General features: G+C 39.8%; 1 protein-coding gene across 2 annotated transcripts; it reads right to left on the reverse strand.

Annotated features, from left to right (window-relative positions):
- Positions 1 to 12,496: 12,496 nt before the first annotated feature.
- On the reverse strand, positions 12,497 to 217,361 carry mgll (monoglyceride lipase). Of its 2 annotated transcripts, none has more exons than XM_028824024.2 (8): positions 217,170 to 217,361; positions 214,460 to 214,595; positions 155,378 to 155,484; positions 117,341 to 117,477; positions 100,800 to 100,910; positions 88,189 to 88,278; positions 51,669 to 51,884; positions 12,497 to 12,875 (listed from the first exon to the last, which is right to left on the reverse strand). In XM_028824024.2, exons 1-8 carry the CDS (start codon positions 217,318 to 217,320, stop codon positions 12,753 to 12,755), a joined length of 1,071 nt encoding a protein of 356 aa, XP_028679857.1. In that variant the 5' UTR covers positions 217,321 to 217,361; the 3' UTR covers positions 12,497 to 12,752. The 2 variants fall into 2 exon arrangements, with proteins under 2 accessions (XP_028679857.1, XP_051777130.1); XM_051921170.1 differs by lacking the exon at positions 217,170 to 217,361 and adding an exon at positions 216,426 to 216,556.
- Between the last annotated feature and the right edge of the window lie 5,487 nt (positions 217,362 to 222,848).

Genomic DNA, 222,848 nt, shown 5'->3' on the forward strand with positions numbered 1-222,848 from the left:
CCGTAATTTAATAAACCACCAAGAAAAGTAACATTGCAACAATGCAGGCTACGAACCGATCACTGTAAACAGAACTGAAAACAAAAACAAGCCCAGTGCATTCTGTAACTGCCTTCTGTACCTTATGAGTCCAGCCCTCCCTCCCTCCCTCTCTCGCGCTGCCTGTGTGTGTCTCTCTCTCTCTCTCTCTCGCGTACCTGTGTGTGTGTGTGTGTCTCTCTCTCTTGTGTGTGTGTCGCGCTCTCTTGCTCTCTCTCTTGCTCGCTGCACAGGACATGCACAGGGAGAGACTGAACACATACAAACCGAAAGGGAAACTGGCTTGTTCGTATACCGAGTGTGTGGTCATGAACAGATGCAAAAGTTTGGCAAACTTTTTGGTCGTAAACTGATTTGTACGTGTACTGAGACGTTCGTGAACCGAGGTTCCACTGTAATTGTCTGTCTGTGTAGCACTGCAAGTCTCTCTCTCTCTCCCTCTCTCGATATATATATATATATATATATATATATATATATATATACAGTATATATACAGTACTGTGCAAAAGTTTTATGCAGGTGTGAAAAAATGCTGTAAACAAAGAATGCTTTCAGAAATGGAAGTGTTAATCATTTATTTTCATCAATCAACAAAATGCAGTGAATGAACAAAAGAGAAATCTAATCAATATTTGGTGTGACCACCCTTTGCCTTCAAAACAACATCAATTCTTCTAGGTACACTTGCACACAGTTTTTGAAGGAACTCGGCTGGTAGGTTGTTCCAAACATCTTGGAGAACTAACCACAGATCTTCTGTGGATGTAGGCTTCCTCACATCCTTCTGTCTCTTCATGTAATCCCAGACACACTTGATGATGGTGAGATCAGGGCTCTGTGGGGGCCATACCATCACTTCCAGGACTTCTTGTTCTTCTTTACGCTGAAGATAGTTCTTAATGACTTTGGCTGTATGTTTGGGGTTGTTGTCCTGCTGCAGAATAAATTTGGGGCCAATCATATGCCTCCCTGATGGTATTGCATGATGGATAAGTATCTGCCTGTATTTCTCAGCATTGAGAACACCATTAATCCTGACCAAATCTCCAACTCCATTTGCAGAAATGCAGCCCCAATCGTTCAAGGAACCTCCACCATGCTTCACTGTTGCCTGCAGACACTCATTATTGTACCGCTCTCCAGCCCTTCGACAAACAAACTGCCTTCTGCTACAGCCAAATATTTCAAATTTTGACTCATCAGTCTAGAGCACCTGCTGCCATTTTTCTGCACCCCAGTTCCTATGTTTTCGTGCATACTTGAGTCTCTTGGCCTCGTTTCCATGTCAGAGGTATGGCTTTTTGGCTGCAACTCTTCCATGACGACCACTTCTGGCCAGACTTCTCCGGACAGTAGATGGGTGTACCTGGGTCCCACTGGTTTCTGCCAGTTCTGAGCTGATGGCACTGCTGGACATCTTCCGATTTAATAAGCTTGATGTGTCTTTCATCTGCTGCACTAAGTTTCCTTGGCCGACCACTGCGTCTACGATCCACAACGTTGCCCGTTTCTTTGTGCTTCTTCAAAAGAGCTTGAATAGCACATCTTGAAACCCCAGTCTGCTTTGAAATCTTTGTCTGGAAGAGACCTTGCTGATCCAGTAGAACTACCTTGTGTCTTGTTGCTGTGCTCAATCTTGCCATGACATGAAACTGTCTTCCACAACCTCACCTTGGTAGCAGAGTTTGGCTGTTCCTCACCCCGTTTTAAGCTGTTTCTGTTTCAGTTAATGACTGTGTTTCAACCTACGTGTGACATTGATGATCATTAGCACCTGTTTGGTAGAATTGGTTGATCAGACACCTGACTAGAATCCTACAAAATCCCTGACTTTGTGCGAGTGGACCTATAAGAATTGATGCTGGTTTGAAGGCAAAAGGTAGGAACACCAAATATTGATTTGATTTTTCTTTTGTTCGCTCACTTTGCATTTTGTAAATTGATAACAATAAACAATCATTATTTATATTTCTGAATTCTTTGTTTACAGCATTTTTTCACACCTGCCTAAAACTTTTGCACAGTACTGTATATATATATACACATATATATACATACTAGGGGGCTCCGCTTGCCCACCCCCGAGTTTGGTTTCCCAGATATACAATTTAAAGAGATTGTTATTTTCATGGGAATTGTTAACATATGCATCATTTTCACTTCACTTATTTCACCGAGTAATAATTTCCATTTGTTTGCGCTAATGCAATCTTTACTATCCTTTTTTTGAGACTTTGGAGTTTTTGTACTTCCATTATCTCTAACCTGCAGTGAATGTGTACTGCGCCAACATTTTTGAATTCTTTACGATGTTATACTTTATCATCTACTCTTTGTCCTTTATTTCCGGCCCCGGGCCTGGTTAAATCTCTTTCTCGCGGGTCGTATTACACTGCTCGTGTTGTGAAGGCGGGGGCAGCTGAACACATGCTAAGGAGATGCGGTCGGATCATCTGCTGTCTTTCTGATGCTGCTGGCGAGCTGCATTTTCTTCTTTTCGCACTGCGTGTTGATCATTTAAAAGCCAGTACAGCAGCTGTCCTTTTGTCTCGCGGGACGTTAAAGTGTCTTCCGAGAAGATCACGTCTCGTCTCCCTCATCTCCCTCCCAAGATTTTTTTATAATAGATATATATATATATATATATATATACAAGGGGGAGTCAAGCTAAAGTTATAAAATGGGATTATTAGAAAATGGAATGAACCTTAACTAAAACTGATAATGTTGTGGTAACCCATCTGTTTCAGAATGCCAGTCACTCTGTGCAAGTCATCAACTCTTCCTCCTGAAGAAGAACCCCAGACCATCACACAATCTCCTCCATGTGTGACAGTGGGTGTCACACACTGAGGAACCATCCTTTCACCAACTCAACAGTATACAAACACCCTGCGTGAAGAACTGAACACTTCAAATTTTGATTCAACATTCCATAAGACTTTCTTCCAGTCTACAATAGTCCACAGCCAGCATTTCAAGGTCCTATGTTGTCCTTTAAGCAATGTCTTTCTTACTGCCACTCGCCCTGTCAGACCTGCAGTACAAAGTCTCCTTTTCTTGGTAGAAACTGAGATTTGCTATTTTCGACCTTCACTGTTAAGCTGTGTTTGAAGCTGTTGTGCTGTGAGGCACCTGTCACACAAGCTGGTGACCCTCAGAAACTCGTCTTCTGATTGAGTTGTGACTTTGGGTCTGCCAGATCTCTTTCTATCAGAGTTTCTTCCAGTTTCCAATCGCCTATGGATTGTGTAGGACACCATTGGACTCACTGACACTTGGATTTTTTTTTGCAATTTTTCTAAATGAAAGGCCTATACTTCTAACGGTAATAATGCTCTTTCTCATTTCATTTGTTAAATGCCATTTTCTTGCTGTTATCCCCGGGATTTACAACTTTCTACAGAGTAATATTATCCAAGTAGTACTTCACAGGGTGTAGTAACACAGTAATCTGCCCCAACGCTGTTTTAAGACAGGCAGAGTGTTTTTAAAATTAGACGTTTGGACACCTGAGCAGATTGTTTGCTTCAACTTGCAAGGCTTAATTTACTTTAATTGCTGCAGAACATCTGTTCCCTGATGAAGGCCCATTTATAATATTCTGATATTTACTTTTTTCAGTTTTGGTGAACTAAGCTATTATTATTATTAAATTTAAAACCGCTGGCAGTTCACTTAACGTTCCTTTCTTGTCAAAATTGTGGTAATGTTCTAACATACGGCAGGTGTGCAAACAAATGACAAAGTCTGTCAGAGGCTGAATTCTTGATCATCACTACAGCCAGTAAAATATTATGCCACTTGCGCCATCACCCTTGATACCCTCTTCTGCCAATTAAGGGAAGTTTCAAGATACGTCAAACAAATTCCATTACCTGTTACTACGACCTTTTGCTTCAGGCATATCCAGTTCCTTTGTCTAATAGGGGCGTATTGTTGTCATCTCCCAAGACTTCAGCACCAACCTCTGGGAAGTTGTGTCCCTGTCTCCAACAACAGCATGTGTTGGACGTTCTTGTATGTCACTGCATTGCTTCATAGTAGTTGGTTGGATGTGGGACAGGAGACCATCTAACAGGAGTAGGTCTATGAATTGTCAATGTTAGGGTCAGCTCAGGTTGTGGGAAGCAGCAAGACTTAGTGTATCCTGGGACATACTATGCTGCATGCTGTGGACAGACTCCTGTGGGCTTGCATGGACAGCATTCAGCTTGAAGGTGCTCTGACCTAGCACCCCTCACCAGGGTACAGGCAAACCTGTGGCCAAAAGTGTTTCAGTGGGAACTGTAAGTGACCCCAGAAGTACTTTAATGTTGGAGCTTAAAAGGGGCACTTAGCCAGGAGGGTACTGAAATTGAAGTTGGGAAGACTGGCTGGGCAATGGCTGAACTGGTTCCACTAAGAAGGGTTGGATATATTTCTGAGAAATTGTTAGAGGTGAGAAAATGGGAGTGCGTTAAAATTGGGTTGAGCTGGGAATGTCCTGTAGGTGCCTTGTCAGCTAGCCAAGGCCCGGGAGGCCAGCAGGTTTGTTGTTTTCTGCCTTGTGTCCACCAGAGGGCACCTCAGAGTCCCAAAATCCAGACACAACTGCCACAGACACAATCCCAGGTTAATATACATTTATTGCATTTTAGAACAGTACTTTAATAGGCTTTTACTCAGTCCAGCACAGTACAAAATGATAAATCAAGGCGTTTCGATCTCCTTTGACTCCTCCTTAGCAAGCGTTGTCCACTCCCTCCCAATTCTGACTCCTAGAGTGAGATGAGATGCATTCTTTTATGTTAGACCTGAAAGTAATTTCGGTGCTACAGTATTGCATATAGAAGAGGCACAAAACAGGGAGGTCCACTCCAGGAAACGCAAAGGTACCCAAGGACCCCTGACAGAACAGTCCCAGCCAACCCTACAGGTGTCTGGGTTCAAGCCAGAGGAGCACTGCCACCTCTTGTACTGGAGGAGGAATTGTTCTTGGTACAGTGTCTCCCTCAGTCCGTCCTTTATCCTTTCACCCTAACTGGGATAAGAATTGAAAACCATCATATGGACTCGCCCTCCATCCTATTCAGGATTTCAGACCATCCTATTTGGCATTCTCAGCCCTTATTTGGATACTTTGCTCTCCCTTGTATTACCACTCCTGATGTGTATTTTTTGGGGTCTAGTCTTGTAGGGCCAGGCTTGTATTCTTCTTCAATTCATTACAATGTTTGAAGTGAACAGCGACAAAATCTTCTAGCGATAAAGCACCACCGACAGGGTTGATTCCTAAAACACCCACTCCAAGTTCCTCCAGCCTGTACACTTTAAACGCTTGAGGTTGCAGTGTCCCATTTCTACTCATGTATCAGAAAAACACATAAAGTTACTGTGGAAGGACAGGGAGAAAGAAAAAGAAACTAAATAAAACACATGACGTGGACAGAAAATAGAAAGCTAAAATTCAGAAGCTCAGCGGAGCCCAACGTAATGGATGCTTAATGATTACTGTATATACTCGCGGATAAGTTCTCCCGCGGATAAGTCGGGACTTAATTTTACTGTATGATTTCTGGTATTTTATAATGTCAGTCGTTTACGTCGAATATGGAAAACTCACGCTACTGGTCCAAGAGATTATGCTATACTAACGCCCACCTGAGAGAGTAACCACGGAGCACACTGCCTTTTTTTTTTCTATGTATTGTGCCTACGTGACCACACAGTAATACCCAAACTATTCCAAAGCAACAATTGCACTGATTTGTGTTTTTTGGATCTCACACCCTTATACACCTTTATCGTAAGAGCATCCTTTATCGACAATGGAGAGTTTGATCAGAAGAAAATATGAAGCTGGTTTTAAATTAAACGTCGTTGAAGTAGCGAAAGAAATTGGTAACTGCACTGCTGCAACAAAATTCGATGCGTCTGAGAAACTGATGTGAGATTGGAGGAGACAAGAGTTGGGTGGTGGCCGAAGGCGGGGACCTTGGCGGTCCGATCCTCGGCTACAGAAGCTGGCTCTTGGGACAAGAAGATGTAAAAAAAAAAAAAAAATTAAGCGTCACATTTTTGAACGGGCGTATAAGTTGGGGTCTGACTTTATTATTGATTTTTCAGGTTTCAAGACCGAACTTATGCGCAAGTATAAACGGTAATTTATATGTTATAATGAGCGCAGTGGTAGAAGAAACAGACACACACAGACAGTGGCATGGAAAAGTTTGGGCACCCTTACTTAAAATGTCTGCTACTGTGAATAGTTACAGAAAGTGAGCAGAAGATGTTCACCAACAATGACACATTTCTTTACAAGATTAGTGTCTTGTTTTTGTTTTGTACAATTATTATACAGTGAAAAAAGGAAAGGAGCACTGTACAAAAGTTTGGGCACGCCAAGATATCTGAGGTCTCAGATAACTTTTCCAAGGTGGTTGAAGACCTTCATTAGCCCGTTAAGACTATGATGGCTTGTTCATAGTCATTTGTTAGGAAACCTCAGGTAATGCATATTGCAAAGCTGTATAAATTCTCTTGACTCCTCAAACTTTGTGCCAACAGTCAGCAGCCATGGGCTCTTCTAAGCAGCTGTCTAGCACTCTGCAAAATAAAAGAATTGATGCTCACAAAGCAGGATGCAGCTACAAGGTAATAGCAAATTGTTTTCAGGTAGCTGTTTCCTCAGTTTGTAATGCTATTAAGAAATGACAGTTACCAGGAACAGCAGAGGTCAAGTTGAGGCCTGGAAGACCAACAAATATTTCTGAAAGAACCGCTCATTGGATTGCTAGAAAAGCAAATATAAACCCCGTCTGACTGCAAAAGATGTTCAGGAAGATTTAGCAGACTCTGGAGTGGTGGCGCACTGTTCTAGTCTGCAGCAACACCTGAACAAGTATGACCTTCATGGTAGAGTCAGCAGAAGAAAACCATTCCTGCATCCGAGCCACAAAATTCAGCACCTGAAGTTTGCAAATGAACATCTAAACAAGCCTGATACACTTTGGAAATAAGTCCCGTGGACTGATGAATTCAAAATAGAACTTTTTGGCCACAATGTGCAAAGGTGTGTTTGGAGAAAGAAGGGGTCCGAATTCCAGAAGAAGAACACGTCTCCAACTGTTAAGCATGGCAGTGGATCAATCAGGCTTTGGGCTTGTGTTGCAGCCAGTGGCACAGGGAGCATGTTATTGGTAAAAGGAAGGAAGGATTCAAATAAATACCAGCAAATTCTGGAAGCAAACATCACACCATCTGTACAAAAGTTGAAGTTAAAAAGAGGATGGGCATTACCACAAGATAATGATCTGAAACCCACCTCAAAATCTACAATGGAATACCTCAAAAGGTGCGTGCTGACGGTTTTGCCATCGCCCTCACAGTCCCCCAACCTAAACATCATTTAAAATCCATGGAGAGATATCAAAAGAGCAGAGCATGCAAGATGGCCAAAGAATCTTGCAGAATTAGAAGCCTTTTGCAAGGACGAATGGGCAAAAATACCCCATGTAAGAACTGAAAGACTCAGCTGGCTACATAAAGCGTTTACAGGCTAAAGCGATACTTGCCAAAGGGGGGATCTTACTAAGTACTGACCATTTTGGGTGCCCAAACTTTTTCCATCAGGCCCTTTTTGGCCTCAGCGTTTGAGTGCCGCTTCTGTCTGCCACAATATCTTTCTGTTATTTTGACTATTACATCACTATGTGGCATAGCAACAGCACACAGTATTCAGATAAGTACTGTGGTCTCCATATACAGTGTGTTAAAATGCTGTAAGTGTATTATGGCATGGCATGCTTGCATTTCCAATTAGACAGTAATGTGAACTTACTTGAGTTACTTGTTTAAATGTGCTGTCAGAAGGTGGATGCTGTGCAGCCCCCTCCGTGTTTCTGTTGGAGGTCTGTCAGTGTTGTTAGGCACGTTTACGTATTGAGGAATGTTGCGTCCTGAAATCTGCATCTCCTTCGGCTCTTTGTTATCACCTCTCTTAATGGCAGTCCTTTTGATGGGGGTATAACACACTGTTTACTACAAATGGATAAATACAATTCATGTTTTCATGAACGTAGCTGACGGATCATAAATCCTGTTATGGCCAGAAGAAATCCTACTCCTCTGGGCCCTTGAGCAAAGCCCTTAACCTGAAAAGTGCTCCAGGGGCACTGTACAATAGCTGAACCCCAAAGGTCATGTGAAAAGACAATTTCCCCTTTGGGGACTTATAAAGTGTATCAATTCTTTCAACCTTATATGCAAAGGTTGACAACGGATCGTCCACTTTTACCACTAGTACATTGCTGTCTTCGAATTCCCATGTTATAATCTGATTGTACCAAAGGATTTTTTCCCTTCCTGCGGTGGGTTGGCACCCTGCCTGGGATTGGTTCCTGTCTCGTGCCCTGTGTTGCCTGGGATTGGCTCCAGCAGACCCCCGTGACCCTGTGTTCGGATTCAGCGGGTTGGAAAATGGATGGATGGATGGATTTTTTCCCTTGTGACAGTTTATGTTTATTTTTTAACACATGCAACGTGCCCTACACACATGTGATACATATTTATACAATATTTTTAATAGGGGTCTTTTTCTGAGATTTTTTAACAGTTTATTGTAATCAGAAGGCTGCTGTCTGTCAGACGAGGTTAATAAGAACACCATTGCTCTTTGCTGTTTAATTCACCGGCTCTACTCCGAGTGCCACCTCCATGAGGCGTTGGATTGGTTCAGAGATGTGACAGTCAGTGAGCCGTCTGATTGTTCCCATCCACTTTTAAACCAAATTCACTCACGGGTGTCTCCAGATGCCTAGAAGTATATGACATTTGTGGCTCTGCGAGACCATCTGTGGTCGAATCCATCTTATTTTAGTAATTTGGCCACTATTGTGCCTTTCCTAGATTCAAGAACATGCCCACAGACACATGACTTTTCACACTGCCAGTCATGAGAGCTTTTCCTGGTATGGCCACATTATTGCTACTCCAGACACATGAGGCCTTCCTGTGGTTTATACTAATCATTACTTTATAACTCCTCTATTCTATACTGCTGCGTTCAGGCACAGCGTGCTTATAACACTTCCTCATTTAAAAGGCACAACACTAAACGCATGACCTTTCAGTGGCGTAAGAACCAGCAGTCCAGGGGTGAACTGGAGACTGAATGTGACAAGTCTGTGATTTAATTGTCACCAGTGAATCCCACGGATTGTTTTGCAATTTTTGAAACAACTGAAAGTAAAAAACAGTAACAAGTTAGCATATTATATATAGTGTATAATGCCATAAATAAAAAGACAAAAAAGTCAGTGAATTGATTTATTAGCAATGTGTCCTTCCAAAATTAAACAATTTCACATTCTTATAAATGACCTTTAAAATATGTTATAATCTTTATACTAACATGTTAAATAAAGTACATATATTTATACTTTGCATTATAAATATGAACATTTCACCATGTTTTAAGAAATATAGTAAGAAATACAGAATATAAACATGTGCCACCTATCCACAAACCTCTGCAGTTTCTCTCAGAATCTTTAGCTTAGCCATCTATCCAAGCTTTTTGTGTTTCCTTCAACTAACAATTTCCACTTCATGCAGAACTCGACGATGAATGAGAGGTGCAGGCTTTGTCCTGGTCAGACATACAGTGGAGCTAAATGTTTTGACATTATTAATTCACAATCACATGCTGAAGTCCTCACAGCTAACACGTTTGACTTCTACACACTTGGCAACAAACAGTTGAATGGGACAAGCCTGCGTGTTGTATGTCTCACGACAGAAATGGCAACTCTTTAGCAACGTGTAGAAATCTTATTAAACTGGGTTGCATGTGGCCGGCAAAAACTGTTCTACTATAAAACTGGAAAAACATGAACAATGTTTAGAGACTGCCTTTTTGACAAACACCCCTACATAAAGGTTACGACAAATTACTTTTTTAAAACAAAAAGCAAACGTGCTTAACAATAAGCACACATAAAGCATCCTTCCTATTTGTAATTAGTCGATGTAAAACCTGGACATTCTCACTGGTTGATGGTGGTTAACGCGAGCAATAAAAAAGCACTTCACAATTATAGTAAGTTGGTGTTTAACTGAAGCATCACATACTTCACCAAATTCAAAGGTTTTATGACATATTTTAACAATTACACTTCCCTAAACACTTCTGGAATGCGTACCCCGACCATCTAAAGGCTTCAGCCTGTGAATGCACTTGACTGGCGGCTGATGAGCGAGGAAAGGGTCCAGGCACAAGCTAACGTTCAAGGAGGAAGGCCGCTGAATGGGTTGGAGGAAAAGCTGTCCCACCTCTACGCTGAGACAAATATTTTATCAGAGTGGTAAAGTTATACTTTTCTGTTTAGGATTTCACTAATTCTTCCTTTAAATTTCTACACCGATAAATGATCACCAAAGAAGAAAAGAAGGAGCCTGACTTCTTCTTTTTCAAACAGTCTCATATGGATTGGCTTTGCATGAAGTGTTTGGATCCATTAGGGAATTACCCATACGTTACCAGAATATTAAATACAGAGTTCAAATTATTATTGCTTTTAATTGATTATTTAAAACTCTGTAATCTGATAGTAAGGCATTACTAAAAAAAAGCTGTAGGGGTGTTTTTTCTTACCCAAAACAATATCAGTCAGCGCTAGCCTGAAAAGAGAACGGACAATGAGGACGTCATACAGTACATGATAACTGATGTATTGAGCGGCAAACTTCAGATAAGTAATATCAAAAGTGGAGACAGTTGGAAGTATGCAGTTGTATCACAAGGACAGTTCATACAGTTTAAAGGAGAGCAATTCAGTTCAAATATTTCTGGGTGTAGCTTCCTCTGTGACTTCCAAAACAAGAGCTCATGATGCACATTTTGAAAAGTGTATCAATAAATATTCTGATTACACAAAAATGAATAAAATACAGATACTAGCAAGTTACATTATATTTGAAACGTTCACCAAGATAAAAACAGGAAGTAATGCATTATGTCTAAAACCATTTTTACATACAGTACAATGTCTGAGCCTAGGTTTGTCTGTCTTCCTGTAGTGTATTGCCCACCTTGCCTCGAGGGGCTATGCTAGCACTATTGCTATTTATATTTCTTTGTTTAATTCTGAAAATGAAAGTGTGCTCCTCTGGTGCTGGGCTTATCTTGCTGTGATGATATGACAGGTAACAGTACAATAACTGGGAGCAAACACGATGAGCCGGTGCTGCACTCGCCCTACTCTACGTGCAGATGAGAAGATGGCCAATGTCAGCATTGAGGCCGATTTAGCGGGTTCCTTCGTTTTAGAGTGGGGCAGCCAGGTCTAGGGGATATCATGGGAATACATCCAAAAAACTGACAATAGTTTAATGAATGTTTAGTCTGTGTGGATAAGTGGAGACTCCTTTCATCACGGACATGCGACATGACTGTAGTCAGTGTTACTAAGTGAAGCAAAAGAAGAAGCGTGGTATATCCCCTGATATTAACTGATCTTGTCGTTTTCCTGCCCTTTATTTAGATCATGTAAATGATGTGTGGTAGGTTGGGTAGCATTTGACACGACTGTAAAGCATGATAGATTAAAGCAATCCTATCTATCTAAGCTATTTGCTAAAATATTTTTAAAAATCTGTCATGCTCTTAGTGAATTACGACATATTATTGCTGTGTGAAGCGTGAATCTTTACTTTCTACAGAAGCACATTCTTGTTTTAGAAGGGCAATAGGTTGCTTAAAACACAGCTGTAGTGAAGGTTCTTCAAACCTTTACAGATGTCAAAGTTGTCTTCTGAACCCACACACCATTAGTAACCCTAAACGTTTATTAAATTTTATTTTATCCCTCTTACAAATAATAAAATATCCTTCATCCACCTACATGTACTAAACAATGAAAAGTTACACACAGATTTATGCTTTTTTGGCCAAATTGCTACAGGCCACTTTATCTTACAATCAGCCTTAAACACCACCTACACAACCCATTTACAATGCATATTGGGAAGTATTCACCCTCCCTGAACACACGTTTTGATGTGTTAGAACTGCTTTCAGAACTCACACCATGGGACAAACGGCGTTCATCTGTGCAGTGGCTGAGTTTAGAACAAGGAGCCATGTCAGGGGAGAAGGCCAACTGGACCTGAATGCAGGCAAATTCTTAAGTTAAAAATTGCATACTGCCAAAACAAGACATTAATGGTATAGGAACAAAACATGAAAGTGTATGAAACGTCTACAAAAAAGACCATTAAGAATCAACGGAATGATTGCTGATCACCAATGTTCTTTAAAGAACTTTAAGGAAAGAAACAGCCTGCTTAGACGAAGGCATGAATATGTTTTGATCCAGATAGGAAGGCCTGTGAGAAATGTGTCTTAAAGAATGCCCAGCTGTAACGGTGCATCCAACTTACCTAACCAAGATCAGCGTTGTTAACGTATGGAGTAGGCTATTCAAATTAATGTCCACAATCCAATCCTAACTGTTAAAAATATGAACAACTGGAACACATTCAAGATGGTGAATACTTGACATAGGCATTGTATTTCATTCTTATTAAGACTAGGATCATGTTAGTTTGATTTCCAAAAGGGTTGCAAATAGCTGCCTGATTATTAATGCCAGAAAATAGTAAACCTTCATCTAGAAAGAGCATCCTCAGCCTTTAACAAAGTGCGACTGCATGTGGTTTCCTTCATTTTAAGACTGAACTTCTTCGCCTTGTGGCAACCGTTGGATAATCCAGCTGCTGATCTCCTTGAAGACAGCATTGGCAACTTCTTGAACTTCCTTGTGCAGAGCGTGATAAGCTCCTTCATAAACCTGCAGAACACAAGACAGCACAGATGAAGTCACACCCAGCAAATAGCTGCACTATAGGAAGGGGGTTCGAATGACATCAACAGCAATTTTATTTGATTGTGCATGTTAAGACTCAATGAATCTACAAGCAGCCTTCTCTATATCGAATAGTGCAATTTTTGCCCAAAAATCCAATTTCCTCTTGGCTGTAATAGTTGCTTATGGCATCTTGGCAACACAAAATAAGCAAGAGCCAGTAGAACTAGCACTTGCTTATTTACAGCTATTACAGTAGCAAATTTGAGTCCTTGTTAAAAAAGATTAACTTGGTTTCAAGATACAGTGCATGCATTAAGATGCTTTCTTATTTTTAAAACAAATTACAATGTAACAATGGCACACTTTCCATCTTTTTTATAAACCTCCAAATGTTGTCCTTTAAAAACAACAAAATGGAAATGTCACACAATAAGCAAAAAAAAAGAAACATTTAGGTTTTCTTCTGCCTTTTTTAACTAAAAATACAATAATTCCTTGCTCTCTGGAGACACCACTCTCTCAGATTTGCTTATCCACTGTTATAACCCAATTCACAACACCCTCAGTCTAATTGTGCCTATTCATGGACACCGTCCTTGCTGCAGGCTGCAGGATGGGATGGGGACAGACATCATGGAGTTGTATTTGTGGCCATGAGCAGCAGAAAAAACAAAATCACGGAGGCCTATCACACCTGAGCAACATGTGAGATTGAGCAATACTACATCTGGGATGCCCTTAGACATCCGGGGCTGCACACGCACTACACTGAATGGATCATCATGTGTCTACCCAGCAGTGAGAGGCCAGAGTAAGTCCATTCATGATGGAGCACCAGGTCTTGCAATTGTTTCCCATAAACATGGAATTCCCAGTAAGTGAAGGTCATAAGCTCACACATATTAAGTCCCTGCTCTTTGTACACACCGCCCATTTCTACTATTAAATGGTTTAGTGATGTCCTTGGTTTGAACTTGACTGTATAGGAAGTAAAGTGCCTTGAGCATGGGAAAGGTGCTATATAAATAAAATGTATTATTATTATTATTATTATTATTATTAAAGTTGCAACAAAGTATGAGCCTTTGGAAGGGTTCTTGACTCTGTTTCCCCCCACTGGTCCTAACCCCTGAGCCGGTGTTCTTCTGGAACCTTACCCCATTTGCCCATAGGATCAATGCTTCAGATCTTTCAGGAACGTAACCTCCGTGGATAGTGAGAATTGACTGTACTCTCTTTCTGGACTGCAACAGTAGTTCTTTACCTAGCCATTTTTCAGATTTACATATTTTAAAAGGTAATGTGCAGCAATACTGTTGAGGACCAGTGTGCAAAATACCCTGTGATAATCCGGGAGTCTTGTTAGTCCTCCAGCATTTGCCAAACACTAACATTTTACTCAAGTAATATGCAGAAAATTAGCAATGAAGAATCACTTCAGATATGCTACCTTATACTTCTGTCCAGCATCATGCAGAACCACCATTTGTCATGAGATGTACACACTTACAACAATCTGTATGATGCCTGAATGGCTATTAAGTCATGCAAATTAAGGTAATTGTGTGCCTTCAAGAAATTTACCACCAGGCCACAGATCAGCACTACAGCTCTAACTAGTAAGAGCCTGCCATTTTGAGGGTAAAGTAGTCTTCGCCATAGTGTGAAAAATCTGTCAATATCAGCAATCTCCATCACTTTCTACTATTAAATGTCACACTTCAGTATCACTCAGATCAAGGCAAGCATTAACAACTGCATGGGGCTCCTATCAGCACCATTTCTCTGAACGTTTCTGCCTCTTTCTCAAGGCTTGTGAATGGATGAGCTCTCCCTTCCTGTCTGACGGGCTGCTGCCACTCAAGCATCAGGCCTCACACACAGTTGCCATCCCACATTGCCTGTGAAGAGACGTCTGTTGGCTGCTACAATACTTTCTTGCGTGATTTACTTACTTGAGTGATTTAGGATACTAGAACATGTTTTCAAAATTTACTTTCAGGGAGCTTCACAATTTTGGTTATCTGGATTTCTGCATGTCCAAAGGTGCTTAATTAATAAAAGAGCCGCAGAACCCCAGGGACCCCCTGTATTTTGTACCTTCCTAAGGACTCTTCAAAATATTTTAAACAGTATAGTGCCACATTCAAAAACGAAAGAGTCATCGGCACATGCTGCCAAGGCATCACAATTAATGACTACAGAGAAAGTCCGAGTATACATTTGTGTTTGTCACCTACTACTTTGGTGTAAATACAACTGTTTCCTTGTGCAGGACTCTGCCTAATTAATATGGTTACATCTATTTGATAATTTTGTTCTAACATTATACATTTTTCTTTGTAAATTTTTAGATTGCTTTATCCATTTTGGAATAAGAGGATTATAAATATTAGTTTAACTTTGTTGTTTTGCACCCTCCCGCACCATAACCTACCGTCTATGGGAGAGGAACAAAAGCTTTAGAGTCGTCAAAAATTTTGATCTCTGGATTTCAACGGATCTCGACATTTTAGGGTCTCCTGATACCAAAAACATTGATATTTTGATGATTGGTGTGTGTGTCTGTGTGTTGCAGTTCCTTGAGGACAGTCTAGAGCCAAAATAGCTGGATGGAAAAATACCAAACTCGAAACTTAAGCCAGTTATAAGATGACAGTGTGCTAATTAGTTTTTGAGCCAAATCGTGAAAGAGAAAGAGGCACACTAGAGGAACCCTGAAATACCATAATTCTGCAGTTAATTATGAATTGTTCTCGTCAATTGCTATCGTAATGACCTATTCTGTGATCAGAAAGATCAGCATCAGAGTAGTAAATATGAGGGACGTTCAAAAAGTTTCTGCACCTTTTTTTGAAATCTATTTATTAAGAGTTTCAAAAACAAATTACATTACCTTTCTACATAGTCACCTTCATTTACGATGCAATTTTCCCAGCGTCGTACCAACTTTTTAATGCCCAATTACTACTCCTTCTGCCTTCACCGTTTCCAACGAAAAAATATAAAAGTGCAGAAACTTTTTGAACATCCCTCATAATTACTGAAATGTTATAGAATAGTTTGGGTAACGTGGTTCACAGGGAGCAAAGCCTAGTGACACTCACGTACAAATTTTTATTAATTATTGTTACAGCTTTGTAAAAATGATGTATCATTTGCTTTGAAATTACTGCAGTTCCATTTTTTTATTATGGGCACTGTCATTTTTTATCACCTGTGGTTGGTGACAAGTTCACGGGTTACATGGAGGCGTCTTCGACACAACAACTTATTAGGTGGCTTTGTGGATCACTTGCCTTCCATAACAGTTGATTCAAACTTAAGAATGTAATGTGTTCAGAGTTAAAAGAGTTATGGCATAAGACTTTGTGATTGCATCACTGACCAAGACTTTGAGTTGCATTCTTGTATTGATGAATGTCATCCAAAATTGTTGATACAGTCTTTTAAGAGTTTATTGTGTTTATAATTAAAGATTTACAGCAAAAGACTAAATGGTTGTATTACCGACTGAGACTTTGGGTTATGCTCCAGTTTTTACTAATGTGCAAAACTGTTGGTACGATCTTAAGACTTTAGTGGGTTTATAGTTAAATATTTATGGCAAAAGACTAATTGATTGTTATTGACAAAAGATCAGCTTGATTATTTGGTTTTGAACTAAAACCGTTCTCACTGTATGTTTCATCTTCTGACCCATCATTTTCTGCCATTGTAGCTGCCACATTCCACTTCTGGGCAGTATAGTAATACTAGGGGGCTCCGCCCCCTGCTCGCTTCGCTCGCCAACCCCTGGTCTTGGGTAACCCGAAATACATCCGATAGAGATTATTGTCTGTCTTGGTAATTGTTACATATGTATTATGTTCAGTGCCACGATATCTGTAGGTCTATGTAAGATATGTAAATGACAATAGCAGTGTAATTGTTATGTTATGTAGGTATAGATGTGCAGATCTATGCATGAGATATATTGGAGTGGTTATTATAACCTTAACGTTAATGTTACATGAATGCCGAACTCTTGAGATGGCAACATAAAGTTGTCCATGTCTAAATACAGGCGCAGAGAGGTAAAGGCTGACTCTGTCCATGGTCTGTCCGTGGGATTTGTTGATTGTCATGGCAAATGCAGCTGTAATGGGAGAGTGGCGTCTTTTAAGTGAACAGTATTGTTAGCAACCATTAATAATGTATCACTGTAATGAGCTTAACATATGCTGTGTAGTTTGGACGTTTGGGGATTCCGTCCGTATAATACGGAGCGTTTGTTTATTCATATTACACCTCTGGTGTTGTGTGTGTGTTCTCTGTGGTTGTCGTTGTAGGCGCATGCGCCCTCCGTATTATGTCGGGTTTGACAATGCTGTGGTTTGTGGACGTTTGGGGACTCCATACTCTCTCTGGTTTGACTGTGGGGCGGGACGCCGAGGCCTCTTGTGTTTGTTACTTCCGTGAGTACTTATAATATTGTATTACTGTAATGTGATTCACATATGCTGTGGAGTCCGGATCTTTGGGGCGTCTGTACTATCCTGGGGTTATGCTTGCGGTGTTTTAGAAGTGCGTTGTAGGCGCCTGCACCTTCCGTACTATGTTGGGTCTGACTATGCTGTGTAGTGTGGACGTGTACGGTTCCGTATTCCTCCATCAGGTCTCGTGTCTGTGTGTTCTGTGGTTGTACTGTTAGTAATGTATCACTGTAATGTGCTTCACATATGTTGTGTACTCTGGACGTTTGGGGATTCTGTCCGTGTAATACGGAGCGTTCGTTTATTAATAATATACCTCCGGTGCCGTGTGTGTGTTTTATGTGGTTGTCGTTGTAGGCGCATGCGCCCTCCATACTATCTCGGTTTTGACTATGCTGTGTTTTGTGGACGTTTGGGGACTCCGTAGTCTCTCCGGTTTGATTGTGGGGCGGAACGCCGAAGCCTCTTGTGTTTGTTTTTTCTGTGAGTACTCATATTATTGTATTACTGTAATGTGATTCACATATGCTGTGGAGTCCGTATCTCTGGGGCTTCTGTACCATCTCGGGGTTTTGCCTGCGGTGTGTTAGACACGCGTTGTAGGCGCCTGCACCTTCCGTACTATGTCCGGGACGCCGAAGCCTCTTGTGTTTGTTTTTTCTGTGAGTACTCATATTATTGTATTACTGTAATGTGATTCACATATGCTGTGGAGTCCGTATCTCTGGGGCTTCTGTACCATCTCGGGGTTTTGCCTGCGGTGTGTTAGACGCGCGTTGTAGGCGCCCGCACTTTCTGTACTATGTCGGGTTTGACTATGCTGTGTAGTGTGGACGGTTAGGGTTCTGTATTGTCTGTGCTCGTTGGTTAGTTGAGCTCTTTCTGTTTTGGTGGTGTATCAGAATTCGCTTGCGGTGGTTAGCTATGGTTCAGAAGCGCGTTGTAGGCGCCTGCGCTTTCCGTACTATCTCGGGTTTGATTATGCTGTGTGTTGTGGACCTTTGTGGACTCCGTAGTATTTCCCGTTTCACTCTGGGGCAGTGGGCTGAATCCTCTTTTTTGTGTGGCTGTGTCATTACCTATGGGCGCGCTGCCTCATTTCTTATTTACGTTAGTTGAGCTCCTTCGTTTTTGAGCTGTGACTCCTTCGTTCTCGGTGGATAACACTTCGCTCGCTGTAGGCGCCTGCGCACTATGTCTCCTGCGTTCATGGGCATGCCATGTACCTGCGTCCATATCCGGTTTATTCTCGGTTAGTAATATGGATGGTAACAATCATTTAAAGATGTAATAGTACAACACAAGTTTTAGGTAACACTTGATTCAGGAATGCCTAACAGAATATGTATTTATGTACAGTACATTCAAATAGTTATGAAGGCCACTAAATGATAAATCATATATTGGAAACGCTTTATAGTAACTTTTTAAAATAAATTATCAAGAAACATTATAGAATGAGTCTTTACATCTTTACAAATCATTACTTTCTGAAATACCTAATCTAAAGTTGAAATTATTCATCTGTTTTAAAAGTTTGTGAAGATATATTTGTGAAAGTTTTTATAAATGATTATCAAAGACTGTTGATACTATTAAAGCCGTCACTTAGATGTGCTTTATGTCTGCTTTGTTTTCTGTTGTAGGTACAACATGTGCTTTTAACAATCATTCAAAACAAAAACGCACCTGTAAACATCACGAGACTCTGACAAATTAAATATTTTACTTTTGCAGTGGGCTGGTTTTCTGTACGCTCAATGATACATAATGGGGTTTAAAGAGCCTCTGTACTTCCCTTTGCTCTATCTTGTTATAAACATCTAGTTGTTATTTAATATATCATATTTTTATAATACATCTTAAATATAGCCTGATATATGAAAAAAATCCACTCATGTCCTCATTCATATTGAAAAATCTATTGTTTTCCTGCTTTTTAAAATGACTATTAACACTTCTTTCCTGTTTTACTGGTTAAAAATTCTATCTGTAGACAGTAGGTGTTCATATTCAGCTGTTGAGGAGCTCCATTCAAGCAAAGCTGACTAGAATCAATGCTATCTATTATTTCTGGAGTGCCTTGCTGCATTATTTCTATTACACACTGCAGAGATAACAATGGCACTTTTATAGTCAAAATGCCATAAAGCAGCTTGTCACATTCACACTTACAAGTAACTATTCACAAAGTTAGAAATATAATAGTATCATGTGAAGTAAGGAATCCTGAAACTTTTATTCTTGGGTCTTATAGCAACTAAATACAAAATGCATAATGTAGCTTCTCATTAATGAAATTCCTTTTATGTTTCTTTTATTTTCCATTCATGCTACACAATGCAAAAGGAAATTAATCATTAATGAATTTTGCTGCAAAAGCACAAAGCTAAATATGTTAAGGGTGGTGATGTAAATGACATGCATTTGTGAGTGTTGATTGCTAAGGGCTGATGAGGTCAATTATCTGTCTTTTGGAGAAGGAAGTCTTAACTGTTAATGTCGCAGTAAAAGCAAATGCAGATCATGACAGTTGACACTGTAAGAGTCCAAAGACCTGCCTTTTAATCTCGTTGGAATCAATAAAATGGTCACATTTCAGGAACACATAATTCATTTGTAAGAATTGTTTGGCAAATTCTGGTTATTGCAGACTTCTCAGTCCCTGGACCCCAACACCAGTTTAGCTGTTTAAGTCTTAATAAATTGTCTGCAAAAAAGGTGCTCACTGATGAGGTCTCCCTGGGAATTCAGCAAGGCCCATCGCTGTGGCCATGTCCATCCATCCTTTTCCGCTTATCCGAGGTCGGGTCGCGGGGGCAGCAGCTTGAGCAGAGATGCCCAGACTTCCCTCTCCCCGGCCACTTCTTCTAGCTCTTCCGGGAGAATCCCAAGGCGTTCCCAGGTCAGTCGAGAGACATAGTCCCTCCAGCATGTCCTGGGTCTTCCCCGGGGCCTCCTCCCGGTTAGACGTGCCCGGAACACCTCACCAGGGAGGCGTCCGGGTGGCTACCTGATCAGATGCCCGAGCCACCTCATCTGACTCCTCTCGATGCGGAGGAGCAGCGGCTCTACTCTGAGCCCCTCCCGGATGACTGAGCTTCTCACTCTATCTTTAAGGGAAAGCCCAGACACCCTGCAGAGGAAACTCATTTCTTGTATTGGCGATCTCGTTCTTTCAGCCACTACCCATTGCTCATGACCATAGGTGAGGGTAGGAACATAGATCGACTGGTAAATTGAGAGCTTCGCCTTGCGGTTCAGCTCCTTTTTCACCATGACAGACCGATGTAGAGCCCGCATCACTGCGGATGCCGCACCGATCCGCCTGTCGATCTCACGCTCCATTCTTCCCTCACTCGTGAACAAGACCCCAAGATACTTGAATTCCTCCACTTGGGGCAGGATCTCACTCCCAACCCTGAGAGGGCACTCCACCCTTTTCCAGCTGACGACCATGGTCTCGGATTTGGAGGTGCTGATTCCCATCCCAGCCTCTTCACACTCAGCTGCGAACCGATCCAGAGAGAGCTAAAGATCACGGCCTGAGGAAGCAAACAGGACAACATCATCTGCAAAAAGCAGTGACCCAATCCTGAGCCCACCAAACCAGACCCCCTCAATGACCTGGCTGCGCCTAGAAATTCGGTCTATAAAAGTTAAAAAAAAATAAAATAAAAATAAAAGTTTGCTGTGGCCATGTTTGTTTTTCAAATGCTTTAAATCAGTATTTGTCTATGGGATGCCATATGTATGTTACAGCCCTTGTATTGTTGTGTTTTTCCATTTTTTAAAAAAATGTTGTCACGTGGTACTTCAGCATGAGCTAGCCTTATTTAATTTTATTGTACAAACATGGATTACAGGAATTACTAGCAAGCTGCAGTCCATTTTTTCCCATCCCATATCTCTGCTCTCACTTAGAGAAGTTTTGAAACATTTTCTTCAGTTATTATAGCTTAATTAAAAATAAATTAAAGTTATTTTTACTTTAGACTATTAATTAACTGACATATTACATTATAATAATCAGTTCAATTTTTAAAATGGTCACACCATTAGAAGCATAGTTTATTAAGGGCTTTAAATAAAGTCACAATGCTAGGAACTTACAACACTTCCCATCTTATGACCACTGTAGTGCTTTTTTGAAACCACTTCTTTTCTGAAAATGGGTTACCTTCTGGACTCTAAACCAGGGGTCTCCAACCTTTTTTCCCCTGAGAGTTACTTTCACAAAATGAAAATGGCCGAGAGCTCCTCATGTTTTTTAACATTTATTCTCATAGCTTATTTCAACCCAAACAAACTGAATAAGCTTGTTTTGCCTGAACATTTACATAATGTTGGTGTTCACAACTTACATTTTGCATTAAAACATCACAAAAAATATTTAGTTCACCTGCAAGTGCATTTTGTATGTCTGTATACATTTTCTAGTGTATCTCACACTATTGAATTAAAACATGAATGCTGTCAAAACAAAACAATGCAGTTACAAATACACGGTGTGTAATAAGGCGCTATATAGGTGCCCGACCCGGCACAGATTCACACTGAGGTACGTGTAAAAGCACAAACACTTTTTATTTTTCTTCACCTGCGCAATACACAGTCCCAAAGCACTTCAAATAAAGCACAACCGAACCACAAATACGCCCTTCTGGCACCACCACCCCTCCCAAGCAACCTCGTCCTCTTCCTCCCGATTCTGACTCCTGAGTGGTGGATGCTGGCCCTTTTTATAGCCCACCTGGAAATGCTCCAGGTGCTTGATCACCTGTTGCTAGTTGCACTTCTGGGTAGGGCTGTAGAGGTGTCCAGGTTGGCTCTGGGATCCATGCAGCACCCCCTGGTGGCCACCCCAGATCCCCACAGGGTTGTGGAGAACTCCATCTCCCATGGAGCCCTGCGGGAAACTGAAGCACCATCGTCACCCAGGGAGGCTGCCACCAAGCGTCCCGGGGGAGGTACTGAGGAGCCCATGGCTGCTCTCCCGGAACATATGCATCAGGGGCGTCCCGGCCGGGCATGGGACCCACCCGCACATTACAACAGATATGACTTATTCATTTGTCATTTTGTTCCATGTCACTGTGTCACTTTACTCACAGGTCCAGTTGCACGTCTGATGTGTTTTTTAGTCAGTCAGATGACTGGCACTGCATGGAGTCAACAAGAGAGGCAGGTGTATGGTGGAGTGGAGCCACTTAGGTTCACTCTTATGGAGTCATTTAAATGTCCGTCTGTCAGTCTTGTTCTCAAGTTTGATTTCATGACATTCATGTCAGACTCACAGAGGTATGGAGACCCAAACAAAGCAGACATTTTCAGAGCTGCTTGGTGAAGATTCTTGTAGTTATCTGGCTCTACTAAGCTCCAGAAATGCTGAGAATGCTGGTGAGACTTTAACTGCACATTATTTTGAAGGTTTACTAATATATAAAATCCAGTATCTGTCTGTATGTCTGTCCGCTTTTCATGAGAGATCTATTTAATGGATTTAGATCAGACATTTTTTTATAATTTGCTTGAACATTGATTTTCCGACTTCTTTCATTTTGCTATGCATCATAGTTCGCTTGCGGTACAGATTTATTTGCGTGAATCCCAGAGACACGCAGCGGGCCGAGGGGAGGGGCCTTCCTCACTCACTCGCCAACTTCGAGGAGAGGTCCTTAACTCCTATGAGCTAGCGAATGAGAGAACAATCGAATTCAACTTTATTTGATATTTAAAATAAAGTGTTACTTAGGTCTTGATGAGTTTGAGTCCGGATATTCTCTTAAGTGTATGCAGCATTGAAAAGATAGACTGCAATTTAGATTGTGGATCGTGATATGATTTTTTGGAAAGATCGCCCACCCCTAATTTGACTAATCAAGTTTTAAAATTTATGTACAATTCATTAACCCTTTGGTGAGCTACTTGGAAAGGGGTTGCGAGCTACTGGTAGCTCGCGAGCAACGTGTTGGAGACCCCTGCTCTAAATGGTAGGAATTTGGTAGCCACACACTTAAGCCCTTAAAATCAATGGGCTAGGACTGCTAGCCTCTCTTATACTTGTGCTGTCTTCTTCCTTAATACAGTTTGCCAATCATGTCTAAAAATCCCTGCTGAATACCAGCATGAAAATACTTAAAAATGGTGTACAATGGCAGCAGTTCCTTTTTTTCAGTCACAGACATTCAACATAGAAATCTGACAAACGACAGGAGACCAACCAGTCCATTGGTCTTGTTCATTCAGCTAATAGCTAAGCTGTTCCAACATCTCATTCAGACACTTCTCAAAGGTTGTCAAGGTTTCTGCTTCAACTATATGACTCAGTAGTTTGTTCCAGATTTCCCACAACTCTTTGCGTAAAGAAGTGCTTCCTGACCTTAGTCTTTAAATTCACTCCCTCATAATTTCCACTGGTGTCCTCAAGTATGTCATTCACCGACTACGTGGAATGAATTCTGCTGGATCTGCTTTATCAGTGCCTTTGAGAATTTTAAACACCTGGGGCCTCATGTATAACGCTGTGCGTAGAACTCACACTATAGCATGGCGTAAGCACAAAAGCGGCAATGTGCGTATGCACAGAAAAATCCAGATGCAGGAATCTGTACGTACGCAAACTTCCACGTTCTTCCGCTACATAAATCCCATCAGCATGAAAAGTAACGCACGTGCACGCGCCTTCTGTCCCGCCCCAACTCCTCCCAGAATTACGCCTCTTTGAATATGCAAATCAATATAAATAGCCTTCTGTGAAAAGGCAATGGGAAAAGCATGGGGAAAAATACAAGAATTTCAGCGAATACCAAGTGGAGGCAAAGGAAAAACGTACTATTTGTTGGTTTAAACAGTGGTATAATCAACAAAAGGAAGCTGATCGAGTGACTTGAAAGCTCAAGTTTACAAAGTCGCACAGTGCCCGAAATAAAAAAGAAGTCACATATCAAAGTCGCCGTGAAAAGGCGAGTCGTAACCCACCGTCTGAGTGTCATATGACAGCTTATTAGGGTACAGACAAGAAAAATAGGCACACAGTGAGAAAAAAGCACGAAATGTCAACTTTAATCTCGAAATTTCCACTTTAATCATGTAGTTTATTTTGCCATTAAAGTAGAACATCATAAACTTCATCTTAAAATCGTTTAATTTACTAGTTTCTCAAATCCCATTGTAACTAAAGTAGCACGTCAAATGCTTTGTTCTGTATTTGATCTTCTATGTGATCTGTGTGTGAATCACTACCTGCTTCTTAAACGGGCTTTCTCTTTCTCCGACAGGACACATAATCCATTAATTTCGTGATATTACAGCTCTCTGAATAATTAAAATACTGAGATGTATACGTGATATCTTTTTCATGATGACAGGAATTAAAGCATGTTATTAAACATGGGAACACAGTGGCGCAGTGATTGTTCATGTCTCACGCAAGAGGCTTGCTGCGCCATGCGTGACCTTCGATGAAATAATTTATTACAGAAGTACTGTCTCTTTCAAACGTACTAACCTCCAATTCCTGTCCATACTTTTCTTTCTCCAATCGCCACACAATCAGCTCTGTAATAGACGTGAAGCCATTTGTAAGCTTAGAACGCCGATTCTTCAAAACTTTTAAGGAACACTGAAATATCTTCGTAGTACATGTTTAATTATTTTATCCGTCGATCCTTCCAGTGTCGCATCAGCACCAGCAAGAATACAACGCAATGCAGGAACAATCCCTGAACTAGCTAGCGCTGCGGCACCGTGTCCTCACATGTTTAATTATTAACAATGCAGATTATTTAAATGAAGTTAAAGTTTTATCTGTATAATATAATCAACATATTTTGCTGCATTTCATCTTAAAAATGATATCGTCATCATATGTAAATATGCGCTTTATAAAGTGGCGCAGGTTGTGCAATATTATAACTGTAGTGCAAGTTTACAGTGAGGTGATTGTACTTATAAGTACAAACAGTTCTACAAGGAGCACTTGATGGACTGATTGAGTGCGTTTAGAGTTCTTGGGATGAAACTTTTTCTAAACCGCGAAGTCCGTACAGAAAATTCTCTGAAACGTTTTGCCATGGCTCAGGCAGCGTCTGCTTCATGCTGTATACCAATAATTCTCTTTCCAATTAGCTGCTGTTGTGATTCCCCACTCAGATACAGTGATATAAATACTCCGAGTTGATCTGCTGTGGCAACACTTAACTGGAGCAGCTGAAAGAAGAAGAAGATGCAGTGAGTGTAACAACGCTAAAGCAGTTATGGTATTTGGAATACTATGGCTATTCCCTGGACCATTATATTGCTGCAGGTTAATTACAATCAGATCATTATACTAATAAACAATATGCAGTTAGTTTCAGTGTATTTATAAAGCCGCGTCAGGAATATGGATCTAAGAAAGAAAGGGTGACCACACAGGAACAGTAGCACTGCTTTGACGCTGGGTGCTGCCAGTCTGCAAAACCGAGCGGAAAAATTGCATACACCAGGGTATGAGGTACCGTGGAAATGTGCGTGGCTTTACGCCAAGTTTAGGTTTTATACATAGCGATATGAGCGTGGAAACGTTCGTACGCACCGTTTATACATGAGGTCCCTGGACTGGGTCTCCTCTGCTCGAGACTGAACAGGTTTACTTCTCTGACATGTTGGAGCTAGACATGTCCTGTAGTCCTGGGATACACTTGGTTGCTATTCTCTGCATAGTTCAATAAATTAACTGCAGGTTAAAATGTAAAAATATCAGTTTTGGTAAATTCAAGTCTTTTGAGTATCTCGCCATTACTATTCAGGGAGATTCTCACGTTCTAGTATTATCCGTGTATAGACCTCCAAAATTCAACGCGTCTTTCTTTGAGGAATTCTCTGACTTGATGTCAATCTTAATTACGAACTATGACACACTCTTAATAGTCGGCGACTTTAATTTTCATATAGATAATCAATGTGACCAGAAAGTAAAAGAATTTATGAACCTCCTGGACTCTTTTGATTTGAGACAGCTCGTTAATCAGCCTACACATAAAGCAGGTCATACGTTAGACTTAGTAATTACTAAAGGACTAAAAGTTGATATAAAGCAGGTCATTGATATTGGTCTATCAGACCATTTTCTTCTACTCTTTAATATAGAAATAATGATAGAAAACACTCATGAGAAGCATATTGTTAAAAAACGGTTCTTTGACTCATCAGCAGCTTTAAAACTTTCAAACATTCTAACCAATCAGTCCGTTTATAGTGCCAACTATAATAGCGAGGAGAATGTAAATAGTAAGGTGGAAAGATTTAATACTAAAGTGAGGGCTGCTGTTGACTTAGTTGCACCTGAAAAGACAGTTAAAAAATCTTCTAGCATTGTTATACCATGGAAGACCCAAAGAGTGTCTGATTTAAAGAGAACATGCCGTAGAGCTGAGCGTAAATGGAGGAAAACTAAACTAACTATTGACTATGAAATATTAAAAGTTAAAATAACAGAATACAATAACACAGTCCGTCTTGAGAGGCACTGCTATTTCTCTAAGCTTATAAATAACAATGCTAGTAATCCCAGAGTCTTATTTTCGACAATTGATCGTCTGTTAAACCCAGGTAACTCAAAGGAATGCCTCCTAAGTACTTCCAGTAAAACCTGTGAGGCTATCGCTGTATTTTTCAATCAAAAAATTAATGATATTAGAAATAACATAGTATATCTCCCCAACACTAAGGATCCTCCTAAACCCCAGTACCCCATAATAAACAAATTAAAGTCTTTCACTAGGATAGATTTACCTGATTTACATAAAATAATTTCTCAAATGAAACCCTCCACCTGTGCCCTTGACCCAATACAAACAAATTTTTTCAAAGAAGTATCGGGCGTGCTTAGTGATAATGTTCTTGACATAGTAAATTCGTCATTAGATACGGGGGTCTTCCCAGACTGTCTTAAGACTGCGGTAGTTAAACCCCTACTTAAGAAAAATAATCTCGATCCCTCTGCTCTTGAAAATTATAGACCCATCTCTAACCTGCCTTTCTTAAGTAAAATTCTAGAGAAGGCAGTCATTATACAGTTAAGTGAGCACCTCAATAAGCATGCTATTCTTGATAAATTTCAGTCAGGTTTTAGAACAAATCACAGCACAGAAACTGCACTCGTTAAAGTAGTAAATGACTTGCGGGTAAATGCAGACAGAGGCCATTTATCTGTTCTCATCCTCTTAGATCTGAGTGCCGCATTTGACACCATTGATCATAATATTCTTAAGAATCGCCTTAGTCAATGGGTGGGCCTCTCTGGCAGTGTCTTAAATTGGTTTGAATCCTACCTGGCAGGGAGAAAATTCTTTGTTAGTTGTGGTAATTATAACTCAAAGACACATGATATCCTATATGGTGTTCCACAAGGCTCTATCCTGGGTCCACTGCTCTTCTCAATCTACATGCTTCCATTAGGTCAGATTATCTCAGGGCACAACGTGAGCTACCACAGCTATGCTGATGACACACAGCTGTATTTATCAATAGCACCTGATGACCCCAAATCTTTTGATTCGCTAACACAATGTCTAACTTGTATCTCAGAATGGATGAATAGTAACTTTCTCAAATTAAATAAAGAAAAAACCGAAATCTTAGTGATTGGCAATAATGGATACAATGAGGCTATTAGAAATAAACTGGATGCATTAGGATTAAAAGTCAAATCGGAGGTAAAAAGCTTAGGGGTAACTGTTGATTGTAATCTGAATTTTAAATCGCATATTAATCAGATCACTAGGACAGCATTTTTTCACCTAAGAAACATAGCAAAAGTTAGACCTCTTATATCATCGAAAGATGCAGAGAAATTAGTTCATGCGTTTGTTTTCAGTCGGCTAGATTACTGTAACGCACTCCTCTGAGGACTACCCAAAAAAGACATCAATCGTTTGCAACTAGTGCAGAATGCAGCTGCTAGAATCCTTACCAGGAAAAGAAAATCCGAACACATTTCTCCAGTTTTGATGTCACTACACTGGTTACCTGTGTCATTCAGAATTGACTTTAAAATTCTGCTTATGGTTTATAAAGCTTTAAATAATCTCGCCCCGGCTTATATATTGGAATGTCTGACACCTTATATTCCAAATCGTAACCTCAGATCCTCAACTGAGTGTCTCCTTAGAATTCCAAGAGCAAAACTTAAAAGAAGTGGTGAGGCGGCCTTCTGCTGTTATGCACCTAAAATCTGGAATAGCCTGCCAGTAGGAATTCGCCAGGCTAATACAGTGGAGCACTTTAAAAAACTACTGAAAACACATTATTTTAACATGGCCTTCTCATAACTTCACTGTAATTTAATCCTGATACTCTGTATATCTAATTCATTATAATAACTATTCATTCAAAATCTGTACTAACCCCTACTCTCTCTTCTGTTTCCTTTTCCGGTGTCCTGTTGGTGGTGGCGTGCGCCACCACCATCTACCCAAAGCACCATGATGTTCCAACAATGATGGATGGATTAAAAGCCAGAAGTCTGTATGACCATCAGCATCAAGTGACTCCGTGAAAAGCCCGAACTACAAAGAGGACTATTTCATTTATGTTAGGTAGAATGCCCAAAGGGGACTGGGTGGTCTCGTGGCCTGGAACCCCTACAGATTTTATTTTTTTCTCCAGCCTTCTGGAGTTTTTTTTTTGTTTTTTCTGTCCACCCTGGCCATCGGACCTTACTCCTTTCTATGTTAATTAATGTTGTCTTATTTTAATTTCTTATTTTGTCTTTTATTTTTCTTCTCTTCATTATGTAAAGCACTTTGAGCTACTTTTTGTATGAAAATGTGCTATATAAATAAATGTTGTTGTTGTTGTTGTACTGTATGTCTTTCTTGAAGCGTGGCCACCAGAACTGCATGTAGTACTCCAGATGTGGTCACTCTAGTATACAGACTGAGCATAATATCCCTTGGTTTATATTCATTGGTTTTTATGATATAACCTAACATTTTATTTGCCTTTTTAATTGATTGTGTGCATTGTGTGCTTAGATGATAAAAATGTTGGATCAACGTAAAGCCCTATATCCTTTTTCAGAGTTTGCTACTTTAGACTATGTCTCCTATCTTGTATTTATAATTGACAATCCTTTACCTATATGTATCACTTCGCACCTCAATATGCTAAACTGCAGTAAATATGTTGTGGTAATGCTATTGTGGACCACTCAATTCACAGTTTAAAATAATATTTACTTTGGAGAGTATTCCTATAGATATTTTACAGTATTTCCATCATCCTCTTCTCAGTACCCTGACTTTTGTTAAGTTTTGCCTGTGACTGATAGATTCAGTAGATCTGCCTACGTCTGCAATGTCCTACCATGTAGGACACATCAGCAAAGCCTTTGAACTTTCCTAGAACAATACTTTGTCATATTTGACTTTGTGAATTGAATTAACTCTTTAGGCATGTATACAGCACATTGTCTACAAACTTCTCAAAACATTTATATTATGTGCCTAGGTAGTACAGTCCTTGCCAGCCTGACATTAGGTTGTGTTACTCAAAAGGCAAACTCATCTGTTTCCTTGAACAGACAGCCGGGGCCTTTACGCAGCTAGGACTCCTGCATAAGGAAAGGTCTAGGGGGGAGAGCTTGCACGGGGCATTACCTCCCCATGGAAAACAGAGGGCAGTCCCCCTAGCTTACTACGGTGCCACGGGTTTGGAGCATGGAAGCTCAACCCTGCCGGGGCCCGTGGCTACCACCAGGGGTCACGTGGGGAATGGCTGAGCCCTTCTCTGCAGGACTGTTGCCACGCCCGGAAGGAGATTATGGGACAACTGGAGGAAGAGGATGAAGCTTGCTGGGAGGAGTGGAGGTGGAAGGGAAGACAGAGGAAGAAAAGAGATAAGACAAAGTTCTAGGTGCATTAATTGTGTTTATTCTGCTTTGGACTGTGTACTGTGCTGAATAGGTGGGAAACAAAGAAGGAAAGTGTTTCCCACTAAAAATAAAAGTCTTGTTTGCTACTAGACTTGTGCCTGTGTCTGTTGTGTCGGGTTTTGGGGAGAAGGAGTGCCCTGGTGGCCACAATACTAAGTATAAGGATCTTATTTATAATTTATTCAGAAAGAACATAAAAAAGATAGATCAGAAAATGTTCAATAAATTCTTTATTTAATCTAAAAAAAAATTACTAATTCATTCATTTTCTGCTTAGCTCAATACAGGCTTCACCATTAAGTTGACTGAATTCTTCTGAATTGACTTCATCAGTGCCTTGGACGATTGTGAAGACCTGCATTAGGACCCCATACAGACTCTTCTGCTCGAGACTAAACATGTTTAATTCTCTGACATGTCCTGGGATGTACCTGATTGCTCACTTGCGAGAGGATATTATTTATCCCAACAACATCAGGCAGGAACAAAAACTGGATGAGGTGGCTTAAAAATTCAGGATCTCAAATTCAAGATGTAAGTAACCCTTAAGTTCCGTTGGCCACTTTTTATACAGTGTTTATATTCATCTATTTTTTTAAGTTTCAGGCTTTGGTGTACATTGTTTTGAAAATCTGTTTTGAACTGCTTTACTATAGTGTTTACTAAGAAATTTTATATATAAGATATTTGCTTGTCTCAAAGGCAAGCAGCCCATAGTTATTTCTGGCATGTTTATATAATTTATCATAATGAAATATTATGCTGGTGTATGACTGCAAATGTAAATCCTTGGATATTTACATATTATACAAGCTACAAATATAGTATTGTTATATTTATCCTCAGTGATAATGGAGCAGACCTCGAGGGAAGGCCATCGAAATGTTAAAAATAACAGCTCGTCAGTTAAGTGGGTAACAGCAAACAAACGTGGCTATTTCTGAATATACACACTAGAGAGTCAGCACTGAAGAGCTGAACCATCATCTTTAACAATCCAATATTTGAATTATGACAATTCGTTCAGATATTAAAAGTAGTTAAAATAATCAATCCTGCCAAGCATAATTAGAAATAAATGTTGATGCCCCAGAAAGGTACCTCTCAGGATCAAACATTCAGCACAACAACTAATCACAAACTAAAATAAGCTTTTTTCCATTCAAATTAAAGTAAACCTTTAATGAGAGCAGTTCTGTTTAATTAGATCAGTATTCCTTAGATATATATATTATATTATGCAATTAGCATAATTTACACTAGCAGGTGAACTGGGCAACACAACTCAATAGGGTGCACACATAACTACTAAATATAAAAAAAAGCTCCACAGGCTCCGTTTCCAATATTATGCTAACTTACCTGCCAGCCCTTCCTACTCCATTTGTGCAAAGGGGGCACTTAAAATGTGGGGTGTTGCTGTGATCCAACATATCCTAAGATTCATGATGATAATCCAGTCATTTATTCCCTTTGATAGAAAACAATGTGCCACCATGAATCACTACAAAGGACTCCCAGAGATGGCTGTCCTTCTCTCACGCACATAGTAGCACACAACCCCAGAGGAAAGTCTTCATGTTACTTTGTTTTGCTATATATTGTTTACCTAAATTGAATTGTATGTTCATTTACTTACAAACTGTCCACCTTTTCAAAGAAAGTTTAGATAAAATCAAACAAATCAAAATAAGAATAAAGCAACAAATGTTGGGAAATTGGAGCAGGGATAGAAAGCCAAACGAAAAGGGGAAAACTGAGCTTTTGTAAACAGCACATAAACTATTTATGAGAAAGGACGAGTGAATAGTCAACAACAGAATATAAATTGCTGACATTCTAACCCAGTCAATTAAAAGCAAAACTGGTAGTCTTTGCTGTTCCGAATTAAACGTTCAGGTAGTGGGGAGGAAACGATTGAAAAAAGCAATTCTGGTCTGCATGTCTCATAAAACATGATAAAAGAAGGTGATGCTCGCACTGCACCAAGCTGCAAGTGGACTGCCAGGCAGTCTCCACGTCACAGGAAGGGTACAGAATGTGCATAACAGAAACTGTGGAATTTCAAAGTTCATATTATGCACAGAGGCAAGAATAAAATAACTAACCAGTTTTTTTTCTCCTTTGTACAACATAAAGAATAACACAAGAACCACAAGAACAGACGAAAGAAGAGTTTTCTCCCATTTTTAAATTTGCATCAGTTTACAGAGTTCTGGCTCTAAGGCAGCTGATAAAATATTTAAAACACAGCAGAGTGCCTGCAGGCTTTTCTCTTGGCTTGTATTCTTCCACCCTTCTTCCGTAATCTAGTCCCCTGTTTATATGCTTCACTCCTCGTCTCACTGTCTACTCCAGATAAACGAGTTATAGAGGGGTAGGAGGGAAGGCTCACTCATCAAAGCTGTCATACATGTACAGTTATTCGACTCCCTATTCTTGCCAGCTTTGACTAAAACTTCAATCTGTTTGCATATATACAGTATAAGCGTGTGTTCTGTTATCTGTTAACAAAGCAACACTTGCATAAAGAATAACTGTGTTCTCCACAAAACAGAATGTTTTACAAAGATTCTAACACTGTAGCTTACAATGTACACGCCAGCTATTGGGATAGGTGCTAAGTAAGCCTATGTCATAACCACTGACAACCGAAGAATTCATGATTATAGCATCATTTTATCCACTCCGAGATGAATGTAAAGATGGTGGTTTTTCATACTGATGCAACTAGCTTTCTTGATTATATTGAAATGGAGCAGTTGTCCTCATGGATGTGCTTATCTAATTTGGTCAACTACTGTATGTATACTGTGACAGCAGAATAATTCAGTGGTTAGTGCTGCTGCCATAACACTTCAATAATTAAAATACCAGTTCAGTCTTGGATTGTGTTGTTTTGAATTTCCATGCTTTCACCATGAGGCCTTTTCTCTGTTTACTCTAAGTTTCATCTCAAATATGGTGTGGGGGGCAAGTTATTTTGTGATTTTAACATGATCTGGTATGTGTGATAAATGGTTTGCGAATATGTCCTTCATTGGACAGGCAGCCTTTCCAGGATTCACTCATGTCTCATGTCTGCTGCTGCCCACATTAGCTCCTGTCATCCCGTTACCCTGAATTGGACTAATGGACTTTGAAAATGGATGGAATGAAGAGTAAGTGGATACACACTTGTGAGTATGTGGACGATCCTGCTTTCACTGTATCGTTGCAGGCGGTGGGTGTGCAGCTTTTCCTTTTCTTCCAGTGTTGTTTTAGGAAGCAGTCTGTAATGGCTTGACTGACCTTACCTATAATGGCTTTTTGCATGAAATATTTTCAGCTAGTGCTCATATTACTAACACACAGTTTCCCTCTTTCTCTCTCTCCCTCGAATTGCCATGCAATTCTGAGAATCAACTGCATCGCCACACATAAAGATGTATTTTGGTGTGAAGTTTACTGGGACTTCTCCCAGCTCATCATTTGTCCAAATCACTGGTATTTGTTTACCTATGATTTCCAATTTATTTTTGTGTTTACCTAGAGCACCCAGCCCTTTTGGGAAAATCATGTAATTCGGCTTTTGATTGGTACTGAGCAGCACTCAAAATTATTTTAGTATTTACATTGATGTGAACTCTGCTTTAAGGCAGACAGAGGGTTATTAAGTAATCAACAAGAGTTGGGACACCTGTGCAAATTGTTTGCTTCAGCTTCCAAGGCTTAATTTACTTCAATTGCTGCAGAACATCTGTAGGTTATAACTTATTAGTTGTTCCCTGATGAAGGCCAATTTGTATTATTCTGCTATTCCCTTGTTACTTTCTCGTATACAAAGTATAGGGAAAGTACTGTAATCATCCAAAAATTCCACCTCGAGATTTTGATGAATCTCGAAGTTTTAGACCTCCCTGAGTCTGATTTACTTTCTTGTAAGGGAAAGTATTTTAATTGTCCAAAAATATGATTTTGAGATTTTGATGACCTCCTGTTTTGTCTTGGTAGAGTAATATATATTGCTCTACTTTCCCCTATTGTATTAGTAATATGTAGCCTTAGAATGCCTAATCTCACAGACTTACCACTGTTTATAATGTATTATTGTATATAACTTATCCCCACCTTCCCTTCTATATTTATAACCTCAGGCAATTAGATGTAGTAAAAAGACAAGCAGAAGTTAAGTTACAGTTTAAACAATGTATTATTGATAATATTTATAAATAATAACAAAATGCAAAGTATATTTGAATATTGGCAACCATACAACCTGATTAAATGGTGATATGTGGTTCAGGCGGCACACAGTCTTCTAGTTACTTAAATGTCTGTAGTTAAGGCATCATTGATGCTCAGCTTTCAGCCACATGTCTGTTCAAAATGGCTGCTGAGCTGGGCTCTTCATTGTCTTGTCTTCATCACAGGATAGCAAGAGAGATGCTTCTTTCAGACGTTGGTTAGTAAGAGAGAGATACTTCTACATCATCACAGGTTAGCAAGAGAGAGAGTGTGAGGTTAAACACATAAATATATAGGTTTTCTGTCCAACCCCTACAGCCAATAGGGCGTCGTAGTACTTAAAGGCTTCCGAACCAAGCCAATTCCAAACAGCCATACTTCAGACCAATGGGGGAAATATAACATCTTAACACCTGCCCCCAAACCATATGTTAAAGTACACCTTAGCCCATTTGCGGGGGCAGAAATGACTTTAGCAAAGAAACACTTGCCAAACTGGTTTAAAACACACATCTTCCCCCAAATACTGTCGTAAAAATGTAAAGAGGCTCAGTCGTAAAAGGGGGAGCAAACATGAATGCCTCTCACCAAAGTATCACTAAATTACATTGCTTTGCCTAAAAATCAAATAAAGACATACAAAATATTCATGAAATTATATGTAAAATCTCACATCACAACACCTCCCTGAGTCTGAAAATTCCATTTTTGGAATTATGCCTCTGTGTGTGCATGTGTGTGTGCGTGTGTGTTTGTGTGTGTGTGTGTGTGTGTGTGGATGTATTCATGAGTACACTTTCACTTAGGTCAACCAAATTTTGCATACAAGTATTAGGTACAAAACGTAGATTTCTATCAACTTTTGAGCTATTTCCGCTAAGCGGAAGTGGTACTTTTTTATTCATGCAGCAGCAGAGTCCGATTTATTCAACTTTACTTTTATAGTAACTGTTCAATATATTATTAATTTGATTTGATTTGTTGTTGATGATTCTTTAATGTACATAATAAAAAAATATAATCATTGTCTTGCGGTTTAATCCTTATATATCCATCCCCATATCTGAGTATACCAGAAAGTCTAGGGGAGACAGCTCCCAATTTGTTTTCAGTTTTTGCTAACCTAAACTTTAAATTTAAACCTCTGCTTAACCTTTTCACCATTTTAGGTCATTTGTTGCATTTCAACTGATTAAATCTAAAGAATAACTGGAAACACAAAGGTGTTCTAAAACTTTTGACTGATAATGTAAATATGAAGTAACTACTTTTTTCTATGGTACAGTACTTATAATCTTTACTGTCATTTGCTCACCACTGTTTTTTAGGTAACTAGAAATCAAATAGATCAGAAATAGATTAACATTCACTTCAACAAGCCTATTAGAACCATTTGCTGACATTTTCTCAACTGTCCTTCTTATCTAAAGACAAAATTGACATACAGTATCTGGTGATATGTTTGAGGACGAAATTATGTCACCAGTATTCTGAATCATACCATAGGCTGCAATGACATTACTCCACATGACCACTGGTACTTCATCACTTGTTTCTGTTGCTAAAAGTTTGTGACTTCTTTGTCACAGACCTCCTAACAGTTCAAAAAACTCACTAAGCAACCACTGAACAACACTCGTTGATTCTTCAGTGTCACTGTGCCATTGCTTGAGTAAACATTTGAAATAAGACCACCTTTTATGCACCACATTTGCTTTAAAACTTTTCCCCTTCTTTTGTTGGCGACGTGTGCCATTTTGGTCAGACATACACGTAAGAATTTCCCTGTACTCTGTACTACTAGTATTGCTTTATTGTATTTTTTTTATATTTATGATTCTTTATTGGTCCTTTACCGTTATTTGCTCTTTTTCCAGCCATTATTGCCACTGTGTCCTTGGATTATTCATTGTGCCAGTGCTTGCTATTAAATGTCATTACAGAATAATGACTTGTTAATCTATGTTAACATCTTATTCTTGGGCCTTGAATGTTGTCTGCCTTATTGTGATTGAGTTTTTTATTGCACTGAGCAGCTGAAAGTGATGTCTGTCTTATGAGTGCTGACTCACCCAGAAATGACTGAGTCAGATGTGCTTTGCAGATATGAACAGTTCTTAAACTGGTTTCATGTACAAAACACTGTTTCCAAACGGAATAATTAATCTCTTTTTTGTTTTAATTTTCTTTAAACAAGGTTGTTCAAAGTCTATCATGCCTATATATTTTAAACTGAAATCTTAAAACAGAACTGGATTCCTGAGAGGCAATGTTCAACTTCTGCAGAACTTAAAAAACAGACAAGTCTGTTAGGAATCCATTAAGAATTTAAGAGTCGCTGCTGTGTGGTAAGATGAAGAACAGGTTCATATTCACCTGCTGTGTGTGCTCCCTGTTTAATTAAACTCATTACTGATGTTCTCTCTAAGGTGTGTGCCTATGTAGGAGCATGTCACTTTTTATACTTCAATGCTATTTTCCAGTAGCACACAAAGAAACCAGTCAAGAAATTCTCACCTTGCCACCAACACAATGGCACTCCCTCCCAGAAATCAGTTGTTAAAGCTTGCAATGTCTGGAAAGCCTATTGGTGAATCTTTTGTAAACTGACATTAAACTGACCAAATTAGTTTGTCTTGCGCCTACTTCTCCTGAACGCTATCCGTGCCGTATGGTGATTTTTTATTTTGAAATTAGCCAAAATTAAGAACGGAATACCCATATTAAAAATAGGTATATATTTGAATATAGGTTAAATATTCTGGATTCTTCATATATGTTTGAGCCACATATGCATTTTGTTATATTTTTATTATTAAGTAGCTGTGTAAGCCTGTGATGTAAAAAGCCCAGGGTCCTAGAAACTATTGAAATCGTCAGAAAAAAAATTGAAATGTAGAGATGTCAGGTAATTGAAAGGAACTACTCTGGGCGTCTCTCTCCTAGGAGGATTCGTTTTGCCGATGTGCTCGCCTCGCTTCTGTATTGGCGGCTAAGTGAGTGACTCTCTCTTCTAAGGTTTTCTTTTGCTGACATGCTCGCCTCACTTGTGTATTAGCGCCGGGAGGAAAAGTAAAAGGGATACCGTTTTGTCGATGTGCTCACCTCACTTCTGCATTAGCGGCTAAGTGAGTGACTCTTTCTTTGGAGGTTTTGTTTTGCTGATGTGCTTGCCTCGTTTGCGTATCTTCAGAGGTGGAGCCCTTACCCCGACTCCACCTCTCACTTCCAGGCCGGACAGACATACACACACACACTTCCACGTGTAGATGTTTATATACAAGATAATATTTTTACTTTCCAGCTCACGGTGCGTCTCTGAAACACACAGTGCTTACGACATCTGCATAGGTGCAGAAAAGAAGCAAATGAAAATGGCAACTTTCTGATGACCGTGACAGTTAAAAACACAATGCTGTACAAAAACACAATTTTCTCTGTGTGCAAAGTGACGTGATCAAAGAAAGAGGAGGCTGGGTGGGGTTTCTCCAACATGAAGACCTGCACACAAGTTCATTTGTCAACTCTAAACTGGCCCTGTTTGAGTGAGTGGAGGTTTGTGCGTGAGTGTCTCCTGCGATGCACTGCTGTCTCATCCATGACTGGTTCAAAGCCTTATGTCAGACACTGCTAATATCCATCCATCCATTTTCCAACCCGCTGAATCCGAACACAGGGTCATGGGGGTCTGCTGGAGCCAATCCCAGCCAACACAGGGCACAAGGCAGGGAACCAATCCTGGGCAGGGTGCCAACCCACCGCAGGATACACACACAAACACACCCACACACCAAGCACACACTAGGGCCAATTTAGAATCACCAATCCACTTAACCTGCATGTCTTTGGACTGTGGGAGGAAACCCATGCAGACACGGGGAGAACATGCAAACTCCACGCAGGGAGGACCCGGGAAGCGAACCCGTGTCTCCTAACTGCGAGGCAGAAGCGCTACCACTGCGCCACCGTGCCGCCCATCACTGCTAATATACACTTTGGTTTTCAGTGACCTGATCACTGGAATACAATGGATATGAGAATGAATGGAGCAGCTAATGCAAATATAACTTTTCAGCTGTAATGTCATCCTAATGTTGACTTAATAGAGGTAACGATATCTTCATGTCTTTCACTCTGCAATAATGAACATAATAATTCTTTACATTTATATACAGTGTACTGTATAAACATAAAAATGAGGTGAACTATCATAAAACAGCTTTTGAGCTAATTTAGCAAAATGAGAAAAAGTACACAAATTGACATTAAGAAATTTGTTGATGATACTGTCTATGTGGATAGGCTTAGCTCCATTAATATCTGGAAGGATGGATGGATACCAGACATTACGTAATGCCAATAGATAAGGTTTGTCTTTCATTGAGAACAACATCAAAGGGTGAAAAATACAGATGAATGCTTCACTATACATGATCATAAATTGTTCCTTTGTTGTTTACAATAACTTCTTTCTCCATCTGTTCCTCCAGGACCCAATCTAGAAATTGAACTCATGGTGGATTCGAATTTAAAAGCAGATGGTGTAAGAAACTGCCTCATCCGCTAGACCTGGCAGTTATGCTCTCTGAAGGCAAATTATAAAGCCAAAAATACAGAAATACAGGCTACATTTAAGCAGGAACAAAAGATTGGGATTCCCAGGGATTTCATTTGGATTCCACGAGAAACGAAGCTGTCTGACAAATCGACTCTACTTCCTTGGTATGGATAGTCGTTTCAAAGTTAAAAAGAGTGAAAAAAAAATTTGCCCCTATTGCATTTTTAAACACAATCCAATAATATCGTGTAACTATTAGGCAATGTAACCTAAAGTGATCAAAATGAACATGTGCTTCCACAATAAAAACAGAAAAGGAACACTAAATTAGAGCAGTCACCCTCTATCTACTTCATTTATTAATCTCTTTCATCCTTTAGTATTTAATGGTTTTCCACGTATTATTCTAAATGTGTTTTGCCCTGATTCACCTTGATACTTAGTGCTGGCAAGCAGACCGAATCTATTTAAAGCACAAACTAGGCCACGGCCTTCAGAAAGGTCTCACATTTTACATGTTAAGAGAAATCACTGGCAGGAATTTACCTTTAATATCCCTAGAGGCGTTTGCCAATTAGTTAGCTATAAAGAGTTCACTAGTATAGTGACTGCTAAAATCCCGAGGGGCCAATGAACAAAGACAGTGTACAATTTATCTGGACAGATTTATATCAACGATCCATTCCACTTGAATGTGTTCACGACACTAAGCATTTCCTATTATCCTTAGCTATTTAAACAGAGTGTGTGCTAAAGCCAAAAGTTAACCTTAAAAATAAAAGAGTGGAGGCCAGTTAAGTGCCTTGCTAATAGAAATTGCTGTTCCTGTGGTTTATCCTTCCAATGTTTAAAGCTGAAGTTGTGTTGTGGGCTAACATCCTATTTTAAAAGCTCAAACATCAATACTACAGTGTGAAGATGCCTACTGACATATAGATAAGGGGAGTTATATTAATGAAAAAGGTCAGCATTTCTCTTTGAACATGGCAGTCTTATTTTTCTCTTCGTGCCATTATTATTATTGCTTGTTTCCTGTCCTATTCACAATCTCACCCAGTTATAGAAGACAGAAGACCCTTCCGGTTCCAGCCCCTTTGAAGTCACTTCCTATACTGGCCATTAAAAGCCGCCACCTTTCCTCTATTCCCTCAGTTCTGTTCAGGACTCTGATCTGTACACTTCAGTACATCAATTTATTCAATTTTGCAGCCAGGAAATAATATACGGGTAGCTACCCCAAAACTTGCTATGGCTCTTTGTGGAGTTTGTGACAAAACACAGATCTTGACTGTTGGATTGCATCTTGACTTCTTAATTAAAATACTTTAATACCACTGTTATCCTCACGTCACCAGTTTATTTGTAGGTTTTGATCATTAGGAACATCATTTTATGAGTTTTTGGCAGCATTCACATCCTAGAAGATGACCACTTGTCAATGCCCTTATTACTGGGAATGGACTCTCTTGTGTCGGTAGGTCTTACTATCCATCTGTCGCGGCTGGAGTATGAGTTGCCGGGGGGTGAAGTCTATCGGTTTTGGACGAAGGCTCAAAGCGATCTGGTTTGGCCTAACTTGTGTTATTATCTCACGCAGTTGGTGGATGAGCCCAGCCCACTAGAGAAGGCTATTCTTGAACAGCCGGAGCTCGTTCAGCCACTGCTTAGGAGGTGGCACTCTGTGTGGACAGACAAATTGGGTTGGACTGAGATGGTGTGTCATTACATTCACACAGTCGACCCTGTCCCAGTTCGGAACCGAGCCTACAGAGTGTCGCCTCTGAAAAGAGGAATAATCAAGGAGTGGGTTGACCAGATGTTGGCGGAGGGGGTCATTGAGCCTTCCACTTCGCCATGGGCTAGCCCTGCGGTGCTCGTTCAGAAGGCCGACGGGACCTACCGATTCTGTGTGGACTATCGGGAGCTGAACAAGAAGACCTTGGATGACGCTTACCCCATGCCACTCATTCATGACATCTTGGAGTCTTTGCATGGGGCAGCAGTATTCAGCTCCCTAGATTTGAAGTCCGGGTATTGGCAGGTGAGGATGGGGAAGAGTAGCATGGAGAAGACCGCTGTCATCACTCGGGAGGAGTTGTTCCAGTTTCGGGTGATGCCCTTTGGACTTAAAAACACTGGGGCATCATTCCAACGGCTAATGGAGCAGGTCTTCCAGGGACTCATTGGGAAGACCTGTTTTGTTTATATCGATGACATCATTGTATTCTCCCCATCTGTCCAACAACATCTAAAGGACCTCGACCACATCTTCCAGCAACCGCATAAGGCTCATCTGACCCTCAACACCAAGAAGTGTAGATTTCAGCAAGACCATCTGAACTTCCTTGGCCATGTGGTGTCAGCAGATGGGGTCCAGATGGACCCAAAGAAAATTAAGTCCTAAAGGTAGTCACTGAAAGGATGAAATCGGATGGATGGTTCAGGAGCCCTCCACTCTTCCGGAAAACCAATGAATCCAACACAGTCCTCAGTGCACAGATAGACAGACAATCCAGACCCCAACAAACGAATACAGTCCAGGACACAATGATTAATTAAAGTTCCAATAACAGCAGCCAGCACGACAGATAAACGCAACACACTACGCACCAAAACAAAACAAACTTTTCTTCCTTTTGCCCTCTGCCCTCCTTTAAACCTCCTTTGACCACCTTTGACCCCAGCAGCCCCAGCAAGGACTGCTGGGAGATGCAGTTCTTATTTAACAGCACTGCTACAATGTCACTGCTATTATGTGATGTATGGATGCAGTGTAGTGTGGCATCATTGCCCATACAGTATAGAAGATAGTGATGCGGTACTCTCAGTATCAAAGTGTCTGGGTAATTAATTCTCAGTGTTAGTTATCTGAAAGTCTTCTAGGGAGTCAGGTCTCTTTTTTTCACGTGTTTATTCCGTCTTTGATTGTGGTTTACATATTGGGCATTTAGCGTTTGGTTTCATTGTTTGTCTTTCTGGCCTTGGACACAGGTTTTGTTTTTGGCCTTGCTTTCTTACTTATCTGCTGGTCCTTGTGCTAAATCGTTTTCTTTGTTTTTTCCTTCTGAGTCAAGAAAATGTATGTAGTGGGCAAATTCGAACCAATGTCCAATTTAAAAAGGGCAAATTTAGTCTTAACCGTGTTATTTATACCAGTAAGATTTTTAAACTGAGTGACACAATGGCAGAGTAACTTAGCATTCACGACTCCCATCTCTGCAGTTGCTGTCTGCCCTGGCAGTGTTGAGTGCAACGTATAAAAAGGTTTTCATCAGGGTGCCAGGACATCACTGGGCACACTCTTTCATGCACAAACAAGCTTAAAATGCAATCAGCCTAATCTGTGTGCCTTTTAGATGTCGGGAGAAAATGAATATTTATAGAAAGCCAATGGAAGCAATGGAAGAACATGTGCACATTTACAAAGTAATTCAGTCATATTTGTAAAATGATGCAGTCACTTGCATCATACTGTAACACATTATTATTGTGAAAGAGTACAATCATGTGTGTGAAATAGCATAAGCTCTTCTGAGTCATAACAACACAGATCTGTGAAATAATGTAGTTTGTTTTTTTTTGCAATATTGCACAATCCATTTACAGATAATAAAATAATTTGTGAACTACTGCAGTAGTTTTTCAGTATTGGCCAAAAGCTGCACTACTTGAGTGACTGATTTTGCTGACAGCAGAAATGGAAAATACACTTCTTTGAAGACTGGTATTGGAAAAACAACAGGCAACGAAAAGGAAAGTGCATAGCTATTAAATAAATAAATTAATGAATAATTCAGACTTCATCCACAAGATGGCAGAATACCATTTATTCATATATTCTGTGCCATTAAATCTAACCGTTGAGCAGATGCTTTAATCAGGACTAATCTCAATATAATGTTTATATTGACTAAAGTTAATTGATTGTATTACCCAACTTTATTGTCCAAGGTATCCCTGATGTTTTGCTAAGTTTGAAGCCCCATGCACCACTGATGTGATGTTAAAAATATTCACTCATGAGCAAAAACCTTGATTTGAAAATGTCTTCGGTCACAAAACCCTTGGTGTTTGTTTTATCATTTCTTCTTCATTTGTTTTAATTTTCTTCTTTTTTTGTATTCCAAAAATATGTTGCAAAATCAAAATATATATACATTTATTCGAAGCATGTACATTAACAAATATTTAAAAAAATGTAAAACAGAATGCAAACTCTGGCATGTAATTTAAAATACAATACCCTGAAATAAAATATTTTAAACAATTCAACCAATTTGCTCATTCACTATAGATTCTGAACTGTCATTCAGCTCAAAAGATCCCGAAAACGCATATCCATTTATATAAATGTCTACAGTTGGCAAAGTATATTAAATAAACCACAAAGCTGTCACTAAAACTGGCAACAGGCATAGAAGAATATAAAAAAATTCAAAGGAGCTTCTAAAAATTCCCAGGAGTGAAGCCAGCAAAACACCTTCCAAAACTGAACACAATGAACCAAACTACATGACAAACCTGACTGAATTACATACAGTGTTCCACTGCTGAGATGGGAAACTCTGTCTGCACTTTCCCACACGTGGTATTAGTACCGATGGTCATGTCTTTTATTCCTTACTAAGGTTTGCAAATTACTTTGGCTATCTTTGAGGCACTAACCCATATAGAAGACTGTCCATCCATTCAGCCACTCTCTGAACTCACTGTCTCAAGAACAGCCATCAGGCACCCAACAGGAATGTAACACTGAATGACATGCCATTCTGTTACATACTGCAAAGGAATACTAAGGCCAATACTGTCACCAATCAAGATGACCTGTGGTGAAGTGCTTAAGGCTTTGGACTTCACATCCTGAGGTTGTGAGCTCAAATCCCACTACTGTGTGACCATCAGCGAGTCACTAGACCTGCCTGTGCTCCAACTGGAAAACCAAAGGAAATGATGTAAGTCGCCTTTGGATAGAGGCATCAGCTGTAGAAGACAGTTAAACTGCCTTGTTGTACAGCTTCCATCTGGCACAGCAGGTCTCGCACAGCTTCAAGTAAAGCTATAGAAAAGTTGAAACTCATTAAAGACCTTCTGCCATAAGGAACACTAAAATCTTCTACAGGTACAAGTAACCCATAGCGTCAAACTGGCTTCTGACCTGCGGCCTACTAAATATGACTCAAACTGTAGCAGGCCTCATAGCACCTTTTCTTTTAACTAATACCTTTTTTTAAATTATAAAACTGGAGATAATCAGACATACTGTATTTTCAATACACCAGAGTCTACCATCAGTTAGAAGCTTTAAATGCCACATTTTAGACAGAAGTACCATATATTATTCATTACTAGCCAACCCGCGGCGTAGCATACGCCCCATAATCACGCTGCTCTTTTAATGAGTTTTAAGCACAGGGAAAAAAATGAACATTTGAAAAATCCGTAATTTAATAAACCACCAAGAAAAGTAACATTGCAACAATGCACGCTATGAACCAACATACAATTGTCTGTGACTGAAAACTGGAGGACCGCCGTCGTGCCTCCACCTCCCAGAGCGAGGGACGGGGCTGGATGGCGCTCGGGCACGGAGGGTGGAACAGGGGGGAGAGGGGAAGGACGCCCATTCCTCCCCCTCCGTCCCGGCCCCCCCGCCATTCATTGTTCTTTGCGGTTCCGGCTTCTTTTCTATATATAATCCACCAAGTCACCCGACCATGGTAGTAGCGAGGGGGGGTGTGTACAAAGGGCAGGGATGTAATAAGTGCGAGCGTATGACCCGCACTTACTGGGAATTCCTCGTTTGTGGGGAACAATTGCAAGCCCCAGTCTCCATCACGAATGGGGTTCAACGGCTTACCCACACCTGTCGGCGCTGGGTAGACACACGTTGATCCATTCAGTGTAGTGCGCATGCAGTACCGGACATCCAAGGGTATCACAGACCTCTTAATGCTCAATCTCACGTGGCTGAAAGCCACTTGTCCCTCTAAGAAGTTGGACGCCGACCACTCGGGGGTCGCGTAACTATGCAGCAGTAGGGAGTCTCGTTCGTTTTCGGAATTAACCAGACAAATTACTCCACCAACTAAGAACGGCCATGCACCACCACCCACAGAATCGAGAAAGAGCTATCAATCTGTCAATCCACTCCGTGTCCGGGCCGGGTGAGGTTTCCTGTGTTGAGTTAAATTAAGCGAAATTTGTGTGTGGTGAGTTGTTGCGTTCGGGCACATGAGCAGGCACTGTGAATGCCTTGAGAGCGTGGGTGGACGCGTACCGGGGAATAATGAGTATCTATAAGGTGTCCCACTCGGGAGTACAACTTTAAAAATGCGAATTACTCTGCAACGCGTGCATGTATCATCATGCAACAAGGTTCAAAATATTCCTTATATAATGAAGAATTGATTCTGTGTCATAAAGAGGCGGGCACTATAACGGGCGCCGCTACGGGGCAACAGGACGGGGCAACTTGCCATACCTCTCATGCCAGTATGGAAGAGATCCGATCGTTTTTTGGAGACAGGGTGATCTCGAAAGGTTTGTGGCCACCTCGATCGCCCGATTTAACTCCCCCAGATTTTTTTCTATGGGGATATTAAAAGGGCAAGGTTTATGCAAGCAAACCCAGGACCATCGAACAACTGAAAGCAAACATCGAGCATGAAATTGTTTCCATCGACAGTGACATGTTGCAGAGGACATTCTCAAATATGGAGCGTCGCGTTTCCTTGTACGTGGACGTTGGGGGAGGACATTTTCAGCACCTTTTGTAATGTGGACTTGTTTTCCACTAAATACAGATATGTTCAGTTCTTACAGCTCGCCTTTACGTTCACACGTTCGCGAGTAATTCGCATTTTTAAAGTTGTACTCCGAGTGGGACACCCTGTATATATCTTCTTAGATATAGAAAGCATCTGATGCGGTGTTTGGTGAATTGTTGCAGTTTGTGAGTTAGCAGTTGTGATGGTTTTACACTCCAGTACATTGCGGTGAACGCTGGTAACAGTCAGGCGCTCTCGTCCCATGCTCTTAGAGATGGTGGGCGTGTCTCTGTATTGGTTCGAGTTGTTGGGCAGTGCTCTGTTCATATCCCATGGTCGGACGACTTGGTGGATTATATATAGAAATGCAGCCGAAACCGAAAAGAATAATGAAAAGTCACCATGGCTCAGTGGTGCATGTGTACTGTAGCAGAGACAAAAGCGAGTTGGTGAGTTGTTGCGTCCGGGCACATGAGCAGGCACTGTGAATGCCTTGAGAGCGTGGGTGGACGCGTGCCGGGGAATAATGAGTATCTATATATCTTCTTAGATATAGAAAGCGTCTGATGCGGTGTTAGAGTTGGTGGGCGGGTCTTTGTGAGTTGACGGACGTGGCTATTTCTTGCGTATCCCATGGTTGTCTTCCGGCAGTGTGAATGCCTCGAGAGACAGGGTGGCGGTGTTTGGTGAGTTGTTGCAGTTTGTGAGTTAAAGGCTGCGATGGTTTTACACTCCAGTACATTGTGGTGAATGCATTGCGGTGAATGCTGGTAACAGTCAGGCAAGCGGGTGGGCAGGCGTTCTCGTCCCATGCTCTTAGAGTTGTTGGGCGTGGCTCTGTGAGTTGTCGTCATATCCCATGGTCTTAGAGTTGGTGGGCGGGTCTTTGTGATTTTGCGGGCATGGCTATGTCGTGCGAAACCCAAGGTTGCCTTGCTTGAGCATCCCATGGTTGTCTTGCTTGCCCTGTCGGCTTAGTGAATTATATATATAGATAATAAACTATAATTACAACATAAAAAATGTAAAGTTGAAAATTTCAGATCTAAGCAGGTCTTTGTGCATATCTAGTAAATTGTATCATAGAGTATAAAGGAGCATTTATCTGTTGGGGTGTGTATATATATATATATAGTGGAATATGGCCGGCAGCTTATCCCAGCCAATACCCCCTGGAGCCCTCCCTGCAATGTGGAGATGACCCGAATTCCAGCAGGGCATCATGGACCTTGGAGTTTTCCTTCACAGCCCTGCTGGATACCATGGGGGCCACCAGAGGACGCTGCAGGGAGGCATACGGATTTATATTTGCTCTATAAACCGGAAGTACGTCCTAGTCACAGGGACAGAGGAAATGATGTACTTCCGGGCTGAAGAAAAAGAGGAGTTTCACCTGACCCGGAAGTGCTGGGGAATCACATGGACTGGGGAATCACAAGCACTTCCAGGTTAAGATATAAAAGGACTCTGGGAAATCCCAGCAGCGAGCAAAGTTGGGAGGAAGGGTGACTAAGCTGCTGGGAGGAGTGGAGGAATTATTATTGAGTATTGTATTGATTGTTTATTAAGTATTGTGGAGTGGAGGGTGCTTTGTGCACATTGTTATTATAATAAAAATAACATTTGGACTTTTATCTGGTGTCTGATGAGTGGTCTGAGGGTTCAAGGGGACGACAGCGCCCCCTATCTGTCACTATATATATATATATATATATGTGTATATATATATATATATATATATATATATATATATATATATATATATATATATAAAACAGCCAATATTAGAAAGTTAATGTTATTGTCAAATTCACATAACGGTCTGTTTAATTTAATTACGTTTACAAACAGCAGAGTCATTAACATTTGAAAATATGACTGTATGACCAAACTTAGAGAAATATGATGCAAGATTAGTAAACCTTAAACAGAACTTTTCTTTTCTTTGTAATATCAGGTTTTATTTCTCTATTTTTGTGTGAACTGTTTTGCTTTAAATTATACTAAAATGTTTAAAATGAAGATATTTGGTTTGTGGAATTATTTGAACACTAGTCATACTATTGCCTGAACAGGCCTATGAAACAAGCTAAAAACTTTCATGATTTTGGACAAGCACAGCTACAAAGTATATAAAATACTAATGTCTGTCTGTCTGTCTGTCTGTCATGTGATTATTTGTGAACTCATGAGGCTACAACCTTGACCTGGGTCTTAAATTGAAAGTGTACGACCCTGATATGCTCTGGAAATTAAAAAAAAGAGGTAATGCAACTTGATGGACACTTTACTGGTGGAAAGAAAAGCTGATTGCAATTAAAGCACAATTGTACAAAGCCACCTATTGATAATCCGCCAGGTCACGGTACCTACGTGTTCAGATTCATAATCCAGTGTAATTTCTTAAACAAGGAGAGAAGAGCTTACTGTTGTTTACAACTAGCCTTTTTTAGCACTTTATCTTAGGACAATAGTGTTTCACTAGTAGGATAATAAATTTAAAATGTTATAGCGATTTCAGATTAATTAAAACGTATTGTTCATAAATTATTTCTGGAAAATGGCCATTAAATTAGTTATGATGAAAAAGAAAACCTGGGAAATAACCAGACATATAGTTTAGTTGCCACTTTTGCACGAAAAATTATTTAGGGCCAGGAAAACTGAAATCTGAATATTCAGGCTGAGTTATGAAATATGCGCAGGCAGGGATGTTAATCTGACTTCAAATGCAAACCACATGGGGGACACAGCAGTTCAGTTAAAAGATAGTAAAGCCCCCAAACATTAGAGGTACCCTTAGGTTGGGGTAGAGTTCCATATTCCCTGTTTTTTCCTGCATATCTTTTAATATTCTACTAATAAAATGGATTCAAGTGTTACCACTTACTGGGCAACCAGATGGCAAAGCTGCAAGTCATTCTGCTTCATGGATATGCAGTGTCAAGTTCTTATACTGGCACCGGCATGGGCTTGGTGAAGTTTGCTTCATCTTACAAAGACACACAGGTTAGGTTGGCTCACACTAAGTGCTTTGTGTGTGTGTGTGTGTGTGTGTATTGGATTATGAGTGTGTGAAGCCTGTGGTGGACTGGTTTTGCCTATGCTGGTGTTTAGCTTGTGTCCAATGCTGCTGCTGCTCTTGCCACCAGCAAACCCAAACTGAAACAAATGCATCTGGAAAAATGAACAAACTAATCTAATTTGGTACAAATTCTCCAATTGCCTGAGTAATGTTTTTCTTGGGAACTGGAGTGAGTTTGCCTTGTACTGGGCCTCTATGCAGGGCTGGGTATTAACTGGCATAAGGCTTTGTTATGATGTGAAATTTTGCATACAAGTTGATAAATATTTTGCATGTCTTTATTTGTAACTTACACAAAGCAATGTAATATTAGTGAGAAGCATTCATGCTTACCCCCCTAGGACTAAGTCAGGAAAATGAATTTTACGACAGGGTTGGGGGAAGTGCCTCAAACAAGTTTGGCTAATATTTCTCTTCTGGAGTCTCTCAGTCAACCCCCACAGGAAAGCCAGACTGCCTAACTGCCAAGTTTTACCTTAACACCTGGTTTGGAGGGCAGGTGTGTAGGTATTCTGTCCCCCCCATTGGTCTGAAGTATGACTGTTTGGAACTGTCTTGTATCAGAAGCCTTTAAGTACCATGACGCCCTATTGGCTCTAGGGGTTGGACAGAAAACTTATAAATTTGCTTGCTTTACTCAGCTCGCTCTCTCTTACCAAACTGATGAAAGACCATCTCACACCATGAACTGAAAAGGACAACACAATGAAGAGCACAGCTCGGCAGCCATATTGAGACAGGCATGCAGCCTGCTCTGAAGAAAGCTGACCACAAATGATGCCTTAACTAGAGACATTTTAAGTAACTAACAAGTCTGTGTGCCACCTGGAACTACACATCACCATTTATCAGGTTGTATGACTGCCAATATTCAAATGTACTTTGCATATTGTTATTATTTATGAATATTATCAGTAATACATTATTTAAAGTGTAACTTAACTCCTGCTTGTCTTTTACATACCTAATTGCCTGAGGTTATAAATGCAGAAGGGAAGGTTATATGGTACAGTACCTTGTAAACAGTGGTAAATCTGTGAGATTTAAGGCATACTGACAAAGGCTACATATTAATAATACCAAAGGGGAACGTAGAGTAAAATATATCACTCTACTAAGACACAACAATGAACCAACAGAAGACCAACTAAGTCTGGGCCTCAAACTCCAACTGATTTCACTCTAGTCAGTTGCTTAATTAGGCACAGAGTCTTCGTTAATTAAAGTCATCCTTTAATTCCATGGCTTGTTGCTGCTCTCGTTGTGTAATAACAGACATTTATGAAATTGTTGACTTTTTCTTTTCTAAGAGCACTGTTAAAATGTTTTGGGGATGAGCATTCCTGAGACCTCCATCTTTCTACCAAGACAAAACAGGCTTCAACTACCCATATCTGTGCACTTTAATATTCAGGTTTAGAAAAAGAATGAATGAACTTCTTAGTGTAAAAATGATGAAATCAAAAGGTTAGTGTTGTCACATGTCTAGCAAATGATGACAAATGTTGCCTAAACAGAAGAGACTGAATGGATTACAAAACATTTTGCAACACTAGAATGAACATTTCTGATTATGTAAAAACTGGCTTGGCTGGAGTAGGATGACTGCTCACTGCTGAATAATTTCATTAAGATTTTGAATCAATTTATGCTATTATTACAGTACAATCTGGTTTTGTTTAGTGAAAATTGAAAAACACATACTTTTCACAATGTCAACAAAAATGCCTAATTTATGTTTTGCAAAGCCAAGAACGCTAACTAGAATATAAAATTATAAAGTAAGACCACACACATACCGTCTTAATTAGGAAGTCACTTAAAGAATGTAACCATTTTTAATCTTTTGACCCTGAATGGGATAGCAGAGCAGAAAATGGATGGATAGATCATTTTTAAGACAGAAATGGATTGCTGACAGATGTTTGTTCAGCAGAACAAAACAAATATTTAGATGAATAATTCAGAAGGAACTTTCCTGTTTTGGAATAACGTAATTGCCATCCTTTATGTTGTGCTGCCTTTATTCACTTCTGACTGTATCCCATTTGCTGCCTTTTTGACACTAGCAGGCAGACCATGGATGAACCTTATGCACTTGTGACACAAGACAAAAAAGTGAAGGTTGCTTGATACGGTTTAATGACCTTCTGTCTCTGGGGCCAGTGAAACAAAACAGACATGAAGCTGCTTTGATTTTTAAGAAAAGCAAATCAACATAAAAAGCTACCTTAGGTAGGTTTGGTTTCGTAACACTTCCCGGAAAATGACAGGTTAATTCATCCCATATGATAATTACTTTAGTTGATGAATAGTTCACTTTTAGTTCACTTCACAGAGACACCATCCATTATCCCTGAAGCGCTACAAGAGACCAACAAGAGCTAAAACGAGGAAACAGCTACTCCTACAAAATGGATGTGGTCAAAATGACAAAAATGACCTTTAAAATGGGTCTGGGACCAGATTTGCCAGATGTATCAAGGGCTTGCATTGAATAGCTTTAATTACAAATTAATGAACCCTTAGAATTCTGATTGTAAGCTAAAAAGAAAACTGTGAAATTAACAAGTAAGCATCTGCCTGGCTAATTACAGATCTACAATGTAAACTAAACACTGATTATATAATTGAGCTAGTGGTTTATAAATATTTAAAAAACCCATTAATAAAACTGTCAATTGAAAAAGCAAGATGTAACAATATTGACTTTGCATTATATTAAGGAAAAATGACTGAGGTACCTTTAGAGTTTTGTCCACACTCTGCGATTTTTCAAAAAAGAGTTGTGACCCTTTGATATCGCAAAGTTTATCCCCTGTTCCATGGAGCAGCAAATAAGGCCATGAAATATCAGGCAGGGCTTTCTCAATCTTTGTGGTGGCACTCATTAACTGCATCCCAAAGGAGATCCGCAGCCCACCACGGTAGTTGAGCTCATCAGCTTCATAATCCTCAACCTGCAGGGGGACAAACACAAGAGGGGTCAGTCACAAGCATTCGTGATCATTTCAGACTCGACCGATCCATTCCCTGCAGTACAACTTACTCACATTTAATATATTTTATTTGTAACTAAAGCAATAAAGGAGAGCTGAATGCAATGTAACCAAAAGAATTCAGACAATTAAGTAGCAGAGAGACCAGTCGGAATAAAAAAGGAAGCTAATCATGTGCTCTGAAAATATGAAACAAACACCCTGAAGTCAGACTGACACATTAAACTTGTACCAGTTGCACTGTTCAGTAAGCGCGACACTCCCTGAAATGTTATCTTTATAACTATGATTTTAAGAAGTCAACATCATTTATCTTAGCAGTTACTCTTCACCAAGTGATCCTGTAACTGGGTTTTGTTAATGGACAGATGCCACTAGCATTATACGTATGTAGGGTGAAGTCTAACAAATATGCCCTCCGGGTAGACGTACAAAAATTGTACTTTCTTTCTTTAAAATGCCGCTTCTTGGTCAATGTCCCACAATTACTTTGTGAAGGACTGCTTTCAAGAACAAAGAAAAAATTGTTCCTTGATCGCTCAACATCCGGACCCACTCAGCCAACAAAAATAATACGCTCCGTTGAGGAACATCTCAATAATTTTAAAGATGAAAAAAATGTGTATAAAATAGTTTTGTTCATTGAAGAAGAAGAATCTAAATGTGCAGATATTACTGGTTCTGTATGGGAAGGAATGGCTTACTTTTACTTAAGTGGCACACACTATGAAGTGTGTTGAAGAAAACAACAACTGCCTAATGCAATAATAGACCCTCCGAATCAAAACTGGCCTATGAACTCCACTGTACTCCCTGGGAAGGACACAAAAGCAGCTGCCTGAAATCTAAACAACAGAACCAAGCTGTGCGCGGAAATAGAAACCACAGTTACTGTCAAAGTAAAATATAAAAGCAGTTTGTAAAGTTTCTCTGCGCTGACCTTCCATGAGTTCTTGCTTTTTTTCCTGTTTCAACTTCACACGGGAATTAAGTAAAAAACTGAAACTATGAAGTTAAATGGTATCAGCACTTAGATCAAAGATGTTCTGCCGTGGCAGGAAATGCCCATCTTTACTGGTAACAAGAAGTTACACACCATCTGAAAAGAGATGCCCAGCTGCACTTGAAAGGCTCATATGTCTTACATAAAAGGCAAATCAAAGGAATGGCCAGCCTTGAGAGTGAGACATCATAATGTATTTGAATTCCTGTCAGTGAGGTACACAAGAATTAACAAAAGGCCTCCTATACAATGAAGAAACATCTCATAACCTTCCAAAGGGTGTTTGTGTTTTTCTTTATGTGCACTATTTTTAATATTTACCTGTACGAGAACTGTTATTTTAATTTATATTAATGACATAAATTCAGATATATAAAAAGCAACCTTCTGAAATTTGCAGAGGATAGCAAAATTTGAGAAATGGTAAATAATGAGGGGGCAGCAAAGCTATTCAGAAAGATAGTTGTTAAAACTGGGCAAACCCTTTCCCTCTGATCATGGGAAAGGCGCTATATAAGTAATATTTATTATTATTATTATCTCTCTATTATAAAAAAAAATCTTGGTGGAAGGGAGACCAGGGAGACGAGACGTGATCTTCTCGGAAGACACTTAAAAGACCCGCGAGATGAAAGAGATTGGCCACAGAGCATCTCGTGGGGACCTTAAACATGAGACTTAGTGCCAAGAGATTGCAATTTGATGTCACGCGAGATGTCCGACTGCAACTCCTTAGCGTGTGTTCAGCACCCCCACCCCTTCACAATGTGAGCGGCAGAGACACAAAGCGGCAAAAGGACAGCTGCTGCACAGGCTTTTAAATGACCGACGCACAGCGCGACAAACATAACAGGCACCTTGCCAGCAGCAGCAGCAAGACAACATGATCCGATTGCATCTCCTTAGCGTGCGTTCGTTCAGCCGCAGCCGCCCCCCCTTCACAACGCAAGCAGCATTATACATCCTGCGAGAAAGAGATTTAACCGCGCCCAGGGCCGGAAATAAAGGACAAGTATTCTTTTACAAAAGTTTAAAAGTAAAAGTGAAAATAATGCATATGTAACAATTCCCATTGTATATCCGATAAACCAAACCCGAGGGTGGGCAAGCAAACCAAGCAGGGGGCAGAGCCCTCTAGTTATTATTATTAATGCAGAGAAGCACAAACTGTTATTGGCAGGCAAAATAAAAAAGTGTTGTCAGTACAAGTTGGGAAAATACTGAGCTAAACAATGCTAACTCTTAAAAGTATTTAGGCGATTTTAGAAGACTATGTGGACAACATCATTGCATTCTTCAACCAATGTGAAGAAAAATTAAAAAGGTTAATAAAGATTATAACAATTAGGAAGTAAATGATCAAACTCCACAATATGCTAGGGCACAAAAATGTCTGACAATAGCAACCAAGCACACCTCTCAACAAAAACGTATGTTCTGCTCTAATAGATCTGGGAACTGAAACTCTTTATTCTTTAATAGAAAAGGTCTTGAACATTCAAAATATATCAAAACATTTCATGAAAAAAAGCTTAAATTGTTGAATCTTGCACTCTAAGACAGATTAAAGTTAAGAGGAAGTGTTTTCAAGAAGGAAACCAGAATGCACTTCATGAGATAAAATTTTGTGGAATCTGTGACAAACTAGCAGTTCATGTATTTGAATGTCTCATGCATTGGCGTCTGAGGACCATCTTCCAGACTCAGACAAGTTATGCAATAACCTGCCAGGCCAAGAGGGGGCACCACAGCTAAGAATCTTCTCCTCCATAGCTCTGAGAAGCCTCCCAAGGAGAGCACCTCAGTCATGTCCCCACTCAACTAAACCACACCTCTTCAGGTTGGGACGACGTAATCGCTAGAAGATGGCATCTCAGTCTGAGGAACACTGTCCTACATGACAGAGCTCACTGGCCCAGACCTGCTTGAGAGAACTGATAGTTTAGAGAATTTAAACAAAAGAAAAAATGTAATGAAAAGCTAATTAATAATTACTACAAAACACTTAATTGCCAAAAACAGACAATTTACAAAACAACAAAAAATAAATTGGTAAAAATTAACAAAACTAGAGCTAGAAGAAAACTATGACTGCAATGTCCTAAAATGGCCAAGCAAGAATTGGTTGCAATGTTCTCTCTGTGTCTGCATGGGTTTCCACCCACAGTTCAAAGACATGTGTGTGTTTTCCTTGTGATGGACTGGCACCCTTTCCAGGGTTTGTCCCCTGCCTTGTGCCCCATGGTAGCTAGGTTAGGCTCCAGCAGACCCCCGCAATAATGTAAGCACTACACAACACCTTACAGGGGCAAAGTGTGGTCTAATATCAAACTATAAGACTGATAGTGATTTCCCATATCAGACTGACTTTGTGATTCTGAGCCCGTCATTTTATCTTGAGGTGGAGTTACAACTGTAATGTATCCTGATCTTACAAATCATCCATAAAACTGATTATTTTGAAAACAAATAATGAACACCATTTTTAGGACAGAGTTTTCAACCATATATGTTAAAAGTGACTAATACCTAATTCTTTAATGCACTACATCACTGACAACTATTGCAATTATAATAAGTGTGTATGTTTAATGTGTCACTGTGCTCTGTACAAATATTTTATAAATCTACTTTTCTTTCTACTCACATGCACAGCTAACACAAAGCCAGATTTAGCACAGGGGCTTATCATTTAGAACTGCTAGGCAAGCATTAGAAGACAAGATAGGGACAACCGCGAAATGGACATTATATACAATTTTTGTGTGTGAAAGTTAGCATGAAACTGTATCCTCTTTGCCTTCTTAGGAATGGTATGAGTTACCTAAGTAAGGGCCTGCACATGAAGAAAGAGTATAAAGCCTTGGAACATTGCCCGGCACACCTTTGTGACGATGCGGGTTCTGCTCCATGTTCCCAGTAAAAACCAGAGGTGAAAAGTGGAGATAAAAACAATAAATAAATTCTTTAAAACGAGGTTAAAACAATGACTGGAAGCAGTCTCTTTAAAAACAAAACCTGGTGTCTACTTTTTACCTGGTGGCTCCCCTGCTTCTCCCATCAGGCTTCTCAACAGGGGAGTCGCCCTTCCTGCACCTGACCTTCTCTCCACTCAACTGGTCTGGAGGCTTCACGATCCCTGGCTTTGGTTGCGCTCCCTCCAGACCGAGACTTGGCTTCCCCCAACGGCCAGGATGCTCAAGTTGGGGAATCCATCACCCAAGCCTCCCAACTCCCGCTGTCCTCCACAGCAAGCCATCCTTCTGCTGGTCACTCCCGCTCCTCACAATGCTACCTACTGCCCTAGGTGTTGGCCAAACACCCCGCTAGGGCTTTCTGTCCAGCTGCCTGTGAGTCTCGCTCTCTCTCTCTCTCTCTCTCACACACTCCGCCTTTCTCCTCACTGCTTCCTGTAACTTCCATTTCTTTCTTTTACTTTTCTTCTTCATCCACCCCTCGCTAGCCACCTCGCACTACTATTTAATTACGGGGACGTGGATCAGCTGTGGCAATCAGCAGCTCCCGGGAACAATTACGGATGCAGACGACTCCTCACCTGTGAGAATCGCCATTCAGAGGGCTGTGACACACGTTCAAAGAACAAACAAAAAAATTACAGAGATCTATTTTTAAAACATCTGTAATAATATGAGCACCACGTTACAGTATTCAAACTACCCCACCAGTAACTGTTGCCACTGCTTCAGTTTGACAAATGCCACAACCTTTGAAGCTGACGGATGGATGGGAGATAATGTCATCCGATCCTAAAAATCCTTTCAATGCAACAAAGAAAATGGCAGACTCTACACATCGGGCCCCCACTCCTGAACTGGGTTCTCGTCATGGCTTCCTTCGTCTGTTATGCAGCGTAAACCGTCATTAAAGAAAGCTAAGTTATTTCTCCTATGTGATTTCTTACCGCTGTATCACTAAGGGAGGGGTATCGCCTTTTAATATCATATCTATATAGATTCAGGTTATGTAATACGCCACAATTACAAAAGAACTCATTCCAACAAGAGAGCTAGCGCCCCCTGCAGGAAACAGCAATTTACATACTGTGAGAGACGGCCGGCAGATCAATCTGGCAGGGACGTCCCAGAACGGGAAGAATGGAGAAGGGCAGCCTTTCCAAGACATCGCCTCCCCCAGGATGCTAGGCGGCAACTCCCCTGGACGGTAACTGTACCACGGATTCCCTCAGGGCATCATGGGACATGGAGTCCATTTTCTCAGCCCTGTTGGGTGCCATGGGTGCCGCCGGGGGAGCTCATAAAGGACCTGGGGACTCCTACTTTTCCTACAACCCAGAAGTACTTCGGAGTTACGAGTACGGAAGCCCACAGTACTTCCGGGATGCATGAGGACTGATGATGTGGCATTTGACCCGGAAGAAGAGAAGGAGCACTTCCGGGTCAAGGAATATATAAAGGACTGTTCGAGTCCGAGCAAGCGGAGCTGGAGTTGGGAGGTTGGGTGAAAAAGCTGCTGGGAGTGGAGGATTATTATACTATTATTGATTATTTGTATTGAGAATTGTGGCGAGTGTGGTGCTTTATGCACTTTATTGAAGAAAATAATTCAAAATTATACTTGGTGCTTTTAAACGTGTGTCCTGAACGTCTGTCTGTTGGGTTTCACGGGGCAACAGCACCCCCTAGCGTCCACAATACAAAATGCCAAACAGTTTCTACATTCAAACCAGATCTTTCATGGCCAAAAAGACAAGTCATTTACAGAAACCCGTTGGGTCACTGCCAGAGTATGTCATACTGCACTGTAATATTTTCAGTCTCCTCACACACAATACAGGATCGCATAAATATCATTACAACTTATAGTATTTTTTAAACTGCCTGACCCATTTGCTGCCTAACATCAGGTCTCATTTTTGTTGAGTCCATTTTTCCCTTCTTTATTTGTGTTAATTACTCCCAATTTAGTTTGGAGTCTTTGGGTCAGAGTTTCTAGCTAACCTTTCCTGTCAGGTTCTGCTGCAGCCGTTGGTTTCACCGTCAACTGAAGGAGATTTAAGAGCTGGCCTGGCCACAGCTGTGTCACTGCTGAACTTCTGCTTTGATGAAATTCCTGCTTAGCAATAATTATAGCATAGAGCATTGCATTTGCAGAATTTATTAATTAAATTTACTTTAAGTTTATTAAACTTGTTACGAGTTGTTTTTCTTCTTTATTGCATTGCTTGCTGAAAAAACAAAGTCAATTGTTGCCTGATTACTGTACATTACATGTCCTGCCACTGTTCCTAGGTAATTTGTTTATTATTAAAGTTTAACATAATGTTTGCTTATTATGTGCATTTTTAAATTTTTTACAAGTGTTTAAATTGTGGGAAGTTTTTTTTTTGTGGTTTTGTCCTTTTTTTGTACCAACAATACATAATTAAGAAGTGACAAGGACTTTGACTCCTCAGCAGTTTATTTTTTAATCTATTATAAGTTGTAAAGGCAAAATGTAATTCATAGTGGCTTATTATACAGGCAGCAATTGTGAGTACTGTTACTATAATACTTACTTGTTATTAGTTTTAAAAGCACTGCACATTGTTTGAGTAAATAATGAAATCCCAGTTTTAAAACAATGAGTTTACTGTCCACGTTTTTGCTGTGTCTGTTAATTTTAACACACATGCTTGAAAGGAAACACCATTAGAATGTATGATACAACCACATCATTAAATGTGCCGATTAAATGTGTGATTTTTGATTATGAACCTGCTACTAATCAAAAATAATAAATAGATTGAATATGGGAATTAAGTGGCAGATCTGACAATAGGATGGTAAGCCCACTGCTTAGCCCTTCATGTCACCCATACAAAGCACCACAGTGTAGACCTCATGAGTTGTACACAGAGCCACAAACTTCAGCAACAATTAAGCAACAGTGGAAACAAAGAGAATGTTCTCACTGTTGGCATCGCTGTGTGGTATGATAATGCAACCACGCAAGACAGAGAGGCCATTCAGAGGGCTGTGACACATGTTCAAAGAACAAACAAAAAAATGACAGAGAGCTATTTTTAAAACATCTGTAATAATATAAGCGCCACGTTACAGTATTCAAACTACCCCACCAGTAACTGTTGTCACTGCTTCAGTCTGACAAATGCCATTTGTATGAATTCCCAGATTAGAAAGGTTAAGAATACTTTTTGACCCCAGGAACCATAAGCCATGAGAAATCACAGCACAGATTATTTCACTATTATTCATTTAAAAAAGAAATGGTCAAATATCATACCTACTGTATTATACTACACTAGTCATTTAGCCCGTTACAATAACGGGCGCTAGAAGAGTAGTGCATAAACATTAGTAGGAACAGTCTGTATTAAATGGCAAGAGACCTTGACCTCATTCTATTTGTTGGTCGTATTTTTCTTTCTTTCAGCCTTTCTTTTGTTGATGTTTGCTTGCTGAGCTGACCGTTCTTCATGGGCTGCCGCCGTGTATTGTGTGTCTTTAATTTTCTGTGACAGTAATACTGTCTTGTATGTCCGTGATATACCTTTAATTTTCTCTGACGGTAATACAGGCGTGCGCGTCGGTAATATGCCTTTAATCTCCTCTGACAGTAATACTGGCTTGTATGTGGCTGTAATATGCGTCACTGTATTGTGTACCTTTAATTTCCCCTCCCAGTAATACTGGTTTGTATTTCTGTAAAACGCCTGTAACTTTCTCTGACAGTAATATTGTGCATCGCACCGTGCCCCGCGCATGCGCACTTCACCAGAAGACACACACACACGGACACCTGGATGCACAAAGGGATTTTATTAAAGAGGATTTGCCACACTTTGTTTCTATAGTATAAGGACATTGCGTACATTAATAATATATTTTGTATATTTTGCATGATGTATTTGATGTTATGTTTTATTTTAATTTTTCAATTCTCTTTTCTCATACAACATTTGTAATCTATATATAGATAGTGCCAAGCTGACTGACTCACTCATTCACTCACCCATCAACAACAACTCTAATTCCCATTGGATTAAAAAGCTGAAATTGGGCAGTGTTGCACATCTAAGTATTTGGTAAGAAAGGACATTTTGATATACAGTATAAATATTTAGAGAAAACCTCCCCTCACAGCAGAAAAACTAAATACACCAAAATCTCAAAAATGGTGGTGTTATAGAAAAAGAAATTAGCCAAACTGCATTTTTTTATTTGTTAATATTTATTAATATTATGCATGGCACTGAGACATTATGCAAATGAAGGAGCCATGCAAGCAGCAGCACTAACCAATGGGGTGGATGGATGACTGAAGAAGGGACGGAGTCCTGGACAGGAAAAAACATACATGATCACGTTTGTTTGACAAATTTCATTTAGATTTGATGAGGCTATAGAAAAAAAGAAAATTAGCCAACCCATTTTTTATTTGTTGATAATAATACTGTGGTAATTAGGCTATGGTAAGTTCTTTCTTCCAGTGAGCACTGAGAAGCAATCACTCAAAGAAATTAGGTATACTCCTTTATACAATTTAAGGCAGAAGTGGAGAGAATTCAGAACTCCCTGTTCTATTGACATCTTCTTATTACTCACTATGTGGTATAAAATACATACAAATTTGAGCCTAAGGGGCTTTGTTCTCCTTAGATTGTCAAACATGATAATATGCAGGTACTCTTAAGAACAAAAGAGGGCAGGGGATTATGCTGCAGGTGGATTTCCTTCATGGTGCTAAAATTCATACAATACTGTGGAGAACTGGGGTGTCATCTTTGAGTTCAGAATGTAATATGCCAGTATGCTCTGGTTCACAAAGCAAAAACAGCAGCCACTTCAAACCTTACGTACAATACAAGTCTGGAATGAAGGCATGCCGAGGTCAGTTTAAACACATGCAAAGCTCAGTAAATGGGTCTCAGGTGGACATAATATAAAGTAAGTGGACACTGTACATAATTCACTAATTCACAGAATCATTTGTTTTCACCTGTTTTTTTTTCTGTACAAGGTTAATAACATTCAATTCATTACATGGGCCAAATAAATGTGCAGCCTGTTAACATCAATGCTGTATGTAGTAAGTTAAAGTAAACCATGATTCAGTGTATATTAAAGATTACAGATCAAAACGTTATATTCAAATCTGTTGAATTTTTACAGGATGTTACAAGGCGAAGATCAGTCATTAGGAAAAGCAAGAATTCATCTACGGCAGGAATGTTTTACTGATGGGCAATTGTATTTAGCATGTTCAAGAGACTATATATATAAAACACTAAGTCTAAAAGCAACAATTTTATGTCACGTTTTTGTTACACTTTAAATCAGGCTTATTTTAAAACCTACATATATATGATTGGTATGATTCTTTTCAGAATTTATCGAACTTTAATGTGATGTTGTTAGATTTTCAGATTCTTATTCCGTTTTCAAATTACAAACTAAAAAATATCAAGAACTCATGTCCTGTGAGACGAGACTTTGTGCCAAGAAATTAAAACAACACTTGGGGCCGGAAATAAAAGACAAAGAGTAGGACAACTGCAGATGCAGATCACTCAGCACGGCAGCAGCAGCAAGCCAGTGGCTGATTGAGCAAAGAGGAGGTAAAAAAAACTATTTGTTTCCCATTGTATCACCGTTTAAGAGGGGGTTTTGGAGGAGCATCCATGTCTCCTTGGGGTGCATTCAGCCCCCCCTCTTCACAACGCGAGAGGCAGAGACGCGAAGTGGCTGGCGTGTAGCGCAGGCAAGAGGGGTTGGTGAGTGAAGCGAGCAGAGGCGAACCCCATAGTATATACTGTATATATCTACTCTCTATATATAAAATCCTAAGCCTAAAAGTGCAACGATTTTGTGCAATGATTTTATGTGACTTTTCTGTCATGCTTTAAATCGGGCTTATTTTAAAACCTACATATATATCCATCCATCCATTTTCCAACTCGCTGAAACTGAACACAGGGTCACGGGGGTCTGCTGGAGCCAATCCCAGCCAACACAGGGTACAAGGCAGGAACCAATCCCGGGCATGGTGCCAACCCACCACAGGACACACACAAACACACCCACACACCAAGCACACACTAGGGCCAATTTAGAATCACCAATCCACCTGACCTGCATGTCTTTGGACTGTGGGAGGAAACCGGAGCGCCCAGAGGAAACCCACACAGACACGGGGAGAACATGCAAACTCCACGCAGGGAGGACACGGGAAGCGAACCCAGGTCCCCAGGTCTCCTAACTGCGAGGCAGCAGCGCTACCACTGTGCCACCATGCCGCCCTTACATATATATGTTTAGTATCATTCTTTTCAGAATTTATCAAACTCTAATGTGATGTTGTTAGAACAACGCCTATGGTCCAATCACTTCTCATTCGTGTGAATGCTATTGTCAGACACAGTTCCTGCGCTCTCAGCTCCAAGCAGGGTCGGAAATAAAAGATAAAGAGTAGAAGACAAAGTAGAACGTCCTAAAGAGGTTCAAAAACGTTGGTGCAATGCACATGCAGAGCAGGTTAGAGATTATGAAAGTACTAACATTTTGAAAGTCTCAAAAAACTGATAGTAAAGATCACATTAGCGCAAACACACAGAAATTATTACTCTGTGAAATACTGTAAAATAACGGAACAGCGAAAAGAGATTGAATATATGGATATAGGTGATATGACAGAAGTATGTAGATATTGTTTGGCTTTAAACTTTAAGCCAGGGACTTGTAGATCATCTAATTCGTGTTGCCATCAGGGAAAAGTAATGTTTCTTCCCAATGAAGAGGTCTATCTGCGAGAATTAAAAGACTTGTCATCTGGTGAAAGTCAAATCCACATACGCGAGCGGCAGAGACGCAGGGTGTCTGGCATGAAGTGCAGTCCAGGGGGGTTGGCGAGCGAAGTGAGCAGGGGGCAAAGCCCCCTAGTATATATATATTGTGATATATGGCCGGCAGTTTATCCTGGCCAATACCCCCATGGTGCTAGATAGAGTCTTCCCTGAAACATGGAGGTGCCCCGAATTCCAGCAGGGCATCATGGACAATGGAGTTTTACTGCACAGCCCTGCTGGATACCGTGAGGGCTGCCAGGGGACGCTGCAGTCACGGGGACTGAAGAAAGGAAGTACTTCCAGGCTGAAGAAAAAGGAGAGTTTTCCAACTGACCCGGAAGTGCTATGAAATCACATGGACTGAGGGACAGAAGCACTTCCAGGTCAAGGAATATAAAAGGACTGTGGGAAACCCCAGCAGACTGAGCAGGAGTTGGGAGGGAGTGTGACAGAGCTGCTGGGTGGAGTGCAGGATTGTGTTTATAACTGATTGTATTGATTTATTATTGAGTATTGTGGGAGTGGAGGTGCTTTGTGCACATTATTATTATAAAAAGTTTAATATTGGGACATTTACCTGTTGTCAGAACGTGTTGTCTGCGGGTTCAGGGGTCGACAGCGAAAAATATATATAGTATACAGGTTGTATTTAGTTAATTACATGGTACTTTTGATATATCCAATTTACAGACAGCAAATTTCCAGGATAAAGTCGGGTAACACAGCTAGCTTATTGTACAATGCACCGGGCATATAAGTGCAAGTGCACTTATTAAGAATAAGATGAATTGATTGGAATTTCAAGTACTTTTATTTCTAGTACTGCTTCTTTCTTTTTATTTTTTATAATATACAGGTCATTAAGCCTGTTACAATAACGGGCGCTAGAACAGTAGTCCATAAACATTAGTAGGAACAGTCAATATTAAATGGCAAGGGACCTTTTACCTCATTAAATTTTTTCCGTAAAATGCCTGTAATTTTCTCTTGACAGTAATACTGGCTTTGCTGTCTGTAATATGCATTTAATTTTCTGTGACAACAGTGGGCAATCAGCAGATTCTCCCCAGCAACTGATGTAATGTGCGCGAAAATAAATCAACTTTTACTTTACACTTTACCGGGCCAAGCTTCTTAATTGCAAATCTGACATCCTCAGAGTGAACACTTGCACAACAATGGGGAAGCTGGTCTCCGCGTCTCAGTACCCGATTGGATTTTTCGTGTTTTCTGTTTTAGGTCTTACCTCATTTACTGAAATCCAACTGGATCTGCCGCGCGATATTTTATAGGCCCCGCCCTCTCTGTCTTGTGTGACACGTCAGGAGGCCTTTGAAGCATCTGCTTTGAAGCGTTGCTCCGTGCCCCGCGCATGCACACTTCACCAGAAGACACGGACACATGGACGCACACAGGGATTTTATTAAAGAGGATGATGTTTAATACACCATATACATGTTTGTGAAAATTCTTTTAATTAAATGAAGTGGAGTGGCATAGTATCAGAATGGTTAATACTGCTTCCTCACACTTCCAAGAGGCTGGATTTGAATCCTTCACTAATCACTGTCTGCTCAGACTTATCATATTTCAATCCATGTCTTTGTGGCTGTTTTGGGTGCTCTGGGTTTCCTTCTCCATCCAATTAGGTTAGACTAATGGATTAGGTTAGACTAATGGATGACTGTACATATTCTGTTCGTGCGTGTGTGTGTGTGTGTGTGTGTGAGTATAACCTGTGACTGTGGAGGAGTGGCTCTCCTGCTCTGTATATGATGATGCTGACGACATAAGACTCTGTCTCCCCACAACCCGGAGTTTGATAAATTGGGATCAGGAAATGGACAGATGGATCATTAAATAGGAAAAAATAAAAATGAATACGATACACAAATTTAACAGTATAATATTAACATGGCCATTAAGACAGAACCAAGTGATTTTTGGTATATTTAGTCCAAGATCAAAACATTATGCTCTTTCTATCCATCCATCTCCAGACAGAGGAGCAGCTTCAGCTCCTGCTCCACTGACAGACTGAGGAGATCGTTCCTCCCCCACACTATGCGACTCTTCAGTTCCACCCGGGGGGGTAAACGTTAAAATTATACAAAGTTATTATCTGTCTGTATACCTACATTTTTATCACTCTTTAATTTAATATTGTTCTTTATCAGTATGCTGCTGCTGGAGTATGTGAATTTCCCTCTTGGGATTAATAAAGTATCTATCTATCTATCTATCTATCTATCTATCTATCTATCTATCTATCTATCTATCTATCTATCTATCTATCTATCTATCTATCTATCTATCTATCTATCTATCTATTTTATAGCACCTTTCACTCTATCTATCTATCTATCTATCTATCTATCTATCTATCTATCTATCTATCTATCTATCTATCTATCTATCTATCTATCTATCTATCTATTTTATAGCACCTTTCACTCTATCTATCTATCTATCTATCTATCTATCTATCTATCTATCTATCTATCTATCTATCTATCTATCTATCTATCTATCTATCTATCTATCTATCTATTTTATAGCACCTTTCACTCTATCTATCTATCTATCTATCTATCTATCTATCTATTTTATAGCACCTTTCACTCTATCTATCTATCCATCCATCCATCCATCGCTCCTATAATCTGCTTATCCATGGTATATACTGTACTATAAATAAGTAAATGACACTGATACTGAACTGACATTTGTCAAATTGCTCACAGTAAGACAGGCACTCGTGTATTATACTTAGTTACAGATAATGTTGTGGCAGCAACGCTTGGGCAAAAGGTAGCTTTAGAAAACATTTCTCCTTAGTCGCTCCACATTCTTAAAAGTCTGTATTTACCTTTAGTTTACTTAAACACTTGGCAAAAGTATGACAAAAGCTGAGAGATTCTATAAAAATATTTTCACAACAAAACAGTTTTAAAAAATGCTTTCACAAATGAATAACCCTCATTTGTTTAAAGCTAATAACACACTATATCTCTACAACAATGCACTTCAGACTAAGACAGTGGATATATAAATGTAAGCAAATGCCATTCAGTTAAAAAAATGTCTGTCTGATGTGAAAAGCAAGCACCTCGTGCCAGTGGAAACTTGAATGCACAGAGGGATTATTTTGATTTGGACAGCTATAATTTGGCACTTGTGCTGCTAAAAATAAAACTCTCTTACTCCTTAGGAGTGTGGATGCATACAATCAGAAAGGCCTTCTAAACTTGTTCATCAAAAAAAGCTGATTTCAAATATCCAAAAAAATATTTTCCCATTGTTGTGTAAATATTTCAGATGTTGCTAAATGAGGTTTATGGCCAGCTCTCTGTTTAAACTGTGCTTGTTGGAGCCGTGTAATGTACAAATGTAAAAATAACAATAGTTCTAGGAAATGTAAATACTAGAATGTATCTCACCTGTTCTTAAAGAATATCAGAATAAAAGCATTAATACTGAACACCAAAAATGTGCAGATGTACATAAAAAGAATGAGTAAAATAAGATTTAAAACTGATGAATCATTTAAACCTCATCCGTGCGAAGTGGAGCAAGTGAAATGGCTGCAGATTATGGTGCCTTGCTTGAAATGCCTACAAAGCTAATGAAAGGGGTGGGCAGACTGCGCCTGATTGTACACACAACACATCATTTGCGTGTGCCCTGTGTCAGCTTTTTGGCAGACAGCTGCCGAGTGAGCTCACAAAGCAATTCAGCTTGCAGCTTGCAATCACTGCAATCCCAAAATCAGCATTTATGAAAAAATCCCTTTAAGAAAGAGCAGTTCATCTGAAAATTAGCAGTAAAATGCATTATTATTATTATTATTATACATTAACAGATGCTTTTATTTGTGTATTAATGGTACTCAGCCTTTTGCACAGCTTTCACGAATTCAGCAAACAGGTAGGAATCAGATGCGTCATGTATGTCCAAGCTGTTTGTGACTAAATTGTACTTTCTTTATTATGTGGTACTTATTCTGATTACAGAATATGAATTTTCATCACTCTAAGAAATAACGTTACATGCAAATATACCATTCTTAGTGAGAAAAAAATATTTCTGAATTTTTACATCATGAACTTGAAAGTTTATGTTAGCTCCTTTGCTACGATTTCAGAGAGATAATTTTGGGCTTATTGGGATTAGGCAGGGAAGAACTGCTGTATATGGAGGTAGCAGAATTTGTGCATGCAGACTAAGGCCCCGTCCACACTATTACATTTGTTTTGAAAAACAGATATTTGTCTCCATTTTCGCTTTTCATCCCAATGACAACTGAAAACTCGCCTAATGGTGCTGTGGACTAGCCCAATGAATGACAATGTTGATGTCCGGGAGGGATTTGGGGGCTGTAGACTGCATTGGAGTTTTGGTGCTGTTGACATCTTTTACTCTTTAAATCTTGGCGGTATTGACATTTTCGGGGTATTTGATGGTGTTTTGCCGCTATCAATGTCGATTTGGGGTTTAGCTGTTAGGGAAGCTGCAAATAACCTTTAAAAATAGCAAAAGACTGACACACCGCCAAATCAAAATTTTTATGTAATGAATTATTATTATTATTATCTGCCAACACTTTCAAAAATGGCCCGATTTGCCATGAAAACCACATATTTGGCATCCCTGCCAATGATAACAATGATTCCCTGAGCCGGAGACTTTTGAAAATGCAGACTCCATTGCGCTCTGGTCGGTTCATGCTTATTAAATGGCTCTTCACTGATTGGATCTTGCTCATTACAATGTCTCACTCCATTACTGGTCATCCTTGACAAAAGAAAAACATATTCCCAACATTGCAGACATCGAAGAGTTACTGCTTACCTATCCATCCATCCATTATCCAACCCGCTGAATCCGAACACAGGGTCACGGGGGTCTGCTGGAGCCAATCCCAGCCAACACAGGGAACAAGGCAGGAACCAATCCCGGGCAGGGTGCCAACCCACTGCAGGCCACACACAAACACACCAAGCACACACTTGGGCCAATTTAAAATCGCCAATCCACCTAACCTGCATGTCTTTGGACTGTGGGAGGAAACCGGAGAGCCCTGAGGAAACCCACGCAGACACGGGGAGAACATGCAAACTCCACGCAGGGAGGACCCGGGAAGCGAACCCAGGTCCCCAGGTCTCCCAACTGCAAGGCAGCAGCGCTACCCAATGCGCCACCGTGCCGCCCCTGCTTACTTATATGCATCTAAATTATGTTTTGTGCCATTTGAAATCGTAGTCAGGTGACTACTCACACTGCATAACAGAGTCACCAGTTATGTGTGTGCTCAGACTGCACAAGCAGTTTCAGTTTGTTTGACATGCCAATTCCAAGGCATGAGTGCTTCAACCACATGTGTACAATGCACACTCCCTGTGGCTGCTGCACAATGAATTTCGGGAAATTCGATGGCAACATAAGAAAACTGGTTCAAAGACTGCTCATACTACAAGATAGAAATTCTTCTGATCACGCAACTGTCCAATGGTGAGATGCTATCGAGAGGTGCAACCACTCTCATCAAACTGCACGTGAAATGATGAGCGATAAAGATGACATTCGAGGTGGCTCAGAAAATCAGCTGGTGAGTGCATAGCGGGTTTAAAATCGTGCCAAATTGTACTGTTTAAGATGTCTATGTTGTGCGCATGCCCAGTGCGGGTAGACAATTATGTCATATGTGTTGTCTGGCACTTTGTAATGGACAAGAATACTTTTGTAAATAGTGTGAAAATGAAAGAGTGGACCAGGACCATTTTATTTAAAAATGACCTTCTAAAATGAAAACGTAGTAAGGTGGAGGGTTTTTATTAGTTAAACACAAGGGATGGGATGTGAAACAAACAGAAGAATTCTACTTTTTTACTGATAGTATAGTTGACGTAGCAAGCTCACTTATTCTTTTTTTTTTTTTTACACAAGAACATTGTGTTTTAATGTGAGTGGCCTAATTCCGCTTTCAAAGCGTGTAAAGGCAGTACATGAATATAACACAAGTTACCCTGCTTCAGTCAGAAAAGGCAGTGCAGCCAAGTGTGTAAAAGCAAAGGACTGCATACCCCATGGCTGCTTTTTAAATCACCCACACTGACTGAAAGGTTTCACTTAGTCTGTTAGTCTGGTAAATATAAAGATGTACCATGTAACTGTTAAATTCATTATTGCTTATCTTACTCAAGGAAACTTAAAAGCGCAGGCTTTGTTACGTTTTTTTATGTATAAAATGTTTGCCACAATAACCGATCATCTATGGGGGAGGACACACAGCTTTAGATTCGTCAAAAATTTGTATCTCCGGTTTTCGATGGATCTTGACATTTTAGGATCGCCTGACACCTAAAACATCGATAACTCGATGATGTGTGTGTGTGTGTGTACAGCTAAAACGGCTGGATGGAAAAATACCAGAAATTTAAGCCTGTTATGAGATGGCGATATGCTGATTAGTTTTTGAGCTAAATCGTGAAACAGAAAGACACACCCTAGAGCAGGGGTGTCGAACTCCAGTCCTGGAGGGCCGCAGTAGCTGCAGGTTTTCATTCTAACCCTTTTCCTAATCAGTGACCAGTTTTCATTGCTAATTAATTTCTTTTCCCTTCAATTTTATTAGATAGATAGATAGATAGATAGATAGATAGATAGATAGATAGATAGATAGATAGATAGATAGATAGATAGATAGATCTTATTAATCCCAAGGGGAAATTCATATACTCCAGCAGCAGCATACTGATAAAGAAAATATTAACTTAAAGAGTGATAACAATGCAGGTATACAGGCAGACAATATCTTTGTATAATGTTAACGTTTACCCCCCCGGGTGGAATTGAAGAGTCGCATAGTGTGGGGGAAGAACGATCTCCTCGGTCTGTCAGTGGAGCAGGACGGTGACAGCAGTCTGTCGCTGAAACTTCTCCTCTGTCTGGAGATGATACTGTTTAGTGGATGCAGTGGATTCTCCATGATTGACAGGAGCCTGCTCAGCGCCCGTCACTTTGCCACAGATGTCAAACTGTCCAGCTCCATGCCAACAATAGAGCCTGCCTTCCTCACCAGTTTGCCCAGGCGTGAGGCGTCCCTATTCTTTATGCTGCCTCCCCAGCACACCACCACGTAGAAGAGGGCACTCGCCACAACCGTCTGATAGAACATCTGCAGCATCTTATTGCAGATGTTGAAGGATGCCAGCCTTCTAAGGAAGTATAGTCGGCTCTGTCCTTTCTTACACAGAGCATCAATATTGGCAGTCCAGTCCAATTTATCATCCAGCTGCACTCCCAGGTATTTATAGGTCTGCACCCTCTGCACACAGTCACCTTTGATGATCACGGGGTCTTTGAGGGGTCTAGGTCTCCTAAAATCCACCACCAGCTCCTTGGTTTTGCTGGTGTTCAGGTGTAGGTGGTTTGAGTCACACCATTTAACAAAGTCCTTGATGAGGTTCCTATACTGCCCACTCCTGATGCAGCCCATGATAACAGTGTTGTCAGTGAACTTTTGCACGTGGCAGGACTCCGAGTTGTGTTGGAAGTCCGATGTATATAGGCTGAACAGGACCGGAGAAAGTACAGTCCCCTGCGGAGCTCCTGTGTTGCTGACCACAATGTCAGACCTGCAGTTCCCGAGACGCACATACTGAGGTCTGTCTTTAAGATAGTCCACGATCCATGCCACCAGGTATGAATCTACTCACATCTCTGTCAGCTTGTCCCTAAGGAGCAGAGGTTGAATGGTGTTGAAGGCGCTTGAGAAGTCCAGAAACATAATTCTTACAGCACCATTGCCTCTGTCCAAGTGGGAGAGGGATCAGTGTAGCATGTAGATGATGGCATCTTCCGCTCCCACCTTCTCCTGGTATGCGAACTGCAGAGGGTCGAGGGTGTGATGTACCTGTGGCCTCAGGTGGTGAAGCAGCAGCCGCTCCATGGTCTTCATCACATGCGACGTCAGAGCGAAAGGCCGGAAGTCATTCAGCTCACTAAGATGTGATACCTTTGGGACTGGGGTGATGCAAGATGTTTTCCAAAGCCTCAGGACTCTCCCCTGTTCCAGGCTCAGGTTGAAGATGCGCTGTAGAGGACTCCCCAGCTCCAACGCAGAGGCCTTCAGCAGTCGTGGCGGTACTCCATCTGGACCCGCTGCTTTGCTGGCACAAAGTCTCCTCAGCTCTCCGCTTACCTGGGCTGCTATAATTGTGGGTTGGGGTAAACTCTCTCCTATGCTGGTATCAGCAGAAGGATGGGTGGAGGGTGCAGTACTCCGAGGTGAGAGTGGGTTAGGGTGGTCAAACCTGTTAAAAAACTTGTTCATCTGGTTTGCTCTCTTCACGTCTCTCTCGATGGTGACACCCCGCTTTGAGCTGCAGCCAGTGATGAACTACATCCCATCCCACACTTCCTTCATGCTTTTATTCTGCAACTTCTGCTCCAGCTTTCTCCTCTACTGCTCCTGAGCTGGACTCACAGTCCCTTCTGCACACACTTAAGCTCATGCCTTTAAAAGCTCTTTTCTTCTGGTTCAAAAGGCCCTTGATGTCACTTGTAATCCATGGCTTGTTGTTAGCATAGCAGCGTACTGTTCTTACTGGAACTACAATGTCCATACAGAAGTTGATGTAGTCAGTAGTGCAGTCAAAAACCTCCTCAATGTTCTCACTATAATATCCCTGCAGGATATCCCAGTCCGTAGTTCCAAAGCATTCTCTCAGAGCCTTCTCTGCCTCAGGGGACCACTTCCTGAATGAGTGTGTGGTTGTAGGTAGCTCCCTCACTCTTGGTTTGTAGTGAGGCTGAAGCAGAACCAGGTTATGATCTGCTTTCCCAAGTGCAGGCCGCAGGGTGGCGCTGTATGCATCTTTAACGTTTGCATACAGTAGGTCAATAGTCCTATTTCCCCGGGTGTTACAATCCACATACTGGGAGAAGGCAGGTAATGTTGTGTCCAGTGTTACATGGTTGAAGTCTCCAGCGATTAGCACAAGCGCCTCGGGGTGCTGCGTTTGTAATTTAGCAAGAGCAGAATGGATGATGTCACTCGCTGTCTCCACGTCCACCCGAGGAGGGATGTAAACAGTAACAACAATGACTTGTCCAAACTCTCTGGGAAAGTAATAGGGACGCAAACTTACAACCAACAGTTCGATGTCCCTGCAGCAAGTGGAGATTTTAACATTAACATGTCCAGAGTTGCACCATCTTTTATTGACATAGAGTGCAAGTCCACCTCCTTTCTGCTTTCCGCAGGTATTTGCGTCTCTGTCCGCTCTAACTGTGCTAAACCCGGGTAGCTCCATGTTAGCATCTGGGATGCTAGTCGTTAGCCACGTTTCACTAAAACACAACAAACTGCATTCTCTGTAGGTCCTGACATTTTTCACCAGCGCTGCCAGTTCGTCGATTTTATTTGGTAGTGAGTTCACATTTCCCAGGATCACAGAAGGCACTGAAGGCTTGTAGCGCCACTTTCTCGCTAAACGCTTGGCTTTTATCTTAGCACCGGCTCTGCTGCCAGGATACCGTCTTCTTACCTCGTCAGGTAAATAGGGAACCACACCGGCGCAGGCATTTGTTTTCAGCGCTTGAAGTTGACTACTTGAATAGACGAGTCTCGGCGTGTAAAAAGCCATGTCCAAGTAGTAAAAAGTGTCCAGGAAACGAATCCACATAAAAGAAAGTGGTAGGAGTTAACAGTGAAATAGAGAAAAAGGTAGAAAAATAAAGTCATACACGGAGCTGCTGGAATAGCTGCCACTCACGTGTCATAATATACTAATAATAATATTAGACCTGTTTTAAAGGATTCAGTCCTCTAAATTGATTCTTTTGTCTATTAATTGGCAGCCAAACAGAAATGAGTTAGGAAATGAGCCGACAGATGACCAACTAAACTGGGGCTTCAAACCCCAACCAATTTCACTCCAACCAGTTTTTTAATGAGAAGCCAATTCTTGTTGGTAATTAAACTCATTATTTAATTCCAGAGCTTGTCTGCCACGGCAGACATTTCCAAAACTGTGGATGTTCTGTTTTTTCTAAGAAAATCGTCAAAATGTTTTGGTGACTTGAGCAGATTAACCTTACTGAGACCTTCACCTTTCTTTATTTTCAGATACTGTGGTTAGCTGGTCACATGGCAGCTTGTTTTGCGTCTCATAATCATTAGGGTGCTAATTAAGGGAAAAGAAACAACAAGGAGGTCAAAGTGAAGTTATTTAAAACTAAGGCAAAAGAAGTTAATTAGCAGCAAAAACTGGTCACTAATTAAGAAGAAGGTTAGAATGAAAACTTGTAGCCTCTGCAGCTCTCCAGGACTGACATTGCCCACCCATGCTCTAGATCAGGGGTAGGCAACGTCAGTCCTGGAGTGCCACAGTATGTGCAGGTTTTTGTTCCAACCCAGTTCCTTAACGAGAACTCAATTATTGCTGATGAAGCACATATTGCTTAAGTGACATTTTAATGCTTCATTTTAGTGGTCTCGCTTGTTAAGGTTCTCCACCTTAATTGCTTATTTCAATCTTAAACTGCTGCATTCAGTGTTTTAATTGCTCCTTATTAGCAATAAGATGTAAAACAGGGGTAGGCAATGTCGGTCCTGGTGAGCCGCAGTGGCTACAGGTTTTCATTCCAACCCAATTGCTTAATTAGAAACCAATCATTGCCAGTCTCAGACCTTATTTAATTTTATGGCTTGTTAGTCTGTGCAATGTAAGGCTTTTATATCGTAGATTTTTTTCCTTTCCAAGGATATCATCCAAATGATATGAAGCCTAAAACAGATCATTTTCAGTCTGTCACATTTTTCTATTAAGTGTTTTATTAAATCAAACCGTGCATGATGAACACACACAGATGTAATTGAAAAAAGCTAGCTGGAGAACTGCTGGCTGCTTTGTCTTTTACGTCTTATTGCTAATAAGGAGCAATTAAAACACTGAATGCAGCAGTTTAAGATTGAAATAAGCAATTAAGGTTGGAGAACCTTAACAAGCGAGACCACTAAAATGAAGCATTAAAATGTCACTTAAGCAATATGTGCTTCATCAGCAATAATTGAGTTCTCGTTAAGGAACTGGGTTGGAACAAAAACCTGCACATACTGCGGCACTCCAGGACCGACGTTGCCTACCCCTGCTCTAGAGCATGGGTGTCGAACTCCAGTCCTGGAGGGCCGCAGTTGCTGCAGGTTTTCATTCTAACCATCTTCTTCATTAGTGACCAGTTTTTGCTGCTAATTAACTTCTTTTGCTTTATTTTTATTTAATTGGCTCAGACCCCATAGTTGTCTCTTTTTCTTTAATTAGAAGCCAAACAATAAGACACAAAACGAGCCGCCACATGACCAGCTCACCTGTGCCCGTCACACAATATCTGAAAATAACGAAAATGTGAAGGTCTCGGTAAGGCTGATCTCTCAGGTCACCAAAACAGTTTGACGAGCCGAAAATCAACAGTTTTGGAAACGTCCGCTGTGGCAGAATGAGAGCAGCAACAGGCCACAGAATTAAATAACGGGCTTAATTAACAGCAAGAATCAGCTTCTCATTAGATTTGTTGGAGTGAAATTGGTTGGAGTTTGAAATCTCAGTTTAGCTGCTCATCTGTTGGCTCGTTTCACGTCTCATTTCTGTTTGGCTGCCATTTCATGAAGAAACGAATCAATTCAGAGGACTGAATCCTTAAAAACAGGGCTATTAAAATGAAGGGGAAAGGAGTTAGTTAGCAGAGAAAACTGGTGACTGATTAGGAAAAGTGTCAGAGTGAAAACCTGCAGCCACTGCGGCCCTCCAGGCCTGGAGTTTGACACCCCTGCTCTAGAGCAGTGGTCTCCAACCTTTTTAACAGCAAGGACCACTTTATTAGATGCCAATTTTTCCACGGACCAGTTGGGGGGGGGGGGGGGGGGTCAGTTTTATACACAATTTACATAACATTTCTATTATTATTAAGTTATTAAGCAGTTCGGATACGTTTGCAACCCAAGATTTTTCTTCTTTTTTTGCATATAACAAAGACATATGCTTTTCATTTGCCATTCCTACAGATTGCACATCACAAACATTAACACTGCTATCTTTTTTTCGTGTCTGCCGTTTCTATAGGAGGGTGACAATGAGTTAAATTCCAATGGATGTTTTTCAAATGTTCACAAGCAATAAGCAAAAGGAATCACTGAAAACCACAGACAATAAAAAGAGCAAAAAAAAAAAAAACAGTACGAGGAAAGTTCGAAGAAAGTGAATTTTTTTACACTGTTTCTGTTTGGGGATCGTTGTGCAAATGTGCACAACTGAGCTGTGACCACAGATCTAACTGCTCTGTGGATGATTCGTTCAAGCATTTCAAGGTCACTTCGTTGTAATGAAAGTATCTGCTGATACTTCGTAGTAACACAATTTCTATAGACTCGTGTCATATGGGGAAACTGTCGGGACCATAAAAATACTTTGTTGTAATACTCTCTCACACCTCGGTCTCTCTCCTCTCTCTGCGCTGCTGCAAAGCCCCGCCCACCAAGCGTTCTGAAAAGTCTGAGTGAGTCTCCATTGCCGGCAGTTCTCTCGCGGCCCGGCTGTTAGACGGCTGCGGCCCGGGGGTTGGGGACCCCTGCTCTAGAGGAACCCTCAAATACTATCCATCCATTATCCAACCCACTATATCCTAACTATAGGGTCACCGTGGTGTACTGGAGCCAATCCCAGCCAACACAGGTCGCAAGGCAGGAAACAAACCACGGGCAGGGCGCCAACCCACTGCAAGGCACACATACACCCAAACACCAAGCACACACTAGGGACAATTTCGGATCGCCAATGCACCTAACCTGCATGTCTTTGGACTGTGGGAGGAAACCCACTCAGACTCGGGGAAAACATGCAAACTCCACACAGGAAGGACCTGGGAAGCGAACCTGGGTCTCCTAACTGCAAGGCAGCAGCGCTACCACTGTGCCACCATGCCGCCCCTCAAATACTATAATTCTATATAATTAATTAATCTATAATTCTGTAATTAATTATGAATTCTTCTCACCAATTTCTATTGTAATGACATATTTTATGATCAGAAAGACCAGGATCAGAGTTGTAAATAATTTCTGAAATGTTATAGAATAGTTTGGGTAACTGACGCTCACGTCCAGATTTTTGAATTTGGAGCACAAGCACGGTAAATGACTTCCTGGAGGTGGCAAAGTGAGTTAGAGTTGTAACTCTGGACATGTTAACGTCAAAGTCTCCACTTGCTGCAGGAACATCGAACTGTTGGCCGTAAGTTTGCGTCCCTATTACTTGCCCAGAGAGTTTGGACACGTCATTGTTGTTACTGTTTACATTAACAGTTAACATTATTCAAAGTTATTGTCTGTTTTTACCTGCATTTTTATTACTCTTTAATTTAATATTGTTTTTCTGTATCAGTATGCTGCTGCTGGAGTATTTGAATTTCCCCTTGGGATTAATAAAGTATCTATCTATCTATCTATCTATCTATCTATCTATCTATCTATCTATCTATCTATCTATCTATCTATCTATCTATCTATCTATCTATCTATCTATCTATCTATAGGTGGAGGATGAATCAGTAACCTTGTGATTTATAGTCTAACTGCTATTATTTTATTTTATTGCCTAAAACCATTGATGTGTAAGTTGAGTTGTTTCAGTTGAAAGTGTCAGGTACAGCAAATAAATGAATCACATATTAAGGTTCAAACACCCGTAGCTTTAGTTTAATGAGCATGGACAGCTTCCCTAGCTACGCCTGACATTTTGATGTGGTCGTGTGGTTAAGCTGCAGCTGGTCTTTATAAATTTAACTATGACCTCTGCATCCCAGAACATCCTGCTTACAAATAACTTTATCTTTAAATTTTAATTTTGCAGATATCCTAACTTCTGACAGGCTTGACCCACATTTTTCAAAAAGCTTTTAGAGGAAACAAATGTTTAGGCACTTCTCAATAAAAGACAGCCATATTCAATTACGTATTTAGAACACACAGTATATAATGTTGAGAAAACTATAATGTAGATATTTTGAAGGTACATTTCCTAACTGTTTATTTTCTGTGTAAAGATCTCGGGCTCTCTTATTGCTGGAGATGCAGAGACAAAAATTATAAAACACAAGCAAAAATCTCTGTGACAATTCCATCTTTTTTTAAATTTGGGGTTTCCTTGCCCTGCAGTGAACATAATTCATTTTGCCTTGTTGCTAGGTTACAGAGTGTAGCATATGATCAAAACAGATTTATTTATATATTTACTTTCCTCCAGGAAGAACTACTTTACTAGGGAAAGACCCAGAGTGCTTCAGTATTAGCAAGTAACAACTATTAAAAAGCAAAGTGCTAATGTTAAGAAAAAGTGGGGCAGCTGTAGACAATTACTGGTTGAAACAAATTGTGTCTTGTCATTTGTAACACAAAAACATATTCACAGATTTTTTTGCATTCCTATACATGTGTTTTTATTGTTTCCTCTTCGAAAAAAGATTCAGATCTTTAAAGACGCTTTATTAAATGAAGTTAAAGAGTGTGAGAAAGAAATCAAATGCATTTTCACAATGATAAAGACAGAGTGCATCACATAGCAAGACATAACTAACCAACAACACATCACAGAAGAAGGCCATTCAAACCAGAGGCTGCTAACCACATGTAGCTACCTAGTTGATGATCGGTATATGTGGCACCATCTTTACATAAAAGTATAAACTTTCATAGTTTATTGTATTGTCATAATACTGCATGTTAGACTCAATGACAGGAAAATAATGTGCTATACGGATCAAAAAGGATACCAAGAAGCAGAAATATACAGTAGCTTACTAGTTACTACCCAAAGTAGCGGGCATTGCCCAAATACATTTGTAGAATAGGTTAAGGAAGAAAGCAAGGGTTTATGTGGCTTTTGTTGGTGACCCTGTTGTTATTGCTAGCTGTCCCACATGTAATCCATCCTGCTTCTTTATTAATGTATCTGCTCTCATGAGTTGAGAATTTGCTCTTTTCAGGTCTGACTGGATTCCAGGATTGAGGTTAACTCCTTGCTGGGTTGTAATGTCTGACTCAGCCTCTTACTTCAAGGTGGACGTTTCATAGTGCTTAAATTATGAAAAGAAGCTGATAAAGCAGGAGTTAAATTTCAGCTTTTTGATTCTTCTTTGTGCTGAGCTGCTCTTTCACTTTTGAACAAGCCTCACCCAACACCCACCTACAAAAACACACCATACTCCTTTTTATTTTACAGTACATATAAACAGCACATAGCGTTGCCTGGGTAAATAATGTTAAATTCTGGTCATTTTGTTTGCTAGTCTGGTTTCAGTCTGTTTGGAAGTTTTATCTGCTTTACACCAGCAGGTGGCACTACTGTGCAAACTGTAGCACACAGTAAAAAACACTGGGACCCCCAGGGTCAAAAGTTTGGGTTTCAAATAGTCTATTTTGTCCATATGCCCTTAGACAGCAACTGTGCAAAATCTGGTCCAGATCAGGCAAAGGGTGTGGGCTTGTATGGGGAACAGCAGCCATGCCACATGCAATTCAGAGCTGATTATCCACAAGAAGCTAAGCGTGTTCAGGCCCGACCAATACTTTGATGGGAGACAAATTAGGAAAAACGTGAGTTGCTGCTGGAAGAGATTTTAACAAGGACCAGCAGGGGCCGCTTACTCGGTGGTCTCAATGTGTAAAATAGACACCATCCTTTGGATAAGATGCAAAATCAAAGCCCACACTCTTTATGGTCCCTGGCTATTCTTCATAAAGAGTAGGGTTTATCGCAATGTTCTGGCTAAATTGCTCATCACAGCCTTGTCATTCTGGCCCTCTAATCATGACCTCTCTATCTCTTACACCTTCACCACCTAACAGCTAATGTGTGGTGAGCATACTGACGCAAAAATGACTGCTGTTGCATCATCCCAGTAGATTCTGCACATTACTGGTGGTTGAAGTGGCTCCCCATTCACTATGTGAAGTCCTTTGAGTAGTAAGCACTATATAAATGTAAAGATTATTATTATATACACATTATATGTACATATGCATGGTGTAAGGTCACAGAATAACTTCAGCTGTTTGTTGGTATGATAATTTAGTTTATTTAAGATAGTTTTTATTGTTTACATCCCTCCTCGGGCAGACGTGGAGATAGCGGGTGACATCATCCATTTCGCAGTTGCTAAACTACAAACGCAGCACCCTGAGGCGCTTGTGCTAATCGCTGGAGACTTCAACCATGTAATGCTGGACAAAACATTACCTACCTTCTCCCAGTATGTGGATTGTAACACCTGGGGAAATAGAACTATTGATCTACTGTATGTAAACATTAAAGACGCATACAGCGCCACCCCGCTGCCTGCACTTGGCAAAGCAGATCATAACCTGGTTCTGCTTCAGCTTCACTACAAACCAAAAGTGAGGGAGCTACCTACAACCACACGCTCATTCAGGACGTGGTCCCCTGAGGCAGAGCAGGTTCTGAGAGACTGCTTTGGAACTATGGACTGGGATATCCTGCAGGGGTCACCTAGTGAGAACATTGAGGAGGTTGTTGACTGCACTACTGACTACATCAACTTCTCTATGGACATTGTAGTTCCAGGAAGAACAGTACGCTGCTATGCTAACAACAAGCCATGGGTTACAAGTGACATCAAGAGCCTTTTGAACCAGTAGAAAAGGGCTTTTAAAGGTGGTGATCAGCATGACCTCAAGCATGTGCAGAAGGAACTCCGAGTCCAGCTCAGGGCAGTGAAGGAGCAGTACAGGAGAAAGCTGGAGCAGAAGTTGCAGAATAACAGCATGAAGGAAGTGTGGGATGGGATGAAGATCATCACTGGCTGCAGCTTGAAGCAAGGTGCCACCATTGAGAGAGATGTGGAGAGAGCAAACCAGATGAACAAGTTTTTTAACAGGTTTGACCACCCTAACCCACTCTCACCTTGGAGTACTGCACCCTCCACCCATCCTTCTGCTGATACCAGCACAGGAGAGAGTTTACCCCCACCCACAATTACAGCAGCCCAGGTAAGCAGAGAGCTGAGGAGACTTTGTGCCAGCAAAGCAGAGGGTCCAGATGGAGTATCGCTACGACTGGTGAAGGCCTGTGCATTGGAGCTGGGGAGTCCTCTACAGCGCATCTTCAACCTAAGCCTGGAACAGGGGAGAGTCCAGAGGCTTTGGAAAATATCTTGCATCACCCCAGTCCCAAAGGTATCACATCCTAGTGAGCTGAATGACTTCCGGCCTGTCGCTCTGACGTATCTTGTGATGAAGACCATGGAGCGGCTGCTGCTTCACCACCTGAGGCCACAGGTCCATCATGCCCTCGACCCTATGCAGTTCGCATACCAGGAGAAGGTGGGAGTGGAGGATGCCATCATCTACATGCTACACCGATCCCTCTCCCACTTGGACAGAGGCAGTGGTGCTGTAAGAATTATGTTTCTGGACTTCTCTAATGCCTTCAACACCATCCAACCTCTGCTCCTTAGGGACAAGCTGACAGAGATGTGAGTAGATTCATACCTGGTGGCATGGATCGTGGACTATCTTAAAGACAGACCTCAGTATGTGTGTCTCGGGAACTTTAGGTCTGACATTGTGGTCAGCAACACAGGAACGCTGCAGGGGACTGTACTTTCTCCGGTCCTGTCCAGCCTATATACATCGGACTTCCAATACAACTCGGAGTCCTGCCACGTGCAAAAGTTCGTTGACGACACTGCTATCGTGGGCTGCATCAGGAGTGGGCAGGAGGAGGAGGAGGAGTATAGGAACCTAATCAAGGACTTTGTTAAATAGTGCGACTCAAACCACCTACACCTGAACACCAGCAAAACCAAGGAGCTGGTGGTGGATTTTAGGAGCCCCAGGCCCCTCATGGACCCCATGATCATCAGAGGTGACTGTGTGCAGAGGGTGCAGACCTATAAATACCTGGGAGTTCAGCTGGATGATAAATTGGACTGGACTGCCAATACTGATGCTCTGTGCAGGAAAGGACAGAGCCGACTATACTTCCTTAGAAGGCTGGCGTCCTTCAACATCTGCAATAAGATGCTGCAGATGTTCTATCAGACGGTTGTGGCGAGCGCCCTCTTCTACGTGGTGGTGTGCTGGGGAGGCAGCATAAAGAAGAGGGATGCCTCACACCTGGACAAACTGGTGAGGAAGACAGGCTCTATTGTAGGCACGGAGCTAGACAGTTTGACATCCGTGGCAGAGCGACGGGCACTGAGCAGGCTCCTGTCAATCATGGAGAATCCACTGCATCCACTGAACAGTGTCATCTCCAGACAGAGGAGCAGTTTCAGCGACAGACTGCTGTCACCGTTCTGCTCCACTGACAGACTGAGGAGATCGTTCCTCCCCCACACTATCTATCTATCTATCTATCTATCTATCTATCTATCTATCTATCTATCTATCTATCTATCTATCTATCTATCTATCTATCTATCTATCTATCTATCTATCTATCTATCTATCTATCTATCTATCTATCTATCTATCTATCTATCTATCTATCTACCAAATGGATCACAACTCAGATTATATGCATTAAGCAAAATTAAACCATTATGGTAAATTTTAATAATCAGACCATAGTTTATATAGCTCCTTTCATTGACAGCTTCTGCTTTCATGACTTGTGCATTTTAAACTTTTTGTTTCTCTGAGCAGATTTCCTATTTGCACTCACATGTGGCAGAGCTGACAATCACGTCTCCAGATGCACATTAGATATCATATAAACTGGTACCATAATGCCTGTTTAAAGCAACAATTTCACTGGCAGACTGAAATTAAACTCTTTTTTATTAGTTCTGTCACATGAACCCCTGATAAATAACACATAGCTCTGCTTTTTCAATTTGTTGCCACCGGACTTTATCTACCTTCAAATCACATCCCAATCTAAATGCAAACTTGCAAACAATAACTCGGCATGTAAAGCGTTACTAAAAAGGCCTTTTTGTTTTCAAAATATTTTTTCTCTTTAAATATTTCTAACTAGAAAGTGCAGATGTTTGCAATACCTAGTTAGTAAGTCTACATTTCATTTTCAAAGCTCTTGTGGAAGCACATCTCTAGCCTGACTCCCTTCTCTAATGGGGGCATCATTCAAGTGGAATAGCAGGGTGTTACGATACTCTCTATTTTTTTCTGAGATGATGTTATTTTTTTAAAACGCCAGTTTTTACTGCTTGTGTCTTAGCTTTCCGTGCATATAAACTGAAGTAACTTAAAACAACTACAAAGTGAATGACGGTTGAGGCTAATCTGTTAATCCACCCACATTCTTGGATAACAAAATGTGCAGGTGTGGTTACGCTATGGGTCGAACAATACAATTGTTTGCAAAGCTACAAATAAAGCACATTGAAAAATATTTTGCCTCCCAAATATTTTTAAATTTTATTGTGTCATATTTAAAAAAAAATTCTCACCTGATCTACAAACAGTGTACATCATGCCAAATCCAAAGAAACAAAACTGTAAACCTTTCAATAATTTGTTAAAAGGATAAATCAGAATTGTGCTATCGTGTGTATTCATACCCTTTGTAAACTCAAGGCTCCAAGTGCATTACTTTATCAACTCTCCCAATTTGTACCTGCATTGCAAATGGATGAATCTGCTGTTCTCAATCAATTTAGGAGGATAAATACATCTTCTCCTGGTGAGGTCCAACAATATAGTACAGATGTTCCAAAACAAAGAGCATTTAAATCAAGTCAGGGGTATAATTATAGAAAAGCACAGATCTACAGAAGGGTGCAAGACCATCTTAAAGACTTCAATCAAACTTCGGAGCTCAGTGCAGTCCATCACACAGAAGTGGAAAACTATGAAGCTACAGCCACACTGTCAAGGTCAGGCTGCCACTCTAAACTTAAAACAGCACTTGGCAGACATCAGAGAATGCATTTGGAGAAGATAAGATGTTCATGACTAAGCAATCTCCAAGGCACTGAGCAAAATATGCCTTTATGGAAGAGTTGCAGGCAAGTAAGAGACCCAGGCTGAAGACATACAAAATATATTAGCTCCTAAATAATTTGCCAAATGTTTCCTGGAAGACACTGAAAAGACACGGCTTCTAACGAGACTGAGGTTGAGATTTTTTGGCTTGAATCTCAAGTAGTGTATGTGGCATACATCTTACATCGTGTATCAGCCAGGTAATACTGTCCCCACTGTAATATGTTACAATGGAAGCATTATGTTGTGTGTAGCTGAAGCTACTGGCAATCAGGCTAGGATTAATGGGAAGATACATTCTAAATAATACAGACAGATCTTAGAGAAAAACCTGCTCCCCTCTGCAAAAAAAGCTTAAACTGGAGAGGAAGTTTGTCTTTGAGTAGAACAAAGAACACTGCCAGAGCAGCAATGGTGTGGTTTAAAATGAAGAAAATGTTCTCGAGTGGCCTAGACACAGGCCTGACTTTAACGACATCGGACATGAGACCTAAAGAAGGGTGTCCATCGCCACTTACCATCTATCCTGGCAATACTGCAAGAAGGACTGGGTGAAGAGTTGGTTCAATCAACAACAGCATGGAGGATATAATTACTTACAAGCTATTGACATTTCAGGTTTTGGAATTTTTAAATGGTGTTTGACTGATAAATAAAAGTTTCTGGTTAAACTGATCAAAATCCCAGGTTGTGACAATAATTTATATGAAATACCTTTTCAAGAAATGCAGACAGGTCTCCGCAATATCTATTGAGATATAAAAATGTCCTCCACTCTGAACCATTCTTATTAGAGATTAGACTACTTTTTTATTTCTAAACTTCTCACCTTCTTTCTTCTTACCAGTCACCCAGGTTATTGTTGTGCAATAATGGATATGTATCCTTCACTGCTGTCATCTCTTGTTGTCAGTTAGAGGTTTTAACACACCTTTCCTGCACAATAAAGAATTTGGCGAATGTTTGCCTCTAGGCTTGAAAATTTATTAACATTAACATTGGCCATTAAAAGTTTTGTTTTCAGCTTTACAATTGGTTGTACTAGCAACTTGGCTCGTGCATGCAGGCAAAAAATCTTTGAAGTTGTTCAACAACTAAGTTTAGAGTGGTAGCCTGACCTTGACAGTGTGGCTGTAGTTTCTTGCCTCTTAGCTTTGCAGGAAACTCGCTCTTGCGTGGCGAGTTCCCAGGATGAACTTTTTCATGTCAGGTCTGAATTAAACTGCTTCAGAAAGCTAAATTTGAAACTCACCGCACTCGAGCTCAAGTTATTTATCGGGAGTTATAACCTAGCAAGTGAATGGAGTTTACGATTAAGGAAATCTGAGGCTTGTGCGAATGTTTCATTGATTTAAAACAAATCTGTAACCCTCACTAACAACTATGTGGATATAAAACTTGCTTTGCAAAGTTTTATTGTGATTTTTTTATTGAAATCATACCCTTCTGGAAATTCTTTTTTTAAAACTTTGACCCTTTCAATAGATGATGCCTCTTCATTGTATTCCTCAGGTACATCATCAGAACTCCACAAAGCTATAGATTCCTTAAGTTCTGGACAATCACCAGGACCTGATCCTTTCTGCCCTTTCGAATCCACTAGTACCATTTACATGCAGATGTGAACTCGGCGATTTCCTCCCCCAATCCAAACCCCTCAATTTATTCAGCTTTGATTACACTAACCTTAAAACAGGGCAAGGAGCCTTCTGACTGCTGTGATTATCACTCCACCTCCCTGAAGAATTATGATGCAAAGTTGTTAGTTTCACCTGATCGTCCCCACTAAGCAGGTAACATTTGTCCCAAGTAAGCAAATAACATTCGTCGCCTTCTACTATGCAAGATATCCTAAGCCGCAGCTCTGCTGGTTCTTGATGTAGAGGAGGCTTTTGACCACATGAATTTTGATTTTCTATGGAAAGTCACACACATAAAGAGTTTTGGTGGGAGCAGAACGCATTTGATTAACCCAATTATTTCTCATCCCTTTGGGGATTACAAAAGGTGCCACAGAGGGCTGTCTGTTATCTCCTTTATTTTTTCATATCTCACTTGAGCTGAGGTAGTTCATCAGGTAGTGGGTGTGACAACGTGCTGTATTAGCGCCTGCCCCCAACCCCTTTCTCTCACTTGAGCCCCTTAATATTGCTTTTTGTCAATTTGACTTCTTCATTCCTATTGAAGCTCATGGCTCATACTATAGAATTTCATTAAATGCTCACAATATGTTTCCCTTTGGTGATAATGCTCCTTCTTGTCTCTCTTTCATCCTCGGTTCTGCTCGCCTTCTGCTAAATTCTTTATGCTGTCAATTGGTCTTTCCGCTATACAGCTTTCCTTCAGCTGTCTTATTGAAATATTTGGACATTCACATGTCTCCTTTTCTATGGGATATTGTTTCATCTAAATACCACTGCATCAAGGAGTCATTTTCCTCACTGTCATTTCTTCTACTGTCTTTCTATTCTAGATTAGCAGTTATCAAAATAAATATAGTCCCATGTTTTAACTTTGTCAGTGGGACCTCCAAACCTCTCGCCTCCCAAATATTTTGGTCAGAAGTCAGATCTGTTTTGTTGTTTGCCTTTCTGTGGAAAGGTAAGATACTTTCCATTAAACACTCTATTTTAATTTATGATAAGTGTGAGAAGGGAAGTCTCTGCTAGATCTAAAGTTATACCACTAGACGTTTACCCTTTAATCTGTATAAAGTTGGATAAATCCTCCCAAAAATCTACTATCCTTGGTTTCCCCAAGATACAGTAACTCTCTGTTTTACCTTCACTTCTTTAAAATCAAAGCCTTTTGTCTTATACTATAATTCAGAAGTATAAAAATCAACCTTATCACAAAACCGCAAGCTATGCTACACACTGAAAGTTTCTGTGTTGCTTGCTGCAACAAACACATTTGTCTCATATTTAAATTTATACCAAATATTTAGCTATACACCTGTATCTATATCCATATGTATATTTATAGTGCTAGGGGGCTCTGCCCCCTGCTCGCTTCACTCACCAACCCCCGGGCGGGCGCTATGCGCTAGCCACTTCGCAGATCTGCCACTCGCGTATGGGGACGCAAATGTACAATTTAAACAGACTGTTATTTTCATGGGAATTGTTACATATGCATAACAGAATGAACTATTTTACATTACAGCGAGTAATTAAACATATTAAAAAACAGTAAAACATAATAAATTGAAAGAAAATTATGTTTCATGTTGCACTAAAGGTATTTGTTGTGTTATGCATTTTCGTTCTTTTTGGCTTTGAAATTAACACGTAAATACTTTTTAAATTTACACTTTTACTGTAAAACTCCCGTAAAAACATTTGAATTAACTTTTCATCAATATCGCATTGAATTTTGATTTTGTGTTTGTATTTACATCGTGACAACGCAACATATAACTGCCTGTCAGTGAATATCATTTTTCGAACGTTTGTCCTTGTGATTTATTAATTGTCATAGCAAAAGCTATTCTAACAAGAAACTGTAAACGTTTTAATACGAATGGCATTCCAAGATCTCCTTTGGTGTCTAATGTTATCCGGGGAAGATGTACTATACAGTGATCCCTCGCTATATCGCGCTTCGCCTTTCGCGGCTTCACTCTATCGCGGATTTTATATGTAAGCATATTTAAATATATATCGCAGATTTTTTGCTGGTTCGCGGATTTCTGCGGACAATAGGTCTTTTAATTTCTGGTACATGCTTCCTCAGTTGGTTTGCCCAGTTGATTTCATACAAGGGACGCTATTGGCAGATGGCTGAGAAGCTACCCAACGTACTTTTCTCTCTCTCTTGCGCTGACTTTCTCTGATCCTGACGTAGGGGGTGTGAGCAGGGGGGCTGTTCCACACCTAGACCATACGGACGCTCGTCTAAAAATGCTGAAAGATTATCTTCACGTTGCTATCTTCTGTGCAGCTGCTTCCTGAAGCGACATGCTGCACGATGCTTCGCATACTTAAAAGCTCGAAGGGCACGTATTGATTTTTGATGTTTGTCTCTCTCTCTCTCTCTCTCTCTCTCTCCCTGCTCCTGACGGAGGGGGTGTGAGCTGCCGCCTTCAACAGCTTTGTACCGGCGGTGCTTCGCATACTTAAAAGCCAAACAGCCCTATTGATTTGTTTGCTTTCCTCTCTCTTTCTGACAGCCTGTGCTCCTGACGCGCACTCCTTTGAAGAGGAAGATATGTTTGCATTCTTTTAATTGTGAGACTGAACTGTCATCTCTGTCTTGTCATGGAGAACAGTTTAAACTTTTGAAAAAGAGACAAATGTTTGTTTGCAGTGTTTGAATAACGTTCCTGTCTCTCTACAACCTCCTGTGTTTCTGCGCAAATCTGTGACCCAAGCATGACAATATAAAAATAACCATATAAACATATGGTTTCTACTTTGCGGATTTTCTTATTTCGCGGGTGGCTCTGGAACGCAACCTCCGCGATGGAGGAGGGATTACTGTATTACCTTTCTTGTCGCCTGTTAAAATTGTCATTGCCTTGTAACTGATCCACAATTTTCGTGTTAATTCATTTGACTTCGTTTCTCAGTGCTAGGATTGCCCACGTACTCATTTCTTCTGTTGATAACCCTTTGGGATGAAATTCTTACATGATTTGGACATACTGTAATAAGCCCTCTTTTATTGTGAACTTAAAGCGAGGAAAATGTAAAAATTTATAAGAGCTGAGAGTGCAGGAACTGTGTCTGACAAAAGCATTCACACAAATGGGAGGTGATAGGACCGTGAGCGTGGTTAAAAATGGTTGAGAGGAGGGCGGGACGTGAAAATATCTCTTGGCAATAGTCTCGTCTCAAGATTTTTTTTTATAATAGAGAGATCTCTAAATCTAGTTATACATCAGTATGACATATACTGCATATTACCTGACACGGCTTTGGTTATTGTAAGCACTGAGTTAAGTTGTATTATTTAACAGCAAAAGTCATAGCAATGTTGGAAAAAAATAATTATTTTAATTTAAACAAATACACCTAATGTTATATTCTCCAATTTAAATAATGAGCACAATAAAATATGTTGCACAGTAAATTAGGCAGGTGATAATCAGGCCTACTGTGCATGTAGATTAAATGGAGCGAGCATAGTCTTACTGAGAATATTGTTAAGATAGTGGTAAGAGAACTACAGGAATTTCTCGACAATGTTGTTAATAACTTTATTTTGTGAATGAAACAAGTGTTAGACCAAAGTGTAGAATGTCAGAAATTGAACATAGAAGACTCCTTATTGTTGGAAAGCATAATTCAAGAGATTTCATGTTTTAGTAGCTATAAGAGAAGAGTCTTGAGTGTTTTTCACATGCATTAAATCTCATTTAATTAAAGATACATAAAATGAAGTATAAACAGATAAACATTAAATATACCTCTTTTTGATCCCGTGATACCCATTTCGAATCAATCTGCCCCAAAGTTAGGCTTGGAAGTAAATGATTAAGAAGTTTGGCCAGAAAGACCTACAAGAAAGAAAACAAGAAAAAAGGTGGGAAATGTTCAGTTCAGTCTCAAACAACAGAGTTTAAAAAGTTCAAGATTCAGTATTTTTTTTTTTATTTCATATATGATATATATTTTTGTAGTGATGCAGCAAATAGTGCTATGGTGTTATCAGGCAGGGGTCTTTAATTACAATACTGTATCATCATTATTGTTGTCTCGCTACTGCATTGGCCTGGTTTAGCAAAGCTAGCCACGTCATTGTTAGGGCTTGGGTTTCCTGACATGCATATTGATTTATCGTTATTACACTAAACTATTGCCCACCACAAGAAGTTATCAGTCATTAGCATTACAGCTACCACACTGCTGTTGCCGGCATTTAACATCAGACAACAGAATAGGCTGAAAAGACCAATTACTTTTTATCCCCTTGTCTGGTATTTTTATTATCATTTTCTATTTTTTGAGCCTTCTGCTATATATTTTGCCTATTTTTACATTTTACATTTTAAGCCCAGCTACTAAACAGACACACATATACACAGACACACAGAAACAATTGCCCTTTCATTAAAGTGGATGAGCTGATTTCTGTTCATCCAGCAGTTACTCTCTGTTGAACATATTCAGCATTAACATTTGCCGCACACCATCTATTGGAATGTATTTTGTAATATATATATAGTAATAAAACGCATTGCTTTTTTATTCCAACAGATGGTGCATCATAAACAGCAGCAGTGCTTTTATAAATAACCATACCAAATGACATATAACACAGACACTGCAACTGGATGGACACACAAACACAGACATTTGTCCATCTATTATGGTAGACAGTTCTGTAGTAACTGACCGAAATGAATTTAAAAAGCAGTGAATTACAGTTTTATTCAACATATATTCATCAAAGCTATTAATATTTATTAATTACATTTGCCATTATAATAATTCAGTGGTTGTTAACCTTGTTTCAAATGATACCCCTTAGGAATGTTCAAATGCATGTGAGCATCTGTTTTCCATTCAGGTCTATAAAAAGCTTCTTACTGGCTATTTAACACTTCAAAAGATCAGTAAGTGTGCTAAAGCCCTGCTGGTGATTTTTCTCCTCAATTGGGTGGCACGGTGGCGCAGTGGTAGCGCTGCTGCCTCGCAGTAAGGAGACCTGCATGGAGTTTGCATGTTCTCCCCGTATCTGCGTGGATTTCCTCCCACAGTCCAAAGACATGCAGGTTAGGTGCACTGGCGATCCTAAATTGTCCCTGGTGTGTGTATGTTTGTGCCCTGCGGTGGGCTGGCACCCTGCCCGGGGATTTGTTCCTGCCTTGCGCCCTTTGCTGGCTGGGATTGGCTCAAGCAGACCCCCGTGACCCTATGTTAGGATATAACGGGTTGGACGATGACTGACTGACTGACTGTGACTTTATCTTTCTAACAACATGTGGTGTTGCACACTAGCATTCCACATTAAGCCCCCCGAGTAACTTGGCTATTTTTGTGTGTAAGTAGTCTAACATCTCTAGCATAGCTACGCTTTGAGCGAGGCCTTCTTATCACCTCACAGAGACTACCAGGTGATTCCTAAATTGACCACAGCAATTAACAGCTATTTTTATATATTTTATAAATGTATTATTTTTTTTATTGGCAATATTTTTCTATTCTAGGGCTTATTCTTGATGTTTAACAACATGTCTGGAAAAATGAGCTACCCACTGATTTGTTTAATAAAAAAGTAACAAATCAAATGATGATAGATGTTCTCAAAATTAAATACGGAAAACAAAAACCAGAATCTCACATACAGTATGTTTAATTCATCTTAGAGTGGTGTGGTGTTGTATTGACCGTGTTGATAAACGTATTACAAAATCAAGCCTTTATTCTTCTCATTTTGTTTTCCTGTTAGGTAATGGAGGTGGGGATGGGGTGTTTCAGGCCCCAATAAAGTAAGCCTGCAGACTCAACTTGGCAGCTTTTAAAGCAGGACAACAAAATGTCTCACTACTACAAAATAGTAGAAGTGTTGACGCCATACTTGGTGCAAACCAGAGTCTCAATAAAGGCCCCCCCTAGTCACAATGAGCCCTAACCATTTTATCAACACACACTATTCTTGGGCTAAATTCTGAAGTGCAGACTTCATCACTTCATGTGTAGAAATCTCATCTGTTTATTCTCCACTCCTGTATGTTTCCATATTCTTTTGTTTGAATGTGAACCCTTTGAACATTGTAATGACAAATAATACATTTCACATCTATACTATACCGCAGAATACTTGCTCTAACATCACAACATTTGGACCATCCTGGTAAAAAGATATTCTTTATTATGTCCATTCTGACATCTGAGAAAGCAAAGATTTTAACACTTGGAATGTTGAGTATAACTATGTGCGTAATCTGAAAACACCGAAGTATTCAAAGACTGAGCTACTGTGTCTTGCACTTATGGAAGTGATTTTTAAAAAGGTTGTTACATTTTTTATCCATTGTTCAGCAACTTCTGTTTAATTGCATACTTCAGCTCCCTATATAATTTTAGAAGATGACTTTACAGGAGGGTTTCAATTATTAAGGATGACTAATTACTGTGTATATTATTTAAAACTTAATTGATGTTCATAACATGCCCTTTCCTTTCTTCATCAATTTAATTTATGAATTTGCTTATGTCGGGACAGAGCCTTTCACTGAAGCAAACGATGCAATGAACGGGCAACACTAGCCAGAGCCCAGGAAATGCTAACTTGCACACCCACTTTAACACTTAAGCCGAGTCACATTTTATGTGACTTCTAGTTATGGCGTTGTGTCAGATTTGCCAAGTGTAGTTGCTGATCTTGTCATAGGACCGTGTCAGCTTACATATTTGAAAGTTGCTGGGTATGTCACATTTACCTACTGAGTGGCAACCTTCCAGCGCAGTCATGCAAAATTCCTTTTTGTGATAGCCAATAGCCTGCTGCCAGATGGAGACCATGCTTTATGAAAGGTTAACAGACATGGTGCGTTTAGTCGTAATCTTGGACGTTTTTTATGTTTTCCATTCTGTCGTGGTACATAAAACATGAGACGTCAAACAGATCATGTTTGTGAGGTCCAAAGCCCTTGTGTTCCTTATTCCTTGTTGCTGCATTATATGAGTTGTACTTCTGGATGAGCTCTCATTGGCTGTTGGCTCTCATGTGCACAGAATCCACACCTACAACTAAAGACAAAAATCAAACCTATTTGAAATTATCGGGGTAAGCCGTGGTTTAGATGGAGTGAGTTGCTGAGCACGTCACATTATATGACTGGTTTCACTTGCTAAGATTATGAAAATGATGGCTATGACTGGAAATCACTGGAAAAGCCCTGTAACCTGATATGGCCTTTAATGGTCTCATTTACAATCACAAATGATCCTAACCAATGCATCTTTGAGGTGTGGGAGGACACCAGACTATCTTGAAAAAACTCATGCTGACACGGAAAACATGAAAACTCTACATAACAACAACATTTATTTCTATAGCATGTTTTCATGCAAATGATGTAGCTCAAAGTGCTTTACAAGATGAAGAAAGAAAAAAGAAAAATATAAAAATTAGGCAATACTAATTAACAAAGAATAAAGTAAGGTCCGATGGACAGGGAGGACAGAAAAACAAAACAAAACAACTCCAGAGGGCTGGAGAAAATAAAAAAAAAAAAATCTGCAGGGGCTCCGAGGCCACGAGACCACCCAGCCTCCACTGGGCATTCTATCTAACATAAATGATCTCAATCAGTCCTCACAGTTTTCAGGCTTCATGTGGAAGAAATAGATGATGACAGTCATGTGGACATCTGGCCTTCAATCCATTAATCATCTTCATCATCATCATCATCATCAGTGACCAGATTGGGATTTAATCCCAGAACTCTGAAGATGCGAGACAGCAGTCATAATTGCTTAGCACAGTCGTGAATGCTTTATAATATGTAGTTAGATACGGTACATCTGAATATTAGTGCCTGTTGTATGAGAGAATCATTTTTCAAGAAATCCTGACATACTGGCTGTCAAATTTCAAAACCATGCTAATTTCCTAGGAGAATGAATTGCTTTCTCCTAACATTACATTAATTTTCGCTGCTGTACTTTAGTCAGTTAATGCAAAATATAACTGACTGAAGAATGATTCATGAATTCTTAATTGGGGCATGCTTATGAAAACAATTAATGCCTAGTTTAATCTTCATTTGTGTGGAATTCTCATATACAGTCATTTCAGATATGGCTCAGTCTTATCTTTATACTCTAAAGGAAAATAAATTTTACCCCTCACTGAACTTTGTTGAAATAAACAGCCTCTATTTCCATAATGTTTTAGAAGAGATTATGAATAAACTAAAAGAAAGGCATTGCCATTTCTTATAATTACCATAGATTCTAATTATAACAAAAACATGAAACCAATTAAGTGAACAGACCCAAGACGATCCAATTATAACTAATTATAGGCTTTGGTTTAACTTCACAGGTTTACAATGCAGTTTCACAATGCTTCACAGAAGAGTACAGCTTTATACAACTGCTGGATATTTATTTGTCTTTTATATATTTGGAGCAGACCTAACACTTAGAAGTCATGCCATTGAACAGACGAATGAGTTCATTTTGTAATAATAATGAGGCACATATCACAGTAAGTGTGAAATACTCAAAGATGGCCATGTTAATTGTTTTGATTGGCAATATCAGTTTAAAAAAATAAACCTACATGCTTTAGGTAAAATACTTACGTGAATGGAAATCCATCAATGATTATTTTGTAAATTGTACAGCAAAGTCAACGATGGAGCATTTATGGACACAAACTATATTTTTGGTTTCCTAAAAAATACTATGAAGAACTGCACACTCTGTTCCCCCAAAACCCACCCTGTTTCCGAGTGATATTCACTGTTGCAAAATGAGTTCTGTGCACATAAATGCCTTTGGTGGTGACCAGGATCGATTATTCTTCTTTTTGAACTGGACTGAGAGAAGCTGCTTTATATCAAAATGCATCTAATTTCCAGGATTTTTAAACAGATACCCTTACATATAGCTACTTGTCACCCACCATGTATGTGAGGATCAGTTCACTTGAATGAAAGTCACCTCATCGTAGGTGAAGATGCAGTAATGTTTTGTGTGTTTTACCTGGCAGTTTTCTGACTTTGTTCACAAATGTTCCAACCTATGAAACTGGAGGGAATTGTATACGTTTTTGGTATGTGAGTTTGCTCAGCAGACTTTCCAGGCATTCCATACTACGCTTTGTTCACAAGTGACCTTGACCTGGTAAATTAATTCATAAATTCCTGGAATTCCCTGCATGTGTCAAAGTGGCTACAAAGTAATTATAAATTAGAAGGCCAGAAGCAACTTTGATTAGGGCCAAGATTGTATATGATGAATATATTTATAACATTAAAAAGTTAGTTGTACTTGTATTTTACATAATGAATCTAATAAATAGTAATGTACTTTGTATTTGGGAGTATTTTGTCTTTACAAGATTAGACAGGAGTCCCCCTGGACTATGATGTTTGCTGATGACATTTTGATCTGTAGCGATAGAAGGGAGCAGGTTGAGGGGACCCTGGAGAGGTGAAGATATGCTCTAGAGAGGAGAGGAATGAAGGTCAGTAGGAACAAGACAGAATACATGTGTGTGAATGAGAGGGAGGTCAGTAGAATGGTGAGGATGCAAGGAAGTAGAGTTGGTGAAGGTGGATGAGTTTAAATACTTGGGATCAACAGTACAGAGTAATAGGGATTGTGGAAGAGAGATGAAAAAGAGAGTGTAGGCAGGTGGAATGGGTGGAGAAGAGTGTCAGGAGTGATTTGTGACAGATGGGTTTCAGCAAGAGTGAAAGGGAAGGTCTACAGGATGGTAGTGAGACCAGCTATGTTATATGGGTTGGAGCGGTGGCACAGACCAGAAAGCAGGAGACAGAGCTGGAGGTGGCAGAGTTAAATATTCTAAGATTTGCATTGGGTGTGACAAGGATGGATAGGATTAGAAATGAGGACATTAGAGGGTCAGCTCAAATTTGACGGTTGGGAGACAAAGTCAGAGAGGCGAGATTGCGTTGGTTTGGACATGTGCAGAGGAGAGATGCTGGGTATATTGGGAAAAGGATGTTAAAGATAGAACTGTCAGGGAACAGGAAAAGAGGAAGGCCTAAGCGAAGGTTTATGGATTTCGTGAGAGAGGACATGCAGGTGATGGGTGTGACCAAACAAGATGTAGAGGACAGAAAGATATGGAAGAAGATGATCCGCTGTGACGACCCCTAACAGCAACAGCCGAAAGAAGAAGAAGATTACATTCTTTACTATATTAAATTTACATTTAATAGTAGAATCTATCATATTTTGAGTTTTTCATTGTCTACATATGGATTAGTACACAGCAAATATGACACTTGAACATACTTTTTATTTCTCAAATTGTTTATAGACACAAAAGTAGGATCTAACTTCAAAATCAAAGAATCACAGTAAAAGGTATTTAAAACACTAAGTAAATTATGGATGTTTTAATTTTACCTACTACACCTTTTACTAGTGTAGACTGTTATCACAAAAGTATCCTTTCATAAACTCTGCTGGCTGCTTATTATAACATTATTTGTGTACAAGTATTTTTCTGATTTTAGCTTCCGTAATCTTAAATGTTGTAGAAGTAAGACTTATTGGTCTTTACTTTCTAGATTTATTTTCTTCTCTCTTTCTTTGGATTTGCGAGACGCAGAAAAGGTGATCAGATGATGTCAAAATGTATGGTTCTCACTGTAAATCATGGGGGAGAAGGTGTGACTGTGAGAAGTTGTTTTGCTGGTGTTACTTTCAGCAAATTCTGCAAAACTGAAGGCACACAGAATTCTGAAAAGACACCCCATACCTTCTGGTTTGCGCTTAGAAGGGCTGTTGTATTTTTCAACAGGACAATGACACAAAACACACCTCAAGGGAGTGTTTAAGAGATATTTGGCAGCAAAGCAGAATTCCAGCAGATGGTTAAACAGTCACCTAACCTAAACACAGCAGAAATGCCGTGGGATAAGTTGGACCAGACAGTAAAGTAAAAGTGACTAACAAGTGCTCAGCATATGTGGGAACTCCTTCAAGACTGTTGGAAAAGCACTGCAGGTGGCTACCTCATAAATCTGGCTGAGAGAAAGCCAAGAGTGTGCAAAGCTGTCATCAAGGCAAAGAGTGGCTACTCTGAAAAACTGAAAACACAAGATAGTTTAGATTACTTGCTGATACTGACTCCAGCTTCCCAGCAACCCTGCTCAGGATGAGCTGGTTTAGAAGAAGGAGAGATAGATGCACAGTTTAACACATCACTACATAATTTCATTTGTGTTATTTCACGCTTTTGATGTGTTCGTCATTATTGTAAAATGTGGGATTGTGTGACCTTGGATGCTTTATTTGATGAGGCTGCTCCAAGGAATTTGTTTCCTCAGTTTATTCAAAAAATGACATATAGTGCTTATAAATTGTATTCATCCCCTTGGGACTTGTCACATTTTTTTTGTTATACAACATTAAATCACAGAGGATTTAATTAGGCCTTTTTCACACTGATCAGCAGAAAACGACTCTTTAATGTCCAAGTGAAAATAGATTTCTACAAAATGATCTAAATTAATTAAAATATAAAACACAAAATAAGTATTTAGCAATCCCAGCCTCGATCATGTGTGAAAATTGGAAGAATAAAATTCTAAAAATGTCTTAAGGGTGAATACTTTACTATGCTATACTCTAATTAAAGTACTCTCGCTTCATGACAGTGCCTTCTGAGTCAAGATGGTATCACAAAGATGTTACCAGCTCAACAAAGAAAACCCATCATGTAGAAATAGACACAGCAGACAGAGTAAGTGTTTTCACACAGAGGTGTTATTCAATAACATTAGGCCCACTGTTGCTGAACAACTGGTGGCCATGACCTACTCAATCCAGCAGAATTTACAGCTGACATTACTGCAATAATGCTTGGTCTGGAGGAGTTTAAAGATGAGCAAAAAAAGATCTCAGTGGAATTTGTTCAAAGCCATCAACACGAAAAAGCAACTTAAAATACTGGAGGAGCGGGTCCATTTCTAAATCAAGAAGCTGGTTGAGCTTGAAGACAAAAAATGGTGCAGAAATGTTTGTATTCTGTGTATAATGGAGAATACTGAGAGTGCCAATGCAATTAAAGTAAAAAAAATGATGGCCAGTTCTCCTCCACTTTGCTCACAATGTGAAAAGGTGCCATTGGACTCACATTATGAACCATAGCTTCTCTCATCCTAGGCCACTGGTAGTAAAGTTCCTCAACTACTTTAGACCAACATACTGCCCTTATGTAAGGGAGAAGAAATCACAACCAACAGTCACCATATTTTACTCCTTCCCAACTTTAGTGACCTAAGCAAGAAAGTCAAACAGAGCATGGAAAAGGTGCTATATAAATAAAATTATTATTATTATTATTATTAATAATAATAATACTAATGTTATTATAATGCTACTACTACTGCTACCACTAATAATAACAACAACAACAACAACAATAATAATAATAATTTTTATTATTACTACTACTACTATTATTATTTTTATTACTTTTTTTTATTACTACTACTGCTACTATTATTATTATTATTACTACTTCTACTACTAATATGATTACTATTATTGTTATTAAACATGTCGGTTTCTTTTATATCTGGCTCATCTTAAATGCATGTGTGCTGCTGGTTATGTCTGCTACAATGACCTGAAACAGGCCAAAAAATTCTGTACTGTGGGTGTCATCCCACTGTAATGGCATCCTCTGCATTCTCTGACCCAGAATGCATTTCATTGCTGATGGCCTGCTTTTCACTTTTTCACTCAAGCCCTTAGCCATTCCTTGAGGGGGCACAAATTAAATATCACAATCTTGATGCATGGCTCCAGTCATCAAATATTTCCATAAGCACATGGCACTTTACTTTTGCTAAAATTATTTGATTCCTAAGAGCAAGTCTCCGGTTAGAAGATACACTGGTCAAAATCTGCTGTCCTACTTCTAAATTCTTACAGTTAACAATATTCCTTTCATCTTGTTATCTACTTCAATATACAGTAAGTGTTTAGGTATAGACATTTCCCCTTTGTTGCCAAATACAATTATGTAAAACTGTCACTAAGGTTTCTGTAGCGCTAGAGATTCTGTGAATTCATGGTTGTCCTTGTCTCTGTCTTCTAGGTTCAGTCTGGCTATCATAAAAATAAATATTGCACCTTACTTAAACTCAGTTATTGCTTTGTTTCCACTTCCTCCCGCCGATGAATACTAATCGAACTTCTTATTGGACAGAAAAGACCTACTATTAAATACTCTCCTAGGATCTTAAACTATGGTTTGCAACGTGTTGTGTGAATTTGAGTCATGCAGAGTCGTGATTGAAAATAGTACGTAATGGGAAAGAGCTGTGTACAGTTTGCGGAGTGTCTTGCGATGGGTCGATGTGGGCAGTTAAAACCAAACGCCACTGCTCCATTACGACCTGCATTAGCAATTCACCCAGGGGAAAGGGATAACAGTCCAAGGGGGATGGAATAACGGTAAGTGTCATTTCTACAAAGGGTAAATGGGATGACGGTCAGTGGAGTTTCGCAAAGGGGGTCCCCTCCACCCTAATTTGCAGTCTGTGAGACACAAAAAAAGGAGAAATTGGGTCTGATTGGACACCCTACCTTTTACCATAGTATATCAGTTTAAATACCTAGGGGTAAATATCACAAGTAAACATAAAGATCTTTATCAACAAAATTTTGCCGTCTGTATGGAAAAAATTAAGCAAGACTTGCATAGATGGTCAACCCTTCATCTCACTCTAGCCGGAAGAATTAACGTTGTTAAGTTGAATATCCTTTCTAAACCTCTTTTTTTATTTCAAAACATTCCAATATATATCAATAAATCGTTTTTTAAGCAATTAGACTCAACAATAACCTCATTCATTTGGAACTCAAAACACCCACGTATCTGAAGAGCGACCCTACAAAGACCTCAGGCAGAAGGTGGCATGGCTTATCTAATTTTCAGTTTTATTACTGGGCAGCAAACATACAAGCCATAAAAACCTGGACACAAATAAATGAACATACACAGGCTTGGTCCGCAATAGAAGTAAAATCCTGTAGTACTTCTTTATATTCCCTGCTCTGCTCTCCAATAAATGCAAGTTATCACAAATATACTAATACCCCAATTGTGCTTTACTCACTCAGAATATGGAACCAACTTAGAAAGCAATTTAAGATGGAGAATCTTTTATCTGTGGCACCTCTTCAAAGAACCACCTCTTTCAACCCTCGCAAACATATCCAGTTTTTAATACCTGGAAAAGATTTGGGATTAAAACGCTCAGAGATCTTTATATAGACAACATATTTGCATCCTTTGAACAATTACATTCCAAATTCAACCTCCCAGCTACACATTTCTTTTACTATCTTCAAATTAGAAATTTTGTTAAACAGAAACTGCCCGATTTTCCTCATCTCGTACCCTCCACCATGCTGGAAAAAATACTGCTCCATTTCGAGGAATTAGACACCATTTCCACATTATATAAAATCTTATTAGAGTCCCTACCTTTCAAAGACCCAAGAGGACATTGGGAAGAAGATCTCTTAATCAATATATCAGAAAAGGAGTGGAAGGTAGCAAAGCAGAGAATTCACTCGAGTTCCATATGCACAAAGCATAGAATTATTCAACTAAAAATTATATATCAAGCTCATCTGTCTCGCTTAAAACTGTCCAAAATGTTTCCAGGGCAAGATCCAACCTGCGAGCGCTGCAACCAAGCTCCTGCCTCACTGGGTCACATGTTTTGGGCCTGCACCAAATTAACATCATTTTGGACCAAAAGTTTTAAGTGCCTCTCAGACAGCCTTGGGGTCACAATCCCTCCTAACCCACTAACAGCTGTGTTCGGTGTTCTTCCAGACGGACTTGAAGTGGAGAAGGACAAGCAAACGGTGATTGCATTCACTACACTTTTGGCACGCAGACTTATTCTGTTAAATTGGAAGAATCCTAACTCTCCTCTGATAAGTCAGTGGGAAACCGATGTTTTATATTATTTGAAATTGGAAAAAATCAAATTCTCAGTTAGAGGATCCGTACAAAATTTTTTCAAAACCTGGCAGGATCTAATCAATATTATTTTAGAATAAGAGAAATAATTATCACCGCATTTATTTCCCTTCTCCGTTTTATTTATTTACCTATATATATTTCTTCCTTTCTTTTCTTTATTTTTGCCCTATTAAAAAGCCTTAAGCAATTCTCCTTTGGCTACGCTCTCCTTCTCAAGGGTGGGGTCTGATTTGTCTTCAATTCTTTATTGTTATAAATTAATCTATATGTATGGAATGATTACAATAAAATTAATAAATAAATTTAAAAAAAAGCAGAAATTGGGTCAGATTCACAGAAAGGTTGAGGGTAGAGTTTCCCTATCAGATCTTGAAACCATTGGGCTTTTATGCTGCATCTAGTCTAGCAATGGATGTCACTGTCCCCCAGGTCCTCCTTTATGGTTGTCATTGGAATTAAATATTGTGTCCTCAAGTTTTCTTCCCACTCTTGACTTTTCAGCAGTTAAACTTGGGTATTTTTCCCTGAACAAAGACTCTTTAAGATCATTTTTACTTTGCAACAAAGACTTCTACATCGATGTGGGAGGAGTGACAATTTCAATGGAGGCCCGGGCTAGCGTCATCTGCTGATTATGCTAAGAAGTGTATTTAGACTGCATAGCTCTGTACCACATGTTCTTTTAACAGGGCATAGAAGTGGAAGGGTAACCCTGTTTGTATTCAAGATGAGCGAACAACAAGGAATAACTCTAGGGGAGACAGAACTTTGAGCATAAAATAAAAGACAATTTTAAGATTTTAGAGAAAAACTTGAGTTAATAAAAAACGTTTTTCTATATGGACATTCAAAGGTAATAAGCACATACCCATATATTCAATAAACCATACAATGGAACGTTCAAGGCACTGGTTTGAGGTACTAGTTTGCCCCATGATGGTCATGATGGTCTAGCGGTTTGTAACCCGCTGCCAGGTAACGGGTGAGGATGCTGTAGGATGACACTTAACAATTTCTGTGGTCCTCTGTGTAAACAGACTGTTCCTATGACAACTCGACATATCCAGAGCTTCCGTACAGAAGGAATGCAGATTTAATGAATTCATAAACCACAGAGGAGACTTCTGTGTCTGTCAGACCTTTCCATTTGTTTTATATGAAACAGCAGCTATAAAACTCACAGTATGGTGTAAATGCTTCATACTTAATGGAAGCCTCAGAAGACTAATCTCTGCCCACAGACAACTGGCATATTAGTTCAAAATTGAAGCATTTTAAGAGTTCCAGTGGAGGAAAGTTGGTGCTGTGAACTAAAGATACAACTTTATTGTGAACAGTTTCAAATTTGTTTACCTTGAAAGGGGTCGCTGACTCTGGGTTCATGATAACCATTGGTGCTATTAGTATCACTCCTGCAAAGTCATTTGGTTTATCACAGGCTGCTAGAATGGAAATCGCTCCTCCCTGTAAAACAGAAAAGTAAAACACTTTAAAGAATAATGGCCACTGCCATAGTAAAAGAAAACAGGATAACTATTGCAGGAAAAAAACATGGATTTCATATTCAGACAACATAACAAAATATCTCTGTTTAAAAGCAATACATTCTGGAGAAGTATTTAGAAGAAGGGGCACTGAGTGCTATGAATTCCTTAAAAAGAGACCCTGCAGCTCATGTCTAGGAAAATTAAATCACTAGCTTCTAATTTTCTTCATACAATAAAAACCTAGCCGTTTTATTCACGCTATCAATCTATGCCCATACCCTTTTTCTATTTATTATGTCAGTCAGTAATTGTCCAACCCGCTATATAAGGGTCACGGGGGTCTGCTGGAGCCAATCCCAGCCAGCACAGAGCAGAAACAAATCCTGGGTAGGGTGCCAGCCCACCACAGGGCACACACACACACACCAGGGACAATTTCGGATGGCCAAGTCACCTAACCTGCATGTCTTTGGACTGTGGGAGGAAACTCACACAGACACAGGGAGAACATGCAAACTCCACACAGGAAGGACCCAGGAACCGAACCCAGGTCTCCTTACTGCGAGGCAGCAGCGCTACCACTGCGCCACCCTGCCACCATATTTATTATGTAAGAAGCATAAAGATTTTAACAATCCTATCAGTAGCTCAATTATTTCAGTCACCAATTCTGTGTTAAATCCTCTTACAGAACTCACACATTTCTGCTGTGCAAAAAAAGACATCAAAATGTTTCTGTCAAATACAACAGTTACCTCACCATTCTGCACACATTCTGAGTATGCATGATACTGAATCTCTTTATACAAATAATCTGCAGGGAGGCACACCTGAGGAACTTTCTACCATATTATAACACCGTCCTGCATTGCAAACGGATTTTATACATTTTATATGGGTTTTCTCCTTTTTTTGTGATCTAACATTTTTTGAGGAACAACCAAGTGCAGATACACAGAAGGAAGTATCCTACATTAAAAATATTTATGAATTAGTATAAAAAGACCCTAAAAAAATCCTTTAAGATATATGTTTATTGCATATGACTTAAGATGCCGAGTGGGCAGGAGGAGGCACACACCACCACTGCTGTACCACATCCCCCAGATTCTGCCACTTGGAAATACTGACCCAGGACATGATTTGTTAATACAGCAAAATTTGAAGAGACATATATTTTGTTTGTTTTATGACCAGATCAATTCTTGGCCATGTTATATAAATATAACTGCTCCTAATATGGATTGGTGACACTAATTTGTTACTTCACTCCTAGCAGTTTCTCACTATTGTCATCCATAGTTGTCTTTCACACTTCAGTTTTTTTAAAATATTCCTGTAAATGACAAAGATCAGTCATATCATCTCTCTTTATTTCATTTTTTATTTTTTATAAGCTTTGAACTGCCACCTTAGATCACTAATATTATTTGAAAAGATCCACAATTTTCCTGCCCATACTTAATCAGCTCCAATGACTACATCTTTATTGACTTAGCAGGCATTATGAAGAAGCACTTTCGCGAGACTGACTATCCTTACAAGTGTATTCTTAGAGCCTATACAATACCACAGCCGGGATGGATGGATGGATGGATGGATGGATGGATGGATGGATGGATGGATGGATGGATGGATGGATGGATGGATGGATGGATGGATGGATGGATACTTTATTAATCCCAATGGGAAATTCACATTCTTCAGCAGCAGCATACTGATACAATAAATAATATTAAATTAAAGAATGATAATAATACAGGTGAAAAAAAACAGACAATAACTATGTATAATGTTAAATATTAACGTTTACCCCCCCTGGTGGAATTAAAGAGTCGCATAGTTTGGGGGAGGAACGATCTCCTCAATCTGTCTGTGGAGCAGGACAGTGACAGCAGTCTGTCACTGAAGCTGCTCTTCTGTCTGGAGATGATACTATTAAGTGGATGCAGTGGATTCTCCATAATTGATAGGACCCTGCTGAGCGCCCTTCGCTCTGCCACAGATGTCAAACTGTCCAGCTCCATGCCAACAATAGAGCCTGCCTTCCTCACCAGTTTGTCCAGGCGTGAGGCGTCTTTCCTCTTAATGCTGCCTCCCCAGCACACCACTGCGTAGAAGAGGGCGCTCGCCACAACTGTTTGATAGAACATCTGCAGCATCTTATTGCAGATGTTGAAGGAAGCCAGCCTTCTAAGGAAGTATAACCGGCTTTGTCCTTTCTTGCACAGCGCATCAGTATTGGCAGTCCAGTCTAATTTATCATCCAGCTGCACTCCCAGATATTTATAGGTCTGCACCATCTGCACACAGTCACCTCTGATGATCACTGGGTCTATGAGGGGTCTGGGCCTCCTAAAATCCACCACCAGCTCCTTGGTTTTGCTGGTGTTCAGGTGTAGGTGGTTTGAGTCGGACCATTTAACAAAGTCATTGATTAGGTCCCTATACTCCTCCTCCAGCCCATTCCTGATACAGCCCACGATAGCAGTGTCATCAGCGAACTTTTGCACATGGCAGGACTCCGAGTTGTATTGGAAGTCCGATGTATATAGGCTGAACAGGACCGGAGAAAGTACAGTCCCTTGCGGCGCTCCTGTGTTGCTGACCACAATGTCAGATGTGCAGTTCCCAAGACGCACATACTGAGGTCTGTCTTTAAGATAGTCCACGATCCATGCCACTAGGTATGAATCTAATCCCATCTCTGTCAGCTTGTCCCTAAGGAGCAGAGGTTGGATTGTGTTGAAGGCGCTAGAGAAGTCTAGAAACATAATTCTTACAGCACCACTGCCTCTGTCCAAGTGAGAGAGGGATCGGTGTAGCATATAGATGATGGCATCTTCCGCTCCCACCTTCTCCTGATATGCAAACTGCAGAGGGTCAAGGGCGTGTTGAACCTGTGGCCTAAGGTGGTGAAGCAGCAGCCTCTCCATGGTCTTCATCACATGTGATGTCAGAGCAACAGGCCGAAAGTCATTCAGCTCACTAGGACGTGATACCTTTGGGATTGGGGTGATACAAGATGTTTTCCAAAGCCTCGGGACTCTCCCCTGTTCCAGGCTCAGGTTGAAGATGCGCTGTAGAGGACCCCCCAGCTCCGATGCACAGACCTTCAGCAGTCGTGGCGATACTCCATCTGGACCCGCTGCTTTGCTGGCACGAAGTCTCCTCAGCTCTCTGCTCACTTGCACTGTTGTAATTATGGGTGGGGATGTCTTTCCTATGCTGGTATCAGCAGAAGGATGTGTGGAGGGTGCAGTACTCCAAGGTGAGAGTGACAGTGGGTTAGGGTGGTCAAACCTGTTAAAAAAGTTGTTCATTTGGTTTGCTCTCTTCACGTCTCTCTCAATGGTGGTACCCCGCTTCGAGCTGCAGCCAGTGATGATCTTCATCCCATCCCACACTTTCTTCATGCTGTTATTCTGCAACTTCTGCTCCAGCTTTCTCCTGTACTGCTCCTGCGCCGCCCTGAGTTGGACTCGGAGTTCCTTCTGCACGCGCTTGAGCTCATGCTGATCACCGTCTTTAAAAGCCCTTTTCTTCTGATTCAAAAGGCCCTTGATGTCACTTGTAATCCATGGCTTGTTGTTAGCATAGCAGCATACTGTTCTTACTGGAACTACAATGTCCATACAGAAGTTGATGTAGTCAGTAGTGCAGTCAACAACTTCCTCAATGTTCTCATTATGAGATCCCTGCAGGATATCCCAGTCTGTAGTTCCAAAACATTCTCTCAGAGTATTCTCAGCCTCCGGGGTCCACTTCCTGAATGATCGTGTGGTTACAGGTAGGACTCTCACTTTTGGTTTATAGTGAGGCTGAAGCAGAACCAGGTTATGATCTGCTTTCCCAAGCGCAGGCAGCGGGGTGGTGCTGTATGCATCTTTAACGTTTGCATACAGTAAATCAATAGTCTTATTTCCCCGGGTGTTACAGTCCACATACTGGGAGAATGCAGGTAATGTTTTGTCCAGCGTCACATGGTTAAAGTCTCCAGCGATTAGCACAAGCACCTCAGGGTGCTGCGTTTGTAACTTAGCAACAGCGGAATGGATGATGTCACTCACTGACTCCACGTCTGCCCGAGGAGGAATGTATACAATAACAACAATGACATGTCCAAACTCTCTGGGCAAATAGTAGGGACGTAAACTTACGGCCAACAGTTCGATATCCCTGCAGCAAGTGGAGACTTTGATGTTAACATGTCCAGAGTGACACCACCGTGTATTAACATAGAGAGCGAGTCCTCCTCCTTTGTGCTTCCCACAGGTACTTGCGTCTCTGTCCGCTCTAACTGTGCTAAACCCGGGTAGCTCCACGTTGGCATCTGGGATGGTGTTAGTTAGCCAGGTTTCGCAGAAACACAACAAACTGCATTCTCTGTAGGTTCTGACATTTTTCACCAGCGCAGCCAGTTCGTCGATCTTATTTGAGATTGAGTTTACATTCCCCAGAATCACAGAAGGCACCTTTTCACAGGCAAAATAGTAATAGATGGGTTTGTACGCTGACCTGCTCTATGCTTTTTGACTGCGTGGGGTACACCACCCTAAGGCATTAACACATTTTGTATCTGAATTCAATTTCTGATGAATTGCCTCTCTTTTTCCTGTCACGTAGTCCCTAAATTACAGATTATGTAGTGAATACTCTTTAAACTGCTCTCGCACAATCACTGCATACTTAACAATGTCTTGTGTCTTTTAGACTTGATGCTAGGGGTCCGCATTCCCACAGAGATGTAAGCAGATACAGGCAGTTAGACTTTATTCATGTGGAGTGGGGCAGTCAGAGTGTAAATGTCTTATCCGTCCATCCATTATCCAACCCGCTACATCCTAACTACAGGGTCACGGGGGTCTGCTGGAGCCAATCCCAGCCAATACAGGGAGCAAGGCAGGAAACAAACCCTGGGCAGGGCGCCAGCCCACCGCAGAAATGTCTTATTATATATCTAATATTTATTTTACTATTATATGTTATCCTCAATGGGCAGCACGGTGGCGCAGTGGTAGCGCTGCTGCCTCGCAGTTAGGAGACCTGGGTTCGCTTCCCGGGTCCTCCCTGCGTGGAGTTTGCATGTTCTCCCCGTGTCTGCGTGGGTTTCCTCCGGGCGTTCCGGTTTCCTCCCTCAGTCCAAAGACATGCAGGTTAGGTGGATTGGCGATTCTAAATTGGCCCTAGTGTGTGCTTGGTGTGTGGGTGTGTGTCCTGCAGTGGGTTGGCACCCTGCCCAGGATTGGTTCCCTGCCTTGTGCCCTGTGTTGGCTGGGATTGGCTCCAGCAGACCCCTGTGACCCTGTGTTCGTATTCATCGGGTTGGAAAATGGATGGATGTTATCCTCAATGTTCTAATCAATATTATTTCATTGTAAAAGCATTGCAAAACGATAGTGTGTGTGCCTTTGTGATGTGGTGGTGTCGCTTATATTAATAATTCCAGGCATTGTGGTGCATATGCATAGCAGCTTGTAAGGCAGATGTATGAGAGTGAGAACTGTTTTTTCTTTCCTTCATATATATTCACATTGAGATTAATAAAGTATCTATCTATCTATCTATCTATCTATCTATCTATCTATCTATCTATCTATCTATCTATCTATCTATCTATCTATCTATCTATCTATCTATCTATCTATCTATCTATCTATCTATCTATCTATCTATCTATACACATCACAAATTGCCTATTCAGAAACTTTAGAGACTTACATTATGATATTGTATATAAGGACAGTATTCTTCTACTAATTATATACAGTATCTATGTTTTATAAGATCATTATGATTTTTTCCCTTTCTCTTACTTATTCATTAATATTCTTAAATAAGCTTATTTGTTTTATCTTTTCTTGAAACTTTCTCTTTGAGGTCTTGTAAATGTGCTACATAAATGAATGTTGTTGTTCTTGGACAGGGTTAGCAGGGGCCATCTTTCATTTTCCTAGGTTAGTGTGTATTTTTTAAATGCTTATCTTAGTGTCATGAAAGCCAATGTCTGGCGTATCCATCTATTTATGGCGGCAACCAGATTTTGGTTATTAAAGAAGAGGACCAGCTAGGAGTATAAGGGAAACTTCACACATGCCTTCTTATAAAATTATTCTTTATTAATTTTCTTAATAAAACAATTCAATGTGTTAATTTATATTGAACTTCTAAGTAAACTCCCTGAACACTTGCAGGGTTTCTATTTCTCTTCCATATCAGCAAAAAAAGTAATGTCCTATTTTTATATTAAAGTTTGTTTTTTTTTTGTGGCAAACATATGGAGTTAAAATGAAGACAGACTACATGCATCACAACTTAGGAGAAGTTGTGTTAAAAATGATCAATGAAACATTTTGAAACATAATGAAACAAGTCTCATTAAATTAGCAGTAATTTTCAAAGACAAACTCTGTCTTAATAGCAATTATCAGCTTTCACATGCCAGGTCTGCAGACTGTACATTCGACTTAACACTCATTATGATCTGGCCAAAAACATATATACAGTATATGTGTGTGTGTGTAAATCTTTAACTCCTCTTAGTACTAGGGTGTTGTACCGTGTTAGCCATTATGAATAAAGTGAGAAGTCAAGCAAAATGACACCTTTTATTGGCTAACTAGAAAGATTACAATATGCAAGCTTTCATGGCAACTCAGGCCCCTTCTTCGGGCAAGATGTAATTAACTCTTTTGGCCACTTAGCTCCTCTTAGAAATTCTAAGAAAGGAATGGAATAGAAACACATCTCTGCCTAGTCTTCCTAGCTGCTAACTAAGTCAGGCTGTCATGTGTATTTCTCTTTAAACAAGCTCTGCACATCATGCAAATTAAGGTGCATGCAGGTGCAAAGCATATTGGTCATAAACGGAATGAACATTTACATTACATTTACTTATTTGGCTGACGCCTTTGTCCAAGGCAACTTACAACATTTATAATACAATTGGTTACATTTGTTTGTGGTTTTCCAATTGGAGCACAGGCAGGTCATATAGTGTCAGCAGCAGGATTTGATCAGTCTTGAGGACTCAGACAGCATTTCTATAATATGTAAAAAAAATTTTAAAGTCCCTTTCTTTCACAGATTCCAGAGTACAGTGGGAAAAGGATCTCTCACTCAACATCTCAGAAAAGGAGCGGAAGGCAGCAATGCACCGAATTCACTCGAGCTCCATGTGCGCAAAGCAGACAATCATTCAACTTAAAATCTTTAATCGAGCACATCTGTCTCGTTTAAAATTGTCCAAAATGTTTCCAGGGCAAGATCCAACCTACGAACGTTGTAATCAAGTTCCAGCCTCACTGGGTCACATGTTTTGGGCCTGCACCAAATTAACATCATTCTGGACCAAAACCTTTAAGTGCCTTTCAGATAGCCTTGATGTCACAATCCCTCCTAACCCATTAACAGCTGTGTCTGGTGGGCTCACAGAGGGGCTTAAAGTGGAGAAGGACAAACTGTAATTGCCTTTACTTCACTATTGGCACGCAGACTTATTTTGCTAAACTGGAAGAATCCTAATTCTCCTCTTTTAAGTCAGTGGGCAACTGATGTTATATATTATTTGAAATTGGAAAAAATCAAATTCTCACTTAGAGGATCTGTGCAGAAATTTTTCAAAACCTGGCAGGACCTAATCAATAACATTCTAGAATAAGCTTTTAAATTGAGGAAGCGGATTCTCTCCGCTTTTTCTATCCTACCGTATTTACGCGTATACCACGCGCACATTTTTTCCCGAAAACTAGCATTAGAAAATCAGGTGTACGTCATACACAAGGAAATGTAAATGTTACTTACTTCTTCTGTAATGTTTACTTCTTCTGCTTGGGCTCTCTCTCTCACTTGTGCTCTCTCTCTCGTACTCTCTCTCTCTCGCTTGCTTGCTCTCTCTCTTTCTCTCACGCTCTCTCTCTCTCTCTCTCTCTCACTCACCCTCTCTCTCTCTCTCTCTCTCTCACTTGTGCTCTCTCTCTCGTACTCTCTCTCTCTCGCTTGCTCTCTCTCTTTCTCTCACGCTCTCTCTCTCTCTCTCTCTCTCACTCACCCTCTCTCTCTCTCTCTCTCTCACGCTCTCTCTCTCGTACTCTCTCTCTCTCGCTTGCTTGCTCTCTCTCTTTCTCTCACTCTCTCTCTCTCTCTCACTTGTGCTCTCTCTCTCGTACTCTCTCTCTCTCGCTTGCTCTCTCTCTTTCTCTCATGCTCTCTCTCTCTCTCTCTCTCTCACTCACCCTCTCTCTCTCTCTCTCTCTCACGCTCTCTCTCTCGTACTCTCTCTCTCTCGCTTGCTTGCTCTCTCTCTTTCTCTCACTCTCTCTCTCTCTCTCTCTCTCTCTCACTCACCCTCTCTCTCTCTCTCGCTCTCTCTCTCACTTGTGCTCTCTCTCTCGTACTCTCTCTCTCTCGCTTGCTTGCTCTCTCTCTCTCTCTCACTCACCCTCTCTCTCTTTCTCGCTCTTGTTTTTGAATCAGTTTGGCGTCGTCATTCAGCATGGATAGTAGTGATTATGATTATGTGATTTTCTTTGTAAAAATTTGGGTGCGTGTCTTACACGAGGGCGTGTGAATATTTATTTTTATTCATTCATTAATTTATCTATTTACTTATTTTTACTAGTTTAAAGTTTAACTCTGTTGGCCTAGCTCTCTTTCTCAGGGGTGTTTCAAACCTAGTTTTGTAAAACTTGACTTGCTTGTATGGAATGTTGTTTGATTTTAACAAAATCAATAAAATGCTTAAAAAAACAGTGTGTTGAGGGGAAAAAGAGGAAGCCCCCATAATTGTATTTGATTGATCCTCAGATGATATAGATGGACATGTGCAGCCATTTTTTAATAATACTCCTTGAACAACACAAAAGAATAGCTGTAAGTTTGAGCATACATCAGTTATTGTGCTAATGGTCTTTTCTTATAGATCAAAATTACAGTAATGAGAGAATGTAATTATAAATAAACTAGCCATGTAAGCCCGTGGTGTAAAAAGCCCGGCGTCCTAGAAACTATTGAAATCATCAGAAAAAAAAATCGAAATGTAGAGATGTCAGGTGATTGAAAGGAACTACGCTGGGCATCTCTCTCCTAGGAGGTTTCGTTTTGCGGATGTGCTCGTATCGTTTGTGTATAAGCGGCGGGAGGAAAAGTAAAAAGGATACCGTTTCGTCGATGTGCTTGCCTTGCTTCTGTAATAGCGAATAAGTGAGTGACTTTCTCTTCGAATGTTTCGCTTTGCCGACGTGCTCACCTCGCTTGGGCATCCTCGAAGGTGGTGCCCTTACCCCGACTCCACCTCTCACTTCCAGGCCAGACAGACACGCACACTTCCATACGTAGACGTTTATATATAAGATATTGACCTGGAAACCGTTCAGACTTAACCCTAACTCACTAAAATTGAAACGGAAGTAAATTACTTATAAAGTTGGCCACTTGAACAGTTGCTCAGCACTGGGCAGTCAATACTGGTAAAGACAATCTAGAAAGTGCTTAATTAGACTGAAAAATGCATTAAAGGTAAATGTCCACCAACTGTGAAATTTACCCCTGAGATAATGAATAGGTGGCTGAAGACAAGATATAAATTTTACACCTTTTTTTATTTTAAACTCTCAATAAGGGGGTACCACCACCCTTTATTTACTTTAGTCAGTGAAGCATATTTATAATTGAAATCAATAGTAATGACCAACTCTGCCACCTAGAACACCTCTAGTAAAAAATAACACAAACTTCTCAAACTTACTTAAGCCAATTTATGATTACAAGGGGCTGGAGCAGATCACGGTAGCATTGGGCACAAGGGAGACCAGCACTGGATGGGATAGCAGTCCACTACAGTGTACTCTCATGTGCACACCCAGACTCTCACTGGGCCAATTTAGAATCACCAGGTAACCTAACTTGGACAAGTTTTGGGAATGTGTGAGTAAATGAAAAAAAAAAACCAAAACAATCCAATACAGACACAGGAAGAACATGTAAAACCTACACAATGAATAGGTACGGGATTCAAACGCATGATGTTTCATCCATAAGGAAACAGTGCAGACCATTGGACCACTTTGCTGTCTCCAGTTAAATATACTAAATCAAATGAATAAAAACAGTCTCAAGTTAGATCTGCTCCAAAACTATTAAAGAAAGACGAGATATCCTCCTGCAATTTTCTGCAGTGTACCACAACAAGAGACATTTTTTAAGCAATAACATCACAAGAGATTTTTTTCATTTAGAGAATGGTGGGCAAACACTGCAAAGAAATCATTCTTAATGAAATTAAAAATGAATTCATTTTCATAAAATTCGTATTTGGCATGAGATTTACGGTGGCAGTGACCACCTGGCTATCAAGCTGCTGAAGGATTTCTGCCATGCCGCTATGGATATAAGAGTCATAGTGACCCACTTTATGCTTCACTCAGGGGACTGGCAGTTACTTGCATAACATATTTAATTTTAAACAAGCTGTTCTATATTAATTCATGATAGTTGTGCATGGTTAAAATATCCATGAGGTTTTTTAATAAAGGCTCATGCACGGAATCAAACAATTACTTTGGGAAGAATTTAACAGTTACACTGCATATTTAAAACCTATATATTATGTATGCTATGTTGTGTTAAAAGTAAATGTTGATTGAGAGAGCAGCTAGATTATTCAGATGCTTAATTTGCATAACCTAAAAATACTGCCTTAGAAAGCCTGATCACAAATAAATCCACACACTAATATGAGACTTCGGGACTGATGCAGATGATGACTAATTTTTTCAATAAAATGAGAAAGCATATCTCTGTTCACTATATTTTACACTCTGTTTCATGAAATTCTACTTAATGCACATCACTATTTTAGTCAGTTGGGATACCTTTCTTTACCTCTGTATTAATATAAAGTTTGGATCTGTCCTGGTCAACTTGTGTTTTGTCACTTGTAGCATAACTCCGTATCAACCAGGATGGTCTCCCTTTGTGTCTCCCCCACAGCAGTCCACCTGGCAGCCTTGTTCATATGTCCTCAAACTAAGTCACTGTGATGCTTTCTTTTCAATCTGTTTATAAATGAATGTCATTTTTTATTTCATGATGGCCTCTCAAGACTTAATTAGTGAACAGAGTTGCATACTAGTGTTCTACGTGTCTCATTGTAGTCTCCCCTTTTGGGATTGGAGCAAACCATTTAAAAGGAAAGATTTGCAAAACTAAATAAAAATAAGATTATCTTGTCATTTTTTTTTACTGAACAGAGGAATCTGCATTTTTTCAATATATTGTACATGCACCACTGAGGGTTTATAATGCAAATCAATTGTCCATAGATGTACACTGTGACTAGAATATTAAAATTTCCATGGACTACTAATTCAAGATTGAGCCTGCAATAAGGTTTTACTTGGCCACAGACCGTTCTTAAGAATCGTTTCACACATCCTTCTATTTTTAAATCTGTGTAACCCAGTTCAAGGTAAGAAACAGCTATGTAATTACTGAAAACTGTTCCAACTTACACGACATCTTTGCAGCTATTTGCTCTGGAGCTCACATTCCTTACCAAATCTCTTTCTATTCCTAAGACTACAAATTCCAACCAGATGAAATTCCATCCTTTCCTAAGGTGCCCAGTACCTGACTTTATGTAGCTCTTTATCACACGATTGAATGTCAGTGCAAAAAGCAAAATGGGAAAAAAAAACACAAGGAAACCTTTCTAATGGCCTACCCAGAGCTCAGTGCCATTTTTCATTTTTACATATGGATAATCTCTAGTCCTATATTATTCCAAGCGTTTAAAACTGAATATTGTTACATTTGTTGGAGATAGCCACAAAATACAGGCTTAAATTTCCATGCAGTCCCTGATGACAATGAAAATATGTCTTTGATTTAGAAGTAATTTATTTCAGTAACATCGAAATCCTTGTGGTAATGCAATTTCCCTGTCAATTCACTGTGATCAAACTATTTATATCCAGGCATAAAGACACAAATGATACAAATGCAAAATGCTTAATCCAGCATTTACAAGAATTCCGCCTTATAACAATCTGAATGATATACTGAGAGTTTGAACTGTTTAAGACTTTTTTGTATCGGTTTAAGTTGCCAGTTCAATGCCCGGCCTTTAATGTGTCATTTTAGCTCCGTGTTTTACAGCCCTACACTAACATGTAAAGACGTAAGTTTTTTGTAACCTCACACTAAAATTTTAATTAAATGTATGAGGCTGTAAAACAGCTCCGGGTATTCATAATAGCTAAAAACCATAGATTTATGTCTCTTACTCATTTTATTGTTTCATTTCAGTTCTTGCCTTCAAATTGGAGCAATGACTTTAGATCTTACAGCATCCTCTTGATGAGGAGTTGTTCATTGTCACTTGCACTTGAGCTACTGCTTCCTAATTTTCTGGAAAAGCGGCAGTAGTATAGGGCCATGTCAGGAAGATGCATAAATAATGTAGGAATGTTTCACATATCAAGGCAGCTGTCTTGAGAGCCAAAAATTACAACTGATGCTCGGCTCAGCCTGATAAGAAAGTGTATTTTCTTATAGACATTTAAACGGATCAGTAGAAATGCAGTTTTGACAAAATATCACGACACAAATTAATTCTGTACTTAAATATTGGTCTATATGTTATTCGCATAATACTATTTAAATGCAATTTCATTTGGTGAAACTTTTTTAAATAAAACACCAAAGCAAATACAGTTAGGTCCATAAATATTTGGACAGAGACAACTTTTTTCTAATTTTGGTTCTGTACATTACCACAATGAATTTGAAATGAAACAACTCAGATGCAGTTGAAGTGCAGACTTTCAGCATTAATTCAGTGGGGTGAACAAAATGATTGCATAAAAATGTGAGGCAACTAAAGCATTTTTTTAACACAATCCCTTCATTTCAGGGGCTCAAAAGTAATTGGACAATTGACTCAAAGGCTATTTCATGGGCAGGTGTGAACAAGTCCATCATTATGTCATTATCAATTAAGCAGATAAAAGGCCTGGAGTTAATTTGAGGAAGATTTAATTTGCATGTGGAAGATTTTGCTGTGAACAGATAGATAGATAGATAGATAGATAGATAGATAGATAGATAGATAGATAGATAGATAGATAGATAGATAGATAGATAGATAGATAGATAGATAGATAGATAGATAGATAGATAGATAGATAGATAGATAGATAGATAGATACTTTATTAATCCCAATGGGAAATTCACAACAGAACAGACAACATGCGATCAAAGGAGCTCACCATGCAGGTGAAAGAAGCCATCCTTAAGCTGCGAAAACAGAAAAAACCCATCCGAGAAATTGCTACGATATTACGAGTGGCAAAATCTACAGTTTGGTACATCCTGAGAAAGAAAGCAAACACTGGTGAACTCAGCAACGCAAAAAGACCTGGACGTCCACGGAAGACAACAGTGGTGGATGATTGCAGAATTATTTCAATGGTGAAGAGAAACCCCTTCACAACAGCCAACCAAGTGAACAACACTCTCCAGGGGGTCGGCGTATCGATATGCAAGTCTACCATAAAGAGAAGACTGCATGAAAGTAAATACAGAGGGTGCACTGCAAGGTGCAAGCCACTCATAAGCCTCAAGAATAGAAAGGCTAGATTGGACTTTGCTAAAGAACATCTAAAAAAGCCAGCACAGTTCTGGAAAAACATTCTTTGGACAGATGAAACCAAGATCAACCTCTACCAGAATGATGGCAAGAAAAAAGTATGGAGAAGGCGTGGAACAGCTCATTATGCAAAGCATACCACATCATCTGTAAAACACGGTGGAGGCAGTGTGATGGCTTGGGCGTGCATGGCTGCTAGTGGCACTGGGACACTAGTGTGTATTGATGATGTGACACAGGACAGAAGCAGCCAAATGAATTCTGAGGTGTTCAGAGACATACTGTCTGCTCAAATCCAGCTAAATGCAGTCAAATTGATTGGGCGACGTTTCATGATACAGAAGGACAATGACCCAAAACATACAGCCAAAGCAACCCAGGAGTTTATTAAAGCAAAGAAGTGGAAGATTCTTGAATGGCCAAGTCAGTCACCTGATCTTAACCCAATTGAGCAGGCATTTCACTTGTTGAAGACTAAACTTCAGACAGAAAGGCCCACAAACAAACAGCAACTGAAAGCCGCTGCAGTAAAGGCCTGGCAGAGCATTAAAAAGGAGGAAACCCAACATCTGGTGATGTCCAGGAGTTCAAGACTTCAGGCTGTCATTGCCAGCAAAGGGTTTTCAAACAAGTATTAGAAATGAACATTTTATTTCAAGTTATTTAATTTGTCCAATTACTTTTGAGCCCCTGAAATGAAGGGATTGTTTTCAAAAAATGCTTTAGTTGCCTCACATTTTTATGTAATCGTTTTGTTCACCCCACTGAATTAAAGCTGAAAGTCTGCACTTCAACTGCATCTGAGTTGTTTCATTTAAAATTCATTGTGGTAATGTACAGAACCAAAATTAGAAAAAAGTTGTCTCTGTCCAAATATTTATGGACCTAACTGTATATCAGATGTAGCCATTGAAATGTCACTCTATGTATTGCTGCAATACAAATAAAGATTTATAGTCTCACATGACTTAAAATAGGAATTTCAAAGAATTCATGGTTAGAGAAGGTCTTGGCCTTGACACCTCTGGATGTCAAATTCATAATAACATGGGCCTGGGATACAATTATGGACATGAGTGTAAAGGAAAGTGTACTGTGAGGGGGTGTCCAGCTTGCAAGACATGACTAGAGTCAAAGGTGACAAAGCAGTGACAGGATTGTGCTACTTCCCAAAGAAAGCTTGCAGAGAAGAGGGAGAGAAAACACACAGAGGAAGCAGGAGAAATCTTTCAAATGTCACACTAGGAAGAAAGGGGGCATTACAGGACTGTATAAACTGTAGATGTGCTGTTTATCCTTGCAACTGGAACATCAAGGACCACCAGTGTCATAAACATTGTGTTACCATTTATTTTGATTAAACTTATATAACTATTGTTTAAACTGTTAACAGTTACCATGTGGGCTGCTGCCACATGAAAAAGATTGCTACTGCAAAACTGCGTCATTTGCTACTCCCGTAAAAGGTGGCAGCAGGCACCAGCTCATTGGATCTTAAAGATGCCAACAACCTTCTTCAGAGTTAGACATCTTTATTAGGGAACCTTTGCTCAGTGATCTCCACCTGTTTTTGCTATTTATTGACTTCAATTCTGCTTAACCTCATTAATTTGGAGGTAAAATGTTTTAACTAATAGTTCTGACCTTTCGCATGCTTTTTGATGATGACTTTTACCTTCTCTTTACTAAAATGAATTTCCTAGTCCTTGTGCATACAACAGAATGATTAAGATCTTGAATGACCCCATAATAAAAAAACTTTTTTGCCAGTGGCGTAGCTTGGGGCGGGCAGAGGGGGCGGTCTGCCCCGGGCAGCACATCTTTGGGGGCAGCATTATTGGCCAAAAGGCTCAGTGCAATTGAGGCGTAAGCAGCAGGGTTCGGAAAAATATCACTCATGAAAGAAAAAAGTCAAATTCTCTGATTTTTATCCACAAATGCTTCAAAAATAATTTTCAGACTGTCCTTCTGTGACGGCATCAGACACAGCAGTTGAAATTTATGAGGCAATAACAAAAATAAACACTGATAATAATTTCTGGGATTAATTTACAATTTATAATTTCGTTTTGTTATCAATTCGAATGCGTTCTTGCTCTGCGCAGAAAACATCCCCACCAAGCACTTGTACACTGCACTGGTTCTGTTTTTTGCAGCGTAATTATATTAAACTAACAGTTAGAGCACAGCTTATCAATGCATCGATACTATATTCTTGTCTAGTTGAGGCTTATAAATAATTATATGTGAAAAATTATTGCTGTTTCTCTATATATGGATAAATCTATGCAAAATTTATCTTAATTTTTCTCTATACGTCATTTTAATTTTCTATTTAAATAGGTTAACATATTCAGATATGTTGGAGGGTGGCAAATTGAAGCACGAACTCGAGCTACGCCGCTGCTTTTTAGAAGTACTAGCCAAAGTACAATGTTTGGAAACGACACATTGTGCAGTGCAGTATCACTCCTATGTCCTCCCTTGACTTTAATCTTTTAAACTGAAATCTGAGGAAAATTCCAGGACTATATATTAATTAAACTAAACATAAAAAATAGAATTACTTCATTACCAGCAAGCCTATTGAAAATTACCACATTCATTGGTATCTTTAAGCATTTCACTTAAAGAGTTTTTTGCTTCTGCCTTCACTGAGGAACTGCCAATTCCCAACACAGTGAATCCTGTACACTGTAGTACATTGAATAAGAATCATCTCATTTTTATTTCTAGTTGTTAGTAAACAAGAACATACCATGGAATGTCCAAGAATGTATACAGGTAGGCCTGGATGAGACTTCTTCATTATGTCAATATGCTGTAAGACGTCTCTGACGAAGATGTGAAAATCCGAGATAACCATCCTTTCCCCCTCACTCTGTCCATGGCCCACTGGGACAAAAATAACAACAGAAATAGAAGGCATTAAGTACTGTTCATTATTTTTAATTTAATTAAAAGTACTGTATTAGAAATCATCTACAGTATTTTTATTTATGCACTTTACAAATTTCAAGACCTTGGAGCAGACTGAGAAGGAATTAAACTCGGATTTTAACAAAAAATACATTGCTTTACATTAGAAAAGACCTGTTTCATCAATATAGCAAACAAAAACAAATTATGAGTACACTAATATATATATATATGTGTGTGTGTGTGTGTGTGTGTGTATGTGTATAAATATATAAACATATATATGTGTGTGTGTGTGTGTATAAATATATCAACTATAACTAATATAAATATACTGTATATACTGTATATTGCTCAAATAAATTAAGTGAACACTTATTCATCACAGTCGAACACCAAGTCAGTAAAGCTTGAGGGATATCACTCCAGTTAGGAAGCATAAGTGATTATGAAACAACTTCACCTGCTTTGGTGCAAATGAAGTGACAAGAGGTGCACAGGACAGACAAAAGTAAGACAACACCCAAAAGGGAATGATTTCGCAGGTGGTGGCCACAGACAGTTGCTCTCTCCTTATCCTTCTTGACTGACTCTTGTCTACTTTTGTGTTTTGCTCGCGTCCTTGTCACTACCAGGAACATGAGGCAGTACCTGCATCGGATTGAGGTTGAAGTTCAGCTCCTCCAGGATGGCACATCCATACATGCCAGTGCAAGAAGTTTTGCTGTGCTGTCTCAAGAGCATGGAGGAGATACCAGGAGTTGGGCTGTTACACGAGGAGAGCTAGACAGGGCCGTCCAAGTGCTCCTTTGTGTGAGGAAGAAGAGGAGGAGCACTGCCAGAGCCCAACAAATTTGACCTTCAGCTAGCTACTGGTGTCCACATTTCTGACCAAACTGTCAGAAACAGACTCCATGAGAGGGGCATGAGGGCCTAATGTCCTGTAGTGGGACCTGTGCTCACAGCCCATCACTGTACAGCTCAACTGGCATTTGCCACAGAATACCACAGCTGGCATCTTTGCCATTGGTGCCCCATTCTGTTCACAAATGAGAGTGGGCTTACATTGAACACATGTGACTGACGGGGGAGAGTCTGACGACACTGTGGTGATCATTATGCAGCCTGCAACATCATCCAGCATGACTGATTTGTTGGTGGATTAGGTCAGTGTTGGTCTTGTGAGGCATATCCTTGGAGGGTAGCACAGACTTCCACGTGCTAAGTTACAGTACCCTGACTGCTGTTAGGTACCAGCATGAAATCCTCAGAGCCATCTTCAGGCATTACACTGGTGTAGTGAGCCCTGGGTTCCACCTGGTGTAGGACAATGCCCGGCTTCATGTGGAGAGAGTGCGTAGGCAGTTCCTGGATGACAAAGACATTGATGCTATTGACTGGCCCTCCTGTTCCCCAGACCTGAATCCAAATGAGAACCTCTTGGATGTTGTGTATCGGTGCAGTAGCGCCACAGACTGTCTAGGAGCACACTGATGCCCTGATCCAGGTCTGGGAGGAGATCTCCCAGGTCACCATCAGGGGCATGCCCAGATGTTGTCAGGAATGCATACAGGGCTGTGGGGGCATTCCACACGCGGCTGAGTCACATTGTGAGTTGTCGTGATAAAATACACGCAAGTTGGATCAGTCTGTGATTTTGATTTTTGACTTTGATTTCCAGTATGATGTTGAATCAGCCCTCAGTGGGTTCTTGATTTTGGTTGCCATTGACCATTGTAGTAAAGATTTTCCACATGAATATTTCATTCGACTTAAGTGTTCCCTTAATTTTTTTGAGCAGATTATATACTGTATATATGTATTTGTATATACAGTATACATATATATATGTGTGTGTGTGTGTGTATATAAATATCATATGTAGGGGATCAGAATTAATGTACATTTACACTACAAAAGGGTTCAACACCCTTAATTACATTCTGCAAGTAAAATAATAGAATGCAAAATTGTATTATTTCTTTTAGCTGATCTTGACTGATAAATGCTGAACATCTGTCACAGATAAATAGGCTGCAAGCATGTGTGACAACACAAAAATAAAAGACTTAATTCAATTTTGGAAAGGCAGGCCTGAATAGCTGCAACAAGAAGCTGAGCTAGTTTGAAATAAAACAGCTTGAAAACATTCTTCATCACCAAGAATAAATTGGTATGGTGAAATGTGCCAGGAAGTGTCAGTTGTGTAAATGAAAAGAAAATTAAGGGAAAAGTTGTTTTTTTTTTTTTTTGAATACGTAAATGCTTTTTGGTGTCTGGGGAATAAAGGCTTGCATTTTTTTTAGGCTGCTTTGTCCCAGGGACTGTCGACTGTAACACTTTCTCTGATAAGGTAAAACAATTTCTCCTCTATTACATCTTCAGCTTGCATTTTTGTTTTGTGCATTTCAGGTTAAAATACAAGAGCTGGCTTTTATTATTTACTTTCTGTTTGCACAGTCTTTAATAATCATGCAGTCTTATTGTTCTTGTAGTATTTCACCTTTAAACTTGAATTTTTCTATATTATTCCTAATATTTTACCTAGTCATTAAATGTTAACATAACATAAGCAATTAAATTCAAAAACAACTCCATTTTCGAAAGATGACTGTGGACTTTTGATCCAATAGACTGAAACCTGAACACTGACCTGGATGTCCATCCATCCATCCATTATCCAACCTGCTATATCCTAACTACAGGGTCACGGGGGTCTGCTGGAGCCAATCCCAGCCAACACAGGGCACAAGGCAGGAAACAAACCCCGGGCAGGGTGCCAGCCCACCGCAGAACCTGGTTGTTCATTTTGCAAACAGATTTTGTCACGTGTCTTATCATAGCAATGTGGTTTATATTTGACATGGTATAAAATATCCTTATTCTTAATTTTAAAGATTCTGTCAACTAAAATGCCTGCATATGTTTCCATCGGACATCCATTGGACTTCTCATTGGCTTAGCACAGCAGCTTGCACTGTTTACTTATAATACAACACAATCCTCAAATTAGGGTTATGAGGAGCCAGGGCCAGTCTTGGCAGCATCAAGGGCAAAGCATGCCAGTCACGGTGCCAGACCATTACAGGCGCACACCCACCCTCATGCCTACAAAATTTCACTTAACAAATACATCTTTTTATGTTAAGTAACCTACACACAATGATACTGGGAGATTGTCCAAAGTTAACACAGGCAGCGGCCATCACCAAATTATGTCTTTATAAAAAAAAGACAAAAATCAGATTAAATTAAATATTACAACACTTTATAACGAGAATTTCTTAAAATGTAAGTAACGAACTGTATAACTGGTGTCACAGCTAAAGCATACAGGACAAATGCGTGACAATAGAAGTATGTAGGAGAAGTGCTCAGCACCACAAATGCACTCAAAGTGATGGTATCTCCTTGCCATTTCCGTAAGATATTCATAATTCATATTAGTGGGAATAACATTTTCTCCTCACAGCACAGATAGTGGGTAGCTTTTCCCAGACAGATGCTGTGCAGAATGGTGCAGGAATTTAAATTAGTAGAAACTTAAAAAAACAAAGAGAATCACATTTTGGCTAAGAGCAAGATCACATCAAAATCCAAATTCACAGACTTGTGGTGGGTGACATTCGTCCAGAGGTATCCATATCAAGATATATCCAGTTTAATCACAATCTGCAATAATTAATTCATATTCTAACAGATGGACAGGTGCAGCTTTATACTTTTGCAAAAGAACGTTACATAATGGAGTGCTATAAGCTGCAGAGTTCAGTGATCCTATGTAATGTTGCCAGGAAGCAGACCAGACAGCACAGGGAAAAGGTTAGGGTACCAGCCGAATCAGTCCCTTTACCATGAGCAAAAAATATGGCCACCTGGACCCACAAACAAACTGCTTCAGTCAAGTTTGCACTGTAGCTACTGTAAGCTTATCAACCATCAGGTCAGTAATTTTTGCCACCTTCCAGGAGCGACTCTGTTTTATGGTGTCAGGGCTGGAAGGGGTGGAGCCTTGTCAAGGTGCAGAGGGCGGGACTAGGCGTCCTCCTTGAGCGGCTTCTGGTGCTATGGGAAAAAGAGAAGAAGCTGTTAGTGTCAGCACCCCCTTTTGTCCTGGGGTGGAACTGCTAACCTCCTCAGAACTCTGATGGGGCTTCTCAGACCTTTTAATTTACATATTATTATTATTATTATTATCTTATTATTTTTAATAAAAATGCATCACTTTCCAGTAGATAAAACTACCTTTTCAGTGGTGAAATTGCAATTCATAAGAGGCTCATGTTATCTTAATTGAAAGCATATTGATTTGTGTACTGTGAATGTAATGGAGAAATTATTACCAAAAGGGGTTTACTTTGCCTAAAATATTTATTGTTACTACATGGGTTGGGTGGGATTACCTTACCTGAAATGTTTAAACATCACTGAGAGCATTTGTCACTGCATGCACTTTTCTTGTGTGCTTTAGTCTTGTGCATTTTTGTTGGAGCATCATATCTTTCCCCTTGGGATTAATGATCTATCTATCTATCTATCTATCTATCTATCTATCTATCTATCTATCTATCTATCTATCTATCTATCTATCTATCTATCTATCTATCTATCTATCTATCTATCTATCTATCTATCTATCTATCTATCTATCATTAGAAATCAGACAATGTCTACATGAGGAAATAAATCCCAGCAGTAAGAGAAACCAAAAATGTCCAAGTGTGAAGAGTGTCCGCGTCATTTCAGGAGTTTCACTGGGCCTTAAAGCATTATGAAGCACCCAAATGAATTGCCACGGGAGATCCAAATAGTTGCAGCAGGAACAGCAAATCAGAAATTTTTTTGATATGCTTTCCTATCTTATAATTATTCATTTTTGTATTAATTATTAATGTGAAGATTTATTGTAGCCACTGGCAGTGGCATAGCTAGGGGCGGGTGGAGGGGGCGGTCTGCCCCGGGCGGCACATTTTTGGGGGCGGCATTATTGGCCAAAAGGCTCAGAACACTTCACGTGTAAGGAGCAGGGTTCGGAAAAATATCACTCATGAATGAAAAAAAAGTCAAATTCTCTGATTTTCATCCATAAATGCTTCAAATATCATTTTCGGACGGTCCTTCTGTGATGGCATCAGACATGGCAGTTGAAATTTATGAGGCAATAACAAAAATAAACAGAAACATTACACCGATAATAATTTCTAGGAAGATAAACAACTAGTTCACAATGTATAATTTGTTTCATTATCGAATGTGTTCTTGCTCATCCCCACCTATCACTTGTACACCACACCGGTTCTGGTTTTCGCAGCGTAATTATATTAAACTAATAATCAGAATAGGGCTTATCAGTGCGTCTGTACTATATTCTTGTCTAGTTGATGCTTATAAATAATTATATGTGAAAAAATATTGCTGTTTCTCTCTATATAAATAAATTTATGCAAAATGTATCTTAATTTTTCTCAATACGTCATTTTAATTTTCTATTTAAATAAGTTAACATATTCAGATACGTTGGAGGGTGGCAAATTGAAGCCCCGCCCCGCCCCGCCCCGAGTGGCGCTAACTCGAGCTACGCCACTGGCCACTGGCTTGTTACTATCAATTTAAATGAATTTTACACTGAAGATAATCTTTGTCAGCACAGACCTGAATGTTGGCCCATCTGTCATTTTCTAAACCCATTTTGTCCTGAACAGGGGTCACAGGGTGTACTGGAGCCTATCCCAGCTACCACAGGGCTCTAGCAGAAACAAACCTAGGACAGAGTGCCAGCCCATCGCAGGGCAAACACACACATACACGCACAGCCAATCGGGAGCGGCGTTTGGGGGTGGCAAGTGGGGTGGCCGCCCCAGGCACCGCACCTAAGGGGGCCCCGCTTTTGAGGTCCACGTGTTGAGCAGATTTGTCAAGTTATAAGTCCGCGGGTTATCTTGTAAAAATTTAGCTGAATACTGTAATGAGAAAATCCGGTGTATGTTAACATTATTTTTATTAAATTTGCGTTCACACATACCGGTAACAGCGTGGGGTTGGTCAGCCCTAGGCCCCGCACACCCCTAAGGCCGCCTCTGCGGCCAATTTTAGTGTGGCCAATCCCCCTAACCTTCATGTCTTTGGACTGTGGGAGGAAACCAGAGCACCAGGAGGAAGCCCACACAGACACAAGGCGAACATACAGACTCCACACAGGGAGAACCCGGGAAGTGAATGTTGGTCTTCTTACTTCAAGGCAGCAGCACTACCACTGCACCACCATCTGAAAAATAAGATACTGACATGCTTAAGCCGGTGGCACATGACACAGCTTCAAGTTGGAGGGGATGTCAAACTTGTCGACTATGGTTGCTGCATCTCGATACACAACAGGTTACACATCTAGAATTCTCAGGAGATTTACACAAATCTGTGCCGTCTTCTAACAGCCAACACACTTGCCTGACATCGATAGTGCAAGTCTGAATTAAGGTTTTCCAGGTATGTGGAGTTCAGCCGCAATATTGGCCCATTTATTTTCATATTTTTTAATTCTGTAGTGGTATGACAAATGTGGTAAGATAAGCCTGTTATACTTTTGATTTCCAAAACACCTGCGTTCCTTTTTCCCATGGGACCGTGTTGTATGCATTGCACTTCCAGATTAGCGCTCATTGTGAATTTCCCCTTGGGATTAATAAAATATCTATCTATCTATCTATCTATCTATCTATCTATCTATCTATCTATCTATCTATCTATCTATCTATCTATCTATCTATCTATCTATCTATCTATCTATCTATCTATCTATCTATCTATTGGTTTGATTTTCTCAGGGCAAGCTACAGAACATCACTGAGGACATCAAGCGACACATCTGTCCCAGAATTACTGACATTATGTAAATGATGTCCATGTTGGAAAAATCACTGGAAAAGTTGTGTAGTGTGACAGGGCTTTAGGTTAAATATTCTACAGTCTACTACTGCAATCGAAGATGGGGATGGCAACAGATAGAATCAGCAAGCCAACAGATACTTATATGAAGCACTTATATGAGGCAGATAGCCTTTCTGAAAGCTTTTCCCTGGTTCTCAGATGCCAATAATGTTGTCCTATTTTTTAATTTAATTTGTAAACAAAAATGTCATACTTTACAAGTGTTTTTCCTAACTGTTTTAATGTTGTTGTTCTTAGAACTGAGTAGTAGTGAAATGTAATTTAATTTTAGTGAAGGCAGGAAAGTAGGAGAACTTTCTTTTGCTGAATCTCATCTTTGATGACAACAGCATAAACTGTTCTAAAATGGAAATAAAATAAAAGGGGAGTTGCGTCTCTTAAAAAATCACCTGAACCCAGACCAGATACACCTATACTGTAATCTGAAAAACAAATCAAGTTAATATTCCTTCTCTGCTGTTTTCTTGTACACGGATCCTAAACGGCTTTCCTTCGCCCATTAGCCTTTCTATAACCTTTTGGGGTTTCATTTGATCCCTTTATTTAATAACAAACATAAAGATAAGCTACACTGGCAACTCGATGGTATTATGCAAAATATAATCCAAACTACAAACTTGCAAATAATGTTTGACCAAAGATTTTAATATAGCAAGAAACATTAATAAATGCTACAAAAGCCAGCACTCTGCTTCCTACTGTATATTTTATCAGGCCGGGTGCATTTGGAGGTTAACCACAGTTCATCTGGTGACGGTTCTGTCATTCAAAGTCAAATAACTGCTTTGTCTGCTGAAGACAAGGAAAGGAAAAAAAAGAAGCAAAAAATACAACTATTGAGTGGTATGTGGCCTCTCTTGACTGGGTGTTCAAATAAAGAACAAGCTCATTGAGACTGCCATAGTTCAATGGCCTACAAAGCAAGTTATAAAAGAATAAACCATAGTTCTCTTTAGAGAACACACAAATCTTCAGGCGTCGACATGTCTAAAAACATGAAGAATTTGTTTTGCCAAATTTAAGACAATTTTCTTCCATTTTGACTTGCTTACACTTTAGAAATAGGAGCATTTGAATTCTTCTAAGCACTATAAAAGAATTATGCACAGGCACTTTATATGTTGTGAGATACGCCCGGACACCAGCAGACAGAGACCACGTCCACGTGTATACATCAATCGACACAGTCCCGCACAACACACAGTGCTCCCAGCACCGATCACCCCTAATACGGGCCTCTCTCTCACTGTCCATGGGCTGCCTTTCCTCTCTCCACGGGAGCTTCATCCTGCTCCCACTCCTGACTCTAGCTCCCTGATTGTAGGGAGGCGGCCCCTTTTATTTCCACCCGGATGTGATCCAGGTGCCTGATGACGTCCTTCCGGCAGCACTTCCTGGTGTGGCGGAAGTGCTGCTCTTGCACCCGGAAGCACTCCGGGTGTCCCTGGAAGGATCTTCCGCCATCTTCCCGGGTGTGGCGGAAGTAAATGTTTCCCGGGCTCTCTGAGGCTCGGGGCGCCCCCTGGCGGTGGCCACGGGCCCCAATGGGCTTGAGCCTCCTTGCTCCTCTCCCGTGGTCCCCTCAAGATACAAGGTGGTTGCGCCCTCGTGATCCGGGGGACATATAAGCCACCTCCCGGTCCCTCTAGACGTCCCTGCTGGGTCTGTCCTCCAGCCTCCTGTGACAATGTGCATTCCATAAAAATAACGTGTCGGAAAGAAGTGGTTAAATAAAATCTGGTCATTGTGGAAGTGGAAAGTAACCATGCACACATCTGTGAGGGACTGGCACCATAAGTCTGATGATGGATGGATGGACTTCCGACTACCAATGGCATGAGGTTATCTACATTTTAACTGAATAAAGGCTTGGAGAAAGAATTATGTTGTATGTGCTTGTAGGTTATTTTTATGCCAGAGGCCAAGCCTATTAGTGCGCCAACTGACTATTCAGTAGCTACCCCTTGCGCCTGGGGTGCCCCACACCTTATGATCTGTGCCCTAGGCAAATACCTAACTCACCTTAACGGTGGCACCAGCCCTGCTTCTATGGTGAAATGCATTGCCAACAAAAAACTAGCTCTGATGTTAGTTATAGGGGAGTGGATTATACATAATAAAAACTATTTTCCATTTAAATTTAAATATTTAAAATACAGTGCATCCAGAAAGTATTCACAGCACATCACTTTTTCCACATTTTGTTATGTTACAGCCTTATTCCAAAATGGATTAAATTCATTTTTTTCCTCAGAATTCTGCACACAACACCCCATAATGACAACATGAAAAAAGTTTACTTGAGGTTTTTGCAAATTTATTAAAAATAAAAAAACTGAGAAATCCCATGTCCATAAGTATTCACAGCCTTTGCTCAATACTTTGTCGATGCACCTTTGGCAGCAATTCCAGCCTCAAGTCTTGTTGAATATGATGCCACAAGCTTGGCACACCTATCCTTGGCCAGTTTTGCCCATTCCTCTTTGCAGCACCTCTCAAGCTCCATCAGGTTAGATGGGAAGCGTCGGTGCACAGCCATTTTAAGATCTCTCCAGAGATGTTCAATCAGATTCAAGTCTGGGCTCTGGCTGGGCCACTCAAGGACATTCACAGAGTTGTCCTGAAGCCACTCCTTTGATATCTTGGCTGTGTGCTTTGGGTCATTGTCCTGCTGAAAGATGAACCGTCGCCCCAGTCTGAGGTCAAGAGCGCTCTGGAGCAGGTTTTCATCCAAGATGTCTCTGTACATTGCTGCAGTCATCTTTCCCTTTATCCTGACTAGTTTCGCAGTTCCTGCCACCGAAAAACATCCCCACAGCATGATGCTGCCACCACCATGCTTCACTGTAGGGATGGTGCCAGGTTTCCTCCAAACGTGACGCCTGGCATTCACACCAAAGAGTTCAATCTTTGTCTCATCAGACCAGAGAATTTTCTTTCTCGTGGTCTGAGAGTCATTCAGGTGCCTTTTGGCAAACTCCAGGTGGGCTGCCATGTGCCTTTTACTAAGGGGTGGCTTCCGTGTGGCCACTCTACCATACAGGCCTGATTGGTGGATTGCTGCAGAGATGGTTGTCCTTCTGGAAGGTTCTCCTCTCTCCACAGAGGACCTCTGGAGCTCTGACAGAGTGACCATCGGGTTCTTGGTCACCTCCCTGACTAAGGCCCTCCTCCCCTGATCGCTCAGTTTAGATGGCCGGCCAGCTCTAGGAAGAGTCCTGGTGGTTTCGAACTTCTTCCACTTACGGATGATGGAGGCCACTGTGCTCATTGGGACCTTCAAAGCAGCAGAAATTTTTCTGTAACCTTCCCCAGATTTGTGCCTCGAGACAATCCTGTCTCAGAGGTCTACAGACAATTCCTTTGACTTCATGCTTGGTTTGTGCTCTGACATGAACTGTCAACTGTGGGACCTTATATAGACCTTATATAGACTGGACATGATTTCCAAATCATGTCCAGTCAACTGAATTTACCACAGGTGGACTCCAATGAAGCTGCAGAAACATCTCAAGGATGATCAGGGGAAACAGGATGCACCTGAGCTCAATTTTGAGGTTCATGGCAAAGGCTGTGAATACTTATGTACATGTGCTTTCTCAGTTTTTTTATTTTTAATAAATTTGCAAAAACCTCAAGTAAACTTTTTTCACGTTGTCATTATGGGGTGTTGTGTGTAGAATTCTGAGGAAAAAAATGAATTTAATCCATTTTGGAATAAGGCTGTAACATAAAAAAATGTGGAAAAAGTGATGCGCTGTGAATACTTTCCGGATGCACTGTATACTGAAGCTACAGCAGGCTCCAGAAGACAAAATAGGAAATCTGGTCCTGGGCTGTAGTGGCTGCTGGAGTTTTGTAAATTTTTAATTGCAGTCAACTATGAGAGAGCATGCGATTTACTTTGGTGCATTGCTCTTAACTTACATTCTAGTGAGTGAGAATTTTGCACTGGTTTATATGTTTGATTTTTTTTATCTTGTGAAAAAAATACCAAAATGTATACTGGACCCAAAAAGGTGAGAGCCTCTCGGTCAGACTACCCATCAGCCCTTATTTACTGTATATCAATGCTTATTTCACTCAGAACAGGTCGTGATGACCAGTACTAAGTTAGATGTGTACAGTAAAACCTGCGCTAATTTAAGCATCTTAACAATTTTCACAGAAATTCTAAGGTTGCACCTTCGAGACAAGCCTTATGAACAGAATAGGAGTTCAAGTAATTTCAGGAATTGATTTCAAACCAAGAAGAGGACAGAAACAAAATTCAGCTGCCATTGTTGTTCTCATGGACTACAGGAAGCTGAACCTGCACTACAGACAAATTCACAACATGAATTTATTAAGTGGCAATGCTAAATGTACAATTATCCGCAGAAAGTAATTTAATTTGTATTTAAATTTTCAAAATATGTTCGTACATTTTTGGGCAAACAGACAAATGCACATATCGAGAAGGCCAGAAACTTAATAGCATCTATTACTGTAGTCTCCTTAAAAGAGACTGCAAAGGTTAAGTTATTCATATTGCTTTCATTCTTGTTGCCCTGACTACAGAATACAGTGCAGCAATATATTGTTCCTGATGCATTTTCCCTGATGGCCTAAGTATATTTATAGTTTTTGAAAGTGTTTGCTTTTTAATAATCCAAAATGCAGCAAGTACTCACTATAAAAAATGTGTTCAGTGAGGACAAAGTACATAGATAAAGTTAGGTAATCTATACATAAAAAACATAAATAATAAAGTCTGAAATCTAAAAGGAATGTCTAAGTTTGTATAGTGATCGATTACATTTAACCAAACAAGAAACAAAGGCAAAGCAGTGATAAGCTTGGAAGCTCAGAATTCATGCATTACATTTTCCTTGTTTAAAAACAAATAAGGGAAAGTGAACTGCAAAGTCAGCACTGCAAGCAAAACGCTGTGAGCAGAAAGTTCATTATAACATGCAACCAAAAGTAGACAAATTGTGTAAAATATGGACAAAAATAATTAGGATGAATGAATACTACTAATGGTGGCATGGTGGTGCAGTGGGTAGCGCTGCTGCCTCGCAGTTAGGAGACCTGGGTTTGCTTCCCGGGTCCTCCCTGCGTGGAGTTTGCATGTTCTCTCCGTGTCTGCGTGGGTTTCCTCTCACCGTCCAAAGACATGCAGGTTAGGTGCATTGGCGATTCTAAATTGTCCCTAGTGTGTGCTTGGCGCGTGTGTGTTTGCCCTGCCTGGGGTTTGTTTCCTGCCTTGTGCCCTGTGCTGGCTGGGATTGGCTCCAGCAGACCCCCGTAACCTTGTCGTTAGGATATAGTGGGTTGGATGATGGTTTGATGGAATACTAACTATACAGACTTTGGGAGCTAGACACTGTATTTAAAAAAAAAACAACAAAAAAACTCAGAAAATAATTCTGTCATATCAGTTTATTGATTATTGACATACTATTATTGTAATATTCCCTCCAGTTATCTTTTAGGTAGCGGATAGGATTTACAGTTGTTCCATTTTTATTTTTTAATCAGAGCAGTTCCAAGCAGCAAAGTGGACTGAGGGTGGGGTGGCACTGTTTTATTTCCCCATCTTAGTAACTACTTTGTCTGCTTAACAGTTCTCAGCTCAATTCCTGTGGGCCACAGTGCACCTTGGATAAGAGAAGATTCAAATCATGATACATTCTTCAGGTAAGTGTTCTTTAAATTGTCATTCAAGGATAAGGTTAGTATTTTTCAAGTCAAAGTCATTTCTTCCCAATTATAGTACACATTAATTTTCCGCATAAAATTGTGCACTAAATTGAATCCATTTTTGCCTTGACATGCAGTGTGAATTTAGAGACCTTATATACGCATTCATGTGCCTTTCCAAATGATGTCCAATCAACAGGTGGATTCCAATCAAGGGTAATGAAAGCAAATATTTGACCACCCAAAATTTGGAGTACCACAGCAAAGGATGTGAATTTCTAGCCCACTTAATCCAGACCAGGGTCGTTGTGGGGGCTAGAGCCTATCCCAAATAGCATAGGGGGCATGACTGGAACAAGCCACGGACAGGGCACCAGCTCATCGCAGGACAAACACCCACACACTACACACACTCTAGGGCCAATTTAGTGTTGTCAGTTCACCTAACCTGCATGTGTTTGGACAGTGGGAGGCAGCTGGAACACCCAGAAGAAAACCACAGAGACACGGGAGGAAACATACAATCTCCACACACGGAAGACCTGGAACGTGAACCTTTATGGCGAGGCAGCAGCCGTACCAGCGCGCCATTGTACCACCCAAGAATCTGAATAGTTAAATAAATTAGAGTTTTTCTTTTTTGACTTTTCCTTTCTGAAAACACTTTATTATTAGGGATTATTGAGTGTAGATTGATGGGTGAAAATGGAAAATTTCTTCATTTAAATATCAAATCTACCACACAATTAAGTGTGCAAGATGGAAAAATGCCTGAATACTTTTAAATTCCATATATTCAGTATATATTGTAGTCACACATGTCTGTATTGGGACCACCCAGAAGGTTCAGATAAGCTAGTCACAAGTGCTCCAAACAAGAGGGGACACTGTCACTAAACGTATCTCTTGTTTCCTCCGAGCAACACCAGACACACAATGGCTTTGCCCTCGATGCACCGTCCAGACTCACATCATTCTGGGCTTGGACCTGTTTGACCAGGCTACCTACGATGTCATCAATCACTCTTGGACTCACTACTATTAAAAGCAGATTTCTAAACTGCTTTTTTTCCTAGTAATTACTGTTATTGAGCCAAGTAGGTTATTTTCTGTGATTTAACGTGGCTATCCAGCCCGATACCCCAATTCCTTACACCTCAGAAATGTTTCATAATATATACTATGGCTGTGTTACCTGCTTCTGGTATTTTTATTTTGTCACAAGATGTTAATATTATTAGTTTACTGGTGCTTGTTACTCTGGAATATTCCAGATAGAATTGACCATGAGTAAAACATTGGTTATAAAAATAACTTCACCCTGTAGCACATCTTGTCGAAACTGTAGCTTCAATCAGATTTGAATGAACACTTTGATCTGTAATCTTGTATCGTTACAAACACTGAATCGTGTTTTTACTTTAGCTTGTTACATACAGAATTGTTTACCAGCTGCACATTTATGTGGCTGTGGTGGGCTGGCGCCCTGCCTGAGGTTTGTTTCCTGCCTTGCGCCCAGTGTTGGCTGGGATTGGCTCCAGCAGACCCCCGTGACCCTGTGTTTGGATTCAGCGGGTTGGAAAATGGATGGATGGATATATATATATCAAATATTTTTAAATTATTCAATTTCTTGTCTTTGACAGGTAGCCTGACTTATAAACCAAAGATACACAAGCATTGGAATGAGTTATTTTCCTGTTTGTTTGACCTGGACTTACATGGAACTATACTTATTTTCTGCTTGTTTTGATTTGGATTCATATGTATAGGTAAAAATTATGCAAATTAAAAATAAGAACATGTTACGCTTTCTGATTTTTATTTCTTATCGAACCATGCTAAGTTTTTTACATGAAAAAATATTTCATTAAAAAAATATTTGATGTGCATGAAAAACTAAAATCATACACAGCCACACACACAAAAAAAACTCCAAAAAACAAACAAACAAAAAAACTATCTGTAATCATTTGTTAAAATCCCCAAGTACAATATTAGGGGAAGAGCTAGGAGTGAAGAAGTCTCACTTTTAGTTATGTCTGGTAAAAGAGTTCAGTACTTAACAATTTAGGACTGGTGGCACTTCAAAATATTTCAGCCTACACCAAAAAAAATAAGGGTTGCAAATCCGTGGCCTTAGAGGCACTGGGTCTGCTGACGTTAAACATTAGCTTTGACTGCCTGACTACTGTCAAGATCATGCTCCGCTTCATTACACTGGGTTTACATTAGTGGAGGTCCCTGAACAGATGACATCACACTTTGGTAGGCCTTGACTTAAAGTTTCAGAGCTCCTGATCTAATCTGTTCTATTAACTACAGATGAGAAATACAAACTTCAGGATGAACAGCAAAATAAATGGCAGAAATAAAGAAAAAAAGGCTAAATACTTATAATTGCTGGATGGAATTTAAAACTACAACATAACTTTTTTCTATCTGAATGAATATGCTGAATTCAGAAATATCTGAAACTGTCATACTTAATGGCTTTTAAATCTTTTATTAAAGATCGAAATAACCCATCAAACAACTCAGTAAATTAAATCAAAACAAAGTGCTGTGCCATGTTTAAGATAATCAAACAATAATCAGGCAGATAATCTGACTCCCTTCTGAGTTCTTGGTCTCAGACACCAGAAATGAAGTGGCACAATACTCAGAAGGTGGTATTTTCAAGTATTGTATTCTGCAAACGACCTCTCACCTTGGTTGATGAGAAGGCAAGAAATCAACCACCGACATGGCAAGCAACATACTCCTCCCTCTCCTTTACAAAGCTACATTTCAAGATTCCAGTCTTATAGGACATTAAATATTTTCATATTGGCAAAGCCAATTATTGGTGACACAGGCTTTTGGCAGCTATTGTTTTTTACAAAGAAGAAATAATGGAGAAATTCAAAAAATTTGTATCTTAAAGAGTTCTCTAAACATATTACATATTGGTCATATTAAGCTTTGTTAATTACATATTTCAGATCTCTCCAGAAATGTTCAGTTTGGTTTAAGGCTAAGGTCTGGCAGGGCCACTCAAGAAAATTCCTGGAGTTGGACCTTAGCCACTCCTGTGTCCTCTTGGCTTTTTGCGTAGGGTCATTGTCCAGCTGGAAGGTGAATCTTTGGCCCAGTCAGAGATCTGGAGCACCTTGGGGCAGGTTTTCATTAAGGATATCTCAGTACTTTGCTCCTCTCAGCTTTCCCTCAACCATGCAGCTGAAAAACGACCCCACAGCATGGTGCTGCCACCACCATGCTTCAATGGTGGAATTATATTTCACATGTGGTAAGCAGTGCCAGGCTTCCTCCAGATGTGATACTTAGAATTGAGGCCAAACAGTTCGCTCTTGGTTTTATCATACCAGACAATCTTGTTTCTTATCATCCTTTAGGTGCCTTTGTGAAAACTCCAAGCAGGTTTTCTTGTGTCATCTGGCCACTCTGCTACTTGTACAATGCCCTGATTAATGGAGTGCTCCAGTGGCGGTTGTCCTTCTTGAAGTTTCTCCTATCTCCACATAGGTTCTCTGGAGCTCAACCAGAGCCACTGACTCAGGCTTACCAAGATCCTTCTCCTAAATCACTCAGTTTGGTCAGACAGCCATCTCAAGGGAAGAGTCAATGGTTGCTCCAAAGTTATTCCATTTACAAATTATGGCAGCCACTGAGTTCTTGGATAACATTTAATGCTGCAGATATTTTTGTAGCCTTCCCGAGATCTGTCCCCTTAACAAAATCCTGTCTCTATGCTCTGCAGGCAGTTCCATTGACCTCATGGCTTGGTTTTCGTCATCTGTGAGAGCTGATATAGACAGGTGTGTGTCTTTCCTGATTATGTCAAATCAATTGCATTGACTACAGGAGGACTGCAAACAAGGTGTGAAAACATCTCAGCAATGTTCAGTAGAATGGAATGCACCTGAAACAAACTTCAAGTGTCACCATGAGATTTTCAGTTTGTTATTTTTAAGGCTAGGGGGCTTTGCACCCTGCTCGCTTCGCTCGCCAAACCCCCATGTTTGGTTTTCTGGATACACCCTTTTAAGATTTTTTTTTCTTTGAATTGTTGCTATTTCATTAGTTTCACTTTTATTTCAGAACTTTGTTAAAAACAATATTTGGAATCTTTAGAGTCCCAACATGCTGAATCTTTTTAATGAGGTCCGTGAGACATGTGTTTAATGACTTTGTACATCTTGCCTGAAGAAGGGGCCTGAGTTGCCTCGAAAGCTTGCATATTGTAATCTTTTTAGTTAGCCAATAAAAGGTGTCATTTTACTTGGCTTTTCTCTATATTCATAATGGCTAACATGGTACAACACCCTAGTACTACATGACTTTGTACCATAATTCAGTATAGGTTTATCTGTTTAGAATTTCAGCACAGACAAACGATCTACATCATCACCAGTTAATAATTTTTTTGCAAAGTAACGAATAAACGCATGTGAGGTAAACCCCGTTTTTGAAATTCTCTGACTTAAACTTCAAAGCCTTACAATATTTGCATACTTCTGACATATCACCTATGTCCATATATTCGATCTCCATTCCTTGCTTTGTCCTGCTTTTTTTTCAGTGACACCTGGGGCTTCATGCATAACGCCGTGCATAGAATTCGCACTATAACATGACATAAGCACAAAAGCCGAAATGTGCTTACGTACAGATTAATCCAGATGCAGGAATATGTGTGTTCACCAACTTCCGTGTTCTTCCGCTACATAAATCCCGCTCAGCGTGGAAATAAACGCACGTGAACGTGCTTGCTGTCCCGCCCCAACTCCTCCCAGAATTACGCCTCTTTGAATATGCAAATCAATATAAATAGCCCTTAAGCCAAGCATTCTGTGAAAAGGCAATGGCAAAAGTACGAGGAAAAATAGAGGAATTTCAGCGAATACCAAATAGAGGCAAAGAAAAATGTACTATTTGTTGGTTTAAACAGTTATATAAGCAACAAAAGGAAGTTGATCGAGTGACATAGCATGTCGGAGAAAGTCGAAAGCTCAAGTTCACAAAGTCGCACAGTGCCTGAAATAAAAAAGTTGTCACATATCAAAGCCGGCGTGAAAAGGCGACTCGTAGCCCACCGTCTGAGTGTCATATGAAAGCTTATTAGGGTAGAGTGAAAAAAAAAGGCACACAGTGTGAAAAAAGCACGAAATGTCAACTTTAATCTCGAAATTTCCACTTTAATCACGTAGTTTATTTTGTCATTAAAGTAGAACATCATAAACTTCATCTTAAAATCGTTTAATTTACTAGTTTCTCAAATCCTATCGTAACTAAAGTAGCAGTTTAAATGCTTTGTTGTGTATTTGATCTTATATGTGCTCTATGTGCCTGAATCACTACGTGCTCTTCCTCCGACAGGACACAGAATCCATTACGTTCGTAATATTACAGCTCTCTGAATAATTAAAATACTGAGAAGTATACGCGATATCATTTTCATGATGATATGAGTTAAAGCATGTTATTAAACATGGGAACAGGGAGGCGCAGTGATTTTTCATGTCTTACTGCAAGATGCTTGCTGCGCCATGTGTGACCTTCAATGAAACGCTTTATTACAGAAGTACTGTCTTTTTCAAACGTACTAACCCCCAATTCCTGTCCTCACTTTTTTTCTCCAAATACCCAATCGCCACACAATCAGCTATGTAATAGACATTAAGCCATCTGTAAGCTTAGAACGCCAATTCTTCAAAACTTTTAAAGGAACATCGAAATATCTTCGTAATGTTTAATTATTCTATCCATCTTTCCTTCCAGTGTCGCGCCAGCCACAGCATGAAAACAGGGCGAGGCAGAAACAAACCGTGAATGAAGCTCAAGCTCGCTAGCGCTGCGGCACCGTGTAGTTAAAGTTAAAGTTTTATCTGTATAATATAATCAACATATGTTGCTACATTTCATTTTAAAAATGATATCATCATCATATGTAAATACGCGCTTTATAAAGTGGCTCAGGTTGTGCAATATTATAACTGTATCATAAGTACAATTACCTCACAGTAACTTGCAAGTACAAACAGTTCTACAAGGAGCACTTGATGGACTGATTGAGTGTGTGTATAGTTCTTGGGATGAAACTGTTTGTGAACCGCGAGGTCTGAACAGGAAAGGCTGTGAAGCGTTGTTCGGATGAGAGCAGTTCAAATAGCGAATGGCTAAGGCAGTGGGTGCTTGATGCTGTATACTGATAATTCTCTTTCCAATCGCTGTAGATCTGTGATTCACACTCAGATACAGTGATATAAATACTCCGAGTGGTGCAGTGCCACTAATATGGAAAAAGATGATCCGCTGTGGCAACCCGTAACGGGAGCAGCTGACTGAAGAAGAAGAAGGTGCAGCGAGAGTAACAACGCTAAAGAAGTTATGGTATTTAGAATAGTTTGACCATTCTGTGGACCATTATATTGTTGCAGGTTAATTACAATCAGATGCATTAAATTTATGAACGATATGCGGTTCATTTCAGTGTATTTGATAAAGCCGCCGTCATGGATGTGGATCTAAGAAAGGGTAACCACACAGAAACAGTAGCACTGCTTTGACGCTGGGTGCTGCCAGTCTGCAAAACCGAGTGGAGAACTTGCGTACGACAGGGTATGAGCTACCTTTACGCCATGTGTAGGTTTTATACATCGCGATTTGAACATGGAAACGTTCTTAAGCAACAGTTCTGTGCATACGCACCGTTTATACATGAGGCCCCTGGTCCGTGCTGATTATTTTCCCTTTTTTTGAGTAATAATTTCCATTTGTTTGTACTACTGTGATCTTTACTTTCTTTTTTTTGATACTTTTAAATTTTCCTGCTTTTATATTCTTTAACTTTCTCTGCATTTGTATCGCACCATTTTTTTTAGCCTTTCGAATTCCACTGCTTTCATAATCTCTAACCTGCTCTCCATGTGTATAGTGCCAATATTGTTGAACGTCTTTATGAAGTTTACTTTGTCTTTTACTCTTTGTCTTTTAATTCTGAGCCCGATTTGACGTGCTTTTTTTCAATTCCACTTGTTCCGGGCTGATTATTACTTTCCTTATTTTCTGAATTTGCACCTCGATTATTCTTTTTCTTTTTTGCATTTTTTTTCTCTCCAACGCTTTTGAGTCTCTTTTCTCCGCGCTGCTTTCTTCTTCGCTTAGTCGTCGATGTTTCATCTATAATGTATTGTCCTTATTCGCTTTATATGCGCTGAGAGCCCTGGATCTGTGTGTGCTCAAAGCCTTGACACAACTGAGTATTTTGCTGCCCGTGGTCTTATTTGATATTGGTTGTAAGTAGGGCGTGTCTTGCAAGAATTTCATGTTCTACGTCCCCGCGAGACGGTCCTGGGTCAATCTCTTGGCACAAAGTCTCATGTTCTACATCCCCACATTACGCTCCGTGGCCAATCTCTTTCATCTCGCAGGTCTTTTAAGTGTCTTCCGTGATCTTCACGTGAAGATCACGTCTCGTCTCCCTAGTCTTTCTCTCCCAGGATTTTTTTTTATAATAGAGAGAAATATGCAAAAATTCCTAAAATCCTGTTTTCGTGTTGTCAGTCTGGGGTATTGAGTGTTATTTAAAAAGCTAAACATGAATTTAAGCAATTTTAGCAAAAGGCTGCAATATAACAAAATGTGAAAAAAAATAAAGAAGTCTGAATACTTTCTAAAAGCACTGGAACTTGACTTACTTTTCTGGTTCTTTTGGTATGAATTGTTATGCAACTATAATATTTTTGTAAATTAGAAATATAAAATTTTTATGAGTTAAAATACTTGGGATCAACAATTCAGATTAACAGGGATTGTGGAAGAGAGGTGAAAAAGAGAGTGCAGGCAGGGTGGAATGGGTGGAGAAGAGTGTCAGGAGTGATTTGTGACAGACGGATATCAGCAAGAGTGAAAGGGAAGGTCTACAGGACGGTAGTGAGACCAGCTATGTTATACAGGTTGGAGACGGTGGCACTGACCAGAAAGCAGGAGACAGAGCTGGAGGTGGTGGAGTTAAAGATGCTAAGATTTGCATTGGGTGTGACGAGGATGGACAGAATTAGAAATAAGGACATTAGAGGGTCAGCTCAAGTTGGATGGTTGGGAGACAAAGTCAGAGAGGCGAGATTGTGTTGGTTTGGACATGTGCAGAGGAGAGATGCTGAGTATATTGGGAGAAGGACGCTACGGATAGAGCTACCAGGTAAGAGGAAAAGAGGAAGGCCTAAGAGAAGGTTTATGGATGTGGTGAGAGAGGACATGCAGATGATGGGAGTGACAGACCAAGATGTAGAGGACAGGAAGATATGGAAGAAGATGATCTGTTGTGGCAACCCCTAACAGGAGCAGTCGAATGAAGAAGAAGAAATATGAAAATTTCAGGCATTCTAATTTTTATTCCAAATCAAACTATACATACATAAAAAACAGGTGTTTAAAAAATGCAGTACAAAATAATTAAAGGACACACACATACAAAGTCACATCTGCATTACTCTGATAAAAAACCCAATTACAATATCATAGGGAATAAAAAATATCACCTTTAGTTTTGTCTAATAAGAGTTCAGCACATAAAAACTTAAGGCTGAAAATAATAGTGGAACATCAAAACATTTTAATTCTGTGGGATGGTAAATCAGCAAAAAAAGGGTTGAGAACCCCTAATCCACATTAATTAGTGTGTTACATTTCTGGAAATTAATTTAAATACAATTCAAAAGGAGCAGCATAGTGACGCATTGGTTAGCAGGTCTGAATCCTGCACTCTGTTGTGGTCTGTGTGTATTTTTCTGATTGTCTCCGTGTTTGCTCAGGTTCTCCTCCATGTACTCTGGTGTTCTTTCCTCATACCCTAAAGAGGTGCATTTTGGGTTAGCTGCAGATTACAAATTGTCTCTTTCGGGGTTAGTTTCTGCCCTACTCTCAATGCCACTTAGACAGGCTTTGCTTTCTGCAATCCTAAACTGCACTTAGCAAGTTTGAGAATGCCAGACTGTTACAATATAAAATGATTAACTTGTACATAATATCTCTTGATGTATCTCTGAAAATCTTTTGAAAATACATAATGAACCTCTAAAATACAAAACTAACCATCCATCCATTATCCAACCCGCTGAATCCGAACACAGGGTCACGGGGGTCTGCTGGAGCCAATCCCAGCCAACACAGGGTACAAGGCAGGAACCAATCCCGGGCAGGGTGCCAACCCACCACAGGACACACACAAACACACCCACACACCAAGCACACACTAGGGCCAATTTAGAATCGCCAGTCCACCTAACCTGCATGTCTTTGGACTGTGGGAGGAAACCGGAGCGCCCGGAGGAAACCCACGCAGACACGGGGAGAACATGCAAACTCCACACAGGGAGGACCCGGGAAGCGAACCCAGGTCCCCAACTGCGAGGCAGCAGCGCTACCCACTGCGCCACCACAAAACTAACCTTCATTTGAAAATACAACATGCTCTGTTAAATGGAGTTGTACCCAATTGGCCATTTCCTGGTATAAGCAAGTTATGTGACCACTTGTGGCGTCACACCCAGTGAGGGGCCCCAACCAGCTTGTTTGTAGAGATACAGTACCTTGAAAAAGTCTTAGGTTACTGAAGAAAATTACTTTTAAAGTGAATTATCTGAGCAGTAAGGGCTTATTTGCTTATGAAAACACTATATAACATTACAAGAAAACCCCCGAAGAAAATTACATTTAAAGCGAGTTATCCTGGGCAGTAAGGGTTCATTTGCTTATGAGAATATTATATAACATTAAAAGAAGTATAAATAAACTTTGATGCAATACAAAGTAACCTTTTTAGAATACACATACAGTATTAGGCAAGTGAACATGGACTAAAGATGATTTTTTCTTGTTCACCCCATACTGGAAAGCCTCTAAAGAAATTCGTAAGTTTTCCTGACAGAAACGTCACCTGACTTGTTCTTCTGACAATGTTGTCAGACCTGTTTGTCAGACCCACACAAGCATTTATTTCTGATGCCTGAGTGATTAAAGAAATGCAAAGATTGTTCTTATTCAACTTTGAAATTATGTTGTTGGATCTGTTTTTTCAGGAAGTAGCCAAAAAGCTGGTTTGCCTTGTGTATTAAGGCCATCATTAAAGTCTCTTCTTAAGCCTTCCCAGAATGCCAAGAACACAAAACATGAAACTAATCTTAAAGTGGAATGTGAAATGCTTTCTGTCTGGCTTACAGTATAATATGAAGTCCTCACCGTGAAATATTCTCATCTTATTTCTGACTCTGTATGATTTGTTGAGAGGTGTCTCTTCTTTAAGTGTGAATTAAAAAAATGTATTTAAATCTAATACAAGTATAGTATAACAAAGTAGTCCTAATAAAACTATAATTGTATTTCACTTTCATAAACCTCTGGGTTTGTAGCTACAGACGATTCAACTCTACTACTTTGGGGTGTTACAGGAGGATTGGAGCACCAAAGCTTTTGAGGCTAAAGTCAAACATAAAAGGAAACGGTTGTACCATATTCAACACAGAAACTATTGTACACTTCATTTATGTTACTGGATGTTCACAGTACAGTCATTTTTGGTATGATAATCTTACACTCCTAATACTATATAATAAGCTGCTACTCCTATTGTCACACCTACAATGCTACCTGTACACTGCATTAGTCATCAACACCAAGTTAACAAAACAGCTTCTCATACAAAGGCGATTTCTTAAAACTATAATGTACACTCGGAACACTGACAAAAGTAAATGTAATGCTAAATCTGTGGGGTATATAGCAGCCTCTGCAATTTTATTCACCATCATGAACATGTTATCAGCCTAAACCTCATATTTTTGAAACTCCTAAGTCCAAGTAAGCTGACAACACTGCAGAATAAATGAGGAGTTTCTGTCTGAATGTACGCTCAACGCGTCTTTGTGAATTTACCCACTCAGTCTGTCAAGATCAAGGTAAGTTTTATTATCACACAATGACAAATTAATTTAGCCATGCAAATTGCAATTAACTGGCAAGAAAATACAAAAGAGAAAATAATCAGTAAGCGGCAAAAAAAATAGAAAATGTGAAAAGTATGTGTGGAATCCATCACATTTTAACTTCTCTATAGAATTAAATAACCTAAAAGCGTTAAAAATAACCACCTTTATTTAATTACTTTAATTCTGAAATACAGTATTCTATTTTTTTTCTCAAACTGCTAAAGAGACTTCACAGTGCAGAGGATAAGTGGGATCATTAAGGACTTGATCATACATTTTTAGGACAAGATCTGCAGGCACTGCATCTGTTCCAAAGAGATTTGATAGACCCAGAACAACTTCATCCTGGGAATGAATGTGTCCTGCTTTACAGCTTTTGCTGAAACTCTTGTCAGCTGAGCAGCAAAGCAAAACAGTTTTGGACCTAGTGGTGTTGCTTTAGTGACATGGTGTAGACCATTTCAGAAAAATGATTATACCTTATTTTTATAACAGCAGAAGTGCTTCACAATCAAATGACCACAAACTTTTGTCTTTGAAGAACAGTATGTGTAACATAAGGAACTGGGTGTCTGCTCACCACTTTAACACTGCCAACTTTCCAAGAAATTTTTATCAAGTTGTCTTCGGACCACTGACAGACAAGCAGAAAGACAGACAGACAGACAGACAGACAGACAGATAGACAGATAGATAGAGAAGTTTATTTGTCCCCAGAGGGAAATTTGGCTTTCAGAACCTCTTTAAATAAATACATGCATACACATAAATAAATAAACAAATAAATAAATAAACACACTTTGGCTGGAACACACACCAGAATGACTAAAAAGCAAAACAATTAAAAATAAAGAAAAGTACTGCCTTGGCTGTCACAGTCCCAGGGAGGCATTATGCAGATGTAATGCTGTTGGTATAAAGGAGCCCTCACAGTGTTTCTTGACACACATCTGCTGAATAATTCGTTGGCTGAAAGTACTCATTAAATAAGTGTTACTCCGTCACAGAGAGGATGTGCAGCATTGTTCATAATAGCATTCAGTTATTAATTAAACTCTCCCTGCCAAAAACATTAGCAGGTCCAAGAGTAGTTCCATAGGAGTTCTTAATGAGGAGGACAGGTCCAATTCTGAATAAGATGTATTTTTATACCCTATTTTCTGAGGGAAATCCAAATTCTTTAAAAGAGAAAATGTAGCTGACATTAAATACGTCACAATTGTGCTAGAAAAAGAGACGGTGGTGTGGGTGAGGCCTTAACAAAATGAACTGAATCCATTTTGTGTACTATATTTTTATTCTAGTCAACTTTTTCTCCCTGTAACACTAACATTACATTTATAACTGTTTCTTGTTGGGTAAAATAAAGAATAAAATTGGTCAATTTTGCCTTCTATGGGTACAAGAAAAAAAAGATAATTAGACATGCAACATATATAAAATGTTCAGAAACACAGAAAAAATTGACATTCAACTAAGTAATATTAGTAAAAAAAGGCTAAAAGGGGTTTGCTTAGTGCATGTGCCACCAACAAAACTTTCTGTCACAATGTCACACAGAGGGACGGGCCATAACCCTGGGCCTCTGAGTCAGTAAGTGGAAGCTTGTCCAGTTAAGCTGAAGGGAAATCCTCATCCCCAAGTGAATAAGCAGGCCTCTGGCCTATGCTGCAACTGGGAGGACATTTCAGATCACACAGTGGCAGCCTCTTTCTCTCTCAGCTTTGCTGCCCTCTCCCTACCCTGTGCAATTCCAGATAAGGCCAAAAATGTCAGCAGCAAGGAGTGACTAGGGGTCCTGATCCTCACTGTTTCATGTTCTCTTATTGAGAGGCTGGGGCCTCTAAGTCAGCAAGCGGCAGCTCATCCAGTACAGCTGAAGGATTTCCTGAGTGATTTCCTTGTTCGTGAAGTTTTGCATGAAGTGTAAAACGTGAGCGTAAAGACAAACAAATAGATGGCGATGAATAGACTACCCAGCCCCAGATATACAGTATGTATGTCTAGTCTAGTGTTGGCACATTTCAGATTCAGGCTAGACTTCAGGGCTCTTGCATAAAAGTGCAGTTGAACACGTTCTTATCTGAATCTATGTGCAAAGAAACAATTTGTAGTAGGCAGTAATGTTCATAACACTTTATTACATCCACAGACTAGCACATATGTTCAGTCAGAAACTGCAGTGTTACTTTCAGCCAGACCAGACAGGGATTACTTTAAGGACTTTAGAATAGATTTAGATTTTAAATAGATTTAGTTTTAAAATGTTTAAAATATTTTTAAAATGTTCTCCCTTTTTAAGCAAATGTCTCTCAGTATAATATGGGGTTGTTATCAATAGAACATTTTTATGGTATTGAAAACCTCTTACCAAATTCTCCTACTTTTCAACTAGAATTGAACATAAAAGCAACCAACTAATATACATTAAGACTGTTATCACGCCTATTGAAACACAGAGACAGCTACAAAGCTGACATGAGATTATCTTAGCTAAAAGGAGCCTAATTAAATTGTCAACACAAAATACAGGAAATGCTGAAATTACTACAAAAATAAAATCTGCTTCTACTCATCCACTGAATGTCAGTCATCATAAGCCAATAATATTTAATGTTTTTGAGTACAGTTATCAATTTCGAAAATATTAAGACAATGACAGGACTGAGTGATATCAGACACTTCCTAATGCTATACTGGATCACTGAGATACATTTGGCTCAACGAGGAATGCGTTATTGAATTTGAAAAATACTGGCACATGTACAAAGGCGGTATATTGCCTGCCACTCCATAAAACTTCTGTTTTTTCCCCACTTGGAAAGCCGACCTCAAAACACTCAAGTAAATAATTAATTGACAGAAACAGACAATATGTCTATGAAACTGTCAAGACTCTATTTGTTTTTGGTTCCAAATATGTTACTATGTAAATGTGAACATGCAAAGTCACTGTCATAATTTGTGTCAAGTGTTGGAATAATTCACACACTTGGAAAGTAAACTCTTGAGAATTAAAGTAGGAAATACTTGTGACAGGACCAAGACTTTTAGATTTTAAAGGACGGGGAAGACAGCATACACAGGGTGTTCTCTACCCCGGAACACTAGATGGCAGCACCCCTTGGTTGCAGCAATGCTCCAGATTCCAGGGTATCATGGGAACTAGAGTTATTTGGCTCAGCCCTGTTAGGTTCCATGGGTGCCACCAGGGGTTGCTGTGGGGACTAGCGAGCCCTACTTTGTGGGGCTCCCACCTTACCCAGAAGTCCTCCAGGGACATGCCTTTGGAAAAAGTACTTTTGGGGATTGGTTAAAAGGACATGCCTGCCACAACTCGGGAAGCCAGAGTCGGGAGGAGGTGGACGAAGCTTCCAGAGGAGACAGTGACAGAGAGAGAGCATGAGAGAGAGAGAGAAAGAAGAAGATAAGAAGAAGAAGAAGAAAAAGACAAGGCATTGCTGCGTGCTATATATTGTGTACTGCTTTGTACTTGTGATTGTGGCGTAGGAAACACTTGAGAAAGAAGAGTTTCCCACAATAAAGCATTTGTTTGTGGCAACTTGTGTACAGAGCCTGTGTGTGTCAGGTGTTTAGGGACCTGGAGCACCCCCTGAGGCCTATATACACTATATAAATGATAATTATTATTATAAATTTAGATATCATCAAAGGGTTTGTTTTGGGGAAGTAGGGAAATTCTGCTACATAAGTGACATGTTGAGTGCAGATGAAGGTGCAAGCAGAACTATAATAACCAGGGTGAGAGGTGCATGGAGAAGGTTTTGGGAGCTGCCCCCCCCATTCTGATGTCTAAAGCAGTCTTTCTAACATTACATGGTAAAACTAATAAGAGATGTAGAAGGAACAGTATGCTTTATGGGAGTGAGACACTACTGGTGACAGCAGAACATGAAGCAAAGCTGGAAAGAAAATAAGAATGATCAGATGGAGTTTCATGAATTGAGAGGAAGATGAATGGAGAGGTATGAGAATGACTGAACATGGAGGTGATGCGCTGCAGATTAACAAACTAAAGTAGCCTTGCAATGGGCCGATAGACAGATGACTGGGTTCAGAGGTGCACTAAAATAGAGCTGAAGGAGATAAGGTCAAGATGGAGGCCAAAGAAGATTTTTTTGGAGGTGGTGTCTGATGATATGAAAAAAAATTACCAGGAAAGACGACCAGGACAAAAGAGAGAGTCAGAAATAAATTGGGGGTCATTCCTCTATAAGTGACAACTTGCTTTACTTAAATATGTGATACAGTATATAGACAAAGAGTTTGTGCATTTATATATATATATCACTATTTTCACAAAGAATCTAGACTTATTCGAATTTATTTCAGTTTTTACATTTTGAAAGCATCTGTCATGAGTAGGCAACTCGTAAACTCAGAAATATAATTTTTTATGAATTAATTGAAGTCTAACAATATCCCAGGAGAGCTACACGATGCACTCTTCAAAACTTCCAAAAAAAGGTTGAATGTTTTAAAAAAGCTTCTCTTGTAATGTCTATAAAGAGATTTAGAAATATTTCATGATTCGTTTTTTCTATTCCATTCCCTAACCTAAAAAATTCAGTAGTACTTTATGAATACATTGGCTAAGAATCTTACAAAGAAATTCATTGACATATTTAACATTTTCTGCAATAAATATTTACACCATCCCCAGCTGAAACTGAAGTTAGGCATCACACATCACTGCATGAACACCCTGATATACTCCATAAGGAGTCTTTTTGCTTACTGTCTGTGTGAGTTTTCTCCTTCTTCTCCAGTTACCATCCACAACAGTCATGCTAGGTGTCATGGTGGAGTAACAGTTAGAAATATGGCCTAGCAATTCCAGGGTCCAAGTCACAATCTGGGTGGATTTAGTTTTCACTCTGTGTCGACATTCAATTTTTCTACAAGTACACAGACTTGCGGGTATTTCTGATTTGCAACTATTAATTAGCCTGCTATGCGCTCTGCGCATGAATGTGCCCTGCAATAGACAAGTGCCTCATGAAGGTATGGCTCCTGACCAGTTTTACAGGGACTCTAAACACGAATATGAGAATTCTGATAATGGATCCACAATTCATCTTATCTCCATATTTCAAGATGATGAAACAATGTAATGGTTATAAGAGGTCATATTATAGATACTGCACATGCTATTGATAATTCTATAAAATACAGTAAGCTGCTTTGTTTTTTTCTGATTACAAATGAATTTTACGTTAACAGTTTTTATGCATTAAAATAAGAAAACACCATGTAGGACATGGGTGAGTTAACATATATATATTGTTTTCTGTTAAAAAGACCTGAGAGTTGTCACTTTCTGAATGAATAATAAATGAATGAATGAATTACAGTTAGTAAATCTGAATATTGTGATTTATCTTCTTTAGTGGCATAAATCTGAACAAAAATTAAATGCAAACACAGTTTATCTAAAATTAGGCATAAATATTAGTTATCTTTAATGTCTCTATGTAAATCTGGTTACTATTAGAGTGATTCAGTGTCTGATATAAAAGAGCAGCAATACTATATAATCAGTTAAGCTTAGTTAATACTTGACACGTCTGCACTGGGCTCAAGGGGCCTATGGTAAAAACAACGCCAGATTTGATACACGCCTTTCATGTTGCTTTTGACACACGCTGTGCATGGAAAGTTTTCTAACTATGTGCCAAGCATATATCTGTGAAGTCCAGAGCCTTCACCCTGGAGCTCCAAGTAGCTGGAGTTGACTACTATGGGCAGTCCAAGTAGGTGGAACTGACTCCAGTGAGCACCAATAGAGTCTAGCTGCAGACCTCCAGAATTCTGCCCATTTACACTATGGTTACAATTAGGGTTGTGGGGTGGTCATCTGACTCAAATAATGTCAAGTATTGTCACTCCACCTATATGGAGCCCCAGAGTGCAAATTCTAGGCTGCAGAGATGCCAGACTCACTACTCGATGTGGAGGATGTGGCGGTCATGTATCCCGTGGAAGAAAATTAGTCTTAGGGGTCACATAGTCATTTAGGATAAAGTGTTTGGATATGCTTTCCACATTAAAAATATAATATCCATCTTAGAAGTATAAAAGGGTTAATACATGTCAGAAACCAAAACCTGTTCTGGCATATCAAGAAACCAGATAAAGGTCAAGTGAACAACAAAGACAAGAATGAACCAGAAGAAGGTTGATGAAATACACCAAATGGATGATTAAGCGATCAGCAGATGGCCTGTTAACAACAAGCTTGCTCAATTGTTATACACACAGACGATTCAAGGGTGGTGGCTCAGACCAAAGGGTAAAAGAATAATAAGAATATAATAAAATAGGCTTTTATTTTATCTGGATCATTTTCCTGTAAACCAACCAGAGTAAATGTATGCATTAATTGATGCTGTTATGTAAATTAGTTGCTTTTAAAATTGACCTACACCCTTTGTTTTCTGACCATTCTCACCATACTGTTCCAGACGGTTGTAAAGAATACTTCCTCCTCAGCTTAGTGCTGCAGGTGAAATAAATGACGCAGATGGACAAGTTTTTCTCCTGACAGACTGCTGTCTAAAACAAAAAGGTTTTATCCGACTTATCCTGTTAGAGGATAAGTTTCTTTCTTTAATTAACTCTTTGAGGGCTAAATATTTTTACAAAAAATATAGTTTTATGATAAGCAATGGTTTCCCACAGAATTCAACAAGACACATCTTTTGTTGCATGCTGTGGCTGCCAGTTTGTCAAGAATGTGTGGTAGGCTTGCTGCCAGGCTGTCTTTGCATGGCTGGGGCAGCAGCAGCGGTCACTGTCCCAGTTTATTGCAATCTGGTTTCTACCTTTTATCATTGTTAAGTGGCAGTCCCCCCAGGCGAACAGCGCCTTAGGCATGTCAGCTACTTGAACCTGTTAAACTTAACGAATAGCTGGGGACCAATCAGCTGAAGCCGGAACATCACATTTGACTTCAATCGCTTGTATCAAAATCGGAGTCCAACAAGTCATAGTCCAGTTCAGAGAGAATAGGCAAAACATCGTCCCTGGGAAATATTCTGCTTTACGTATCCCCTTTGGTCTCTTGCCAGGTGTCAGGGCCATTTTTGCTCTTGTTTGTGCCTTGCTACTCACGGGAGTGCAGGAAATCCCAGTCAAAACCAACAAAGCTAACTTTCCTTCTAGCAACGAGACTCCATGTAAAAACATAATGGTTGGTTTTGTCCCAGTTTACCCTTGATTACCATCGTCAACTCCCCCTTTTGACAAAAGTTGACGTCAGCCCTGAAAGAGTTAAGATGTCGACACAATCCAAAATGGTGAATTTCCAGGACCGGCTAGTTACGTAGGTGCCAGAATGATGAATGAAGGGTTGAATATGAGGCAGCAAGTCAATGGGCCGTGATTGAATGGACCGAAACAAGTATAAATGTTGTCACAAAGGCGCTATATTGCGCCTGACCCAGCACAGACTTGACACAGGAGGCACTATCAAATACAACTATTTTATTATTCTTCAGCTGGAGGGCACGTCTTCCCCGTAAAACCCCCAGCTACAACACAGTTCCAAGCACTGTTCACCACCAGTACGGCCCAAGCACAAAACCTTCTTCTCCTTGGCACCACCACTCCTCTCTAGCAACCTTGTCCTCCTCCACCCAACTCTGGCCCTTGAGTGGTGGTTGCTGGCTCCTTTTATAGGTCACCTGGAAGTGCTCCAGGTGCTTGATCACCGAGTTCCAGCGGCACTTCCAGGTGTGATGAATCCATTGCCCACACGGGCTCAGGAGTCCCAAACACAGCACCCCCTGGCGGTACCTGCGGGACCCAACAGGGCTGCCCCCAACTCCAATTCCCAGGGAGCCCTGTGGGAAACCCAGGCACTACTCCAGCCAAGGGGGGTGGCCATCTAGCGTCCAGGGGGAGGTATTGCCTCTTCCAGGGCTGCTCCCCCTGAATATAGTGTGCAGGGGCGTCCCGGCTGGGCATGGATGCCAGCCGCCTGCCACAATGTGTTTTAATCATTCACCACGTGTGTGCTTTGTGGTGTGGTCTGCGCACCGGCTTCACATGGTAAATATAAACCAAGTTTTATATGCACAGTGTTCTGATCTCACTATTATGCTGTAGTAGATATTCAGGCAGCTAAACTCCTCCCTTTATCAATATGACGACTCAGAGACTGACTTGGTGTACATATCTCCAGTTTATTAATAAAGGGCAGATGTTTAGCTGCCTGAATATCTATTACAACATAATAGTGAGATCAGAACAGTGAAACGGCTATGCTACCATAAGATTAAACAGGCAGGATGAACTTTGCTGTATGTGTTTGTGGCAGATACATTACCTACATCAGGAACACCCCACTGTAAGGTGGCTCAGGAAGGACAAACATCACAAAGCATGCATATCTGAACACAACAACAGCCCACAAAATGGAAATGGTCAACAATTAAGCACTTTACTCATCCCAACAAACATGACACACAGTATACAACCACAGTTGATACTGACAAAGCTAACTTCAATGAAAATTAGTCCTTAAGATTAACAGTAAGTCTTATGAAGAGTCTTTAGAGTCAAGAATAAAGAACTACACACCTCAAATATTTGTGTCTTATACTTGAGGATACCCATGCACCTTTACGTGTGTCCTGACAGTTTACAGCCTTTACTAACTAACATTATAGATATAAGGGCTGCCTTCCAGCAGTCCAATTAAAGTTTTTTTTGTTTTTTACAGCACAAAACAAGTAATAGATGTAGGTGGCTCTTTTAGGACATTCTTATTCAGAAAAGAAAGGCATTGTGCACCGCATTATTTCATAATCCACGTCCTGGGGCTCACTATAGTTGAAGGTCTTTGTGTACATTAATATTCTAATAAGGCATCCAGTTGCAAACTTGGCAGTTACTTTTTCCACTCACAGTTTGTAAACTCAGAAATGTTGTTTTATTTAGTCTCGAAAATTTTTTATCATTTATGTTTCTACCCAAGTCTACACTTACTGAAGGTTCTGTATACATTTGAAATCTCCTGTGAGTCCAGGACCTCACCCTTCTAATTGTTCCTGTTAACAATCACCAGCTCAGTCTTTGTAAGTTCCATCTGCGTTTCATTGTCATAAAGAGGATGTACATTTCCAACAGACTTTAAAACTAAGTGAATATACAAACAAAAAAAATAGAAATGAGCACAGAGAAATCATTTAATTCAGCGTGCCAATTACCCCCGCCTTTCTCATATTTCTTTAAGAAGTAAAGCACAGAGATTGGCATTTCTAACTTGAATGCATGTTAGTAGCTTGTGAAATGAATCAGTTAACATAAGAACTCGCAGCTATAGTTGTTCCCAGGTTTAAGACTGGGAATTCCTGTTAAACAAAGGTACTTGATAGATGCGGTACAAAGCCTTTGGGAGTGCGATGCTAATTGTTGCTTAACACAAGAAATCATACTGTGTGCCTTATGATAGCAAATGCCTGTAATGTGAACTAATAGGCCACAAAGTCTAAATATAAACCTACAGAAAAATGATCACATCACGTAGTCATTATTACTGTATTTGACTGCAGCAAGCTCTTTAGCTGCTAAAATCTTCCTGGCACCTCACTGAAAAAAGCAACATAATTCTTTTAAAACTTTCAGCTCCTCATATTAGTTTATCTTCTCCATCCTTTATATCATCTTTAGAAAAAGGATTTAATCTTTTGTAGTTGTGAACAAGCATGAGCATTGTTTTACACTATTTTTGTTATGGCAAGTGTGGTTAATTGGTGATCGAGTTTAAAAAAACCTCAGTTATATTTGGTGATTTAAGAATTAAAGAAATGCTATATTTTTTCTCTCAAAATAAAGGATTGTATACAGCTAAAAGTATATTACATTTAAAAAAAGTTTATAATGAACAAAGGCTAGATGTTTTTTCAGCTGGGATTCAGATGCCATGGAAATAAACAGCTGTGTTCATACTTTGTTTTAGAGAATTCCAAGTTTATGGCAGCCATACTGATCAAGCATACATGATGTAATTTTATCCTGCTCAAACATTCTTTCTTCACAATGCTGCTCCGCCTAAAGAAAAAAACAATTCACAGATGCGTTCCTTGTTTTCCGCCTCACGTTTCCCAAACCCACAGATTCTCTGACATGCAGCAAAACTATTGGTGGGATTAGTGTGCATTATTTGGTGTATTTTTCTTTTTGAGTCCGATGACATTATTTGTACTGTCACACTTTCTATTTCATTATGTTATTATTTTTATTATCAGTACTAAGCAAAACATTTCTTGTTTATTAAAGAAACATAATTTGTATTGTTAACATATTCCAGATGACTCTAGTTTTCCATAAGTTTAATTACAAACCTACAGCAAAAATAAATCTTGGCATCTGGGAAATCCTCTCAACCCATCTGTTACTGATTTCCAAAATATTTAGAGGCTTTTCATTTACCTATAAATGGGAAGGCATGTTCTGGATGAGATGCAGAGAAGCCCTTAAAAGAGCATGAGAAGGAAGCAGCCATATAGTTATTTCCAAAAAAAATATTTAAAATTTAAAACCAGCAGGTCAGACAGGTTCATTAAACACTTTTAGATTTTGTTTTAAGTGGATTCTATCCAAAGATTTCTTTCCTTTGCAAAACTTAGAAAGGGCATGTAAAAAATGTAGTCATGCAGCGACAACAGGAACCATGTCATTATACACAGTGTCAAGAAAAAAATGTTTATTTTTTCCAAGAAGGGAAGGAACAGTTGTTCTTTGCGTGGCTTAACTGAAACTGGGCCATTGTCTGTTGCAAAATTGTGCTATAATATAAGAAATTAAACTAAAGTTTTACTTCAGATGCTTTGTTTTTCAAACCTTATGTAACACAGCTGCAGAGAAAAAAAAGAAAAGGACAGACTGCTTTAACTGTTGAGACAGATGCCCACATGAAAATCACAAAATTGACAAAAGCAGAAAAATTAACAATGATTTCAGTACATTAGCATTTTTTGCTTTGGCTACCCAAACTTGGATGTATTCCAATCAAGTATGATATCTCATAAATCCAAAAAATGTCACACTGACAAAGAAAATATAATATACAGTGCTTATTTTTGTGCTCAGAATCCCATAATTACACTGTTTCCCTTGTTTGTTTGAAAGATTTACTAAACAGTGGCAAGAGAGAGGAGAAGACCAGAAGCTGTGAAACTAAAGAGGTAAAGAAGATCACTATGAAGAAAACAAATGTCCAACATGAATCTAAGTTATGACTCTTGATGTTTCTCCCAGAAAATTGTTGCAATTACAAATGTTTTGGTATACACATGTTTATTTCCTTTATGTGCATTGGAACAACACAAAAAAACAGAGAAAAAAAGCCAAATCTGACATCATTTCACACAAAACTCAAAAACTGGGCTGGACAAAATTATTGGCACCCTCTACTTATTATTTGGTTGCACGCCCTTTGGAAAAAATAACTGAAATCAAGCGCTTCCTATAACCATCAACAAGCTTGTTACACCTCTCAAATGGAATTTCTGACCACTCTTCTTTTGCAAACTGCTCAAGGCTTCTCAAGTTTGAAGGGCGCCTTCTCCCAACAGCAATTTTGAGATCTCTCCATAAGTGTTCAATCAGATTTAGATCCGGACTCATTGTTAGCCACTTCAGAACTCTCCAGCGCTTTGTCTTCAGCCATTTCTGAATGCTTTTAGAGGTATGTTTGGGGTCATTGTCCTGCTGGAACACCCATGACCTCTGACACAGACCCAGCTTTCTGACACTAGGCCCTACATTGCACCCCAATATCTTTTGGTAGTCTTCAGATTTCATGATGCCTTGCACACAGTCAAGGCATCCAGTGCCAGAGGCAGCAGAACATCCCCAAAACATCTCAGAACCTCCACCATGTTTGACTGTAGGTACTTTGTTCTTTTCTTCGTAGGCCTCATTCCATTTTCTGTAAACAGTAGAATGATGAGCTTTACCAAAAAGCTCTACCTTGGTCTCATCTGTCCACAAGACGTTCGCCCAGAAGGACTTTGGCTTTCTAAAGTACATTTTGGAAAACTCCAGTCTGGCTTTTTTATGTTTCTGTGTCAGCAGTGGGATCCTCCTGGCTCTCCTGCCATAGCGTTTCATTTTGTTCAGATGTCAACGGATAGTTCGAGCTGACACTATTACACCCTGAGTCTGCAGAACAGCTTGAATATGTTTTGAAGTTCATTGGGGTTGTTATTCTACCATTCGGACTATCCTTCGTTGCAGTCTTTTATCAATTTTTCTCTTCCGCACAGGGAGATTAGCTACAGTGCCATGTGTTGTGAACTTCTTGATTATGTTGCGCACAGTGGACAAAGGAACATGAAGATCTCTGGAGTTGGACTTGTAGTAAGATTGTTGATATTTTTCCACAATTTTTGTTCTCAAGTCCTCAGACAATTCTCTGCTCTTCTTTCTGTTCTCCATGCTTAGTGTGGCACACTCAGACACTAAACAGAAAGGTTGAGTCAACTTTTCTCCATTTTAACTGGCTTCAGGTGTGATTGCTATATTGCCAGCACCTGTTTCTTGCCACAGGTGAGTTCAAACGAGCATCATATGCTTGAAATAAACGATTTACCCACAATTTTGAAAAGGTGCCAATAATTTTGTCCGGCCCATTTTTGGAGTTCTGAGTGACATGATGTCAGATTTGGCTTTTTTTCTCTGTTTTTTGTGTTGTTCCAATGCACATAAAGGAAATAAACATGTATATACAAAAACATTTGTAATTGCAATAATTTTCTGGGAGAAATGGTGCATTTTCTGGGAAAATTCCAGGGGTGCCGATAATTTCAGCCATGACTGTATATTTTCGTATGTTTATATACCCTGTATATTTGATGTTGTTGCTAAAGAAATGGTGAAAACTCTGCATTTTAAAATTAAGCTTTATTTCTGATAGGTACCAGATTGTAATTATGAGAAGCATTTTTATTTTTTTATGCCATGTGTATTTATGGATATGTATTTTTGTGCATATTTTATTAAGAAAAGTAGGTAAGGAAATTTTACTTATTTTAGTACTAGGTGGTATCCCCCCTGCTCACTTCGCTTGCCAACCCCCCAGCCTATACTATGCGCCAGCCACTTCACATCTCTGCAGCTCACGTTGTGAAGAGCGGGGCTGAACGCACCCCAAGGAGATGCGGTCGCTCCTCTGAAACCCCCTTTAAAACGGTGATACAATGAGAAACAAATAGTTTTTTATTTACCTCCTATTTGCTTGATCAGCTGCTGGTTGCTGCTGTGTCACATGATCTGCATCTCGCGCGGCGCTTCAAACATTTAAAAGCCTGTACAGCAGCTGTCCTACTCTTTGTGTTTTATTTAAAGCCCCCAGGCGTGGTTAAATCTCTTGGCACAAAGTCTCATCTCACGGGAAGTGAGTTCTTGATATTTTTTAGTTTATACTTTAAAAACGGAATAAGAATCTGAAAATCTAACAACATCACATTAAAGTTCGATAAATTCTGAAAAGAATGATACCAAACAAATATATGTAGGTTTTAAAATAAGCCCGATTTAAAGCGTGACAAAAAACGTTGCACAAAATCATTGCACTTTTAGGCTTAGGATTTTGTATATAGAGAGTAGATTTTTATGGTCACTGATCAATTATGCCTACAGAATTTCATTTTGTTAATAATAAATGAATAGAAAACATCCTTGGTCTACAGTTTAATTATACAAATGTGTCTGATTATGCAGAAGCTTAGTGTAAAGGAAAAAAAATCTGTTTGATGAAAAGCATGGTGAGTGTGCCAGAGTCTACAAGTAAGCTTGCTGGAAAAATTAAACTGAATTCAAAACTAATTGTGTATTCCATGGCCTGGTACTGCAGTCCCTCATAGATCACATGTCATTTTTTCATACCAAAATTATGCAAAGTAGTGTTGCAGACTATCTGCTTTATTCATCATATCTGCTGTTCTTATTAAAATTCTTATTTGGTTACTGTCAGTTTAATGACAACTTTCTTTTGTTCCATAATGCTGAAAAGCCAGGACCTTTATTCTGAGACTGATTTAGCTGTGGAATTTTGGGAATAATGAATCAGTGTGTGCTGAAAAACAAAAATGAGATGCCAAATTACAGTAGCAGCTTATTTCAGAGTATTTTCTGAAACCAGATATCACTCGGCTGCTTCTGACGCATCATGAAGAAGCCAAGTCAAAAGTTGGAAAATACAGATGAGTGAACTGTGCTCTTCTTACCGTGATCATGTGTGAACACCAGCATGGAATGTTCTGTTAACATCTCGGCCAAGTTGCTGTAGCGACCGCAGTGCTCTCCTGCACCATGTGCGACGAAGACCAACGCTCTGAAAATAGGCCAAAGGTAAAGAGACAAAAATAAATGAATTTAAGCCAGCTGATATAAATACTGACATCTGGAAACACTGCCAGCCTTTGCACTTGCTTTAACCTGCTATGGTAAAGGAGGCCTGGGAAAAGCTCACCTCAAATCAGATTCCTATGTTTTTGATCTTACCCACCATTGCTACAAATATTTATGTGATTACTACACAAAACATCATGAAAACAAAATCAATTATTCAAACGTCTTCAGAAAAGATGCAGACTTATTTCATTATCATCCATATATTATAAAGTTCACTTCAGCAAAATTTACACTAATTAGAACTGGCATTGTAGGAGAAATGAATGAATGTTTAATATTAATTAAACACTTTAAAAGGAAAACTGAAAATGTATTTATTCTACAGATTAGTATATCTTGCTTTGATATAGTATACTTTTTCTATTCAAACTACATTGTCCTTGCCTCATGAAGTATTTAAATGTAAAATGTGAGCTGTACTCACACACTGACTCATGTTCTTACTGAAGTGTCACGAAACATGATGCAGCAAAGAGAAAATATTTATTTATCATATTAACTGCCATATTAAAAGACCAGTAAAGTTAATTGGGAAACTTTAACATTTTGAGAAAAAAAAAATAAAAATCAGTGAGCTTAAAAACCCAAACATGTTATTTTTTTGTTTTTTTTTAAATTTAAAGGAATACATCTGTCATCACACATTTCCATTTTGCTACAAAATCCCCTGTCTAGCCATTTACTGAGCAGGAACCGGTGAAATGAATGGCATTTACTGGAAAGGCAGGATGCTCCACCTAAAGAGATAAGCCTCTTAAGCAAAAAAAAAAAAAACATTAATCTTAAATTCACTTAAGTTGATTCTACATTTACGACTATTAATTTAAAAACAAAAAATAAAATAATAATCAATGACTGCCAACCGGTTGCTCTGACTTCATACATTGTGAAGACTTTGGAAAGGCTAAAACTGGCCAAGTTGCAGCCCCTTGTCAGAACAGCAATTTGCCTTCCAGAATCACAGAGCGGTGAACGATGCTGTCATCTTTATGATGAACACAACCTTTTCCCGTCTTGAGAAACAGGGCATCAGGATGAGGATATGGTTTTGTGACTTCACTATAGAATTCAACACCATACAGCCCAAAATGCTGGAGGGGAAGCTCCGATCACCATAGTGTCCTGGATAACGGATGATTCAATTGGTAGACCAAAGCTGTTTGTGCAGCTTAACTGTGTATCAGACATGGCCATGAGTAGCGCCGGGGTTCCACATGAAAATGTACAAGATCCCTTCCTGTTTACCCTAACACCTCACACATTAAATGCAGACATTTTCTAATGACACAGGTGAATGAATACAGGACACTAGTGCAAGACTTTGTTGAATTTATACTGAACCTCCTACAGTTAGGTCCATAAATATTTGGACAGAGACAACTTTTTTCTAATTTTGGTTCTGTACATTACCACAATGAATTGAGTTGAAGTGCAGACTTTCAGCTTTAATTCAGTGGGTGAACAAAGCGATTGCATTAAAATGTGAAGCAACTAAAGCATTTTTTGAACACAATCCCTTCGTTTCAGGGGCTCAAAAGTAATTGGACAAATTAAATAACTGGAAATCAAATGTTCATTTCTAATACTTGGTGGAAAACCCTTTGCTGGCAATGACAGCCTGAAGTCTTGAACTCATGGACATCACCAGATGTTGAGTTTCCTCCTTTTTAATGCTCGGCCAGGCCTTTACTGCAGCGACTTTCAGTTGCTGTTTGTTTGTGGGCCTTTCTGTCTGAAGTTTAGTCTTCAACAAGTGAAATGCCTGCTCAATTGGGTTAAGATCAGGTGACTGACTTGGCCATTCAAGAATTGTCCACTTCTTTGCTTTAATAAACTCCTGGGTTGCTTTGGCTGTATGTTTTGGGTCATTGTCCATCTGTATCATGAAACGCCGCCCAATCAATTTGACTGCATTTAGCTGGATTTGAGCAGACAGTATATCTCTGAACACCTCAGAATTCATTCGGCTGCTTCTGTCCTGTGTCACATCATCAATAAACACTAGTGTCCCAGTGCCACTGGCAGCCATGCACGCCCAAGCCATCACACTGCCTCCCTCCACCGTGTTTTACAGATGATGTGGTATGCTTTAGATAATGAGCAGTTCCACACCTTCTCCATACTTTTTTCTGGCCATCATTCTGGTAGAGGTTGATCTTGGTTTCATCTGTCCAAAGAATGTTTTTCCAGAACTGTGCTGGCTTTTTTAGATGTTCTTTAGCAAAGTCCAATCTAGCCTTTCTATTCTTGAGGCTTATGATTGGCTTGCACCTCGCAGTGCACCCTTTATATTTACTTTCATGCAGTCTTCTCTTTATGGTAGACTTGGATATCAATATGCTTACCCCCTGGAGAGTGTTGTTCACTTGGTTGGCTGTTGTGAAGGGGTTTCTCTTCACCATGGAAATGATTCTGCGATCATCCACCACTGTTGTCTTCCGTGGACGTCCAGGTCTTTTTGCGTTGCTGAGTTCACCAGTGCTTGCTTTCTTTCTCAGGATGTACCAAACTGTAGATTTTGCCACTCATAATATTGTAGCAATTTCTCAGATGGGTTTTTTCTGTTTTTGCAGCTTAAGGATGGCTTCTTTCACCTGCATGGAGAGCTCCTTTGACCGCATGTTGTCTGTTCACAGCTAAATCTTCCACATGCAAGCACCACACCTCAAATCAACTCCTTTTATCTGCTTAATTGATAATGACATAACGATGGACTTGCCCACACCTGCCCATGAAATAGCCTTTGAGTCAATTGTCCAATTACTTTTGAGCCCCTGAAATGAAGGGATTGTGTTCAAAAATGCTTTAGTTGCCTCACATTTTTATCCAATCGTTTTGTTCACCCCACTGAATTAAAGCTGAAAGTCTGCACTTCAACTGCATCTGAGTTGTTCCATTTAAAATTCACTGTGGTAATGTACAGAACCAAAATTAGAAAAAAGTTGTCTCCGTCCAAATATTTATGGACCTAACTGTACATCTCAAAATCAATAAGACAAAGTAAATTATCATAGACATCAGGAGGGCCAAGCTCACTCTGTCCCCAGTTCTCAATAATGGTGAAGATGTGGAGTGGAGCTGGTGAGGACATGTAAGTACTTCAGGTGAATCTGATTGACAGGCCTAGAGTAGAGCACCAACACAGAGGCAGTATACACAAATGGTCAGAGTCACCGCTATTTCCTGAGGAGGCCAAGGTCATGTGGTGTATGCAGGCCACTCTCACATGTCTTCTTCCAGTCTGTAGTGGCCAAGGTATTTTTCTATGCTGTAGAATGCTGGGGATATGGCATTAGTGCAGGCGATGACAACAGACTAAATAAATTGGTTAAAAAAGGCTGGCTCAGTCTTGGGAGTCGGGCTGGACTCTCTGGAGGAAGTGGTTGAACAGAGATCACAATCCTGGTCCATGACTGTCATCCTCTGTAAGAGGTTTTGGATAAACAGAGGAACACATTCAGTGACAGAATGAGACAACTGCAATGCTCCAAGGAATGCCATGTGAGTTTGGTTCTACCCTCAGCCGGCACACACCATAATGAGTCACCTCCATAGCCGAGGTGGTCTTGTTCTCTGTGTGCTGATTGATACTGCGCTATTTTAGCAGGCAGCTTATCAGAAAATAATGGTATTTGTAACATACTGCGTCAATGATTGACATCCAGTACTGTGAAACTGTAACTGATACTTACGTGCAATTCTAATCACTTGAAAATTGGTAAATACATACACTTTGGTAATTTACTTATCGATAATTCTTGTTATGGTGGCACAGCAGGTAGCGCTGCTGCCTTGCAGTAAGAAGACCAGGTTTTGTGGCCCAGGTTCTCCCTGCATGCATGTTTTCTGAGTGTCTGCATGGGTTTCCAGTCCAAAGACATGCAGGTTAGGTGGACTACCCATCCTAAACGGGACCTTGTGTTTGATTGGGCAGTGTGCATGTGTGTGTTTGCCCTGTGATGGACTGGCATCCTGTCCCGGGTTTGTTCCCGTCTTGTGCCCTATGCTAAAAGGGATAGCACCCCCTGTGACCCAGTTCAGGACTAAGTGGGTTAGACGATTCCCAATTCTCGTTATGTGTGTACTTGTACCTTGTTAACATACTTAAGATTATATGTATGCTTGTGCCTATTTATGTCTGCTGCTGTAACCCTGCAATCTATCTATTAAAGAATAAAGATAATATTGAAATATTACATACTCTGCTTTCAGCAGAATAACCCAAATTATGTAAGCGACTAAATGTATTTCTGTAATTGCTCTGTGGGTTATTCAGTGTCCTAGGTTCAAATCCTGTGCTGTACTGGTGTTTTTGTGGAATCTGCACGTTCTCATTGTGCCAGGATTGGTCTTCCATTGTGTATACCCGTCTGCCCTCCATATCTAAAGATATGAATGTTAGATTAATTTAGCAATTCTAGATTAGCCTTGTGGGTGTATTCATAAGTGGGCAGTGTGATTGACTGGCGCTCTGTCCAGAGTTATTTCCTACTTGGATAGGCTCCTGCCCACTGTGACTCTGAAGAGGAATTAAGTAGAATTGAAATGTTACCAGTTTTATAGTTTTTTTTTTTTTATATTACAAAGCTGCAAGTGTAAAGGTGATCATATTAAGTTCTTCCAAAATTAAAAAGAGACAGTAATTGCTTCATCAAATCTTTCCCTGAAATTGTAATGACAGGACATTCATATAAACCCTTCAGGTCGTTTGTGTAAATCACTTGATACATCTGTTTCTTGCTGGAGAGTTTCAAAGGACTGGGAGGCATAGAAAAATAACCCAAAATATAAGTGTGGGTAAGCAGCAAATGGGCCCTGCGGTGGGCTTGTTTCCTGCCTTGCACCCTATGTTGGCTGGGATTTGCTCCAGCAGACCCCCGTGACCCTGTAGTTTGGATATTGCAGATTGGATAATGGATGGATAAGCGGTAAATGCATAGGATTCTGACTCAGAAAGTGTAAACTAAGAACAAATGTATAAGACATAAGCATAGAAATTCTTATACAATTAGTACAACTCTGTTTTAAATTATAAGAAGGATACAGACAGAGTTTTTGAGACAAAACAAACTACTGTAAGGACTTCAGGATCTTCTTACTTTGGGCATCTCCTCCAGCTTCAATGTTCACTTTCTAGGATGCTCTGAACAAGATGGATGTTATACTGCAGGTTAAATGAATTAGTGCAGTGGAATGCAGCTGGGTGCGTAATGTAGAACATAGGGGGCTGAGACTGGTCGAAAGAAAATTGAAAAATTACTTGTACTATGGTGGAGAAAATCGGCATGTGTGGGAGTAAATGCTTTGGGCAATGAATTAAAAAGGAACATGAATGACATTTACTTGAAAACTGTGGATTTGCTGATAATAACCCATTTTGAGTAGAAGCTGTTTTTTTTTTTTGACATTCTAAAAATAAACAAACAGCATTTGGTGAATTTTAGCACAAAGGACACATGCAGGGAAACCTTTCTGTACTTATTTCTGTGAAGAAACATTGTATGAAAAGTTTTGAGGTGAATAGAGTCTACAGTAAATACCAAAAAAGAAGACACCACCCCAGAGTGCAGAATCTTGCTAGTTACCAATATTTTAAAATATTGTGACATGAAGCATGAAAGAAGTGTAAAGGTGAATATAATCATTGTGCCCAAAGAGAGCAGTGTCGCACACTGCAGGGTAGAGTACTCACTGCACACCCAAGGGTCGAGTACTCCTTGTTCACTTGTGTGGCCTGCTCCAACGTGGTCATTAAATTTGCTGATGTCATCACCATCATAGGTCTTGTGTCCAACAACGATGACACATATAGAGGAGATTTGCCTCCTGTGGGGCCAGAATAATAATCTCTCCTTTAATGTCAGCTGAAACCAAGACGGTGGTCATAGACTTCAGGAACGGGCGGCATACTGATACTCTGTGCCAGAGAGGACAGAGCCGGCTATACTTCCTTAGAAGACTGGCGTCCTTCAACATCTGCAATAAGATGCTGCAGATGTTCTATCAGACGGTTGTGGCGAGCGCCCTCTTTTACGCAGTGGTGTGCTGGGGAAGCAACATAAAGAAGAAGGACGCCTCACGCCTGGACAAACTGGTGAGGAAGGCAGGCTCTATTGTAGGCATGGACCTGGACAGTTTGACATCCGTGGCAGAGCGACGGGCGCTGAGCAGACTCCTGTCAATCATGGAGAATCCACTGCATCCACTAAACAGTGTCATCTCCAGACAGAGGAGCAGCTTCAGCGACAGACTGCTGTCAATGTCCTGCTCCACTGACAGACTGAGGAGATCGTTCCTCCCTCAATCTATTCGACTCTTCAATTCCACCCAGGGGGTAAACGTTAACATTATTCAAAGTTATTGTCTGTTTTTACCTACATTTCTATTACTCTTTAATTTAATATTGTTTTTTTGTATCAGTATGCTGCTGCTGGAGTATGTGAATTTCCCCTTGGGATTAATAAAGTACAGTATCTATCTATCTATCTATCTATCTATCTATCTATCTATCTATCTATCTATCTATCTATCTATCTATCTATCTATCTATCTATCTATCTATCTATCTATCTATCTATCTATCTATCTATCTATCTATCTATCTATCTATCTATCAAAGAAGAAGCTGTGCAGGCAGTCAACTGCTTTACATTTCTAGGAATTACAATTGATGACAACCTGAGTTTGACACAAGGTATCCTGTCAAGAAGGCCCACTGATGCCTTTACATCCTTACTTGTCTGAGGAAAGATAGAATGTCCGCATATATGCACAACACCACCTACAGATGCTGTAAAAATGTCGCCCTATCCTTCGGTTGAGAGATAAAATCAAGGGTCTGACTCTCTGTGGTCATAAAAGATCTTCGGGCATCTTTCGTAAAGAGTAGTGTATATCCTGATGTCCTGGCTAAAATATCCACCAATGGCCTTGTCAATCTGGCCCCCCAAATCATCCACTGTTTCTAATTCTATCTCTCTCTCTCACACACCCCTTTGCCACCTAACAGCTAATGTGTTGTGAAGCGTTGTGGAGCAAAATGGCTCCCCACTACGCAGTTGGCAGTTGGATTGGTGGAAGAAGTGGCTCCCCTCTCACTATGTGAAGTGTTTTGGGTAGTATAAAAAGTGCTATATAAATAGAAAGAATTATTATTATCTCAGTGGTTACATGACATATTAGAAGAGCACCTTATGAGCTTAGGGCTACAAAGCAGTGCAAAGGCGTAGAAGCTGACACTGAATGTTACTGCCTTAAGTTCAAGACATGCTGTTACACACGTAGCTCTAGAAATGTGAACACTATTGTACAATCGCTGCTCTTCTCCTCCATTCTGGCAAATGATACAAGACCAATAGCACTTGCACCACTAGCTTCAATGAGTTTTTATCCACAGGTCAAAAGGTTACTCAAAAGCTACTCCTTACTAACAAATGAATGATTGCTTCTTGTACACGGTATGGTGTTCAATTATTATATTACATATTCCTTGTTTTTTTGTCTATTGTTGGTATTGTACTACTATTACATGATACTGTACTATGCAAACAGGACAATAACATGAACTTGAACCTGAAATACAGCCCACCAATGCACTTTTTGACTAGAGCAATTCACTAAATCTCTAACTTTACCTCTGCATGACTGTGATGGACCCCATTCATGGGCTAATTCTTGCCTTGCACACTATACTGCTGAGACTCTGGTTTCCTACTGCCCTGGCAGAGTTTGAAAATGCTGTGTTATATTACTTACATTAGAATCGATTTGATCCTAAATATAACAGACAGAGCATAGATTACTAGCAAAGACACAACTGTGTTTTTTGACAACTGGGATCTAGCACTGCACAAAACACACACACACACACACACACACACACGCACGCACGCACACACACACAGAGAATAGCAGTCGTCATTAGCAACTCTGCTTCATTCTCCCTGCCTCAATGATGTATTATAAGCAATCAGGTGCAGCTGCCTCTTTGCCACCCTGATGAAAGCACAGCTGCACCTTAACATTGCATCTAATGTATCATTAATGTAGAAAATTATATGAGAAAATCAATGCATTTGCTAATGACTTGCTGTATTTTGTCAAATTGCACTACATTTTACACACATTTGATGCTGTTTTGGTAGGCAGTAGGTGGTATGTTATTTTGCTGTTTCTCTTTTTTTAGGTAGAAAACTAAGTCAGTAGGAGGAAAAAGAGAAGGAATGCAACAAATCCAAGTATGTGGGCTGAGGGGTGCAAACTCCTACTGCTTTCAAAGACAATTGGCAGACTTAGGTAAATGCATGAGGGAGTCGACATGGGGAGCACCAAAAAGATAATACATGAAAACAACTACAGCAATAAAATATAGTAAACCCAATCTGCAATTGTGTATGTTGTCTCATGGGCATAGATTAATATATTTATTTAATTTTGTAAGTTTAAAAATAAGCAGGATCACAAGTAACTTGGCATCACAGTATTGAAAGAAATAGCATACTGTAGGTACATTAAACATACAATGTAGACATTAAAATAATGGAGTACAGTATATCAAAGTTGTCAAAAACTAAATATCACATCCATCTTAAAGAGTATGAGTTTCAAAATGCAATAATCCGTGTTTAAAAATGATGGCAAAGAACATGTTTTTCAGATTTGTTCATTAAGGTGTACCTGAAACAATTCTGATGAATTTAGCAGCTGTAAATAAACATGTAAAATACTGACAATCTGTCAGCTCCCCTCCAACTTGACTTAAAGCATCTATTATATTGAATTCCCAGAATTTAGGTATTTAGGCAAAATCTAATTCTGGATCAAGCACAATATGGTTTCAGATTAACTTGTATTTCACATTAAGACTAACTCCCCACATTCTCTGACCAGCTGCATCACCATCTGCTTTAGGAACTGTTGTGGCTCTGACCATAAGGTCCTGCAACAGGTAGTGCATCCTGCGGAAAAAACTGTTGGGTCCTTAGTGCCCTAAAATTGAAGACATCTTTGGAAAGTGTTCTATCTGCAAAGTTTGTAGCATTGTGAAGGACCACTTCCCACCCCTTACAAGGTCTCCGTCTTTCACTTCCTTCTGGCAGAAGATACTGTAGCATCTGAATCAGTTCTGCCTGGAGCAACAACTACTTTTACCCCTTGGCTGCCTCTTGGACTCTAAACTCTGTGCTGCCCCCCTGCAACCCAGATTTATATTCAGTACAACTGTTACACTTGTCATTATTAGTTTTGCTGTTATTCATTAATTAATTATATATTTATTAATATCAGTTTCAAATTATTACTATCTAGTTTACTTGTCACTACCGTTGTTTTTATTAGTTTTACTGCTATTCATTTATTATTTATTTATTACTATTAGTTTCAAATTATTACTATCTATTCACTTACCTATTATTTGTTTTTAATTATTTATTTATCTATTAAAGTATAATATAGTTCTTTATAAATGGGGAGGGTTACGTCAGAAAAGGCATCCGGTGTAAAATTTTGCCAAATCAATATGCAGACAAGAATACAAATTTCCATACCAGATCAGTCGAGCCCTGGCTTAACAACGACCGCCACCAGTACTGTTAGCCAACAGGGTGCTGGCGGAAATTGGGCTACTTTTGGCCGAAGAAGTAGAAGAAGAAGACGGAGAAGAAGAGGGGGGAGACATGTCTGGAGGCAGGAGGAGAGGAAGAAAGTAAAGAGAGTGGAACTGAGGGTAGGAACTTTGAAGAGAGGTGAAAAAGAGAGTGCAGGCAGGTGGAATGGGTGGAGAAGAGTGTCAGGAGTGATTTGTGACAGACGGGTATCAGCAAGAGTGAAAGGGAAGGTCTACAGGACGGTAGTGATACCAGCTAAGTTATATGGGTTGGAGACGGTGGCACTAACCAGAAAGCAGGAGACAGAGCTGGAGGTAGCAGAGTTAAAGATGTTAAGATTTGCACTGGGTGTGATGAGGATAGATAGCATTAGAAATGAGGACATTAGAGGGTCAGCTCAAGTTGGACGGTTGGGAGACAAAGTCAAGGAGGCGAGATTGCATTGGTTTGGACATGTGCAGAGAAGAGATGCTGAGTATATTGTGAGAATGATGCTAAGGATAGAGCTGCCAGGGAAGAGGAAAAGAGGAAGGCCTAAGAGAAGGTTTATGGATGTGGTGAGAGAGGACATGCAGGTGATGGGTGTAACAGGACAAGATGTAGAGGACAGAAAGATATGGAACAAGAGGATCCGCTGTGGCAACCACTAACAGGAATACCCGAAAGAAGAAGACCTGTTTGACACTTAACCTGTATTTATGTATATTTTGTACTGCGGTCCTGGGGAATGTTATTTCGTGCCACTGTATGCTGCAGTGCTCTGTATGGATGGTATAATAATAAAACCATTTGAATTGAGTTGAACATGTTAAGTCAAGATATGTATAACACAGTATGTGCCACTTCCGCGCAACAAGGAGACTGAGGCTTGAGTGTGGAGTTTGGATGTCCTCCCTGTGGTGGTGTGGGTTTCCTCCCCCAGTCCAAAGAATTGCAGATTAGTTGGATTGGCGATGCTAAATTGACCCAACAGAGTATACGTTCATCCTGTGATGGGCTGGCGTCCTATCTAGGGATTGCTCCTGCCTTGTGCCTGATGCTTGTGGGGATAGATACCAGTTCTCCAATGGCCCTGCTCGTGAAACACTTTTAGGAAATGGATGTATGTTACACAATAATTATATTCATGGATAGATACATGATAGTCTGGATAGAACTGATACATGATAGTCTAATACCTGCCTGTAGCTAAACTAACATTTTTTGCTGGTAAAACGTTTTTCTGCTGTATGATTGTTGATGAAGGCTTGATAATTTAAGGTGCTCCTTATTTGGAGGGTAAACTACTAAAATGTTGGTCTTCAGCCGAGACAATCAGCTTTTAAGACGGTGCATGTCTTCAGGCAATCCCCATATTCAGTAACTCTTGTGAACAGCTGTTTAAGGAAGCAGCCACCTTCTAGAGAACGAGAATATTTATTAATGGTGCACTGAAATGGTATGCACAATCACAAAGCTGTTACTAAACATTCAGAACTCATTATCATCATTTTTATAAGGTCACCATTAATTATTCTTCCTGCTATGGAAACACTTTGTTTCCTCCTACTTGCTAAAACCAACTCATTGAGGAATGCAGTCATTGGGAACAGAATATCATGAGGCATGAGCTGCTTTCGTGATTTATAGTTTTTGTTAGGTTCTGTTTTTCACCTATACCAATATTTTTTGATGTAATGGTTTTTGCTGGCTTCCTGGATGTATTCTGAGCACATGCATTTCTGTAATGGTGATTTTAAACAGATAAGTTAAAAGTTTAAAATAGAGGAGAGGTTAGGAGCACTCACTGATACAGCACATTGCTGCACCCACCACATGACAAACCAACTCAGGATCCCAGATTAGGGCCCGAGTGCAGCCATGCGACGGGTGACACCTCAGCACCACACTAGTTCAGGTGGAATGGAACCAGTGTGAGGTTTTTTATGGTGGCTGGAGTGCCAATTCTGCCACCAAACCCCAGGTTTTTCCCTGCAGATTGGAGAGCCTACATGCAGGGCTGGATGCAGATTAACGTCATAGCCAGGACGGAGCAATTGCAGGTCGAGGGCCTTGCTCAAGGGCCCAACAAAGTAGAGAAACGTTTGGCATTTACGGGATTCAACCAGGCAACCTTCCGATTACCAGTGCAAATCCCTAGCCTCAGAGCCACCACTCCACCCAATAATTTAAAATAGATATTAATAAATTATTGGGAGCCTAAAATGTATGACCTCCCAGTCAAACTTGCTTACAGGATTCTTCCAAGTACCAGAACACCTATCTAGAAAAAATGCATTCATTTTCTGTGTCATCTTATTTGGATATAGAATTGAAGGGGGCTTAAACCAATTCTGGAGAGTAAACCAGTCCATCACTGGGCTCACTTACTCATGAAAGGCCAATTTAGACCTTTTGGACAACACCTAGAGGAGAAAGTGCTAACGCCATACAGATGCAGGCCAGACTAGGAAACCAGAAATCAGAAGGCAGCAACACTAATCACTGCACCATGTGCTGTTTACCATTTTTGTCTCAGAATTAGGATGAGATGTTTGGTTTTGTTGCAACAAAGATCACTCATGTCTATTGTCTAACCAATCAACTGTTAGTGATACCACAGTAAAACATGTCTTATTTAATTTACACTCCTCAAAATTAGCAGTGCTTCCTTACAGAACAGGAATTATTTTGGAACAATAGTGATAATACTGTAAATGAATTTCAAAATGGCTTTTGTATTGCCTTATAAAAGCAGTACTTTTGGTGCACTCTGACAGACTGCCAATCTATGTTTTACAACAGTACTTTTGTTTATTGTTCTTTTGTCAGAGATGTTGTCAGCAATCCTTTCGGTTAATTTTAAGCTAAGAAAAACTTTTGTTTTTTGAAGAAGATACGTACAATAATTTTTTTATCTTTCTTCTCAGAAGGCCGCAGTGGTGGCGTCTTCTGATGTTTGCTACGTAAGATAGCACAATCTTTGAAGCAGGTGGGAAAAGAAAACGCATTTTTGAAGTTTGCAGCAATAAAAGGGTCATCTTAGAGATGTCTTTAAATATTTTTCTGAATATTAACTATAACAACTACAGTAGGATTTATTTAAAAGTGCTCCTTTTGATGCTATCTACCATCTAAATACTCATTTCCGGCATTTTCTAAATGCTAAAGCAGCTGTACTCTTTTGTGCTATATTATGGATTCAGGCCACTCTAACAAATACTGAAAATGTAATAAAAAGAACACTGCTGCCTTGCAATAAGGCAAATGGGGCTCATGTCTTGGGTGCTCTCTGCATAGAGTATGTATGTTCTCCCCATATTCACAAGGGTTTCCATTGGGTGCTCTGGATTCCTTCCACAGTCTAAAGGCATACTGGTTAGGTGAACTACCAATACTAAGATGGCACGAGGTAGGTGTGTGTGTGTGTTTTCACCCTGTGATGGCCTGTGTGACAGATGGCCGGGGTCTTTGCCCGGTCGGGATGACCTTTTGAGGTGATGACCGGGGGAGAAGACATGTCAACAGCAATACCTCCCCCAGGACATAAGAGGGCAGTCCATTGGGGCCATGGACTTGGAGCTTAGGAGCTCAACCCTACCATGGCCACCGACAGGGGGAGCCTGGACAGCTCTGGAGCCTTGGCATTCAGCACTTCTGCCACACCCGGAAATACTGCCAGAAGTTGTTCGGGGAGCACCTGGAGCACTTCCGGGTGCAGTATAAAAGAGGCCACCTCACTCCACTTGGGGACTTGGAGTCGGGTGGCAGAGGACAGAGCTTGCAGGAGAGGAGTGGAGGTGGCAAAGGAAAATAGAAGAAAAAGAAAAAGGAAGGTCTGTGAGTTTGGGCTGTTTGGTACACTGTGCTGTGTGCAGGAAGAACTGTAAAAATAAACGTGTGTGTTTTGGGACATTCTGAGTCCATCTCTGTCTGTGTTCTGGGCGTCTTCCACACCTGGCACCCTGCCCAGTGCTTGTTGTTGCCTTGTGCCCAGTGCTTGCTGGGATAGGCTCCTGCTTCTCACAGACCATGCTCTGGATAAGCAAGTTTGGAAAACCAAAATGGATGAAAGGATTTATATAACACCTTCATAGATCGTACAATCGCACAAAACACAAAAACATAATTCAAAGTAAAAAGATCATAATAGGTAATAAAAAATAATTCAAGAGCATGATGCATCATAGAGTAAGAAAGATAAAAGTAATAATTACTTAAATCAGCGGTTCTCAAACTGTGGGGCATGCCCGAATGTTGCCATATGTGGCGTAATTTTGCTACAGGTGGCGCAGTGGTAGTGCTGCTGCTTTGAAGTAAGGAGACTGTGGAAGATTGTGGGTTCGCTTCCTGGTTGCTCCCTGTGTGGATGGCGCTTTGAGTACTAAGAGAAGCGCTATATAAATGAAATGAATTATTATTATTATTATTCGTAGGGAAATTTTAAACTTGTAGCGGTGTATCGGCAGCAAAAAATATAGGAATACATTTTATTAGGGTTTCAAAAAAACATTAGGGGGTGCGCGATTAAAACTGTTATGAAAACTCGGGTCGCAAATACTTAAAGGTTGAGAAACGCTGACTTAAATGTACATAGGAGCAGACTAAACATGTCATGATGACATTGGCTGAATGACATAAAATCTTGACAGTTCACTGTGGCATTTCGCCACCATGACCCTCAACAGGACATGCAAATGGAGACTGAAGGACAAATAGATGAAGAGCAAAGTGATGTATAAAATACTCCTCACAATGTAAGTCCACTAATTATGAGAAGCGATTATATTATTTAATACTGCTCTTAATTGAATGAAAACAATGCATGGAAGCCATAAAGCTCCTATGTGTATAGCAAATTAAATAAACTGATTCTATCATACACTTACGGGTCCATTAAAAATAATATTTATAAGGCCAACATTCATACAGATTGTTAGCAATGGCAAAATAGCAGTCTAACATCTTCTTCTTCTTCTTCTTTTGGCTGCTCCTGTTAGGGGTTGCCACAGTGGATCATCTCCTTCCATAACTTTCTGTCCTCTGCATCTTGTTCTGTTACACTCATCACCTGCATGTCCTCTCTCATCACATCCATAAACCTTCTCTTAGGAACAGTCTAACATATTGATTGTCTTTAATTCAGACTGAGACTTTACTAAAGTCAAATATCTGAACATTTTTCCTAAAATCATTTGGAAATAATGAGTAGGCAACTTATCGTTCTAATGTATTCTCATTAGTAACAGCAAAGTTATTAAAACCCTCTGTTTGATAATAACAACTCCCAAAACACACCACATAGGCCAAGTAAGACCAAAATAGATCTTTTTGATCTTAATTCCACAAAATATTTTTTGAAAAAAGCCATAATATTTCATCATCCAAAGAACACAATGTTGTGTCAAGTGGTAGCATCATAATATAGGACTTCTTTTCTTCAGTGGTGACAAAGGGTCTGGTCAACATACAGTGTGAAAATGAATAACTCCAAACATCAAAATACTTTGATGTAAAAACCTGCTATGTTTTGCCAGAAAGCTGAAGTTAAAAATTTATTTAATCTTGCAGAACACCAACTGTCCAAAGTAAACAGCCAACTGAATCCAACATGTGGCTTAAAAAAAGGAAGATCAACATTCTAGAATACCACAGTAAAATCTGGACTTGCAGTAAATCCTGTATACAATCTGCAGACTCCTCCGCAAAGACTGTGCACAAAACATCCCCTTCTAGTCTGACTGACCTTGAACTGTTTTTCAAAGAGAAGAGGGAACAAGGGGATCGAAGTTGACAGAGATGTACCCTATGACATATACCACTGCAATGAGAGCAAAAGGGGGTTTCTGTGGAACATTAATAAAAGGGTGTGCACATGTAAGCATCCAAAACACTAAAAGTTTCTTTTTACTTATTTTTGCTAAAGAAACTATCCACTTTTACTCCTAAATATTGCTAATTACAAGATCTTACCAAGGTGAAAAATGTCTGACATGATTTATCTTGATATATCGTATATACTCGCAGATAAGTCCAGACTTGATTTTTCTGTATAATTTCTGGTATTTTATAATGTCAGTCGTATAAGTCGAATGCGGAAGACTCACGCTATTGGTCCATGAGATTAAGATATGCTAACGCCCACCTGACAGAGTAACCACGGAGCACACGGCCTTTATTTCTACGTGGGTGCGGCAATGCGCTGTATCAGCGGGTGCTCCTAACCTCTCTCTCAGTTGTGCCTACGTGACTACACAGTAATACCCAAACTATTCCAAAGCAACGTTTGCACTGATTTGTGCTTTTTGTATCTCACACCCTCATACACCTTCATCGTAAGAGCATCCCTTATCTACGATGGAGTGTTCGATAAGAAGAAAATATGAAGCTGGTTTTAAATTAAATGTCATTGAAGTAATAATAATACAGTAATCCCTCGCTATATCGCGCTTCGCCTTTCGCGGCTTCACTCCATCGCGGATTTTATATGTAAGCATATTTAAATATATATCGCAGACTTTTTGCTGGTTCGCGGATTTCTGCGGACAATGGGTCTTTTAATTTCTGGTACATGCTTTCTCAGTTGGTTTGCCCAGTTGATTTCATACAAGGGACGCTATTGGCAGATGGCTGAGAAGCTACCCAACTTACTTTTCTCTCTCTCTCTCTTGCGCTGACTTTCTCTGATCCTGAAGTAGGGGGATTGAGCAGGGGGGCTGTTCGCACACCTAGACGATATGGACGCTCGTCTAAAAATGCTGAAAGATTATCTTCACGTTGCTATCTTTTGTGCAGCTGCTTCCTGAAACGACATGCTGCACAGTGCTTCGCATACTTAAAAGCTCGAAGGGCACGTATTGATTTTTGATTGAAAAACAAACTCTGTCTCACTTTCTCTGCTCCTGACGGAGGGGGTGTGAGCTGCCGCCTTCAACAGCTTTGTGCCGCGGTGCTTCGCATACTTAAAAGCCAAACAGCCCTATTGATTTGTTTGCTTTTCTCTCTATCTCTGTGACAGTCACTGCTCCTGACACGCACTCCTTTGAAGAGGAAGATATGTTTGCATTCTTTTAATTGTGAGACGGAACTGTCATCTCTGTCTTGTCATGGAGCACAGTTTAAACTTTTGAAAAAGAGACAAATGTGTGTTTGCAGTGTTTGAATAACGTTCCTGTCTCTCTACAACCTCCTGTGTTTCTGCGCAAATCTGTGACCCAAGCATGACAATATAAAAATAACCATATAAACATATGGTTTCTACTTTGCGGATTTTCTTATTTCGCGGGTGGCTCTGGAACGCAACCCCCGCGATGGAGGAGGGATTACTGTAATAATAATGCATTTTATTTATAGGGCCACTTTACATTAGCAGTAAATCTCAAAGTGCAACATAAAAAGATTAAACAAAGGCAAGGCAAGATAAAAACAGAGATAAAACAACAATAATTATGGCATTCTTGTTAATAAGCTTTCCTAAATAGAAAAGTCTTTAGCTGTTTTTTAAAACAGCCCACAATCTGCCGTGTTCTCAGGCTGTCTGGTAGGGCATTCCAGAGCCGTGGAGCAGCGGCTACAAAGGCTCAGTCTCCCATTGTATGAAGTTTGGTCACAGGGGGGCGAAGGCGGTAGGTATTTGTAAAACGGAGGTTTCTTGTAGTGGATTGTAATATAAGGAGTTCTTTAAGATATTGTGGAGCATTTCCATGGATACACTGGTGAGTAAACAAACAGAGTTTGTATTCGATACGGAGATGGATAGGGAGCCAATGAAGTGACCGAAGGAGATATGTTCATATTTCCGCACCCTCATCAGGATTCTTGCAGCACTATTTTGAATTTGTTGGAGCTTTTGAAGGCTCTTGTTGGGTATCCCGATGAGGAGTCCATTACAATAGTCCAGTCTGGATGAGACAAAGGCATGAACCAGCTTTTCAGCATCACAGAGGGAGAGGTAGGGACGGAGTTTGACTATGTTTCAGAGATGAAGGAATGCAATTTTACAAAGGTGATGGACATGTGTATCGAATGACAGATGGGAGTCTAACTTGACACTTGAAGAGGCGAAAAAAATCGGTATCTGCACTGCTGCAACAAAATTCGATGCGTCTGAGAAAATGGGGCGAGATTGGAGGAGGCAAGAAGATGTATAAAAAAAAAAAAAAAGAATCACATTTTTGAACGGGCGTATAAGTCGGGGTCTAATTTTATGATCGATTTTTTGGGTTTCAAGACCCGACTTATACGTGAGTATATACGGTACACCTTTATAGCATTAAAAGTTGACATTTCAATGGGCTTGTGCAGATTTTCAACATCCTATTTGATTGTGTTAAAAAGAAAGGCAGTGGTACATTAAGAAATATTGTCAAAGAAAATTCTAGCAAAGAAAACATACAGATGCACTGGGGTTGATAAGGTTAAGGTTAAGCATACCACATGATCTTATTGTCCCTTGCATCATATATTTCTTAACAATGTGGTGCTGTACTGAGCTCTACAATATCACTTAACTTGACACATTGTTTGTGAGCAATTTTTTCTTGTATTTCCTAAACCGGAACTATTTATAGTTCAGTCTTCAATTACATTACTATGTGCAGGAAACTACATGGATGACAAATTTAAGCTTTTAGCTTTTCTTACACTGAACATCAGGCTGTGGTCAAAGCCCAAAGGGAAACAACCACTTGACACACTGTGGAAATGAAAAAAACTAACAGCTCAAAACCAACCAGACAAGACTGACACATGAGAGCTCTTTATTGGGTGGAAGTTGAACAGGTACTTAGACAAATAGAAATGAAGACTTGAACACTGCACCTGCCCAGGCTAGGCATTGTCTGTCTGCACAAAAAAAAAAAAAACAGAGCAAGGCAGCTGGTTGTGGTCAGTGTGTGCAGAGACCAGACTGGAATAAAGAAGACCATTGTCAAAACTGGGGAATGGCCGTCTGCGTAAACAAAATAAGTGCAGGAAGCTGTAATTTGCAAGAACCCTTCTGTAACAAGGGGCTGCTGAAGAGGTGATTGGACTAAAGCAAAACAGGAAGAACTGCCATTCACTACAAGTGTACTCAGCAACTACCATGCAGTAGAATAGGAACAAACAGAGACTGGAATGTCGTTGCTCACTGATAAAGTATACATGCTTCTGGATCCATCACTTGGGTGAGTACATTATTGCAATTGGCTTGACCAAAACAGACAACTCCTAATCAGGGCACCGATGGGACACAATAACAACGCAACATTCACTCCACAATTTGGACAGCTGGAATGATGCCAAAAAAGGACCTAAAATTTAAATGTGGATCTTCCTACTCAGGCCTGGGCTTCAGTCCTTATAATAAAATAATTAGCTGTAACAAAAGGTCTTTTCACACTAAAACACAATGAGTCTTTAATTTCAGCACAAAATAAAAAAAGAATCTAATTTTTCCTCAGTTCTGTCAATTCTATTTTTTTCTTCGGACAAAAAAACAACAAAGCAACAGGAAGACAAATTATGTGGAAAGAGTGTGTGCCCATAAGAGGTCATAGTGTGTCCTGAACTCCAGTATCTGGCATGAAAAAATTCAAAGTTGTGCTAACATACCTTATTTGTTACACTAACATGGAGACCCCAACAGCAGGGGTGTTACCTTAACAGGATCTGGCTATAATCTTTCAAGGGACTACAAATTGACAGGTGAGGGTCTTCCTCACCACTCCAGCCCTACAAAGCTCAATGGAGTCAAGCAGCAGACGTCCAGAGCTCTGTTCCATTATACGTCAGTGGTGTTATGTGATATGACTGGTCATTTGCATCTTTCTCAAAACGCATATTTTGGAGGCGCACCTTGTGCTTCTTTCTCATAAAGCATCCTTACACTATGATCAAGATTTGGATTGAGGCAGCGTTATCTAACTCCTGCATAATCACGACTGTCGAGCAGGGGTGTCTTGCAGTGGGCATGTCATGTAGTACGACTGTCTCTTGGGTAGCAACACTGCCATGTAGAGCTGCAGGCTTCTCAGGTTTCCTGCTCCGTAAACCATGTGACATAAACGTGCAATCCAATTGGCTGTTCAGTGGAGGGCCTGACTCATGGATTTCTGAAGGTGTGCAGCTAGACCTTTCTTAAAAAGCTAAAGATGGCCCAAACACTAACTTGCTCCAAAGAGCGGACAAATACCAAAAAAAAAATGAAAACAAATGTACGAATTAAAGAAAGGTAAAAAAAAAAATAGAAAAAAAAACAAAGAAATCGGAGGAACACATAAGAAACAGAGCAAAGAAAATCATAAAACTGTTCACAGCTAATCTGCCGCAGGTTGCCTCTTTAAAACGACATCTTCTACGTCACATGCAAGTGACAGGATTCAGCTGAAAAGTCACCGCACAGCAACTGTTGGCCTAATCTTGCAGAGCACAGACACAATAAGCCTCGCAGTAAATGCTATCTCATCAACCACTGCAGCGACAGTAAGCAAATATCGGTGACAGTATGCATGCATACAAAGTGCACAGTGAGCATACACCAAAAAAAATAATAATTCAATCAAAAAATGTAAATCAAGTGCCAAGCTGAAGCTGCCAACTCTGGAACATCAGACAGTCCATACTGATGAAACAAAACCAGAAGAAAAAAACATGAAGCAACCAAATTCCACCATGCAATGTTTTCATTAGTTAGCTAGAAAGATGTGTGAACAGAAATGCAGGCATTCCAGTCACCTTGCAAGTGCTGCTGCCAACAGGTTGTGCCTTAAGGAAGTAAAGGATAACATTACCAGGCTTCAATTAATGACTGAATACAAAAGTAGATGAGAAAATACTATAATGAATACATTTTTTTAACCTTCAAGGAAATAACACTTCTTGGGTGAAGACTGAAGCTGTGAATTACACTTGACTCAATATGAAGATTTAGTTTAGGTGATAAGGTCGGAGCCATTGGAATATAGCAGTTCTGCTTATCAGGTAAGTAATCAGCTTATTTAACACCTACTAAAATAAAAAAGATAGATACACTGAAAAAAGTATTTGAGCATTGAGATAGTGTTATTGTTATAACAGTTGCTGGGAGAGAATGGTGTTAAGATAATTATGTAGTTATTCTGTCATGTAATTCTCCCAAACAATGAAATATTTAGTTTGTACTACAAAAGCTCCCTGAATTTCTTTCCAGGGTAATGAATGAAACTACAAGCTGCCAAAGGAGCTGAACTGATAATTGAAAACTGCTCAGACAAATGGAGAAAGCTTGTCACTTTGTGCTGAACATAGTAACAACATCCTACAAAAACAATTATTCATATGTTTGCTTTTTTTTATTCCTTTTCTTTTTCATTAGATTTGGCGTCTCCCAATCACCAGGCTAGAAAATTTCACTAATTCATCTTTAACGATACTGACTTCCTGCAAATGAATTTGACTTTGGGATTATAAAGTCTGTACCGTGCAGCCGGGGCCCTTGCCTGGCCAGGACACCTCCACGTTGGAAGGACCGAGGGAGCAAGCTTGGCCAGAGTGTTACCTCCCCGGGGGCGTTAGATGGCAACCCCCTTGGGTTGCAGAGGTGGCTCGGACTCCCGCAGGGCTTCATGGGAGTTGGAGTGTGGTGCAGCCCTGTTGGGATCCGCAGGCGCCACCAGGGGGTGCTGCAGCAGGAGCTGCTGAGCCCTTATGGGCAGTTCTTCCGCCGCACCCAGAAGTGCTGCCGGAAATAAGTGATCAAGCACCTGGAGCACTTCTGGGTGCCTTATAAGAGCAAAGGAGCCAGCAGCCACTACTCGAGGAGCCAGAGTTGGGAGGAGGAAGACGAAGCTTAACCAGAGGAGTGGAGGAGAAGGAAAAGATTGAAGGAAGAGAATATTGTGTTTGTGCTGGGACTGTGTGGAGCTTGTGGGAACAGGGAAGGCATTGTCCACAAGGAAAAAGAAAACAAAAATCAGTGTGTGCCTTGAATTTGTGTCCCACGCCTGTCTGTGTCGGGGTAAGCTGGCAGAGCCAGCCTGGGTGGTCCACAAGTCTTATTATTATTTTATCTCTTACTTAACCCTGTGTTGTTTGTGGATGCTTTTACTAAGAATGGGGAAAAATCCTGATACAATATGCAGTAGTTGTTGTTAATGGGAACAAACAATGATATCAAAAGGTCAATGAAAAAAATGTTGAATGACTCGTGTTGCGTAATCCACACGACCCTGTAATTAAGACGGGCATGCATGTTGTGATTTTGGCACAATTCTAAAACAGAATTTGTAGTTGCTGAGTGATTTTCTGTGCCGGCCCAAATTTCAGCTTCATCTGCCATCGTTTCATGTGCAATATGAGAGGATATGCAATGCCCAGTTTGCATCTTACGATTGGACTGACATACAATCTAAAGAATTTCTATCACGTCAGAAATTTCAGTCGACTGCCTTACAGTTAAATTTCCCAAACTTCATTATGCAGTGACCACAATGAGTGTGCAGGAGACTAACAAATATACTGTCACACATGCACGTCAGAGGACTTCCTTGTAGTCTCATTCAAGGTATGTAGTAACCCACCGAGATGAAAGGGAGCACTGCTGCTAACGTTCTCATCTCTTATTTCCCCAGTGTGCCAAGAAGCCCCACAATGAAGGCATTTGATCCTTCCAGTCCAGCCGCCATAAAACTCCAGGCATCCAAGAAAAAGGCATCATTACTGGCTAGAGTGAAGTAGCTAGCAGCGACAGCAGCCCTACGATTCTTCATTTCTTGTTTTTCATGTGTGCACGGATAATAAAATGGATGACCTGGTTGGCAGTGGGGCGGCACGGTGGCGCAGTGGGTAGCGCTGCTGCCTCGCAGTTGGAAGACCTGGGGACCCGGGTTCGCTTCCCGGGTCCTCCCTGCGTGGAGTTTGCATGTTCTCCCCGTGTCTGCGTGGGTTTCCTCCGGGCGCTCCGGATTCCTCCCACAGTCCAAAGACATGCAGGTTAGGTGGACTGGCGATTCTAAATTGGCCCTAGTGTGTGCTTGGTGTGTGGGTGTGTTTGTGTGTGTCCTGCGGTGGGTTGGCACCCTGCCCGGGATTGGTTCCTGCCTTGTGCCCTGTGTTGGCTGGGATTGGCTCCAGCAGACCCCCGTGACCCTGTGTTCGGATTCAGCGGGTTGGAAAATGGATGGATGGATGGATGGATGGTTGGCAGTGCAAAATTTCTTTGCTGTCTATAAACCTATCATTCCAGTAGCCAGCTACAATACATGGCTAAGAGAGGATGTCTTGTTGTGGACAGAGAGCATTGTGGCATGCGGCTGGGGGTGGTATCCAGCCGGGACGCCCAAGAGGACCGGAGGAGGGCTCACGCCTCTTCCAGACCACGAGGGGGCGACCGCCCTGGTTGCTGTGGGGGCCACGGGTACAGAGCTTTGAAGCTCAACCCTGTAGGGGCCTGTGGTCACTGCCAGGGTGGCGCCCAATGCCTGGAGAGCCCTGGGGAAGAGGAGCAGAGACACCCAGAGTGCTTCCGGGGATACAACTGGGGCGTGTCGGTGGAAGATTGCCGGAGCACACCTGGAGCACATCCGGGGGAACATAAAAGGGGCCGCCTCCCTTCATTCAGGGCTGGAGTCAGGTGGAAGAGGACGAGGTCTAGGAGAGGAAAGAGGCGGCCTGAAGAGACGAGGCAGACTGTGGTTTGGCCTGGACTATTGGGGTGATTGGTGCTGCGGCACTGGGTTTGTGCTTCACTAATTGTAAATAAACGCGTGTGCTGGACTTTAAAATGATGTCCGTCTGTCTGTGTCCGGGCTGCTTCCCACAGCATGTAGACCAGGTTAACTGAACTCTGTAAGCAAATCTAAAGCCTGGATATGGGGAGTGACTTTTCCAAAAGGTTGTTGAGGTACGTATTTAAATGGTATGCACAGAAGGATGCAAAGCCCTTTCATATCATACCATTTATATAACAACATGGAAAGAAATGAATACCATGATTAAAAATGATAATTGCTTCGAAAGGTCGGCCAAATAACATATTGACTGACTTTGAAGAGAGCAATTAAATCAGCAGTAAGAAATGATTGGAGTTGTATTTCTGTTTGTAGTGTAGTGGTTGGAAGTTGTTCTTTGATTATAGATTGTAGATTATAGATTATACATTCTTTATAAAAGCACATTTAAAACAACAGAGGTTGCGCCAAAGTGCTGTACGAAGAAGCATTCAAATAAACACAATGCAAACAATCATGCAGAGGCAGATCAATTAAACAACCAATTATAACATCCACCACAATCCCATTACACATAGTGAAAGGCGGAAGAAAACAAGTAGGTCTTAAGCTAACTTTTAAAAGCCTCGATAGAGGATGAAGACCTCATGTGAATAGGCAAGTCATTCTAAAGCCGAGGAGCAAGAAATGAGGGGAGTTCAGTCTCCCCTCGACTTCACCCGAGATCTTGGAACTACAGAGAGTGGCTGTCCAGATGACGTCAGTGATCTTGGTGGCACATAGGGGTGAAGGTCACAGATGTATTTTGGAGAGAGACCATGCAAGACTTTAAAAACAAACAACAAGATTTTAAAATCAAAGCAACACCTCACCAGTAGCCAGTGGAGAGAAGCTAAAATGGGGGAGATGTGATCCTTTTTTGTCAACCCAATTAAGTATCTAGCTGCAGCTTTTTGAACCAGCTGATGGCGCGACAGAGCAGATTTTGGCAGCCCCACATATAAGGAATTACAATAATCTAGTCGAGATGTAATAAAGGCATGAATGACTGTTTCCAAGTCCTTCTGTGAAAGAAAGGATTTTAGTTTAGTTGGTAAAAACTGGACTTTACTACTGTGGAGATTTGTTTTTCAAAACTTAGTGACGACTCGAAGATGATACCTCGGTTTCTGACATCATTATGAATCATTGCTGCCAAAGGTCCTAAGTGCATGGCGATTTCAACTGCAGATGTGGTAGGACCAAAAATAATGTCCTCTGTTTTATTTTCGTTAAATTGTGAGAAATTTTGTGCCATCCAATATTTAATGTCCTCAAAGCATATCAACAGCTTTTTCACAGATGAAGTGACGTCAGAACTAACAGCAGCGTATCGTCAGCATAACAATGATGTTTGCAAAAGATGGCCCTCAAGGGGAGCAGATAAAGGTAAAATAGAAGGGGAGCCAGGATAGAACCTTGAGGGACGCCTTGTGTGAGAGGAGCTGGCTGAGAGAAATTCCCATCTATGTTAACAGCCATAGATCTGCCTTTCAGGTCGGACACAAACCATTTCAATGCACAGCCTTGAGCGCCTACTTCATCCTCAAGCCGTTTTAACAGAACTCCATGGTCCACTGTGTCAAAGGCCACACAGAGATCCAGCAAGATCAAGACTGCAGAAGAGCCAGAGTCCAAAGTTAATAGAATATCATTTGTTACCTTCAGCAGAGCCGATTCAGTACTATGAAGTTTTTAAAAACCTGACTGAAACACATCACATACATTGTTATCCTCCAGATATGAAAGTAACTGCAAGGAAACCACTTTCTCTATACTACTCCATAAAAATCCATTGGGTACTACCATTGTGATGCTCATCTTCACCTTTTTGGTTTCAAAAGACTGTCTATCATACAGCAAAACAACACCAAATAAATGGCCAATATCAAAAAGTATCTTAAGGAAACATTTACTGATAGAAGTCTGTAAATTACAGACTGTAGATTACGTTCCTCCAAATCTCTCTGTAAGGATTATCTGTACCTTCTCAACCATCCACATATCCAGTTATGCTTTTTTCATTTTTTTGTAGTTTCAGAAAACAGTACAGCAATGCAGCTCTTTTCTTTGTAGACATTTTGAGAAGCCTAAAGGCATACTGTTTTTTTTATAAGCTTTATTGCAAAATATTAATAGTAAAACTGTATGTTGGGGCCCTGTACTTATATCCTTAAAGTACTGCACTGTGGCATGACAACTGGACTGAATTTGCTTGCACAATATGAGCGCATATCTGCAGTGTGGGCAGTAACTCCGACAATGCTTTTAAAAATCTCACAGTGTATGTCTGGCCTTATTACAATTTACTACAATGATAACCCAGCATCTCACAGATTTTCCGGTTACTTTATGAACAAATCACTTTTGGGAAAGGAAGGATTCAGAGGTTTCAAGATAAGGTCCACGTTTGGTTAATATTGGGTGATTACGACATCTTGACACATGTTGGTCATTCATGCAAGTAAGAATTGAACTGTATTGTGAATATGTAACAATAAATTTAAAGGTGAACTGAAATCCTAAGTGTGATTAAAAACTAAAGGGATATCTAAGTAATAACAATTCAGGGTGGTTTTCATAAAACAAAAAACATTTTCTGGCAGCAATTAATACTCTGTTGTTGATTTCACACCCTGCCAAACTCTCCTATGATATATGCCTTTCCTTATTTTCAGCAAACACTTCTGTTATTATTTTGGCAAGTTTGATATTCCACTTTGGAATGCCAGTTGCCATGCTTCAATTTTAATGAAAATGCTGCAAGTACAATATTTGCCTTACAGCCATCCATTCATCTTCTGACCTGCTTAACCATTTCGGGGTCATGAGGGATCATTGCCTATATGAGAGACACAGCACCAGTAGAGTCACAGATTATAGTGACCGCTGGTAAGTTTAGGCTTCCCAGTTAACTTAACATGCTTACTTTTAGGACTTAACGATTCATGGCGCCTTCAACACCATCCAACCTCTGCTCCTTAGGGACAAGCTGACAGAGATAGGAGTAGATTCATACCTGGTGGCATGGATCGTGGACTATCTTACAAACAGACCTCAGTATGTGCGTCTCAGGAACTGCAGGTCTGACATTGTGGTCAGCAACACAGGAGCGCCGCAGGGGACTGTACTTTTTCCGGTCCTGTTCAGCCTATATACATCGGACTTCCAATACAACTTGGAGTCCTGCCACGTGCAAAAGTTCGCTGACGACACTGCTATCATGGGCTGCATCAGGAGTGGGCAGGAGGAGGAGTATAGGAACCTCATCAAGGACTTTGTTAAATGGTGCGACTCAAACCACCTATACCTGAACACCAGCAAAACCAAGGAGCTGGTGGTGGATTTTAGGAGGCCCAGACCCCTCATGGACACCGTGATTATCAGAGGTGACTGTGTGCAGAGGGTGCACACCTATAAATACCTGGGAGTGCAGCTGGATGATAAATTGGACTGGACTGCCAATACTGATTCTCTGTGCAAGAGAGGACAGAGCCGGCTATACTTCCTTAGAAGGCTGGCGTCCTTCAAAATCTGCAATAAGATGCTGCAGATGTTCTATCAGACGGTTGTGGCGAGCGCCCTCTTCTACGCTGTGGTGTGCTGGGGAGGCAGCATTAAGAAGAAGGACGCCTCACGCCTGGACAAACTGGTGAGGAAGGCAGGCTCTATTGTAGACATGGAGCTGGACAGTCTGACATCTGTGGCAGAGCGACGGGCGCTGAGCAGGCTCCTGTCAATCATGGAGAATCCACTGCATCCACTAAACAGTGTCATCTCCAGACAGAGGAGCACCTTCAGTGACAGACTGCTGTCACTGTCCTGCTCCACTGACAGATTGAGGAAATCATTCCTCCCCCAAACTATGCGACTCTTCAATTCCACCCGGGGGGGTAAACGCTAACATTATTCAAAGTTATTGTCTGTTTTTACCTGCATTTTTATTCCTCTTTAATTTAATATTGTTTTTTGTATCAGTATGCTGCTGCTGGAGTTTGTGAATTTCCCCTTGTGAATTTCCCCTCTCTATCTATCTATCTATCTATCTATCTATCTATCTATCTATCTATCTATCTATCTATCTATCTATCTATCTATCTATCTATCTATCTATCTATCTATCTATCTATCTATCTATCTATCTATCTATCTATCTATCTATCTATCTATCTATCTATCTATCTATCTATCTATCTATCTAAGGATAACCAATACAGACATGGGCAGCATGAGCACACTCTACACAGGTACAGCAAAGATCCCGGATTCAAACTACTGACTCCGAGGCAGTGACACAGCGGTGCTACAGACTGCATTACCAGTATATGAATATGTAACTTTGAATTTTTGCAAACTGTATTCAGCAGGTGAGACACAGGTAATAAATGTTGAGCCGTATCTTGCTTTTTCTGAGACTAAACCAGACTTTTACAGTGTGATATTTGCCCGGACACCACCAGTTGGAGACCACATCTTTATCCAAATCTTTGTCTTTATTTTCCTTTTCCACAACACAACACAGTCCCGCACAACTCACAGTGCCTCTAGCCCCAGTCACCCTTCTCCTGGGCCTTCTCTCTCCTCGCCCCTGGGCCACCTGTCCTCTCTCTCCAGGAGCTTCATCCTGCTCCTGCTCCCGACTCCAGCTCATTGATAGGAGGGAGGTGGCCCCATTTATCCTCACCCGGATGAGCTCCAGGTGTTCTACCTGACATCACGTCCTGGTGTGGCGGAAGCGTCAGGAGAGCACCCGGAAGCACTCCGGGTGACCCTGGAAGGATCGTCCTCCATGGGTGTGGCGGAAGTAAATAAGTCCCAGGCTCCATGAGGCTCGGGGCGCCCCCTGGCGGTGGATACGGACCTCCACGGACTTGAGCCTCCCTGCTCCCCTTCCGTGGCCCTCTTCTGCTCCAGGGCGGTTGCCCCCTCGTGGCCCGGAGGACAAATATGCCACCTCTTGGTCCCTCCAGGCGTCCCGGCCAGGTCTGACCCCCAGCCATGTACGACAACAGGTAATAAATAAATAAAAAAAAATAAATCTGATTTAAGGAAAACTACGAGAGTTTAGTGTTATTTGTCTCTCATTGTGAAAGACCAGTGCCTGTTTACAGTCTGGAAAACAATATGTTTTTGTTTTTTTATTGACTAACAAATTTCATGTGGATGTATTTATGTAGCCATGGCACCACAAAAATGAAGCACTGTGGCAAAACTAAAAAGGATTCTCAATTACTAACAGATGCAGCTTACATAGTAATATTTTTGAATTTAGCTTCACCGGCTTTTTAGCAGACCACAGTGTGCACACCCACTGCTTGTGAGCATCCATGTAATAAGAATAAGGAAGAAAAACTGTGGAAAACAATTGAAACACTCATGCTTTAACTGCCCTGTAAAAATTAGAACTTTTTGAAATATTCTTTTCAGCATATCTGTGCTATACAGATTTCCAATTAAAAAATCATTTGACATGAAACTACTTGCAGCCAACAGAAAGCCTGGTAAAACTGCAAACAATAGCATGAAAGCCTCAGCTGTTGTCAAGTGAATATTCATAACTACTTGCAAATCCTTTTTACCCTTAATCTAGAAATAAGTTGTCCAGCCACTTGCTGTCATGTTTGTACTTGGGTATGATTTTAATCTTGAATACCGACTGCACACGAGTTCACGGACGACTATTAAATATTGATATTAGACTTTTAAGGGTTTTGAATTTGTGGTATTACACTGTATATGGAAAAGCCAAGCTGAAACAATATACCATTACAAACTCCAAGTCATCTTTTTCTTCTTCATCAATGTCAGTTATTGTACCACATAGTTTAGCATACTTTCAGAGATATAAACTACTAAATAAAGATATGTGTTCAGAAAACCACATTAAAAATATGGTGGTCTGATCTTAAAGATGATAGAGTTAATAAGACCATTCAACACTCTAGTTACTGGAGGTGGGAAGTAAACTCTTTCTATAAAATGTATTAATGTCGCTCAATATTGAGCATAGTCAATGGGGGAATCATCTTTCAATACACATTGTCTAGTGAGGAGTGTAAAACCGATGCATTGCAAAGACACTATGTGCAATAGATTTCCTAAATGTGGATTTCAAAGACCACTGATAAATCACTAATTTATCAACAACTCATACTCACCTCTAAAAACGAAGCATGAAACAAAACACAGACTAAGAATAGTTTTTTTCTTTTTTTGGTTTAATTGAGACCATTTTTTCAACTTTACTGAAGTACAGCAAAACGGAAACCTGAAAATGTCAGAACAACAGTGGAGGCTTTCATTTATGGTGATTTATGTTGGAAATGTGTCCAGTATGTTTATCCAGACACATTATTAAAATTCCAACTGTCTGTGATTTATGTATCTGTTCACAAAGCATTTATTCTGGAATATGTTTTTTTTTTTCTGATTATTTATCATTGAAGTCTCCTGAGTATCATGATGCTTTTTGTCTTTTTAATGGAATTGGAGAAGAGATGAAGCAAATTAAAGTGAGACAGCTGACATATGTTTTGTCTTATTCTTTCTTAAATGGTAAAAGTATAAATTTATTAGAATTTAATTGACATAGATAATTTATGTGGAACAATATCCTGCTCCTTAATCTGTTTTGTAACGAGAGAGAGTGACAGGAAATTGTACTTCAAACACCATTTACAAGCCATTAACTTTGTAATCCAGGAGGGCTAATGTTTTTGACATTTCAGGGTTAAGGAAAACAGACTTAAAAATGAAAATGCTAGAGCAAACAATACAATTAATTGTGTACTACAGTACAAAGGGAGCGTCTGAAATTGAAGACCTTGGCTGTTAACAAAAGAAAACACTTGATCACCGAGCGTGACGACTTTTTAGATTTTCTAATCTTATGGGAAACTACACACAAGGGTAAGTGCTTAAAAGCATTAGATATTGTACACACAAAGAAACACTGAATGAAATGGAGGCGGTAAAAATGCAAAATAACTAGGAAAAGAATAAACAGTTATTGCTCATATGACAGTATTTTCACATTAAGATACAGAAGTTAAAGAGACTCATCATACAGATACATATTGTCTAAGATTAATGAAAAGAAAAGCCAAGATGGTGCGAGGAGATATATCTTCAAATTATCATGACATATTTAACAAATCAACTATACTTAAGAGCTATACAGTATATGCTAGAGGCCAACATATACTATAGAAAGAGAAGATTATTGTTAGAAAGATCCAACAGCGCCTTTCCTTTTCACAAATATTCATCTTACTGAGTTATACAGAAAGAAATATTGTAATTGGTTAATTCTAATGAAATAGCTGAACTTCAACACAGGATAAAAATGAGAAAGATTCTAAATGCAGGTAGTGGTTCCTTTCCTAAAAATAATTCCACTCCATAAATATGCAAAGCAGGGACTACTATTGTCTTCTACTGAAAGAATGCCCGTATCATAATACACAACTTCCAGTCGTAGAACATGTCACACTCAATGACTTCAGCTGCTGTATCTCATTGCCTCTAAAATGTCAGATTATGTAACTAAGAATCACAGTGAAGGACAGATTATACGATTACCGGTTTAAAATTTCCTAAGTACCCTACGGTAATTAACGTGCTGCTTGACAGCACCAGTGCCTAAACAACTGTTTTCCAGGTATGATAAGTCCAGCTGCATTCTCGCACCTTCTTTCTCATTTTTCTATTCTATCGTGGTATGGTAAACACAAGGTATTGGAGAAACAGCCTCTCTTCTGTCCAAAACATCCCCTTTGCTTCATTCCCTTTGGCTGCATTGTATACATTATGTCTATAGCTGAGTGCAATAGCCCACCCCCAAAGACACTAGGGACATTTGTCATGGCTTGTCACAGAGAAGGGGTAGCACACTATAGAACTGGTGGTCACAAGCAAACCCGCGACTGCCCACGACATCCAAAGTTTACATAGATTAAGGGTACAACTGAGAATCACTGGAAAAGTCATGTAGTACGATGAAGGCCTACGAAAACATGACATTTCTCTTTACTGTTTTAACTCCATTAACAGAGTGGGTTTTCATTGAAATACTTTGCAGTGTACTTTCATTCATTAGGTATTTTTATTTTTTATACATTTCTTTCTTACCAACTCCACAAATATGATTGCACAGATCTTCTTTTAATTTTCTTTTTTCAATTACAAAACATTAGTTCAAATTGTCAGCTGAATCTGTCATCTGCTTCTTGAGTGGCCAACTGACATCTTCAACAAAATCTTCTCCAAGTCAAAATTTGTGTAAATGCTTTGAGTTTATGTATTTTAAAATACCAAGGCAGTTTAAACAGTGTGAGGTGATGACTGGCTGGCTGAAGCCTGCAACGAGCAGGAGATCCAACAGGTCGGTGCTCGGAATCAGAGTCCTACACAGGACAGAGCCGGAGCCACAGTTTTACAAGGAGAGGTCACTTAATGTGACGCAGAAGAGATTTGGTGGGCCACAGCAAAGGGTCTGAGTGCTTATGAGAGATGAGTAAATGAGAGATTTCAGTTTTGGATTTTTAATAAATTTCCAAACCTTTCTAAACACATGTTTTCACTTAGTCATTTTTGGTTGTTGAGTGTAGATTGATGTGAAAAATGGCAAATTTACCCATTTAAAATTAATTTACAACACAAAAAAATGTTGTTTGGTGTTATTGTAAGTGAAGGATTTATTCTTGCTTTGTTTCTTGGATTTGGAAAAGAGAGTGTTTTAAGACTTGTTTGCGTTGGATTTCCTTTAAGGCAAACACCTTTTGCCCTTGTGTTTCTATTGTTTTCCTTATGCTATTGTTTATATAAATTCACAAATTATAAAGATGCCCAGTGGGTAGCACTGCTGCCTCGCAGTTAGGAGACCTAGGTTCGCTTCCCAGGTCCTTCCTGTGTGGAGTTTGCATGTTCTCCCCGTGTCTGCATGGGTTTCCTCCCTTCAGTCCAAAGACATGCAGGTTAGGGGCATTGGCAATTCTAAATTGTCCCTAGTGTGTGCTTGGTGTGTGTGTGTGTGTATGTGTGTGCGTGCCCTGCGGTGGGCTGGCGCCCTGCCTGGGGTTTGTTTCCTGCCTTGCGCCCTGTGTTGGCTGGGATTGGCTCCAGCAGACCCCCGTGACCCTGTAGTTAGGATATAGCAGGTTGGATAATGGATGGATGGATAAAGATGCCTCGCCTGGAGTAGTCCACACAAGCCAGAGGTGTGGTTACCATCTCCCTTCCTTTTATTGTATAATTTTAGCACATGTTCAACTGTTAAAGCCTGCTTCCCATTTATAGGCCTGTTTAGGCCGAAACCAGCAAGGTAGCAGTTAGAGACTGGATGTCTTCTGGGCTGGTCAATGAAGGTCCTAGCCTGCTTCTGTGACTTATTTTGGAGGGAGGCCTCTCACCTTTTGCCATGTTTGTGATTCTGTTAAAGAACTTAAACCTCCTGCTGTGTACTCAAAACGTTTTACTTCCCATATGTACTACCATACATTTACTTACATTTAATTTCATCCAAGTCTGTATACTGTCCATGTTCTTCTGTAATGACTCGGCTGATTCTACATTATCTGTCCTTTCTTCTAATTTGGTATCATTTGAAAACGTAACCAGCTTATTATTTATATTCCTTTCTAGAATGTTTATGTATATTAAAAAAAGCAGTGGCCCCAAAGCTGACTCCTGAAGGATACCACTTTCAACAACATCTAATTTAAAAAAAAAGTTTTACTCAGCATAGCCCTTTCTTCTGCAAGTTTAAGCTAAATTTGGTTCCACCTACACACTGCTTCCTAAATTCCCACTTCTTTTCATTTTACTACTAACCTCATATGTAATACTTTAACAAAAGCCTTAAGAAAATCAAGGTAACTAGTATCATATATACCCCTCTTATTGTATATTTTTGTTGCTTGTTCACAGAATTTAAGCCTATTAGTGAAACACAATCTCCCCCACCTGAACCCCTGCTGAATATTTACTAATACAGTACACCTATTCCTGATATGCGATGCTTGATCTTTTCCTTAATAATGTTTCCAGTAATGTACTTGTGATGCACATTAAGCTTACTGGCCTAAGAAGGCAAGTTACTGCCCTGTTGGCTGCAGGTGGTCCTTAACTGGAAGAACTTCGATGGTGTGGCAGGCAGTTAAGATACTGGACTTTAAATGCCAACAGTGCTGATCCAATTCTTATCTTTGACTCATTGTGCAACACGGAGCAAATCAATTACCAAATGTAAAAAATACGTGTAAACAATTTGACTGTACAGGATCTCTGTCAGTGAAAGGTGCTTTGGGATGATATGATAAGCTATATAAAATGAAGTTTGCTTGTTTGTTGAACTCTTTAATTCAAGCGAGATGGAGGGTGCCAGAAAGACTTTTCCCTGGCAGTAGAGTCCTTGAAGGCATAAGGATACTAGGATCCTTGAGATTTCCGGTTTGGTATCCCTCCTGGATCAAAAGCAGAGAGCAAAAGTAGCGGTATTTCAGAATCCAGAACAGAAGAAGGTTTAGTTGGGAGTGACGCTGCAGAAGAGGCCTAAAGTTGATTCATGGCTAGATTCCCATTGCACCTAGAGTCAGAGGGTGGCTTAGGATGAAGAAGACTTAGCCAGAAAGGAAAAACTGACCACTGTAAGGTAGACCACATGTAGAACAAAAATGGGTGGTGGGCAATGGAGTGCTTTTGAGAGCTTTGTAGGTTGGCTAGGGGGTGACCAGACAAGCACACAGCTGTGACCTGTTTATAAGGCCCAGAGCAGCAGCAGGAGTTTCTATTCCATCATTTACTTTGTACGTTTGTGCTATCTGTAAAGGCACCATTTTTGTATACATTTAGACTCCTGGTATAACGTAAAGTGGGGTGGAAGCCATGAAGGCTGCAATAAAGGCCTCCTCTTATTTCACTGGAAGTACAAAATATTCAGCATTACAGTAAAAACAAGTAAGTTATTTCAGTTCAGTTTATTGCTGTATTCTTGTATAGTGCTCTTCATTGAGTATACATTTGTGTTTATATATTTACAACAATATAGTAACAATAAGTTAGAACGCATTAGGGCATTTACATTCATAAATAGACATACCCAGATAAACAAATGGTAGAACAGAAATCAATGGTTAAATGTAAAAATAAGGAGAGGCTAATATTAATTTCTCCTAATAAAAAATAAAATATGGCCTGCTGACAGCAGTGGAAATGTTAAAGGCATTCCTGGAGAAAATAAACATCTGCTCCGTTCATGGTAGCTTACATCAGGCAAAGTCATGGATTTCCTGGCGTCAGCCTACTGGCCGCTCTCCCCATCACAGGAATTCTATAATTATAGTAGAACTGCTCTGAGGTCCAAAACCTTAAAAACTTTTTATTTTTTTAACTAAAAAAGACCCATATCATGTTGAGTCAGTAACAACTGAATTGTTTGTGTTACAACCAAAACTGGGATTTCCACAAAATGAAGATTGTGCCTTTTTATTCAAAGGGAACGTAACGGTGTTATTGAGATCTGTAGACATCATTTAAATACTAACCTGGAGCTTCATTTTAGAATCTTTTTTTAATAGATTAATGCAATGAATCCAATACCTAATAAATAAACAGGGGAAACACGCCAACATGATATAATACTACAACTAATCTAGTCAGAATCCTAACAAAATATTTTCTATTGGAAACTCTTGTTTGATTTAGCACATTTATAAAGTGTAACATTTTCCACTTAGTACATCTCAGAAATACAAGTTACAAGCTGCAAAACACTAATAAAATGATTAGAAAACATTGGCCTTTTCTGAGTCATTACTCCTCCACAATTAATTCCAGCTATATACTACATGTCAACAGCATTTGTCCATTAGCCTTAACACACTCATCACAATATTCCCTCTAGTCTTGGCAAGGATCGGAAAGATGAATGAGTCGGAGGGGTGAATTAGATGCGGGATTGCCAAAGGCTGGTGAGCTTCTCCTTTCATGGAGTTAGATAGGAAGACTGAGAAAGAATGTGGGCTATTTAAAATAATAAAAATATGTTAGAAAACTGGTGTTCAGCAAGATGGACAAAACAATAGTTTATAAGTTCAAGTAAAAGGCTCAGATTCTGAAAGGTGTACAAATAACCTCCATTAATAACACCCTGCACAATTCACTAATGTATAAGGGATAAGTGCTCTGCATCCTGAGCTTGTTGATGGCATCTTAATGACGCGAGAGATCCATTCATTAGCTCCAGTCTACCATTAGCAGATGAAGGTATTCCCTCATTCCTGCCGCCAGATACATGAAGGGCTGAATTTTAAGTTGTGTTACAGAAGACTTCTTCTATTGGTTTTGAGCATTTTTGTGAATATGTATTTGAATTTGGCATAACTTGTTAGCATTTTGTTGAAGGTTAAATAAATGGCGATTTACAGTCACACATTACCGTCCTGTGTCTCGCGTCAAAAATTAGACCGACAAAAAAAGCAACATTATGAACAGATTAAGTGTGCTTGTAAGTTTGGTAATATTTCAGTTTTATTTTTGGTGAAAACCATTCATGGCTATAGGGGAGAAACTCCTACTCCTGTCAGAATCCCTCATATTCAAGAAGCACCAAACAGTTTTAATATTCCTTAAACTTTTAACAGCTGCTGCCCAGTGCTGCCAGAAAAGGCTCCGGCTTTCCACAACCCAAAAAGTGGAAAATATCGATTGAATAAATGAATTGAATGTTATGGATCATTGCAATACTTTCTTTATATTGTTGATTTCCATTGATGTTTATTCAGTTTCTGTCTTCGTCTTTGTGCGCTTCAACAACTCTGTTTTTGTATGTGTCCCGGTTCTGTATTTAGTAACTTGTATAATTTATACTTGTATTTGAACTGAGAATTGTTCACACTGCTCTGAGCCTGTACTCAGTGAAGAGCGCTATACAAAAAACAAGTTGTACTGCATTGTATTTATGAATGTTGCCACTATTTTTAAGTCACAAGAAAACGAATACTGATAAACCTTAGAGTGTATTACATTTCGAGAAGAATGAGCACCTATACCTTAATGCAAGTTACTTCAGCATTGGCAATGAACTCATTTAATTAAAGAATTGAGTTAGGCATCATAGTTTTATACAGCATCCAAGCGTAACCATTTTATCTTAATGCTGAGCCTGTGAATATTAACTGTAGAATCTGCAGCTGAAAAGAGATTAAAGCTCTTTAAGCTTCCCACTGTTTTTTGCAAACCTTGCAGAAAATTGAATTTAAAAACACAAGTGTTAAGCACTAAAGTCTAGCAATGGAAAAACAGCAGGAGATTTTGCAATTATACATCAGTCTCCAGTTTGATTATGTTCACACAAGGAGCAGAGATTCTTTTCTTGTTCTGAATTTCTAAAAATAAATGAAAGAAAGGGACTTCATCTGAGAAATAAAAAACACAATGCGAGGAAAGAGTACCCCTTTGAATAAAATCTTTGGGTATTATTCACTTTCACTCAATTGTTTTTAGGTAAGATTACATTTTTCCATACAATACACTTGAAGGTTTTATCACTTTTTTTGAAATGTAGTAGACTTAGTAGAAGTAGCATTTTTTTCTTATTCTTAAGACGAGTAGAAAAATCTGAAATCTTTAATGCTACTCATCGAGGTTAATAGGCTTCATTTATAAATCAAATCTTAGTTTTATTTCAGGCCCTGTGACTGCTTGAGTAGAATTTGCATTGGTTCTCTCAGAGTATCCTCACTTGCACCCACATGCCAAACATCCGCATACCCAGTAAATTTGCTATATTTATTTATTGACATTCTGTTTATAGGAATCAAAACATAAGTGATATTTAAACAATGTCATCTGTCGTTAGCATGGACATATCCAAAATCTTACAGGGGCCAATGGAGAAGCATATTGAGGTTGTACCATATTGTTTCCTCCACAGTCTGGAGGACTTCGTCCCAGAAGAGTTCCTCTCAGCCTGCCTCTGACCTGGCACTAACCCTGTCTTTTCCGGTCACTGGGACACATAACCTAGAAGAAACAGAAACATGAAATCTGTCTTGACTAACTTCTGAGGACAGCTCACCACTGCTGAATGACAAAGCAGCTTTTCTATTATTTCAAATATCTTTTGCCAGTCACTAAAAAACTGGGTTTCCTCATTGGATTTCCTAGGAACTTTTTTTACTTCTTGCTATGTTATTTTATAGTGGTGTAGTTGGCAGGATTGACGATATCAGATCTGATGGTACAGCAGGGTATCCTGGGAACCCATATACAAAAAACAGCTGAAGTGCCTATATACAGAGTAGCAGAAGAAGAAGCAATGTTAGTGTAACTAACCCAAGAACTGCTACCCTATTAGGTGTTTGAGCCCAAAGCTCCACATCACCACTACTGTCCACAGGGCTCGGCTCATAACTTCACTGCACTCCTGATGAGTGAGGCTTCTGATGACAGGGATACATTAGTGTTAGCTGATTACCAAGCTCCTGAAATAATCTCAAGTTGTCGGAGAATGGATGTACAATCACCGTAAATCTCTCAGAGCCCAAGTTTTCTATCTTTGTGGCCAAGTAAACTGATGGCTCAAGTCTAATGTTAACAATGTAGAAAAGGCTATGGAGGTAATAGTGGCAGAATAATTTTTACAAGCTCTCACACAGCTTGGAGGCACTCCTGGAAAATACAGAATACCTGATTGAATAAGACTACAGTAATCCCTCGCTACTTCGCGGTTCACTTTTCGCAGATTCACGACTTCGCGGGTTTTTAAATACAAGTGATAGCCCGCCTATCGCGGAAGTTATGTTCCAGACCCATCAGCAACAGGAGAAAATCCGCGATATAGAAAGACCATATAAATAAACATTTTTATAGTTTAAGCCTTAAAATACCCATCCCACATGCTTTAAACACATGTAAACTTATAAAACACACTTTGTTAACACATATGATATGTGGATGTCGGGCTAAGGACATAAGTAACATCTCACTATTATAAAACATTTTAACTTCACGCAAGACAAGACAGTGAGACAGGAAAATAGGTTCTGTACAGGCTTTTAAATTATTGACACGCAGAGCGACAAGCAGCACAAAGTCCACTTCTCCTTAGCGTTCATTCAGCTCCCCACCCCCTTGACAATGCGAAGTGGCAGGAGCGTACTGCGCTTCCGGGGAGGGGGGGTTTGAGCGAACGTGAGTTCAGCCCTCACACACACACACTCCTCCTCCTCCTTCCGAATGCACAGAGCGACAAGCAGGCATTTTGGCAGAAGCAGCACAAAGTCCATTTCTGCTCAGCGTGAGTTCAGCTGCCCCCCTTCACAAAGCGAGTGCAGACACATTGACGTCTGATCGCTGTGTGCAGTGTGCAGTGTTGGTCTGCGGTGTTTAAGAATGTAGAAAGTGTTTAAGAGCATAGGAAGTGTTTATAAGAGCGTGGGAAAGGTTAACAAGAGAGTGAGAAAGGTTTATAAGAGTGTGGGAAGGGTTTATAAAGCCTTAAAATATGTATAAATAATAAAATAAATATAGGTCGCTACTTCGCGGATTTTCACCTATCGTGGGGGGCTCTGGAACGTAACCCCCGCGATAAGTGAGGGATCACTGTATTGACAATGGGAGACTCTGGTGGAAAGGAAAAGTGAGGGAGACAAGGTGACTGAATGGCAGAGAAACAAGCCTATCTTAATGGAATTGCAGCTCTGCTTGAAAAAGCAGATGGAGCTCTGTAAATTGACTGCTCACAGGCCAGGTCAGGAGAGGTGTGGAGAGGTACACTGCGTCATTGTACTTGTCCACCATGTTGAAGAAACCTCGGGATATGGATGGCTATAAAGCAACTGGCACTGTCCATTTGTGCTGTTGTCTTCATGTCTGTCCCATGGTGTGAGAAGCTGATGGCTGTAAACACTCTACATATATGGATTCGAGGAGAAAACATGCATTTGTTCTTTCCCATCTGGTGCTCTTGCAACAAATCAGTAAGAAAACAATCCTGATGTGGTAAAGTCTCAATATCCTTCCCAAATGTCCACTTTGAATTTAAAACCCATAAGGTTTGCAATATGCTCATACACATAACACAATCAAAATTCAAAGAGCATACTATCATCCATATGGACCAGTACACAGATTATTCAGATTACTTTAATTTACAACTCTTTAAAAGACCTTTCAAGTAATTTTGTACACCAGTCACTTTGTCAGGAATGGAGAATTTGATGTTTTAAGATTCATGTTTGCGTTTGTACCGTCATGAAACATTTGCTGACAAGTAACACTAAATGAAAAATGATCTGTGATCGTCCATCCCCTATTCACAATACCTCTAAGATCACTCTGTGTTATTTTGTTTATGAAGTTATCTCCCAGAAGCAGTCAGACATTTGGCATTGCCAGCGTCTGTAGAGTCATGTAGAATTAGTCCTTGAGCAGGACTGTGCATAGCTGTACTGCATATGTCATTCATCAGAGTTCTCACAATTAAAGACCACATCTCAGTGACTCATACAACCCCTGGTAAATATTATGGAATCACCACACTTAGAGGACTCACCCAGCATTTTTTTTTTTTAACTTTACTCAGCAAGTAAACAAATCAGATATAACACAAAACAATTGTTATGTAATAGCCAAACATTCTGGCATCATACTTCAAATAAATTAAACTATTTTAATTAATGGCATATTTTTTCCAGATCAATTAGAGGAAACACAGATGGAATCACTCAATGTTATGGAAAAAAATATGGAATCGCCTTGTAATATGCATTTCTAAAACAAATATCGGCACAAGTTTAAAAACACAAATTAGTCTGCAGTTAAAACAAAGTGCGTGCAGACTAATGAGATGTTGGAACTGGACAATTGAAAAGAAACACGGCCCAACAACAGAGCTGTCATTTGAAACAATGGAAAGGATTATAAAACTACTTCAAGAAGGAAACTCAAGACGGAGTGTGGCAAAAGATGTTGGTTGTTCCCAGTTAGCTGTGTCTAAAATCTGGTGCTGGTATAAACAAAACAAAGCAAAAAAATTTGAGCACATGACACCCAGTCTAGCTTCCCTTCACTGGTTACCAGTACAAGAAGGATCTGATTTTAAAGTTCTACTTTTCTATTCTTCATATAAGGCCTTGCATGGAGTTGCACCTCCTTATTTAGCTTAGCTAATTACACCATACACTCCGGTATGTCCTCTTTGCTTTCTTAATGCTGGTCGTTTGGTCATTCCCTCAGTTAAGAAGAAATCAGTTGGTCAAAGAGCATTCGCCTATTGTGCACCATCTGTTTGGAATGGCCTGCCATTATGTGTAAGAGAAGCACAATCAATTGAGACTTTTAAATCAAAACTTCATTACAATGTGCCTTAGATTTCAGTCAGGTCTATCATCCTTGAAATGTTCCTTATTATATTATTCCTTTGTTGACACGCCTTAACTTTAATGCTATTTTATTACAATTTTATTAGTTATTATTCCTTTAACATTGATGTTGCTTTATTTTAATTTCTTTTAGTTATATTTGTTTATTCCTTATCACGTTTCATGTATTTTTCTAATTTTGTACAGAGTATTGGGGCCATTCTACATGGTGATCCATCCATCCATTATCCAACCCGCTATATCCTAACTACAGGGTCACGGAGGTCTGCTGGAGCCAATCCCAACCAGAACAGGGCGCAAGGCAGGAAACAAACCCCGGGCAGGGTGCCAGCCCACCGCAGGGCTACATGGTGATTTTGCACTTTAAATAAAGTTGATTGATCGATCGATCGATCGATTGGAAGGTTATACAAGGAAAACATATGGACAGATCAAGGAAGACATCAAGGCATCAAAATTGAAAACTTAAAGCAATATGCTTTGAAAATAGGAAATGCATAACAAAACAAATGGGTAGAAAAAGGAGTCAATGTTTGTGACAGAACTACAAGAAATTGGCTGCATGAAATGGCATTTCCATATAGGAAAGACAAACAAAAACCAGCACTAATATCTAAACAGAAGAAAAGATGACTACAGTGGGCTAAAGAGAAGCAATCATGAAGTGTGGATGATGGCATGAAACTCATATTCAGTGGGGAATCATGAATCTGCATTGGCCAAGAAGATGACGCTAGAACTTTGGTCTGGTGCAGTTCTAAGTGAAACATCTCGTAAAGTTGACTGCCGGAATAAAAACAATGAAATTCCCCCACCCATTTCTAATATGGGGAGGCATGTCCGGTGAAGGACTGGGGAGATGACAATACACAGATATACATTTCTAGTACTAGGGTGTTGTACCGTGTTAGCCGTTATGAATGTAGTGAGAAGTCAAGCAAAATGACACCATTTATTGGCTAACTAAAAAGAATACAATATGCAGGCTTTCGAGGCAACTCAGGCCCCTTCTTCATGCAAGATGTAATCTGAACAAGGGGCCTGAGTTGCCTCGAAAGCTTGCATATTGTACTCTTTTTAGTTAGCCAATAAAAGGTGTCATTTTACTTGACTTCTCACTACAGATATACATTGAAATTGTGGACACTTTTTTTATTCCAATAGAAAATAGGTTTGTAATAATGAAATCGTTTTAAAGGATGATGATACATCTTGTCACAGAGCAAAAAAAATTAAAACTTTTCTTCCAGACAAGCCTATTAACTCCTTCACATGGCCAATAAACAGCCAGATCTCAATCCACTTGAAAAATTATGGAGGAAATTAAACAAAATTGGTACAGTACATGACAAGGCTCCATCCTGCAAAGCTCATCTGCCAACTGCTATTCGAGAGAGTTGGATCCAGCTTGATGTAGGAAATTGTTTTTCATTAGTAAAGTCCATGCCTCAAAGAATTAAGGCCGTCATAAAAGCTCGAGGAGGAGCAAAAAATACTAATTGTAATTTATTATTTTTCCACAACATTGAATGATTCCATAATTTTTTCCACTACTTTATCTGGAAAAAGATTATGTAAAGTAATTTAATTTGTCTGAAGTATGTTTCACGAAGCCAGAATGTTCATCTATTCTGCAAAAACAGTTTTGTGTTATATCTTTGATTTGTTTATTTGCTATGAAGTAAAATATCTGGGTGACTATCCTCCGTTTGGTGATTTCATAATTTTTGACAGGGGTTATATTATTCAATTATACACTGTATGTGTTTTCATGGCTTTCATAATATTTTACTTGTTACACGGATATAAACAATGAATGTTTCTAATATTCTTACAAAAAAAGAGGAAACACTTGTCCAAAATGATTAATTTTAAATACTTATTAAATCATTTGTCTATCAAAATCAATAGAAAAAGATGCCTATTTTGAGTAGGCCAACATTACACATTTTAAACTATATCACAGGAAATATCTATCTAGTAGGAACAGGTGACAGTCGCAGTGTACCTGAGATAGTACCGTGCTAGCCGCGGATCAAGACCGGACTACGTAGTAAGGTAATAAGAGGAGGTGATCCTGAGGTCTAAGTGCTGTCTCAGTGAACATCAGAACAAGATCAATACCAAGCTGAACTAATCCACAGCTAGTCTTGTTTTGGCCACCTGATTGCCAGTTAATCACAGCATGCCAGCAATTAACATCTCGCCCTCTCTCAACAACGTACCGCTACACATTCCTTTCTATTTAAAGGGGCAGAGTACAGGGAAAAAGTACATCATCATGTAAACTGATTAAAAATGAATGGATTCATTACTGCAAATGTTATTCACTTTGAGCATATGAAAAAGTCCAGAAATCCTTATATGGATAGCGAGAGGTACATGTTCATGTAATTTTATCTTCTAATTGACTCGACTCTCTGTAACTCATGGACAGATCTACCACCAGGGTGACCTTGGTGGTGCGTGCCCTGGGGCCCTGGTCACCAAGGGGCCTTGACATGTGTGAGAAAAAAGTTTCTGGTTTTACTTCATGCTCTTCCATGCAACACATGTACATGGATACTCACACATTATATTGCCCCCACTCGATGTAATAATGTATAAGTGACTGCTTGCCTAAATCTCTAAGGGAGATCACCTCCCTGCTCGTTAATTTTTTTGTGATGCTCATTGAGAGTAAATACATTCATATGACACCCTGGGGCCTGTGAGAGTGTTAATCCAGTCTTTCTGTAACTAATTCCCCAATTACATAGATAATACAGAAGTGTTCATACTTGTTATGTATCCAGCCTTTCTTAATAATCAAATAAATCCTTCAGTCACCAAAATGTATAAAATACTTAAATCATTTATGTTTGTAAAGAATGTCTCACTGCAGCACACACTGGGAGAGGTCTCATATCAGATCTGCAGAGATATTTCCACGACACTCTGAAGGGATACAGCATGAAAGAGACACCCCCAGCATAGTGGAACAAGAGCAGAGACCCATCTCAAGAAAACTGACAGCACTTTTCAATGCACACTTTCTGAACTGGCAACCAAGTGATTTCTTAATTATAAGGACACAGAATCTGGATCTTTTTACTAAAGATTAATGGTTAAATATATTTTGATCTGTATTTTCCTATTTCTTATATTACACAATATTAACAATTTCATACATCGCTTGTCTTTTTATGTGGCATTGAATTAAATATTTTAATTCAGTGTCACACTATACTTCTATACAGCATATAAAGCATTAAATGGCCAAGGTCCGGCTTACTTGTCTGAACTTATCATGACTTACAAACCAGAGTGCACATTAAGATCTCAAGATGCCGGTCTGCTTATGATTCTAAGGATTAATAAAATAACAGTGGCAGGTTGAGCTTTTAGTTACAGGGCCCCTAAACTGTGGAGTGGTCTGCCTGCTACTATAAGAGATGCCCCTTCGGTCTCAGCTTTTAAATCCCTGCTGAAGACTCACTACTTCAGTTTAGCACACCCTGACTAGAGCTGCTGATTAACTGTACAGACTGCATCTCTGTTGTTAGTCATTAGCACTAAAACAGAAGTAACATGATAGCTATAATTTGTTACTAACCCTCACCTATTCTGTTTCTCTTCTCGGTACTCAAATGTGGCACTTGGTGCCACAGCCCACCTGCCAAGTTGTTTTGCCTGCCTAAGGTAAAGTCATCCCTGATGGAGGATCGCAGGAATCGTGTGAAAGAGGGGTCCTTTCATCGGATTGGCTGGCCCAGCGCTGTTTCAGCCGTGGAATGGCCAAATGGGGGAGGCAGCTTGAAGGATGAGGTCTCCAGGACTCTAAACATATCCAAATCTTATCATGTGATATCATCTACTGTTAAATTCTGCTCCGTACTTCTAAAATTTTTATTTTTATACTGTATTGAGGATTTGTTCTGTTCTGTGTATTGTATTGCATTGTATTGTATTGACCCCCTTCTTTTGACACCCACTGCACGCCCAACCTAACCTACCTGGAAAAGGGGTCTCTCTTTGAATTGCCTTTCCCAAGGTTTCTTCCATTTTTTCCCTACAAAGGTTTTTTTGGGAGTTTTTCCTTGTCTTCTTAGAGAGTCAAGGCTGGGGGGCTGTCAAGAGGCAGGGCCAGTTAAAGCCCATTGCGGCACTTCTTGTGTGATTTTGGGCTACACAAAAATAAATTGTATTGTATTGTATTGTACTTCAGTTCAAATATAAATATAAAATAAGATTTTTTTAATGGCATATTTCTGCTTTTTCATGTATGTAACAGAATTAATTGTGTACCATTACCCACCATACCAAGTCCATTAAACATGTTTACTTGGTGTCTACAACCTTGTTCCCCTTCTCCGACTCCCAGAAGCCCACTGCAACTGCATGTAGTCTTAGTCTTGGTTCGCCGCTAGTTGGCAGTACTGGGCCACACTGCAATGGCACTAAACCCAAAAGTTAATCTTGTTACCAAACATACATACTAAGACTGGATCAGCATGAGGGCATCCTGAACTAGTAGCACACTGCAACTGCCTCAAACTGAACAGTAACAGAAATAGTGATACATTTTCAACAGAAAATGTATTATCTGTAACAATGGATAAAGTCAAGCAATTTTACCAAAAGCCCATCACAATAATAATAATAATAATAATAACAAACAACAATAACAAAAAAAAAGATAAAACAAAATGCAGCACAAACAGCAACACCACAACAGATACAGCCCAAGTTAAGCGTCAGAAGTCATAGTGCTGTTGCTTTATCTTTTACCATTGGAAATGTGTTTCTCCCCAGGGGAAATTGTCTAATTGGATTATTTTGTTTAATTTGTTGTCCTGTAATTCATTTATTGTTTTCTTTTCTTGGTTGATTAATCCAGATCCCCATAATAATTGTTAACTATCTAACTACCCACACCTGAATAGGAGTGAAGCCTAACATTAGGATAAAACAGACGCTGTAACAGATTTTGGAGTTTCAGCCTTGGAAAGAGACGACACATCACCAGAGAACTTTAGGTTCCTACTATTTTCTGATCACAAGGATTGGTGACTGGGATTGTGGTGATGGCTGGATGGGCCGGTAGATGCAAGGCAGATGGAAAGCTTCAAGGATTGTTGCTCATCTCTTACATTAACTTGTATGCAAATTATTTTGTTCCTGCTTGGTTACTGGTGATTGATGTTTCTGCCAACATGATCCTAGATAAAGATACATTTTCATGTATGCTTTCTTCAACCAGCTGAAGAATAAAGTAAATAAGTTAGATAGATAGATAGATAGATAGATAGATAGATAGATAGATAGATAGATAGATAGATAGATAGATAGATAGATAGATAGATAGATAGATAGATAGATAGATAGATAGATAGATAGATAGATAGATAGATAGATAGATAGATAGATAGATAGATAGATAGATAGATAGATAGATAGATAGATAGATACTTTATTAATCCCAATGGGAAATTCACATTCTTCAGCAGCAGCATACTGATACAATAAATAATATTAAATTAAAGAATGATAATAATACAGGTGAAAAAAACAGACAATAACTATGTATAATGTTAAATATTAACGTTTACCCCCCCCTGGTGGAATTGAAGAGTCGCATAGTTTGGGGGAGGAACGATCTTCTCAGTCTGTCAGTGGAGCAGGACAGTGACAGCAGTCTGTCGCTGAAGCTGCTCTTCTGTCTGGAGATGATACTATTAAGTGGATGCAGTGGATTCTCCATAATTGATAGGAGCCTGCTGAGCGCCCTTCGCTCTGCCACAGATGTTAAACTGTCCAGCTCCATGCCAACAATAGAGCCTGCCTTCCTCACCAGTTTGTCCAGGCGTGAGGCGTCTTTCCTCTTAATGCTGCCTCCCCAGCACACCACTGCGTAGAAGAGGGCGCTCGCCACAACTGTTTTGATAGAACATCTGCAGCATCTTATTGCAGATGTTGAAGGAAGCCAGCCTTCTAAGGAAGTATAACCGGCTTTGTCCTTTCTTGCACAGCGCATCAGTATTGGCAGTCCAGTCTAATTTATCATCCAGCTGCACTCCCAGATATTTATAGGTCTGCACCATCTGCACACAGTCACCTTTGATGATCACTGGGTCTATGAGGGGTCTGGGCCTCCTAAAATCCACCACCAGCTCCTTGGTTTTGCTGGTGTTCAGGTGTAGGTGGTTTGAGTCGGACCATTTAACAAAGTCATTGATTAGGTCCCTATACCCTATAAGTTGATGTCAAACTTGGCTAATACTGTAAACTGAACTAGTTTGACAGTTGACAAAAAATGAAAAAATTATTTGTGTCATTCAACAATTAAAAAGGAATGCCATGCAATTAAACGGCACACTACGACCTGTGACGTGTATTCTCTGTGATCGTGTGATCTCTATAAGCCCTGTGATATTTTTCCTTAACACGCTGGTAACAATAGCTGAGGATGAGTAAATATTTACGCTTACCATTAAATGGATTCTGATAAAATGAGTCAGACCTGACAGGGCTGGTTGTTAAGAGTGAAATGGCTGCTACATTATAATCAAGTGAACCCTATAGTTCATGTTAATGAATGTGGTTAGCTTACCACTGCATATTTTTTGGAAAACATTTTACAGTATTTACTCTTGCTGAGTTGTATTCAAAGCAGCTACACTTTGTATTTCAAGGGTGTGTAATATACATATGTGTGATTCTGAAGTCCCTTGATAATGGCAGCAGTGTCTAATAACGTAAAAAGATACCAATAATCCATCATGACTGGGTGAGCCCGAGCCTAACCACAGCTTCTTACAGATTTTTTTTTAACTTTGAAGTGGGATTTTCCTACTTTATTAAACTTTATTATATTTTATGAAAATGTGGAATTATTTCAATATGTCACACAATTATCACAATCCTGCACCGAAACACCAGCCTACTGGTCTCTTTCTCCCTCCCGTTAAATATTTAACCTTTCTTCTCCTCCTGACTCCATGCTTAATAAGCCCCTGGCATGTGTAGCTATAAATTCCATTCCAGCACTTCCAGGCCAAGCCCTGATTCCTTTGTCACGGAAAACGTGCTTCAGGGTAATTGGCCCTTGGTGCCCCTTCAACATTGACCATGCTCTAATGGATACATCTCCATATTAGTAGTCATGCTGACTTTTATCAGCTTGGTCCCACATGTTTCCAAGCAGGATCATGTTTCCTCCATTGGTCTTAAAGTTTTATTCTACCTCTGGTGTTCACTTCTTGACCACTCGCTTTATCTGGGTAGAGGGTCAGGTAACATTGAGAACAGGTTTATGGCCTGTTCACTAGCACCCTAGTGGGTCATAACAGGTTTCCATTCAGGTTACACTTCTTCGTTTGCATTGCTGGAGGCCCTGGCATGGTTTGGAGTTCCAGCCTGTGCATCCTTCTTCTGAAAATGAATTAGTGACTTACACTGCCACTACCTATGTGCATCCCGCCTCTTGATCTTTATCTTGTCTCTTTTTCCTTTCTATGACTCTGAACTGAATAAGCAAGTTAAAAAAAAAACTTCTTCTTCTTCTCCTTCCGGCTGCTCCCGTTAGGGGTTGCCACAGCGGATCCTCTTCTTCCATATCTTTCTGTCTTCTGCATCGTGCTCTGTCACACCCATCACCTGCATGTCCTCTCTCACCACATCCATAAACCTCATATTTGGCCTTCCACTTTTCCTTTTTCCTGGTACCTCTATCCTTAACATCCTTCTTCCAATATACTCAGCATCTCTCCTCTGCACATGTCCAAACCAACACTATCTCGCCTCTCTGACTTTGTCTCCCAACCGTTCAACTTGAGTTGACCCTCTAATGTACGAATTTATAATCCTATCCGCCCTCGTCCCGCCCAATGCAAATCTTAGCATCGTTAACTCTGCCACCTCCAGCTCTGTCTCCTGTTTTCTGGTCAGTGCCACCGTCTCCAGCCCATATAACATAGCTGGTCTCACTACTGTCCTGTAGACCTTCCCTTTCACTCTTGCTGATACTCGTCTGTCACAAATCACTCCTGACACTCTTCTCCACCCATTCCACCCTGCCTGCGCTCTCTTTTTCACCTCTCTTCCACAATCCCTATTACTCTGTACTGTTGATCCCAAGTATTTAAACTCATCCACCTTTACCAACTCTACTTCCTTGCATCCTCACCATTCCACTGACTTCCCTCTCATTTACACACATGTATTCTCTCTTGTTCCTACTGACCTTCATTCCTCTCCTCTCTAGAGCATATCTCCACCTCTCCAGGGTCTCCTCATCCTGCTCCTTTCTATTGCTACAGATCACAATGTCATAAGCAAACATCACAGTCAACAGAGACTCCTGTCTAATCTCGTCTGTCAACCTGCCCATCACCATTGCAAATAAAAAAGGGCTCAGAGCCGATCCCTGATATAATCCCACCTCTAACTTGAATGCATCCGTCACTCCTACTGCAGACCTCACCACGGTCACACTTTCGTCGTACATATCCTGTACAACTCTTACGTACTTCTCTGCCACTCCCGACTTCCTCATATAATATCACAGCTCCTCTCGAGGCACCCTGTCATATGCTTTCTCCAGGTCCACAAAGACGCAATGCAACTCCTTCTGGCCTTCTCTATACTTCTCAAAAAAATCAATGGGTGGAATTTTGTGTATAGCAAAAAAGTGAAAAGTGAAAGTTCACTTTATAAAAATAAATTTAAATTAATTTTAAGACAAATAAGTCACAATGTTATTGTTATGTATAAATGATATATAAATAAACCTCCAATGTGTATAAATTATGATGCTACTCTTTAATAAGCTATTCAGTATTGTAAGTTTCACTAGAAGTCTAAAAAAGAAATGATGCAGCATTACTTTCTTGGCAAAACATAAAAATCACTAACAGAACCCTAGATATTTATTTCACTATGACCCACAGTGGAAAATCTCATTTTCAACCTTATTCTGTAATCTCCAGTGTAAATACAGACACTGATGTTTACTCTTGACGATTAGCCATTTAACTGCATACATGGATACACTGTACATGTTTAATTTTTAAGCTAACAGGAAATTAGAGGTTCTATCTCTTCGATCTTCCTTCTGTTTGTACAAAATGAAAGGCAGGAAATTTTGGGATTCAATGGCTACAATTAACAACTGATTCTCCTTTCTTCCTCAGTGTACTGCCATTACACACCACTTGTCTTTGGTGCACTTTCAACAACCTTTTTCACTGTCTTTTAGTTTAGCTTTAGAGAAAATCTGTGTATTTGCTTTGACAACGTATTAAACGTTTTTACATTTCATAAATGTTTTTAATAAAACCAAATCAACTAGCTAATTAAAAGGGCAGGCTCAGTTATACGACACACTCTGGACTCTCTGGAGGTTGTAGTAAAGGACAAAATTAAAACAAACCTGAGTGCCATTGTGAACAATGCTGCGCATCCTCTCTCTGACACACCAACACCAAGGACTTTCAGCAGCAGCATGTCAGGAAACACTATGGGGGGCTCCTTTATACCAACAGCAATACGCATGTGTAACGCCTCCCTAGGACTGGGACTGTCAACTCACGAAGTATTTCTTTCTTTTTAAATTTACGTTCTTTTTAGTCATTTTGGTGTGTGATCAGAGTGTGTATGTGTGTGTACATATATATTTATCTATTTATGTATTTATTTATTTCAAGAGCTTCTTGAAAAAAGTTTCATTTACCCCTGGAGACAAACAAAGTTCTATCTAATAAGTAACCTTATAATAAATATTTGTGAGTGTTTAGGAATTGCAACAGATACTCCTCCATGCTCTTGAAAACACAACTCACATAGCTGTTAGACAACTGTATAAAGCAGAGAGCTGCCGCATTGTATACTTAAAACAAATGCTGTAATATTGGGATTAAGCCCCGTGCAGCAGAGTTTTCACTGGGTGGAGCGCTCGACATTGACGTTGCAGATATTCTTTTGTGCGGTAGCTTCCTTCAATTTGGATGCTTACATTTTTTTTCCTTTGTGTATAAACTCATTCTTTTTATGGTATTTCATACATGTAAAAACATAGTCACGGTGTTACACAACAATACTAGAAGAAACAGTGATGAATCACTTAAAGATGTTTCACCCTCCACATGTTGAGCATGTTGACCTTGCCATATAGGTTGTGCATAACTCTAACAAGTAATACTGGCGGTGCGTGCAGCTGGAATGTGGCGACGTATTACACGTTGGCCAGACATGCAAGTAAGAATGCCACCATACTCTGTGCTCATGACAATAAACTTGGAAGATGAATTGTTTTCACCTAATATATATAATGACAATTACATCTCTGAACTTTTATCACTTAGCTAAAGAGAATTGTTACATAAAATAATGGATATTATTATAAGTAACACAACCCCTTTCACACATAAAGTCTATTTAAGTATTTACCTGTAAATTCTTGGGTTGAGTGCATGTTTAAATAAAGCCAGGTCAAAAATTCCAGGAATGAAGACCCCACAATGTGTCCATTTGAGACCTAGAACTCATTTCAATAATTCCCAGGTAGGCATGATGAGAATAAAAGCAGAAAGTTCAGAATGTTCATACCGTTAACACGAAAGTACCCATATTGTGTGGGAACAAACCAAAGACAAGAGACTGGAGCTACCACTTGGATCATTTCACAAAAATGTAGTGATTTCCTAAGGTTATCTGTTTGGACAGTGTCTCAATTGGACCAATTTTGAAACAGGAAAACTACTATTCAAAAGGAACACAGTAACAACAAGATGCAGCTGTGTGTCACCTGCTTTTCAGACCCTGTTTTCCACGACAGCACTGAAGCAGAGGTGAAGCTGGGGGAACTGAGGGCTTGGAGCCTGGCCAATGTCTAGATCAGACGCTGAGCAAAGTGCAGTTTACCAAAAGAATAAAGTGCAGCATGCATTCGAATCGTTCCTGTATGTACTGTTTTTAAATTTGCACATCCAGAGCACTGTTTGTCTTTAAAGTACCTTTTGATACAGCAGTACACAGTGTAAAGCAGGGGTGGGCAAAGCCAGTCCTGGAGGGCCACAGTGGCTTTTTTTGCTCCAACCCAGTTGCCTAATTAGAAAACAATCTTTGTCAATAATTTAATTTCATGACTTGTTACTGCTTTAAATTTGGCATGTCAGGTCATTCTCATATTCTAGATTTTTGTCTTCCTTTCTAAGGATATAACTCAAATGATTTGAAGTCTAAAACAGATGAGTAATTCTCAGTCCTTTACTTTTTTTCTCTTCACTTTCCTTCCAAGATTTTAATTAAACCAGACAGGTGTAAATGGAAACAAGCTAAATGGAGAAATGCTGGTTTCTTTTGTCATTTGCATCTTATTGCTAATAAGGAGCCATTAAAAACCAAAATACAGCTGTTTAAGACTAAAATAAGCAATGAAGGATTCAAAATCTTAACGAGCGAGACAATTAAAATGAAGCAGAAGTGTTACTTGAGCAATAAGTGCTTCTTATTAAGCAACTAGGTTGGAACAAAAACCTGCAGCCACTGCGGCCGTCCAGGAACGACTGTGCCCACCCCTGGTGTAAAGTGATAATTAAAATATAAAAACAGAAGGAGCAAACATTGCAGCTCACCAACACACTTCCTTTTAAACAATAAAAAGTAGTCTGCTACCTTACAAAAGATGAGATTTCCATGTGTATGTGTGAACGAAGAAATCCAGGTAAACTATTGGTATGGTTTAGTTTGTTATGTAACATCATCACAGACTGATGTAAAACTAAATCAACAAAAAACTAAACTCAACACTTCACATTTTCAATCTTCAAATCTATCCATTTACAGGTACCTAATACCCTTGAAAATAACGAAACCAGGAAGAACTCCAAGGAAATAACAAATACCTGTTTTATAGATCAAATAGCTCAAGTCCAGTTTTACAAAAAGCAAACTGATAAGAAACTATTACTTCAAAACAGTTAAAGAAACAGGACAGGTTTCTTACAGTATATACATAAAAACAACATCTACACCCTACAATTAAAATTTGGTCGATGGAATGCAATTATTTCAGCTAATTTAATTTAGCCAATTGAAATCTCCCATGATTTGCAGAAGATGATTAAGTACAGTCAAATGAGGAAATAAAGATTCTGTATTCACACTACAACTTCTGATGGTAAGATTAATGATATGAAGCAACACTCTGAAAGACGGCAAATATCTTAGAGGCATATGGTAAGAACTTTTAACAAAGTCATTAAAGAATGTATCTGGATGATGAGGTGGGCCATTTATGATAATACAATGAAAAATGAGAGATTATGCATAAAAGACACATATTGAGACATATATACGTGTAGACTATAACTACTATACTTGGAAACTGTTCTTAGAGAAAATGTAACTTTTATCCTGACTTCTATTAGTTCCACAGCAAATTTCTACATATGTCTACTAATTATTGCCTATGTACTTAGTCTTAACAAAAGTACATTTTTACATAGTTGATAGACTATAATACTCAGCCATCCACTTAAATATTTGCCAAACCCATTCATCCATTCATCCAGTCCTTCATTTTCTAAACATGCTTAATCCAAATGTAGGCTTCCTTTGAGCCACCACATATTCTGACAGCAGTCGGAGCAAATAAATAAATGTGATTTTACACAAAAGAAGGCAAAATGTGAATGTCCCGAACCTGGAAAAATATTTAGAAATGATGTTTTGCTTTCAAACCTAACCATCTGCCATAAAGTCCCATTGTGTTTAGATTTTATTGACATGATTGCGGTATTGCTGGCTGAAGTAATCAGACTGGAGGTTTGAGAATAACATTAGCGTGCCTTGAGAAATTAGTGCGTCAGCTGATCAAACAGTTAAAAGTCAAATACAATGCCGGCTCCTGAATTATAACATGCAGATTTTAATGAATTTGAAAGTGTTAATTGCATCTAAAACTGTTTTGCAGCAAAGGAGCTGAATGCTCCACTGCAGCTGATCGTAGCTACACCTGGCAAGAAAAAAACATCTATTGCAAAATAAGGTCTTAGCTGTACTTAGCACAAAAAATATCATCACTGTAAATGTGAAATCAAAAATAAATAAGTATAAAATAAAGAAAAACATTTGAGAATGTACATCTTTAAACACTCCGTGTCACAGCACTGTTGCCGCCTCATGGGAGATAAAGCATTTATTTCTGTTCAAATAAACATGTCCTGCTTTCCGTGAGAACCAAACATGTGATATGATTGGCTCTTAACTTTCAAAACTGACAAATGTAATCTGACTATTTTCTAAGAGAAGCAGATCTGGGTCTCTGTTTTTGTTCTTCCATTGTGCAAGGTGTGTGTTCCATATACAGTACTGTTAAATCTGATTTATTGTGCATCTGACTAATATAAATCCTAGAAGGTTTGTTTAATTCTACTTTTACCAAAAAAACTGAAATTTTTGTTCATATTATTACCATTTTTTAAGACAAACATCAAGCTTCAGCATTTTTATTGTTGTCTAAAACAGTACAACTGATGAAAAATTTGTGAATTGCGATACAGCATAAAATAGTCTATGTATGCCCTGCTGTGAGCTGGCGCCCTGCCCGGGGTTTGTTTCCTGCCTTGTGCCCTGTGTTGGCTGGGACTGACTCCAGCAGACCCCCGTGACCCTGTAATTAGGATTCAGCGGGTTGGTAAATGGATGGATGGATAGTCTATGTATGCTTGCATTGAGTATATATGAACAAATGCATTGTATTTATGATAAAATGTGAAATGTTTTTGTTGAAAATGTGTTTCCCGTATTCTGTATGAATGTATGATAAAGAAAACAGTTAAACTGGCATAAAAGCTCTGGTTCTGTACCATACAAAATAAATTGTATTGTTGTTATTTGTTAACAATATGTTATTAGTTTGTGACTTTTTCACAAGAATATCAACTTCTAGCCTTTCAATAGCCTTCAAAACATTTTCAGGAGTTGATAAAGGAAATTTCTGAAAAACATATGTAAGCAGAGGCTGCAGGTGTCTGTTACCTTTTCATTGCTATACTTCGACTGGACAACAAGACATCTAATGCTGCTAAGGTCTAGCCATATGAGTATCTAATGCCTTCAGAGAATCTTTTGTGTAAATTGCAAACAAATACTCCCATACCTTCAATTAAGTATAACGCAGTCCAGTGGTACTTGGCAGTGACATTCATGTCTCTGGTGACTCTACCTATGAAGTCAATAGACGGATTGGGAGAGCATTGGGGGTCATGAGGTTGCTGGAAAGGGGTGTGTGACGCTCCCGATATCTATGCAAAAGGACAAAGGTCCAAGTCTTTAGAGTCCTGGTGCTTCCTGTCTTGCTATATGGTTGTGAGACATGGACGCTATCCTGTGACCTGAGACGAAGACTGGACTCCTTTGGTACTGTGTCTCTCTGGAGAATCTTTGGGTGCAACTGGTTTGACTTTGTGTCGAATGAGCTGTTGCTCAGTCCTCATTGTCGGGGACCCGAGTGGCTGGACCAGGTCAAGGGGTCAACCACGTAACACCTCGCTGCGGCGGATAAAGGGTCATTTCCGGAGGGTGGGACTGGACCGCGTGTCTGCCTGGGGGGTTGCCAACCTGGATCCCGAGTTCTTTCGTCGTGTGGTGGGTGTGGCAACACACTGTACCAGTGCATGCTCCCCAACTTGATAGATAGATAGATAGATAGATAGATAGATAGATAGATAGATAGATAGATAGATAGATAGATAGATAGATAGATAGATAGATAGATAGATAGATAGATAGATAGATAGATAGATAGATAGATAGATAGATAGATACTTTATTAATCCCGATGGGAAATTCACACTTGACAGTAATGCATACAATCATGGCTGTAAACTCCTTTCATAAGCAGGACAATTTTCTGTACTTGTCCATGGGGTTTTAAGATAGGTTATATGCACAGTTATACTCAAAATGTGAGTAATGATGCTTCTAGTGAACCAAGAAGGCCATTGGTTAATGTTACATATTTTCATCTTAAAAATGTCACTACTTTTGAAGTGCTCCTATTTTTTCACAATCACTTGGGTTTCTATTGTACAGTAGTGGAAGCAGATGTCCAGTGTGTTTATAACAGAGAACAAATGGAGGATTGCTGGGACATACATTATGATGGTGTCAAGGAGACACTGTAAGACATAAGACACCGTTCTTGGTAAATTTTACCACTGGAGAAGCCAAATAAATAGCCCAGTTTGTAGTTGGTATCGTATGAACAATGTGGTTACATGGTCTCATTCGTACATCCGGAGTCTGCACACCATCTTAATCTAGAATTGTGGTGACATTTATTTTTAAACAGAAGTCATACCTTCCCTTTAATTCAAATGTGTTATTTCCTCTTTCTTTCACTGTGCGTAGTAAAAAGCTATGCTTGTATTCAATTTCCTATCACAAGTTTCAAAATGGCCTTTCTTGGTGGTATACGTTTCTTTCAAGAATGCATTGATGGGTGTCTGGGTGAGCCTTTTAAAGCTGCAAATCATCTATAGAAACAACGTATGTCTAACTGGCACCTAACAACATACAGTATATAAAAGAAAGAGTGCTTTATTCTACAGAACGTTTTAACATTAGAAACAACAAATCTTATAATAATAGGCAATTATGACTTATTTTCTTTTAAACAAATTTCCTGTAAGAAAATAACAATAAACTGAAAGTAAATTAGTTAATAATGAAAATGCTGAATTCATGACAGAAAGCATTAAGAGGTTTTGAATCAATACTAGAACCCACCCAATGCATCAGCCACATCCTCCGCTAAATTACTTTTTTAATATTGAGATGCAGTACTTGAAAAATGGCCACTGGGTCACTGCTTGATACACTGCTTGAGGAATTTTGAATAAGCAAAATAATGTTATGCACCATTACCTAATGAAGGATTTTATTTTTAAGTTTGAAAGGAAAACCTCCCTATAGTATATGATATGGTGATCAAAACTATTTACAAGGACTTTCATTAAAATCTTTTCAGAATAATATCAATATCACATTGAAATAGAAAATCTGTTACTAAATGTTGCTGGTTCATTGATAAAGATTACAGTTTAACCTGAAAGATATGTTATCATTTATATCTTATCTGAGGAATATGTATTTTATACTTTAACATAACATTCCAGAACCTAGCTCAAGGTTAAGGGAGACTGGTGGCTATCCTGGCAACACAACTGGCAAGGAAGGAATTGGCCCATTCCAGGGTACTAGTCATGCTCACAATCATATAGTCACTGACTGACTTCAGCCTCTGTCAACACTGAGGTGACAACAGCTACAGATGAAGCACTGTTTCCCTTGGTACAGTTTTATACACTCCATTTGGTTGTCTAGATCGGCCATTTTTTCTGCATTATATTTTTTTCTGATTGTCATGGTAGCACCCGGGTCTTCCCAAGGAATGTTTTCAGAATGTTGCTAGGGATAGTGAGGTCTGGTCAGCTTTTCTTAATACACAGTCAAACATGCAATGGGTCACAGATAACATTTAAGCACTTATTTCACTCGGGGCTTACGCCCCTTAAAAACTGCCAAGATCAAAACATCTACTAGAGACAGGCGCTGCACACTGAGAAACAGAGAGAAGAAATAGGCACTGAACACAACATAAAACTAAACCAAGAAAAAATTAACAAACTAAAACAACGGTATAAAAGACACCATACAACACTATACGCGTGTCTAATGTAATCAACAATACATAGTTGGCATAGCTTCATTTATCATCTTGCATATTCATTTAGATTATTTTTCTAGGTATTCTAGTTTCATTCCACAGTGCAAAAATATCGGGCTATGTTGACTGGCAAATCTATATTACCCCAAGGTGAATGAGTGTGCTCTATCATGGCATCTTTCTCAAGGCTGGCTCCTGGTAATGCATTACAATAATGGATGGAAAATTAAACATACATCCATCCATTTTCCAACCCGCTGAATCCGAACACAGGGTCACGGGGGTCTGCTGGAGCCAATCCCAGCCAACACAGGGCACAAGGCAGGGAACCAATCCTGGGCAGGGTGCCAACCCACCGCAGAAAATTAAACATTGACAATAAAATAATATTCATGTCCAATGGTACAAATAACTACTTAAATTTATTTATATATTATTAATAAAGTAGCATGGTGATGTGATTCTACAGCAGTCGGTGGCTAATGGGACATGAGAAAATAAATGAAGAACATTACGAACAACACTGAATTATTATTAGTGTTTTTTTAAATGTACTTTTATTCTTACACAACAGATAGATAGATAGATAGATAGATAGACAGACAGACAGACAGACAGACAGACAGACAGACAGACAGACAGACAGACAGACAGATAGATAGATAGATAGATAGATAGATAGATAGATAGATAGATAGATAGATAGATCTATGTCCCCCAGGATGACATATATGAATAGGTGGAAAAATAAATAAATAAATTTAGTGTGTATACACACACTAAATCTAGAATCAGAACTTCACAGGGATTCCAGGTCATGCCTCTTATCATTTACTTCAATCTGCTCTCAGGAAAGGACTAAAGCTGACCTCATTCCATTCTTTCTCTCCTCATACACAAACCGGCTTACAGCACTTGCTGAGCAACAGGTGGCATAGTGGATAGCACTTCTGTCTCACGGCTAAAGTGGCCTGGGCACGTGCTTTTCTTGGGGTATTTCAGTTTTCCTTCTATATGCCGTGATCCTGCAATTTATTTCAATTGGCAATGCTAAATTGTCATAGTACACTGAGTGTGGTTGTATGCACAAGTGTTTCTTGTGGCTGCAGACCAAAATGATATCCAGGATTAGAACCTGCTGTGAGCCTAATGCTCTGGACTTTGTGACCCTTAACTACATATGGATTAAGTAAATTGGAAGTACAGATTTTACTACTATACCAGAACTTATGTGTATTACAGAAATATCTATCAAGATTGAACTTTCTGTAGAAGGACTCTTAAGCTCACTTTAATTAAACCTTCCATCTCTGACAGACACTAAACAATTTCAAACAATGAACTGCAGATAACCATAAGATAAATTGCAATTTTAAGCCTCCTTTATGATGAGCTTTGTACTACACTTTTATAGCAATATTTAATCTTGCATAGCTAAGATATCTTTTCATCTCTAGCAGCAATAATAATTGTAAAACCAAATTACCGTGGCTGACCCTTAGGCTCCCACGACTTGCAGAACAGGTACTGTCCATCTTCGTTAACAATATGTGGAAGATCTTTGTACGGAACTCCTTGGGGGCTTAGCCTTTGTGCTGTTTCTTCTGGCATCTCTGTGAAAACTAATAAGAAGCATAGATGTTAGGAAGTAGGAAAGTATTTTCATAAATTAATATAGTTGCATTCTGCAGTAAACACTCCCAAGATGCTTTGCATGTGCAACTGAATTTTACACAAATGAAATAAGTTGCTCAAAGTCACATAGTCACTAAGCGGTGAGCACAGGTAATATTTGGTTTATAGTCCCACATGACAGTACCAGGGCACACTGTCTTCATAACAGTCTGTGACAAAAAATATTTGAGTAGAACCAAAAATGACATAAAGTTTGCATGTTCATTATGCACATAATAACCACTACAGAGTGTACATTAGGCTTAAAAAACAGAATATTGAGATAGGTTGAAATCCTGGAAAACTGGGGATAAGGTTCACTTGTTGATTATGCAAACAACTAAAATAGTTTAACAGAGGCTGAATTAATAGATTTCATAGGGTGGCAAAATAAACTTCAAGTGGTTATACTATACTGTGAGACAAAGCTAGCAATAATAATTGTAGAAAAGCTCTTGCTGCTCTCGAGAAGCTCTTCACAGTGACTATAGTGTCAAAGGTTAGTCATACATACACAACAGCAAAAAGGCAATTGCAGGAAGGCTACCAAACCTATGAGAAAGCTTACCACAAGCCTGTGCCAACCACTTCCATTATCTACAGAAGTGTGACACCCTTGTTGAATTGTTGGATAACTCCTTGAAGAACAACAGGTATCAGTATATAAGGCACAATTGCACGAGACAGCCAGTTATCTAAACTACTTGCTATTGGCAATATGATACAAATTCAACTAGATCCTGTCATTTACATTACAACCTTGCTTGAAAGGAGTGTATATTGCTGTACTTTAAGCAGACAGTGTCCAACCATAATTACCTGCTGTCTCACAGGAATGTCAACATTATTGTTATTTGGCTGGCAACTTTGCCCAAGGTGCCTTACAACATTTGAGACATACAATTGCTTACATTTATTTTGTTCTTTTGTTTTCCAAAATGGAGCACAGGCAGGTAAAGTGACTTGTTCAGGGCCACACAGTGTCAATAGTGGGATCTGAACCCACAAGCTCTAGGTTTGAATTCCAAAGCCTTAACTGTGGTACAGGCACCTTCAAAACAGTCTCCAGCAGAGTACATGAGGGACATTCGAGGACTCAAACTAAAGCCTGCTCAAAATCCTCAATCAACAGCTGCCTCTCAAGAAAACCACGCCATAATGCTGGACTGGATAAACTTCAGGAACCACTCACCACCCATATACTCATCCACAACCCCGTAACCCATTTCTGGATCAATAAATCATTTGTTTTCTCTAGTTCCTATATTGTTTCTAACGTTACATGTCACCAATTCTGTATGTCAGTCTTTATGTACATTTGATCATAGCTTCAGGATGCAGCTATACATTTTTATATTATATATAACCTACCAGAAACAATCAAACAATCTGTCTTTTACTTACTGTATATAGATAGTCCTTAACAGTATGCCCTGCCACAAAGTTCAAACTAGGCTGCCATCCATCCTTCAGAAACGGCAACTTGGACGTACAAATAAATACATTAGCTCAGTCTGCCTCTAACATCCTGCATATATGCTTTTAACTAGGTTAGGAAACAATTGAGTTTGCATTGTTTTAACAATTAAAATAACTAGAATATAAGTCCCCAGACCTTTCTAATTGCGTCTTGAATCGTAAGGTGTGGAACTATAGTTTAAAGCCCCAAATGACTGTTACTGTTGAAAGGTTACATATACAAAACAAATGGTATTATAGGCTAGTTTTGTTCAAATAGTTATCCACATCGATAACAATATCGTTAAAAAAATCCATACCTAATTTGTCAACACGCGTGTTCCGAAATCCGATCTGTCAGTGCATTGGAATACAACTGACGATAAGGAGCTTCACATTGACATAACGGTATAAAACCTTAGTATGTTATGAAGGGACGGGTCACGTGACAGCCTAGGCTTAAAGTCTTTGTGCTGAAGCTAAGAACTGGAGTCGAGGAGACTTTCCAGCACGTACCGCGGCGGGCAGATCCCCACTGCGCGTTTGACAGCCACTAGTTATCCGGCAGCCACGCGTGAACGCTCGCCGAGTTCTTCAGCATCACGCTGCCCGTGGATTGTCACCTGTCTTCATTCTTCGGCTGTGTTAATAATTGGGAAGGCGCGCAGCACTCACCTGGTCACAGCGGTTATTATCGATAATAATTAAAAAGTTGCGTGTCACAGAGTCTCCGGGCTATCGTGACATGTATAGAATACATTATCATGACAGAAAAATGCAAGGCTAAAGTTTGAACGGATCGCATACGTTCGAAAAGGACATGGTCAAAGTCAAGCAGCGAGCTGCCCTTTCCTCGCTCTCTTATAGACCACGCTGCTCTTCCGCCACGAACACCGACAAGGACGCACACACACAAGCACACGCGTGACACGGCGCAAAGGGCCACGTTCTGTTTCCCTTTAAGTGTCCAGGCACACATTTGCTTCACGAGAGCCCCCTGCCCGCTCTCCATCTCAGGCGACAGCTGAACGGAGGAATCAGTAACAGCAGATGAAAGTACTTGCCCGTCAGGTTCGCGGTGCACTCGCAAATTGCGTTAACTGCCACCCGTCCGACTCCGCGCTGACTCTCGGATGGCCTCAGCTTCCCGGCTCGGCTCGGCTCGGACCCGCTCGTGTGTGCTACTCCGCTGGAATGCTCTGACAGCCGAAACATCGGCGCAGCCGGTTGGATTGGCGACGGGGTGGGTTTAGAGGCGGGGCGGGCACAGATCGCTTGGGGGCGCAGCCGCGTGTTTGTAAACACAACAGACGCACCTTGCGCGCGCGTCCTCTCTCCATGGAACAGCTAATCTTGGAGGCTGTGGTCTCGAAATATAAAGATGCGTTGTGTAGGATTTTGGCTCTGCTTAGAAAACAAACAAAGAAAGTGGTGTTTGGAGACGACTGCGAATTTAAAAAAAAAAAGCCAAGAGAAATTAGATGTACCAGTCTCGGTAAAGGGCAGCAAAATGACCATATACACATCTTAAAAATGTTAATAAACTGCATCATTGTTTCATAGTTGAGAGGTTGGAAACTAGCATGTGAAGGGCGTCCATTTTACCCTGTCGAAAAAAAACGGGGAAATGTGTAGCCATCCTGAGTTAAGGTGACCAGGGGCCCCCAGTCTTTGCTCCCTGATTCAGGCAGGTGGCAGAGGAAACTTTATTAACGTTTAATCCGAGGCCACCTGCTCCACATTCCATCCAATAATAGAAATCGAATATACTGTGCAGTATCCGAAAGAGGAGGAGGTTGGGAGCATGCAGCACTAATTACTTTTAACTTTAAACCAGCAATGTGGCTTAATTTAAATCTCCACATAACAAAGATTTCACCGTGATGCTTTTATTAGCATCATTTTTAGTAACATTAAAATCCAACAAACTTCAATAGCATTAATTGCCATTGTGCTGTACAGCTGTTGCTGCAATCAAATTAGAAGAGGAAAAGTTAAAATGCTACATGAATTATTGGGACCACGAGGATTTTAATAGGTACAGCATAATACATCCCTGTGGAGCTTTATTAAAAATACAAGCAATCTGCTATAAATTCATATAACATATGATGATTTGATAAAGAATACTGATCAGTTAAGAATCTGCATGCAAATTGTGTACTAAATATAAAGATATTCCCTTCCCCTTCCTTTAAAGCAAACATCTAACTCATACATACCCTTAAATTATGTAGTAATCTTAATATAAAAGCTGTCAACTTTTGTATTAAATATTTTGAATCTATATATTATATATTATCTTTCACATATCTGTCTGTTCAGCACTCTTCGGAACAGTGTCAATGTCAATTTATTTATATAGCACACTTTAGAACAACTGCAGTTGAGCCAAAATACTGTACAATAAAAAGCATAAATAATAAAAACACATAATAGAACTAACCAGGAAATGCCATGGAATTAAAATGAGTTTTAGCCTACTCTTAAACACAGTCAGAGATGATGCTGTCCTTATGCTAAGAGGTAAGCTGTTCCGTAACTTTGGAGTAACACAGGCAAAAGAAAGATCGATCAGCCCTCAGATTTAACCTTGCGCACGGAGTGGCGAGCAAGAGCTGATGGGCAGATCTAAGGGCACTGGTGGGTGTACAGGGTACTAAAAGGTTAGCCATGTAGGCAGGAGCACGTCCATTAAGAGCTCTATAAACCAAACATTACATTTTTAAAAGCAATGGGATAGGGGATGGGAAGCCAATGTAAGGCAGCTAATGCGGGCAAAATGTGCGATTACCAGCATTCTGGAGCAGCTGCAGTCGAGAAAGGGCTGTCTGACTAATTCCACAATATAAAGAATTACAGTAATCACGTCTTGAGGAAATAAGAGCACGAATGACCTTCTCCAAATCACTATGGGATAAAAAAAAAAAGTTTAATCCTAACAAAAGGTCACAACTGATAAAAACTTGTACGAACAACGACATTTACTTGCTCCTCAAAATTAAAACATTAATCGATTAAAACGGCCAGGTGTTTAAAGTAAACCGAGAAAGAACCAAACGTTGTGTCAATAGCATTGAGAACATTAGATAGATAGATAGATAGATAGATAGATAGATAGATAGATAGATAGATAGATAGATAGATAGATAGATAGATAGATAGATAGATAGATACTTTATAGGAGGTTGAAATAACAACAATATCTATCTTATATCTATTCAGTGTAAGAAAATTTAAGGCTAAACAAACGTTAACATCATCTAAACAGTTCACAAGTGACTGAAGTGCTGGATCAGTCCCATGCTTGAAAGGAAGGAAGGAATGCCATAGGGGGACCATTTTTGGTCCCCAAAAGAATCATCCACATGAAGGTTCCAGAAGGAATCTTTTATTTAAATCCATAACATGATCCATAAATTGCAATGAATAGATAGATGATAACAAAATTTTGGAATAGCTTGCTCCCTGATTTTCAAAGGACTCTTGCTACATACAATAACTCAGACTAAGTTCAGGTTTTCTTGATCTGTTAGTATTCCTATAGGTGACTTACTATGCATTAAAGATTACTCTTTTGACCATAATTAACTTTTTCAAATCTGAAAGGATCAATTTCATATACAAAGAGATGGTTCTACAAAGACCCGGGTTCGCTTCCCGGGTCCACCCTGCGTGGAGTTTACATGTTCTCCCCGTGTCTGCGTGGGTTTCCTCCGGGCGCTCCGGTTTCCTCCCACAGTCCAAAGACATGCAGGTTAGGTGGATTGGCGATTCTAAATTGGCCCTAGTGTGTGCTTGGTGTGTGGGTGTGTTTGTGTGTGTCCTGCGGTGGGTTGGCACCCTGCCCGGGATTGGTTCCTGCCTTGTGCCCTGTGTTGGCTGGGATTGGCTCCAGCAGACCCCCGTGACCCTGTGTTCGGATTCAGCGGGTTGGAAAATGGATGGATGGATGGATGGATGGTTCTACAAGGAAACATTCAACCTAGTAAAGTGTCATTAAAGAACTGTTATTTATAAGTGTGTGTAGTGCCTTCATATCTATCTATCTATCTATCTATCTATCTATCTATCTATCTATCTATCTATCTATCTATCTATCTATCTATCTATCTATCTATCTATCTATCTATTTTAACTGGTCTAGTTAATGTATAGATAGTATAGATTCCTGTCCTGGTACAGTGTGAGCTACACTGGACTGATCAGTTCTCATTCAATGAAGGCTCCGACAGTTTCTGCTAAAAGAAGCTTTGACTCCCCTTGAGTCAGTAGTTCACAAAAAGTGTTTGAAATATGGTTGTTTGAACATTTAAGACAGAGAACAAACTTCAGATTATTAATCAAAGCTTGTTCAAAAATTATTTTGATAATTTTATCAGAACTGTTAATAATACAACGTTGCACATTTATGTTATTATTGTATCACATTTGTGAGGTTCAATGACTATATCAATGTTAATATTAAAGCAATAGTGCACTTTGAATGGTTAAAATTATATTCTACACTGCACACTGGTTGGCATGTAAAGTGTTTCATTAAGTAAAGGTCAGAATACTGCAAATTCAACATATACTGTAGATTTTATTTTTAAGAATATTTATGCAACACTTGGCAAATATCATACTTTATAAGTACTCCATTTCAATTCAGATTAGTAAAACATCCAATATAAGCAAATATGCAATGAAAATTCATAAAATTAGAAGTGACATTTCAGCCATGCATCTTCCTCTAGAATATGAAAAGACTACCAGCCTCCTGCTATTATTTCTTAAACTGAAGACTAGTAAAGGAAACATCAGCTTGATCTACAATTGCTGTGGTTTGTAGACCAATAATAAGAATCTTTATTCTACTTTAATCATTGAAGATGAATATTAAACATGATGTGACCTGGTATCATGCTCAAGCTTAGCTGCCTTTGTCAGTAAACCCAAATGGTGTCATTAATTAACGGCTTTACTAATGCAGATGGAGCCATGCATGTCGTGCAAGTCCTTTGTCCTTCAATTTTTCTGCCAATGCCAAAGCAGCGCAGACAACTCTCAGGGCTAAAAATTTCATGTGGCTGTATCTGCACTGAATGCAGGTGTTATTTTTAACTATTCTATAACTTTTCTTCTCTCTCTAATAATAGAAAATATTGCAAAATGAAGCCCATCTCTTGATGCACAGGATTGTGAATGCTTACTGTAGTTCATTCATTTGAATCAAGCCAAGTTGACCACCGTAATATTTCTGACCAGGCTAACTAAACTGTTGATGCAGAACTTCACACTGAGTTCAGTATATGGAATCATTACTAGCACTAAGAATATACAGTAGCTAATAGCTGCATCCCTTAATTCATTACATGCTCTCCCATTTCAATTTATAGCTAGTCTCATATCCTACCTCTCCTGTATAATGTTGTGAATGGCTCTGTCCTACATTTACATGTCAGAATGTATTACGTCCTTTAAATATTCTTTCTCTTCTATCTATTGTGCTCATATTATCTTTGATGCTACTGCCATTTTGTCATCAATAATGATGGCTATGATGTTAGAACTTTGTTATATTTATGTCTGCCTGTGCAGTTATGGTGTATGGCATGTCCAAGGAAAAATCGGATAACAGGCTGGCGAGTGCTGATGAAATTAGTGTCAAATATGGTTTTGTGTTTTCTCTTTGCTGTAGTCAAATGGCCTTAGCTTATTATATTCATAAATTTCCATTTCAGTTTTGTGTTATACAGTTTTCTTATTCTTCTTCCTTCGATTGCTCTTTTTAGGGGTTGCCACAGCGGATCATCTTCTTCCATATCTTTCTGTCCTCGTCATCTTGTCCTGTTACACCCATCACCTGCATGTCCTCTGTCACCACATCCATAACCCTCCTTCTAGGCCTACCTCTTTTCCTCTGGCCTGGCAGCTCTATCTGTGCTATCTTATTGCATTAAGTCATCTAATATATTAAAATTTTTAAACATACTGATATGCTTTGTTAAATGAAAATATGCTATATGGGATTATATTAAATTCAGTTAATCTATTGTCAGTTATGTTATTTTTATATACATTTAGCCATTATATGCATAAAAAAATCCAAAGCACTCTAACCTGAATAAATGAAAAACAAAATTATGGTCACTTCTATCAATTAAAAAAAATGTCATGACTTATTATAAGCATTTCACTTGTTGGAAGTTTCAGCACTATTTATTTTTTGAATGGCTCTGTCTTGCCACAACCTTGAATGGGATTAAATGGTTTGATAGTACCATCTATTTTAAATACATTTACTTATTTACATATGAGTTGTGTGACACTTTATCTAAGGCAACTTGCAACATTTTAAGATTCTTTTGTTTTTCCACTTGGAGCACAAGCAGGTGAAGTGACTTGCTCAGGGTCACACAGTGTCAGTAGCATGTTGTTTGCAGCTGTAACTGTAACCTTCATGATTACAGGATAACCCTGAGTTAAATTACTGTAAACAGGGCCGGATTTTCCTATAGGCTAACTAGGCTTCAGCCTAGGGCCTCAAGATCAAGAGGGGCCTACATTCAAATTGTTAGCAAAATTAAAATTACACTATTCTAAAAACAGTGAACACTAAAACACTGAACCGAAAATAAGGAGAAATTCTACGCATATGACTAATAAACAAACATAAAAATGTATTGGTTAAGATCAACACGTTAATTTTCCACACAGGTTAGTACCAATCACAACATGTTTCATTTAACATATTGATA

Source organism: Erpetoichthys calabaricus, chromosome 18 (assembly GCF_900747795.2).
Source record: "Erpetoichthys calabaricus chromosome 18, fErpCal1.3, whole genome shotgun sequence".
Taxonomy (NCBI): domain Eukaryota; kingdom Metazoa; phylum Chordata; class Cladistia; order Polypteriformes; family Polypteridae; genus Erpetoichthys; species Erpetoichthys calabaricus.

Bases quoted from the DNA above. Each gene is read 5' to 3' on its own strand.
- mgll (XM_028824024.2), bottom strand. From the start codon at position 217,320: ATGTTTCGGCTGTCAGAGCATTCCAGCGGAGTAGCACACACGAGCGGG. The intron at 214,596-217,169 runs GCAAGTACTTTC...GCTTCTTATTAG, and splicing joins GTGCACCGCGAACCTGACGG to TTTTCACAGAGATGCCAGAA. The intron at 155,485-214,459 runs GTAATTTGGTTT...GCCTATTTTCAG, and splicing joins GAGCCTAAGGGTCAGCCACG to AGCGTTGGTCTTCGTCGCAC.